The sequence below is a fragment of the Chiloscyllium plagiosum genome, unplaced genomic scaffold (genome assembly GCF_037043375.1).
Source record: "Chiloscyllium plagiosum isolate Xiang-an unplaced genomic scaffold, Cpla_swu_hap1 HiC_scaffold_10, whole genome shotgun sequence".
In the NCBI taxonomy this organism is placed as follows: Eukaryota; Metazoa; Chordata; class Chondrichthyes; order Orectolobiformes; family Hemiscylliidae; genus Chiloscyllium; species Chiloscyllium plagiosum.
Window position 1 is genome coordinate 90,182,237 of NW_028270148.1, and position 288,358 is coordinate 90,470,594.

The 288,358-nt window shown below is 46.1% G+C and overlaps 2 protein-coding genes across 5 annotated transcripts in view; one reads left to right on the top strand and one right to left on the bottom strand.

The window, feature by feature from the left end:
• Positions 1 to 7,036: 7,036 nt before the first annotated feature.
• On the top strand, positions 7,037 to 154,553 carry LOC122552990 (ribosome-binding protein 1-like). Of its 2 annotated transcripts, XM_043696342.2 has the most exons (24): positions 7,037 to 7,194; positions 30,832 to 31,543; positions 72,959 to 73,116; positions 76,158 to 76,280; positions 77,564 to 77,716; positions 85,050 to 85,168; positions 91,075 to 91,228; positions 93,838 to 93,988; positions 95,257 to 95,444; positions 99,176 to 99,213; positions 104,696 to 104,786; positions 110,385 to 110,477; positions 112,330 to 112,422; positions 113,776 to 113,850; positions 129,196 to 129,285; positions 129,407 to 129,499; positions 133,573 to 133,644; positions 134,186 to 134,281; positions 138,083 to 138,166; positions 141,526 to 141,612; positions 141,933 to 142,007; positions 143,561 to 143,659; positions 149,999 to 150,142; positions 153,948 to 154,553. In XM_043696342.2, exons 2-24 carry the CDS (start codon positions 30,862 to 30,864, stop codon positions 153,999 to 154,001), a joined length of 3,012 nt encoding a protein of 1,003 aa, XP_043552277.2. In that variant the 5' UTR covers positions 7,037 to 7,194; positions 30,832 to 30,861; the 3' UTR covers positions 154,002 to 154,553. The 2 variants fall into 2 exon arrangements, with proteins under 2 accessions (XP_043552277.2, XP_043552279.2); XM_043696344.2 differs by lacking the exon at positions 110,385 to 110,477 and having other exon boundaries at positions 7,038 to 7,194.
• A 28,484-nt stretch (positions 154,554 to 183,037) lies between these two features.
• Positions 183,038 to 288,358, bottom strand: part of LOC122552991 (cofilin-2-like) — a 122,710-nt gene continuing 17,389 nt past the window's right edge. The window contains exons 1-4 of one of the 3 annotated variants that reach the window (XM_043696345.2): positions 196,422 to 196,490; positions 191,065 to 191,351; positions 184,359 to 184,435; positions 183,038 to 183,604 (exon numbers count right to left, since the gene is read on the bottom strand). In XM_043696345.2, coding sequence (XP_043552280.1) covers positions 183,498 to 183,604; positions 184,359 to 184,435; positions 191,065 to 191,351; positions 196,422 to 196,475 — 525 coding nt within the window. In that variant the 5' untranslated portion in view covers positions 196,476 to 196,490 and the 3' untranslated portion in view covers positions 183,038 to 183,497. Of the gene's footprint in view, positions 183,605 to 184,358; positions 184,436 to 191,064; positions 191,352 to 196,353; positions 196,491 to 288,358 lie in introns of those variants that run through there. The other 2 variants (XM_043696346.2, XM_087991542.1) reach the window with 2 other exon arrangements.

Here is a 288,358-nt window from a genome sequence, read left to right on the forward strand (position 1 = left end):
AACTGAACATAATACTCCAAATGCAGCCTCACCAAGTTGTACAACTGCAACATAAATTCCTAACTTCTCTACTCAATGCCCTGACTGATGAAGGCCAGTATGCCAAAAGCCTCCTTCACTGCCCTGTCTACCTGTGACCCCACTTTCAGAGAACCATGCACCTGAACTCCAAGGTCCCTCTATTCCACTACATTCCTTAAGGCCCTACCATTCACCATGAAACTCCTACCTTGATCCGACTTTCCAGAATGTAAGACCTCACACTTATCTATATTAAATTCTATTTGCCATTTCTCAGCCCACTTCCCCAGCTGATCAAGGTCCTGCTGCAGTTTCCGATAACCTTCCTCACCTGTCCATGATACTGCCTATTTTAGTGTCATCTGCAAACTTACTAATCATGCTTCGTACATCCTCATCCAAATCATTGATGTAGATAACAAAACAGTAATGGGCCTGGCACCAACACCTGAGGCACTCCACTAGTCACAGGCCTCTAGTCTGACAAGCATCTTTCCACTGTTACCCTCTGCTTCCTACCATCAAGCCAATTGTATATGCAATTTGTCAGCTTCCCCTGGATTCCATGTGATCTAACCTTCCAGAGCAGTCTATCATGTTGAATCTTATCAAAGATCTTACTGAAATCCATTAGGTCTACATCTACTGCCCTGCTCTCATCAATCTTCCTGGTCACTTCATCAAAGAACTCTAACACATTTGTGAGGCATGAACTCCCACACACAAAGCCATGCTGACTGCTCCTAATTAAATCCTGTCTTTACAAATATATCTTATCTCTCAGAATCTTCCCAAGTAACTTACCTACCACAAATGCTAGGCTTACCGGTCTATGGTTCCCAGGTTTTTCTTTGCATCCCTTCTTGAATAAGGGCACAACGTTTGCTACCCTCCAGTCTTTCAGAACTTCACCCATGGCTAATGATGATGCAAAAATATCAGCCAGGGCACCACAATTTTTTTTCTCTCGCCTCTTGCTGTATTTTTGGATACATCTGGTAAGGACCAGGAGATTTATCTACCTTCATACGTTCTAATACACAACACCTCCTCTACTGTGTTATGGACTGTCACCAAGTTATCACCACTAACTTCCCCAACTTCCCAAGTCTTCATGTCTTTCTCCACAGTAAACATAGAGGAGAAATAATCTTTGAGGACCTTGCCCATCTCATGCGGTTCTACACATACATGCCCACTTTAGTCCTATTCTCTCTCTAAATATTCTTTTTCCTTTAATATATTTAAAGAACCCCTTTGAATTCACCCTAACCTTCTCTGCCAATGCTACCTCATGCCCCTTTTTCACCCTCCTGATTTCCTTCTTCTGTAAACTCCTGTAATCCCTGTACACTTCCAGGGATTCCCTTGATCCCAGCCGGCTGTACCTGAGCCGTACCTCCTTTTTTCTGGTCAAAGCCTCATCATATGTTGTCATCCAGGGTTCCCTATTCCTATCAACCTTGCCCTTCGCCCTCACAGGAACATATAGACTTTGAACTCTCACTATCTCACTTTTAAAGGCCTCCCACTTGCCGGAGGTCTCTTTGCCTGCAAACTACTCCAATCAACCCGTGTAAGCTCATGTTTTATTTCATTAAAATTCACCTTGCCCCAATTTCCAACTTGAATCTGTGACCAGTTTTGTTCCTCTCCATAACTATTTTAAAATTAATAGAACTATGGTCACTGGGAACAGACAGTAGGGATGAAAGGGTCTTTCTCAGGAAGACAGCTGGTGACAAGTGGTGTTCTGCACAGTGTTGGGACCACAACTTTTCACTTTATACATTAACGATCTAGACGAAGGAACTGAGGGCATTCTGGCTTAGTTTGCAGACAATACAAAAATAGGCAGAGAGGCAGGTAGAATTGAGGAGGCAGGGAGGCTGCAGAAGGATTTGGACAGGTTAGGAGTATGGGCAAAGAAGTGGCAGATGGAGTACTACGTGGAAAAGTGTGAGGTCATGCACTTTGGTAAGAAGAATAGAGGCATGGACTGTTTTCTAAATGGGGAGAAAATTCATAAGTCTAAATTGCAAAGAGACTTGGGAGTTCTAATCCAGGATTCTCTCAAGATAAACTTGCAGGTTGAGTCAGTAGTTAGGAAGGCAAATGCAATGTTGGCATATCATTTGGGAGGACTTGAATATAAAAGCAGGGATATACCTCTGAGTCTCTATAAGGCTCTGGTCAGACCACATTTAGAGTATTGTGTGCAGTTTTGAGGCCCAATGCCTCAGGAAGGATGCATTGGCCCTGGAGTGGGTTCAGAATGATTTATAAGAATGGTCCCAGGAATGAAAAGCTTAACATATAAGGAATGTTTGATGATTCTGGGTCTATACTTGATGGAGTTTAGAAGGATGAGGAGGGATCTAATTGAAACTTACAAATGGCCTGGGTGTTGGGAAGATGTTTCCATTGGTAGGAGAGACTAAGACCTGAGGGATCAACCTTAGAGTAAAGGGAAGACCCTTTAGAACAGAGATGAGGAGAAACTTCTTCAGCCAGAGACTAGTGAATCTAGGGAATTCACTGCCACAGAAGCTGTGGTGGCCAGGTCATTGATCGTATTTAAGACAGAGACAGATAGGTTCTTGACTTTCAAGGGGATCAAAAGAGTTTCAGGGAGAAAGCGGGAGAATGGGATTTAGAAACTTGTCAGCCATGATTGAATGGCAGTAGACAAGCAGGAGGCTGTAACCCTTCTTCAGGACTGGTGTGGGTGTAAAGGGAGCTGCAAATAAAGAGGGTGGTGGGGGCAGGGTGGTGAAGTGGGGATAGGTGAAGACAGGTAGAGGATATGACCTGGTTGGTCAATGGGAGGAGTGAATCTGGTAGGTGGCTGAGAGGAGTGGAAGGGAGGGGGAGGGACTGGGAAGGGAGTTGGGGGATGCGAAGGGAGGTTATTTGAAATTGGAGAACTCAATGTTGAGTCCTCTGGGTTGTAGGCTATCCAGGCGGAAGGTGAGGTGTTGTTCCTCCAATTTGTGGTTTGATTCTTTGTGGCAATGGAGGAGGCCAAGAATGGTCATATCGGAAAGGGACTGGGAAGGGGAATTAAAATGGGCTGTAATTGGGAGGTCAGGTCGGCCCCTGTGAGCCTGGCTGAGATGCTCAGTAGTCTGGTGAACAGACCTCAATGTCACAGAGAATGAATACTAACTCTCCGACACCCCCTGCTACCTCCCCCTTGACCACAACCCCAATGTGGCCCATCAGGCCAAAATCACTCGTACTGTCAGTGCCCTCCGATGCTCTCCCTTCCACTGCCTCCAATCTCATAGACCCCCAGCCCCGCATTCCCCGGTTCTACCTGCTCCCCAAGATCCACAAGCCCAACTACCCCGGCTGACCCATTGTCTCCGCATCTTCCCACCAAACCCATCTCGTCCTAGCTTGACTCCATCCTCTCCCCCTTGGTTCAGGCACTTCCCACCTACTTCAGTGACTCTAACCACATCCTCCATCTCTTCAGTAATTTCCAGTTCCCCGGCCCCCAGCGCTTTATCTTCACTACAGACATGCAGTCCTTATACATGTTCATACCCCACAAGGATGGCCTTCAGGGCCTCAGCTTTTTCCTCTCCAATAGACCCATCCAGTCCCCCTCCACCAATACCTTCCTCCACCTTGCCTAATTAGTCCTCACACTTAATCACTTTTCCTTTAACTCCTCCCATTTCCTCCAAATCCAGGGGGTGGCCATGGGCACTTGGATGGGCCCCAGCTACGTCTGCCTCTTTTTTGGCTATATCGAACAGTCCCTCTTCAGTACCTACACAGGCATTGTGCCCCAACATCTCCACCGTTCCATCGATGACTGCATTGGGTCTGCATCCTGCACTCAGACTGAACTGGAGCAGTTCATCGACTTCACCTACAACTTCCACCCCACCCTCGAATTCACTTTGTCCATCTCGGACACCTCCCTCCCCTTTTCTAACCTTTCCGTTTCCAACTCCAGTGACAGTCTCCAGATGGACATTTACTATAAACCACAGACTCTCTCAATTCCCTGGACTACACCTCCTCCCACCCAGTATCCTGCAATAACTCCATCCTGTTCTCCCAATTCCTCTGCCTCTGCCACATCTGCCCGCACAAGGAGATTCCACTCCCAGTGCTTTCCCCCACTCTGTCATCCAGACAGCCCTCCACTGCACCACCTCCATTCCTCTTTCTATTGCTCTAAACATCCCCAACACAATAAAGACAGACTCCCCCTTGTCCTCACCTACCACCCTACCAGTTTCCACATGCAAAGCATCAGCTTGAAACACTTTCCGCCAACCCCAACTAGACTCCATCACCAAGAACACCTTCCCCTCCCCATCCCTCTCTTCCTTCCACAAGGACAATTCCCTTTGCCAGTCCTTGGTTTGTGCCACTGTCCCCCATCCCCCAGGTACCTTCCCCTGCAACTGGAAAAGATGCAAAACCTGCCAGTACATCACCCCCTCACCTCCATCCGGGGCCCCAAACAGCCCTTCCAGGTGAGACAGAGGTTCACCTGTCTCTCTTCCAATTAGTTTACTGCATCAGGTGCTCCCAATGTGGTCTTTTCTACATTGGGGAGACCAAATGCAAACTTAGGAAACAGTTCGCTCCAATTTCAAATAACCTCCCTTCCTATCCCCCGACTCCTTTCCCAGCCCCTCCATTCCATTCCTCTCATCGACCTTTTAGCCCTGTTGCATTGAAATAGATACGATTTAATCCAACAGGCATTTCTCACTCCCTGCCTTGTTCCAACCTGACCTGTCGCTTCACTTTACTATTTCTGATTACTGGGCAAAAATGAGGACTGCAGATGCTGGAAACCAGAGTCTAGATTAGAGTGGTGCTGGAAAAGCACAGCAGGTCAGGCAGCATCCGAGGAGCAGGAGGAGGAGGAGGAGTAGTAATGTCTGATTACTGTATCACCTCACACTTGCCTCCCTGCTGTTGAGAATCAGCACTAGTCGATGAAAGTAAGCATGCAGATGCAGCAGGCAGTGAGCATAGTTTTAAGGTGAGAATCCAGAACCAGGGGCCACAGTCTATGGACATGATAAAAGTCATTTTGGACTGAGATGAGGAGAAATGTATTCACCAGAGAGTGGTGAGCCTGTGGAATTCTCTGCCACAGGAAGCAGTTGAGTCAAAGATTGAATGTTTTCAAGAAGGAGTTAGATATAGTTCTTGAGGCTAAAGGGATCGAGGGGTATAACAAGAAAGCAGGAACTGGGTATTGAGTTGAATAATCAGCTATGATTACATTGAATCATGAAGCAGGCTTGAAGGAGGACATACAGTTTATGATAGGGCCCTGGGGAGTACTGGCAAACAGAGGGACTTAGGGTTTCGGGTGCACAGTTTCTTGACAGTTGTGTCACAGGTTGACAGGGTGGTGAAGAAGGTGTTTAGCATGCTTGCCTTCATTGCTCAGAGCTTTGAGTACTGGAGTTGGGATATCATGTTGCAGTTGTACAGTACATTGGTGAGACCATTTTTTGAGTGCTGTGTGTAGCTCTGTTTGCCTTGCTATAGAAATGATGTTATTAAATTGGAGAGGGTGCAGAAAAGATTTACAAGGATGTTACCAAGACTGGTGGGTTAATTAGGAGGAGAGGCTGGATAGGCTGGGGTGTTCACTGGATCATAGGAGTTTGAGGGATGACTTTATAGACGTTTATAAAATCATGAGGGGCAAAGATGAGGTCTTTCCCGAGGATGGGGGAAGTTCAAATTAAGAGAGAATAATTTTAAGGTGAGAGGAGAAAGATTTAAAAGGACCTGAGGGGCAACTTTCTTATACAGAGTGTGCTTTGCATTTGAAATGAACTGCCAGAGGAAGTGATACATGCAGGGTACAGTTACATCTTTAAGACATTTGGACAAGTACATGAATCGGAATTGTTTATTGGGATATGGGCCACAGGCAAATGGGACTAGTTTAGATTGGGAAACCTGATTGGCAAGAACAAGGTGGACCAAAGGGTCTGTTTCTGTGCCGTATGACTCTGTGACTGAACATCTAGTTTATGTTTCTTAACCTTTGAAACCTAGGACTACCTAAAGCAGCATTAAATGTGCCCAACAGCACACAATGGGTTTCAAATATACTGAAGATATGTGTGCTTATTGTTAATACAGTGCTTATAAATGTGTAAATTCACTCATTCTATCTAACATTCTGTATAACCGAACTGTCTTCAAAAGATTGCTGCCGCCAATTTTGGTGAATGTGAAATAGGGTCATCTCCCCATCTCATCAAATCATCGTCAGTTTTCACCAGTGAAAGATTGTCAATGAGATAGATTTGTGTTTTGCTTTTGGAATGTTTGCATTTTGCTACAAACTGGTGTAATCATGTGGAACAGGAACTCCCAGGGTTGTGAAAGAAGCTTGCTATTGTACAGCGGAAATATGCACGGTGTACAGGGATCCACAGAGCTGTCAACGTTGAGAAAACGCAGCGTTTACAGTCAGCAGGCAGGACTGGCGTTGACTGCACGTCCATTTAAAAACCTGAAGCTGCGCAGGGCCAGAAATGCACTCAAACACAGTTTAATATTTTTAAACCAGTGTGAGCTCCTGTCACTCCTTCAGAGTGACATTTGCCAGGTTTGTGCCTGTACGTTCCAGGCGAAATGTACCAACACCGGGACAATGCACCTGCACATACCACAATGAAAGAGTGCAATTCAGCGACTGCTATTCCTCTATTGCTTTCCCTTCTCTGACGGAAGCTCGAGGTGACGAGCCTGGGAAACTGCAGAGCGGCGCGAGACGGGATCTGGGCCACGTTCCATTCCCGGAGCTGGGGGAGAAGGAACTACACCTCCCGGCATGCTCAGCGAACACCTTGTCCTGTCCCGTCCAGCTATTGGTCGGGGTTGGATTGGAGCGGCCAATGGCAGCCGGGGGTGGAGGGGGGAGGGGGCGGGGTGAGCATCGGCCGGCTGCCAGCGCTGGGGAGAGAAGTGCCACGACTCCAAGGCGGTCGGGCTCAGTCCGTGTTGTGTGTGGATCGGCGGGCAGGGAAAAAAAAAGGGGAGGGGGCTGAAGGACAAGGGTAGGGAGGCATCTCTCACACGATCTGCACCGCACCACAGTTAGATTCAACAGCCCGGGAGACAGAGACCCCACCACCCACCCCTCCACAGGCTTGTCTCACGGTTGAGGTAAGGACACTCCATTGATTATAATAAACCCTCTGGCACTGGCTGATGGGGGCATTGGGTACCTTCCGGCACTGTTACCCCCTTCTCTATCTCCACCTCCTCCTGTTCCCCACCCCGCAAACACATTGCCCTCTTACTGACTGTCTCTCTGATAACGAGCTTGCGTTTTGATCCTGTATGGACACATTGCATACGTGTTCAACTGGGGAAGGTGGGAACAGAATGGGAAAGAAGGTGGGGGTATGTGAAAAATGTGTTTTTGTTTTACTTGGAGTAAATACAATGGTGCACTGCACTGGCTCGTTTCAGCACACGTCCTGTCAAATGTCTGGATCCACATTTTTATAAAGCAACTTCTATTGAACGTTTGATTATTTAAAAGTCAAGTTTCATTTTGGGATGCACAACTTAGTATTAGTATCGTTTTTAAAGTCACGAAACAGTTCTACTGAGTTTGAAGTACACGCAGTGTTACAAAGGTTAAGAATTTAAAACTGGACGAAATATCAAAAAGATATCAGATGAGGTGAAATAAGGTCGTAGACCTGAAACATTCTTCACAGACGCTGACCAGGTCTTCCGAAAAAAATACATTTTCTGTTTTTAGTTCAGATTTTCTGCATTAACAACGATATACTTTGATTTAAAAAAGTTTGCTTGCTTGATGAAATACTTTTAAGCAGAGGACATTTTTGTACCTTGATCCAACAGCTGTGCAAACAGTCATGTGTCAAATGTGATTTTGTTGGATTTTTATTTTGGTTTGTGAGCTACACTGTTGAAATTTATCTTGAGATGGTTTGAATTTGACTTTGCTTTCGAGTTAGAATTTAAGGCAGTAAATCTAAAAGAGAATCGAGGCAACTTCCTGAAAGAAAAGCGATTTTTTTCTAAGTGTTCCACAAAAAAAATAGCTGCCAATGGGAAAGATTGCAGTGCTATTTAACGTCGTGAAAAATGGTTCTGTGTCTAGGAAAGTTTAAATTCAGGAGATATTAAGGGGATTTGGAACTGGGGCTGAAGTTTGAGTCAGACACAGAGAATCTGTCAGACATTCCACAAATTAACCACGTACAGAACTGAAATCGTTCCTTTTTTTTGTTCCCCTCCGTTTAGTCTGGAAGATTGATTGTAATCTCAGGGATCCCCTCCCCGGTCTAGATTTTGAGAGATAATCTCCCTGCAGTGAGACAGACTGTGTGCAAAGAAACGGTCGAGCTTATTTTCAGCAGCTAACGGTTTTTTTTGAGTGGGCAGACTGAGGAATGTGTGTACACGTTGGCTCTCTGAAATGCTGAAGATCCGGCAATGAAATCTGACCAGTCAGAAACTGCCTCATCTTAATACGGTGTCACTGGGATCCGGCACACACACACGCACACACACACAGGGAGATCCGCGCGGCCCTAAAGCCGGATGCATTAACTGGTCCAGTAACTAATATGATTTGAGGAGGAGAAGCAGACTTATAGTTCATCATATCTGTACAGTAGTTCTTATGGTCCTTGCACGATTTTTTATTCCCGCAGTTCCTTCAACACAAATGCAGACCAAGGGGTGTTATCCTTTTTAGAATTAATTAGATGTTCTTTGCTGTTTGTGAAAAGAATTAATTGCGGGATTGATATTTGTTATGAAACGGCTGAATCTCCAATTAATTATAATTGGATTTAACTGTGTAAAGCATTAGGATCCAGTGTATTCCTTCTATTTGCAGTACTGAGTTTCTTCTCAAATAACCCGCCCCCCATTTTCATCTTAGTTGGGAGCGAAGTCCTGTTTCAACTTCCTGCAACATCCAACCCATGCCCATTGCCCTCTCCACTCAGGTTCCCATCCTGCCATATTGTTCACATTCCCATCCTCTCCTCAGTTCCATACGACATCCCATTTTTTTCCCTCACATTGCTTTAAGACCCCAACTCAGCTGGCCTTACCTTGTCATGTTTCTGCCCCTGTCATCTTGTTCCTCCTTCCACGTCTTCTCCATCTCTCTTCCACCTCACCCCGTCACTCTCCCCTCATCCCGCTCTCCCGAACCTGCTTCTTCCCCATCCCATTTCTTTGTCCCAACAAGCTTGTTCCTCTCCCGTTCTCTTTCCTCTTTCTCCTCATTGTCCCGATTATGCCCCCATTGTCCTGTTTCTGCCCTGTTGCCTTGTTCCCCTTCCCATTTTTCAACTGTTTCAGCTTATCTTGCAGCCCATCCCACCTTGATTTGTTTCTGCCCCTGCTTCTCCCTTGATTCATCCTGATTTTTCTCTGTTGCTCTGCCCACTTGTCATTTCCCCGTCCCACCTTGAACTGTTTCTCTGCCACCACAATCTTGATCTGCTTCCCATATTATCGCGCTCTCTGTCCCAAAGAATAATTACTCACCCCCAACATCTCATTACTCCCTCTTCATTTTGTTACTCCTCCATCCTGTAACTTACTCCCTCCTCATCCTGTTGCTTGAACCCTTCCTGTTCCTCTCCTCTCCTATCCCATTTGTGCTCCCTCACCTCACCCCATTTCTTCCTCCAACCCATTTCTCTCCCCTTCTCTCATCTTGTTATCTTCTAAAATTAGGAGTTTAGCAATGTGATTATTTAGTTTTAGATTAGATTACATTAGATTAGATTAGATTACATTACAGTGTGGAAACAGGCCCTTCGGCCCAACAAGTCCACACCGACCCGCCGAAGCGCAACCCACCCATACCCATACATTTACCCCTTACTTCACACTACGGGCAATTTAGCATGGCCAATTCACCTAACCTGCACATCTTTGGACTATGGGAGGAAACCGGAGGACCCGGAGGAAACCCACGCAGACACTGGGAGAACGTGCAAACTCCACACAGTCAGTCACCTGAGGCGGGAATTGAACCTGGGTCTCTGGTGCTGTGAGGCAGCAGTGCTAACCACTGTGAAACCGTGCCGCCGTATTATGGATGTTCTTCGGGAAAATAGCCCCAGCCAATTCAGCCTTTCCCTATACCTCAAACCCTCCAATCTTGTAATTTTTTTCTGAATCTTTTCAAGTTTAACAACATCCTTCCTATAGCGGGGAGAACAGAATTGTACGCAGTATTCAAAAAGTGGCCTAACCAATGTCCTGTACAGCCGCAACATGACATCCCAACTCCGATACTCAATGCGCTGACCAATAAAGGAAAACATACCTCATGCATTCTTCACTATCCTATCTGCCTGCGACTCCAACTTCAAGGAACTAGGAACCTGCACCCCAAGGTCTGTTTGCTTGGCAACACACCCCAGGACTTTACCATTAAGTGTATAAGTCCTGCCCTGATTTGCCCTATCTAAATAGAACACCTCCCATTTAGAGCTGTTGGTGGGAAGTTGACACAAAGTCTTATAGGTCAATTCCCAGTGGTAGGATACAGAAAGGGGGAGGCAGAAATTTAGAATAATTGTCAAGCTGGAAAAGAAAATAATTAAGAATATAAATAATGGAGTGTACCATGAGAAACCTTTTGCTGTCCTCTCATTTTCAACAGCTCACAAAGGTATTTATGTAAATACCTTCTCAACCTTTACTAAAATTAATCTGCGACTGTCTGCACTTTGTCCTCTCCCCTCTTTTTCTCTGTCTCTCTCTCTCTCTCTCTCTCTCTCTTTCTCTCTCCCTGTTTATGGAAGAACACCTGGCTGGCAGCGTCACAGGAATCTGAGACCTTATCTGTCCTGTTGAAAGGTAGCTTTACTGGTTATAAGGACAACTCCACCTAATTTGTGAACCTTCAGGCAAGGAACCAGCTGTTTTCCATTGATGAGGTACAATGAGGTAACTGGTTATTGTACAGAAGCTTTCGTGAGTAACTTTAGAAAGGTCGCTGTTTTACAAAGACTCCATTAAGAACTCAAACTAAAGACATCAGACATTGCAGGTAACTTGCTGGCATTTTTCTAGAATGTCAAAATTCCTCGGTGATAATTGTGCAGTTTCCATGGAGTTTTCATGAATTCCTGCTCTGGGTACAAAACTGCCTAGAAGTAAGTCTTGAAAAATTGAATAGTTCACATTCTTTGAATACTTTTTAAATGTGGATGCGGTGCGTTTACTGTTGCTGTAAAGTTGTTTGTGATAGCCCACCTTCATCTGCATTGATATAACTGAAAAACTTCACGGGGACAGGAGTTTCATATCAAGGCAATCTCTACTGTCCCCATGAAATCCCCAGGAAACCTTCCATCATGACTTGATATGAAACTGGAGTAATGATGGAAGGTTTCCTGTCATAAAAGGCATTAGTGAACCAATTGGGGTTTTTATGGCAATTTGACAGCAACACATTTGGTTTTTTTTTAAATTTCTAACTCGAGCTGGAAATTTCTAGCTGGCGATGTATGGATGTTTGCTTTAATAATAATGACAATCAGTGATAGTCATCATGGCCATCGTCACTGGGGCTAATTTTCAATTCCTGAATTAATAATTGAATTTAAATTCCAACAGCTACCATACTTTGATTTGAATTGGATGACTGGTCAAATCAGGTTGCCACAGCATCATCATCTCCCCCACATGCTTGCATTAATTGCTGCTTGTGACAGATTAATTCATTGTAAGTACATTTGGCCCCTAAGTATTACGATTACTTAACTAACAGATGCCTCTCGTAGAAGCCATCTGCAAAAAAACTGCATACTTAGTACTTCATCCAAAATGGTTTTTGTACTTAAAATGGAGAAACCCCAACTTCTTTTATCAAATGAGTAAAATATGAGAATTTATACATGTTCTAATCTGAAGAAAGTAATCTTCCGACATAAAAAGGTCTCTCTCTTCCCACCCCTCACTTCTTCACTCACTGTTAGAACCATTCCAGCTCAACTTTTCCACTTCCTGAGCCAAATACCACCTACCCGCAGATCTTTAAAAATGATTTTTTATATGTTTGGCGATTCTACAAAAATATGAACAGCAGGAGATCTGTCAGTCATTGAGTTTGTTTTATATTCTCTGACTATTATATGTGTAATGGGTGGCTCAAGCCCCATTTACTAACTAGCCTTTACCCTATATCACTTGATAGTTTTACCAAAAAAAAAACTTCTGATCTCAGTCTTTAAATTTTCAATTAACACCCAGCATCGACAGTGATTTAAGAAGAGGCGGGGAGGTGGAGTGAGGGGATCTGGAGAAGGCAATTCCAGATTTCCACTGCATGTTAAGACATGAAGGCAAAATTTACCAGCAACCATTTCTGGGTAGCAAACTGGAATCCTGAGTTAAGAAAGATAGGCCTGTGATCCATCCCAAATTGGTCTTCAGAACTTGGGTTTCCCCAGTGCAACTCATTAATCAAGACCAGCCTAATTTCAAAGTTAAAAATCACACAACACCAGGTTATAGTCCAACAGGTTTAATTGGAAGCACACTAGCTTCCAATTAAACCTGTTGGACTATAACCTGGTGTTGTGTGATTTTTAACTTTGTACACCCCAGCCCAACACCGGCATCTCCAAATCAAGCCTAATTTCAGACTGGGTTAAGACTTGCAAATTCTGGTTCCACAATTAAGTGAGTGTGTAAAGCAAACACACCTGATGATTACCATGTCAAGTTACTGGAAGGGAATCTATGGATGGCTAATAAGTGCTGGCCCAACCAGCGATGCCCACATCCCGTGAATAACTTTTAAAATAAAGCTGTTTTCAGGGCTATTGTAGATCCTCAAATCCTATTTGAACCATACCCAGAGTAAACTGCTGGACTAAATTGTGTTCCAGAAAGCATCATTTTCATAGAGAGACTGCAAAAGTTGCGATTGTTCTCCTTTGGAGAAGAGAAGGATGAGAAGAAATTTGTTAGAAGTATTCAAAATTTATGGGCACCATTACAAATTAGATGGGGGAGAAACTGTTCCCATTGCTACAAGGATCAAGAAGCAGAAGGCACGGATCTAAGGTAAGTAGCAAAAGGCCAAATGTGACGTCAGGGAAAACTGGCACTTTGCAAGCATTCAGGATCTGTGATGCACTGCCTGCGAATGTGGAGGAGGCATGATCAAGTGAGACTTTCAGAAGGTAATTGGATTATTATCTGAAAAGGAAAGGTATTTTCATCGCTATGAGAAACAGGCAGGGGAGTGCCACGAGGTGAATTGTTCTTTCAGAAGGCCAGCACAGATATTTCCTTAATGTCGTAATGGATTGAGGGCTTCACTAGCTATGCCAGCAGGGAAAGTCATGGTGAGCTGCCTCCTTGAGCTGTTACAGTCTTTGGTGTGAAGCTAGGCTCAATGCTATTTAGACAGGAGCTTCAGGACTTTGACCCAGTAACAGTGAATGAGCGGTGAAGTACTTCTGAGTCAGGATGGTGTCTGGCTTGGGGGAAACTTGCAACTGGCAGTGATTTCATGTTTTTGCTGCCTTTGTCATCATAGGCAGTGGAAGTAGAGATATAGGAAAGTGCTGTTGATAGAGTCTGGTTGAGTTGCTGCTTATAAATTGTACATGCTGCTGCCAATATGCATCAGTTGTGAAGGGAGTGAATGTTGAAGGTGATGAGCAGTGAATTGGACTGCTTTGTCTTTGTGGTTGTCAAACTTCTATTATTGGAGCTGCAATCACCCAGGCAAGTGGAGAATAGATTAGATTAGGTTCCCTACAGTGTGGAAACGGGTCATTTGGCCCAACAAGTCCACATTGACCCACCGAAGAGTAATCCACCCAGACCAATTTCCCACTGGCTAATACACCTAACATCGTGGGCAATTTAGCAGGGCCAATTCACCTGAACTGCACATCTTTGGATTGTGGGAGGAAACCGGAGCACCCAGAGGAAATACAGGGAGAATGTGCAAACTTCACAAAGGCAGTTACCCGAGGCTGGAATCGAACCTGGGTCCTTGGCGCTGTGAGGCAGCAGTGCTAACTACTGTGCCACCCATAAATATTCCATCACACTCCTAACTTGTGCCTTTTGGTTAATGGATATGTGTTGGGGACTCAAAGGTGAGTTGATTGCAGAACTCTCAGCCTCTTACTTGCTCCTGTAGCCCCTGCATTTATATTGCTAGTTCAGTTCAGTTTCTGATGAGTAATAAGCCTCCATATGTTGGTGGAGGATTCACCAATGGCAGTGACACTGAACATTAAGAGGTGATGCTTTGGATTCTCACTTTTTTTTTTGTGATGGTCTTTACTTGACATTTGCATGGTGCAAATGTTATTTGCCACTTATCAGCTGAAACCTAGAAGTCTTCCAAGTTTTGCTGCACATGGACAGACGCTGATTCAGTATATGAGAAGTTGGAAATGGTGCTGAATGTTGTGTAATCATCAGCAGACATCCCTACTCTGATCTTATGGTGGAGAGAGGATCATTGATGAAGCAACTGAAGATGAGGTGTCCTGGGACTGAGATAATTGACTATTAACTCTCACAACCATCTCCCTCTATGCTACGAATAACTGTAGCTAATGGAGAGTTTCCCTTGATTTACAATCACTCCAATTTTGCCAGGTCTATTTGACGTCATTATTGATTAATTTCTGCCTGGATGTCGAGTACAGTTCCTCTCACCTTGTGTCTTGTGTCTAAGTTAGGATCAAGACTAAATTGAGGCCAGGAGCTGTGTGGCCCTTGCAGAGCCCAACTGAACGTCAGTGATCTGGTTATTTGTTAGCAAGCGTCACCTGATAGTACTGTCGACGACCTCTTTTGTCACTTTGCTGATTGTTGAGAGTAGACTGATAGGATGGTTGTTAGCTGGGTTAGATTTTTCCTGTTTTTTGTGGACAGTGCAATTTATCATTTTGCTGTTTAAATGTTTATGTAACGATAAATGAGAGGCTAGCGAAGGGCCTGGCAAGCTCTGGAGCTCAAGTTTTCATATTATAGCCAGAATGTTGTCAGAGGCCATAGCCTTTGCAGTATTCAGTGCCTTGAGCCATTTTTCGATGTCAAGCGAAATGAAGACGGAAACTGTGATTTTGGGCACCTCAAGAGATGTCTGAAATGGATCTGTGTGATTGCTTAGCCCTATCTGTTGCATGCTGTTTACGCTGTTTGGCATGCAAACAAACCTTTCTACGCTTACTAGTTGACACGTCATTCTAAGGTGCTGCACATGGCATGCCCTCCTACAGTCTTTAATGAACCAGGTTGGTCAACCAGCTTGATGGTAACACATGTCATCTACTGTGACCGTTGCTCTCGATCTGGTCTCCTCTACACTGGGAGACAGGACGCTAACTTGTAGAATGTTTCAGAGAACACCTCTATGATAAATGCACTAAACAACCTCACCGCCCTGTGGCTGAACACTTCAACTCCCCCTTCCACTCTACCAAGGACGTGCCAGATTCTAGCCACCCAATGCCTGGAGGAAGAACGTCTCATTATCTGCCTTGGGACCCTCCAACCACACAGGATCAATGTTGATTTCACCAGTTTCCATATCTCCCCTCCCCCACCTTATCCCAGATTAGATTAGATTCGCTACAGTGTGAAAGCAGGACCTTCGGCGCAACAAGTCCACACCGACCCTCCGAAGAGTAACCCACCAATTTTCCTCTGACTGATGTACCTAACACCATGGGCAATTTAGCATGGCCAATTCACCTGACCTGCACATCTTTGGACTGTGGAAGGAATCTGGAGCACCCATAGGAAACCCATGCAGGCACGGGGAGAATGTGCAAACTCCACGCAGACAGTCGCCCGAGGCTGGAATCAAACCGAGGTCCCTGGCGCTGTGAGGCAGCAGTGCTAACCACTGAGCCACCGTGCTGCCCATGACCCAATCCTCCAACTTGGTACTGCTCTCTTGAACCGCACTACCAGTCCATCCTCTTTCTCACCTATCCGCTCCACCATCACCCCTCATCTTCATCTACCTATTGCATTCCCAGCTACCTTCCCTCCCCAGTCCTACCTCCCTCCTATGTATCTTTCAGTCCTCCTTGGAGCTCCACCACATTCGACTCTCCTGCTGTTCGAATGTTGCCTGACTAGCTGTGCTCGTCCAGTGCCACACTTTTTGACTCTGATCTCCAGCATGTGCAGTCCTCACTTTCTCCTAATAGCTGTATCCAATTTAGAAAACAGGTCTGGAAGCAGGCCCTTCAATAAAAAAAGAGTCCCATCAAATTTAGCAGTGGCCTGGAATGTGCATAGATTAGACAAAGGCTGTGCTTTGCTAAAATCATTACTTCTGGAAGTTTTACGATTTCTTGCCTGTCTTTAAGTAAACCCAGTTAAGATTGTAAGGTTGTAACATTGACTTGAGCTTTGGCCTTTTTTTTATTGTTGTGTTGTAAAAAACTCTTTTATAATTGTTGTGATTATAATCAGATTATCTGTGTTTATGATAAGAGTTGGTTTCAGCATTCTTATTAACCAAGGCATTGAAGAGATTTCAACCCATGCTGCACTTTATTCAAGACTGTTTGGCAGAATAGGTTTTGATTGTTTTATTCTGTTTCTTTTAGCTTTGGACAGATGTAGCAAGCATATTTCAGCATTTCATATTATTATAGATGCAATATAACAATTTTTATTTATATAAAGTTAAAAATCACACAACACCAGGTTATAGTCCAACAGGTTTATTTGGAAGCATTAGCTTTCGGAGGGCTGGTTGTGGTATATAAGATCGTAGGACACAGAATTTATAGCAAAATTTATTTATATAGCATCTTTAACATGGTAAATGTAGAAAAACCTGTTTGACAGAAGAGCAATCACATTCCTCTCAACTGTCCCACCCACTTTTAACAGCATAAATCTCATCACACTTGTACCTTCTTTCCATTTCAAAGAAGAGTACTATTGGGCTAGAAACGTTAACTGTTTCTCTCACTGCTGATGCTGGCCAACCTGCAGAGTTTTTCCAACACTACTGTTTTAATAAGTTTGTTATGCATAATCAATGAGCTGTGCATGCAACTTTTTTTATTGATTGTTTTATTATGGAAAACTAAGGAAAGCTCCGTGCAACTGAAGTTAACAGAATAAGTTAATTGGTCATGAAAATTTCCATGACTTGATAAAATATTGTTGACCTGGGATTTCTTCCCATTTTTGTCAGGTTCTGCTTTCCTGTCGTCTTTGTGGGATAGTCCAGATCATTGACAACTTTCCTGGAATTGGCTATGTTGACTTCTAGTCAGTTTTCTTGGATATGACTATCATGTGATGAGTCTCCTTCACAGGTGCTATTGATTTTTCTGCTCCCTCATGTGATCAAGACTTGCGAATTTAACATCCAAGTTAAGCAGGTTACAAGAATAACTTTAGTGCAAGGAAACCCTAGTGCATTTCCATTGTGCATGTTTGTTAACATCGTGGCTACTGAGTAACTGAGTTGTGTCCCCTCTCCTCTACTGAAGGCACCGATCTATGTTTGAGTGGGCATACTTGTTTGGGTACGAGTCACCCTCATCAAAGTGACTGTTCTTCATGTATGAGTTTAAGAAACAAGACCCAGCAATTTGATTAGGAGAAAGTGAGGACTGCAGATGCTGGAGATCAGAGTCAAAAAATGTGGTGCTGGAAAAGCACAGCAGGTCAGGCAGCATTCGAGGAGTGGGAGAGTCGACATTTCAAGCATAAGTTTATGCTCAAAACATTGACTCGCTTGCTGCTTGGATGCTGTCTGACTGGCTGTGTTTTTCCAGCACTACACGTTTTGACACAGATATTTGACTATTTGCGTGGGCAAGCTGCGATTCTGCTGTACCAGTTCCTCCCTGAAACTGAAGTCTCCAGATTAACATTTACCAGGAAGGGAATACAATGTAGACTGGGAAGTATAGCAGTCATTAAGAGAAGAATAGTAAATGTTAACCATAGCTCCATGTTTGCATTTTCATACCTGAACCAAGTTGTCATGTGTTCACGACCCAATTGAGAGATTTTAGTACAAAATCTGGACTGACACCCCAGTGTTGTACTGAGAGAGCGCTGCACTTTGGAATCCTTAGTTTTAAGACCGAAATGAAGGGATTTTTTTTTTTTTGTCCCCTGAGTATATTCTATGGGATTCTCTTCCTTTAGAGAGCAATGGAGGCTGGGTCATTGCGTTTATCCAGTGCTGAGTTAGACAGAATTTTGACTGATAAGGGAATCATGAGTTATGTGGGGCAGATGGACAAGTGAGGTTCAGGCCATAATTGGATTGATGATTATCCTGACAAACGGCTGAGCTGACTTGACAGACTGAGTGGCCTACTCTTGCTTTTCGTTCTTGTTCGTATCTTTTGAATATTGCGTTAAACCGAGGCTGTGCCCCCTCAAGTGGACGATAAAGATTATTTGTGGTAATGTTTGGAGAAGAAGAGCCAGGTTCTATCCAGTGTTATGGCCACTCTATTTCTCTTGAACAACACTGATAAATTGTTTATCACACTGATGCTGTGAGAGCTTGGTGCGTGCAAATTGGCTGCTGCATTTCCTACATTGTAAAAGTGACCATCACTTCTAAAGACAATTTGCTTTATTCCTTGTGAAGCACTTTGGATTGTCCTGTGGTCATGAAAGGTGTTCTGTAAAGTAAGTCTTCATGACAGAATACTCTTACTTAACATTGCTATTACTAGTCAACGCCATGCTACTTTTCCAGTACTAATATTAACATGATAGCCAGTGAATGGGTAAAGTATGTGAATTGACCCGTGGTTAAATGATCTGGCCTGCTAATATTGATTGCTTAATAATTTGGGAATGTACTGATTCTACTGCTTCAAAGGATAGTTTTCTCTTTCCAACAACTCTGTGAGAAGGACCTCTTTTGGTTCAATCTTTTGGAGGAGATGATGGCGTACTGGTAATGTCACTGGATTTTGATTCCAGAGGCCCTCAGGCTGATGTTCCTTTCACAAAGAATTGAATCGCACAGTGGCAGCTGGTAAATTTTGATTTCAGTGAATAAATCTTTTGTACACAAAAAGCAGGACAAGTCCAACCCAGCCAAGTACCACCCAATCAGTCTACTCTCCATCAGTAAAGTGATGGAACGGGGCATCAACAGTGCTATCAAGCAGCACCTACTCAGCGACAACCTGCTCAGTGAGGCCCAGTTTGAGTTTCGCCAGGGTCACTCAGCTTCTGATCGCATTACAGGTTTGGTTCAAACATGGACAAAATAGCTGAATTCCTGAGGTGAGGTGAGAGTGACAGCCCTTGACATCAAGGCTGTATTTGACTGAGTGTGACATCAAGGATCCCTGGCAAAACTGGAATCAATGAGTATCAGGGGGCAAATACTTAGCTGGTGAGAGTCATACCTGGCACAAAGGAAGATAGTTGTGGTTGTGGAGGGACAGTCATCACATCTCTGCAGGAGTCCCTCAGGGGCGTGTCCTAGGCCCAACAATATTCAGCTGCTTCATCAATGACCTTCCTTCTGTCATAACGTCAGAAGTGCAGATGTTCGCTGATGATTGCACAGTGTTCAGTGCTGTTCGTGCTCAAATGCAACAAGATCTGGACAATATCCAGGCTTGGGCCAACAAATGGCAAGTAACATTCTCACCACACAAATGCCAGACAATGATCATCACCAATAAGAGACACTCTAACCACTGCCTCTTGACATTCAACAGTATTACCATCACTGAATCCCTCAACATCCTTGAGATTGCCATTGACCAGAAACTCGACTGGACTCACTACATAAACACAGTGGCTACAAGAGCAGGTCAGAGACTAGGGATATTGCAGCGAGTAACTCACCTCCTGACACCCCAACGTCTATCCACCATCTACAAGGCACAAGTCAGGAGTGTGATGGAATACTCTCCACTTGCCTGTATGGGGGCAGCTCCAACAACACTCAAGAAGCTTAACACCATCCAGGACAAAGCAACCCGCTTGATTGGCACCACATCTACAAACATTCAAACCCTCCATCACCAGTGCTTATTAGCAGCAGTGTGTACTATCTACAAGATGCACTGATGCAGTGCAGAATTCACTAACGATCCTTAGACAGCACCTTACAAACTCACAACCACTTCCACCTAGAAGGACAATGGCAGCAGGTACTTGGGAACACTACCACCTGCAAGTTCCCCTCCAGGCCGCTCACTACCCTGACTTGGAAATGTACCATTGATGATTCAGAGGCGTTGGGTCATAATCCTGGAATTCTCTCCCTAATGGCGTTATGGGTTAACCCACAGCAAGTGGACTGCAGCGATTCATGAAGGCAGCTCACCACCACCTTCCCAAGGGCAAATACGAATGGGCTATCAAAGCTGGCCAGCCAGCGACAGCCAAGTCCCACAAAAGAATAAGAAAAATATAAAGCTAGTCTTAATCATGATGATTATTGTAAAAACCATTTGGCTCACTATGATATTTTCAGGATGGAAATTTGCCACTTTAACCTCTGTTCCCGAGATGTGACTCCAAAAAAAAACAAGTTAACTCTTAAATGGCCTCTACAATAGATTAGATTAGATTACATTACAGTGTGGAAACAGGCCCTTCGACCCAACAAGTCCACACCGACCCGCCGAAGCGAAACCCACCCATACCCCTACATTTACCCCTTACCTAACACTACGGGCAATTTAGCATGGCCAATTCACCTGACCCTGCACATCTTTGGACTGTGGGAGGAAACCGGAGCACCCGGAGGAAACCCACGCAGACACGGGGAGAACGTGCAAACTCCACACAGTCAGTCGCCTGAGGCGGGAAATGAACCCGGGTCTCAGGCGCTGTGAGGCAGCAGTGCTAACCACTGTGCCACCGTGCCGCCCACAAAATAGTCTAGCAAACCACTCAGTTGAAGGGCATTGAAGGCCTTGTCAGCAGTACCCATGTGCCATGAAGAAGAAAAAGTGATTCTATACATCTCAGGGTTTTCCTGGTGAGTTAGTTCGTGACAGTGATGTGGGGAAGAGTGCAGACTGATAGGGTGTTAGATTTGAGACAGGGAGTGATCCCAGTTAGCCAACTGTAGCTGAATGGAATTGTTTGTATAGAATGTAAAAATGTAACTTCTCATCAGAATCTAATTGTAATAAATACATTTCTTGCATAATTGGCAATGTAAGAATGACATTAAATTACCTTTGGCTTTACAGACACTAAGCCAGCAAGGAGCTGTCCTTACAATGTCGTGTGACCAACTGGGAGAGGCAAGCTCATATTGAGGCCAAGGCCGGAATTTCTGTCCTTTTTTTTTTGTAGAGGGGAGGCGCAGTCAGGTTAGTGAAGGGTGCAACACTTGGGGATCTTAGAGCAAAGAATGTCAAGGGCAATCTAGTAGTGTGTTTAAAAAGATGAAGGATTTTGATAGGGAAAATAAAGGCAGAACTGTTCTCACTGGCAGGAGAATTGGCCATAGGAGGGAACAGATTTAAGTTAATTAGTAAAATAACCAGAGCAGAGGTGAAGAGAATTTCTTTACACAGTGAGTTGTTCTGGTCTGGAGTGTACTGCCTAAATGGAAGGTGGAAGCAGAATCAATAGTAACTTTGTAATGGGAATTAGATAAATACTTCAATACTCTATGCATCCCATCCCAACCAAAATTCCTTTTCCCTATTATTGCTGGCCATGCTTTCAGCTGCTGAGATGGTACATCCTGTAATTCTCTCCCAGACCTGTTCACCTTGCCACTCACTCTCTCTTCCTTTTAAGGCAGTATAAAACCTACCCTATTGACTAAGCATCAGGTCCCTTATGCTAATACCATTTCTATTGACTCTGTGTTAGTTTTGTCTGAGAACACTTTAATGATGTGAGTTGGGACTTTGTAGTACTTTAAGGCACTGGATAAATGCAGGATGTGTTTATTGAAGTAGGAGTCAGCATTAACCATGTCAAAATGTGGCACTGTCAATCACTCGTAGAAAGTGAAGGGATGGAATTGTTAGTCAGAAGTGCCTCACTGACTTGGCATGAGGTGCTGTTCTGAGGGGAATATGTGTATGTGTGCAAGGGGGACTGATTGGAAGATATAATTAGTGATTTAATCAGATTAATGGAGCTGTCTGGCCTGTGCCTGGTGAGTCATTAGTGATAGATTTCGTAGTACGTCTAGGGCATGCTTTGCCAGGAATCTTACATTCCTAATGGGCAAAAGAAAATTTCATAAATATTTAAAGAAACAGTGAGAACACACCTATTCCTTGGTCAGGTGAGCCTGGCCTTTCTAAAGTAACAAACAAACAGAAAGTGTTGGGGCAACACAAGATCATCCATGATCTCCGGTCAGAAACTGGCTCAGAGAATGTCCTGCTCTGCTGACCTGGTTTCCACGGCGACACATTGTTTTTCTTATACTATGTACAGCCCCGATCTCTTCAGCGGACAATGGAGATCCGTCTTTGGGCTTGCCTGAAGAAGCTGGAAATTCATTGCGCTCTCCTGCATCCATCAGAGAGAGTAGTTGGGGAAGCTTTTTGAAAAAAATGGACTCTCAATGAAGTCAAACCTGTTTCATCAATAACCCAACTAAAGGAGCAGCATATCTAAATTGGTGTTGGCAAGTTTGCTACCAAATCCAGTTGACTCAATAAAAGTCTAAGCTATCCAGAGCCACATATTGCAGTGATCTGATATAATATCCCTTTTTTGGGATATACATTTGGATCCATTTGTTTGTGTAGGCAAATGCAATAGAATGTGGATAAATGTGAGGTTATCCACTTTGGTGGTTAAACCAGGAAGGTAGATTATTAAGAAAAAGGTGAGGTGCAGCAAAACCTGGGTGTCTTAGTGGAACAGTCGCTGAAGGTTGGTATGTAGATGCAGCAGGCAGTAAGCAAAGCTAATGGCATGCTGGCCTCCATAGCAAGAGGATTTGGGGTAGGGATAGCAATGTCTTGCAGCAGTGACACAGGACCTTGGTGAGGCCACACCTTGAGTATTGTGCGCAGTTTTGATCTCCTAGTCTGAGGAAGGATATGCCTGCTTTTGGGGGGGAGTCCAGCGAAGGTTGATTGCTGGGATGGCAAACTGACATCTGAGAAAACATTGGATCGATTGTACTGACTGGCATTTAGAAGAATGGTGGGGGGGGGATCTCAAAGAAACACCTAAAATCCTGATGGGACTGGACAGACTAGATACAGGAAGAATGTTCCCGATATTGGGAAGGCCAGAACTAGGGCTCACAGTCTTAGAATAAGGAATAAGCCATTCAGGACTGAGATGAGGAAGAATATCTTCACTTGGAGAGCTGCGAACCTGTGCAATTCTCTCCCACAGGAAGCTATTGGGGCCAGCTCATTAGATAGATTCAAGAGGGAACTGCACATGGCCCTTGCAGCTAAAGGGGTATGGGGAGAGGTTTAGGAATAGGATAATGAGATTGCATGATCTGCCATGATCATATTGAATGGTGGTGCAGACCTGAAGGGCTGAATAGCCTTCTCCACCTGTTTTCCACGTTTCTATCCATAATAGAATGATAGGACACAAGTGCTGGCCGTAAATCTGGTGTGAAGCACATTTATGTATCCTCCCCACTGTTCCCAGGCAAACAGAAAGCTGCCCTTAAATCTTAAACATTTGCATTGTCACTTGCCTGTCCAAGTCACCTTGCACTTGTAAACAAGTAACTTGTATTTATGACACGAGGGATGAGAGTCTTCTTTCAAGCAGAGATATTGGGGAAGTTGAGACTTTTCTTCTTAGCAGAGAAGGTTAAGGGAAGATTAAACAGGGGAGTTCAAAATTAAATGGAGTTTTCTCAGAGTTGATGGTCTTTCTTCTAAAAATCGGTCAGTAACCAGAATGGAGAGCTTCAGGGTAAGGAACTGAGAGGATATGAGGAAAGAAGGAACTGAGAGGATATGAGGAATGTTTATACTTACCCGAAGTTGCTGTGATCCGAAACGCACAGCAGTTAGTTGGTGGGAGCAAAGTCAGAAGCAGTTTTGGAAGGGAATTGTATAAGTACTTGAAAGAAACCATTTACAAGGTCAAGGGGAAAGATTGGGAATAATTAGCTCTTTCAAACGGTTGTTGTGTGCTGTAAAATCTGTGGTTTTATGTAGCAGCTTGTTACAGTCACACCCTATTATGATGAATTGTAGACATTTCATACAGTATAACTGACACAATTAGGTGATCCATCTTCAAGTGTAAAGCAGCTACTGCTGAAGTTGTAAACTTACTAAACACTAGGTTAGCATATTATTTTTACAAACTGTAACATTCAGGAGAATGTAATTATTTCTAAATCTAGAGCAGTCAACTGAATCTATTAGTCTTGCCATAGCAGTCAGTGGAATACGAGGCTGTAGCTGGTTTAGTGACGAAATCAGCAGGGAGAGGGAGAAAAGCACTTAACCAATGTACATAAACTCTGGAGGCAATGCGAGAGTTAAGATGGTAAATTAATGATGCCCTGAAATTCAAACAGTGCTTTGGTGCTGTTCAGTTGAAGTATTGAGTAACTCATATTGACACACCGTGACCTAGCTATCACAACCACTGCCTTTGCACTAGTTTGTACCTTCTCAGTGATACAAACTTTTTAAAGCGGTGTTTGTTGTTATTGGTTATTTCATTTTCCCACATTCAAACTGGCAAGGGGAAAGGCCAAAATCAGCTGTTTGTCAGAGAGTTGTACACATTAAAGTACAGAACTGTTGACCTTAATTTTCAGGAGGCTCAGTGCAGAAATCCTTCACAGAAGGTGGCACGATGGCTCAGTGGTTAGCACTGCTGCCTGACTTCGCCAGGGACCTGGGTTCGATTCCAGCCTCAGGCGACCATCTGTGTGGAGTTTGCACATGTTTCCTATGTCTGCGTGGGTTTCCTCCCACAGTCCAAAGATGTGCAGGTTAGATGAATTGGCCATGCTAAATTGTCCCATAGTGTTCAGGGATGTGTAGGATAGGTGCATTAGTCAGGGGTAAATATCGGGTACGGGATCGGGTCTGGGTGGGTTACTCTTCGGACGGTCAGAGTTGGGCCAAAGGGCCTGTTTCCACACTGTAGGGATTCTAAAAAATTCTAGTCCCTGACCTCTGAATGTGGGCTCAATTTGTCTGCTTGCTTTGTTCCCTTTCGTAAGAGTTGATCCGTTTATAAATAGTGTTGACTCTTTTTCTCTCTGCAGCGGATTTTTTGCAGTTTCAAATCAGAAGTTTTGGAAGGGGCTTTCTGGTATTTCTTTATTGAGAGCACCAAGGGCTTAAAATTCTGAACACTCGGACTCAAGTCTGGCAGGCTTGGCTCAGCGCAACCCTGGCCAAAATAAATATTTACTTTACTGCAGTGAGGGTAGAAAGAATTGGCAAATGTAATCAACATGTGAATGTTTTCTTTCTCTATTTAATATTTGGAGAGTATGGTCTGTGAGTTTCTAGAACTTATTAGCACTGAAAATTAAACTTTTTCATTTTATTAACCAGTATTGCTCTGCGTCAACAAAACACTCCCTCAAAGCCTCTGATTGTTGCAGAACTGTTTCAATTTACAAAATTGCCTTACCTCAACCCATTGCAGCAATCTTTGTCATGTCCTTTTGCTACAATTATGGAACTTGTTGCCAAGTCACAATATTATTGGAACCTGAATCTGGAGGGTAGTCCTTATGTGACTCTAGAATTCAATAGAATGAGAAATCCAGGAGGAGAGGTGTCCGGCCTTGCTAATGAGTTTGTTTTAGCAGATGTACTTGATTTCACTGTGTATTGTGCAAAGTAGCATTGGCTCAGTACTCGAATATATTTGCTTATCTGGAGTCCTAAGAAGGGGAATGGATTAGATTTTTGCAATCCATTCTTCAAGAATCATTTTGTTAACAACAAAGAACTTGCATTGATGTAGCAGCGTTAACTACATCAGGACATGCCAAGATGCCTCGCAGCCAATGAAGTACTTTTGAAGTGTAGCTGCTGTGAAGCAGTAAGCACAGCAGCTGGTTTGCACATGACCAGCTCCCACTAACAGTGGGGAGATGAATGAGGAGATAATGTCTTTTAGCTGTTGGTTGAAGGGAGACCAATCAGAACATCTCAGTTGGCATGATGTCCAGCTCAACCTTCTGCAGGCACGGGCAGCTTCAATAAAAGGAGAAAGGTCACACTGGTTGCAACGTGACTGTGGGAGGTTTGCTAAAGTATTATGGTTTCAGGCTAATACCTCAAATCATTAAACTCCAAGATGAGGAGAGAATAAGTGGCTCCCCTTCTTCATTCACTTGCCCTTTTGATTGGTTGGAATTAGGTTAAATTAAAAAGGATCTCTCCCCTGATGGATTCCCTTTTGCCTGACAAAATGAATTTATGTTTTAAAAGGAACAAATTTAATGTTTTCCCTTCTCGAATTCAGAAATATCATTATACACCTCTGAAGCAGGTCGGACGTGAACCTGGGTGTCCTAGTCCAGAGGGAGGGACACTATGAGTGTGGCATGAGAGGCCCTCAAGGAGCAAATTTAACCAGGCTTTCTTGAGTAATCGGAAGAGTAAGCTTATGGATTACTAAATGTGAAAAGAGTTAATAATGCAACACACATACAGACCTAATAGGAATAAGAAGAGTCCAAAGAAAGATATAAGTTAAATGATTTACAGAACAATCTCTCTGGGTGGTTTTTGTAGTGTAAATTGTAGAACATTAATAGGTCAACAGTTGATTTGGAATTCTCAAATTTTGCTGGTTATTTGAAATCCTTTTGTGCTTTTTCTTTTTGACGGTGATTAACTTGCAGCACTCAGAGCAAGAGGACCTTTCTTGTCCAGTTTCCTTACGATTAGCTTGCTGGCTAGACAGCTTCCATATTGAGACAGTCTTCTAATGTCAGTGAAGGGTGACTTGTGGGTGATGCTTTGACTGTGACATTCACAGCTCACCAGAGCTCAAACCCAGGCTCGTATATACAAACCTCAGGTCACTTTCACACCTTCTGCCAGTAGCAAATATACATCAGGTTTTTAAGTTGAAAATCACACAACACCAGGTTATAGTCCAACAGGTTTATTGGGAAGCACTAGCTTTCAGAGTGCTGCTCCTTCACCTGATGAAGGAGCAGCACTCTGAAAGCTAGTGCTTCCCAATAAACCTGTTGGATTATAACCTGGTGTTGTGTGATTTTCAACTTTGTACGCCCCACTCCAATACCAGCTCCTCCACCTCAGGTTTTTAAGTTTATGTTTGTCTATTGCTGGAAGGGCAAAACACGAAAAATGTCTCCACGCGAATGATTTTGCTGAGTCAGAAAAGTTAGTAAATCCCCTTGTTATCTGTTCGTCTTCCAGAAAACTTGGAAGGATAGTAAACTGTGAGGAGGGCAATGTAGAGCTCCAACAGGACATTGACAAGTTGATGAAGTGAGTGGATAGGTAGCAGCTGCACTTCCATATCAAGAAGTGTGAGGTGATTCCTTTTGGTAGATTGAATGTTGAAAGACAATACTGAATAGTGGATACAATTCGTAAGGTAGAGGAGACTTGGTACGTAAGTGGAGAGAGTGGTTAATGAAACATACAGTATCCTTGGCTTTATTAATCTGAGTTTAGAGTACAATAGCAAGGAAGTGATGTTGAATTTGTATAGGACACTTATTTGACTCCAGATGGAATATTGTGTTCAGTTCTGGGCGCCACATTTAGAGGAAGGAAATGATGCACTGAAAAAAGTACAGAATCATTGCAGAGACGAGAAATTCCAGTTTAGAAGATAGATTGAAGATATTGGGAGTGTTCTCCTTGGATAGAAGTAGGCGGAGAGGTTTTTATGAGGGGCTCGATGTAGTGGATGGAGAGAAACTGTTCCCGCTGTGAAAGGATTAAGAGCCAGAGTGCACCGATTAACAGTGATTTGCAAGAGAAGCAAATGCGAGGTGAGGGGAACCTTTCTCACGATGCAAGTTGGCAATGTGTGGAACACATGGCCCCGAAATGTGGCAGAGGCAGGTTCAACTGAGACATTCAAAAGGGTATTGGATGATTACTTTTATAGAAATAAAAGCAGGAGATTGGCCCGGATTCTCATTTGAAGAGCTGACACGAGAATGAGGGCCGAATACCCTCCTCCTGTGCTGTAACAGTTCCATGATTCTGTTTCAGACTTCTCTCTATCTTTGAAGTTTCCCTGGCACTTTACATGCACAACTGAGGACTTTATTAGACAGCAATGAATTTACATCTGCAGCCTGTATTTGGCTGTAGCAGCCCTCTTTCTACGAAAACATTTTGGAATTAAAAGTGAAAAAAGTTTTTGTGGTACTTCGAGGTTCTGATCCTCATCAGGACATGCTCCACTCTCTACTTGGGCTCACCGCCTGCTTGGGTCCTTCTAGGGTAGAAAACAATCCAGGGTCAAAGAGAAAAACCAAGCATATGGAGATCTGGAAAAGGATTGGAGAAAGGAGACAATGAGAGATTATGAGGAACTGCAATGATTTGGGGTGGGATGAGAGCAGGGTGAAATAAATAGGTAGCAATAAGGTGCCAGTCTGGCTCAGTGGGTCACATTCTGATCTCTGAAGCAGAAGGTCATGAGTACAAGTCCTTTGCAGTCACTTCATTGGTTGTAAAATATTTTGAGACATCTTCAGGCCATGAAATGTGCTATATAAATAAAAGTATTGTTTACTATATTTTATTTATCTGAGACATGGATAGAGCAGGGTGAGGAATGGATGTTACAGGTTCCAGGGTATAGATCTTTCGTTAAGAACAGGCAAGACAGTAAAAGATGGGGAGGTATGGCCTTGTTAGTCAAGGATAGTATAACGGTAGCTGAAAGAACCTTTGACAAGGACTTGCCTACTGAGGTAATGTGGGCCGACGTTAGAAACAGGAGAGGAGAGGTCACACTGCTTGGAGTTTTTTATAGGCCTCGGCAGAGTTCCAGGGAGGTGGAAGAGAGGATTAGCAAAATTATTCTGGATAGGAGTGAAAGGAACAGTGTGGTCATTATGGGGGACTTTAACTTCCCCAATATTGACTGGAAATGCTATAACTCTAGTACATCGGATGGATCAGTTTTTGTCCAATGTGTTTAGTTACGAACAGGTGTTGTCAATTCTAGAAGGAGTGAAAGTAGATAAGTCCCGTGGGCTGGATGGGATTTATCCGAGGATTCTCTGGGAAGCTAGGGAGGAGATAGCAGCGCCTTTGGCTTTGATATTTGAGTCATTGTTGTCTACAGGTTTAGTACCAGAGGACTGGAGGATTGCAAATGTGTGCCCTTGTTCAAGAAGGACAGTAGAGATGACCCAGGTACTTATAGACCAGTGAGCCTTACTTCTGTTATAGGAAAGGTTTTGGAAACGATTATAAGAAATGAGATTTATAATCATCAAGCAAGCAACAATTTGATTTCAAATAGTCAACATGGTTTCGTCAAGGGCAGGTTGTGTCTCACAAACCTCATTGAGTTTTTTGAGAAGGTGACCAAGCATGTAGATGAGGGTCGGGCAGTTGACATGGTATATGTGGACTTCAGTAAAGCCTTTGATAAGGTTCCACATGGTAGGCTGTTGGAGAAAATGCAGAGACATGGAATCAGGGTGATTTAGCAGTTTGGATTAGAAACTGGCTTTCTGAAAGAAGGCAGTGAGTGGTGGTTGATGGAAAATATTCAGCCTGGTGTCCGGTTACTAGTGGTGTGCCACAAGGATCTGTTTTGGCATCACTGCTGTTTGTCATTTTTATAAATGACTTAGGCGCAGGCATAGGTGGATGGATTAGTAAATTTGCAGATGACACTAAAGTCAATGGAGTAGTGGACAGTTTGGAAGAATGTTACAGATTGCAGGGGGACTTAGATAAACTGCAAGATTGGGCTGAGAGGTGGCAAATGGAGTTCAGTGCAGCTAAATGTGAGGTGATGCACTTTGGGAAGAATAACAGGAAGGCAGAGCACTGGGTCAATGGAAAGATTCTTGGTAGTGTGGATGTGCAGAGGGATCTTGGAGTCCATGTACACTGTAAGTTGCCACCCAGGTAGATAGTGCTGTTAAGAAGGGATACAGTGTGTTAGGTTTCATTTGTTTGGATTGAGTTCCGGAGCTGCAATATCATGCTGCAACTATACAAAACGCTAGTGCGGCCACACTTGGAATATTATGTACAGTTCGTCGCTATATTTTGGGAAGGATGTGGAAGCATTGGAAAAGGTGCAGAGGAGATTTACCAGGATGTTGCCTGGTCTGGAGGGAAGGTCTTATGAGGAAAGGCTGAGAAACTTGGGTCTGTTCTCATTGGAAAGAAGAAGGCTAAGAGGGGATTTGATAGAGACATACAAGGTGATCAGAGGATTAGATAGGGTAGACAATGAAAGTCTTTTTCCTAGAATGATGACGTCAGCTTGTACAAGAGGGCATCACTACAAATTGAAGGGTGATAGATTTAAGACAGATGTCAGAGGCAGGTTCTTTACTCAGAGAGTGGGAAGGGCGTGCAATGTCCTACCAGCCAATGTAGTTAACTCAGTCACATTAGGGAGATTTAAACAATCCTTGGATAAGTACATGGATGATGATGGGATAGTGTAGGGGGACGAGCTGAGAATAGTTCACAGGTCGGCGCAACATCGAGGGCCAAAGGGCCTGTTCTGCGCTGTATTGTTCTATGTTGTATGTTCTACTTCCCTTCTGATTTCAATCTAATATTTCTTCGCCTAGGTTAATTGTTGTTCAAAAGTGAAGAGTCCATGCTTCAATCCATGCTAATGTAATATTTTATTTTGCAGGTCTTATACAAATCGAGTCTTTGAGCAAACATGGACATCTATGACCCACAAACCTTGGGCTTCATGGTGTTTGGTGGCTTCATGGTCATCTCTGCCATTGGAATTTTCTTGGTCTCCACCTTCTCCATGAAGGAAACGTCCTATGAAGAAGCCTTGGCGAAACAGAAGAAAGAGCAGGAAAAGGCTCAACAGGCTAAATCGGAAAAGAAGAAGAAAGAAAAATCTGTGGAGAAGAAAGGAAAACCAAAGAAAAAAGATGAAAAACCCAATGGGAGAATCCCAGAAGCTGAGCCTGTGCAGGATGTCTCCGAGACAGAGGTTGAAGTTGAGCCTGTTATTGTGCCAACTATTGAGACTCCCATTATGGCCGTTTCGTCTCCTCTTCCTCCTGAGTCTTCTCCCCCGGCCTCCAAAGAAAAGAGGAAGAAGGAAAAAAAGGTTGCCAAAGTCGAGCCTGCCCCGAATCCTGTGTCAGCCCATGCTCCTGTTGGCAGCTCCTCTAAACAAGCACCTGCACCTGTGGTGGAGATGGTTACTAGGGAAGTGCCAGTGATGGCAGTCCCTCCCGTAGGTGCCCAGCAGGGTGTACCCATTGCTGCTACTCCTTCCACTGTAAGTGTCAAAAAGATTGAAGCAACTACCAACCAAGATGAAGCAAAGCAAGATGCCCCAGCTAAGAAGAGGATTGCATCTAAGAAAAAGTCTGAGCCCAGTGAGTACTTGAGCTTTCTTGTTTCTGGGGTCTAATCTTAAACTGTCAAAATGGATGACATCATCTCTCACACATCTGTCTCTTTCATCTTTGGGCAATGTGTTTGGAAATGTCTTGAACTTTTTACCCACTCTCTGATAAAGAAAATAACTTTCATTTATATGATACCTTTCACAACATCAAAATATTCCAAAGCACATTACAGCCACTGAAGAACTTTGGAAGTATAGTGATTATTGTAATGTCGAACACATGGCACCCAAGCAATGTCCAAATCAGTAATGTGACAATGGCCAGGTAATCTATTTTTTTCAACCTTGATATCTAAATAATCCTCAGGACACTGTGTAAATTCCCCTTCTCTTCAGATTGGCAATTTGGAATCATTATCATCTACCTGAGAAGACAGGGCCCAAGTTTACTGTCTGATTGGAAAGACATACTAAGTATGCAGCACTCCCTCAGTGTTGCATTGTCAGCTTGCATTTTGTGTTCGCCTCTGGACTTAGCCCCTTGACTTTCTAATTGTTACTCACTGTACCAAAGCTGACCTGCATATTAATCTTTTACTGTAGAATGTTAAATTTCTGGCAGACTCAATATAATTGCTGCACCTATCATAAGCTGTTTTCCTCCAGTTTTTTAAAGATATTTAATATACTGGGAATTTGGTATACTGTACAGTGCAATACTTTGTTGCGCTGGTTGAACTTTTTTCCAATGACCCTGAGCATTTTTACAAATAGCTGGCTTTATTTTGAAAGTTTATGTCTAACATCATCCAACTGGAAGCAATATCCAAAGCCCAAAGTATTGAGGAAAGTTGGTGCTCGTAGCTTTAAGTTTTGAATGTCTTAAGATCCATTGTGAGCATCTGCCACAATCTGTTTATCTTGATCTTTTAAACTGAGAAAAAACAGTGAAGCATGACATTGGCTATCATGCTAGCTTTTACCAAAGTGGCTTTCAAAATTAAAATTTAAAATTTCTGTAAATATAACAACTGAGGAAAGCATTGAAAAAAAATGTCAACTCTATGGACAACCCAGTAAACATTCCAAGCAGTAGGCCAGCTAGCAATTTCCAGCATGTTAGGCATCAATATCAATATTCGTGAACCGTGGATAACAGGAGAAATTGTATGACTAGCCGAGAGGAAAAGGGAAGCGTACATAAGGTCTAGACAGCTAATAACAGAACGGGCCCTGGAGGAATATCGGAAGAGTAGGACTAGTCTTAAGTGAGGAATCAAGCTGGTTAAAAGGGGTCATGAAATAGCGTTAGCGAGCAGAATTAAGGAGAATCCCAAAGCATTTTATTCTTATATAAGAAGCAAGCGGGTAACTAGAGAAAGGATTGGTCCACTAAAGGATAATGAAGGAAGGCTGTGTGTCGGACTTGAGAGAATGGGTGAGATTCTGAATGATTACTTTGCATCAGTGTTCACTGAGGAGAGGAACTGATGAATCTTGAGATTAGAGATAGAAGTTTGATTAGTCTGGATCACATTGGCATAAGTAGGGAAGATGTGTTGGGTATGCTAGAGGTTATTAAGGTGGACAAATCTCCAGGATGGGATGGGATCTATCCCAGGTTGCTGAGGGAGGTGAGAGGAAATAGCTGGGGCCCTGACAGATATCTTTGTGGCATCCTTAAATACAGGTGAGATGCAGGAGGACTGGAGGGTAGCTCATATTGTCCTCCTGTACAAGAAGGGTAGTAGGGATATTCCAGGTAACTACAGACCAGTGAGCCTGATGTCAGTGGTGGGGAAGTTGCTGGTGAGGGTACTGAGAGTTAGGATCTATTTATATTTAGAAGAGAATGGACTTATCAGTGATAGGCAACATGGTTTTGTGCAGGGTAGATCGTGCCTTACCAACTTAGTAGGGTTCTCCGAGGAAGTGACCAAGTTGAAAGATGAAGGAAGGGCTGTTGATGTACATGGACTTTAGTAAGGCATTGGATAAAGTTCCCCATGGTAGACTAACGGAGAAAGTGAAGTCACATGGTGTGCAGGGTGTTCTAGCGAGGTGGATAAAGAACTGGTTGAGCAACAGGAAACAGAGTAGTAGTTGAAGGGAGTTTCTCAAAATGGAGAAAGGCGACCAGTGGTGTTCCATAGGGGTCAGTGTTGGGGCCAATGTTGTTTGTAATATATGTACATGATCTAGAAGACGGCACTGTTGGTATGACCAGCAAGATTGGTGGAGTAGCAGAAAGCATAAGGGACTGTCAGAGAATACAGGAGGATATAGATATTCTGGAGAGTTGGGCAGAAAAGTGGCAGATGGCTTTCAATCCAGACAAATGTGAGGTGATGCATTTAGGCAAGTCTAATTCTAGAGCGAATTATACAATGAACGGAAGAGCCTTGGAAAAAGTTGATGGGCAGAGAGATCTGGGAGTGCAGGTCATTTGTACCCTGAAGGTTGCTGCACACGTGGATAGAGTGGTCAAGAAGGCATATAGTACGCTTGTCTTCATTGGACGGGGTATTGAGTATAAGAACTGGCAAGTCATGTTACAATTGTACAAGACATTGGTTCGGCCACATTTAGAATACTGTGTATAGTTCGGGTCGCCACATTACCAAAAGGATGTGGACGCTTTGGAGAGGGTGCAGAGAAGATTAACGAGGATGTTGCCTGGTATGGAAGGTGCTAGCTACGAAGAGAGGTTGAATAGGTTAGGTTTATTATCATTAGAAAAAAGGAGATTGAGGGGGGACCTGATTGAGATTTACAAAATCATGAAGGGTATAGATAGGGTGGATAGAGACAAGCTTTTTCCCAGGGTGAAGGATTCAATAATGAGAGGTCACGCTCTCAAGGTGAGAGGTGGAAAGTTTAAGGGGGATACACGCGGCAAGTACTTCACACAGAGGGTGGTGGGCGTTTGGAACCTGTAGCCAGCAGAGGTGCTAGAGGCAGGCATGATAGATTCATTTAAGATGCGTCTGGACAGATGTATGAGTAGGTGGGGAGCAGAGGGATACAAATGCTTAGGAGTTGACCGACAGGTTTAGACAGTACATTTGGATCGGCTGAGGCTTGGAGGGCCAAAGGGCCTGTTCCTGGGCTGTAAATTTTCTTTGTTCTTCTTTGTTCTTTACTCTATCAAGGCAAATTATGTCTGTCTGGGATGAATAGAGTGCCGGGGGATTTGTTAGAGATGCTCAGGAGGCTTTAAACTATTGCCTTTGGGGAGGGAATAGATGGTGGTGTGTGGGATCCAGAGAAATAGTGAGGAAAGAGAGCAGCCTGAGACTGATACAACTGGGAAAAGGAGTAAGTCGCACAGTCGGGGAAGGCAGGAACAACACAGAGAACAAGGTAGGACTGATAAATTAAATTGCATTTATTTTATTTCAAGAGGCCTAACAGATAAGCAGATGAGGCAGCATCCGAGGAATTTAGGCAGAGGCGGAGGAATTGGGAATATGGGATGGCATTTTTGCAAGAGGTAGGGTGGGAAGAGGTGTAATCCTCTCTGACATCTCCCTCCCCTTCCTGGACCTCTCCATCTCCATTAATGACGACCGACTTGACACCGACATTTCTTACAAACCCACTGACTCCCACAGCTACCTGAATTACACCGCTTCCCACCCTACCTCTTGCAAAAATGCCATCCCGTATTCCCAATTCCTCCGCCATATCTGCTCCCAGGAGGACCAGTTCCACCACAGAACACACCAAATGGCCTCTTCTTTAGAGATCGCAATTTCCCTTTCCACGTGGTTAAAGATGCCCTCCAACGCATCTCGTCCACATCCCGCACCTCCGCCCTCAGACCCCACCCCTCCAACCATAACAAGGACAGAACGCCCCTGGTGCTCACCTTCCACGCTACCAACCTTCGCATAAACCAAATCATCCGCCGACATTTCCGCCACCTCCAAACGGACCCCACCACAAGGGATATATTTCCCAGCCCACCCCTTTCCGCCTTCCGCAAAGACTGTTCCCTCCGTGACTATCTGGTCAGGTCCACGCCCCCCAACAACCCACCCTTCCATCCTAGCACCTTCCCCTGCCACCGCAGGAATTGCAAAACCTGCGCCCACACCTCCTCGCTCACCTCCATTCAAGGCCTAAAGGAGCCTTCCACATCCATCAAAGTTTTACCTGCACATCCACCAATATCAATTATTGTATCCGTTGCTCCCGATGCGGTCTCCTCTACATTGGGGAGACTGGACGCCTCCTAGCAGAGCGCTTTAGGGAACATCTCCGGGACACCCGCATCAATCAACCACACCGCCCTGTGGCCCAACATTTCAACTCCCCCTCCCACTCATCCGAGGATATGGAGGTTCTGGGCCTCCTTCACCGCCGCTCCCTCACCACCAGACGCCTGGAGGAAGAACGCCTCGTCTTCCGCCTCAGAATACTTCAACCCCAGGGCATCAATGTGGACTTCAACAGTTTCCTCATTTCCCCTTCCCCCACCTCACCCCAGTTGCAAACTTCTAGCTCAGCACTGTCCCCATGTCCTGTCCTACCTGCCTATCTTCCTTTCCACCTATCCACTCCACCCTCTCCCCCCCCCTCCACCGACCTATCAGCTTCATCCCCACCCCCACCCTCCTCTCACTTATCTCTCCACCCTTCAGGCTCTCTGCCTGTATTCCTGATGAAGGGCTTTTGCCCGAAACGTCAATTTTACTGCTCCTCGGATGCTGCCTGAACTGTGTTCTTCCAGCACCATTAATCCAGAGTCTGGTTTCCAGCATCTGCAGTCATTGTTTTTACCTAGATAAGCAGATGAACTCAGGGATTGGGAGTGATACCATAGCAATTACAGAGCCATGGCTCAGGGATGCACAGGCAAGGTATAGATTCTATAGGAAGGATAGAAAGGGGGACAAAAGAGGAGGAGAGTGGCATTTTTTGATGAGGGATAAAATTACAGCTGTATTTATGGAGGATATTCCTGGTAATACATCCATGGATGATATTTGGGTGGAACTGAGAAATAAGGAATGGATGATCACCTTATTGGGATGTACTATTCCCCCTCCAGTAGTCAGCAGGAAATTGAGAAACACATTTGTAAGGAGATCTCCGTTATCTACAGGAATAATAGGGTGGCTATGGTAGGGTATTTTAACTTTCCAAACATAGACTGGGACTGCCAATCTTGGATAGAGAGGAATTTATTAAGTGTGTTTGAGGAAATCTTCTGTATGGGGATGTACCTACTAGAGAAGGTGCAAAACTTGACTACTCTTGGGAAATAAGGCAGGGCAAGTGACTGAGGTGTCAGTGGGAGAGCACTTTGGGGCCAGCGGCCATAATTCTGTTAGTTTTAAGTTAGTGATAGAAAAGGATAGACCGGATCTAATAGTTAAAGTTATAAATTGGAGGAAGGCAGATTTTAACAATGTTAGGCAAGAACATTCAAACGTTGATTGGGGAGTGAATGTTCACCCCCAAAAATGGAAAGCCTTAAAAAATGAGGTAACAAGAGTCTAGAGACAGTATGTTCTAGTTAGGGTGAAGGGCAAGGCTGGTAGGTGTAGGGAATGTTGGAATACTAGATAAATTTGGGTTTTGGTCAAGAAAAAAAAAGGAAGCCTATGTCAGGTATAGACAGCACAGATCGAGTGAATCCTTAGAAGAGTAGAAAGGCAGAGGGAGTATATTTAAGCGGGAAACCAGGAGAGCAAAAAGGGGAAATGACATAGCTTTGGCAAATGGGGTTAAGGAGAATCCAAAGGGATTCTACCAATGCATTAAAGACAAAAGGATAACTAGGAGAGAATAGGGCCCCTTGAAGATCAGAAAGGCTGCCAACACATGGAATCGCAGGAGATGGAAGAGATACTAATTGAGTATTTTGCATCAGTGGTTAATATGGAGAAGGATTTGGAAGATAGAGAACAAGGGGAAATTAATACCGACTTCTTGAAAAAAGTCCATAATACGAGGAGGGGGTGTTGGGCATTTTAAAACACAAAGGTTGGATAAATCCCCGAGACCTGATTAAAAGTACCCTAGAACTCTGTGGGAAGCTAGGGAAGTGATTGCTGGGCCCCTTACTGAGATATTTGTATCCTTGATAGCTATAGGTGAGGTGCCAGAAGACTGGAGGTTGGCTCATGTTGTGCCATTATTTTAAGGAAGGTGGTAAGAAAAAACAAGGGAACTGTAGACCGGTGAGCCTGACGTGGGTTGTGGGCAAGTTGTTGGAGGGAATCCTGAGGGATAGGATTTGAATGTATTTGGAAAGGCAAGGACTGATTAGGGACAGTCAACATGGCTTTGTTCGTGGGAAATTGTGATTTAATGAAATAACAAAGATGATTGATGAGGGAAGAGCAGTAAACGTGATCTATATGGACTTCAGTAAGGCATTCAACAAGGTTCCTCATGGTAGACTAGTTACCAAGGTTAGATCACAGGGAATAGAGGAAGAACTAACTATTTGGATACAGAACTGGCTCGAAGGCCGAAGACAGAGGGTGGTGGAGGGTTGCCTTTTAGACTGGAGGCCTGTGACCAGTGGTGTGCCACAAGGATCAGTGCTGGGTCCATTGCTTTTAGCCATTTATATAAATAATTTGGATGTGAACATAGGAGGTATGGTTAGTAAGTTTGCAGATTGGAGGTGTACTGCACAGCAAAAAAGGTTATCTCCAAGTACAACGAGATCTTGATCAGATGAGCCAATGGGCTGAGGAGCAGCAGATGGAGTTTAATTTCGATAAATGTGAGGTGCTGCATTTTTGGAAAAGCAAATCAGGACAGGATTTATTTACTTAACGGTAAAGTTCTGAGGAGTGTTGCTGAACAAAGAGACCTTGAAGTGCAGGTTCTTAGTTCCTTGGAAGTGGAGTCGCAGGTAGACAGGATAGTGAGGAGTACATTTGGTATGGTTTCTTTCTTGGTCAGTGCACTGAGCATAGGAGTTGGGAGGTCATGTTGCGGCTGCACAGGACATTGGTTAGGCCACTTTTGGAATATTGCGTGCAATTCTGGTCTGCCTTCGATAGCAAGGATGTGAAACTTGAAAGGGTTCAGAAAAGACCTACAAGGATGTTGCCAGGGTTGGAGGGCTTGAGCTACAGGGAGAGGCTGAATAGGCTGGAACCGTTTTCTCTGGAGCATCAGAGGCTGAGGGGTGATGTTATAGAGGCTTATAAAATCATGAGGGGCATGGATAGGTAAATAGACAAGGTCTTTTCCCTGGGGTGGGCCAGTCCAGAACCAGAGGGCATAGGTTTAGGGTGAGGGGGGAAAAATATAAAGGGACTAATGGGATCAACCATTTCATGCAGAGGGTGGTACATGTATAGAGTGAGCTGCCAGAGGAAATGGTGGAGGCTGGCACAATTACACCATTTAAAATGCATCCAGAAGGGCTTATGAATAAGAAGGGTTTAGTGGGATATAGGCCAAATGCTGGCAAATGGGACTAGATTTATATCAGATATCTGATTGGCATGGATACGTTGGACTGAAGGGTCTGTTCTGTGCTGTACATCTGAGTGTATGTTGGAATTATTTCCTCACGTTTATAGTGAATCTACTGCAAATATCAAAGAGCAAAGCTCAGTGTACTGCCCATGTTCAGTGCGGTTGTACCCACAATTTCACATTTCAACCTCATCACCACAGAGGCATCAAGTGGTTCCTGGATATGGGGTTGTTAGCCATGGCTCAATGGGTAACATTTTCTTTCTGAGTCAGAAGATTGTGGATTCAAGTCTCTCTCTAGAGTAGTTCAATTCACATTATCCTAGAGACTCCTTACTGGTCCAGATAGAAATGGTTGATTCTTGTAGGGCTGAAGGGGCTGGTGTGTGGAATGCAATAATTCTCCAAATCCCCTTTAGTGAAACCAAATTGTGTGGATATACTATTTATCCTATCATTCTGAAAAATCATTTAGAAGTTCTACCTTTGTTAATTCAGTGGAAGTAATCAAGCTGTGCTAAATTGTACGCAATGTTAAAACAATGTATTTTTAACAACAGATTGCAATTATATAGCACTTTTAAAATATAAAAAAAGACCTAAAAAGCTTCACTGCAGTATGATAAAACTTAATCTCAAATCAAGCTGCATGGAGCAAAATTAGGATGACTGATTAAACTTTTGGTGAAAAAATCATAGAATTAAGGAGCATCTTGAGAAGGGAGGGGCAGAGAGTGAGTTTCAGAGTTTAGGGCTCAGGCAGCTAAGCCTAAAGCTGTCACTGGTGTGGAGAAGGGAATCAGGATCAGCACGGTGTCAGAATTGAGATGCCTGGTAATATTGATCATGTTAAAGGACTGGAGTAGGTCAGAGATAGGAGAAGCAAGACCATTGAAGACATGAATTAGAGTTAAAAATTGAAGCACTGGTCAGTGTTGATTAATAAGCAGAAGGTCCTGGCTTCTAATTCTTCCTGAACAGGTGGGAATGAGAGGGTACAGAGACTGCTGTTGACATTAAGGCCATATTTGACCAAGTGTTGCACCAGGGAGACCTTAGAATGGGGGAAAACTGTTGACTGTAGGATCATGCTTGGCGCAAAGGAAGATGGTTGTAGTCATTGAAGGCCAGTGATCTCAACACTGGGACATCTCTGCAGGAGTTTCGCAGTGTAGTGTCCTAGACTCAACCATGTTCAGTTGTTTCATCATTGACCTTCCCTGCATCATAAGGTGAGAAGTGGGGATGGTTGCCAATGATTGCACACTGTTCAGGATTATTTCCGACTCCTCAGATACTGAAAGATGCCATGTTTGATGCAGTATTCTGGTCTGAAAGATGCCATGTTTGATGCAGTATTCTGGTCTGAAAGATGCCATGTTTGATGCAGTATTCTGGTTTGGGCTGACAAGTGGCAGGTCACAGTAGTACCACAGAAGTAATGGCAAAGACCATTTCCAATAAAAGATAATCTAACCACTGCCCCTTGACATTCAATTGTGTTACCAAAACTGAATACACCGCTATCGTCTTCCTGGTTTTATATTGACCAGAAAATGAACTAGACCAGCAATATAAATACTGGAGCTACAACAGCAGGTCAGAGGCTAAGGACATCTCCTGACGCTCCTGATCCACCATCTACAGGGCACAAGTCAGGAGAGTGATTCGATACTCCCCACTTGCTTTGATGAGTGCAGCTTCAACAACACTCAAGCTTGACACCATCCAGGACAAAGCAGCCTGTTTGATCGATACCACATCCACATCCATTCATTCCTTCCATTTACTCCTTCCATCACCGATGCACAGTAGCAACAATGTGTAGCATCTACAAGGTGCACTGCAGAAATTCACCAAAGCTCTTCGAATACACCTTCCAAGTCCATTATTACTACCAGCCAGAAGGATAAGGACATTCAAATACATGGGAACATTGCAAGTTCCCCTCACCAAGCCTCTCCACCCTGACTTGGAAACATACCAAGTCACTGGGTCAAAATTCTGAAACTCCCTCTCTCATGGAGTTTTGGATTTACCTACGCCAAATGGACTGCAGCAGTTCAAGAAGGCAGCTCACCACCACCTGATTAGGGATGTCCAACCAGTGGTGCCCAGTCCCATAAGAGAATAAAAAAACACAATCAAATGGAATGAAAACAAATGATTATTCTAACCTTGCTGTTTGCAAACATAATTATCATATTTTTTCATTGTATAGCACTAGTTCAAACTACTTAATTGGCTGTAACTCACTTAAGGGCATCACGAGGTCACGGAAGATGCTATGTTTGGCAAGTTCTTTCCATTCTCTATATTTCTGTATCAATAAAGCATATGACCTTATGAATGTGTCATCCTTGAACCACCACTTCCTCACTTGGGTTCAATACCACAGGACACGCCATTGGCATGTGCCCTGCACCTGGGTTTTTTGGGTTATCCACTTTTGATAAAAGGGACTTTTCTGCACATACATGTTAATCTTTAATGGGGTTAAAAATGCAGATGTTTTATTTCATTTGAACTTCAATACAGTTTGACTGGAATCAAAAACTTATAGTAGAGATGTAAGGGGTCTTGTGACACATTTGTAGTGCCCCTATCTCAGGGCCAGGAGGCCTGGGTTCAAGTCTCCTCTGTCCCAAACATGTGTCATAATGTATCAGAACAGGTTGATTAACAAAATCTACACTGGGGATGTGAGGAATCTTCTTCCTCCAAACAGAAGAACAGTTCATGCTAATGCTATTACTGCCCAATGTATATTCAATTACGTGGTTAAAAACAAGTGGGAATTGAGCGTCCACTCCTCTGGCACCTGTTGTGTAGAATGACATTCAGCTGAGGACTTTGCCTTTTATAGATTAAAATGTGGCCCTGCGGTCAAACTAACCGGGTATTCTGCAGTTAAGTATATGGCAACCCTGGGGCTGGGACACAGAGTAAACTTTACGCTGGGGTGGGTGGATGGCATGGAGCGAGAAACATAACATTTTGAAGTTAATGATTTATATTTCATGTCAGTCTGTGTGTCCCGTGTTATTATCGTCAGATGAATAAAATTGTGCGGACGCTATTTTCCAGCAAAAAGTTAAGCAGAAGTTGCACAAATGACAGTCGAAGCAGAAAGGTAAAGGAGGCATCTGACAAAACGAAGATGTTTCCTTTCCTAATATTGAAATTTTCTGTTGTATTTTCCTGCCTTTCCCTTGCATCTCTCACCCTGCGTGCATGCATGTAACTGGCCTATAGATTCAGGTTACAAATAAAGGGAAACAGCCAGACGAAGGTGATATATGCTAGCTGGAGGGCAAGGCTGATATAGATTGGATGGACTGAATGTCCTGCTGCTTTTTCCCAATTCCTGTGGCTCTGCATGTGGTGTCATGCTTCATTTAAACCAGAGTTTCTCTCTGGTGTCTTGGCCAACTTTTAATTCTCAATCAGCATCACCGACTAATGATCATTTGTGAGACCTTGCCTTGTGCAAATAGGTTATTTAAATTGAAACAGTACCTACACTTCAAGAAGTATTTCATTGGCTGCCAAAAGTCTAGGGACATTCTGAAATCATATAAGTTGCGATATAAATATAAATGATGCTCTTCCACAGTTGATCTTAAGACTGATTGCAGGAGTGTCATGCCCAGTGAGTTGTGTTTTGCTGTTCTTGTCTGAGAATGTAAGGTTCCATTGCATAGGTTGTAAACTTAGTGCTGTTTCCTACATTGATACAGTGCCAGTTATATCTACAGTGAGCACCTTGCACGGAGTCAAACCTGTTCACCTATGAGAAATCACTTGGACAGGCTCTCTATAAGTCGGCATGGAGGAAATCAGAGACTGTTGCTTGATATTTTTCTTCTGTCAATAAAGTTTGTAGGAAGATGAAAGGTCACAGATGAACTCCCAGTTGCCTGCTTGGGAACTGATAATCCTTTCGAGACTACTTGAAACATTTTAACCAAATGTGATTGCACTTGTGTCATTCAAAGAAGATTCCTCTCAGTGTTGTTGGGGAGGTGGGAAGCTTGGGTCATGCAGGGCTATTGGTCTGCTGTGCACATATTTGGGTTTACGCAACACAATCTCAAGAGGCTTTCCCGGTTTTGTTTGCTGGTTTGACATGATGCCTAGCACAAACCTTCTCTCTCTCTCGTATATCTTGTTGTAGATGGAGGTGTAGGTCTGGTGGGTTGATGTCATCTCTCTTGGCTGCCCTTTGTGTTTGTTCGTGATTGTGTGAGCTGCCCCATCACTTGTGAGGAAAGCTGTGAGTTTGTTTGTCTTTGGCAACATCTGGTCAGCAGATGAACGGTGATGAAAGTTCATTAACCCTACAACTGCCAGTTGTTTCTATAACTAGAGGACCTGTGAAAGCACTCAGATTTCTTTTAAAAGAAACCAGAGAAAAAAAGATATTTACTCTGCTCCTTTTGTAAACTCAGCATGTACATATATAGTCAATAAAGTACATTGTAATAGTGAATGCATTCCAAAAAAAAATGCAGAAAGTTTGACAGTTGATGTTTCACATCAAGGTTCTGTGTACGGTAATGAGGTGACTAATTGGATTTTCTGTATTTTTGAGTGGTCCTTTTGAGATTTACTCGGGTGTTACCTGGTATGGAAGGGAGGTCTTATGAGGATGAATGGGCTCTCCTTTGAAAGCTCAGTTGGTAGAGCGGAGGACTGTATTGTTTCAAATCCATCATCATGAGCTCGCTGGTTCAGTTCCAGCTGGAAGGAGTCTACGCTTCTGATTTTGATGTGGAGGTGTCGGTGTTGGACTGGGGTGTATACAAAGTTAAAAACCACACAACACCAGGTGATAGTCCAATAGTTTTATTTGGAAGCGCTAGCTTTCGAAGTGCTGGCTCCTTCATCAGGTGGTTGTGGGACAACCTTTATAAAGTCTGTGTCTTATAATACTGCTCCATGACCAGTTGATGGAGAGGCAACATTTTGAAAGCTAGTGCTTCCAAATAAACTTGTTGGACTATAACCTGGTGCTGTGTGATTTTTAACTTTCTTTGAGCAGCATGGTGGCTCAGTGGTTGGCACTGCGACCTTACAGCACCAGGGACCAGGTTCAATTCTGCGCTCAGGCAACGGTGTGGAGCTTGCACATTATCCCTGGGTCTGCATGGGTTTCCTTTGGGTGTTACGGTTTCCTCCCATAGCCCAAAGATATGCAGATTAGGTGGATTGTCCATGCTAAATTACTCATGATGTGCAGGCTAGTTGGATTAACCATTGGAAATGCAGGGTTACAGGGATAGGGTAAGATGGTGGGTCTGGATGGGATGCTCTTCGGAGGATCAGGCCTGCTTCCACACTGTAGGGATTCTATGATTCTAATTACTGGTTTGGACACCAAAGGGAACTTGTCTCCTGCTCTTTGAAATTGTACTTTGGAATCTTTAATACTTGTGAGCAGACATCTCTTCTGAATGATGGCACCTCAGACTGTGCAGCAGTCCAATAGGACTACACTGAAATATAATTCTAGATTTTGTGTTCAGGTCTCTGTAATGGAATTTGAACTTGGTACCTTGAGGTTCTGAAAGCATGGTACAGCCAACTGAGTCAAGGCAGTCACCTTGTGGTGAACTACTAGACTAATGGAATGGGGAAATGGGAAGAAATAGACGTTAACACCTCAATAGTGAAGGTTACCCATCTGAAATGAGGAATAAAGAGGGCTAAAAGGGATCATGAAATATCTTTAACAAACAGGGATAAGGAAAATCACAAATTCTTTTATGTGTATATAAAAAGCAAGAGGGGAACTAAAAAAAGGGTTGTCCCACTGAAGGACAAAGGAGGGAAGTTATACGTGAAGTCGGAGATAATAGGTGAAATTCTTAATGAACTTTGCATCGGTGTTCACCGAGGAGAGGGACACATAACATAGAACGTTACAGCGCAGTACAGGCCCTTCGGCCCTCGATGTTGCGCCAACCTCATGAAACCAATCTGATGCCCATCTAACCTACAGCATTCCATTATTATCCATATAGATGTCCAATGTCCATTGAAATGCCCTTAATGTCAGCGAGTCTACTACTGTTGCAGGCAGGCTGTTCCACACCCCCAATTACTCTCTGATTGAAGAAACTACCCCTAATATATGTCCTAAATCTTTCACCCCTCAATTTAAAGCTATGTCTCTTTGTGTTAGCCTTCACCATCTGAGGAAAAAGGCTCTTACTGTCCACCCTATCTAACCCTCTGATTATCTTATATGTCTCCATTAAGTCACCTCTCAACCATCTTCTCTCCAACGAAAACAGCCTCAGTTCCCTCAGCCCTTTCTCATTAGACCTCCCTTCCATCCTAGTAAATCTCCTCTGAACCTTTTCCAAAGCTTCCACATCCTTCCTGTAATGCAGTGACCGGAACTGCACACCATACTCCAGGTGCGGCGTGACCAGTGTCTTGTACAGCTGAAGTATGTCGAGATTAGGGGTAGGTGTTTGATTACTCTCAGTCAAGTTGGCATAAGGGGGAGGAAGTTTTGGATATTCTAAAAGGCATTTCGGTGGACAAGTCATAGAGTCATAGATGTACAGCATTGAAACAGACCGTTTGGTCCAACCTGTCCATGCCGACCAGATATCCCAACCCAATCTAGTCCCACCTGCCAGCACCTGGCCCATATCCCTCCAAACCCTTCCTATTCATATACCCATCCAAATGCGTCTTAAATGTTGCAATTATACCAGCCTCCACCACATCCTCTGGCAGCTCATTCCAAACATGTACCACCCTCTGCGTGAAAAAGTTGTCCCTTAGGTCTCTTTAATATCTTTACCCTCTAACCCTAAACCTATGGAGTCCAGAACTAGTCTTTTCCCAGGGAAAAGACTTTGTCTATTTATCCTATCCATGCCCCTCATAATTTTGTAAACCTCTATAAGGTCACCCCTCAGCCTCCAACGCTCCAGAGAAAACAGTCCCTGCCTGTTCAACCTCTCCCTATAGCTCAAATCCTCCAACCCTGGCAACATTCTTGTAAATCTTTTCTGAACCCTTTCAAGTTTCACAACATCCTTCTGATAGGAAGGAGACCAGAATTGCACGCAATATTCCAACAGTGGCCTAACCAATGTCCTGTACAGCCGCAACACGACCTCCCAACACCTGTACTCAATACTCTGACCAGTAAAGGAAAGCATAGCAAACGCCTTCTTCACTATCCTATCTATCTGCAACTCCACTTTCAAGGAGCTATGAACCTGCACTCCAAGGTCTCTTTGTTCAGCAACACTCCCTAGGACCTTACCATTAAGTGTATAAGTCCTGCTAAGATTTACTTTCCCAAAATGCAGCACCTCACATTTATCTGAATTAAACTCCATCTGTCACTTCTCAGCCCATTGGCCCGATCTGGTCCAGATCCTGTTGTAATCTGAGGTAACCCTCTTCGCTGTCCACTACACCTCCAATTTTGGTGTCATCTGCAAACTTACTAACTGTACCTCTTATGCTCGCATCCAAATCATTTATGTAAATGATAAAAAGTAGAAGGCTCAGCACCGATCCTTGTGGCACTCCACTGGTCACAGGCCTCCAGTCTGAAAAACAACCCTCCACCACCACCCTCTGTCTTCTACCTTTGAGCCAGTTCTGTATCCAAATGGCTAGTTCTCCCTGTATTCCATGAGACCTAACCTTGCTAATCAGTTTCCCATGGGGAATCTTGTCGAACGCCTTACTGAAGTCCATATAGATCACATCTACTGCTCTGTCCTCATCAATCTTCTTTGTTACTTCTTCAAAAAACTCAATCAAGTTTGTGAGACATGATTTCCCATGCACAAAGCCATGTTGACTGTCCTGAATCAGTCCTTGCCTTTCAAAATACATGTACATCCTGTCCCTCAGGATTCCCTCCAACAACTTGCCCACCACTGAGGTCAGGCTCACCGGTCTATAGTTCCCTGGCTTGTCTTTATAGCCCTTCTTAAACAGTGGCACCACGTTTGCCAACCTCCAGTCTTCCAGCACCTCACCTGTGACTATCGATGATACAAATATCTCAGCCGTCCCTTTACCTGTGGACATCTGCCTCCAATCAGCTTTCAAAGGTTCTTGCCTCATACCATCAAAATTAGCCTTTCTCCAATTTAGAACTACAACTTTTAGGTCTGGTCTATCCTTTTCCATCACTATTTTAAAACGAATAGAATTATGGTCGCTGGCCCCAAAGTGCTCCCCCACTGACACCTCAGTCACCTGCCCTGCCTTATTCCCCAAGAGTAGGTCAAGTTTTACATCTTCTCTAGTAGGTACATCCACATACTGAGTCAGAAAATTGTCTTTTACGCACTGAAGAAATTCCACTCCAACTAAACCTTTAACACTACGGCTGTCCCAGTCGATGTTTGGAAAGTTAAAATCCCCTCCCATAACTACCCTATTATTCTTACAGATAGCTGAAATCTCCTTACAAGTTTGTTTCTCAATTTTCCTCTGACTATTAGGGGGTCTATAATACAATCCCAATAAGGTGATCATCCCTTTCTTATTTCTCAGTTCCACCCAAATAACTTCCCTGGATGTATTTCCGGGAATGTGCTCCCTCAGCACAGCTGTAATGCTATCCCTTATCAAAAATGCCACTCCCCCTCCTCTCTTGCCTCCCTTTCTATCCTTCCTGTAGCATTTATATCCTGGAACATTAAGCTGCCAGTCCTGCCCATCCCTGAGCCATGCTTCTGTAATTGCTATGATATCCCAGTCCCATGTTCCTAACCATGCCCTGAGATTATCTGCCTTCCCTGTTAGGCCCCTTGCATTGAAATAAATGCAGTTTAATTCATTAGTCCTGCCTGCCCTGACTGTTTGACTCACTTCTGTTCTCAGCTGTACCCATCTCAGATGGATCTCTTTCCTCACTATCTCCCTGGGTCCCACCCCCCCACCTTACTAGTTTAAATCCTCCCGAGCAGCTCTAGCAAGTCTCCCTGCCAGTATATTAGTCCCCTTCCAATTTAGGTGCAATCCGTCCTTCTTGTACAGGTCACTTCTACCGCAAAAGAGATTCCATTGATCCAAAAATGTGAATCCTTCTCCCATACACCAGCTCCTCAGCCATGCATTCATCTGCTCTATCCTCCTATTCCTGCCCTCACTAGCTCGTAGCACTGGGAGTAATCCAGATATTACTACCCTTGAGGACCTCCTTTTTAAATTTCTGCCTGACTCTCTGTAATCTCCCTTCAGAGTCTCAACCTTTTCCCTTCCTATATCGTTGGTTCCAATGTGGTCAATGGCCTCTTGCTGGCCCATCTCCCCCGTGAGAACATTCTGTACCCTCGCTGAGACATCCTTGATCCTGGCACCAGGGAAACAACACACCATTCTGCTTTTTCTCTGCTGGCCACAGAAAACGTCTATCTGTACCTCGGACTACAGAATCCCCTAACCCAATTGATCTCTTGGAAGCCGATGTACCCCTCATTGCATTAGAGCGAGTCTCAATACCAGAAACTTGGCTGTTCGTGCTACGTTCCCCTGAGAATCCATCACCCCCTACATTTTCCAAAACAGCATGCCTGTTTGAAATGGGTATATCCACAAAAGACTCCTGCCCTAGGTGCCTTCCTCTCTTACCCTTCCTGGAGTTAACCCATCTATGTGACTCTATCTGAGACTTTCCCCCTTCCTATAACTGCCATCCATCACATACTGTTGCTGTTGCAAATTCCTCATCGCTTCTATCTGTCTCTCCAACCGATCCACTCGATCTGATAAGATTCGCATCCAACAGCATTTATGGCAGTAACCCTTAAACTCTCTTTAAACTGTCGGAGGCTGAGGGGTGACTTTATAGAGGTTTACAAAATTATGAGGGGCATGGATAGGATAAATAGACAAAGTCTTTTCTCTGGGATCGGGGAGTCCAGAACTGGAGGGCATAGGTTTAGGGTGAGAGGGGAAAGATATAAAAGAGACCTAAGGGGCAATGTTTTCACTTGGGTGGTACGTGTATGAAATGAGGCTGGTACAATTGAAACATTTAAGAGACGTTTGGATGGGTATATGAATAGGAAGGGTTTGGAGGGATATGTATCGGGTGCTGGCAGGTGGGACTAGATTGGGTTGGGATATCTGGTTGGCATGGATGGGTTGGACCAAAGGGTCTGTTTCCATGCTGTGACTGTAAGTACATATCACTGCAAAGGCCATTTTTGCTCCTTCACAATATACAGACCCAGAAAATAACACCGTCTTATTCCTCTACAAAACACTGCACCAGGTTAAATTAATAGCTATGGCTTATATTTTAAGTTTAATCAAGAGACTTATCTCCAATCAAGAAAGAACCCACTATACTCACTAATACAGCCTTTCTCTTGGACAGACTTAAAACAACAATTAACTTATCTAATTCTGTGTTGTGAACTTCGCTCAAACCAGTTTCTCCAAGATTAGTTGTGAAATTCACTGTTTGTTAATTTTCCCAGATGCACTCCGATGTCCAGCGACACACGAATTCAAACAGCAAAGGCAGTAACTTTTTTTTTCTCTCTCTCTCTCCTGCGCTATCCTCACCATGTGCTTCCTTTGTCTGCTCTTTTCCCTTTTAAAACTGCTGTTGTTTTGACTTTTTTTTCCAATGTTCCAAAACAATGCAACAGCATATAAAACAGTAATTGCTGCTCCTGGAATTCGAGGAAATCACCTCCAGCACCTAAAATACCTCAAAAAAACGAGCAGCTCTTACAGCCAGAAATTTCCGTCCTCCATCTTGGATTACCCAGTATCATCCCTAGGTCCGGATGGGATCCACCCCAGGTTACAGAGGGAAACGAGAGAGGAAATAGCTGGGGCCTTAACAGATATCTTTGCAACATCCTTGAACATGGGTAAGAACCCGGAGGGTTGGAGAATTGCTAATGTTGTCCCTGTGTTTAAGAGGGGTAGCAGGGATAATCCAGGTAATTGTAGATTGGAGGGCCTGACATCAGTGGTAGGGAAGCTGCTGGAGAAGATACTGAGGGATAGGGTCTATTTACATTTGGAAGAAAATGGGATTATCAGTGATAGGCAGCATGGTTTTGTGCAGGGAAGGTCATGTCTTACTAACTTAATAGAATTCTTTGAGGAAGTGATAAAGTTGATTGATGAGGGAAGGGCTGTAGATGTCATATACATGGACTTCAATAAGGCGTTTGATAAAGTTTCCCATGGTCGGCTGATGGAGAAAGTGAAGTTGAATGGGGTCCAGGGTATACTAGCTGATGAATAGAGAACTGGCTGGGTAGTATGGGAGAGAGTAGTAGTAGTGGAAGGGAGTTTCTCAAAGTGGAGACCTGTGACCAATGATATTCTGCAGGATCCATGTTGGGACCACTGTTGTTTGTGATATACCTAAATGATCTGGGCGAAGGTATAGGTGGTCTGATTAGCAAGTTTGCAGATGACACTAAGATTGGTGGAGTAGCAGATAGTGAAGGGGACTATCAGAGAATGCAGCAGAATATAGATAGATTGGAGAGTTGGGCAGAGAAATGGCAGATGGAGTTCAATCCGGGCAAATGCGAGGTGATGCATTTTGGAAGATCCAATTCTAGAGCAAACTATATGGTAAATGGAAAATTGATGTACAGAGAGATCTGGGTGTTCAGGTCCATTGTTCCCTGAAGATGGCAATGCAGGTCAATAGAGTGATCAAGAAGGCATACTGCTCGCTTTCCTTCACTGGACTGGTTATTGAGTACAAGAGTTAGCGGATCATGTTATAGTTGTAAAGGACTTTGGTTCGGCCACATTTGGAATACTGCATACAGTTCTGGTCGCCACATTACCAAAAAGGTGTGGATGCTTTGGAGAGGGTGCAGAGGAGGTTCACCAGGATGTTGCCTGGTATGGAGGGCGCTAACTATGAAGAGAGGTTGAATAGATTGACATTATTTTCAATAGAAAGATGGAGGTTGAGGGGGGACATGACTGAGGTCTACAAAACATGAGAGATAAAGACAGGGTGGATAGCAAGAAGCTTTTTCCCAGAGTGGGGGGGGGGGACTCAATTACTAGGGGGTCACAAGTTCAAAGTGAGAATGGAAAAGTTTAAGAGAGATATGCATGGAAAGTTCTTTACACAGAGGGTGGTGGGTCCCTGGGGCACATTGCCAGCGAAGGTGGTAGAGGCGGGCATGATAGCATCATTTAAGATGTATCTATGCAGATACATGAATGGGCAGGGCGCAGAGGGATTCAGATCTTTGGAAAATAGGTGACAGGTTTAGATAGAGGACCTGAATCACCACAGGCCTGGAGGGTCGAAGGGCCTGTTCCTGTGCTGTAATTTCCTTTGTTCTACTTCTTTGTTCTTTTTATGAAGTTTAGACTAGGATGACATGGTCTGTCTATTTCTCATTCTCATACACTTTCATCCTATACCTCTTTTGCTTGTTACCATCATGCACATACTATCAAGTGCATTCTGTCTGTCCTATAAGCATGTGTTTTTCTCTCTCTTGCTTGAATGAATAATAAAACTGGCTCATGCTTTATTCTCTCCTTCCTATGACCCTAGGGATGCAGAAACTAATTTAGCACACCTAAAGATGTCCTTGTTGATATCATCAAACTTGTCAGCAATCATCCATTGAAGCTGCAACCTCCTGAACCTGCCTTTTTCTATTTTAATTGAATTCTGCACTGTTGGCTCTGTAGCCTGTCTGATTGCTGTGCATCCTGATTCACCTTTAAGGAGCAAAGAAAGTATTTAGTGGGTTGTTGTCATAAACGTCAAGAGTGGAGATGTGGGAAAACTATTTCCTCAAACAGGTGAATATAATGTTAAACATAGAGTTAGACAAGATCAGCAAGCACACACAAAGGGTAATGAAAAATCTGGCAAACACTGCCCCCAAAACACTGGAGGCATACTGGAACTTTCAAGAAGGAGTTCCTGATAATGAGTAATATATTAGCATGGATTGAGGAATGATTAGCAAACAGAAGACAGAATTGGGGCTAATGGCTTTTTTCCAGGTTGGAAAGTCGTAATTACTGGAGTACCACGAGGACTAGGCCTAGAGCCTCAATTATATGCTTTCGACTAATGACTTGGAGGAGTAGGTAGAGTGCCATGTTTCCAGATTTGCTGATACAAAAATAAGTGGGACTCGTTTTGTGGCAAGGACATAAGGAATCCACAAGAGGATGTAGGTAGGTTGAATGTGTGGGAAAAAGCTTAGTAGATAGAGTCCCTATAGTGTGGACACAGACCATTTGGCCTGTCAAATCCATTCCAACCCTCCAAAGAGCATTCCATCCAAACCCTGGGACTCTGCATTTTCCACAGCTAATCCATCTCACTTGGGTATTCTTGGACACTGTGAGCAATTTACCAAGACCAGTCCAACTAACCTGCACATCTTTGCATCATGGGAGGAAACCCACACAGACACAGCACAAATGTGCAAACTTCACACAGGCAGTCACCCGAGGTTGGAATCGAACCCGGGTCCCTGGTACTGTGAGGCAGGAGTGCTGACCACCGAGCCACCACACTGCCCGTATGGTGCTTAATGTAGGGAAGTGTGAGGTCGTATACAAGGATCAAAAATCACATTATTATTAAATGGAGACACACTCCAAAATAAGGTGCAGCGTGTCGGGAACTGAGTGTTCCTGTGAATGGATCAAAATGTTAGCATGAAGTTGCAGCAATTAATCAAGAAGAAAAATGAAGTTTTGGCCTTTATTGTTAGAGAGTTGGTGCTTAAAAGTAGGGAAGTCTTGTTACCACTTTATAGGGTGTTGGTGCGGACACACCCTGAGGACTGTGTACAGTTTTGGTTCTCTTATTTAAGAAAGAACATACTGGAGGTTGTTCAAAAGAGATTCAAATGGGCTTTTTTATGATCTGTAAGGTTCAACCAATGGGGGAATGGCTAAACAAGTTAGGCAGTTAACTCATTAGAATTTTGAAGAAGCAGGGAGTTATCTTATTGAAATATACAAAATTCTGAGGGAGCTTGACAGGGTAAATGTTGAGAAAATGTTTCTACCATCTGGGAAATCTTGAAATAGAGGGGATATAGTTCTGCTTTGGGGAGACTCATTTAAAACTGAGATGTGAAGAAATTTATTTTACCAGTGGATAGTCAATGTCTGGAATTATCTACCCCAGAGAGTTGTGCAAGCTAGATTACTGAAAATATTGAAAGGGGGGTAAGATAGATTTTGCATTATTGGGGATGTGGCACAAAGATGTGGTACTTAGCTATTATCTTATTGAATGGGGCGGGGGGGGCAGGCAGGCTTGAGAGTCTGAATTGCCTATTCCTGCTCCTACTTTTTATAGGAGAAAGGACTGCAGATGCTGGAGATCAGAGTTGACAATGGAGTGCTGGAAAAGCACAGCAGGTCAGGCAGCATCCGAGGAGCAGGAGAATCGACGTTTCAGGCATATGGTTTTTTTTTTGTTGGGTAAGATTATGGAGGGATTTAGAGCAACGATGAGTAAATGGAACTGAGCTGTGAATCTTTTCATGAACTAATTAATCTTATAGCTGAATGGCTTCCTCCTGAGAGACGTTCAAACTAGCATCCTGGTATAATTATAGCAACACCAAATTATCCACTGAATGGTAAGATGGACTTGCAGCTTGGTTGTCTTCAATAGCAGTGTTGTTTTTACAGATATTTTAGCGCTGAGATGATTTTTGGACATGACTGACCTTTGACAGCAGCCAAGGTTAAATGGTTAGAACAGTAATGTTCGGCAGCAGTCTAGTGGATTAGTGCATTAGCATCAGTGAGTGTTAAAAGTCTAGAAGTGCTATGGGGGAGTATTTACTAAAAAAAAAAGACATATTTATGTCGGCCTTTTATGATCTCATTAAATTCCAAGTGGTATTTCAGCTGTTCAGTTATGTTCTTACGTTCCTGAAATGGCACCTGTACGCTCAGCCTTCTGATTCAGTGAAATAGCTACCACTAAGGCCCAGTTGATACCTTAATCAAAGCACAATTAACCAGCTCACTGGACTATAATATGAAAGAAAGATTTATATGTATTCAAGTACTTCATTGTATTTGAATTCCTTTATGAAAATATATTTAGTGGTCTGCACTCATTCAGATGGAGTAATTGTGTGGAAATTATATTTTAAATACAATTGTTAAGGTTGTGGGAGCAGTGTGTTTGTTCTGGGGCAGGGCTGTGAATTGATGACTGGCCTGTTATTGCAGGGCTCCTCCTGTTGCCAATCCCAAAGCAAGTGCACTTGGTTTTCCAATCTCTGGATGTGGCAGTAGTCGACTGATACATTTTCACGAGTCAATGGGAAGATACAACGGGAAGGGAAATAGTTGTGAATCCTGCCAAGGGTTTGTGCTGATGAAGCAACACATCACAACCCCATATTACAACAGGGATTACACTTCAAAAGTATTTTATTGCCTCTAAAATTAAATTTGAGGTTGTGAAAGCTGCTACATAATGCAGAAATAGGTTGTTTGTAAAATACTTGTCAACTTTAAACTTCAACTTTGAATCCACACTTGACAAAACAACGTTGAGATGGAATAAGGAAGCATAATTAATAAAATACCATTTAAATGTTGTTAAGGCCTTCAGCTCTGTCAGAACTCTCAATTCAGCCGACCTGCTACTCCCATTTTCAGCCTTGAATGAAATGAGGAAACATTACTATAGCATTAACAACATTAGCCTTAATTATTTAAATAAATAGTGTTTTCATATGCTTTTTAGAGTTTGCTCCGATCATGTATATCCGAAGTTATCAAATTTAAAATATCACAAGGACTCCATAAATGTCCCATATAAATATAAATTGTGCCTTTTCACAATATATGCTTATTCCTGTCAGGGCACGTTTAGAATATCCATCAAAGCTCGTGTGCGGCCAGATGTCTATTGCGGTTTGCTGATATTTCTAAAATGCCTGGTTGCGCTTCATTCAGACTCCCTGTTTGCAGTGGAAAATAATCACTGCTGAAGGTTTAACCCATGTAGCACTGGTTTTATTTTCCTACAGTCAAATACTGATAAATCCAGGCCTAGTTAATTCTTAGCTGAAAATGTGTTGCTGGAAAAGCGCAGCAGGTCAGGCAGCATCCAAGGAACAGCATCCTGTTCCTTGGATGCTGCCTGACCTGCTGCGCTTTTCCAGCAACACATTTTCAGCTCTGACCTCCAGCATCTGCAGCCCTCACTTTCTCCTCCTAGTTAATTCTTAGCTTATCCACCGTCTAAAACATTCTCTGAGCAGTCCTGTTCAGTATGACAAGGGCAGTAGGCTGTTAGCAGTTGACTACCTCCAGGTTCCCAATCAAGTAACACGCCAGCACATTTCTGATTGTTCGTATGATGTCCATATTGCCCATCCCTTAATTGTCCAAGGGCAGTTAAAAGTCAGTTACATTACTGTGGATTGGAGACACCTGTAGGATGATTTTGTTCCCTAAAGGGCATTGGTGTGAGAGCTAGTTTTATTTAACAGCAATTGACATTGTTATACATGTCACCATTTGGCTGGTCTTGTATTGTAAATTTTTATGGAATTCAAATTTCATCGTTGCCTTAAGTCCTCAAAACATTAGCCTCATGTCCTGGATTGCTAGCCCAATGTCATTACCACTGCGTTACCATCTCCCAATATGTTGCTGTTGATTTATTGTTGCCTGAACGTCCTGGAAATGCCTACCTGATAGTATTGTGGGTATACCCTTGGTGTGTGGATGATAAGGGGTCATAGCCACCACCTCAAGAGCTTAGACAAAATATCTGCTGTTTATTTGGAAGGCAAAAAGCTATTACTGAAATATTGAGCAACATATAGAACAGCTAGCTGCACCTTTTAAATCCACTCAATTTAGTATTGTTTAACATAAACTCCATTTATAATAAGTACTACATTCAACAAGGCACAGGTCCAACCTAAATATTAAGTATCTGTTGCTGTCTTTGTGATGTTTTTATTTGACCTGTTAGGTGATTAAAATTGTCCACTAGATTTTGTATATTGCAGTAGCTAATCATCAAAAGGCATTGCATTGGCTGTGAAGTGATTCCATGTTATGAATGGTGCTATATAAGTGCAAGTTTTCTGTTAGATTCAAATAATGCTTTTCAAAAGATTTCATGTAATGCCAATTAATGATGGAAATACAGCAATAAGCTATTCCATTGTATATAAATCAGGGATCCTTTATTTTGGAAGATTACCTCAAGATTTTCTCCAGGGCTATTTCTTGATTTTACGGGGCTGCTTTTTCATTGTCATAACTGATGTATTATGTGATACAGTCACATCTCATTAGCGGGGCTTATCTGACACAATCGGCTGAATGTCACGATGTCGTACAGCACCTGCTCCAGTTGCAGTTCTGATGGTTCTGCTACCTCCTTCCCCTCAGTTTGGCCAAGGTCTGTGCCACGCATCAGGTAACATGAGATTTAAAAAAAAGAGGTAAACCTGTAGAAATGCTAGAACCAGTAGATTGAATGTAGGAGAAAAGATAAGTTAGTGTTTTGTTGTAGATCAGGTGGCTCTGCTGGCTTGTTTCCAGTATTTTCTCTGTTTAAATAAAATATTGTTGTCTTCCTATCTGAACTGTAGATATTAACTACCACCTGATAGCACTATGGAAATGCAGTGGATTAACAAAAGAAAGTGCTTCTGTTTAGCCCTGAATTTGTATAGCCTCAGGTGTATGTGTCGGTGCACTTCCACGTTCCAGATAGTCTCGAATTAAAGCAAGGTAATTGTTTTGCTTTCTCTCCCCATCTTTCCTCCTTACCCTGTCTTCCTCTCTGTAGTCATGATTCGGAGATGCCGGTGTTGGACTGGGGTGTACAAAGTTAAAAATCTCACAATGCCAGGTTATAGTCCAACAGGTTTAATTGGAAGCACACTAGCGTTCGGAGCGACGCTCCTTCATCAGGTGATTGTGGAGGGCTCGATCGTAACACAGAATCTATAGCAAAAATTTGCAGTGTGATGTAACTGAAATTATACATTGAAAAATTGATTGTCTGTTAAGCCTTTCATCTGTTAGAATACAGTTAGAAGGAGTGTCGCTCCAAAAGCTAGTGTGCTTCCAATTAAACCTGTTGGACTATAACCTGGTGTTGTGTGATTTTTAACTTCCTCTCTGTAGTGATTGGAACCAAGTAGACCTCATTGACTTATGAGGTCTGTTGATTGGGGTTATTAACCTGGGCCGATCAGGAAAACCCTGTCTGACCAAAATAACCAGGACATTAGAATCTCTTCGGAAAAAAGAACAAGAAAAAAATGAAACAAAATACAGAACCAGGAGATTAGATTCTCCTCAGTTTGACTGACTCTGAGCTGGCTGGTAACAGCCAGTGTACTGTGCACTAGTAAATAAAGATTGACTTGGTGACGGATACCAGCCTCGGTGCAGTTATTTCATTCTCGCTTTTTCTCCAGTCTACATTTTCCCCTCCATCTTCTCCATCTCTGTCTGTTCTTTCTCACTTTCTCTCATTTTCTTTCTCCTTTCCCCATCTCCTCTCTCTTCCCTCTTCTCGCCTCCTCCATCTTCCTTTTCTTCTCTCTCACTCCTTCTTTTCCACCTCTCTTTTGTCCGACCACAGTCCTCCACTCTTATTCCTTCATCTCTGTTTATCCATTCCATTACTGAGCACCTTCTGAAACGCTTTGAAAATTGTTCATGTTTCTTCACTGACCTTAATATTTAGAAAGGCAAGGGTAGCTTTATAGTTAAATTAATTTGATGGTGTCTGCTTTTCATATGCTGATGTTTACCCAATGAATGAAGAGCTGGAAATTAGTCTTGGTTGGTGGAGTAATACAGGCAATACCTGTTCAGCCATTGATTGTAGTGGAACTGGTTATTAGACATTGGATATAATAAGCATCCAATTCGATACCAAGTGTAATATGCCTTAGCCCAAGGCAAACCTCTCCCCATGGTGTGTACAGGCAATAAGCTGACTCCCTATGCAGGTATGCTCTGTGACTTCTGCTAAGGTGATAACGTATGGTGAGATAGATGCTCCAGTTCACTTGGGTCCTCATGGTGTAGTGGTTGTGTCCCTCCTTCTGAGCTAGGAGGCCTAGGTTCAGTCTTTGGGGTATGTCTTATAACATCTCTGAACGGCTTGGTTAGAAAGTATCCTCCTGCATCATCACACTCAAACATTTTCTTATATTGTTTTCCACCAAAGGAACAGCCAGAAATTTATCTTAATGCTTGTCATGAAACAAAAATTAAGACAAGGAAAGGTTGATACAAGTCGTTTTAAAATAATGAGAGATAGGCAAAAGGAGAGATTAATAAAAGCAAAAAGATGTTGAAAGTCAGTTGGGAGAGCATGTTATTGAAAGCCACCGTGAGTTTAAATAATACAGAATTTGTTTGCTTGCCGACACATGTTGGAACGGTTTCTGTAACACTCAGAGCAATCGCAAGCTGCTGGAGGACTTCCCAATGTCCTTTGTAATGACAGCTGACCAACTTGCTTTCCCTGCCAAACAGTGGCAAAGAATGAGTTGCAGTACAGCACAAGCTTTCGGTACAATAACTCAGTCAGCCTCAGGCACAGTCCCTGCTTCCATGCAGATCTTTTGATTAGTATGCCCACTCAAATGAGCTATAATTTCCTTTAACTCGTGAGTGAAAACAGAAATTGTTAGAAAAACTCAGCAGATCTGACAGCATCTCTAGAGAGAAAGCAGAGTTAACATTTTGGGTCCAGCGACTCTTTTTCAGAACTGTTCTTCTTTCTGATGTTTGCATTCGCTGTTCTTTGTTTTATTTATAGTCAAAGACCACCTGCCTCCACTTCTAATATAATGTCCAACACTACAATAGTCATCTTCAGTGGCTCGTCTGACCTGAAACACTCATCCCATTCTGTCACCAAATTGCAACTATTCTAATGCTTTCCTGAATTGCTTCCTTCTCAAGCCTGAATTCATAAGCAAAACTGATGCCTGTATTCCAAGTCCTGCTTATCTCTCATCCTTGAGCTTGCTGACAGACCTATGATTCACTTCTCATCCTCATAAGCTGTGAGCTTTCATATTAGCAGATGAGCACAAATCAGGACAGTATACATTTCCCGAATATGGTTGGGATAGTTTTTCTGTCACAAAATCCAGCCTACATTCAAATTAGCCATTGAAATGGAACCATCAGATGAGAAATCTGATGGTCGCAGCCATTATCTACATTGTTGGGCTTATTAATTGTTGGGATTCCTCCAGTTCCAAGCGCTACAAGATTATTCTTATTGGTAACCTCATGAATAGGGCCCTTACTGTCTGGTCATAATGCCAGCTTGATGCTGAGTTAAGGTATCTCATATCCTGATCAAGTAATCATTTGCTTTATATTGTGAAAACTCAGGAAAGAGCCTATGTCCAGTACCTTTGTCCCTGCTTGGTGTCTGGTGCACCTCAGTTTACCCTGGGTGGAGAAGATGTGTGAAGAATGTGAACAACAGGTAGAACTAGCTGTCTCACACTTCTATTTTGCAACGAAGCTTTAAATGGTTTTCTTCACTAACATGATGCTGCCATGAAGCCAAACCAATAAGTAGTATGATATGAGTTTCAGTGCCACTGTGGTGACAAGCATGTCCTAATGACTGGCAGACCATATCAAAAAACATGACGAAACTGAGGACTGCAGATGCTGGAGATTAGAGTCGAGAGTGTGTGGTGCTGGAAAAGCACAGCAGGTCAGGCAGCATCTGAGGAGCAGGGGAATCGACGTTTTGGGCAAAAGCCCTTCACTAGGAATCTCATATCAAAAAACATGTCTCATTAGACATTTGCAATGGACAGCATACCATTCGTGTTCAACCAGCCTGTGTTTGCAAGCTTCAGAGCACTATGTCCACCATTAAATGTGATTTTAGTATTGAATAACACTTACAAAGTGATCTGGACAGTACTGAAGCTTACACTAGAAACCAATTTAAGATTATCAGTCAGGCATGCAGTGCTATGCATTTGTGCATACTAGATGCAATGTGTGTTAACACACAGGATCGTATGTCATGTAGTCTAAAGGAATTTGTATGTGCATTACAGCTTTCTCATTAGAACAAAAAGCAGTCATGGAGACTGCCAATCACTGCTACATTCCCATGGCAATACCCTAACCAATCAGTCTTTCTACCAGGTCTGAGAACTAAGATTCTTGACACAATCAATGTCCATCCTCTTCTCATGCTGTTTAAAACAAAAAGTGTCTCTTTTGTTATAGAGTCATACAGCATGGAAACAGACTCTTCGGTAACCAACCAGCCCATGCCGGACATGATCCCAAACTAAACTAGCTCCCCCAGCCTGTTCCTGGCTCATATCCATCCAAACCTTTCCTATTCATGTATCCATCCAAATGTCTTTTATACGTTGAAATTGTACCCGCATCCACCACTTCTTCAGGAAGTTCATTCCACATGTGAACCACCCTGTGTGTAAAAATAAATGCCTCTTATGTCTTTTTAAAATTCCTCTCCTGTCATCTTAAAAATGTGTCCCCTAGTTTTGAAATCCCCCATCTTAGGGAAAAGACAACTACCATCAACTCTATCTATACCTCTCATTATTTATCTATACCTCTCATTATTTAATAAACCTCATCTCTCAATCTCCTACGCTCCAGTGAAAAATGTCCCAGCTTTTCTTTATAATTCAAACCTTCCATACCCGGCAACATCCTGGTAAATCTCTTCTGAACCCTCTCCAGATTGATAATATTCTTCCCACAACTGGGCAACCAGAACTGGACACAGTATTCCAGAAGAGGCCTCACCTATGTGCTCAACAGAACATCCTAACTCCTATATTCAATGAAGTCGCTGAGTCATAGGCACTTCTACAGGGGAAAAAGGCTTCATCCTGTTTTGAGTGGTTAGTCTCTGGCTCGAATTTGCTAAAAGGAGAAACACTCTCCATTGTTATAAAAACGGGAGCCGCGCCTGAGTCTGGAATCCCATCTCCAGAACCATTTATGCATGGATATGGTCTAAGCACACATTTGGAAGAGGCCAGGTATCTATTGGGATTAAAAATATACATGAATAGCACAAAATGTGCATTATTGATTGGAACTATTAATAGGAGCTGTCCACACATTTAAAACCCCTGCTCTACACCCAATGGGTGTTCTGCCTCTTCAAAGGATTCCAGGAGCTGTAGATCATGTTCTATAGGTCTAAAGTGCACAACTTGTATTTTGGGTGCCCCACTAGCAAAGATCAGATCAGCGGAGGAAGCTGCACTTTAACATATGCAACTGCCTTAATCAATATGCAACTTATAACCCACTCCAGTACCCCGGCATGCAAAAATGGTTCTGGAGATGGGTTTACAGACTCGTGCGTAGCTCCCACTTTTGTAACAGTGGAGACTGTTTCTGCGTTTTGGTCAGTGCGAGTCAGAGACTAACCACTCAAAACAGGATGAAGCTTTTCTCCCTGTAGACTCGGGGATATGGTAGGTGAATAACAGTTCTGAGGAAGGATGGAAACATTAACTCTGCTTTCTGTCTCCACAGATGCTGCCAGACCTGCTGTGTTTTTCCAGTAATTTCTGTTTTTGTTTAAGAATAAGGAGTCTGATTTTCCAAACAGAGATGTGGAGATTTTTTTTCTTGGAGAGCCATTAGTCTGTGGAATTCTCTTACCCAGGAAACGGTGGAGGTCATTAAATATACCAGTTATGTAGATTTTTCATAGAGATTAGAATCATGGTTTATGAGGTGCAGCCAGCAAAGTGAAGTTGAGATCGCCACTAAATGAGCCTTGATTTTACTGATTGATTGATTGAGCTGGAATGGCTGAATAGCTTATTGTTGCTTCCAAGTACAATGTCCAATGTTCCTAAAACTGTTTAGTTTAGATTAGATTAGATTAGATTCCCTACATTGTGGAAACAGGCCCTTTGGCCCAACAAGTCCACACCGACCCTCCGAAGAGCAACCCCCCCCGACTAATGCACCTAGCTCTATGGGCAATTTAGCATGGCCAATTCACCTGACCTGCACATCTTTGGAATGTGGGAGGAAACCGGAATACTCTGAGGAAACCCATGCAGACACGGGGAGAATGTGCAAACTCCACACAGACAGTCGCCCAAGGCTGGAATCGAACCTGGGACCCTGATGCTGTGAGGCAGCAGGGCTAACCACTAAGCCACCGTGTTGCCCTACATGGGTAATATAATAGTACATCAGACAGAGGTGTGCAAAACAACAAGATGTTACAGTAACAATTGATGTCTGTAAGCTGTCCCACAAGGATATCAGGAACCATTGTGACATGAAGAGCAAAATCACTTCTGAACATAGGCCGCTGTTCTGAAATAAAAATCAATGAAGTATTGTTTTACTGCTTGCCCTAAATGAGAATACAATATCATTTTTTGTAGTTCATAGCTGTAGCTGTATGAATTGTAATAGCCAATGGTCAGCCTTTTGTGACTCGCGAGGTGCCATATCTCCTCTTGTACATAAGCCAAGTTTCTGTTCTCGTTTGTTTTGCTGTTTCGACCCTCTGGCGTAGTACCATCTCTCTGTCCAATGATTTCCTTGAAGCTGAAATGGAAACAGCAGTGACATGAGAGATTTCAACAGCATTGTAAAACATTCTAAGGTTCCCAAAGCGCTTCACAGGAAGGTAATCAGGAGATAAATTTGACACCAAGCCAAATGATGAGACAGACCTGTCCCAAATAAATGGTTGATGCCTATGTAATGGAGTAATATAAGTTTGGACACCACCTTCTCCACATCTCTAACTCCCTCTCTGTCTTTAAGACTATCTTTAAAACACACCTCATTGACCAGAATGCAGTACTCTCTGCTAAAGTCATCTCCTCCTTCATCTGATTATGTTGCCAGGAAGTGTCATGAAATGTTTGTGTGTCTAGGTGCTATACCATTCATTATGGGGATGAAGAAAATTGGAATGTCTCTTTAGAAAACTGAAGACATGAATACAATGTTCTTAACCAACACACTCCCCCTCCCCCACCCATGCCTCCCTTTCAGCCTCCAAATCTCCCAAATCTTTATCAAGTAAATGGAAACAACTACTGTGTGCACTCTTACATAGCAGGATATCCACATAAAGGAGTGAAAAGGGTGATAATCACCGTATCGAAAGTTAAGAAGACACTTAGGAAGAAAGGAGATCAAATCCAACACCAGAGTGATAGAGATCTAAAATGCTTGGCTGTTGAACTAGAGGAAAGGACATTTTATGTAGTGGGTTCTTTTGACCTCGAATCCATTGCTTGAAGGACTAGTGAAAGCAGATGAATAGGAAATTTCATCGGGGAACTGGATATATGTTTGAAAAGGGAAAGAAATAAGAACAATAGGTAAAGAGTAGGATTGTGTGGGATTCATTGGATGACTTTTCTCACAAGATCTGTCCCTACAGGCATGGTGGGTCTGAAGAGTCTCCTGCTCTGTCAGAATTGATGATTTTTAAGAGGGTTGTGAAGGAAGGGTTTGGGCTGGTTTCCAGAGTTGTTTAGGAGGAGACTTTAAAGATCAGGAGTTTTATTGAGTTAAAGTGACTGCAGTGGGGGCTTCGTGAGTTGAGTAAGCAGTTTGTTGCATGCTATCGTCTGACCATTTTTCTGTACCATGATACACTCATTACAATACCAAGTGAGTTCTATCTGGGACTTTGGGAAAACAATAAGTAACCAAGCAAACACACTGCACTGAGAACTGTGCATTGACCGTGCGTGCTCTCTATCATCCTGCAGCCTGTAAACAGCAAACTTCCTGTCAATATCCATTTGAACCCCCTTTGTTGTTTTTTTGCAACACTGGTGCATATATGTGTGGGTGGTCTGGGCATTATTCCCAAATTAGGTCATATTTTTCATTCATGCAGCCGTCAATTTAATTAATAGCTCTCTTTTAAAACCGTCTGGCTACGTATCTCGAATCCAAAGATAGATGACCTGCCTCGAAAGGCATATGATCTTAATTAAGTTACAAGCACTATCTTTCACATGAGTAAACAAATAATGGTCAAAAGTAGGAGGAAGTAGTATATTGAGGAGAACAGTACTAAATTTTACAAACTCCCTTCATTACTGAAGTCCCTCATTTTCGGTAGTATTCTGGTAATCCTGTGTGACATGTGGCTCTTTGGTATGGGTGGTGGTGGGGAGGGATGGGTGATGGCGCTGGATAGGACACCCAAAGTGTTTTTTGGAGGCCTGGTTGATCTCAGCAGCAGGATCACATGTATTTTATATTTCCTGGAATCCAATTTGATGCCTGTTTTAACAATCTACCTGGTTAGAGGAATGGTGCAAGCATTTGGGTGCAGGAGATCACAGAATGGAGTCATGGGAACAGCCCACAGCACTCAGTGGCAGGAAGAATTGCAGGGTCGATGTGAATTGCAGCGAGTCCCGTGAGTGTCAGGTGGGTTTGGCTGGTAGAGGCTGAGGTAGAGAGGCTCGAAGGATCCTTGCAAGACATTAGGACTGCATTCCTGCTCCTTCTGACTCACAAGGAGTTCAAATCGAATTAATATGTTTGCAGATGATACCTAAATTGGAGGTATAGTGGACAATGAAGAAGGTTACCTCAGATTACAATGGAATCTTGATCAGATGGGCCAATCGGCTGAGCGGTGGAAGATGGAGTTTGTGAGGTGCTGCAGTTTGGAAAAGCAAATTTGAGGAGGACTTATACACTTAATGGTAAGGTCCTAGGGAGTGTTGCTGAACAGAGAGACCTTGGAGTGTAGCTTCATAGCTTCTTGAAAGTGGAGTCGCAGGTAGATAGAATAGTGAAGATAGCGTTTGGTATGCTTTCCTTTATTGGGTATTGAGTACAGGAATTGGGAGGTCATGTTGCGGCTGTATAGGTTTTTGGTTAGGCCACTATTGGAATATTGCGCGCAATTCTGGTCTCCTTCCTATCGGAAAGATGCTGTGAAACTTGAAAGGGTTCAGAAAAGATTTACAAGGATGTTGCCAGGGTTTTAAGGATTTGAGCTGTAGGGAGAGGCTGGGGCTGTTTTCCCTGGAGCGTCGGAGGCTGCGGTATGACCTTATAGAAGTTTATAAAATCATGAGGGGCATGATAAATAGACAAAGTCTTCTCCCTGGGATGGGGAAGTCTAGAACTAGGGGGCATATGTTTAGGGTTAGAGGGGAAAGATATAAAAGAGACCTAAGGGGCAACCTTTTCACGCAGAGGGTGGTACGTGTATGGAATGAGCTGCCAGAGGAAGTGGTAGATGCTGGTACAATTGCAACATTTAAAAGGCATCTGGATGGGTATATGAATAGGAAGGGTTTGGAGGGATATGGGCCAAGTGCAGGCAGGTGGGACTAGATTGGGTTGGGATAACTAGTTGGCATGGACTAGTTGGACTGAAGGGTCTGTTTCCATGCTGTACATCTCTATGACTCTATGACTTGGTTTGATCTCTTCTAAACAGTTAGATCCTCCATAGATGGTGACAGTAGGGCCTTACTTTGTTTGACATTGACATTGTGTCCACTGCTAATGATCTCTGATTTTTGCAAGCAAGTGCATCTACCCTTCCTTTTTAGCAAGAGTCTCAGCAATGGGCTGAATTACCAATGGACTCAATATTAAAGTATTACGCAGACTGGGATGCAGTGGGATTTTCATTTTGAAGTGATCTTTTATACATATCGTCTTCTGCAAGTGTCTTGTTTGACTTATTTATTGTTGTAAATATTATCTTCTATTCATCTGTCCCTTTTTTACCTGGCCGTTTCTTGTCAATACAAGCCCAGGGAGGGGAGGTCACCATTCAGGTCATGCCCACAGTCTCCCTTGATATACGAGGATTGTGAGTGGGATTGGAAATATCATGTTAGGCTCTAGCTATGAACCACCAACAGTTAGTGGTTAGGGTAGTTAGCTGCCATCAATCCTCTTTTCACTGTTCATCCTACGAGTCTGTCCCATTATCAGTGGTAGACAATGGACCACTAGAGAGTCTTAACGAGTAGAAAGACTTGTCTCACATAACTAGGTAATGTTTATTGAATGATCATAAGGTCGTAGGATAGAGCAGCAGAATTAGACCATTGAGTCTGCTCCATCATTTAATCATCAGGAGGCTGGAAGACCACAGCAAGCCTGGCAGCATCAGGAGGTGGAGGTTGACATTTTGAGTGAAACCCTTCTTCAGGACTGGGGGGAGCTGCAGTCATCGACCAACCAGGTCATACCCTCTACCTGTCTTCACCTATCCCCACTTCACCACCCTGGCCCTGCCACCTCCTTTATCTGTAGCTCCCCATACACCCAACCCCAGTTCTGAAGAAGGGTTACGCCTGAAATGTAACCACATCCTGATGCTGCCTGGCTTGCTGTGTTCTCCCAGTCTCCTGCCTGTTTACCTTGGATCCCAGCATCTGCAGTTTTTTTGTCTCCCACCATTTTACATGGCTGATATGTTTCTCCACCCCATTGTCCTGTCCACTCCCTGTAATGTTCAATCAATAATCTATCTATCTCTGTCTTAAATCTATCTATCTCTGTCTTAAATGCACTTAATGACCTGGCTGCCACAGAAGGTTCTGGAGGCTATGAGTTCCACAGATTTACCTCCCTGTGGCTGAAGAAATTCCTCCTTATTTCAGGTGTAAAGGGTTGCCTTTTCACTCTGAGGCTGTATATCCTCGGGGCCTAGTCTCTCCTATTAGTGGAAACATCTTCTCCACATCCACTCTGTTCAAGCTTTCAGGATTCTGTAAGTTTCAAATTCCACCTCATCCTTCTATACTCCATTAATTACAGACCCACAGTCCTCATAGACTTATCATATAACAAACCCTTCATCCCCAGGATCATTCCTGTAAATCTCCCCTAGACTCCCTCCAATGCCAGAACATCCTTCCTTAGATGTGAGGCCCAAAACTGCTCACAATGTTCCAAATGCAGGCTGACTACAGCCATATGCAGTCTTAGCTGTACATCTCTGCTCTTGTATTCTAGCCCTCTTGAAATGAATGTTGACATTACATTGCCCTCTTAACTGCCAACTGAACCTGCAAGTTAACCTTCAGAGAACCCTGAACCATTTGTGCTTCAGATTTCTAAAGTCTTTCCCCATTCAGAAAATATTGAATTATTCCTGCCAAGTGCACGACCTCACTTTTCCACATTGTATTCCATCTGGCTCTTTTTGTCCACTCTCCTAAACTATCCAAGTCCTTCTGCAGCATCCTCACTTCCTCAACATTACCTGTTCCTCCATCCGTCTTTGTGTCATCTGTAAATTTAGCAACAATACCCTCATTTCCTTCATCACGGTTGTTAATGTATAATACGAATAATTGCGATCCCAACACTGAGCCCCACGGAACTCTGCTAGTCACTGGCTGCCACCCTGAAAAAAACACTTTATCCTTTGCCTCTACCAGACAGCCAATCCTCTATTCATGCTAGTACTTTGTCCCTAACAAAGGGCTCTTATTTAACTTAGCAATGTCCTGTATGGCAAAGGCCTTCTGGAAATCCAAATAGAACACGTCCACTGGCTCTCCTTTGTCAATCTTGCTCATTACCTCCTCAATGAATTCCAGCAGATTTGTCAGGCATGTCCTTCCCTTGAGGAAGCTGTGCTGACTTAGCATTGTTTTACATACACTTCCTTAATAATGGACTCTAAAATCTTACCAATCATCGAAGTCAGGCTGAATGGTCTATAGTTTCCTGTCTTCTGCCTTTCTCCCTTCTTAAACTGGAGGTTACATTAGCTATTTTCCAGTCCTCTGGGACCATCCCTAATTCCAGTGATTCCTGAAAGATCACTATCAATGCCTTTATGTTCTCCTCAGCTATATCTTTCACATCTCTGGGGTGTAGTCCATCTGGTCCAGGTCGTTTATCCACCTTCAGATCTTTCAGTTTCCCCAGCATCTTCTCTTTTTTTGATGGCCACTGCACTGACCTCTGACCTCTGGGTCTCTTGAAGTTCTGGTGTGCCACTGGTGTTTTCCACTGTGAAACCTGATGCAATGAACCTGTTCAGTTCCTCTGCCATTTGTTTGTTCCCCATTACTACTTCTCCAACTCATTCTCCGGTGGTCCAATGTCCACTTTTGCCTCTCTCTTACCTTTTTTATATATCTGAAAATAACTCTTGCAATCTTCTTTTAGTTAGCTTACTCTCATATTTCATCTTTCCCTGCTTATTGCTTTTTAGGTACCCTCTGCTGTTTTTAAAGGCTTCCCAATCCTCTGGCTTCTCACTAACCTTCACCACATTGTATGCTTTTCCTTTTGCTTTTATGCTTTCCCTGACTTCTCTTGTCAGCCATGTTTGCCTCATCCTCCCCTTAGTATCTTTCTTCTTCCTTGCGTTGCCTTTCTGTTGTGCATCCCAAATTATCCCCAGAAACTCCTGCCATTGGTGTTCAACCATCTTCACTACTAGGCTCCCCTTCCAATCAACTCTGGCCAACTCCTCCTCCATGTTTTTTATAGTTACCTTTACATTGTAATACAGTCACAACTGATTCCAGCTTCTCCCTGTCAACCTGCAGGTTGAATTCTATCATATTGTGGTCACTGCTTCCAAGGGCTTGCTTCACTTTAAGCTCTCTAATCAAGTCTGCCTCATTGTACAAACTGATCGCATTAAGTAAAATTAATATTCATTAGTTATGCATAATTTCAACTATCCAGAGTCAGGAATGTCACACCTGACTGTACTGGGATCTCAGACAAGACTAAGTCCTTCTCCACCCAAAGACTGTGTGACATCATCAGGTTGGGTGGAGTTAATGCAACTTCAACATTAACTCTTTTGGAACCATTAGCTTATAGAAAAGGAGAAACCCCTGTGCAAAACTGATTGAATTTTATACATAGATATGTGTGGATCCGGCTTTTCAGTGTGATATTCAGATTCCATTTGGAAATGTCCCCCATGCATTACACACAATCATCTTAATAATCATTTGATTTTAATTTGCACAACTTACCTGTGAAGTGAATGGGTTACCTTTGCTCTGACTCTGTGCTTAAGGTTCAAATCCATCTCTCGAGCTTTGGCCATGTACCTCAGGCTAACACTGATGGAGAGCCACACTGCTGGAGGTTCTGCTCCTTGAATGAGGTCCAGTCTGTCCCCATAACTTGAAGTAAAGGTTCTCATGGCATGTGCGAAGAGAAGTAAAGGAGTTCTCCTGAGTGATCTGACCAACAATTAACCTTCAACCATGCCATTTAAAAAAAGGCTGCCTTTACATTGCATTTTTCATGGTCACTGAACATCTCAAAGTGCTCTGCAGACAATGGGGCGCATTTTGAAGTGTAGAGCTTGTTGTAACGTAGAAACATCAGCTACCATGCGTACAGAAAACTCCCACTAACAGTAATCTAATAATAACCCGATAACTCTTTTTCTGATGTTGGTTGAGGGATAAATATTGGCAAGAACACTACGAGTTTCCACGCTGCTCTACTTCATGCTATGGGATCTTTTGTGTCAGCCAAGCTCGCAGGTAGTGTCTGGGTTTAACATCTAATCCCAAATTTGACATTTCCAGCACTGTAGCACTCCCTCAGTAGTGCAGTAGCATACCAGCCTTGATCATCTTTGTGCTCAAGTCCTGTAGTAGGACCAGGAACCTTGAGACTCAGTTAATACGCTTACCAATAGATTAGCACCTAACACTAACATGTTCCATCCATTCTGCTTAGTGTTTCTTCAGTAAAATTTGGGTTTGAAATGTGTCTCGATTGACCTGGAATACTAGTAAAGGATGGCTATATTTTTTCAAATAGCTGACAGTTCAAGAGTGGCCTTGAGATTTAGGACATCTTATCACTACTGCCCTCATCACAACATTCCCTAGTTTCATCCTCCTTCCCTTTCCCTGTTACCTTTCCCCTCCACCCACTGCCTCACTTCCCTCTCACCTTCATGGTCATTTGTTCCCTTGCCTCTCTGTGAGCTTTGTGCTCAAATTCTGCTGCTAACTGGAGTGATTCCCTGCTTCATAAAGTGGTGGGAATTCTTCATGAAAGTTTCTGTCCTTGTCTGGCATTAGCTACTAATACAGGTTGGGCAAGAGGTGACTTAGGTAGGGGCAGAACTGAGGAAAGATGCCTGGGGCCAGAACTGATAGGTGACTTGAGTAAAAGCTGTGCTGAAGGACAAAAGTTTCCAATTCTCCCCGATTTGTCAGTATTTACTAACATTTGGCGTTCACCTATTGTTGCCACAAACCAGTTGTTTTGTGTGAAAGGCGGTTGACGCAAAATAATAATTAGGAATACCTAACATTCTTTCTCTTGTATTGGTATGAGAAGATGATGTATGACACATGAGCATGGTATACCACAAGAACAGATCTTCTGACAGGACTAGCTACCAGCACAAACAGAGGTTGTGCAAGTATCCAAGAAGCTTAAAACAGTTGGCACATTTCTCCTGGATGGGGCGGTGTTTGCAGTGTGGGGAATCCCTCTCTTACATTTTGTTTAAACTTTTAAGCACCATTAAAGCTGTCAGTTGACAGCCTTTTAATTTAGATTTCCCAGGTAGCAACCGGGCCATCAGTTCCCAATTAAAAATTCTGAATGGAATCATTCTCCCACTTTCATCTGTTTGTGTGACAAGGAAAATGTAAACAAACATTGGGAATATGTTCTGATACCCCTAGCTTAATTTATTCTATGAAATTCCCTTCACCTGAATTGATCTACTCAGTTGAGTTTTGATCTGCTCTCCAGAGTGTAATAACAGTTCACAAAGAGCTTCCTTCATCCATTCTGTGAGACAGACCGATCTGCATTTTGATTCGGTTTTGGACTTGTTGCCTTATACGTAACAATGAGTGTCATATCCTGTGAGCATTGGCACGTCAATTGATTCAACATCAGCCGCGAGTTATGACTCCTCTGGTGTCATTGCTGTCTTGGGCTAATAGGAGATTGGGCTTGCAAGGCAGAACATCTGTCTGACAGCCAGGCAGCACAGGGGCACCAAGGAAACAGCTGCTTAATCAGAGACAGGGAGAGCAGAGCAGATCTTCTGGGGATATAATAACAAAAAAAATCCTAATTATTCTCATCCTGTTTATACAAGTCATTTCAGAAGTGTGCAATTTGGGAATTCTGCTTATCATAGATTTACAGCATGGAGAGAGGCTGTCTGACTCATTGTGCCTGTGCTGGCTCTTCAGAACAGCTATTCACATAGTCCCACCATCGGCTGTTTCCTGAGAGCTCTGCTGTATTTTTCCCTTTTCAAGTATCCATCCATTCCCCTTAGGGTGGTGTAAGCAGAATCAATCCTTCCAATGTGACAGAGATTGAGTAAAAAGGAAAGGATCTCAGAATGTCCCATCAGTGAATAAGCACTTTTGAAGTGTAATGGCTGTTGTCATATTGGAGATATGGCTACTTGTGTACAGCAAGATCTCACAAGTGATTAGCTAACTTGTTACCAATTAAGCCACAGTTAACATTATAAAATATTCTATGCCTTAAATTGTAAGTACTCAGGTCCTGGACGTGTACAGGGCAGGTTTCAGAGCTCCAGTGTTTGTTACACCTTTGTGTGGGAAACATACCATTTGGTCTCAATGCCATGCCACAGAATGATGGATGCTCATCAGGTGTTTGTATAAAATCATGGTACAAACTTTTTGATTACACTCCTCTGAAGCACCTTGGGATGTTTGCCCGGTTAAAGATGCTATATAAATGCAAGCTATTGCTGTATCTGTGGGTAGTTCTTTGCAGTGCCAAGTTCTTTTCCACACGCTGCCAATTATTTTGCAGAGATTATATGTTGTATGGCGCAGGCCCCGCTCCTGATTGCTGGTCTTTGCCTTATATTTAAATCAGCTTGGCATTGAAATATTGCCAGCACTGGGTGAAATGTAGGACAGAGCTTTCATTCCTGAGACTGAATCCTACTGTGGTGGTGAAGTGTGGGTTGGGAACCCAGCAATACAAGCATTGGAGGCACTCAGCACTGTTTAGTAAATGGCAGCAGACTGGCTCCCCAAGTCTGGACGGCAAATTGAAGGCTATCCAGTACCGAAAGAACAGCAGCCTCCCAGGCAGCAGTGGGAACTGTGAAAGAATTCAGAGAGGCATGAAGGTGTCTCCAGTTCTGGTTGCTAGGTGTGTATGGTTAAGGAAATATGGTTAGGGCTATGGGGAGGGAAAGGGTTATTGAAATCTCTAGAAGTAATACACATTGTAGCAGATGCGACTGTTTATTAGTGTGTGACACCTTCTCTTTTGAATGGAGTCTCTGGCTCCTATGTCTACTAAGCCTACCACTAGGAGCCAGGTACCATCACGACTGGTACCCCATCTGTGATGGCATTGGGAGAGTGCCCTTGATTCTTCCCCACAGCTGGACATTGTCACATGTCATAGAAGTGGAACCATATCATACAGTCAGCCATGGACTTTCCTTTTGATTTTATCATTAATTGATTTGAAACATTTTGTGAAGGAGTGAAAGGTTATGTATAAACAAAAGTTTTTTTCTCTCTCTGGTCCAAATCAGAGTGGCCAATGTCGATGGCAGTGAATGGCTGTGTTCCAGTGGAGTTGAAGCTGATGTCTTCAGTGGATGCCCACACAGTGCTTGTCTCCATCAGAGTCTCTTAACCAATAATTTAGTTCATTCTCCCCAACACCGATCAACACAGGATCTGGGAGCTCCCTGATACTGTCCAGCTGTCTGCTTACAGCATGAACTCAGCGATCCATGGGGAAACCCATCACAGCCTGATCAAGCTACGAGAGCAGTATATATTCTTGCTTTAGCTGTGTCTGATTGTATGGAGGTGGAGTTGTAAAATCCATCATTTTGCAGCTCATTTGCAAGTAAGGCAGTGGAACATCTGTTGCTTACGATGTTAATGCTGAGACGTGTCAGTAATCAATTGGTGAGAGGTCAACTCATTAACAGTGGCTTGTTTTCCCACTTTCTCAGTCAATGTTCCTGCTGACTCCTTGGATGGCCCTCTCTACATTCCTTACAAAACCCTGCTTTCCACAGTGAGCAGCATGGATTTCAGCGAGGGAGAGGCCCAGCAGCTCATCGAGATCCTGATGGACAAGGCGGGCATTGTGCAGGACACCTGGCACACAGTAAGCTACCTGTTCGGTTTGTGCCAGGCATTGCATTCATTTGCTTTCTCACTGTTTTGGCAAGGAATCAGTAAAAATAAAGTTGCCTTTCACAACCACGGAACATCTCAAAGTGCTTCACAGTGCTCGTGATTCATTTAGTGTTAAAGTGTAAGCCACTCCCTTGACCAACTGCTCAAAGTCGTGTCAGTGACTTGGACGTGCCACGCTTATTGGCCCTGTTCCTGGCCTTACCAGGAGAAATATTCAAACTCGATTTTTCTCTCTCCAATAAGGGGAATCATTGGGCTTTCCAAACTACCGCCAGCCATTTCCAAGCAACCCCTGATGTATCAGTCTGGATCTGAGGCTGGTGCTAAATTCTTTCATTTAATTAGCCTGTTTAATAGATTCAGGGTAGAGGAATTTGGATGGAATTTGGTGTCAAACCCATTCCTAATATTGCGCAGAGTCGAAAAGTGTGGCGCTGGAAAAGCGCAGCAGGTCAGGCAGCACCTGAGGAGCAGGAGAGACGGTATTTTGAGTATAAGGTCTTCATCAGGACTGGGGAGGGGGGGGTGAAGCTGGGAAGAAGGTAGGTGGGAAGGCGATAGGTGGATGCAGGTGGGAGGTAATAGTGATAGATTAGTGGGAAGGGCGGAATGGATACGTGGGAAGGAAGATGGACAGGCAAGAGGGCGGTGCCGATTTGGAGAGTTGGATCTGGGATGAGGTAAGGGGAGGGGAGATTTGTGAAACTAGTGAAGTCGATGTTGGTGCAGTGTGATTGGAGACTTCCAAGGTGGAAGATGAGGCGTTCTTCCTCCAGTTAGTGGGTGGCTTGATTTGGCAGTGGAGGAAGCTCAGGACTTGCATGTCCTTGGGGAGTGTGAGGGGGAATTGAAGAGGTTGGCCACAGGGTAGTGGGGTTGTTTGGTGTATGTGTCCCAGAGATGTTCCCTGAACTGTTCCATGAGTTGGCATCCTGTCTCCTGTAGAGGAGACCACATGAAGAGAAACGAATACAGTAGATGAAATGGGTGGATGTGCAGGAAAATCTCCAGATTTGAAATGATCCTTTAGGGCCTTGGATGGAGGTGAGGGGGGTAGGTGTGGATGCAAGTTTTACATGGTTCAGGGAACATTTCTTGGACGCACGCACCAAGCAACCCCACTGCCCTGTGGCCAACCACTTCAACTGCCCCTCTCAGCCCCCAAGGACATGCAAGTCCTGGGCCGCCTCCACCGCCAAATCAAAACCACCCACCAACTGGAGGAAGAATGCCTCATCTTCTGCCTCAGGACCCTCCAACCACATGGCATCAATATCGACTTTACCAGTTTCCATAACTCCCCTCCCTCCCATCTCATCCCAGGTCTAACCATCCAACTTGGCACGCCCTCTTGGCCTGTCCATCTTCCTTCTCACCATCTGCTCTATCCTTCCTACCGACCTATCACATTCACTCCCACCCGCATCCACCTATCACCTTATCCACATTTACCTTATCCCCAGCCCCATCTCTACTCCCTTATTTGTCTCTCAGTGCCCTCCCCCCTTCATGTTCCTGATGAAGGGCTTATGCCTGAAACTTCAACTCTCCTGTATCCTCGGATGTTGCCTGACCTGCTGTGCTTTTCCAGCACCACACTTTTCAGCTCTGACTGTCCAGCATCTGCAGTCCTCACTATGTCCTAATATTGCACAGCTGGATTACAGTTCTACGTCACACCTCGTTACTTATGGGGGAGGTCGATAGTTCCTTTGGTTCCCCATTTTCCTGCTGTATCTGATTGATGGGTTTGGGAAGAGTGGGATTTGGTTGCCGCTTGTATTAATATTTCTCAATCCCTATGGGTGCAAATTGCAGTGTTTTGAAAATTGGTTGCCCTGGCAACATTAGACTGCCTCAAATTATGGTGCATATCAAGCTGCATTCACACTCTGTATAACCCAGCACTGAGGGGTTTCCTTTGCGTTTTGCACCAGCTATTCCTTGAAATGTAGAAGTCACAGTAAAACTTCCAACTTGTTTGATTTTCCTGAAACGGATAGGAAATTGACATTGTGAATATTATAGTTTGTACTAAGGAGCACTGCATCATTGGAGGTATTGTCTCTCAGATGAAAAATTAAACTGAGGCCCCATTTGCCCTTTCTGGTGGATGAAAAGGTTCCAAGGCAAGTTATAGGAAGGATATTATCAAGCTGGAGGGGGTCCAGAAGAGATTTGGCTGGATGTTGCTGGATATGCAAGGTTTGATTTATAAAGATAGGCTGGGATCGTTTTTTCACTGGAGCGTAGGAGGTTGAGAGGTGACCTGATAGAAGTTTATCAAATAATGAGAGGTATAGATAGAGTTAATGGTAGTTGCCTTTTCCCTGAGATGGGGAATTTTCAAGACTAGGGGCCACATTTTTAAGGTGAGAGGAGAGAGATTTTAAAAAAGACATGAGGCGAATTGTTTACACAGAGGGTTGTTTGTGCGTGGGGTGGATTTCCTGAAGAAGTATAGATGCAGGTACAATTACAACATTTAAAAGACATTTGGATAAACCCATGAATAGGGAAGGTTTGGAGGGATATGGGCCAGGAGCAGGCAGGTGGGACTAATTTGATTTGGGATTATGTTCAGCTTGGACTGAAGGGTCTGCTTCCTTCTCTATGGCTCTGTGACTCCATGAGAAGTTCTTCCAGTTATCGTGTTCAATCTTCAGCCCTGAATCAACAATCATGAAGCAGATTGTCAGTCTACTATTGCGTTTCTATTTGTGAGACTTTGCTGTGTGCAAATTGGTTGTCACATGTCCTACACTATAACCGTGACTACTCATCAATTAATTAATTCCAAAAAAAATCTGTTTGGCACTTAGGGACATCTTGGAGTTATGAAGCTGCAGTATACTTACAAGTTTCTTTTTACCATTGAGTCCAATTTGTTTTATTACCCCTTCTCATGTTGGTTGGGATAAGAAGGGCAATATTTAAGAATTTAATGCACACTATGTTTGTATTATTTTTTCTTTCTTATCCATTCTGATTACTTTTTGTGATTTATAGGCTACTCAAAAAGGAGACCCAGTAACAGCTCTGAAACGCCAACTGGACGAGAAAGAGAAACAGCTTGTAGCAGAGCAAGAGGATTCCAGTGCAGCCAAAAGCAAGCTCCGGGAAGTCAACAAGGTATAGTTTGTCACATAGCGTGGATTCAGGAAGAATTCAGCAGCATTTGTGGAGGTAGTTAACATCTTGAGTCCAGTGTCACTCTTCAGAATTAAGGGCAAATGGCAGGTTTGGTGCTGATGAAAAAAGAGGGAAGAGACAGTTGGAGCAAAAGGTAAGCTCAGGGAAAGGTGGGAGATTAGAATCAAAGGTGCTGTGGAGCAAAAGGCAAGTGGAATAGTGATGATTATACAGAATACACAAAGCATTGGTCCAAAGCAGGTGTTAATAGCAGAATAAAGGTAACTCTGACTGAAAGCAAAAGCATGAAAGCAAGATACAGGCATTATGGGGAGGGGATGATATCAAAGTAGAGACCAGAGTTTGTGGTCTTAAATTGCTAAACTAAGTGTTAAGCCCAAAGGCTTGTAAGGTGCCTAATCAGAAAATGAGGTCCTGATCCTCCAGATTGTGTTGGGTTTTCCTGGATTACTGCAGCAGGACTAGCACAGCAATGTGAGCAATGAGAGTAAGAAGGTGTATTGAAATGGCAAGCGACAGCAAGGTTGAGTGATGCTTCTGGACTGTTGGTGTTTCACAAAGCAGTCACTTGGTCGGCATCTGGTCTCCCCAAAGTAGAGATTGCATAGGACGATGCCCTAGGAGGAGGATGGGCATTGGAAGTGATAGAGGAGTGGACCAAGGTGTTGAGGAGGGAATGGTACATTCAGAATACTGATAATGGAGTGCGGGCTACAGATGTATTTGGTGGTGACATCATATTGGAGGTTACAGGAAAGGCAGAAGATAATCTATTGACTAGAGAGGCTGAGAAGTGAGGAGAAAGGGAACCCGGTTATCCTGGGAGGGAGGTGAAAGGATGAATGTAGAAGTGCAAGCAGTGGGTTTTGTCAGATGTGGTTTCGATGAGGGTACACCTGAAGAAAAAGGAAGAATCGTTGGGAGTCTGTTTAGAAGGTAACATCATTGGAATAGATACAACAGAGGTGAAGAAACTGGGAGAATGGTATGGGGTCCTTACAGGAAGCCAGGTGTAAGAAAGTGTAGTCTGCATTAATGTTATAATGCAATGTAAAAATAATGTAAAACTGTTGTCATTATTCCCATTTGGTGTGGGAATAATGAATGTAGGTAGACATCTTTCCCCCTAAATGGAAGAGGGGAAAAGGAGGGGAAAGAATCAGAGATGAACACCTGTAGGTGAGAGAAGAAAGAGGAAGGTAGAAACGGTCCATTTTACTTACCTTTTAATATATCTGTTTTTAAATTGTTGTAACTTTCAGGAACTTGCAGCTGAAAAAACCAAAGCTTCAGCCAATGAAACAAAGCTAAAGGAGCAGCTGACGATGCGGGAGGAGGAGCTAAATGCGATGCAGGCCCGTATGCAGGCCAGTTACCAGGACCACGTGGCTGAGACACAGCAACTGCAGGCTAAGGTCACTAGTTATCTATCACTCCCTAACCCAGTTAATGCTCTAACACATCTGAGATACCAATTCACCATTGTGTGCCTGAATGTCCTATATTAAGGCAAGATTGGCCCTTTTTCAACATTCTCCAGGAAACCATAGAGGAAGGGGCAAGGCAGAGAGTGCCAATAGCCATTGGCATTGGCTACTATTTTGTTTTCTCTCACTGTTGGATCATGGAGTGTTTATGTTGTGGACCAGAGCTGAAAGGGACCAATATCCCTTTTAAATGGTCAATGAAACGTTTTCCCAGACCCATCCTCTTAGACAATCCCTTGGAGCCATGAGTGGTAACATGGCAGAGAAACCACTCTCAAGGGCAGTGAGAGGAGGCACAGAAATGTGGATGCACGTGTGAAATATAAGAGGAAGTGTTAAAATCCAAGACATGGTTTTAGTACAGATCCACATTGAACAGTTCATCTTCTTGTAAATGTGAACTTGTAGGTTAAATAGTTAACGTAAAGCAGAGTTGGGCTTGTATAGGCTAGAGAAAGGAGCTTTATTGCTTGAGCACATTATTTGGTGTAATCTGTTTTAAAATGAAGATATTGGATTAGCGATTTTTGAGAAGATTTGTAGCTCAGGTTGAGCTTGAAGGTTTGTTTTCAGATGGTTCATCACCATACTAGGTAACATCATCAGTGAAAGTCTCTGGTAAAGTGCTGGCGGTATGTCCTGCCTCTCTATTTATAGGTCTTGGTTTCTTAAGATGTGTGATGTCATTTCCGGTTCTTTTTCTCAAGGGAAGGTAGGTTGGGTCCAAATTGATGTTTTATTGAATGCCTCATTCTGCTCCCACTAGCTTTTTAACCTATGGAAAGGGGAAGCTGAGCAGCTTTATTTGAGCAAGCCAGTGTCAGGCAAGGTGTTGGCAGGGGTAAGCCTTCTTTGTGGATCTTATGAACTCCCATGAGGCAGCGTTGAACCAAGCTTTAACTGGGCTCCTTGACATATTAGGAATGCCTGTAGTTCCAACAGTGGCCACTGCTCCTGGCTGGCACTGCTGGGACAAAACATTTGTTGGTCATCCGATTGGCTAGAAATCTCTTGAAGGAGAAAGTGAGGACTGCAGATGCTGGAGATCAGAGCTGAAAATGTGTTGCTGGAAAAGCGCAGCAGGTCAGGCAGCATCCAAGGAACAGGAGAATCGACGTTTCGGGCATAAGCCCTTCTTCAGGAATGTGTGTTGCGCTTTTCCAGCAACACATTTTCAGCTAGAAATCTCTTGAAGCAGACTTCCTCCTAAACTCAGCAGTCTCACCTTCAGGAAATTAATACTGCTCCGGAAGTTGACTTGCTGTGGAGGCAGTGGACTCCCCTGACATTTTAGCCACGGTAATGCTGGGCGGAGATTGGGATGCTCCGTAAAATTCAGCACATTGTTTCTTGTTTGGTCTTGCAGGCACCAAGTGGAGATCTGCCCAAGTAATTATCTGCCCAAGTAATTATCTGCCCATTCCCCCACAAGACTGAGTTTGTTTAAAAGCTGACAATTGTACTGTCAAATTCCTGCAACTTAACTACTGCTGTCACGTGTTTTATGTGCTCTCAGCGTTTTGAACAGGGGAATACTGTACATTTCAGCATCTTCAGCAGTGATAACTTATGAGGTTTCACTCTTGGCGGGGCAGTGATGTGATTTGTTGAAGGAAAAGGAGGCAGGTTAAGAGAGAAAAGAGGAACATAGCCTATTTTGCCCCTCCAACTTGTTCCACCTTTCCGTTAGTTTTTGATGATGCGTATCATTATTTAATTTACCCACCTTGATTCTGTAACCGATAATAACTTGTCAGGGCTCTTTGACAAAGTGTCCCAAATCCAAAAGCTGTGCCACCTGGAAGAACCCTGACCTTAACCCTAACACTAACCCTAATCCTAAATTAGGCAGCAGATGCATAGGAATACCACCCACTGCAGGTTCCTCTCCGAATCTCTCACTATCCTGACTTAGAAGTATATCAGGTCAGGCAGCATCCAAGGAGCAGGAGAATCATTCCTGAAGAAGGGCTTATGCCTGAAACGTCGATTCTCCTGCTCCTTGGATGCTGCCTGACCTGCTGCGCTTTTCCAGCAACACATTTTCAGCTCTGCTCGCCAGCATCTGCAGTCCTCACTTTCTCTTAGATATATATCATAAAAGCAAAATATTGCAGATGCTGGCAGTCTGAAATAAAAACAGAAAACTGAGGAGGGCCAAGTTGTGGGGTATGACCTGTCTTTGTAATATAACCTTTTCTGCACCGGTACCGTTCTGATGAATCTGTACTGCACGCCCTCCAAGAGCCTCCTATGATGAGGTGTCAAGAAGGAATCACAGTGTTACAAATAGTGTATTACCAGAACTGCATATAATCTTTTCTATAAGGCACTTTCCGAGAGGTTCCCCTTAAGCCAGCTCTGGTCATGTTTCCAGAGAGCAGCAATAAAGAGAATGGGCAGGGCCATCTATTCAGACACTTGGTCTGGGGAAGCATGCACCAATAGTGGAGATTGGGGAAAAAAAAAACAGATGTCTGAGCTATGCCCCACCCCCCAACCTAATAATATCATTAATTTCTTTCCCCCCTTCTCCTTCCATTCTTAACCCTATTTGTTGGTCCTTTATTCTCCCACTCTCCTCCCCCCACACCATGGGTTTTTGCCTCCCTCAGAATCCCTTTCAGCTGGGCCACAGGTAAAGCTAGCATCGCCTCCTTCGTGACTACCACTGGTACTCTGTGCTCAGTCGACCATGAGGGACAACTCTTGCGAGGCGAGACAAATCTATGGCCGGGCTTTTTGTTCCAAAGGGTAAGATGCGCCTGCAAGTCAGCTCTTGAACGAACCGGTCGAGAACAATGATGAGAAAGAGCAACAGCATTGCTCTTATACTTGGCCATGTAACCATTGGGGTTGTGAAGGCAACATCTTAACAAGAACTTTCCCTTATATAATGACTTCAATGTAATAAAACATTCCAAGGTAACTCAAGTCAGCGTTATCTGCAGGGATTGGCGGTGAGGCCTCATCTATTTAAAATCTATATTAATGACTCTGATGAACAGACTGGGTTGTTGCCCGATTTGATGGTGATACCAAGATAGGTAGGAACGCATGTTATGGTCGACAGAAGCAGTCTGTGAAAAGATATAGATCAGTTAAGTGAGTGGACTAAATTTAGTATCTAGTGTGTTTTGTGATTAAAATTTGAAATTGTCTATTTTAGTAGGAAAATTTAAAAAGCGGAATATTATGTAATTGGAGAGAGGCTCCAGAACATTGCATACAACCATAAGACATATGGAACATAATAGGTCATTCAGTTAATCAAATCTATTGTGCTATTCAGTGATATCATAGTTGATCTGTAATCCTCAGCTCCACTTCTCTGCCTTTTTCAGAAAACCCTTGATCCCAGTACTGTTTAAAAATCTGTCTATCTCAGCCTTGAGTATACTTAACAGCCCGGCTTGTATAGCCCTCAGCAATAAAGAATCCAACAGATTCAATACTCTTTAAGAGAGAAATTCCTCCTCATGTCTGTCTTGAATGTGCAACTCTTTATTCTGGAATTATGCTGTCTGGTCCTGGATTCTCCCATAAGGGTTCCAACTTTCCACATCTACCTGTCAAGTCTTTAATTATCTTGTATACTTTCATCAGGTTGCCTCTTATGCTCCTAAACTCCAATGACTACACGCCTGACTGGCTCAACCTTTCCTCATGAGATAGTCCCTCCATATCCAGGATCAGCCTAGTGAATGATCTCTGGACGGCCTTCAACACCAGTATAGCCATTCTTAGATAAAGGATCCCAAACTGTTCATGGTGTTCCAGCTATAGGCTGACTCGTGCCTTGTGTAGTTTGAACAAGACTTCAAACTTTTTATACTCCATTCCTTTTGAAATAAAGAACAGCATTCCATTTGCCTTCCTGAGTATTGCACTTGAAAGCTGACATTTTGTGATTGATGCACAAGGGCTCCAAAATTCCTCAATGCTGTAGCTTTCTGCTGCCTTTCTCTATTAAATAGTAATCAACACCTCTATTCTTCCTGTCAAAATGCACAACCTTATATTTCCCCATATTATATTCCTAATGTCAAATTTTAGCCTACTCACTGAAGCGGTCTAATCCCTCCCTCAGCAGACTCTTTCAGTCATCCTCACTGCTTGCCTTCCTATCTGCTTTTTCCTGACTGGAGTGCATTTGTTTTCCTCATCCAAGGAAATTTTACCTATTTGGAAAGAATTATGCCCCAGCATTAATACCTGTACACATCACTAGTTACAGGTTGCCATCCTAAAAACACCCCTCCCCCCTTCGCCCACTCTCTGTCTTCTGTTAGTTAGTCAATCCTCAATCCATGCTAATATACTACCCCCAACACCATGGACAGTTTTCTTATTAAGCAGCCTAAAGTGAACCTTATCAAATGCCTTCTGAAATCCAAGTATTTTGCATCCATTGAATTCCCTTTATCTGTCCTGTTTGTTACCTCCTCAAAGAGTTCTGGTAAGTTTGTCAGGCATGATTTCCCCTTCATGAAGCCATGCTGACTCTGCCTGACCATATTGTGTATTTCAAAATGCTCTACTATAACATCCTTTATAACAGGCTCCAACATTTTTCCAGTAATAGATGATAAGCTATCTGGCCTGTTCTTTTTGTCTCCTTCCCTTTTTAAATAAAGATATTATATTGGTAGTCTAGGACTTTTCCTGAATCTAAGGGTGTGTAGAAGATAACCAGCAGTGCTTCCACTATCTCTGTAGCCACATCTTTTCATGTCCTGGGATGCATCCCATCAGGTTCAGGGGACTTATCGGTCGTTAGCCCCATTTATCAGTTTTTCACCAGTGATAGTTATTGTGTTTATTTCCTCTGCTCCATGATTATTTCTGCAGTCAGATGAGACGATTGTGGCAATTATACCAGGCTAGTAATCAGAAACCCAGGCTAATAATGCTTCTGGGAATGAATTCTAATCACACTATTACAGCTGGTGAGCTTAATTTATAAATCTGGAATATAAATCTAGTCTCTGTAATAGTGACAGTAAGAACAATCATTGTCTGTTATAAATAGAAAAAACAATCTGGATCACTGATGTCCTTAATATTACCACCTTTACCCAGACTGGTCTGTGTATAATTGTAAACTCTCAGTATTGTGGTTTGACTCTGAACTGCCCTCTGAAATGGCTGAGGAAGGGCAATTAGGGATGGGCACCAAATGCTGTCATTGCAAGCAATGCTCACATCACATGAAAGAACAAGGAAAAATAGTGCAGAGGAATCTTGATATTCTCATCCATGAACCATAAATGTTAGGTTGTGGTGAAAAAGTAGGAAGCAAATACAATATTATCCTTTATTGCAAAGGGGTTAGTTGTATAAAGATGGACAGGTTTTGCTGCCACTTTACAGAGTGTTGGAGACACTAGAGGTATAGTAGAGACAGCATATAGTTTTGGTATTCTTATACAATGAGGGATTGTACTGGAGATCGTCCAGGAAAGGGTTACTCGGTTGATTCCTGTAATGAAAGAGTGGCCTTATGAGGAAGGGTTGAGCAGGTTGGGTCTACACTCACTAGGCTTTAAATGAATGAGAGGCGATCCTTCTGAAACAAGTAATATTGATAGGGTCTTCACAGGGTAGATGCTGAGAGAACAGTTCCCCTCTAAATTGAAAACCTGGGGACAGTTTCAGAATAAATGCTCCTCCCTTTAAGATCAAAATGGGGTGGAGTTTCATCTTTCTGAGGGTAGCTAATGTTTGGAAGTCTCTACCCAGAAATCAATGCAGGTTTGGTCACTAAAAACATTCAAGGCTGGGTTGGACAAATTTCTAATCTATAAGGATCTAGACACATTGTAGGGACAGGCAAGCAGGTGGAGTTAAAATTGGGCCAGCCGTAATCTTATTGAATGAAGGAGCAGGCTTGAAATATCAAATGTCGCTGTCATGCAACTTCTTTATATTCTTTTTATCAAAACAAAATTGACACTGAGTCATGGAACAGGATATAAGGACAGGCAACTAAATATTTGATCAAGGAGCTATGTTTGAAGAAACACCTTACAGAGTGAGAGAAATTTTGATATGATTTATTATTGTTACATGTATCGAGGTATAGTAGAAGATTTTGTTTTGCATGCAGTGCCAACAGATCATACCGTACAAAAAGCATAGAGTAATGGAACAGCACAATGTTACAGCCGCAGAGAAGAAGCACAGAAAGCGAGATCAACATTAAATTTAAAATATGAGAGCTTCATTCAGATATTTAATACCAGCGGGGAGGAAATTGTTTTTGAATCTGTTTGTATGTGTTTACGAACTTTTATATCTTCCGGCGGATGAAGAAGGGTGGAAGAGAGTCTAACCATGGTGGGAGGGGTCTTTGATTATGTTTGTTGCTTTCTCAAGGCAGCAGGAAGTATAGATGAAGTGAATGGGATGGAAGGCTGGTTTGCATGATGGACTAGGCTGTGTTCATGAATCTCTATAGTTTTTTGCATTCTTGGGAAGACCAGTTGCAAAACCATGCTGAGATGCATCCAGGTAGAATGCTTTCTATGGTGCATCTGTAAACATTGCTCAGGGTCCTTGTGGACATGCTGAATTTTCTAATGGAGAGGATTTGAGAGCTTAGTATTTAGGCAGCTGAAGGCCCAGGCCATTAATGATAAAGTGACGAAAATCAAGTGATATGCAACAGGCCACGATTATGGGAGTATAGAGATCTCTTCGAGTTGCAGTGTTGGATAAGGTATCCGAGTTAGACAAAGGGAAAAACAATGTGAAAAAAGTGAGGATCTCAAACTTTAAATATTGTAAACCTGGTGGCCAGTCTGGTTCCTGCTGTGCAGTATAGTGCAAGTGCAGTGAGTATTTAAAAATCAAAGTAACTGTGGATGCTGTAAATCAGAGACAAAAATAGAAATTGCTGGAGAAGCTCAGCAGATCTGGCAGCATCCCTGCAGAGAAATCAGAGTTAACATTTCAGGCAGAGTGAAAACTCTGATTTGTCTCCACAGATGCTGCCAGACCTGCTGAGCTTCTCCAACAATTTCTGTTTTTGCAAAGAGTATTTGCTGGTTTTTAACTTTTGACTTTTCATCGGTGCCAACTGCTATTCAAATATGTTTGCCATAAGGATTATCTTACTTCACACTTGTTTGGAAAATTTAAAAGCTGAGACAACATCTTGGTCAGTGTGCATGGCGGTTTGAAAACTACCTCTGGTGAGCACAGGTTTTGTTTCTCTCTAAGCAGCTTCCCAATATTGAATACAATATTTCCATTCCAGATCCGAGGGCTCCAAGAACAGCTGGAGAATGGACCAACAGCCCAGATAGCCCGGCTCCAACAGGAGAACTCCATTTTAAGGGATGCCCTCAACCAGGCCACTAGCCAGACTGAAAGCAAGTAAGAAAGTTTATAGTTTCAATAACAGCCTCAATTTTATAATTCCAAAGAAGATTCACAATCATAGAATTTACCAGCTGCTGAGCTCACAGGCAGGACTGGTACTGGTTATTGATTTGGAACAGATGTAATTCAGATCCAGTAATGTTGCAAATTTACAGAATATATTTGGAGGGTCCAGAGCAGAGTGAACAAAAGCAATCTGTGGATTGACAGTGGAGGGGATTCTAGACATAGAAAGTTTTAATCTGCTTAGAAATATGAGGTTAAATATCCAAATGGTTTGCATGTCTATAAGGGAAGAAAACCAGTTCTTATGATCCATGACTTAAATCTCACACTAACCTGTTTTGTGTTAACCCTTTGATGTGGCTTGGCAAGGTGTTCAAACTCTTCCTCAAGTCAACTAGATAGAGTAATAAATGCCAGCATTGCCCAATGAGAAAATGAGGTACTGAGAATGAAAACATTTTTTTCAAAACTCCTTGACAGTAGTGTGTGTGTGATAACATTGGAAAACATGACAGCTTGCTTGGGCTTTCAATCTCAACGACCTGACGTTTATATATGTTTGAGTATACAAGGACAGGGCCATCTTCCCAAGAAAGGATTGGGCTAAGTGAGGCATCCAATCTAATTTGAGTCTAATTTTAGTCCCAATTAGCTTCAATAAAATGAGTTGTATTCAGGGCTCCTAGCACATCTGTGTGTATGTGAGTAATTGTTGGTATGTTGGTAACTAAACATTGGGAAACTGAGCCCCTTGTTCTTGAGCGTGCTGTAAATGGCATTCCATGCCTTCGGATTTCATCTCTTTCCCTGGCAACTGTGAAATTGAACCAGATTGTCACCAACCTTGGTGTCATATTTGACCGCAAGGTGAGCATGTGACCACATATTTGTGCCATCACTAAAATGTCCATTTCCATCTCTATAAAATCACCTGCTTTAGCTCATCTATGCTAATCTAATTCTAGGCAAAAGTGAGGACTGCAGATGCTGGAAACCAGAGTTTAGATCAAAGTGGTGCTGGAAAAGCACAGCAGATCAGGCAGCATCCAAGGAGCAGGGAAATCGACATTTCGAGCAAAAGCCCTTCATCAGGAATCCTGTTTAACTGCCTAGGTCCTAAGTAATGGAATTATCTCAATAAATCTTTCTTTCTTTAAGATACTCCTTAAAACCCTGTTCTATGACCAAGCTTTTGAATATCTGTCATTATATTACTTTATTTGGCTCAGTGTCCAATTTTGTTTTATTAGGCTGTGTGACGTGCCTCACAACATTTTATTGCTTTGCAGACACTGAGTGTTGTTTTTATCCATGTGTGACCGTGTTAATTTGCTCTGGTCTGTGTTGGTATATGCAAGTAGCTCTGAGTGCTGGGGCTATATGTCTGTGCGTCAACATATCTATTCCATCATGGCTTTGATATGCACAGCCTATGCACTAGATCTTCTTACTTTATGGTAGAATTTAAAGTTGAAGATGGGGTTGTTGCCCACCCATTGGAGAGCCACAAGAGCCTGCATTGCCTATTTTTGGGAAGTTCTGCTGAACTAAGTATTAATCGGGCAGTTATCTGTGTGGCAACAGGCCAAGGGCCATGGGGGATTAACTCCTATCCTCCCTGACAACCCATTGGAGGCTGTTTACTGTACATTGCTCGGCAGCATCACCGTGACAGTGTCTGCTGTGGATAATGAGCCAATCCGAGACCCAGCGTCAGCTGGGAGCTTGCAGGGTCACATGGTGGTGGTTGCGGGGAGGAAATGGAAGAGGAGTCAGCAGTGAAAGACACTTTATGGATGCCCTCCTTCCCAATGCCAGGTCTCTCAATCAGGTACTGAGTCCACGTCAGAGAGTGACCCCCAACCCCCTCTCACTTCAAAGCCCACAGCAATTCACAGAGTTTGCCTTTGAGGCTTTCTGTATGGTGTTGCCCTTAACCACTACTTGTTCAGCTCCAGTTAAGATGGGATAAGGCGGTTAGTTAGGCATAACTGCCCACTCGAAAGCCTCAGTGAGGACTGGAGCAGGAATAACATCCCCAAGCTTCTCTCCACAAACATAATCAGGGCAGAGGTGGAAAGCTGATAGAATTAGCTCTACCCTTCTGCTCAGAAGATAGGAGAAAGAAAAGATGTGTAGGAAAGGTAAAGTTACAGTGATCATAAGGGATTTCAATATGCAGATGGACTGGGAAAATCAAGTTGATAGTGGATTGCAAGAAAATAAATTTGTGAAATGTCTACAAGATGGCTTTTTGGCACAGCTTGTGGTGGAGCCCGCTAGGGAACAGGCAATACTGGATTTAGTGTTGTGCAATAAGACAGACTTGATAAAGGAGCTTAAGGTGAAGGAGCCCTGAGGAGGCAGTGATCATAAAATGATTGAATTTACTCTGCATTTTGACAGAGAGAAGATAGAATCAGAAGATAGAATGGTATTACAGCTGTATAAAGACAACTACAGAGGCATGAGGGAGGAGCTGGGTAGCACTGATTGGGAGAGGAGCCTAGCAGCAAACACAGTGGAACAGCAATGGCAGGAGTTTCTGGGAGTAGCTCAGAAGACACAGCAGAGATTCATCCCGAGGAAAAATAAGCATGGTACTGGGAGGATGAGTCAACCGTGGCTGACTAGGGAAGTCAGGGATAGCATAAAAGCAAAAGAAAAAGTATATAACGTGGCAAAGGGCAGTGGGAAACCAGAAGATTAGGAAGCTTACAAAGGTCAACAGAGGGCATCAAAAAAAGAAATAAGGAGGGAGAAGATTAAATATGAAGGTAAGATAACCAGCAATATGAAGGAAGACTGTCAGATATCTAAAGGGCAAAAGTGAGGCAAAAGTGGACACTGGGCTGCTGGAAAATGACGCTGGAGAGATAGTAGTGGAGAACAAGGAAATGGCTGAGGAACTGAATAATTACTTCGCATCAGTCTTCATGGTGGAAAACATGAGTAATATCCCAAAAATTCAAGAGAGTGAGGGGGCAGACCTGAGTACAGACCTTAGCACTAAGGCAAAGGTGCTAAAAAAAAACTGAATGGCCTGAAGGCGGATAATTAACCTGGACAGATGGACTACACCCCACAGTTTGAAGGGAGATAGCTGAAGAGATAGTGGAGGCACTAGTGGTGATCTTTCAGGAATTACTAGAATCAGGGAGGGTCACAGAGGACTGGAAAATCGCTAACGTGACATCCCTGTTTAAAAAGAGAATAAGGCAGAAGATGGAAAATTACAGACCAATTAGCCTAACCTCGATTGTGGTTAAGATCCTGGAATCCATTGTGAAAAATGTGATTTCTGAATACTTGGGTGTGTGGTGAAATATGGATAAGTCAGCATGGTTTCATCAGGGGAAGGTCATGCCTGACAAAAGAAGTAACAAGCAGGTTAAACCAAGGAGAACCAATGGATGTTATCTACCAGGACTTCAAGAAGGCCTTTGACAAGGTACCGCACAGGACACTAGAGTACGATAAGGGCCCATGCAAGGTGCTAGCATGAATAGAAGCTTGACTGTCTGGCAGAAAGCAGAGAGTGGGGATAAATGTATCCTTCTCAAGATGGCAGCTGGTGACAAGTGGTGTTCTGCAAGGCTCAGTGTTGGGACCACAACTTTTCAGTTTATACATTAACGAACGAGATGAAGGAACTGAGGGCTTTCTAGCTACGTTTGCAGATGATACAAAGATAGGTAGAGGGACAGGGAGCATTGAGGAGGCAGGGAGGCTACAGAAGGATTTGGACAGGTTAGGAGAGTGGTGGACAAGCAGGAGGCTGGAAGAACACAACAAGTCAGGCTGCATCAGGAGGTGGAGAAGTCAATGTTTTGGGTGTAACCCTTCTTCAGGACTGGGGATGGGTGTAAGGGGTGCTGCAGATAAAGAGGGTGGCGGGAACAGGTTGGTGAAGTGGGGATAGGTGAAGACAGGCAGAGGGTACGACCTGATTGGTCAGTAGGAGGAATGAACCGGGTTGGTGAGGAGTGGAAGGGAGGAGGAAAGGCCCGGAAGGGAAGGAGGGTTATTTGAAATTGGAGAACATATTGTTGAGTTCTCCGGGCTATAGGCTGCCCAGGTAGAAGATGAGGTGGTGTTCCTCCAATTCGTGGCAATGGAGGAGGCCAAGGATGGTCATGTTGGAAAGGGAGTGGGAAGGGGAATTAAAATGGGCGGTGACTGGGAGGTCTGGTTAGCCCCTGTGGGCCCGGCTGAGATGCTCAGCAAACCATTCCCTAAGTTTACGTTTGGTCTCCCCGATGTAGAGAAGACCAGATTGGGAGCACCTGATGCAGTAAACTAGGTTGGAGGAGAGGCAGGTGAACCTCTGTCTCACCTGGAAGGACTGTTTGGGGTCCTGGATGGAAGTGAGGTGGGTGGTGTTCTGTTTCCTTTGCCAGTCCTTGGTTTGTGCCACCCTCCCCACTAACCCTCAGGTACCTTCCCCTGCAACTGGAAAAGATGCAGAACCTGCCAGTACATGGAGGCCAGGTCATTGAGTATATTTAAGAAGGAGACAGATAGTTTCTTGATTAACAGGCGGATCATGGGTTATGAGGAGAAAGCGGAAGCATGGGGTTGAGAAACCTATCAGCCATGATTGAATGGCAAAGCATTTTCGATGGACTGAATGACCTAATTTCTGCTCCTGTGTCTTAATCAAATACCATCTTGCGCCAAAAAGGCTAAGGGATAGATGGTCAAATTCTGCCCTTGCTGTGCAGTTTGCAAGCAGAAGGTGAAAGCTTGTGCTGATCCTTGTAATTGGAAGTAAGGCAGATGGGGAACATAATCACACGTGATAGTAGAAATCAGGTCTTGATGGAAAGGTGGAAGCTTGCAGTTTAGTTCTTGGAACTTAAAGATGGATCAAACTGAAGCCATTTTGCATGCATTTGAAGGTCATGCATGTTCATTAAGACACCAGAATTATGTTCCCCTTTCCAACAAAGTTCTCTTCAAGCAAGCGACATGTCCCTCTGACTCCTGACAGCATGTCAGCGGCGTGGAGCAGGTGAGGCATTGAATTTGCTGGACTTCAAAGCAAATAGCCGTTGAGAGTGTTTGTTTCTGTCATACCGTGATTGACTTCGGCTGGCAGCTGCACTGAGGAAGACCAGTGGAGGGAGACTGGTGCGTAATGGGAACAGGCTGATCAGGGAAAACAGGCTGATGAGGGCAAGGGAAACAAGTAGATTCGGGAAGTGTGAAAAGGTTCAAATGTTTTAGCCCTATGAGAACCTGAGTGATGCTCTTGACTTGTAGAAAATGCATTGCCTTTAAATTTGGTGCCAAGACTTTCTACTCCATGAGGTCATGACGAGGCGTTGTTTCGAGTTTCTGCCTGGTCCTGCCAGAAGATTCACCATGCACATCATACAATACATATCGAATAAGCTAAGAAGGGCATTAATCGTGGAAGGACAGCCAACCTGCCCCTGAGCAGAGGTGATACTTCCATAGACTGCGCAATGGAAGATTCTGCCTAGAGTTTCAATAAAGGGTGTTGAAGTGGGATGACTGCTTTTGTTGATGAATGTGTATGGTGTGTGAAACAGAGAGGAGAGGCTGTTTGTCTTAGTAACTAGCAAAGAGTTCTGCATAACAGCAGAAATGTCATGCTGTGTCAGTGTTCAGACTCTGGTTTCCTAGATTATCTCCAAATGTCAGGGGATACAGTCCAAACTAAGGGCGGGGGAAGAAGGTCTGTGCAATTTAAAGATGTATACAACTGAAATGTTCAAAATGAAGGTTTGTAACACACAGCAGACAATTGGTTCCAGGAAAGCTTATGCTACTGATGCTATTGGCTTGCAGACCCTTGTTGAATGCATGTTGTTGCTAGCCTTTTGTTCTCTTTCTCTGGGATTGACTGTCGTCAACATTTGTTGTAGGCAGAACGCTGAACTGGCTAAATTGCGGCAGGAGTGTGCCAAACTCACCAAGGAGCTGAGCGAAAAGTCGGAGGCCCTCCAGCAAGATGAGCAGCAGAGGAAGGTTCTGGAGGGAAAAGTCAGCAAGTATGAGCAGCAGCTTACTGAGCTTCAGGTGAGCGAGAGCACGTTGTCCAATAGTTCTGTTTGTATGCTATACCATCTGTACCCCTCAGTGAACAGCTTGTGACTTTTCCTCACCATCTTTCTCGCTCCTTCTGATGACTTTTTTTTCCTGTGTTTCCAACCCAGCTGTCAATGGCTCAGTTATTGTGCTTTAGAGTTAGAAGATTGAGTTCCATTCCAGGACTGAGCGAGTGTATCACTACTGGGAGGTGCTGCCTTTCAGATGGGACTTTAAAGTGAGGCACCATCTGCCCTCATGGGAAAATGAAAGATCCTAAGACTTTATTTGAAGAAGAGCTGAGGAGTTATATGAATGTACAAATTAGGAGCAGGAGTAGGCCGTTTGGCCCAGAGCCTGCTCTGTCATTTTTTTTAAGATGATGGCTGACTTGACACTCATTTTAATTCTACATGCCTGCTGTACCCTGGTAACCTTTGACCTGCCTCCTCTTAACAAGAATCTGTCTACCTCTGCCTTAAAAATAATCAAAGTTTCTGAAGAAGAGTTCCAAAGAATCACGACCCTTTGAGAGAAAACATCCTCATCTGTCTTAAATAGTTGATGCCTCACTTCTTAAACAGTGGCCACGGTTCTAGATTTTCCTACAAGAGGAAATATCCTTTCCACATCCACCGTGTCAAACCCTTCAGGATCTTATATGTGGTCCGCAATGTGTATATTCTTAAAAAAATTCCTCTTAACCAAATGATTGGCTGATTATCATATTGCTGCTTTGGGTGCAACAGAGATTCCTCTCCCAAGTACTTCACTGACTACAAAACCCCTTTGGATGTGCTGTGGCCATGAAAATAACAAATGCAGTTGTGTTAACCGCCCCACCTCCATTTTGTTTTATTAACTTCCCAGGTCAACAAGATCACTTTTAGTATTTTAACCTCCACAACCACCTTGACATAGGCCAGGGAATTAAAGCTGTGACCAGCCGACTGGAGCTCAGATCACTATCTGAGCTACATCGGGCCATGCTTTGTAACTTTGAAAGGAATATTGCAGAACGTTGTTGCGGATGTTGAAACTGGTAACTCACTGTACATCTGTTGAGGACTGCGTGAAATGGAGAGGGGGATGAATATAAACTGAGGGAGGGCGTGAGAGAGAAAAAAAGAGAGAGAGGAGCACTGAAACTAGTGAGAGAGAAAAACACTCAGGTTAATGAAAAAATGAGAAATACAAACTGAGAGAGAGAGATAGAGAAATACAAACCTGGAATGATAAAAGAGGGGGAAACAAACTAGGGGTGGAATCTTCTGCTCTTAGAGGCATTAGGCCTGGAGGTAATTAGGTGGGATGGTGGTATCCCAGAACCTAGCTTCCTGCTTCCACATGAATTACATTCAGGGCAGAAAGGCCAAGGTTCCACTTTCCTACCCTGCTATTAATTGAGACCCTTAAGTGATCAGTTGATGATCAATTTGGTGCCTATTTGTGCCTGGGCCGCAATTACTTAAACTGGAGGCAGGAGTTTGTTCATCCGACTGGTAAACCAGTGCGGGCAGGCTGTGAGTCCGGAGTGTCCCTTGATCTGCAAGATCAAGGGAATGGACATAGTGCAGGAGGGTTGGCTGTTGAAACTGTCCTCCTGTACCACCCACTTTTCCCCATGAGCCCCAACCCCAGAAAACTCCCCTCCCCTTTGTGTGGCTGCCAGCTCTTGCTGGGCGGGATTTCTGTCTCTATCTCACTGCTGCCCTTATACTGGCTGGCTGGAGGAAGCTACGGTAGGCTTTGATCAGAAGAGACAGGGCAGGGGTCTCACCAGCCTTTCAGCAAGCATGTAAGATATCCAATGAAAACGGATGGTGCCTTCCTAGGTTGAGATAGAGAGCACAACACAAACGTCGGGAGTGAGTAAAACACAAACTGAGGGAGATGGACATAAAAGCGGGAGATGAGGGTGAGAACACAAGAGAAAAATTAACCGGGGAGGATGAAAGAAAGAGAAATAGAGGAAGGAAAGAGAGGGAGAAACACAAACAAGATAGAGAAAATCACACTGGGTTAAGTAGAGAAGTGTAAGCTGACACAAGGGGGGAGTTCATCTCTGTCATGCTTTGGTGCTATTATGAGGCTCAGTGGCTTTTCCTGAGGACTGAACCATATTGGGCTCCAGTGATGGGACGTGGGAATCTTGAAGCTGAAGTAACTGTAGTTTTGGAATCACTCACTAGTTTTATACTTTATTGTATCTGAAAGTTATGTGATTAAGTGTCATGAACTGCCATATGATTAAACTGTCACATGACCATATCTCCAAGCGCATGTCACATCAAAATTGGCACAGGCTAGTGGAAACCTTTTCCCCTGAAATGTTGGAAAAACTGGGGTCAGCTGAACATTTCAAAACTGAAATTCCCAGATTTTTGTTGGATAAGAGGATGGGATATTAAGGAACATGGAGCCAAGGTGCATGCATGGGGCTCAGGTACAAATTAGCTATGGTATGATTGAGTAGTGGAACAGGATGAATGGTTTCCTGTTCTTTGGTCTTGCCTGCCTTCATCACTAGAGTATTGCTGCACCTCATGATTTGCTGAAATTATTGCCCTCAATATAGCTTTACACTGTCTGATTTACAGTCGAATCAGCAAGAAACAGAGAGGACGTTACAGAAACGACTTGATGATGTTAGTGAGGAGCTTCGAAAGTCCCAGAGTAACTATTCCAGTCTGCTGACAGATGCTGAGAAGATGAGAGGGGAGAAGCGCACTACACTCAGTACCTTAACCGGTGAGTCTGTAGGTCAGGTGAGTGTGAGGGTTAAACCTAGGATTAATATCTGTGTGTAAGTTAAGGCATTGTTCAATGTCCCCTCATCCCACCCACCATTCCATTAGCTGGGAAATTCCTAGCAGTTTTCCAAAGTGTGCAGTTCTGGGGAATGTCAAGCTCCAGAGTCTCTCAGTTTAAATCCATAATTCAATGGTGTCAAGAGGTTGAGATGTGTATGTAAGTTAGCTCGCTCAGCTTGAAGGTCTGTTTTCAGATGTTACGTCACCGCACTAGGTAATATCATCAGTGAGACTCTCCGGTGAAGTGCTGGTGGTATGTCCTCCCTCTCTATTTATGGGTCTTGGTTTCTCAGGGTGGGTGATATCATTTATATTTAGATTAGATTACTTTACAGTGTGGAAACAGGCCCTTCGGCCCAACAAGTCCACACCGCCCCGCCAAAGCGCAAACCACCCATACCCCTACATTTACCCCTTACCTAACACTACGGGCAATTTAGCATGGCCAATTCACCTGACCTGCACATCTTTGGACTGTGGGAGGAAACCGGAGCACCCGGAGGAAACCCACGCAGACACAGGGAGAATGTGCAAACTCCACAGTCAGTCCCCTGAGGCGGGAATTGAACCCGGGTCTCTGGCGCTGTGAGGCAGCAGTGCTAACCACTGGTTTCTGTTTTTTTTTTCAAGGGAAGGTAAATAGGATCTAAATTGATGTGTTTATTGATGGAGTTCTGGTTAGAATCCTCATGCGTTTCTTTGTTTCACCTGTCCTAGGATGTGCGTGTTGTCCTTCTTTGTATGTATAGAAACGAGTGATAGTGGGTCATGTCTTTTGGTGGCCAGTTGGTGTTCATGTATCCTGGTGGAAAGTTAGAGATATTCCAGGAAAATTTAAAATTTGTTTATGGACTGAACTTCTCTTTGCCCTCTGTGCATCAGTCAGAAACTATCTAACATATGCCACAAAGGATTGAAGGGCTTTTGCTCCTGTTGCTCGGATGCTGCCTGACCTGCTGTGCTTTTCCAGCACCACTCTACTCTAGACTCTGATTTCCAGCATCTGTAGTCCTCGCTTTTGCCACAGGATTCTCTGCCCAGTGCTAGCAGTATATTCTTCAGTCAAGCCCGCGACCTTCCTTTGGCCTTCAGTGGATGTTAGATAATTTGTGCACTTTTGTGTCTTTGAGTTACATGTTGGGCTATGGCCTCCAGCCGCATGAGGTACGTTAACAGCACACTTTGTCCTATTCCTCTTGGTCGTAGATCTTCAGGCTAAAATGTTGTCGACAGAGGCTGACCTAAAGAGCAAAGTGGAGGAGCTGGAGAAGCTGCACAGTCAGCTGATGGAGGCTGGATCAGAGAAAGAACGCCTGGAGGAAAGAATCAAGTCGATTGAAACTCTGCTCGAGGCTGGTCAGAACAAAGAAACAGAGAAAGGACTTCCAGCTCAGGTTAGACATCCCGTCAAGGGTAGACCTTCAGTGGGAGCTAATTATTTTGAAAATAAAGGAAAGTACAATGCATTTCTTAAAATTAAGACACAGCAAAGTGCTTTACAGTAATTACCACATTTTCTACAACAGTGACTACATTTCAAAAGTACTTAGTTGGCTGTAAAAAGCTTTGACATTTCCAATGGTCATGAAAAACACTTTAAAAATGTGACTCCTCCTTTATTTCTGCAATGAAGTGCTTATTATTTTGCAGTGTTGCCACTAAGACACTATAGAAAATGTGGCAACCAGTTTCCACACAGCAAGTTGCCATAAGTATCATTGAGATAATGTTTTGGTGATGGTAAGTAAGGGAAAATGTTGGACACTATGAAGACATTCCCTTAATCTTTATTGCATAATGTCAAGGGATCCTTTCCATGCATCTGAGATGCTGCAGGGCCATTGTTTAAAGTCCTATTTGAAAATGGCACCTCTATGGTACAAAGTGCACAAGGAATGTTCACTTTAGCCCTCGATTTTTAGACTTAGAATCCAAAGTGCTACCCATTGAATCACAGCAGATACTTGTAAATTGTAAGAGAGTGGAAACTGAAGACTGGGAGCTTATAGGAAAGAAAATTATAAAAGCACACCACAGTACAACAAGTTTTGATTTTAACGGTGTGAGGAAGGAGATAAATTCCTTTTAGGACATGAGATGAGCTGAAAGGAAAGTTAAGAGTAATAGTAGTATTTTTTAAAGACATGTTGCAATAAGAGAGGTTGAGGTGTATATTATACTAAAGGGAGCATACATAATTAGCTTTTGTCTGCTGCATTTGTTATATTTCAGTAGAATCACATGGTACATGAGAGAGCCATCAGCCCACTTGTTCCTGTGTCAGCTCTTTGAAATAACTAATTGTATTAGTTCCTTGCCCATTGTTGAGTCCATAGTTCTGCAAATATTATCTCTTCAAATTAATATTCTGGATTAGTGGTGCTGGAAGAGCACAGCAGTTCAGGCAGCATCCAAGGAGCTTCGAAATCGACGTTTCGGGCAAAAGCCCTTCATCAGGAATAAAGGCAGTGAGCCTGAAGCGTGGAAAGATAAGCTAGAGGAGGGTGGGGGTGGGGAGAAAGTAGCATAGAGTACAATGGGTGAGTGGGGGAGGAGATGATGGTGATAGGTCAGGGAGGAGAGGGTGGAGTGGATAGGTGGAAAAGGAGATAGGCAGGTAGGACAAGTCCGGACAAGTCATGGGGATAGTGCTGAGCTGGAAGTTTGGAACTAGGATGAGGTGGGGGAAGGGGAAATGAGGAAACTGTTAAAGTCCACATTGATGCCCTGGGGTTGAAGTGTTCCGAGGTGGAAGATGAGGCGTTCTTCCTCCAGGCGTCTGGTGGTGAGGGAGCAGCGGTGAAGGAGGCCCAGGACCTCCATGTCCTCGGCAGAGTGGGAGGGGGAGTTGAAATGTTGGGCCACAGGGCGGTGTGGTTGACTGGTGTGGGTGTCCCGGCGATGTTCCCTAAAGCGCTCTGCTAGGAGGCGCCCAGTCTCCCCAATGTAGAGGAGACCGCATCGGGAGCAACGGATACAATAAATGATATTGGTGGATGTGCAAGTAAAACCTTGATGGATGTGGAAGGCTCCTTTAGGGCCTTGGATGGAGGTGAGGGAGGAGGTGTGGGCGCAGGTTTTCAGTTCCTGCGGTGGCAGGGGAAAGTGCCAGGATGAGAGAGTGGGTTGTAGGGGGGCATGGACCTGACCAGGTGGTCACGGAGGGAACGGTCTTTGCGGAAGGCGGAAAGGGGTGGGGAGGGAAATATATCCCTGCTGGTGGGGCCAGTTTGGAAGTGGCGGAAATGTCGGCGGATGATTTGGTTTATGCGAAGGTTGGTAGGGTGGAAGGTGAGCACCAGGGGCGTTCTGTCCTTGTTACGATTGGAGGGGTGGGGTCTGAGGGCGGAGGTGCGGGATGTGGACGAGATGCATTGGAGGGCATCTTTAACCACGTGGGAAGGGAAATTGCGGTCTCTAAAGAAGGAGGCCATCTGGTGTGTTCTATGGTGGAACTGGTTCTCCTGGGAGAGATACAGCGGAGGTGGAGGAATTGGAAATACGGGATGGCATTTTTGCAAGAGGTAGGGTGGGAAGAGGTGTAATCCAGGTAGCTGTGGGAGTCGGTGGGTTTGTAAAAAATGTCAGTGTCAAGTCGGTCGTCATTAATGGAGATGGAGAGGTCCAGTTACCTCTTCAAATTAATAGACTTGCAAATGCTTGTTATCACTGGCAAATTATCAGATTTAGATTTAATATAATTAGTTCCTTTTTCCCTACTAGACCCCTGAGCTGATTTTCTAATGCTATGATATTTAACAACTTTTGATGAAAAATGATCTGAGTTGCAGCTTGTAGCTACACAAAACAGCCTACATGATGGCACTAATGATTATAGTTCAACTAGGTACAAGTTAATTAGGCATTAAGTACAAAAGATGGATTTTTACTCCAATCCTTTGATGTGTAGGCCACCCTGTGTTCAAATTGTTTAGTTTCTTTGTCCTTTACTCTAATTCCACCCCTCCCCCTTCGGATAGATCATTATTAGAACATAAAGTCCAAGTAGTACCTTATTGGTATGATTCTCAGCCAATCAGTGGCACTGTAGCCCATTTAATGTTCATACAGTATTTCCATTTTGTTACTCCCTGACAATCTCCAGCACTTTTCCAGCACAGACAACTTAAAAGAAGCTTTGGTAAGACAGGTTTACAATTACACTGTTGATGTACAATGTATTTCACATTAACATAAACTTCTGTTATTGGAATATGTAATGCTGAGATCAGTTGAGTGCTTGCTTCAGTGTAGAGCCAGTGGTGTTTTCCTTGTAACAATGGAATTAAAAAATGAACTGTGCTGCCTTGATGAGAGAAAAGGAATGCCGTTTTGGTGGTTCTGTGTACTGTTGCTGCCCTATTAGATAGAATGGCCAATACATCAATTCTGATATGTAGGATTAAGGACTTTGTGGGTAAAGAGAAGTGGATTCAGAGATCACTATAACATGCAACCCAGAATGAGCTTCGCTCCGTCCACATGCAGTTGCAGAACAACTCGAAATCCTCTTTAATTAGGAGGAGGCCTTTCCCTTAGAGTTGCCAATCTGGTTGAATATGTTCTAGAGGTTTCCTTATGTGACGTCCTACCTCTAATCGCCACACCCTGATACTCCCATCGTTGGTCACCCAGCATATGCAGTAGCTGATTTTGTCGTGTCTTTAACCCACCCAGCGTGGTTTCTTAAATGAATTAAAACATGTTCTGTGGGAAGTTGGCTATTGTCACACCTATTGACCCAGGGTAGGCCAGCATCAGTGAAGAAGAGTCATACCAGACCCGAAACGTTAACTCTGTTTCTGTCTCCACCGATGCTGCCAAACCTGTTGGGTTTTCCCAGTACCTTCTGTTTCTATTTTATAATCTCATGTCAACAATGCAAAGAGAAGGGATGAAGTAGAAGTTAGGGGAATGGTGAGGGTTATATTAAAATACCAAGAACTGCTACTTGCTGCAGCAGCAATTTAATCCAAAATTTTGTACTGAAAGATCACTTCAGTGTAGCATCAATTCACACATTAATATTTGGGGCATCTGCTGGTTGAAATGGAGGTTTGTGAAAGGATGTGTTCTGCAAAAGGTATTATGCCTAAGTTTGTTTTAATTTATTCTTACATTTCAGACCACCCAACAGGAAGAACTGGAACAGTTGGGGAACAGGTAAGGTACAGTTCTGAAGCATGTAATTGGGTGAGAGTGTGTGTAGCCGTGCGTGTACGGTATGCTTTCCTTTATTGGTCAGAGTATTGAGTACAAGAGTTGGGAGGTCATGTCGCGGCTGTACAGGACATTGGTTAGGCCACTGTTGAAATATTGCGTGCAATTCTGGTCTCCTTCCTATCGGAAAGATGTTGTGAAATTTGAAAGGATTCATAAAAGATTTACAAGAATGTTGCCAGGAATGGAGGATCTGAGCTACGGGGAGAGGCTGAACAGGCTGGGGCTGTTTTCCTTGGAGTGTCGGAGGCTGAGGGGTGACCTTATAGAGGTTTACAAAATTATGAGGGGCATGAATAGGATAAATAGACAAAGTCTTTTCCCTGGGGTCGGGGAGTCCAGAACTAGAGGGCAAAGGTTTAGGGTGAGAGGGGAAAGATATAAAAGAGACCTAAGGGGCAACTTTTTCACGCAGAGGGTGGTTACGTGTATGGAATGAGCTGCCAGAGGATGTGGTGGAGGCTGGTACAGTTGCAACATTTAAGAGGCATTTGGATGGGTATATGAATAGGAAGGGTTTGGAGGGATATGGGCCAGGTGATGGCAGGTGGGACTAGATTGGGTTGGGATATCTGGTCGGCATGGACGGGTTGGACCGAAGGGTCTGTTTCCACGCTGTACATCTCTATGACTCTATGACTCTATCTGTGAGTGTGTGCATGCATACCTGAGAGAGTGCACATAAGAGTGTGTGGATGGTACACTGTGGGGCGTATTGGTGAGGGTATAGTGAGTGTCCATTGGAAATAAGCATGGCAGGGAGATCCATAAAGAATATAAGACTGAGTTAAGGCCAGCAATGCTATTTTCAAGCTCAGCAGTCTAGTGAACCTCCTCTCTCATACTCACACAACTGAACACACATCCAGCAGCAGGGGAAGGAATCTTCTATTTAAAGAGATTGTCAAGCATTTATAGACTTCCTATCAGTTGGCAACTACTTCTTTTGCTATGATTTGTGTTATAAGGGCATCATAAGCATCTGCTCCTTTTTTACTGTTGTTTTAAGTTGAAAAAGCCTTCCGGTTGTGGAGTGATGTGGGCTGAAAGACTTTTTGCTGACTTCAAGGATTCTGCACAAACCAATCAATCTTAGTCATTACTCCCCTGTTAGGCACTTCCCATGGAACACTTGGGGAAGACGAGATGCCATGTGGAGCAGGGCAAATTGTGAGAATTTAAGCAAAAGACATCAGCGCTTTTGGAAGCATATGTGTCAACTTAACTTCAACTCAAAAAGGGCAAGGACTGCATTCCCTGTGGCTGTGAAGATCCTGTGATGATGAACATTTTAAAATCAGGCTCTTTTGAGGCTGGAGCTAATACATTTGAAACATCTCGCAGCTTATCACTGCTGAATAAGAGAGGCTAATGTGGCTCGCGGTTCGAAGGAAATTTCAATTGCTCTCACAGGGACAAGCAATTGTCAGCAACCATGTTGCTTTTTGGGAAGGCAACCGACCCAGTGTTTCAAGATACCACTGGCTGCCCCTCCCTCACCAAAATGTTTTTCAAATGCCATATTCAAATCTGCCCTTAAACAGTGCCAGAGAGAATTGCACCCTGACTCTCCAACCGCCTTGTGACTTTAGATAGATCAGTGGCCAAAGTCCTGGCAGCAGTTACCATTCCTCCGTCCAATGCAGTCTGTTGCACCAGCTGCATTTGAGCCAACAAGGCAAATTAAAGGATGGCTATGTGACATCCAGAGTCATTTGCTCACCAGCCACATGGCTGATGACTCAAGGGTGCAACCCATATTTCTATATGGTACATTTATTAAGTGGAGGCCATGCTGCTAAACAAAGCATGATGGAAGGTAGTCATAGAGATGTACAGCACGGAAACAGGCCCTTCGGTCCAACTTGTCCATGCTGACCAGATATCCCAACCCAATCTAGTCCCACCTACCAGCACCTGGCCCATATCCCTCCAAACCCTTCCTATTCATATACCCATACAGATGCCTTTTAAATGTTGCAATTATACCAGCCTCCACCACATCCTCTGGTGGCTCATTCCATACACATACCACCCTCTGTGTGAAAAAGTTGCCCCTTAGGTCCCTTTTTATATCTTTCCTCTCTCACCCTAAACCTATGCCCTGTGGTTCTGGTCTCCCACACCCCAGGGGAAAGACTTTATTTATACTATCCATGCCCCTCATGATTTTATAAACCTCTATAAGGTCATCCCTTAGCCTCTGACGTTCCAAGGGAAACAGCCCCAGCCTGTTCAGCCTCTCCCTATAGCTCAATACCTCCAACCCTGGCAACATCCTTGTAAATCTTTTCTGAACCCTTTCAAGTTTCACAACATCCTTCTAACAGAAAGGAGACCAGAATCCTGAATGACCACAATTGTTAGTCAGTGTGAGTTAGCCTGTGGTGATTTAAGCAGTGCCTATGATGATTCTACATTCACCCATCTTGATCATTGGACAATTTGGACACTGAGGCCTTGTCCCTAGGGCATGATTTCTAATCTTGAGCTCCACATCTGTCTGCTTCCACTGCCTTTTCAATGTGTGTCCAGAGTGACTCTGGGGAAACTGGATCTCTCAATCTCTGTTCTATGTCCCCCATGAGACTTCAGTCCAATATCTGTAAATCTCGGCTCAAACACTTTTCCATGTTGTGTCAATCATTATGGTTTCACAAGTCACATTCACTTACTGCACAATGCCAGCACCTATTCCAGCTACTACTTTAAGTGCACCTTTTCTTTAAGTGACAGGTTCGTTCATGGGATATGGGTGTTGCTGGTTGGGCCAGCACTTGTTGTCCCTGACATGGCGATTATGAGCTGTATTCTTGAACCCTGCAATACCTGCGTGGTAGGTAGACCCACAATGCATTCAGGGAGAGAATTTCAGGATTAACACTGAACAAACAGCGATATATTTCAAAGTCAGGATAGTGAGTGGGTTGGAGGGGAACCTGCAATTTGTTGTCTGAGAGTGCAAGGAAAAGATAAACACATAACCTCAACACCAAGGAGAGGGAAGCACTGAAATCACTAAGAAACGATAAGAACATAATCATACTACCAGCAGACAAAGGCAGAATGACGGTCATCCTGGACAAAGCAGACGACATCCAAAAAACGCAACAACAACTTGCAGATACCAACACCGACCAAAAGAGGGAGTTTGACCCCACCCCACAGCTCACCAATAGGATAAACAACACACTGAGGAACCTACAAAAAAACGGACAGATAACCAGGTCGGACCTACAACGAATGAAACCTGAAAGCAACACCACGCCCAGATTCTATGGACTACCTAAAGTGCACAAACCAGACATCCCACTCAGACCCATAGTATCACTACCAGGGACACCATCACACAAACTGGCTAAAGAATTACAGCAGAAACTGAAACACCTGATCAGCGGATCCAGACACTTTATACAATCAACACAGGAATTCTTGGACATCATCAGAAATATACACATAGACAAGGAAGAAACCATGGTCTCATTCGATATAACGGCACTGTTCACCTCTATCGACAAAACCCTAGCCAGAGAAACAATAGCCAACCTGCTGGACATACAGAACAGACAACAGGACGTTAAACCTATCAACAAAGACGGCATACTCAAACTACTGGACCTATGCCTCACAACACACTTCACATTCAACAACCAAATATATGAACAAATCAACGGCACACCCATGGGCTCACCCATCTCTGGACTCATAGCAGAAGCAGTAATGCAAAGATTAGAACAAACAGTCTTACTGCAAATTCAACCCAAACTCAAGGTCAGATATGTGGATGACACCTTTGTAATCATTAAAAACACAGAAATAGAGAACACACACCGGATCATCAATGCCACACTCACAGGAATCCGATTCACTAGAGAGGAAGAAAAGGACAACCAACTCCCATTCCTAGACGTGAGGGTACAGAGAACACCGAACGGAGAATTCACCACAAAGGTATACAGACCAAGTCCTGAACTACGAAAGCAACCACCCCAATACACACAAAAGAAGTTGCATCAAGACACTATTCAAAAGGGCCACAACACACTGCAGTACACCAGAACTGCAAAAAGAGGAAGAAGAACACCTATACAATGTATTCGCCAAAAACGGATACCCGCGCAATTTCATCAACAGATGCCTAAGGGAAAGACAACCGAACGAGGACGTGCCGCAACCCAAAGGACTAGCCACACTACCATACATGAAGAGCATTTCCGAACTGACAGCCAGACTACTGTGACCACTAGGACTCATAACAGCACACAAACCAACAGCCACTCTCAGACAACAACTCACCAGGACAAAGGACCCGATACCCAGCATGAGCAAAACCAATGTAGTGTACAAAATCCCATGCAAGGACTGCACAAAACACTACATAGGACAAACAGGAAGACAGCTAACGGTCCGCATCCATGAACACCAACTAGCCACGAAACGACATGACCAGCTATCCTTAGTAGCCACACACGCAGATGACAAGCAACATGAGTTCAACTGGGACAACACTACTATTATAGGACAAGCCAAACAGAGAACAGCCAGGGAATTCCTAGAGGCATGGCACTCATCCACAGATTCAATCAATAAGCACATCGACCTGGACCCAATATACCGACCACTGCAACGGACAGCTGGAACTGACAACCGGAAGTGGCAGATTCAAACCACTATAAATGCCGGAGGAAAGATCACAGAAGCGCTTCACAGGAGGCTCCCAAGCACTGAGGATGTCACCTAGACAGGGGACGAAACGTCTGCAACACAAATTCCCAGCTCGGCGAACAGAACCACAACAACGAGCAGCCGAGCTACAAATCTTCTCACAAACTTTGAACAGCTTAATCACACATTGTAATCCCCACACTTGTTTCCATTCTGTGATTTAGTAGCCCGTGTGCGTGTGAGAGACTACAAGCACCTGGAGATAATGAGGATTGCAGATGCTGGAGAAGTCAGAATCGATAAAGTGTGGCGCTGGAAAAAGCACAGTAGGAAGTAAATAGCGGGAGGGAGGTGGGGCTAGGCCAAAGGTAGTGGGATGGCGATAGGTGGGCGAAGGACCACCATCTTGACCTGGTTTAACTGTCCATCTTCCTTCCCTCCTATCTGCTCCAACCTCCCCATTGACTAATCACAATCACCTCCTACCTTCACCCACCTATCCTTAGCCTCAGCTCCATCGCCCCCCATTTATTTCCCAGTCCCCTTCCTCCTCCCCAGTCCTGAGGAAGGGTTATGCCCGAAATGTCGACTCTCTTGCTCCTCGGATGCTGCCTGACCTGCTGTGCTTTCCCAACGCCACACTTATCAACTACAAGCATGTGTGTGTGTGTTGTGTGTGTGTGTGTGCGCGCGCGCGCGTGTGTGTAGTTAGCTGATTCTGTGGTTACCAGTCTCTTTATGCTCACTGTTTTGTTTTTAGGCTAAAGGATAAAGATATTCAGATTACCACTTTGGAACAGGAGGTACTGCAGCTCAAAGAAACAATTGAACAGCAAAAAAACAAAAACAATGTGAGTGTTTTATTACTTATGTTTTAATCCTGGTTTTCAGAAAGAGTTTTCATGCCCAATGTACTATTGTATAAAGAGCTCCATGTTTCAGGTCAGAGTTCACATTCCCCATACAGGAGGGCTCCACTTGGACTTGAATCCTGGCAATGGCAAAAGGCAGAAGTTTAATTTCAGTGATGCAGAACTTTGTCTGACAGAACAAGTATCAGGAATTCTGGCACAGAGGTCATGAAGGCCTGAGGAGAGGACTTGCAGATGTATGTATGCAGAGGTCTGATATGAATTTCCACTGAGAACTCCACATCCACCATGCATCATTTGCATATCTTCTTGGACCTGTTATTTGATAATAGTTTACTTCATCAGTTGAGACTGGATATCACTACATCAGCCAAAGTGTTTGAGGTAAAATGGGACATATGACAGGACTTGCGGCAAACAGTGCATTATTTAAACAGAATCACTGCAAACAGAATTCCTCAATTATATTGCAGCAGACTCCCAATAAATGCTGCAAAATACAGTCAGTGAATCATGATGTGTCTGGACAGAGTAGATAGGGGGAAACTGCTCCATTAGTGGAAGGATTGGGAATTAGAGACCACCAATTTAATGTAACTGACAAAAGAAACAATGGAGGAATGAGGAAAGCCTTTATTGAACAGCGAGTGGTTGATGTCTGGAGTGCACCATCTGAGAGTGTGGCGAAAGCAGTTTCAATCATCTAAGAGGGAATTGGATTATTATCCATGAAGGAAGAATGTGTTGGGTTGCGAGGAGATGATGGCCGAGCAGCAGTAGGCAAATTGTTCATTTGGGGAGCAGGCATAGACAAAATGGGCTGAATGGTCACCTGTGTTGTAACAATTCTGTGAATGTGAAAGGATATATAGCTAAGGAAGTAATGTGGAGTTGAGATGTATATTAAATTTGGTTTAAATAAACGATGAAACAGTGCTGACTGAACTACTGTTCCCATCATGTTACACTACCCAGCTGCTGAGATTAGTGTGAAGTGATTCCATTCATCTCTGCCTTCTCTCTGGCTGAATTGCCATTCATGTGTGGGTTTTGACACCACTGAGTTTTGCCATGATGCCTGAGTTGTCAGATTCTGATTTAGAGTAGATTCGCCACTCAGTATGTCTGAGCTTGTTGATTAGAAATTATCTGTAACTATGGAACACTTTGTGGTTGTGGAACATTAATTAGAATAGTACAGCACAGAAGGAAGCTATCGGACCTCAAGCCTGTGCTGTCTCTTTGGAAGAGCTGCCTCGTTGGTCTCACTTCTAACTCTTTTTGTATCCCTGCAGCTTTTTTCTCCTTCAAGTAGTTAGCCAACTCCCTTTTGAGGGAGTTGTGAATTAATTTCCACTAGACTTTCCAGCAGAGTGGTCAAAATCCTAACAAATGCAACTTTCTCATGTTGCCCTGGTTCTTTTGACATCTCCTTAAATCTGTAACTTCTGATTTATCAACCTGTCAACCATTAGAAACAGTTTTGCTTTATTTAAACCCTTCAGGATTTTATGCACTTTATTAAGATTTCCTCTCTTCCCTCTTTGCTCTCACGAGAAAATAATAACTTCTCCAGTCTACCCATAAAACCAGATAATTTCTGGTAGATGTCTTCTGTACCCTTTCAAAATGCAAGGATCTTATGTGTGAAGATTTCCCTAATTTCACCACTGAGCGGCTGGGCTTTAATTCACCCTCTCCTCCTACTCTCCCCAATCTGCTTCTGAGAATCTACCATACCTGTTCTTTTTAATCGTTTAGCTCAACTTATTTTTTTAATTGAACTGTTAAATTTTAATGTTATTAATACAGTTGAGAGTATTATTACTCATGGTAATTCCAGAATGGCAGTGTGTGAGAGCTGACTGCTATAAGTTTAGCCATATGATACAGGTATAGTGAAGTAGAATTAGTCTGTTTGCATCAACAGTTCAAGTTACAATTAAAAATGATTGTTTTACTTTTTTTTTTAAGAAACCAAGCAGACATTAGTATCACGGAACTCTGAGCAGGATCGTGATACTTTCCCCGCAAAAGAGAAACTAAAATTGGAATCAAAAAAACAAAATGCTGCATTTTGCTTTAGACTTAAACCTGATAGAAGTCTTAATGAATCGTTTTATGAAAAGATTTGAGAAAATGAATGTGGAGAAACTGCTTCTATTGTTCAAGTTCAGAACAAAGGACCGTAAATATAAGAAAGACACTGACAATGCAATTGTGTAGTGAGAATGCAAAACCTGCCCCCCCATAGTGGTGGAAGCAGTTACTGCAAACTGATGTATTTAGTAGGAAACTTTATGCATATCATAGGGAGTTGGGAGTGGAAAGGTGTAGGAACAGAGTGAGAAGAGGTAATTAGAGTGAGAGAAGGCTGTGCTGTAAATTCTGTATAATTTTATATGACTTCAGCCAAAGGTATACATGCCCATTATGTATTTGTTGAGCAATGCTTAGTGGTAGTATATCAGTGCTATTTTGAGATCTGGTCCCATATTTTTATCTTTTTGACAGGAATTGATCTTTTCCTGAGATTGCCACCAGCCTCCTGCCTGGTTGAGTCTCTAATTTTGTAGTGGCATGGGAGTAGATGCACTGGAGTCAGGTTCCCCAACTCTGAAAGCAAGAAGTGGATGGATACTGAAGCAGATAGATTAAAAGACACCTGCGTTCACTGAGGCATCAATCCATTATTGTACGTGTGTTAGACACCCTAGCCCTCCCACTCTGCCATGTTCCTCCATATCTCCTCTGCACCCTGTGCCATAGCTCCAGAGATTGAACAGATGGCGAGGCTGTCAATCAATGTAAAGATCAAAACATTGGGTCCAATTGACAGGCAAATATATGAAGTTCAATACTGTTGAATGCAGAAGAGCACTTTACCCACTGGAGAAAGTAATGTACCTGAAGATTTTTCCACTTGCACAATGTTGGTTAATTTATTGGTTTCTTTTCTAAATATCTATCATTCATCACTGTATTTATAGATGCATTTAACTTATTACACAATGTTTAATTATAACACAGAAGAACCTCGGTTATCCAGCATTCAATTATCCAAATATTGGATTATGCGGCATGATCGCAAGGTCCTGATGCTCGATTGACTGTTATCCAGCATTCAATTATCCGGAATTTGATTTACCGAATGAAATACTCCCCGCTCATCTCCTTTTGGATAATTGAGGTTCCTCTATAATATGAAGTTGGGAAGAACTTTAAAATTTACCTGTCATAAAGTTCTGACTCCCAGCAAGGGATCTATTATGGTTTGCAACTCTTCTGAGCTGTGGCAAGCCGAACTCCATGAAAATAGTAGTGAGTCTAAAATGCCAACCCTGCAATGGGTTAGCTAAGTGTGAGATGGTTTTGTGTGAGCTCAGTACTTGAACATTCATTCTGGCCTTTTAAAAATCCCACACGGTGGAAATGGAAGCAGGAATCACAGCACTGTCTCCCGATTGTCATTTTTAAATGTTGCTTGCCTCCATTTCGACATGAATGGAGGAATTAAACCCCCTGGTGAGGGAAGGTGAATCCTGGTTTATGAACACAACAGGCTGGACAGAAACATGCATTTGCCTCATTTTCCCGTCATCCCAGCCACTATTTGTCCCAAGGCCCTTCATGACTCTGAAGGAATAGAGAGATTTTGGAGATTGAAACTGTGCAGGAGCCAGGAGGTGGATGGTCCTTGTTAGCTCTAGGAAACAAAGACATGAGAAACTTGCTATTAAATTGTGATTTAACAGAGAAGTTGAAATTGTTTTCATATTATTTCATATTGTTTCATGACCTGGTCCGTCCCTATCTCAGTAGCCTCCTATATACCACTAAAATGTTAGCACTATTACAATTCTGCCTTTTGCTCATCCTTGGTTTTTTTCTCATTGGCTCCACCACCCTGTTTTTTTAACAGATCCATCCATCTTTTACCTAATTATCTCACATCCTGATCATTTCCTTATGGATGCCATTGTCTCATATTTATGGCACTGAGGTGGTGCTTGTATTGTTGGTGCTTCCTGTGACATTAGTGGGATGGTCCAACATGGCGTCTGGGATCTTGGGACCCCTAGCTGGCCCAGATTGGTGGCAGCAGGTAGAATGCAGGCCACAGCAAGTTCAGACCTTGGGTCCAGGGTGGGGGAGGTGGGGAGGATGGTGGAAGCGTGACTGGCCTAAGGAGTGGTGATGGGAGGGGGTGATACTGACTGATAACTCCAATGCCAGCCCCAAATCGAGTGTCAACTTGTCCTTTTATTTACCCATAGAGTTCATCACCCTGGATTCAATTGTGACATAGTGAAAGTGAAATAGTGAAAAGAAATTAGGCATATAATGACATATAAACAAGGGCAGGAGGAGGCCATTCAGCCCATCGAGCCTGCTATGCTATTCAAAAAGATCATGGCTGGTCTGATTGTAACCATTCCTATCCACTCCTGATAACCTTTCACACCCCCAGTTTAACATGAGGCTATCTACCTCTGCCTTGAAAATATTCAAGGATTCTGCTTCCAACATATTCTCAAGAAGTGAGTTCCAAAGTCTCTCAATAATGGTGCCTTATCTCTGTCTTAAATGGGCAACCCTTAATTTTTAGACGCCCTAGTTCTATATACTCCCATACAAGGAAACATCCTCCCCCATCTACCCTGTCAAGACACCTCAGGATTTTGTAAGTTTCAGTCAAGTCACCTCTTACTCTTCTAAACTCCAGCAGCTATAAGTTGAGCCTATCAAACCTTTCCTCACAAGACAACTTACTCATCTTGTGTCTTAGTCTGGTAAACCTTCCCTAAATTGCTTCAAAGGCATTTAGGGAATGGAACTAATTGGATAGATTGTTTAGGGAGTTGGCACAAACGTGATGGGCCACATGGCCATTTTCTCAGATATCGGATTTTAAAACCAATTCGAATTGAGCATTGTTTCTTCCCCCAGCTGACATTCGATGTAAAGTTAAGGTCTGTGTGGTGTTATGATTATTGATCATCACTACACAGTTCAAGTGGAGATGATGTACTAACCCACATGCATCATTAGCTAAACTCCAGGCCCTGCCATGAACTCCAGTCTCCCTTGCCTTTGGCTATTTTACAGAAATCAGTTCAGTGGTAACACTCTTGCCTCTGGGTCAGGGGGTCTCACTTCAGAGACTTGAACCACACACACACACTGACACACCAGTGCAGAAGAGAAAGAGTGCTGCAGTGTTACAGGTATCATTTATCAGATGGAACACCAAACCAATGCTACTATTTGAAGAAAAATTGGGGCGTTGTCCCAGTGTCCTGGTCAATATTTATCCCTCAACCATGTAACTAAGGAAAACACTAATCTGGTCATTATCACATAATGTCTGTGGGACCTGGCTGTCTACAAATTGATTGCTGCAGTTCATACATTACAAGTGACCACATTTCTTAAAAAAAACAGGTTCCGCTGTAAAGCACTTGGGATATGCTGAGATAATGAATGGCATCAAATAAATGGGAGGTTTGTTTCTGCTTGGTATCTTGCGTGTGAAACTGTGCATGGCGTGTCATTAAAAAAACTGTTTCTAAATAGGACCTTCGAGCGAAAAACTGGAAGGCCATGGAGGCTTTGGCATCAGCCGAAAAAATGTGCGGGGAGAAATTCATTGCTGCTAAGCACATAAAGGTTGTACTCTCCGTGATATAATGGCATGTATTCAGTGCTTTTGCATTCTCTAAAGGAATTTTTTACAATCTGGGCTATGCTGCTTATCTGCTCAACAGTGGTATTTTCCCCTGTTGACTCAGTGGTAGATTGGGGTCAGGTAAGTAGCAATTGCTAGGGCAGAAGGTGCTGGAATGTTCAGTTGGAGCAGCAATCAAAGAGAGACCCAATTCTTGTCATCAACAACTCTTACCATGTACAATATTAAGAGAATTGATATATGTGGTTGGCAAATCACTCTTGATCTCACATAGGCTGCTTTCATTAGAAGGTACGATAAAGAATGCACCCCAGTAAGCATCTCTGATGTTCTGCTGATTCATGTGTGCATCAAAATAGTCTCATTTATCAAAATAATCATCTGGTTGATTGAATATGTTAGAGTCCATTTACTAAGGGCACTATCATGACCATGTGTGGAATGCTCTGCCCCAGAGGGCAGTGGAGGCCCAGTCTCTGGATTCATTTAAGAAAGAGTTGGATAGAGCTCTCAAAGATAGTGGAATCAAGGGTTATGGAGATAAGGCAGGAACAGGATACTGATTAAGGATGATCAGCCATGATCATGTTGAATGGCGGTGCAGGCTCGAAGGGCTGAATGGCCTACTCCTGCACCTATTGTCTATTGTCTATTCGTTGGATATTGACACTTCTGGCGAAAACAATGTCTTCACGTTCAACCCATACACCATCGCCTGCTGATAAAGGACAACTTCCAGATCGAAGTTGATACATACCCGAATGACACCTCTAGTTCTCTGTCACTATTTGAGATTTTAAATTAATTGCAGTATCAAGTCAATTTCTGATCTCTGCCCCCAGCTCAGTCTACCTTTTGCTGAAAACTTCATTTAGGTTCTTGTCAGCTCAAACTTTTGTGAGATGACCATCTTCCCATTCCACACCCTCCATAACCTTCATCTGGTTCAGAAAACCCATGATCTAACACTCACCACATCCTGTTAATCCAAATGTCTGATACTGCAACAAATTTTGCATCTTAAATCCTGAGTGGGCATATTTCTGTAGTGAGAGAACCAGAGTTAATGTTCAAGTCTGTGATCTTTCAGCAGAATTGAGAATAGTTAAATCCAGAATAATGAAGGCATAAATTGAAGTTTTTGAACAACGGATGAGCTAAAGCAGTTGTGAAGTTTGGCAGTGTTATGGAGATGGGATCGGCCATCATAGTGAGGCTGGAAGCTTATATTTGACTCAAATGTGATTTGATCTGAGAATGTTGCCAGGGAGAGGAATGGAGTTGGTAGCTGGGGAGCAAAGATTGAATGGGGTAGTGGAGGGTTAATGACAACAATGGCCTCACAATTGCCAATATTTAGTTGGAGGAATTTTCTACTTATCCGATGCTGGATGTTGGGTAATCTGGCAACGGTGGAGCAGTCAAGAGAGGAACATGGTGGTGTTGGTTGAAATGCAAAAACAAAACAACACCTGATTGTCATGGGCATGGATTCCCAAAACAAAGAGAGAGGCATCAGTGCAAATGTGGCTTCTAGAGACTGGCTTGGTTATCTTTGACATCGTCAATCCTGCATTTAGTGATGTTATGGGTGCTTTTAATCAAAAGTATTTTCAACAAATTAATGAAACAGAAGGAGAAATGGGTTCTTGATCATCATGAATCATTTAATGAAAACTCCTGTCTCATATCAAATTTCTTTTTGATGTTTTCTCCCTGATGAGATTGCTGTCATATCAGGGACAGATTGATTGGACTGCACGATTCATCACACATTCCTGGTCAGACTTATTCTCACCTATTAAATAAATCTATTTATGTATCTCTTTTTAGGAAGAGGCAGAGAACCAATTAAGATTGGTCCACACACAGACCAAAGAAATGCTTCAGGGGCTCTTCCCAGAGGTGTCAGTATCCTCACAACAGGTAAGAGATGATTATTTGTTGTCTAAATGATCTCAATTTTAGTGGGCCAGCAACTGTGTTTTTAATTGAAAAGATGGAATTCTAAATTGTACTGTCAGCAACAATACTGTACATTTCCCATCATGCTTGACACCAGATTGAAGATGCGAGGTCCAATCTGTGCTCAGTTGGCTGAACTGAGGGGAAAAGACTCTACAGGTCCTCCTTTTGATTGCTATCCAGTGACCCCTGCTGGAACATCCATGTATGTGCAGACTTCCAGTGAATCCAGCTCAGCCTCAGCTGTCAAACTGTCTGAACTCTGTTAAGACAAATGATCATGCAAGTGATGTCAGAGCTTTATAGATCAGGCTGAGCCATAGCCAGGCAGCAGTGCCTCAGTTGAAAGCCTTGTTGGGTCATATAGTAAAGGTGAAGTCACCATAGTCCTAGAGACAGTGAGGACCGCAGATGCTGGAGATCAGAGTCGAGAGCGTGGTGCTGGAAAAGCACAGCAGGTCAGGCAGCATCCGAGAAGCAGGAGACGGGCTTATACTCCTGATGAAGGGCTTATGCCTGAAATCTCGATTCTCCTCGGATGCTGCCTGACCTGCTGTGCGTTTCCAGCACCACAGTCCCAACATAGTCCGAGAGTCCCACAGTGCTGTTCCCTTATAAGAGATGATTGTGGTGCATTTAACCTGAGGGTCACCGCACCTCAGGGAAGTGGCGTGGTAGGACCTTCAGCTGGCCCAGGAATTGGGGGCACCATTGAACCCACACAATTGACATCAGTCACTGGCCAACTGAGCAACTGACCCCCATGCAGTGATACATCAGCAACGGCAGCGCCGTCAGGAGAGGTGGAACAAGTGAATGTTCAGTCCGCTTTTAGTCCTAGTTCTAAATAGCAGGAATGTAATTTTTAACTGAGGCCTTTTTTTTATGAAAGCAAATGCATTTAATCATTCAAACTTTGTAATTTTCATTTAAACCATGAATTTAAACACTAAATTAAAATTACCCTATGTTTGCAGTTTAGTGACACATATCAGCTAAATGAATGTAATGAATATGCAAAAAGAATGAAAATAAAACCTACATTTTACGTGAGATGTTGTGCTGGGAATGCCGAGCTTGAAGAGGTCGTGGAGGCAGATTTAATAGTAACTTTCAGGAGTGAATTGGATGAATAATTGGAAAGGAAACATTTACAAACCCAGTCGGAAAGAGTAAGTCAGGTGGAACTGATTGGATAGCCTTTTCAGCATAATCTGGATGGGCTGAATAGTCATCTCCTTTGTAGGTTTGTAAGTTAAAGCAGTTGCTTTTAGTGCAACACCGTTCTGTACTAACGAATATGTTATGTTTCAGCTTTATAGTGATTGGTTACAGGAGTTCAAGCAGAAGACGTTGGAGTTCCTGAACCAGCCAAATAAAGACCCCTCCGTGAGTACTGCTGGCAGAAAGAAGCAAATGTCAGAGTGAAGTATCTGGCTTTTTAACTGTAAAACCTCTCCCCTCTGTTCCTTTTTCACACTGGCATACAGTTGGCTTTTGTTACAGAGACGCAGGGTAATTCTTCATGAGTAGTTAGCATTGTCAGACTATTCAATTACGTAAGACATCACAGTTGTACCCACCTCCTGTCCTGACCTCTTGATGATTACAGATACTTGCCAGTGAGAAATGCTGAACAATTATCAGGTGATTTCTAACTCAAGCCGTGTCCAGTTCTCTCTCCTCCTGTGTGTCCCATTCTCCCCGGCCATTCCCTGGACTTGCACATTTCACATCTGCTTGCTCCCCTTGCCTGCCAGGAGAGCTCAAACTCACATGAGTGGACGAAGAATGAAAAAGAGCAGGGAAAAAAACACACAGCTTGCCATCTCCCTGTCCACCACAGAATAGTTTGACATCACCCACTTGAGCAACCCTTGGCTGATGAAACCAGCGTGCCCTCGCCTTTGGAAGCTCAGTCTCTCCCAGGGTTCTGCCAACTCATCCTGGCCTCGACTGCCTGTTCTTCTTGTCACGTGCTGCTCATGTCCAGCACACCACCTTGAACTCTGCAGTCACAGTTCCACTTTAACCTGTCCGTTCTCTTTTCCAATTGGAACTTAATGCTCATCTCCGCTCGCTTATGCTTGCTGTTGTGAGTGTTTTGTTTTGGTGTGTGGTACCTTCTAGATTACTGCACAGTTGTGAACCCACACACCTTTTAGAGACAACGTTGATCAGGAATCTTTTTTTTATTTCAAAAATATACTTTATTCATAAAATAATTTGATGGCCTGTACAGTTGGTCATGCCATACATATGTAAACATGTACATACAGAGATCAGAATTTATCATTTTTATACAGGTCTGTACATTTTTTGATCATATGCCCATATAATTAGCTGAGGCGTCAGCAGAGCCCAAATGACTGCATGGGCCCCCTGTTCTTTGTTAGGCAGGCAGACTTTACACAGTGGTCTTTCCCCACCTCGCCTTGGCGGCAGCTGCCCCAAGCTTCAGCGCGTCCCTCAGCACATAGTCCTGGACCATGGAATGTGCCAGTCTGCAACACTCAGTCGGGGTCAACTCCTTCAGCTGGAAGATCAGCAGGTTTCAGACCGCCCAGAGAGCGTCCTTCACCGAGTTGATGATCCTCCAGGTACAGTTGATGTTCGTCTCGGTGTGCGGCCCGGGGAACAGGCCGTAGAGCACGGAGTCCCGCGTCACGGCGCTGCTCGGGACGAACCTCGACAAACACCACTGCATTCCTCTCCAGACTTCCTCTGCATAGGCTCATTCCAGAAGGAGGTGTGTAACAGTCTCGTCCCCCCCGTAGCCGCTTCGAGGGCGGCGTGCGGTGCGGCTGAGAGTCCGGGCGTGCATAAAGGATCTCACAGGCAGAGCCCTTCTCACCACCAGCCAAGCCATGTCTTGGTGCTTGTTGGAAAGTTCTGGCGATGAGGCATTCTGCCAAATGGCTTTGACAGTCTGCTCAGGGAACCGCTCGATAGGATCCGCCCTCTCCTTTTCCCGAAGGGTCTCAAGGACACTACGTGCTGACCATTTCCTGATGGACTTGTGGTTGAAGGTGTTTTTCTTGATAAATTTCTCCACGAAGGACAGGTGATACGGAACGGTCCAACTACTCGGAGCGTTCCGCGGCAGCGAGGCCAGGCCCAACCTTCGCAACACCGGGGACAGGTAGAACCTCAGTACGTAGTGACACTTGGTATTTGCGTACCGGGGATCCACGCACAGCTTGATGCAGCCACACACAAAGGTGGCCATCAGGGTGAGGGTGGCATTGGGTGTATTTTTTCCCCCGTTGCCCAGATCTTTGTACAGCGAGTCCCTTCGGACCCGGTCCATCTTTGACCTCCATATAAACTGGAAGATGGCCCGGGTGACTGCAGCGGCACAGGTTCTGGGAATAGGCCAGACCTGTGCCACGTATAATAGCAATGACAGTGCCTCACACCTGATGACCAGGTTTTTTCCCGCGATGGAGAGCGACCGTAGCTTCCATCTGCCCAGTTTCTGCCTCACTTTGCTGATATGCTCCTCTTGGCGCACGCCCCAGCCCTTCCGAACCAAATACCCAGCACCTTCAGGTGGTCGGTTCTGACGGTGAAGGGGATCGAGGATTGGTCGGCCCAGTTCCCGAAGAGCATGGCCTCGCTCTTGCCTTGGTTTACCTTGGCCCCCGAGGCCCGTTCGAACTGGTCACATATGCACATGAGTCTGCGCACGGACAGCGGATCCGAGCAGAAAATGGCGACGTCATCCATGTACAGGGACGCCTTAACCTGCAGGCCCCCGCTGCCAGGAATAGTCACCCCTCTCAGGCTCGCATCCTTCCTGATGGACTCGGCAAATGGCTCTATACAGCACACAAACAAGGTAGGAGAGAGAGGGCAGCCCTGCCTGACTCCAGATCTGACTGGGAAGCTATCTGATTCCCACCCGTTGATTGAGACTGCACTGACAATGTTGGTGTAGAGCAATCTGATCCAATTGCAGATTCCCTCCCCAAAGCCCATTTTGGAGAGAACATCTCTCATATACCTGTGTGATATCCTGTCAAAGGCTTTCTCCTGGTCCAGGCTGATCAGGCAGATGTCCAACCCTCTGTCCTGCACGTAGGCGATCGTATCCCTGAGGAGTGCGAGACTCTCAGCGATCTTCCTGCCCGGCACAGCACAGGTTTGGTCAGGGTGAATCACCGACCCTGGAGCAGACCTGACCCGGTTGGCGATTATCTTTGACAGAATTTTGTAATCTGCATTCAACAGTGAGATTGGTCTCCAATTTTTGAGTTCCTCCCTCTCCCCCTTCCGCTTGTAGACGAGGGTGATGATGCCTTTCCTCATGGATTCACTCATGGTACCTGCCCGAAGCATACTGACATACACCTCCAGCAGGTCCTGGCTAATCAAGTCCCAAAGAGCGGAATAGAGCTCGACCGTAAGCCGTCGCTTCCGGGAGTTTTATTCTTTTCGAAGGACTCGAGGGCCTTGGTCAGCTCGTCCAGAGATAGCGGCTGGTCCAGCCTCTCCCGTGTTCTGTCGTCTAAGACCTCCGTGATAGAGGACAGGAACGACTGGGAGGCCGCGCTGTGGGTCGGCTTCGCGTCATACAGACTGGCGTAGAAGGATTTACTGATCCTCATGACGTCAGCCTGAGATGACGTTAGCGAGCCATCTTCTTCCTTCAGGCTGCTGAGCACGGAGCTCTCTTTGTGCACCTTCTGGAAGAAGAAACGTGAGCACGTCTCGTCCTGCTCCACCGAGCGGACCCTGGACCGGAAGATTATCTTGGAGGCCTCTGAAGCAAAGAGTGAGGCTTGCTGGCCCTTCACCTCCTTGAGGTCCTCCGTGACATCCACCCTCATCGTCTGCAGCAGGAGCAGGTTCTGCATACTTTCCTGGAGCTGGGACAGTTTTCCCCGCCTCTCTCTCGCCTCCTGAACACCTTTGAGGATGAAGAACCTCTTGATGTTCCCTTTTACTGTTTCCCACCAGTCCGCTGGGGACTCAAAGAGGGGCTTCACGGTTCTCCAACCTGCGTAGTCCCTCTTGAGCTCCTCAATGTTTCCCGGAGTCAACAGCTTGGTGTTCAGCTTCCAAGTTCCCTTACCAGCCCGCTGCTCGTCCAGTAGGTGACAGTCGGCCAGCAGGAGGCAGTAGTCGGAGAAGAACACCGGCTTGACGTCGGTGGATCTGACCGAGAGTGTTTGGGACACAAACAGGTAATCTATCCTTGAGCGGATAGACCCGACTGCCCGTGACCAGGTGTGTCTACGCTGCGCTCCGTCTGCAGAGGCGCTGAAGACGTTGTGCAGCTTGGCATCTTTTACCATGTCCATCAGGGCTCTGGACGTGGTGTCCAGTTTACTGTCCCCCCCACCGGATCGTCCATCTGTATCAATGATACAGTTGAAGTCTCCGGCCGGAATGACCGGCCTGGACGTAGCCAGCAACAGTGGAAGCTGCTGCAGGACGGCCAACCGTTCACTCTTACCCACTGGGGCGTACACATTAATCAGTCTCAGGGGAGCATTCCTGTACATGATGTCAGCGACGAGGAGGCGCCCGCCCGCCCACCACCTCCTTAACCTCGGAATGGTGAAGTTGCCTCCTCTCAACAGGATACCCAGGCCGGAGGCGCGGCTATCGTTGCCCCCCGACCAAACTGACGGCCCATGGGCCCATAAGCTTGACCATCTCCTGTAGCTGCTGAGGTGCGGTATCCCACACTCCTGCAGGAACAGGACGTCGGCTTTAACGTTGGCCAGGAAGGCCATCGTAGAAACACATCACGTAGCCGATTTGATGCTACGCACATTGATGCTGGCAACTCTTATCCCCATTTTAACAGTTTACGAGGTTAACAGTGTCCATTTGCTGCTGGTCTTGCCCCTCTGGGGTAGCTGTGTGCATTCCCGTGGTGACGGCAAACTGCTGGACCCTCCCAGGGCTGAGGTAGCTGTCCGGCTCCACACTGGAGCCATTTCCCTGCTCTGGTGTCTTTGGGTCGGGCCCAGGGTCCGCACAGTCCAGTTCTCCATCTGACAGCGGGGCTGTCACAGGACTGCTGCTCCCAGTTACCTGGAGCTGTGGGCCGGTGGGTACCTCATGGTTCTCACCGGGTGGGGGGAGGGCTTTACCCGTCCCCTCAGAGGGATCGTCTTTTCCTGTTTGGGTGGTGCTGCCCTCCTTTTTCCCCGCGGCGCTCTGTCTCTTCCTCTGGTTACGACCCGCCTTGCGCCCGTCCTCACCGTCGGAAGAGCTGCATGTGTCCTTGTCGCGTTGGTGTCGCTTCCCCCCTCGCTGGGTGGCTTTGGGAGGTTTCCTCTTCCTGCTTTTCACAGTAATCCAATCCTCTGCCTCCTTTGGTCCCTCCTCTTCCATTTCCTCCGTTTGTCTTGCAGGAGCTTGGATCGGCTGCTGCATCTCCCCGCTGTCTGCCGTCTGCTCCGCTACAGCCTACCCTTCCTTCTGGGTGCCTTCAGACACCGTTCCAGTGCTGTTTGGTGGTACCTTGCTGGTCTTAGGCGGTCCACAGCTCGTGTTGCCACCTCCCGCTATCTGTGCGTAGGTGGCGGCCCCTCGTCTTGAGCAGGCCTTGTACATGTGGCCCGCCTCGCCGCACAGATTACAGATCTTGGCCTCCTTACATTTCTTGGTCGGGTGGCCTTCCTGCTTGCAGTTTCGGCAGACGGTCACCTTACAATCCGTCGCCATGTGGCCTGATCTCACGCAGGTTCGGCACACTTTTGGCTGCCCTGCGTATGTCAGGTAACCTCTGCTTCCTCCAATGGCAAAGCTGGAGGTTGGGTGGAGGATGTTCCCACTGGCATCGACCCTCAGGGTTACCCTGACCTGCCGCTTGCTGGTCCAGATCCCGAAAGGATCGACCACATCGGTGCTCTCTCCCTCGACCTGGACGTATCTTCTCAAGAAGGTCAGGACATCTGCTGCTGGGACGTGAGGGTTGTACATCTGGACTGTTACAACCCGACTCCTCTGCGCAGGAAGCACACACAACGGGACCACCGACAAGATGGAGAACAGAGGTTCCCCTTCCTTCTCCTTGAAGACCTTCAGGAGCTGCTCGCAATTCTTCACGCTTCTGAAGGTCACGTCGAAATAGCCTGCCACGGGGAAATCCTGCAGGCAGTACACATTTTTTTTTATTTCAAAAATATACTTTATTCATATATATTTAATCTATACAATTGGACATGTCATCATTCTGTAAACATTCCATTTCTTTACGTATCGAAACAGGGTAATCATTCATATTCACAGGTTAGTGCGATTACATTGAGCTCAGACGCCAGCGGAGCCCAAATGACTGCGTGCGCCCCTGTTCTTTGTTAGGCAGGCAGATGTTACACGGTGGTCTTTCCCCACCGCGCCTTGGCGGCAGCTGCCCCAAGCTTCAGCGCGTCCCTCAACACGTAGTCCTGGACCATGGAATGTGCCAGTCTGCAACACTCAGTCGGGGTCAACTCCTTCAGCTGGAAGATCAACAGGTTTCGGACCGCCCAGAGAGCGTCCTTCACCGAGTTGATGATCCTCCAGGCACAGTTGATGTTCGTCTCGGTGTGCGTCCCGGGGAACAGGCCGTAGAGCATGGAGTCCCGTGTCACGGCGCTGCTCGGGACGAACCTCGACAGACACCACTGCATTCCTCTCCAGACTTCCTCTGCATAGGCACATTCCAGAAGGAGGTGTGTGACAGTCTCGTCCCCCCCGCAGCCGCTTCGAGGGCAGCGTGCGGTGCGGCAGAGAGTCCGGGCGTGCATAAATGATCTCACAGGCAGAGCCCTTCTCACCACCAGCCAAGCCATGTCTTGGTGCTTGTTGGAAAGTTCTGGCGATGAGGCATTCTGCCAAATGGCTTTGACAGTCTGCTCAGGGAACCGCTCGATAGGATCCGCCCTCTCCTTTTCCCGAAGGGTCTCAAGGACACTACGTGCTGACCACTTCCTGATGGACTTGTGGTCAAAGGTGTTTTTCTTGATAAATTTCTCCACGAAGGACAGGTGGTACGGAACGGTCCAACTACTCTGAGCGTTCCGCGGCAGCGAGGCCAGGCCCATCCTTCGCAACACCAGGGACAGGTAGAACCTCAGTACGTAGTGACACTTGGTGTTTGCGTACCGGGGATCCACGCACAGCTTGATGCAGCCACACACAAAGGTGGCCATCAGGGTGAGGGTTGCATTGGGTGTGTTTTTTCCCCCATTGCACCGGTCTTTGTACATTACATCTCTTCGGACCCGGTCCATCTTTGATCTCCACACGAAGTGGAAGATGGCCCGGGTGACTGCGGCAGCACAGGTTCTGGGGATAGGCCAGACCTGTGCCACGTATAACAATACTGAGAGTACCTCACACCTGATGACCAGGTTCTTACCCGCGATGGAGAGCGACCGTTGCTCCCATCTGCCTAGTTTCTGTCTCACCTTCCTGATCCGCTCCTCCCAGGTCTTGGCGCACGCCCCAGCCCCCCCGAACCAAATACCCAGCACCTTCAGGTGGTCAGTCCTGACGGTGAAGGGGATCGAGGATTGGTCGGCCCAGTTCCCGAAGAGCATGGCTTCGCTCTTGCCTCGGTTTACCTTGGCCCCCGAGGCCCGTTCGAACTGGTCACGAATGCACATGAGTCTGTGCACGGACAGCGGATCCGAGCAGAAAACGGCGACGTCATCCATGTACAGGGAGGCCTTCACCTGCAGATCCCCGCTGCCAGGAATAGTCACCCCTTTCAGGCTCGCATCCTTCCTGATGGACTCGGCAAATGGCTCTATACAGAACACAAACAAGGCAGGAGAGAGAGGGCAGCCCTGCCTGACTCCAGATCTGACTGGGAAGCTATCTGATTCCCACCCATTGATTGAGACTGCACTGACAATGTTGGTGTAGAGCAGTCTGATCCAATTAGCGATTCCCTCCCCGAAGCCCATTTTGGAGAGGACATCCCTCATATATGTATGCGATATCCTGTCAAAGGCTTTCTCCTGGTCCAGGCTGATGAGGCAGGTGTCCACCCCCCTGTCCTGCACGTAGGCGATCGTATCCCTGAGGAGTGAGAGACTCTCAGCGATCTTCCTGCCCGGTACAGCACAGGTTTGGTCAGGGTGAATCACCGATCCCAGAGCAGACCTGACCCAGTTGGCGATGACCTTTGACAAGATTTTGTAGTCTGTGTTTAACAGTGAGATCGGTCTCCAATTTCTAATTTCTTCCCTCTCCCCCTTCTGCTTGTAGATGAGGGTGATGATGCCTTTCCTCATGGATTCACTCATGGTACCTACCCGAAGCGTACTGACATACACCTCCAGCAGGTCCCGGCCAATCAAGTCCCAAAGAGCGGAATAGAGCTCGACCGGTAAGCCGTCGCTTCCGGGAGTTTTATTCTTTTCGAAGGACTCGAGGGCCTTGGTCAGCTCATCCAGAGATAGCGGCTGGTCCAGCCTTTCCCGTGTTCTGTCGTCTAGGACCTCCGTGATAGAGGACAGGAACGACTGTGAGGCCGCGCTGTCGGTTGGCTTCGAGTCATACAGACTGGCATAGAAGGATTTACTGATCCTCATGATGTCAGCCTGAGATGACGTTACCGAGCCATCTTCTTCCTTCAGGCTGCTGAGCACGGAGCTCTCTTTGTGCACCTTCTGGAAGAAGAAACGTGAGCACGTCTCGTCCTGCTCCACCGAGCGGACCCTGGACCGGAAGATTATCTTGGAGGCCTCCGAGGCAAAGAGCGAGGCTTGCTGGCCCTTCACCTCCTTGAGGTCCTCCGTGACATCGACCCCCAACGTCTGCAGCAGGAGCAGGTTCTGCATACTTTCCTGGAGCTGGGACAGTTTTCCCCGTCTCTCTCTCGCCTCCTGAACACCTTTGAGGATGAAGAACCTCTTGATGTTCCCTTTTACTGTTTCCCACCAGTCTGCTGGGGACTCAAAGAGGGACTTCACGGTTCTCCGACCTGCGTAATCCCTCTTGAGCTCCTCAATGTTTCCCGGGGTCAACAGCTTGGTGTTCAGTTTCCACGTTCCCTTACCAGCCCGCTGCTCATCCTGTAGGTGACAGTCGGCCAGCAGGAGGCAGTGGTCAGAGAAGAACACCGGCTTGACGTTGGTGGATCTGACCGAGAACGTTCGGGACACAAACAGGTAATCTATCCTTGAGCGGATAGACCCGTCTGCCCGTGACCAGGTGTGTCTACGCTGCGCTCCGTCTGCAGAGGCGCTGAAGACGTCGTGCAGCTTGGCGTCTTTGACCGTGTCCATCAGGGCTCTGGACGTGGCGTCCAGTTTACTGTCCCCCCCCGCCGGATCGTCCATCTGCATCAATGATACAGTTGAAGTTTCCGGCCAGAATGACCGGCCTGGACGTAGCCAGCAACAGTGGAAGCTGCTGCAGGACGGCCAACCGTTCACTCTTACCCACTGGGGCGTACACATTAATTAGTCTCACGGGAGCGTTTCTGTAGGTAACATCAGCAACGAGGAGGCGCCCGCCCACCACCTCCTTAACCTCGGAGATGGTGAAGTTGCCTCCCCGTAACAGAATACCCAGGCCCGAGGAGCGGTTATCGTTGCCCCCCGACCACACTGACGGGCCATGGGCCCACAAGCTCGACCATCTCCTGTAACTGCTGAGGTGCGGTATCCCACACTCCTGCAGAAACAGGACGTCGGCTTTCACGTTGGCCAGGAAGGCCAGAGTTGAAATACATCGCGCAGCAGATTTTATGCTGCGCACATTGATGGTTGCAATTTTAAACCCCATTTTGTTAACAGGTTGTAAGGTTACCCATGTCCGATTGCTGCTGGTCCTGCCCCTCTGGGGTAGCTGTCTGCATCCCCGTGCAGTACGCAAACTGCTGGACCCTCGCTGGGCTGAGGTAACTGTCCAGTTCCTCACTCGGCCCATTTGCCCGCTCCGGTGTCATCGGGCCGAGACCAGGGTCCACGCTGTCTGTTTCTATATCTGACAGCGGGGCTGTCAGAGGGTCGCTGCTCCCAGTGACCTGGAGCTGTGGGGCGGTGGGTCCCTCCTGGCTTTCAACTGGTGGGGGGTGGTGGTTTCCCATTTCCTCAGGAGGCTCGTCCCTTGGTTGGCAGTTGCTGCTGTCCTTTCTCCTCGCAGCGCTCTGCCTCTCATTTTGGTGACGACTCTCCTTTCTTCCGTCCTCACCCTCCGAAGAGCTGTCCGTATCTTCCACCTGCAGCTGCCTTTTCCCCTTTTTCTGGGAGGTCTTGGTGACCGGATGGGTTTTCCTCTTCCTGTTTTTCACCACGGTCCATTCCTCTGCCTCCTTCTTTCCCTTCTCCGCCTCCTCCTCCTGTCCTGTCGGAGCTTCGCTCGGCAGCTGTACCTCTCCGGTCGCTGTCATCTGCTCTGCTCCGGCCTGTCCTTCCTGTTGCATGCCTCCTGCCACCATTCCCTTGCCGGTTTGCGGTGCCTTGCCGTCCTTTTGTGGCCCGCCTCCAGCCATCTGCGCGTAGGTGGCGGCCCCTCGTCTTGGGCAGGCCCTGTACACGTGGCCCGCCTCCCCGCACAGATTGCAGTTCCTTTCCTCCTTGCACTCTTTGGTCGGGTGGCCCTCCTTCTTGCAATTGCGACAGATCGTGACCTTGCAGTCCGCCGCCATGTGGCCTGACCTCCCACAGGTTCGGCACACTTTTGGCTGCCCTGCATAAGTCAGGTACCCTCTGCTCCCTCCGATAGCAAAGCTGGAGGGTGGGTGGAGGATATTCCCGCTGGCGTCCACCCTCAGGGTTACCTTGACCTGTCGTTTGCTGGTCCAGATCCCGAAAGGGTCAACCACGTCGGTGCTTTGACCCTCGACCTGGACATATCTTCCCAGGAACGTCAGGACATCAGTTGCTGGCACGTAGGGGTTGTACATGTGGATTGTAACAACCCGACTCCTCTGTGCAGGAAGCACACACAATGGGACCGCCGACAAGATGGAGAACAGCGGCTCCCCTTCCTTTTCTTTGAAGACCTTCAGGAGCTGCTCACATTGCTTTACGCTCCTGAAGGTGACATCGAAGTAGCCTGCCCCAGGGAAATCCTGCAGGCAGTACACACTTTTTTTTATTTCAAAAATATACTTTATTCATATATATTTAATCTATACAATTGGACATGTCATCATTCTGTAAACATTCCATTTCTTTACGTATCGAAACAGGGTAATCATTCATATTCACAGGTTAGTGCGATTACATTGAGCTCAGACGCCAGCGGAGCCCAAATGACTGCGTGGGCCCCCTGTTCTTCGTTAGGCAGGCAGATGTAAGACGGTGGTCTTTCCCCACCGCGCCTTGGCGGCAGCTGCCCCAAGCTTCAGCGCATCCCTCAACACGTAGTCCTGGACCATGGAATGTGCCAGTCTGCAACACTCAGTCGGGGTCAACTCCTTCAGCTGGAAGATCAGCAGGTTTCGGACCACTCAGAGAGCGTCCTTCACCGAGTTGATGATCCTCCAGGCGCAGTTGATGTTCGTCTCGGTGTGCGTCCCGGGGAACAGGCCGTAGAGCACGGAGTCCCGCGTCACGGCGCTGCTCGGGACGAACCTCGACAGACACCACTGCATTCCTCTCCAGACTTCCTCTGCATAGGCACATTCCAGAAGGAGGTGTGTGACAGTCTCGTCCCCCCCGCAGCCGCTTCGAGGGCAGCGTGCGGTGCGGCAGAGAGTCCGGGCGTGCATAAATGATCTCACAGGCAGAGCCCTTCTCACCACCAGCCAAGCCATGTCTTGGTGCTTGTTGGAAAGTTCTGGCGATGAGGCATTCTGCCAAATGGCTTTGACAGTCTGCTCAGGGAACCGCTCGACAGGATCCGCCCTCTCCTTTTCCCGAAGGGTCTCAAGGACACTACGTGCTGACCACTTCCTGATGGACTTGTGGTCAAAGGTGTTTTTCTTGATAAATTTCTCCACGAAGGACAGGTGGTACGGAACGGTCCAACTACTCGGAGCGTTCCGCGGCAGCGAGGCCAGGCCCATCCTTCGCAACACCGGGGACAGGTAGAACCTCAGTACGTAGTGACACTTGGTGTTTGCGTACCGGGGATCCACGCACAGCTTGATGCAGCCACACACAAAGGTGGCCATCAGGGTGAGGGTTGCATTGGGTGTGTTTTTTCCCCCATTGCACCGGTCTTTGTACATTACATCTCTTCGGACCCGGTCCATCTTTGATCTCCACACGAAGTGGAAGATGGCCCGGGTGACTGCGGCAGCACAGGTTCTGGGGATAGGCCAGACCTGTGCCACGTATAACAATACTGAGAGTACCTCACACCTGATGACCAGGTTCTTACCCGCGATGGAGAGCGACCGTTGCTCCCATCTGCCTAGTTTCTGTCTCACCTTCCTGATCCGCTCCTCCCAGGTCTTGGCGCACGCCCCAGCCCTTCCGAACCAAATACCCAGCACCTTCAGGTGGTCAGTCCTGACGGTGAAGGGGATCGAGGATTGGTCGGCCCAGTTTCCGAAGAGCATGGCTTCGCTCTTGCCTCGGTTTACCTTGGCCCCCGAGGCCCGTTCGAACTGGTCACAAATGCACATGAGTCTGTGCACGGACAGCGGATCCGAGCAGAAAACGGCGACGTCATCCATGTACAGGGAGGCCTTCACCTGCAGACCCCCGCTGCCAGGAATAGTCACCCCTTTCAGGCTCGCATCCTTCCTGATGGACTCGGCAAATGGCTCTATTCAACACACAAACAAGGCAGGAGAGAGAGGGCAGCCCTGCCTGACTCCAGATCTGACTGGGAAGCTATCTGATTCCCACCCATTGATTGAGACTGCACTGACAATGTTGGTGTAGAGCAGTCTGATCCAATTAGCGATTCCCTCCCCGAAGCCCATTTTGGAGAGGACATCCCTCATATGTATGCGATATCCTGTCAAAGGCTTTCTCCTGGTCCAGTCGGATCAGGCAGGTGTCCACCCCCCTGTCCTGCACGTAGGCGATCGTATCCCTGAGGAGTGCGAGACTCTCAGCGATCTTCCTGCCCGGCACAGCACAGGTTTGGTCAGGGTGAATCACCGACCCCAGAGCAGACCTGACCCGGTTGGCGATGACCTTTGACAAGATTTTGTAGTCTGTGTTTAACAGTGAGATCGGTCTCCAATTTCTAATTTCTTCCCTCTCCCCCTTCTGCTTGTAGATGAGGGTGATGATGCCTTTCCTCATGGATTCACTCATGGTACCTGCCCGAAGCATACTGACATACACCTCCAGCAGGTCCCGGCCAATCAAGTCCCAAAGAGCAGAATAGAGCTCGACCGGTAAGCCGTCGCTTCCGGGAGTTTTATTCTTTTCGAAGGACTCGAGGGCCTTGGTCAGCTCATCCAGAGATAGCGGCTGGTCCAGCCTCTCTCGTGTTCCGTCGTCTAGGACCTCCGTGATAGAGGACAGGAACGACTTGGAGGCCGCGCTGTCGGTTGGCTTCGAGTCATACAGACTGGCATAGAAGGATTTGCTGATCCTCATGATGTCAGCCTGAGATGACGTTACCGAGCCATCTTCTTCCTTCAGGCTGCTGAGCACGGAGCTCTCTTTGTGCACCTTCTGGAAGAAGAAACGTGAGCACGTCTCGTCCTGCTCCACCGAGCGGACCCTGGACCGGAAGATTATCTTGGAGGCCTCCGAGGCAAAGAGCGAGGCTTGCTGGCCCTTCTGCTTCAAACCCGCAGCACTCCAGCAAAATCTTCTTCACAAACACTGTCCGATCGACCGGTGTGTGCTCCTCCACCTTCTTCACAGTCACCCTGACTGTGTTGCGGATGCCCTGGCCAGGGCTGCGAGCGGCTGCGGAGGCCATAGCTCAGAGGTTGGCTGTTACCTGAATTGGCGTTAGGCCGAAGCCAGCATAAAGATCCACCAAGAGCAGGTCAGCACAACCAAAGGATCCTCCAACGTCCAATCACGATCCAGCAATGGTCTCCAGCAGCTCCGACGACTCACAGCACGACCCCCGTGGTTTCTCCCCTGCCAGCACACGTCCACTGCGTCGAACCAACAGCACTCGAGCAGAATCTCTTCCTCTGGTCCTCAGGAACTACACATATTCCGAGCCAAAAGGGTGATCAGGAATCTTCAGATAATGACCAGGAGTAGACCATTTCCAGCCAGGTTCTGGAACACAGAAGCTGGCTATTTGGCTGAGCAAATCCATGACTCTTTTTGCTTCACGTGACCTTCCTTGTACTTGTTTACCTCTTTTGGTGTGAGCTTCTTTTTATTGTATTCCTCGCATTCCGTATAACATTTCCCTTAAGGACACCTGTGTGGTTTAGCCACATCATACCAGATAACAGTGAGTTCTACATTCATAGGCCAATCATTTTAGCATAACAAATATTCAAATTAGGAGCAGAATAGGCTATTTAGACCCTTGAGCTTTTCATAGAGCCATAGAGGTGTACAGCAAGGAAACAGGCCCTTCGGCCCAACTTAACCATGCCACCCAGGTTTCACAATTAATCTAGACCCATTTACCTGCAATTACTCCATAGCCCCCTATACCTATCCCATCCATATACTGGTCTAAATGTTTCTTAAATGACAGAATTATACTCGGCTCCACAACAACTTCTGGTAGCCCGTTCCAGACACTTACCACTTGTTGCGTGAAAACATTTCCCCTCTGGACCCTTTTGTATTTCTGCCCTCTGCCATTCTAAAAGATCACGGATGATCTGTTTGAGTTTTGAATTCCACATTCTCATCTATTCCCGTTAACCTTTGATTCCACTGCCTGCTAAGAGTCTATTCACCTTCAATGGGAGATGGAGCTGTGTTAATCTTCACATAAAACACTCCCCCCCCCCCCCGCACTCACTTAAACACAGAAAATGGGAACATTCTACTCCATGCAAATTAATCTACCACCCTAGTGATGACCTTTTCTTTGTGTTCTGTGCTTTCATGTGGCTATTGAGGTATAGGGTTGGGTCAAAGAGTGTGGCACTGGAAAAGCACAGTTGGTCAGGCAGCATCTGAGGAGCAGGAGCGTCAATGTTTCAGGCATAAGCCTGTAGGGCGATACTTAAGCCTGTAGGGCTGGGTGTTGGGTTACTAGATGAGTTAACTTTCCTAACTTACACATCGGTGTAAACTGCAGCTTGCTCATGTTTGAATACACACCGTCCCTACAACCATTGTGTACATCATATTCCAATGTCTGTTGTCTACAGTTGCTACAATGATTTCCCTCTTACCCCCTGATGTATTATGATACTTAGCTGTGACTCCTTATTAACATCCCTGTCTTTCGGTCAGAAGTTGGGAGTTCAAATCCCACACTGACAGTGTGATTATGAATCCAGGATGCCTGGGGAATATACTGATTTTTGGGTAAAGCACTACACTGAAGTTCTGTCTTCTGTATGTGGCGATATTTGGAGAAGACCAAGGAAGGCCTTTTGGCTTTCAATATTTGTTCCACGTCATTAAAAAAAAAAGATAATCTGGCTGTCGTGCAAATGCTGTTACGGGATCTTGGGTATGAAAATTGGCTGCTGCATTGCCTACATCACAACCATGGGACTAGTTTCATTTGGAATTATGTTTGGCATGGATTGGTTGGACCAAAGGATCTATTTCTATACTGTATGTCTCTGTGTCTTCACTTTAAAGGATTCCATTAGCTGTGCAGCACCTTTGGAACCCTGAGGCAATTGAATGTAAGTCCTTCCTTTCCATTGCCAACAGAAATGTTTATGATGATTCATTTCTTCTGTTCCAATTATTTCAGGATCTAGCACTTAAGTTAAAAGAAGCCGAAGAAGCCCAAAGCACTTTACAAGCAGATTGTGACCAATACAGAACAGTTCTTGCTGAGACAGTGAGTTCATTCAAACTCTTCTCTCCTCTGTGACCTGTTGCTAATATGTGAACAGAGTCGACCACTGTGCCAGAGCTGAATATTTCAGTGTGTGTGCTTTCTCCTTTGCTCAATTTCACAGGAGGGAATGCTGAAAGACCTACAGAAAAGCGTGGAAGAGGAGGAGCACGTGTGGAAAGGGAAGTTAGCAGAGTCTGAGGCACAAGCTCAGAAGGTGACGTCATGTTTACTCGGTGTGAGGCTTTTCCATTCTGTTCCCTTGTGAAACAAACGGATTTTGGAAGATTATTCTCATTAAACAAGGAGACCCCATTTACACTGAGACTGAAAGGAAAATTATGCCTATTCATTCCAATTAACCTGGTTGTGTTGCTCTAATCGGTATCTGTCCTCCTTGGCCCAACTTATCCATGCCACCCAGATTTCACAATTAATCTAGACCCATTTACTTGCAATTGGTCCATAGCCCTCCATACCTATCCCATCCATATACTGGTCATAGAGTCATAGAGATGTACAGCATGGAAACAGACCCTTCAGTCCAACCCGTCCATGCCGACCATATATCCCAATCCAATCTAGTCCCATCTGCCAACACCCGGCCCATATCCCTCCAAACCCTTCCTATTCATATACCCATCCAAATGCCTCTTAAATTATGCAATTGTACCAGCCTCCACCACTTCCTCTGGCAGCTCAATCCAAACACTTATTACCCTCTGCGTGAAAAAGTTGCCCCTTAGATCTCTCTTATATCTTTCCCCTCTCACCCTAAACCTATGCCCTCTAGTTCTGGACTCCCCGACCCCAGGGAAAAGACTTTGCCTATTTACCCTATTCATGCCCCTCATAATTTTGTAAACCTCTATAAGATCACCCCTCAGCCTCCGACGCTTCAGGGAAAACAGCCCCAGCCTGTTCAGCCTCTCCCTATAGCTCAAATCCTCCATCCCTCGCAACATCCTTGTAACTCTTTTCTGAATCCTTTCAAATTTCACAACATCTTTCCAATAAGAAAGAGACCAGAATTGCACGCAATATTCCAACAGTGGCTTAACCATTGTCCTGTACAGCTGCAACATGACCTCCCAACTCCTGTACTCAGTACTCTGACCAATAAAGGAAAGCATACGAAATGCCTTCTTCACTATCCTATCTACCTGCGACTCCACTTTCAAGGAGCTATGAACCTGCACTCCAAGGTCTCTTTGTTCAGCAACACTCCCTAGGACCTTGCCATTAAGTGTATAAATCCTGCTAAGATTTCTTTCCCAAAATGCAGCACCTCACATTTATTTGAATTAAACTCCATCTGCCACTTCTCAGCCCATTGGCCCATCTGGTCCAGATCCTGTTGTATTCTGAGGTAACCCTCTTCACTGTCCACTACACCTCCAATTTCTGTGTCATCTGTGGTCTAAATGTTTCTAAAATGACAGAATTATACCCAGCTCCACAACGACCTCTGGTAACCCGTTCCAGAGACTCAGCACTTGTTGCCGCTGTAAAATGCTTTGGAACATCCTGAGGTGGTGAAAGGCGCCATACAAATGTAAATCTTGCTGTCATTTCCTTAAGGATAAAATCAAATCTAGCAGTTAACTGGTCAATATACTGAAAAGGAATTGGGGACCTGTCCTAGAATTGTTGTAGTTCAGAGGAAGCATTTTCATTTTTTTCACCCCTCCCCCATCATCTTTGGCTAAGCACCCATCCTTCAACCTAAAGGAAATGATGGCGACCTGAACGTAGAGCCATAAGTTGGTGTTCCTTTTATAACCAGTGAATAGGGAATAAGCAAGGAATGATGAGATTCCATGTGAGTACCACAAATTCCACATGGCTTTACAAAAAGGGAATTTATTATGGATGCAACCAGTAGTGTATTTAAACAGGTTGGTAATACTTGAATTTCCAAAAGGTGCCACATTAAAGGTTATTACACAAGATAAGGGCTCATGGATTTGTTCAGGGTGGTTGGGGAATTGATTAACAGGCAGGAAGCAAAGTGTAGGGATAAATGGGACATTCACCTTTTGATTGTTGTAAGTGCCACCAAATTGATTTCTAAATCTTGACGATGTAGAATCTATAGTAATGATTTAGAGGAAGGGGCAGAGAATAAGGTGTCTCAGTCTTCTGATGATACAAAGCTGGGCAGGAATATAAGCTTCAGGAGGACAGAAACAGGCTGCGAGGGTATACTTGGGTTGTAAATATGCACCAAGGTATTTATTCAGTTAGATAGTAAGAATAGAAAAGCAGTATATGTTTTAGAAGACATGAAACCTGCAAATGTTGATGTTAAGAAAGACTCTGATGTACTCTCAGAAGGAGCACTGAACGTTGGCAAACAATTAGGAAGGCAAATGGAAAGTTGGCTGGTTTTGCGCGGGGATTGGAATACAATCTTGTTGCAGTTGTATAGAGCGTTGGTGACACTGCACCTGGAGTAGACCATGATGCTTTGGTCTCCATATTTAAGGAAGGTTGCACTTGTGTGGAGGTGATATAGTGAAGATTCAATAGATTGGTTCTTGGGATGAGAGAGTTGCCCTAGAGTGAGAGGTTGAGTAGATTAAGTTTGTACTCTCTGAAGTTTAGAGGAAAGAGACCATAGAAGATTTCTGAAGGGGCTGGATTGGATAGACACTGTGAAATTGTTCACATGGCTGACATCTAGGAAATAGTGTTACATTTTCAGGATAACAGGTGAATTATTTAAGACTAACACAAAGAACAATCTGTTCACTCAGAGTTATGAATCTTTGGAACTTTCTGACTCAGAGTATTTTGAATGCTCCATTGTTAAGTGTAGTTAAGGCAGAGCTAGTTATTTGGTGTCTCAGGGAATCTGGGGAAAGGGTGTGATGTGACGGAAGATCAGCTTTGATCATTATGAATGGCTGAGTGGGCTCAGTGGATTGTGCAGTCTGCTCCTGTTTCTATCACTTGTGTTGTAATTTAAAGAGTTAAGTTTTAAGGACTGACTAAGAGTTGGGGTAGGGTAGAGATGTGAAGATTTTTGAGGAGGTAAGCCCAGAACATAGTGCCCAGGGGCAAAGTTGCTAGTGGTGTAACAAAGGAATCAGGTTGTAATTGATAAGAAAAATGCAGAGACCTCAGAGTACTACAGAGGAGAAGGTTGCAGTGAAGGAGAGAGGTAAGGCTGTGGAGGAATTTGAAAATGAGGAAGAGAATCCTCATTAAAAAATTTATGTTTGGGATTTGTTTCTTTTAGGACAGAACTGTAAGAACAGGCCAGCAATCCTTTCTTAAGAGAAAAGAAAATCAGGCAGTCATTTAACAAAAGTCTTTAATCTTTGATGGAATTGAATAGGGTAGATGTAGATATTTCCTGTTGAGAGTTTACAGTTTGAAAATATGGAGCTACTCAGAAATGCAGCAAAAAGTTCCTTTTAAACAGAGTGAGTGAATATGGCACATGAAGTGGTTGGTGCCAGTTATATAAATATATTTAAGGGCAAACTAGAAGTGTGTGAAGAAGAAAGGAATGGAAGAATATGTTCTTAGCTAAGAAGAATATTATTAGCTAAAGTAAATGAGAGAATTCTTGTATTAAGCATAAACACCAAATTCGATATTTGGGATAAATGGTGTTTTCTTGTCCTTTAATATGTTTAAAAGTACGATACCTTCAGACCATGATGATGATCCCATGGGAATTTCTCCACATTGACAAAAGCCAATGAATGTCTTGTTCAACAGTGGAGTAGAGATCAGTGACGGTCCGAGGCAGAGGTCAGACCAACAACTCCCAAAATACTGCAGATGCTGGAAATCAAAAACAAGCAGAAAGTGGGGGGAACCGCAGGTCAAGTAGGATCTGTGGATACAGAAACAGAATTAACATTTCAGATTGATGGCCTCTCATTGGAATGCTTTCAATGAAAAGTCATGAACCTGAAATGTGAACCCTTTCTTTCTGCGCAGAATCTGGCTGACATACTGAGTATTTTCTTAGTGTTTTCTATTTTTAATACAGGAAATAGCATCTCTAGCTTTTGTGCAAATAAACGGTCCTAATCTCTCGTAAGTGGTGTAGGGCTATAGTTTGTACGATTTAAATAAATCGAAGCACATTGCATGCAGTCTTGTTTGTTTTTCATTAATAATGCTGTACAGTGTGGAATACAGCTGTATCATAGCACTACATCATTATACAGGTCCTTATATATAATAGGGATATTGTACTTGCATGAATGCACTTGGTAGAATCAGTGGGGTCTTCGTGGTGACAGCTAATTGGTATTTCTGTTTTTACAGGCACAGCTACAAGTAAAAATGTTAGAGGACATGCTGGAGAAAATGAAGCTCGAATCCCAAAACTCAGAACAGGTACTTTTTCCCAGTTACTGCATGAGAATGGCTGCAAACCATTCAACCATGTGATCCTGCTCAGCCTTCAATTAAATCATGAATGATCTGTATCTGAACTCAAGTCCACCACTGCTCCATGTCCTGCGATGTCCTCACCAAATAACAGCCTTTCAAGCTGGTCTTGATAGCTGCAGTTGTGTGCTCCCAGAATCCAGTGCCTTTTGGAGGAATCATTTCAAATTTCCACTACCATTTATGCTTCCTAATTTCCGATTACATCCTTAGTTTGCGATACCTTCACTAAAAATTCTTTCTATTTAACACAGTCAGTGACTCCTCCAGCCTTGAAGATCTTGCCTCCTTATCTAGAAACTGGTCCATATGCACAAATTGGTACCAGATGCCTTATTTAAGGACTCATTCAACCCTTTGGCCAGGCTTGATCACATCCTTTCCGATGTCAACACTCCTGTTTCAACAGGGTCACTCCATCAGTTGTGATAGGTAAGAAACTTAATTGAACAATTCCGCTATCATCAAATCTCTGTTTTCTCCCCAGATGAAGGATCGTGTTGCTGAATTGGAGGTCCAGCTCCAACACCAATTAGAATCTGCAGATGCAGTGTGTCAGAAATACTCAGTAGAAGTAAGAGAGGTGAGTGTCCATAATTTCCTCCGGCTTTAATGAATTTGTAACATATTTACATACCATGCGTTAACAGGTTCAATAGAAGTAACTCACAGTGGGAACTGTTGGCATGGGGGCCCCCTCAGCTGTGTCTCAGGGACACTCGGCTTGTACACCAGACTCTTCAGTCTGTGCAATGTTTAGGTCTGCGATGGGCCGAGTGGTAATGAATCTATGAAAATCCTCCCCCAAAAGTTTGTGGATAATCTGTCTTTGCATATATTCAGGACTGAGACAGGCAGACTTTTGATCTTGGGAATTAAGGGATACGGGGAGCAGCTGAGAAAGTGGAGTTGAAGCTGAAGATCAGCTGTAATTATGATGTATGGTAGAGCAGCTTTGAGAGGTCATATATTCTACTCCTGCTCCCATTTTCTGTGCTCTTATTCATCCCAGGAACCCTTGGACAGCACATGATCAGCAACAGTAGTCCCGTTGCTTCCAATGTTCTACTCTGCAAAGAACATGGCTGTTATGACTGTTATAGGCTACCGATCGCTGAAGTAAAAAAAATCTTCAGAAAGAAAACAGGACTACAATTACCACAATTCTCAAGTGAAGTGAGAAATACAGCAGACCAATTATATATGTAGGCATCACTTTAGAGCCAAAAGCCACAACGTGTTTTATATTCTTTCCTCATCCGCCAACCTGTGGTGATTTTTCACCATTTGCAATTTGTGTCACATAGTTCAAGAACCATGTGCTTTCATTTTAAACCCAGTAAAAACATATTTCAAGCCCAAACTTTGTCACCCAGTTTTCACTGCTATGTCATTGACTTCCATCTCTCTCCTTTGTTGAGATCAACCACAGGGCTGTAATGTTGGGGCCATCCTAAACAAGCCAAGCATCAGTCTTCTATCCCTCATTGGACAGGAAGTTCCGCCCTCGAGCAATGCCAACCAATCTGCTTGCTGGCAAGGAGTTCCCTGAGAAGAAGTTCATGGTGTCAGTGTCCTCTAAGGCTCAGGCCTTTTTGGGCATGGAGGGTTCTGGGTGGGGGTGAGGCAGGGGGCTTTTGGGTGCTATAAGGCATGGGCTGGAAGTGGGGGTAACTCCCTGGGGAGGGCTGCACCTGTTGTGGACAGGCATCCATAAAAATGCAACTGCCTTTCTGTCTACCTTTTTAACAAATTAATTAAGTAGTGGTCTAACATATTATGGCAACCAAGGCAGATCGAGAGGCCAAGGTGGGTGTGTTATACACCTTTTGTACTTTGAGGACTTATATAACAGCACATGGGAATGTGGTAGAGTGGCCACCTGCTTTATTTAACCTGGCCCTCCTGCAAAAAGCATGTCTGTTGGGGCTTGTAACATCAAGGCCCGAGTTCGACAGTGCCCAACATGACCCTTTCCTGTCCTGACTGCCATCCAAGGGTTTTCAGTCAACTGACTTAGGACAAAGCAGGAGGGTTTGTGATTTGTCGTTGTACTATTCACTGATTTAATGGACTGTAATGGCAAGGATACACTTCAGAAATCTAGGAATATAGAAGCAGGCAGAGATTATTTGGCCCTCAAGCCTGCCCTTGCCCTGAATTAAATGATTCATGGTCAATATGTCAATCTCCTGTATCTACTCGTGCTCCATATTCCTGATTTCCTTAGCCCAACAAACATGTCTTAATGGTCATAAAAATTACAGTTAATCCTGTCAGGCAGCCTTTTGAGGGAGGGATTTCCAGATTCCAGATTTCTCTGTGTGAAATAGAACTTCTTGACCCCAACCCCATTTTTGATCTTTTTGCAATTTTACTCAGTGGTCCAATTAAAAAATCGATGTATAATTCTCCATAATGGTTAACAATGGAGACTTTGAATGACTGTTCTAAGATACTATAGGAATGAAATCTCCTCAACACCCTAAACATTCCACACAGTGTTTAGTAAATTCTACATATTTGTTTTTTCTGAAAGATTCAGTATTCTTGGATAGTGAACAGTTTGAGTCCTGTTGCTACCATTAGGACTTCTAGACAGTTAGTGTGGATAGTCAGTAGTACGGCCCTTTAATGCTGTAAGGAACAGTCACACCTCTAGCAGCAGTGAGTGGATTACTATATAGTTGTGTCTGATGATCACTAATTTCTATAAGGTGTGTCCAGTAATTGTAACCGGTGCAGTTGGACATCAATGGGCAAGCTCTTCTCTGGGATGGGAGTACTTTTAAAATAGAACCAAAAGAAATAAATAGTTGCCTTTACACAGTGCCTTTCATGATGTCAGAAGCTCCCAGATAACTTTATAACCAATAAAATATCATTTTGAGTGCAGTTGTTCTTGTTAATGTGCGGAACACAGCTGCCAGTTTGTGTACAGTGAACTCTCAGAAATGTCACTGTGATAATGATCCAATTACCTGATTTTCTCCGGTTGGTTGAAGGATAGGGTACTGGTGAGAACTCTCATGTTTTCCTTTAGAATAGTGTCACCAGATCTTTAATGATCACCTGACAGGATAGAAACGCTTTCTGCATATCGTTTGAAAAATGACACCTTTGACAGTGCAACACTCGCTCAGTGCTGCACTGCACTGGACTATCAGACTAGGGTTATGGGTTGCATTTTCCTAGAATGTGAATATGGGGTTTGAGGCAGAGGCCAGGAAAATAGAAGGAATTTGCAACACGTCTGACTCATTTTCCACTTACGGGATGTTTATCTGAGGTGGGCAAGGAAAAAATAGACAGTCTACTTCAAGGAGCTGAGGAACTAATGAGGGCATTTATGAGACTTACTAGGAGCCATCTCTCGTTCAGGTGATGTAGTAACCATAGTCACATTTTGCTTTAACTGGTTTTAGAGGTGTTCAGAGAACATCTTCACCTTGAGGTGCCCTGTGGCCCAGTGAACACCTCTCCAGGTTAGACTACTAGCTGTCCACAGCCGTGGATGTACTATCCAGCCTGCCTCCTATCCCTAATTGATTCATTGATTGCCCCCAGGGGCAATGAGAACTACCATCTAGTTCTATGTCTCTGGACTAGGCTTAAACTCGCAACCTTCAGGTTGAGAATTCAGAGTGTTGCTTGCTGACCATCCCGTGGTTATAAAATCTCAGGAATTATGGTGAGCCATATGTGCACAAATCATTTAGGAAGTGACGTTGTACCAGCCTGGAGTGAACTGCTCTTGAGTGATGCCCATGTAATGCAGGACCAAGTGCAGGTCCCTCGTCAGGAATGGAGTAACAATCAAATTGCTGACCCAATTCTCAAATTGTACAGCAGCTATTCTGTAAAAATGCTCCCAGCCTTTCTACACTGTTGCACAATGTGAATAAACCTATTCAGATAAATCTTGTGGAAATATTACCAAGAGTCTCAATTGCATTCCTACCTTCTGTATTTTACAAACATTTGTCTTTACAATATTATAAAGAAAGGCTACAAATTGCCTCAGTAATGCTTGGATTGAATTTAAACAATAAGTAATGTGATTTTGACCATTTTTAAATAATGTTTTCAATACTAAGTTGTGAGGAGACAATGTAAAAGCAAGCCTAAATTTGTTAAGTATTCTGATAAGGTGGTGTTTCTGTGTATCATGCATCCCATTGCTGGATGTTTGGTGATGCTGTCTGACAATGAGGATAGCTAGCCTCAGGTGGTTTTAGTAGTCCAGCTCAATCTGATGTTGCAGCAAAAAGAGTGGTGTGATGTTTAATGTAACTCTGCTGTTCAGTGAGGCCTGGAACTGGTCCATTATGTTACTTTGTGATGAATTGAAGCTTGCGATTTGTTCTTTTTCTGTCCTTTGCAGTTGAGCGAGCTCCTAAATGATGCACAGAGCCAACTTGAAATAGCCAATAAAGAGGTACAGAAACACAGTGAGGAGCTTTCACAGGTAATTCTTTTTACAACATCACTTTCACTTAATTAAATCTTCAATCTTACAACATGCACTTCAAACTCAGCTGAGAGATATTTCTAGGCGAAAGTGAGGACTGCAGATCAGATACTAGATTAGAGTGGTGCTGGGATAGGTCAGGCAGCATCTGAGGAGCAGGAAAATCGATGTTTCAAACATAAACATTCCTGATGAAGAGCTTATGCCCAAAATGGTGACTCTCCAGCTCCTTGGATGCTGCCAGACCGGCTGTGTTTGTTCAGCACTACGTTTTCTATAGCTGTATCCCTGTATTGTATTGACTGTGTTGTGATTCATGTGCATCTTGTGACATAGAGTAGCATTTAAACACTCCTTGAAATCATTTATTTGCATCTGGCCAATGTTAGGTAATGAATGTTACTTTTTGAATCATAATGGTGGCTAGATCCCAGTGAACAATCTTGGTGCTGCATTGTGATTTGCTTTTTGTGTTTTTAATGGGTGTCTGGTTGGCCAGACAATGTCAGTTGGGTGGTATGTGTGGTATGATGGATTAGTCTCTCATTTTGTTACTCACCAGTCAGAAAAGAAAGAAAAAAAAGAACAGCTGCCAAGAAAAGTTGGCTAAATTTGCAACCAGAATAAGATGGTTGCATAAAATTACAACTGTTCTCTTAGAAAGACAATGAATATTTGAAGAAACAGCTGACCAATTATTAATTGATGATGGGTAAACTCTTAAGTGAGTTTCAAGATCATCTGATGAGAAGATCAGTGATTATGAATTTGATGCTCTGTCCATCTTGAAGCCCAAATCCCATTTCTGGCTTCTCCTTTGGAATTGACCAAGTCTTGTAGAGGTGTAGTTCAGATTGCTCGCAGCAGTACACTGTCCAATACACAGTTCTTCCTGTGAGAGACTCTGCAGCCTATCCACCCACAAAAATTCTCAATTCCTTTTTCCTCCCTGAGGTGCTGAAACCACTTAGAGGAACAAACTGACCTCGCACCTTGGACAGCATTGTGTGCTACTCATTTCCACGTTGCATTGAAATACCAGGCTCTCAAATACCAAAAGCAACGTGTATAATTCCTCTCGTGATCTCAGGATATTCTGAAATGTTTTAGAGCCATCAAGTACTTAAAAAGTCATAGCTGTATTGGAATAAAAATGCAGCAAACCAATTTACTTAGAGAAGATAATATTGACCAGATGTTTTTAAAATATTGTAGGTTGATGGATTGTAATGGACTAGGCCAGACCACTCAAAACATTCTTAAGCAGGCAGCTCAGACCATAACTTTGCAATTTGTTTTGGAAAGTGTACAGTGAAAGTTACCTGGATTAAGTCAGCTGGGTTGACTACTAGATTTTAAAACAGACAAAAATTTACTCACAAAATTCCACAACAAAACACAAAGAACAGAATAAAGAACCCCTACAGAACTCAACCTATCCAACTAGACTTAATTATGCTGTTCCGAATATACACAACAGTCCCAATAAGCAAGCTCCCTTCAAAAACCAGTATAAATGGAACACATGCTTACAGGTTGAAGTTAAAGGGCAGAAGGAGAGCGAGAGAGAGTTTCCACACAACTCCCTGTTGAATTCCTCACCAGTTCAAGACTGAACTAAACTACTCAGCTAGAGAGCTGACTACTCCCCTTTCATTATACACGTCACTTCTAAAACATGGCCACTTTGGCCTGAGGTCTCATCTGTTTACATCTAAACAAAAGGTCTCTCAACATCCTTTTCATGTCTGTACCAAACCAGACTGATTGGAGCCCGGCCCAGTTTATTGCCCCTCTGAGAAAAATCAAGGACAGAGTCTCCTTGAACCGAGGAACAGCTTTTAGTAAAAAAAAAAGGGACTAGCTTTGTGACAGGATAGAAGATTTGGAGCTAGTGCAAAGGATCTTTAACATTCACCTGGGAAGACATATAGATTCTGATTTAACATCCCATCTAAAGATGGAACCTCTGACGGAGAAGCATTCCCTTAGAACTGTGCTGGTAGCTTTTGCCTGGAGTTTGTGTTCAGGTCTTTGGTTGTGGGGCTTATCGGACTCATGCAAAGATGCGAATCGCTGAACCAGGGCTGACACCCATTAAGTTATCAGAGAATGTCACTATAATCTGGTGGTAGCCATTGAACTAAATTAGCCATTGGGGCGGCAAGGTGGCTCAGTGGTTAGCACTGCAGCCTCACAGCGCCAGGGTCCCGGATTTGATTCCTGCCGCAGGAGACTGTGCAAATTCCACACAGACATTCTCCCTGTGTCTGCGCGGGTTTCCTCCGGGTGCTCCTGTTTCCTCCCACAATCAAACATTGTGCAGGTTAGGTTCATAGTCTTTGCTGCATTAGTCAGGGATAAATGTAGGAGAATGGGTCTGGGTGGGTTACTCTTCGGAGGGTTGGTGTGGACTTGTCGGGCCGAAGGGCCTGTTTCCATACTGATATGAATTTTTTAAAAATGTAAATGGAATCAAAGGGGTCCCCTTGTGGTGCAGTAGTAGTGTCCCTAAAAAAAGATCTTAAAGGGGCTGTGTTATGGAGCAGTGGTATATCTCTACCCCTGAACCAGGAAGCCCACATTTAAGTTCCAACTGCTACAGAGGTGTATGATAGCAACTCTGAACAGGTTGATTAAAAACATTTCAGACCCTCTGGTGGCACAATGGTAGTGTCCCTACCCCTGGACTAAGAAGGCCTGGGTTCAAGTCCCACCTGCTCCTGAGGTGTGTTTTACCATCTCTGAACAGGTTGATTAGAAAGATAGGTTCAATATAAAAAAGTAAATGCACCCAAGCCATGGAGACATCCAAACTTCGCCTGCTTTATACCTAAAAACGTGGAATCAGGATTTGTGGTGAAGTGATCTTTGGTGGGCGTTGACCACACAGCAGCCCCAGTGATTCCCAAGAGCTGCCTGCCATTCTGTTGGAATCTGACAGGTCCCAGGTGGTGAGGTTCATTAATGATGCCCATTAGGGCTTCATAGCATTCAGCCTCTATTCAAAGTAGGTTTAAAAGCCATCCTAAGGCAGGCAGCATCTTGGGGGCTGGAGCATGTGCTCCTTCAACTCAGTGGGTGTTTTCAAAATAGGTCCTTATTGTAAATATGCATTTCTGGAAAACTGAGGGATGTAGCCAGACTGAGATCAATCTACCATGAACTGGTTGGGCTTAATGTTCTTTTCTTCAATATAAAAGCAATCCTTTTATTTGTTTCTGCTTGTGTTCGATACACCTTTAAATTTGGTTGAAAAAATCTTAACTTGTTCTCTGGTTTGGGTGGGAAGGTTGGGAGCTCTTTACTTAGTGTACTTCTATGCAATTTAATGAGTTCTACTCTCCTCATTCTAGGTGAGGCAGCGTCTGTGTACAATGGAGACTCATATGCGTGATGGAGAGTTGGCTGAATCATTGTCTGATCAAGTTGAGCCTGATAAGGTTAGGGTGGTGAGGCGCTCATGCATATCTGGAAAAGCACATTGGTCTGTAACATTAATCATTAACACCTTACGCCACTTTAATTTCACTGTATGGAGTATGCCCATTCTCTGTGTTAACTATTCCGCAAGGCCTAGGTCTCAATTCATGTCCATTATCTAATATTTCTCTGCACAGCATGACTCCTGCTGGGAATAACCATTTTTATCATCCAAACTTTATATATTTGTTCCATCTCCAACTTTTCATCTGTTAGTTGATTGTCCATAATTCAGCATCTGCAGTAAATAACTCGATGCACTACTTTATGTTTTGTTTAGCTTAAAACCCAGTTGGAAGAAACTGTGATCAGTGAGCAGATACAAAGACAGCAGCTGGCTGAAGAATTTGAAAAGGTACAGAATATTTTTAGAACAAAATGCTCTCATTTTTACTTGTTTACTTTTCCAGTGAGGTAAATGGGCATCACGGTGGCTCAGTGGTTAGCACTGCTGCCTCACAGCGCCAGGGACCCAGGTTCGATTTCAGCCTCTGGCGACTGTCTGTGTGGAGTTTGTACATTCTCCCCGTGTCTGCGTGGGTTTCCTCCAGGTGCTCTGGTTTCCTCCCACAGTCCAAAGATGTGTAGGTTAGGCGAATTGGCCAAGCTAAATTGTCCACAGTGTTCAGGGATGTGTTGATTAGGTGCATTAGTCAGAATAGATGGTCTAGGTGGTTTGCTCTTCGGAGGATTGGTGTGGACTTGTTGGGCTGAAGAGCTGTTTCACACTGTAGGGATTTTATGAAATGATTCCCGGCTGCCTGGGCAAGACATCTCTGCAATTGATAGGGAGACAGAATGACAAGGGATTGCTTGCTCTGTGACTTTGAGCAGTACTCCTGCCTGGTCAGCAAGATGTTTGAGGGATCCTTTTGATTCTTCCCTGTTTCTTTCCTTGCTGATGGAGGGTCATCATGGCCATATCTTTACTGGGTCATGAATCTGGAGATCATTGAAGCTCAGATCCAGCCTAGTGCTTTGATTGCACTCCATTTCTTAAGAAGCAGCCAGGCACTCCCTTGACACAGTGAAATGGCTCCCTGTGAATGCACTGACATACTGATCAATTAATCATCGGTTTAGTTACTGGGTGTTGGCATTGGATGAAGTCAACAAATCTTTGCACTTATACAGTGTTTTAACATAGTAAAGCATCTCAAAATATTTCACAGAAGCTCAATCAGACAAAAAAAGGGGCATTAGGACTTCAAGAAGAATGGTATATAGTGGTAGACTAGTTATCCAGAGATCCAAATTAATACTCCAGCTACTATAGGAATTTAAAGTAAACTTAATATAAATCTGGAATTAAAACTTTGATCAGAAAATTACAAGACTGTCTTTAAATCTGTCTGGTTCACTAATGTTTTTCAAGGATATCTGCCAACCTTACTTGTTCTGGTCTAGATGTGAATACAGACACACAGTAATGAAGGGTTGACTCTTAGTTCCTCTCTGAAGTGCCATGCAACTGTACCAAGCTGTACAGAAAGGACAAATAAGAATAAAATTTGGATGAACTACCTAGCATCCACCTAAACACCATTAATGACAAATACAGACGATGTCTGATCAACCATGCAATGTCCTTCACATTAATCTTTGGGAATATTTGCCCAAATTGGGAGCACTGCCCAATAGATTAGTCAGGCAATAGCCTGACAGTCATACTCACCAAATCATACTGTCTGGACCAGGGCATTCAGGACTCTTGTAGCTGTTAAGAAGCCAGCTCATTCTAAGCAGGGGATCAACCTAGACTTAATATTTTGAGATCCCCTGATATGGAATGGATGATTTCTTGTGTCATGTAGTTTTTAATGTTCTTCAAAAATCTATCTGTTGCTTTCAGTTGTGTGTAGATCTTCTCTCAGTGGTTTTTAACTAAAGATGTACACTTTATATTAGGCCCAGAGATCTGCACTAAACTTACAGGAAGAGCTGGAAAAGTTGAGAGCAGCTGGGGATAGTGTCACCCTTGCTGGAGAGGATATCGTTCACCTAAAGGTACTCGTGATGCATCTTGTACTTTATGTTCTACATGTGCACTCACAATGTATCACATTCTTCCTGCAAAAAGAGTTACCTATCAGTGCCATTTTTGGTACAGTACATACTGAATAAATCATGTAAATGCTGTTCAGTGAGAGGCCATATCGTGACTTTAAAGCTGTTTAAGTTTCTGGTCATCATGGTCCAATGCTGAATTCTTTTTTCCTCTCCTTTATGGACTTTCTTACCATTTTGCTACTGCTTTTCTGAAAATCCTAACTCATAGCCTTGAATCCAGAGGCTCTGATTGCCCTCTGTAGCTCGCTCAATTGGCTAACATTGATACCCTGAGGCCCTTTGAGCATGGGGTGCATCACACGCCATGTCAGACAGAATGCAGTTTTCAGTTGGATTGTCATTGGGAGCCAGAATCCTGATTCACTGTCCCCCTCCCTTCCTGGCTCATTAATGTCTGTTAAGGATGCAACCCTACTTATTGTACTCAGTCTAAACTATATGTGACTCCGTTTTCAGCTCAGTTTGGTTCATCCTTATCTGTCTCCTGCTGTGACTTAGTGGTCTGCTCAGTTCTCTCAGTCTATTACGTGCCATGGTTCAAACAGAAAGCCCACCACTTTCTCAAGGTAACAAGCAATGGGCACTTAGTGAGCTTTACTAGTATTGCTCATTACCTGAGAATGAAAAAATGAAACAAAAACACAGCTATGTTTTACAAACATTTGCTACATTCGGTGGCAGACTGAGCAAAGCCATTACCGATTAAGCATTTCTAAATTATGGTAAATATAGGTAGCTCATATTTACATATAGATTTTCAGCTTCTGCAGTATTTTATTTTGTTCTACTAAAAATGCAAGATTACAGTTTAGCCTTGAAGCCAATCATCTGTTTAATCTTATCCAATTTGTATTTCCTATCACTGTTCACACCAAACAGTGCCAGACACTGACCATCTCCACAAGGAAAGGATCTAACCATCACCCCATGACATTCAATGGCATTATTGTTACGACCGTGACAGGAAGAGTGCTCATAAAATCAAACCCCTGGATCCCATGATACATCACAAATGTGAAAATGACAAATTTAGTTTCTGGAATGGTTAATTTGCCTCACTTTGACCATACCTAAGATGAAAGAAATGTGCATCAGGTTTCATCAATGAACAACAAAACAAAACCCTATTTGCAGTATTATAAACAAGCCTATCCTTTACCAAGTAGGAAGATGGATTACCAATGCAAGATAAGCAACCTTAAACAATACTCACTCTTATTGTCCAAACATGAACATATTTATTCACAAATAGAATTGAAACTTTTGCTGAAATATCATGGTTAGAAAAATATAGGCTGAAAAGACCATATCCTGTGGTTTCAGAATCCATACCATAAGGAATAAAATGGAGTGACTTCCTCACTTTCTTTGGTTTTTGGTGATGATGTCACACTTTTGTTGAGTGCAGTAACCAATCGTTGTTTAGGAGCCAATCCATTGGAGCTCGGTCTTTTGCTTGAGGTAGAAATGCTTCTTTTCAGGGTCTTTTAGTGCTGAGTTTCTTCCACTCCCAGAGATGGGTGGGAGGGGTGGGGCACAGGGAAAAAAAGAGAGATCTGGCTTGGCTTGCAGGCTTTCGACAGTCTGAGTGGAACTGCTCTCAGAAGCTGCTTAAAGCCAAACCGAATGTTGTTGCTGGGTAGCTTTTTTCAACCCAGAGACCCTTAGTGCCATTTAGTCTCATGAAAGTATCAAATCTAGCTTCTCCAAAAGGTACATTCTCTTGTGTATTCACTAATTAAACACCACATTGTTTGCTTTTGCTTTCTTTCATAAGAAAATAATGTGTTTATTCTCTGCAACACAGCTGTGTCCTAATTTCAATTTTTCAGTTTATATTTCAAACAAAAGATATTTAGTCCTCGTAATTACCATCACTGAATCCCATGCTGTCAATATCTTGGGTTTACCATCAACAAAAGCTGAACTGGCCCAACCATGTAATTACTGTGGCTACAAGGTCAATAAGAGGCTAGGAATCCTGAGGCAAGTAACTCACCATCTGACACACCAAAGCCTGACTACTATCTGTACGGCACAAGATGAGTGTGTAATGGAATACTCTCCACTTGCCTGGATGTTTGCAGCCCCAACAAGATTCCAGAAGGTCAACATTCTGCAGGACAAATTAGCCCATTTTGACTGGCACCCCAGACACTGCATTCAGTATTCACTCTCTCCACCATGGTGTGTACCATATTCATGATGCAGCAACTCCTCAAGAGTCCTTTGTTAGCACTCCAAGCCCATAAAGATGGCGGCAGGGTAGCATGCTCCAGACAGACTATCCTCTGCTCCACCCATTCTTTTTCTCTTTGTTTTTCTGTTTTGTTGAGTGTCTTGTTTTAAACCTTTACCTTTGTAAACTTACTCAGAGGGGAATGGAGGAGGAGGGTACTGGACTGGGGGCCGTCACTGGGGGGAGGGTTCCATACTGGGAGCCGTCGCAGGGAGGAGTGTCATGGGGGAGGAGGCCGAGGCGGGGAGGTGAGGCTTTTTGTGGCCTTGAGTTTGGAAGCCAGATGTGCTGTGGAGACTTGGCGAGGTGTTGACGCAGACTTGAGTGAACGGACCTTAAATGGGTATTCTCTTCCTTTTTATTCTTAGGCTGGGTTTTTATTATTCTTTCAATTTTGTACCAAATACTTCAGTATCTGTGCCTAAGTATCTTGTTAGTTCAAGGTATTCAAGTTATACCTCTGCCATCTAGAGTGATAAAGGCAGTAAATACATGGGAACACCATCACCAGCAAGCTTCCCTGCAAGCCGCACACCATCCTGACTTGGAAATGTATTCTTGTTCCTTCGGTTTTATGTGGCCAGAATTCTGGAACTCCATCCCTAAAGGCATCATGCACATGGACGTCATGAACTTCATTGCTTGAAGAAGACATCTCACCACCACCTTTCCCCAGGCATTGAGGAGGTTGGCAGTACATTCTTGCCACGCCAATGACACCCACATACCATGAAAGAATATATTTTTAAGAAGTATCCCCATCATTGCTCTAGGCAGGAACACTACTGCTGTGCCACAAGAACACTGAGATAATTGTGTAGATCTACCAAAGAGCCAGCAGAGCTGTGATAGGCCAATTGACCTCCCTTTTCCTTCTCATCCTATGACTGTGAAGCATCACCTACAGTTAGCTGAGGAATATACGTGCTGTCAGTCATAGAGTCTTAGAAATGTACAGCACGGAAACAGACCCTTTGGTCCAACTCGTCCACGCCGACCAGATATCCCAACCCAATCTAGTCCCACCTGCCAGCACCCAGCCCATATCCCTCCAAACCCTTCCTTTTCATATACCTTTCCAGATGCCTTTTAAATGTTGCAATTATACCAGCCTCCAACACTTCCTCTGGCAGCTCATGCCATACACGTACCACCCTCTGTGTGAAAATGTTGCCCCTTAGGTCTCTTTTATATCTTTCCACTCTCACCCTAAACCCTTTAGTTCTGGACTCCCCCACCCCAGGGAAAAGACTTTGTCTATTTATCCTAATCCATGCCCCTCATGATTTTATAGACCTCTATAAAGTCACCCCTCAGTCTCTGACACTCCAGGGAAAATACCCCCAGCCTAGTCAACCTCTTCCTACAGCTCAAATCCTCCAACCCTGGCAACATCTTTGTAAATCTTTTCTGGACCCTTTCAAGTTTCACAACATCTTTCCGATAGGAAGGAGACCAGAGTTGCATACAATATTCCAACAGTGGCCTAACCAATGTCCTGTACAGCCGCAACATGACCTCCCAACCCCTGTACTCAATACTCTGACCAATAAAGGAAAGCATAACAAGCGTCGCCTTCACTATCCTATCTACCTGCGACTCCACTTTCAAGGAGCTATCATAGCAGCTATTGGAGTTGCAATGTGGAGCATATACATGATCTTAAAGTTTAAAATTTGTACGTGTGCAAGGATTTCTTTGCTTCTGTTTTCTTCCCTGATATCCTGAGTCCATCCACTCGTGTCCAAAGGACGGGTGCCTGAATTCCTCCCATATCACAGTTCAGTGAGTGTTAACAGAATGGCTAATACAGCCCAGCCAGTCTTGCTTTTGATTGATGTCTGCATGTGGTTGGGTATTGGGAGCACAGAAGCAGGAGGAGGCCATGGTGCTTCTCAAGTCTGTTGCACCATCCATATTGTTCATGACTGATAGGTCTCACAGACTTGCAACAGAGATTGAAGCGTTTGGGCTCCTTGGTTTACCCCATGGACATCTCACCGCTGCCATAAACACATCCAACCATGCCACCCATGTATTAGTCACAAGGTTTTGACACCCCCACGAAAGACACCTGAGGTCCAGCATGAGAATTTTATGGCACAAACCCAGACGTCCTCCATCATGGTAAACTCAACAACATGGAGATCATCCTGGAAAATTCAGCTTCGATGAGTTGGCCATGTCTCCGAGGTGAATGATTGCCCCCAAGCAGATCTTCACTAGGGAGCACTCTCCGAGAAAATGACATCAAAGTTGTTGAGTAAAAATGTTAGGATCTAAAATAGAGTTTTACGAACTTTTACTTTTGCAATTGACTGGCCCACGTGGAGACATGCACCAAAATCTGTTTAGTATATGTTGAGCAACATTTATGCCAAACATGTAATGTCCCGAGGAGGGTAAGAGGTGGTGTAGCCGCATAAGTTCCTTCAAATGCCAACAGAAAGAACATGAACTGTGAACATCCATGTTGATCCTGTGTCGTACTGTTCAGTCATGAGAGGACTCACAGAGGACAGTGAAATAATTTACAACTTGGACATTCTGGAACAACGAGGAGTGGGTTTAATGCATGTCAACCTGCTCATAATCTCAATCTCCTTTTTAAATTCTTTCATAGCTCCTCATTTGTCTAAGTCTCTGCAACCTCTTCCAACTCTACAACCCATACTTGATTTTTCTAATCTCTAACTCTCCTCCTATTTTTGCCCCATCATTAGTGGGTATACCTTTGGCTGTCTCATCTCTTACACCCTGGGATTCCATCCCTAGACATATCATGTTTCTCCTCTGAGACCCTTCTTAAAGCCCATTATTACCTGGATTTTAATCTGCCTCCTTCATTAAAGCATCTGTTTTACCATTCCGTCCTTCTGACATCCTTCGGGTAATTTTTAATTTCAGTTGTAAAGATGCTTTAAATACAGATTGTTATTGATAGATAGTACCATTATGACATTTGTAAGATTATATTTTGGAAATATCACTAATTAAAAATAAACAAAGGAGATTATGTGACCTCTTTCATAGTTTACTGAGGGTAAGCTTAAATAATTTGATTGTTAGAGATCAGCAGAAGGCTTAAATTGTTCTTCTGCAAAGGTACAAGGTCCTTATTTGAAGGCAAGGACAGCGGTCTCTGAGTTTACGATGAGCAGACTCTTGAGTCTCCCAAAGTCCCAGAAAGCTATTGAAGGTCGTGGAACGTAAATAAATTTGTTGAAATTTTCTGTTTACTTCTCTGATGAAAGGGAGTTGAGATCAAGGTTAGTTAATGAGTGTTTTACCTAAACACAAGGCCAATGTATTTCACATGGTCATGGAAAGAGGCAGAGGAAGCATTTGTGAGGTGAAATTGCAGGCTTCTTTGCAAGTGAATGAACATCACAGTTTCTATGTGGCCAGCCAAGAGAAATGCTGCCTGGATTCTGAACTACCACAGACAAATGCAGGAGGGAGACAGTCTTTAGTTGAAGAGACACATTCTCAGTCTGGATTCAGAGAAACTCTGCCATGGTTGTAGAAAAATGAATCCACATAATATGTCTGACTGCTGGAATTCTCCAAAAACAGCGGAAGGAGTCTGGAGACAGTCATTTAAAATGGGATACTGGCACCCATGGGAAACGAGGAACAAATGTGAAATGTTTTCCAAAAGGACTTAATTCTGTGGAGAGTGCAACAGGTGATACATGCAAAATAGGAATGTCACTTTCTGCAGTTTAAATTATCAGTAGCTTGGAAATCAAAAATAGTTCTTAATTATAAACAAAAACAGAAATTGCTGGAAAAACTCAGCAGGTCTGGCAGCATCTGTGGAGAGAAATCAGAGATGCTGCCAGACATGCTGAGTTTTTCAAGCAATTTCTGTTTTTGTTTGTGATTTGCAGCACCAGAATTTCTTTCGGTTTTTATAAAGCTTTTAGTTAATAGTTTTTTCTTGATGTAGCATTCTTTCACCAACTAACTGAAAGTTTTAAGTATTTTATGAGGATTATAACATAGCATTAAAATCATCATGTTTATACTTGCAGGAAAGACTTAACAAGGAAAAGAAAATGACCAGGGACTTGAGTGAAGCTGCTGCCAAACTCCAGCAGATGCTGAAGGCTACCCAGGAACAACTTAACAAGGAAAAAGAAACTGTTGTGAAGCTACAGGCACAGAGACAGGAAAAGGTACATTAACACAATGTTTTGTCAAGTTTTATTTTCCCTCTTCAACTGTGTATCTCTCTCCCTTTCTCCTTCTGTGTCCTTTCTATAAGCCATGTATCCTATAAAGTTTGAATCTCTGCCTTTCATATTTCTCACCCTCGGTCCTTCCTCTTGTGTGTCCAGACTCTTTTGAAATATGTATGTCAAATAGTACTTGCACACGTACCATTTTATTCCCAACACCACCTTGCACCTTACTTCAACTAACTGGAGTCATAAAGCTGTACAGCACAGAAACAGATCCTTTGGTCCAACTCGTCCATGCCGACCAGATATCCTAAATTAATCTAGACCCATTTACCAGCACTTGGTCCATATCCCTCTAAACCCTTCCTATTCATATACCCATCCAGATGCCTTTTAAATGCTGTAATTGTACCAGCCTCCTCCACTTCCTCTGGCAGTTTATTCCATACACGTACCACCCTCTGTGTGAAATGGTTGCCCCTTAGCTCCCTTTTATATCTTTCCCCTCTCACCTTAAATCTATGCCCTCTAGTTCTGGACTCCCTGACCCCAGGGAAAAAACTTTGTCAATTTACCCTATCCATGCCCCTCATGATTTTATGATTAAGATCACCCCTCAGCCTCCGACGCTCCAGGGAAAACAGCCCCAGCCGTTCAGTCTCTCCCTATAGCTCAAATCATCCAACCCTAGCAACATCCTTGTAAATCGTTTCTGAATCATTTCAAGTTTCACAGCATCCTTCTAACAGGAAGGAGATGAGAATTGCATGCCATATTCCAAAAGTAGCCTAACAAATGTCCTGTACAGTGGCAACTTGACCTCCCAACTCCAATTCTCAATTGCCTCACCAATAAAGGAAAGCATACCAAACACCTTCTTCACTATCCTATCCAGGAACTATGAACCTGCTCTCCAAGGTCTCTTTGCTCAGCAACACTCTCTGGGACCTTACCATTAAGTCCTGCTCTGATTTGTTTTTTCCAAAATCCAAATTCCAAAAGGATTGTGTAATCCAAGATGGAGGATGGGAAAAAGTTATTGCTGTAAGAGCTGCTCCTTCTTTGAGGTATTTAAGGTGTTGGAGGTTACTTCCTCGAATTCCAGGAGCAGCAATTACTGTTTTATCTGCTGTTGCGTTGTTTTGGAATTTTGGGGGAAGAAAGTCAAAGCAACGACATTTTTAAAATGGAGAAAGACAAGCAAAAGGCAGTGACCACCTGGTTAGTGAGGGAGAGAGAGAGAAAAAAAACCTACACTGCTAACTGACACAGCAGTGAACCTGCACAGTTACTGTCTTTACTGTTTGAGTTCATGTATCACTGGACATCGGAGTGTATCCAGGAAACATTCACAAACAGTGAAATTCACAGCTGACTTTGGAGGAACCTGTGTGGAAGAGTTCATGGCACAGGAACAGATAAGTGCATAGTTTTTACATGTAACCTTGCTGTAAGTCTACAGTAGTGAGTGGAGTGGGTTGTTTCATGATCATATGTTTTATTGAAATCTGTCTCTTGATTAAATTTTAAAAATAGAATTTTCAAACAAGCTAACTCTGGAATTATATTATACTACTGATATGAAGGGCTATCCTGCGTTCATACAAAAGCTTTTATTTGGGATGGTCCACCTAAATGATAGGATTTCCATATTACAAAAAGCGATAAAGGTTCTTGGGTATTGTTCTAGGTTTGAGTTGCACTGGCTTTTTTGGGCATATCATGACAAGGCATACAAATGAGGTGCTGAGTGGGCCTCATGGCAAATGGCATGGATTGGTACTAGCTAGCGTGAAACTATTCCTCATTGAGGTTGACTGCCGTCAGCCCTGGAACTGTACCTCAGTGTTTACGGCACCTTCCAATGCAGTTGCAGGTGTAATACCTGCCTGTTTGCCTCCTCCATTCTCACAATCCAGACACAGCTCCCAGGTGAATCAGTGATTTACCTGTACTTCACTCACTCTATCACTGTTGCCAGTCTGGTCTTTTCCTATATCGGTAAAAGCAGACTGGGTGACATCGTTGCGGACCAGCTGTGTTCTTTCCACAAAAATGACCCCAAGTTTCCAGTTGCCTGCCACGTCAACCACCATGTTCCCACTCCAACATTTCTGTCTCAGGCCTGCTACAGTATTCCAACGAGCCTCAGCGCAAGCTCTTAGAGCAACATCTTATTTTCTATTTGGGGACCCTGCATCCTCAAGGACTTCACATCGAGTTCAATAACTTTACAGCCTGATTCCATCCTTCTATGTCTTTCACCCATCCCATACCCGGTCCAATCCTGATACAGTCACCCCATCTCACATACTCCCATTGTCACATTATCTGGTTTGCTTTTAGTATGGGTCACCCATTCTCTCCTACTCTTAGCTTTAATTATCACTAATCTAACTTTTCTTCTGTCCTGGCCTGCTTTCCATATTGTCCTTGTTTATCTACCCTTTTCATACCCCTCTCTTTCTCTCTCTCGCGCTCTCTCTCTCTCGCGCTCTCTGTCTGGGTTCCACCTCCACCTATCCACTCACCCCTTCCCTTCACCCTTTTGCCAACTTGGTCTCCTGCGTAAATACCACGTTTTCCCAGCTTCTAACAGTTCTGATGAAGAGTCACAGGATTCGAAATGTTAACTCTGCTTTCTTCCCACAGATGCTGCCAGACCTGCAGAGATTTGCCAGCAATTTCTGTTTTTGTTTTAGGTCTCCAGTTTCTGCAGTTTTATGTCTTATTTACCCCAGTACAGAGGAGCATCGATTATCTGAATGAGATGGGCAGGCAATATTTTGTTTGGATGATTGATTATTCGGTTAATTCGTTCAATGCCTCTCCTCTGGGGCTCGGGGTTTTCTGAAGTTTTATTTCCTCGCTCTACCTGCCTTGTTCCCTCTCTCTGTCTGAGTTTGTTTCTGAGCAGACACACAGTTGTGTGTAAGGGACCTGCAGCACTGCTGAGACCTCCCGCTCCTCCACCCATCAGTTCAATGGGATTGACACAGCGAGCACTTGCTATGCCTGCTCCCCGTTGGGGAGACTCGGCAGCAGCACACCGTGCACACGCCCCTGGCCCCGCCCCTGTCTGCACCTCCAGCCCTGCCCCCATCTGTCACCACCCACCATCCACCCCCACATCCGCCCCCACTCACCCACCGTCTGCCCCGATCCTACACACCCCCATCTGCTCCCACCCCATCTGCCGCCTCCCCCCCCCCCCCCCCCCCCCCCCCACCTCCAGGGCAGCTGGACTAGATATCAACAGTAACATTGCTGCTGCCTTTGGGGGATGAGTCTCAAAATAGCGCGCACACACAAAAATTCTTATTGCTACTTTTTCACAGGTTCAACCTTTCCCACCTGTACAGGACAATATTGAAGAGATTATATGGGGAAGGGGGGGTTTAGCGTACACCCCAGGGTAGGACTCCAGGGAAAGTGTGGGGGGAGAGAGGGAGGGTAGGAGACAGTTATTTGGAGATGGTGCCTGGGCTCCCATCGATGTCCAGGACTGTTCTCGGCAGCATTTCAGTAAACCGAGTTCACCTTTAATCGCTATAAACAAAAGACACGATCAATGTTGGAATCGCATCTTTGATGTAATGTTTCTATCGGGACTTTGAGATCCTCTTCAGATAATCCAAAATTTCAGATAATTGATATTTGGATAATCGAGGTTCCTCTGTATTTACTGTTGGGGGTCTGTGAGGCTACGGATATAACAATTAGTTTTGGAATTGTTATAATTGAGCCCGATCTGTCTTAAGTTTTTCTCACCTGTATAATGCACTCTGTTCTTTTTTAGGAAGAGGAGAGGGCAGTGATGGAGGAAGGTATGAAGGAGGGGACATCTGTCTAAAGAGCCTACAGTTGCAGTGAACACTACTCGAACTTGCCAGATGCCTTACAGATATAATAGTTCTTATGCCATTCCTAAACCATGCGCTCAGTATTGTACTGTAGTTAATTATGAACTGTTAGTGAGCCAGTCAAAAGTTTGAAAAAGTTCTAGTCACCAATTTTTTAAAAAGCTTTTTTGACTTTTCTTCTCATTTTAAGACATATTACAACCAATGAGCCCTGACTGTGTCAGTGAGCTGAAATCTAGATGTCCACTTTGTATATGAAACAAAATGACCTGAATGCTCAGTTTACATGAAAAGGGAAGCAAATGTACTGTTTTGGGGAATGTACATTGAATTGTGCAATTATTATTATTTTTTCTTCAAGAAAAAATGAATAAGCAAGAGGAAAGGAGCAAATGAAGTTTAGGTCTTTCAATGATTTTTATTCAGCTGTGAGGCAAACCTTGACCAGTGACATGACCGGGTTGTCAACAGAACAAGTTTTCACAACATTTTTTGTTTTTCTAAAAGTTGTCAGTCCGACAAATAAAACATTGTAACCGCTGTTCACTGCCCCATGTGATCTTTCCATTGGGAATATCAAGGGATGAGTTGAACACCAAGATTCACTTTCAAATTCATGACATGGGGCTTATCCAAATGTCTGCTCTTCCTAAGAATGCTGTCACACCTGTTTGGCTATGGGGTGCACTGGGGGTCTGAATTTAGCCGTGACCTGGTGTCTGTATTTGTGCACTTTGTCAATAGACAGAGATGAAATGGATACCATGGATTATTACACTGTTCATGACCCCAGCTGTGCATGAACCCTTACTGTTACCTTGGTTAATTTAAAAAACCTTTCTGACCTTACAGTCTAGTTCTACATCACAAAGTGCATTTATCAAATAATGTAAATAGGAAAACTTTCTCAATATTTGAAGACATAGGAATGAAAATCAGTAGCTGAATTCATAGAATTAATGTTTGCACAGTTCCAGTCTGAATATAAAGGGTTTGGGGACAAAGTAAAGAGAGAAGTAAGCAAGTGAAAAGAAGGTATGAGGAGAGACCGGCAGCTAACAGCAAAAGGAACACAAAACCCTTCTTTTGGGTTATAAATAGTTAAAGTGGATTTGGAGTTGAAAAGGAACCAAAAAAAGGATTTAACACATGGAGGCAGAGGGAACGACTGAGATTTTAACTTAGTACTTTGCAGTTGTCTTTACCAAAGAAGAAGATGCTAACAAAATCATCATAGAAGAAGGGTTAGATAATACGCTGGATGAATGAAAATCATAGAGAGAGAAGTTACTTGAAAGGCTAGATATACTGCAAGTCAATAAGGCAACAGAACCAGATCAGATTTGTCTCAGCTGCAGAGGGAAATCAAGATGAAAATTGACAAGGCAGTGGCCATAATATTCCAATCCTCTTCAGAGACCAGGATACTGGCAGAGATCTGGAGCAATGCTAAATGTGCACCTAGTTCAGCGACTCAAAACAAGTCAGACTAAGTTCAGTGATGAAAAATCTTCTAGAAATTAAACAGAAGTAACAAGCACGTGGATAAATGCATATTATTTAAGGAAAATCGGAAGATTTGTTCAATGCAAACTGTCGATTATGTGTTTCTTTTTGATGAGATAACAAGGAGGGCTAAGGGCAATGAAGGTGAGGTGGTGTTCATAAACCTCCAAAATGTGTTTAATAAAGTACCACAAAACAGACCTGTCAGCAAAATTAAAGCCCATGCAGAGGCAAGGATGGAGTCCATTTTGATTTAATCCCTCCCTACCTTTCCCTTACCTTTGGTAGTCTGCACTGCCCTTAATTTGCCTGTAAATTAATCAGTTGTAAAACATGGGTGATTTACTGATTAATAGGTGAAAATCATCACAGGCATTTGGTGATGGAAAAAGCTGTTTAGTTGTGTGTGATAGCACGTCTAGATCTGAAAAAGAGCAAAGAAAGAAACGGTTAGTGACAATATGGATACAGTATTGGCTGAGTGACCAGATACAGGATAGTGTTGAATAGGTTTCTTTTCCCTCAGAGTGGAGGAAGGGTTTTGGTGGATACACAGTGGTTGGGCCCTAGGTCTACTGTTCTTCTTGATTTATGTTAATGGATTAAACTTGGGTTTCAGGGAAATAATGCACTTTAAGGATAGCGATGGATTACAGCAGGACTCTAATGGGCTGCTAGAATAGGTGGCTATGTAACAGATGAAATTTGATGCAGGAAGTTGGGCTGGCCTGGTCGTTCAGTGGTTTGCACTGCTGTCTTACAGCACCAGGGACTTGGGTTTGATTCCAGTCTTGGGCAGCTGTCTGTGTGGAGTTTGCACATTCTCCCCGGGTCTGTGTGGGTTTCTGCCAGATCTCTGGTTTTGTCCAACAGTCCAATGATGTGCAGGTTAGGTGGATTGACCATGCTAAATTGTCTGTAGAACAAGGACATGTAGGCTAGGTGGATTAGCCATGGGAAATGTGGGGATAGGGGTTGGGTCTGGGTCTGGGTGAGAAGCTCTTTAGAGGATCAGTGTGGACTTGATGGGCTGAATGACTTCCTCCTGCACCGTACGGACACAATGAAATTGGGAAGTGATAGAAGGAATGTGGAGAGCCAATATGAAATCTAAAGAATTTCTAAACGGTGCAGAAGCAGGGGGATCTGGATAGTTAGATTCTTTTGAAACACATGAAACCAATAAAATAATTAACAACCATTTGGAATGTGATGCTGTAACCTCCCAATGACTAACCACAGAAACTAATGGTACCATATTAAATTACAATGTCACTCTGGGTGATGATGCAGCATTCCAGCCCCTGCAGCTCCCACTGGTTGTGGACTGCCTCGAGTGCTATTAGACACTGTATGCTCCTTCACACATGGGGGTGAACATCGAATTGGAAGAGAGATCAGCAATTGAACCAAACAATCCTAAACCTTTGGCTGTCTGGACCTGCTAATGGCTAGACACAGGGGCAGCCTCATAACGGGGCTATCTGATCTGCTTGTCTCTCTCCGAACTGGTGGTGAAAGATCAGGAGCATGGAGATGAAGTGTAACAAAACATTGAGCAGTGCAACTTCACACATCCTATGTAGACATGGGACACAGACTCCACAAGGCTGCAGGGGGTTCTGTAACTCGGGACTTGTAAACTGACAGCCTTCTCTGAGTGGAGTCGTGGCAAACGATACCCTCCATACCCAAAGGAGAAGGGAGGAGTTGGTCTAGCTCTGTGTGGTAGATTACTACCATTCCAGGAGGCAGGACTGAATACTGCACCATGTGCTGACAGCCGCTGAGGGTGAAGAAGGTGAAAGTGTGCAAGAATCCCCTCTCTCTGGAGAGTCGAACTGTACAGAATGGTTTTCTGCAAGACAGCCCCGATTGTGGGGCTGAGGCTCCATCTAGAGGAAATGTACTTGTGAGAACAACAATTATAAGGTAACTACTGAATGAGCTGCCCTTTGAAAGGACACTAACAAAGGAGCAAAAACTATTAAAGGAAACTTAAGAAATTAGAATAATGTTCCCAGGGTTGATGATGCACTCCAGCCCCTGTGGCTTCCAATGGTCAAAAAAATGCCTTTAAGTGTATCCTTGTATTAGCTCCTTTTCCAGGTTGCTGTCCAGGTGGTATAGGATGTTGAAAACCGCAGGATAGGTTGAGAAAGCGGTTCATGAGGCAGGTGAGATCCTAGGCTTTATAATTAGAAGCATAGGGCAGAAATTCCCCTCCTTATACATGATGACTAACGTAGAACTTGGAACATTACAGCGCAGTATAGGCCCTTCTGCACTCCATGTTGCCCCAACCTGTGGAACCAAACTGAAGCCTATCTATCCTATACTATTCTATTTTCATCCATATGTTTATCCAATGGCCATTTAAATGCCCTTAAAGTTGTTGAGGCAGGGCATTCCACGCCCTTACTACTCTGAATAAAGAACTTACCTCTGACATCTGTCCTACATCTATCACTCCTCAGTTTAAAGCTATGTCCCCTCATGCTAATCATCACAATTTGAGGAAAAAAGCTCTCACTGTCCACCCTGCTCATCCTCTGATCAACTTGTATGTCTCTACTAAGTCACCACTTAACTTTCTCTCTATCAAAAACAGCCTCAAGTTCCTCAGCCTTTTCTCATAAGACCTTCCCTCAACACCAAGCAACATCCTGGTAAATCTCCTCTGCACCCTTTCCCAAACTTTTACATCCTTCCTATAATGCCGCAACCAGAACTGTATGCAACACTCCAAGTGTGGCCATACCAGAGTTTTGTACAGCTGCAACATGACCTCATGGCTCCAAAACTCAATCCCTCCATCAATAAAAGCTAACACACCATATACCTTCTTAACGACCCTATCAAACTGGGTGGCAACTTTCAAGGATCTATGCAAACAGTCACCAAGATCTTTCTGCTCATCCACACTACCAAGAATCTTACCATTAGCTCAGTACTGTATTCCTGTTATTCCTTCCAAAGTGAATCACCTCACATTTTACCACATTAAACTCCATTTGCCACCTCTCAACCCAGCTCTGCAGCTTAACTATGTCCCTCTGCAACATCCTTCAGCACTATCCACAACTCCACTGACCTTAGTGTCAGCTGCAAATTTACTAACCCATCCTTCTACGTCCTCATCTAGGTCATTTATAAAAATGACAATAGCAGTGGACCCAAAACAGCGCCTTGCAGTACATCACCAGTAACTGAACTCCAGGATGAACATTTCCTATCAACCACCACACTCTGTCTTCTTTCAGCTAGCCAATTTCTGATCCAAATCGCTCAATCATCCACAATCCCATGTCTCCGTATTTTCTGCAATAGCCTATTGTGAGGAACTTTATCAAATGTAGGAGAAAGGGCTGAGAGCTTATGAGCTAGAGGCTGAACAATGGAGACTGCAACACGTCAGGTGTAGTGTGGGCAGGTGGTGCATTCCTCCCAGCAGGGGCTACTTACACCTCACAGGATAGGAACTTCTGATTTGGTCAGTGGTCACGTGACTATGACAGAGGCATTTAAGGGGAGCCACAGGACTGGAGCACCTCTAGGTGTCCAATAGGTTGAAGGTTCTCTCAGCCTGTTCGGATTAGAGCCAGGGCTGCAGGTTCAAACTGAGCCAATTTGATTCCCTCCACGTGACATCAGCAAATGGTTGGCACTGGCAAATGTAAAGGCTATGGGCCTGGACAACGTTCTGGCAATCGTACTGAAGGCTTGTGTTCCAGAACTTGCTGCTCCCCTGGCCAAGCTCTTCCAGGACAGTTATAAGACTGGGATCTACCCGACAATGTGGAAAATTGCCCAGGTATGTTCTGTACATTAAAAAGCAGGATAAATCCAAACCAGCCAATTACCACCCCATCACTCTACTCTCGATCATTAGGAAAGTGATGCAAGGTGTCATCAGCAATGCTATCACGCAGCACCTGCCCAGCAATAACCTGCTCAATGACACCCAGATTGGGTTCCACCAGGGCCACTCAGCTGCTAACCTCATACAGCCCCATTCATAGACAAAAGAGCTAAATTCCAGAGAGTGAGGTGACAGTGATAGTCTTTAACACCAAAGTTACATTCGGCTAAATATGGCAACATGGAGAGCAAGCAAAATGGAATCGTAGAGTTACTGAGATGGACGGCATAGAAAAAGATCCTTCGGTCCAACTTGTCCATCCAACCAGATATTCTAAATAAATCCAGCATTTGGCCCATATCCCTCCAACCCCTTCCTAATCATACAGCCATCTAGATGCCTTTTAAATGTTGTAATTGTACCAGCCTCCACCACTTCCTCTGGCAGCTCATTCCATACACGCACTATCCTCTGTATTAACATGTTGCCCCTTAGGTCCCTTTTAAGTCTTTCCCCTCTCTCCTTAAACCTGTGCCCTCTCATGTTGAACTCTCCCACCCCAGGGAATAGACCTTGTCTATTTATCCTATCCATGCCCCTCATGATTTTATAAATCTCTACAAGGTCACCACTCAGCCTCTGATGTTCCAGGGAAAACAGCCCCAGCCTGTTCAGCCTCTCCCTATAGTTCAAATCCTCCAACTCTGGCAACATCCTTGTAAATCTTTTCTGAACCCTTTCAAGTTTCACAACATCCTTCCTATAGCAAGAAGACCAGAACTGAATACAATATTCCAAAAGTGACTTCCCCAATGTCCTGTACAACTGCAACACAACCCCCAACTCCTATACTCATCCCGTTGTACTCTGAGGTAGCCTTCTTCACTGTCCAGTACACCTCCAATTTTGGTGTTGTCTGCAAATTTACCAACAGTACTTCCTTTATTCACATTCAAATCATTTATATAAATGACAAAAAGCAGTGGACCCAGCACCAATCCTTGTGGTGCACCACTGGTCACAGGCCTCGAATCTGAATAACAACCCTCCACCATCCTCTGTTTCCTACCTTTGAGCCAATTTTGTATCTGAATGGCTAGTTATTCCCATATTCCATACAATCTAACCTTGCTAACCAGTATACCATGCAGAACTTTGTCACACACCTTACTGAAGTCCATATAGACAACGTCCACCACTCTGCCTTCATCAATCCTCTTTTTCACTTCTTCAAAAACCTCAAGTTTGTGAGATGCAATTTCCCAAGCACAAAACCATGTTGACTATCCCTAAGCAGTCCTTACCTTTCCAAATACATGTAAATCCTATCCCTCAGGATTCCCTCCAACAACTTGCCCACCACCAACATCAGGCTCACTGGTCTATAGTTCCCTAGCTTGTCCTTACCACCTTTCCTAAAACAGTGGCACCACGTTTGCCAACCTCCAGTCTTCCAGCACCTCACCTGTGACTATCGATGATACAAATATCACAGCAAGGGGCCCAGCAATCATTTCCCTAGCTTTCTGTAAAGTTCTAGGGTACACCTGATCAGGTCCAAGGATTTATCCACCTTTATGCATCTTAAGACATCCAACACCACCTCCTCTGTAATATAGTCACTTTTCAAGGTATCATTATTTATTTACCCAAGATGTCTAGCTTCCACATTCTCCTCAGCAGTAAATACTGATACATTTTGTAACTCACCCATTTCCTGCGGGTTTCACACATATGAATACAAGGGAGCAGTCATGCCTAGTAAATAGGAAGATGGCCTTGGTTGTTGGAAGGTAGTCATCTCAGCTTCAGGACATTTCTACAGGAGTTCCTCAGTGTATTGTCCAAGGCCCAACTATCTTCAATTATTTCATCAATGATGTTCCTTCATCATAAGGTTAGAGTGGGGATGTTTGCTGATGATTGCATAATATTCAGCACCATTCATGGCTCTTCAGATACTGAAGCAGTCCATGCTCAAATGCACCAAAATCAGGATAGTATCCAGGCTTTGGCTGACAAGTGACAAGAAACACAAGTGGCACCACACAAATGCCAGACTATGACCATCACCAATAAGAGACAAGCTAACTATCACCTTTGACATTCAATGAATGAAATCCCCAACTATTAATATCCCAGTGGTTACCGTTCACCTGAAACGTAACTAGACTCACCACATAATCACAATGGCTACCGAAGCAGGTCAGAGATTAGGAATACTGCGGTGACTAACTCAACTCCTGACTCCCCCAAGCCCCAATCATCTACAAGGGGCAAGTGTGATGGAGTATTCCCCACATTGCCTGAATGGATGCAGTTTCAACAATACTCAGGCACTTGATTGACAGTACATCCACCGATGGTTTGCAGGTGGACCGCAGCGGTTCAAGAAGGCAGTTCACCACCACCTTCGCAAGGGCAAATAGGGGCAGGCAATAAATGCTGGCCAGCCAGTGATGCCCGCATCCCAAGAATGAATTAATACAAAATGGCACCGTGGTAACAAGGAATTATTCAAGTTGGGGTAGGAAGCAACAAGGAATAAAGCAGTTGTAGGGAATAGTGTAGTGACGAGGATGGGGAAGATCCAATGGTTGAGGTCTGTGAAGATACCAACATCACAGATAGGACAAGGAAAGGGATTCTAAAGAAATTGAGGACCTGGGAACTGAATCAAAAAGTAGAACCTCAAAGGTTAGAATCTCTTACTAGAGCCACATGCAAGTTAGCATAGGGTACATAAAATGAGAGAGGTGAACTTGTGACACGAAGACTGGTGAAGGAGAAATAGGTTTTAGTCTGTGGACCACTGAAACCAGCGCTGGGGAATGTCAGAGTTCTACCATTGAGACAGTCTATACCTGAACCATGCTGGGGGCAATCTTCTTGTGAACTGTGTAACTGAGGAAGTAGGGAGTTTTAAAGTAAATTGTAGAGGCAAGAGATCAAATATGGGAGGAAGTGATTTGTCAAAAAGTAGAGACAAAGTAAGAAAGGGAAATAGTGATACAAGAAATGAGGATCAGAGAACAGAAGGGAGGGGCAGAGAAAAAAAACTATTAATACACCAACATTCAAGACTACGTGCTACATACACAACAAAAAGACAAAATTAAACCGTCTGTGTCTGCATATGTGCAGCATTCATAACAAAATAAACAAATAGCACACATTGAAACAAATGAATATAATCCAATAGCCATTATGAAGACTTGGCAGCATGATGATAAGTATTGGGGTTTAGGGTGTAGCTTTACTCGCTGAGCTGTAGGTTTATATCCAGACGTTTCATTACCTGGCTAGGTAACATCATCAGTGGCGACCTCCAAGTGAAGCGAAGCTGTTGTCTCCTGCTTTCTATTTATATCTTTCCCCTGGATGGGGTTCCTGGGTTTTGTGGTGATGTCATTTTCTGTTTGTTTTCTCAGGGGTTGATAGATGGCATCTAGATCTATGTGTTTGTTTATGACGTTGTGGTTGGAGTGCCAAGCCTCTAGGAATTCTCTGGCATGTCTTTGCTTAGCCTGTCCCAGGATAGATGTATTGTCCCAGTCGAATTGATGGTTTTTTTCATCCGTGTGTAGGTCTACGAGGGAGAGAGGGTCGTGTCTTTTTGTGGCTAGCTGGTATTCGTGTATCCTGGTGGCTAACTTTCTTCCTGTTTGTCCTACGTAGTGTTTGTGGCAGTCCTTGCATGGAACCCATGAACAAAACCAACGTCATCTACAAAATTCCATGCAAGGACTGCCACAAACACTACGTAGGACAAACAGGAAGAAAGTTAGCCACCAGGATACACGAATACCAGCTAGCCACAAAAAGACACGACCCTCTCTCCCTCGTAGCCCTACACACGGATGAAAAAAACCACCATTTTGACTGGGACAACACATCTATCCTGGCTCAGGCTAAGCAAAGACATGCCAGAGAATTCCTAGAGGCCTGGCGCTCCAACCACAACACCATAAACAAACACATAGATCTAGATACCATCTATCAACCCCTCAGAAAATGAACAGGAAATGACATCATCACAAACCCCAGGAACCCCATCCAGGACAAACATATAAATAGAAAGCAGGAGACAACAGCTTCGCTTCACTTGGAGGTCACCACTGATGATGTTACCTAGCCAGGTAATGAAACGTCTGGATATCAAACCTACAGCTCAGCGAGCAAACCTACACCCTAAACCTCAACCTGAACTACAAACCTTCACAAACCTTGCAATAAGTATTGGGTTTTGAATCTTAAGGTGTATCCAGGAAGAATAGGAAACTAAGCAGCACTGTTAATTAAGGAGTTGATAAAATGTTATCAAGGTAGTTTCTTAGAGCTGCATATTCTAGAAACAACCAGACAGCAGATTATATTAGGCTTGGTATCAGTAATGAGATAGTATTAATTAAATAGCTCAAATTAAGGGTACCCAATGCATCAGTAACCTTTAATAATCTTGAATTTTACAAGCAGTTTGAAGGGAGAAGATTAGGTCTGAGATTTGTGTTTTAAACCTAAATAACGTGAGCATGAAAGCTGATCTAAAAACTAAAGTGAACTGGCATACTAGGCTAGGAGACAGATCAATAGAGACATAGTGGCAGGCATTTAAGGGATATTTCAGAATACTCAGAATAAATATGTCCGTGCTATAAAAAGAATTTTTAAAGGGTAGATTCAGCATCCATGGTTAACTAAAGGCAAAACCATAACTATGCAAAGATGAACAGCAGGTCAGATAATTGGTCAGAATATGAAGAGCAGCAGAAAATGACTGAAAGATTAATCGGGAGGAAGACATTAGAATATGACTGGACGCTAACTAGGAATGTAAAATTAGCAAGGATTTTCACAGGTATTTTAAAAGGAAAATAATTCGTAACTTGAGTGCTGGCCATCTCAGTGAGTGAGAATGGGGAGTTAATGGTAGATGATATGGAAATGGCAGATGAAATGAATAAATATTTTGCTTCTGTCTTCACTATTGAGGATACCAAAAAAAATTCCAGTAAGGTGTAAATCAGGAGGTGAAAGAGAGAAAGGAACTGAATGAAGTTATGATCACAAGGAAGTGATATCGTGCAAAGTGATAAAACTGTGGGCTGACAAGTCTGGGGGTTCAGATGGAATTTATCCCATGGTCTCAAATGAGATTGCTAATTTTCCAAAATTCCCTAGATGCCATTAGACTGCAAAGTGGCAACTATAACCCCTCTATTCAAGAAGGAAGGGAGTCAGAAAACAGGATAGTCCTTTCTGTGGTCCTTTCTGTAGGCAGTAAAAAGCTAAACCAGTTATATAGTAGGTTGTTTCAAGTGTGCATCCCTTAGAGCCTGAGGGAGAGTAATAAGAGCCTAGGGTTAGGAAGAGACTAATGGGAAGCAGGGCATAGTGGATGGAGTTGAGGATGCAGTTGAACAGTTTGGTAGCTGCACAAATATTATGGTGACGTGAGTTTAGTCAGGTGGATCCAACTGTCATAAATTAGTTGGGAGTGAGGTCTGATGGCTTAGAGAGCAGCATCCTTGCATCTGATCCAGAAGCTCAGGGATCAACTCTCACTCCAAGACTTGATGACTAAGGAGTAATTGTCAGCCTGTACATCCTGCTTGTATACCACTGGCCATGCTCCAGGTGCCAGGTCAGGATACATGGGAAAGGTTAGCATCAGGAAGTGTCTCCAGTGGTTACCCCAACCCATCCCCTCCCCCAACACCATCACTGTCAATGGTTGATATGAAGGCAATCAACTGGCATTGTGATGATCCCTGTAACACAGGAAACCAAAGGAATGAGAAGTATAAATGGGGAGAGTACTACTTGCTGGAGCCAACACAGAAGGAAGTAGGGCTGGGAGAGACTGAGGTTGTGTATGGTACGTACTAAACAAGGAAGTGATCAGAAATGGTCTTTGGAATTGAGTCAGTGGGAGCAGCAAGGTCACAAGACGACAAGATCAAATGGGGGCCTGTGAATTTGGATTGGGGAAGTTTTTGAAAAGTATTTCGCATGAAGTGCTCATCACCAATGAAGTCAACATTTCTTGCCCATCCTTAATTGCCCTTGAAAATGGTAGTGAGCCATCCTTCTACACCACTAAACTCCATGTGGTGTAAGTACACTGTGCTCATAGAAAGGGAGTTCCAGAATTTTAACCTAGTGACATTGAAGAAACAATGATATAGTTCCAAATCAGAATGCTTTGTGACATCAGTGGTGGTCACATTACCTCGTAATTGCTGCTCTTGTCCTTTTAAGTGGCAGAAGTCACACATTTGAACGCTGCAGCACATCTTGTCATTGGTGGTGTAAGAGATCATTTAAGTGGTGGTTAGGCTATTGATGAGCTGGGGTGCTTTGCCTTGAATGGTGTTGAACCTATTGAACATTGTTGGAGCAGCACTCATCCAGTTAACCACAGTCCTGACTTGTGCATTGTAGATAGAGGACAGGCTTTGGGAGTTAGGAGGTGACAGGATTCCTCATGTGGCTGCACTATTAATATGACTGGTCCAGTTCAGTTTGGATTAATGGTATTCTGGATTAGTGGTGCTGGAAGAGCACAGCAGTTCAGGCAGTATCCAAGGAGCTTCGAAATCGACGTTTTGGGCAAAAGCCCTTCATCAGGAAGCTTGGATGCTGCCTGAACTGCTGTGCTTTTCCAGCACCACTAATCTAGAATCTGGTTTCCAGCATCTGCAGTCATTGTTTTTACCTCGTTGGATTAATGGTAACCCCAGGAAACTGATCATGGGGATTTCAACCATAGAATATCATTGGAAGATAGTTCGATTCTCTCTTGTTGAAGATCGTCATGCATGTTACTTGTCACTTACCAGCTCACATCTGAAAATCGCCCAGGTCTTCCTGCACTATGGGCAAAGCCATTTCAGTTTCTGAGGGGTTGCAAATGGTGTTGAACATTGTCAACAAACAACAAACCTACTTATTTTAAAAGGCAGTCATGGATGAAATAGCTAAAAATGGGGTTAGGATACAATTCTGAAGAACTCTTACTCATGCCCTTGGATTGGCACAAACAGCTTTGTGTTCCTTTGTGCTCCAGACAGTGGAGATTTTTCTCCCAATCTCCAATGATCCCAGTTTCGCTAGGGCTCCTTGATGCTGCACGCAACCAAATGCAATCTTAATGCCAAGGGCTGTCACCCTTACCTGACCTTTGGAATTCAACTCTTTTGTCAATGTTTAGACCTGAGGCTGCAACCAATTCGGGAAATGGTTAGCTCTGGTCAAACCCACAATGAGCGTCATTGAACAGGTTATTGCTGTATAAATGTCCCTGAAGATATCAATAGTGCTATCATCACTTTATTCATGATCAGAAGCAGAAGAAGACAATGAGATACTTAAGAGTCTTGTTAATATGTGCATTGAAAAACTGGTTCAATATCTTTAAGCTTTTAGCCTAACTGCTGCATGGTTTCATTTTGTTATGTAAAAGCTCAATGTTGCCTTGTGTACAAAATCTAAAGATGTTTTAGACAAGACATTGAGGCAATGGCATCACTTAATAAGTCATTAGTGACCAGAATAATTGGTTTGTAAATTTCTTTTCCAATCTTTCAAACATTAAAGCAGACTATCTTAGTAATTGGTAACTGTTGTATTTGCTTTTTGGTGGTCTTAGCCCTGTCCCTTGGGATTCAAGGGATTCAAGCAAGGATCCAGGTCTGTGGGCACCAATGGTCTGCTGTAGTCCCAATATATTTTTCATTAATTGGGAAACTGTGGGGACAGGGAGGATTTTTAAAAATGTGTTCATGAGACATGGATGTCACAGGCTTGGCTAGTATTTATTATCCAAATTATAGAGTCACAGAGTCATAGAGCTGTACAGCACAGAAACAGCCCCTTCAGTCCAACTCATCCATGCTGACCCAATATCATAAATTAATCTAGTCCCATTTGCCAGCCTGTGGCCCATATCCCTCTAAACCCTTCCTATTCAAATACTCATTCAGATACCTTTTAAATGTTGTTATTGTACCAGCCTCCACCACTTCCTCTGGCAGCTCATTCCATACACGCACCACCCTCTGTGTGAAACAGTTGCCCCTTAGGTTCCTTTTATATCTTTCCCCTCTCACCCTAACCTATACCCTGTGACTCCCCTGCCCCAGGGAAAAGACCTTGTCTGTTCACCCTATCCATGTGTGGGATCGTGTTCAAATAACAATCAAAATCAGTGAGTCATGGAAATAGCCTCTTTATTCAGAAAACACAAGTAGCACAAGGTTGAGGCGGCAGTAGAACCCCAAAATACAGTTCTTACATATATTAAAATGCCATTACCGTTGTATTATATTGTTTTATCCACAGTACACAAACGTTTGAGGGGCTTCTGTCCTGGGACACAGGAGATGGGTTAAACATTTTTTTTTATTTCAAAAATATACTTTATTCATAAAATAATTTGTGGTCTGTACAATTGGTCATGCCATACATATGTAAACATGTACATACAGAGATCAGAATTTATCATTTTTATACAGGTCTGTACATTTTTTGATCATATGCCCATATAATTAGCTGAGGCGTCAGCAGAGCCCAAATTACTGCGTGGGCCCCCTGTTCTTCTTTAGGCAGGCAGACTTTACACAGTGGTCTTTCCCGACCGCGCCTTGGCGGCAGCTGCCCCAAGCTTCAGCGCGTCCCTCAACACGTAGTCCTGGACCTTGGAATGTGCCAGTCTGCAACACTCAGTCGGGGTCAACTCCTTCAGCTGGAAGATCAGCAGGTTTCGGACCACCCAGAGAGCGTCCTTCACCGAGTTGATGATCCTCCAGGCACAGTTGATGTTCGTCTCGGTGTGCGTCCCGGGGAACAGGCCGTAGAGCACAGAGTCCCTCGGGACGAACCTCGACAAACACCACTGCATTCCTCTCCAGACTTCTTCTGCGGAGACACATTCCAAAAGGAGGTGTGTGACAGTCTCGTCCCCCCCCGCAGCCGCTTCGAGGGCAGTGTGCGGTGCGGCTGAGAGTCCGGGCGTGCAGAAAGGATCTCACAGGCAGAGCCCTTCTCACCACCAGCCAAGCCATGTCTTGGTGCTTGTTGGAAAGTTCTGGCGATGAGGCATTCTGCCAAATGGCTTTGACAGTCTGCTCAGGGAACCGCTCGTTAGGATCCGCCCTCTCCTTTTCCCGAAGGGTCTCAAGGACACTACATGCTGACCACTTCCTAATGGACTGTGGTCAAAGGTGTTTCTCTTCATAAATTTCTCCACGAAGGACAGGTGATACGGAATGGTCCAACTACTCGGAGCGTTCCGCGGCAGCGAGGCCAGGCCCATCCTTCGCAACACCAGGGACAGGTAGAACCTCAGTACATAGTGACACTTGGTGTTTGCGTACCGGGGATCCACGCACAGCTTGATGCAGCCACACACAAAGGTGGCCATCAGGGTGAGGGTGGCATTGGTTGTATTTTTTCCCCCGTTGCCCAGATCTTTATACAGTGAGTACCTTCGGACCCGGTCCATCTTTGACCTCCATATAAACTGGAAGATGGCCCGGGTGACTGCAGCGGCACAGGTTCTGGGAATAGGCCAGACCTGTGCCACGTATAATAGCAATGACAGTGCCTCACACCTGATGACCAGGTTTTTTCCTGCGATGGAGAGCGACCGTAGCGTCCATCTGCCCAGTTTCTGCCTCACTTTGCTGATACGCTCCTCCCAAGACTTGGCGCACGCCCCAGCCCCTCCAAACCAAATACCCAGCACCTTCAGGTGGCCGGTCCTGACGGTGAAGGGGATCGAGGATTGGTCGGCCCAGTTCCCGAAGAGCATGGCCTCGCTCTTGCCTCGGTTTACCTTGGCCCCCGAAGCCCGTTCGAACTGGTCACAAATGCACATGAGTCTGCGCACGGACAGCGGATCCGAGCAGAAAACGGCGACGTCATCCATGTACAGGGAGGCCTTAACCTGCAGCCCCCGCTGCCAGGAATAGTCACCCCTCTGCAGACTGAGCAGACTGTCAAAGCCATTTGGCAGAATGCCTCATCGCCAGAACTTTCCAACAAGCACCAAGACATGGCTTGGCTGGTGGTGAGAAGGGCTCTGCCTGTGAGATCCTTTATGCACGCCCGGACTCTCTGCCGCACCGCACGCTGCCCTCGAAGTGGCTGCGGGGGGGACGAGACTGTCACACACCTCCTTCTGGAATGTGCCTATGCAGAGGAAGTCTGGAGAGGAATGCAGTGGTGTCTGTCGAGGTTCGTCCCGAGCAGCGCCGTGACGCGGGACTCCGTGCTCTACGGTCTGTTCCCCGGGACGCACACCGAGACGAACATCAACTGTGCCTGGAGGATCATCAACTCGGTGAAGGACGCTCTCTGGGTGGTCCGAAACCTGCTGATCTTCCAGCTGAAGGAGTTGACCCCGACTGAGTGTTGCAGACTGGCACATTCCATGGTCCAGGACTACGTGTTGAGGGACGCGCTGAAGCTTGGGGCAGCTGCCGCCAAGGCGCGGTGGAGAAAGACCACTGTGTAAAGTCTGCCTGCCTAAAGAAGAACAGGGGGCCCATGCAGTCATTTGGGCTCTGCTGACGCCTCAGCTAATTATATGGGCATATGATCAAAAAATGTACAGATCTGTATAAAAATGATAAGTTTTGATCTCTGTATGTACATGTTTACATATGTATGGCATGACCAATTGTACAGACCATCAAATTATTTTATGAATAAAGTATATTTTTGAAATTAAAAGAAGTGTACTGCCTGCAAGATTTCCCTGCTGCAGGCTATTTCGATGTGACCTTGAGGAGCGTGAAGAATTGCGAGCAGCTCCTGAAGGTCTTCAAGGAGAAGGAAGGGGAACCTCTGTTCTCCATCTTGTCGGTGGTCCCGTTGGGTGTGCTTCCTGCGCAGAGGAGTCGGGTTGTAACAGTCCAGATGTACAACCCTCACGTCCCAGCAGCAGATGTCCTGACCTTCTTGAGGAGATACGTCCAGGTCGAGGGAGAGAGCACCGATGTGGTCGATCCTTTCGGGATCTGGACCAGCAAACGGCAGGTCAGGGTAACCCTGACGGTCGATGCCAGTGGGAACATCCTCCACCCACCCTCCAGCTTTGCCATCGGAGGAAGCAGAGGTTACCTGACATACGCAGGGCAGCCGAAAGTGTGCCCAACCTGCGGGAGGTCAGGCCACATGCCGACGGATTGTAAGGTGACCGTCTGCCGAAACTGCAAGCAGGAAGGCCATCCGACCAAGGAATGTAAGGAGGCCAAGAACTGCAATCTGTGCGGAGAGGTGGGCCACATGTACAAGGCCTGCTCAAGACGAGGGGCCGCCACCTACGCACAGATGGCCGGAGGTGGCAACACGAGCCGTGGACCGCCTAAGACCAGCAAGGTACCACAAAACAGCACGGGAACGGTGTCTGGAGGCACCCAGAAGGAAGGGTAGGCTGTAGCGGAGCAGACGGCAGACAGCGGGGAGATGCAGCAGCTGATCCAAGCTCCTGCAAGACAGACGGAGGAAATGGAAGAGAAGGAACCAAAGGAGACAGAGGATTGGATTACTGTGAAAAGCAGGAAGAGGAAACCTCCCAAAGCCACCCAACGAAGGGGGAAGGGACACCTACACGACGAGGATACAGGCAGCTCTTCCGATGGTGAGGAGGGGCGCAAGGAGGGTCATCACCAGAGGAAGAGACAGAGCGCCGCGGGGAAAATGGAGGGCAGCACCGCCCAAGCAGGAAAAGACGATCCCTCTGAGGGGATGGGTAAAGCCCTCCCCCCACCCGGTGAGAATCAAGAGGTACCCACCGGCCTACAGCTCCAGTTAACTGGGAGCAGCGGTCCTGTGACAGGCCCGCTGTCAGATGGAGACCTGGACAGTGCAGATCCTGGGGCCGACCCGAAGACACCGGAGTGGGGAAATGGCTCCAGCGTGGAGCCGGACAGCTACCTCAGCCCTGGGAGGGTCCAGCAGTTTGCCGTCACCATGGGGATGCACACAGCTACCCTAGAGGGGCAAGACCGGCAGCAAATGGACAGTGTTAACCTCGTAAACTGTTAAAATGGGGATAAGAGTTGCCAGCATCAATGTGCGTAGCATCAAATCGGCTACGCGATGTGTTTCTACGATGGCCTTCCTGGCCAACGTTAAAGCCGACATCCTGTTCCTGCAGGAGTGTGGGATACCGCACCTCAGCAGCTACAGGAGATGGTCAAGCTTATGGGCCCATGGGCCGTCAGTTTGGTCGGGGGGCAACGATAGCCGCGCCTCCGGCCTGGGTATCCTGTTGCGAGGAGGCAACTTCACCATCTCCGAGGTTAAGGAGGTGGTGGGTGGGCGGGCGCTTCCTCGTCGCTGACATCATGTACAGGAATGCTCCCCTGAGACTGATTAATGTGTACGCCCCAGTGGGTAAGAGTGAACGGTTGGCCGTCCTGCAGCAGCTTCCACTGTTGCTGGCTACGTCCAGGCCGGTCATTCCGGCCGGAGACTTCAACTGTATCATTGATGCAGATGGACGATCCGGCGGGGGGACAGTAAACTGGACGCCACGTCCAGAGCCCTGATGGACACGGTAAAAGACGCCAAGCTGCACGACGTCTTCAGCGCCCCTGCAGACGGAGCGCAGCGTAGATACACCTGGTCACGGGCAGACGGGTCTATCCGCTCAAGGATAGATTACCTGTTTGTGTCCCGAACGCTCTCGGTCAGATCCACCGACGTCAAGCCGGTGTTCTTCTCTGACCACTGCCTCCTGCTGGCCGACTGTCACCTACAGGACGAGCAACGGGATGGTAAGGGAATGTGGAAACTGAACACTAAGCTGTTGACCCCGGGAAACATTGAGGAGCTCAAGAGGGACTACGCAGGTTGGAGAACCGTGAAGCCCCTCTTTGAGTCCCCAGCGGACTGGTGGGAAACAGTAAAAGGGAACATCAAGAGGTTCTTCATCCTCAAAGGTGTTCAGGAGGCGAGAGAGAGGCGGGGAAAACTGTCCCAGCTCCAGGAAAGTATGCAGAACCTGCTCCTGCTGCAGACGATGGGGGTGGATGTCACGGAGGACCTCAAGGAGGTGAAGGGCCAGCAAGCCTCGCTCTTTGCTTCGGAGGCCTCCAAGATAATCTTCCGGTCCAGGGTCCGCTCCGTGGAGCAGGACGAGACGTGCTCACGTTTCTTCTTCCAGAAGGTGCACAAAGAGAGCTCCATGCTCAGCAGCCTGAAGGAAGAAGATGGCTCGCTAATGTCATCTCAGGCTGACGTCATGAGGATCAGTAAATCCTTCTACGCCAGTCTGTATGACGCGAAGCCGACCGACAGCGCGGCCTCCCTGTCGTTCCTGTCCTCTATCACGGAGGTCTTAGACGACAGAACATGCGAGAGGCTGGACCAGCCGCTATCTCTGGACGAGCTGACCAAGGCCCTCGAGTCCTTCGAAAAGAATAAAACTCCCGGAAGCGACAGTTTACCGGTCGAGCTCTATTCTGCTCTGTGGGACTTGATTGGCCAGGACCTACTGGAGGTGTATGTCAGTATGCTTCGGGCAGGTACCATGAGTGAATCCATGAGGAAAGGCATCATCACCCTCATCTACAAACGGAAGGGGGAGAGGGAGGAACTCAAAAATTGGAGACCAATCTCACTGTTGAATGCGGATTACAAAATTCTGTCAAAGGTAATCGCCAACCGGGTCAGGTCTGCTCTGAGGTCGGTGATTCACCCTGACCAAACCTGTGCTGTGCCGGGCAGGAAGATCGCTGAGAGTCTCGCACTCCTCAGGGATACGATCGCCTACGTGCAGGACAGAGGGTTGGACACCTGTCTGATCAGCCTGGACCAGGAGAAAGCCTTTGACAGGATATCACACAGGTATATGAGAGATGTTCTCTCCAAAATGGGCTTTGGGGAGGGAATCTGCAATTGGATCAGACTGCTCTACACCAACATTGTCAGTGCAGTCTCAATCAACGGGTGGGAATCAGATAGCTTCCCAGTCAGATCTGGAGTCAGGCAGGGCTGCCCCCTCTCTCCTGCCTTGTTTGTGTGCTGCATAGAGCCATTTGCCGAGTCCATCAGGAAGGATGCGAGCCTGAGAGGTGTGACTATACCTGGCAGCGGGGGCCTGCAGGTTAAGGCCTCCCTGTACATGGATGACGTCGCCGTTTTCTGCTCGGATCCGCTGTCCGTGCGCAGACTCATGTGCATTTGTGACCAGTTCGAACGGGCCTCGGGGGCCAACGTAAACCGAGGCAAGAGCAAGGCCATGCTCTTCAGCAACTGGGCCGACCAATCCTCGATCCCCTTCACGTCATGACCGACCACCTGAAGGTGCTGGGTATTTGGTTCGGAGGGACTGGGGCGTGCGCCAGGTCTTGGGAGGAGCGTATCAGCAAAGTGAGGCAGAAACTGGGCAGATGGAAGCTACGGTCGCTCTCCATCGCAGGAGATGGGTTAAACATGTGCTAAGTGCTGGCTGTTATGCCTGATAGTCTGTCCAGTCTGCTTACACAATTAAGAGGTGTTAGCCATTTTGTCTTTTAACTTAGTAAGTGTTAGTAAAACTGCTAGGCCTATATGCTCTAAATAAGTTTGAAGTTGTACCTGTACTTAATAAAAGAATAAAGGATATTAAACTGATTACCTCACCAGGGATGTGAGATTTTTCTTTGCTGGTGTGAGTTGCATTCACTCGTGACATTTCACATAAACGCTGCTTTGACAGTTAGATTCTTAAAGGGAGAGCGGCCCTGTTAAAAGTTATTTATGAAGTACATAATAATTTGGGAAAATGTTTGTGTTCCATAATCTATTCAGGTTTGGGAGATGGTTAGTAAGGGCTGATTAATATTACAGTATAACGTATTGTGGAGTTTTTTTTTAGATTTAGATTAGATTACTTACAGTGTGGAAACAGGCCCTTCGGCCCAACAAGTCCACACTGCCCCGCCAAAGCGCAACCCACCCATACCCCTGCATTTACCCCTTACCTAACACTACGGGCAATTTAGCATGGCCAATTCACCTGACCTGCACATCTTTGTGATTGTGGGAGGAAACCGGAGCACCCGGAGGAAACCCACGCAGACACGGGGAGAATGTGCAAACTCCACACAGTCAGTCGCCTGAGGCGGGAATTGAACCCGGGTCTCTGGCGCTGTGAGGCAGCAGTGCTAACCACTGTGCCACCGTGCCGCCTTGAGGGGGATGGTATTGTTTACGATATTGACGTCTATTCAGAGGTACATTTTGATGGAGAAATAAGCCTGATAAGTGTTGAAGGTGTGAAGGAGCAGTAATGGGTTTGGAAATATTGCTTTAATTTTAATCATCATTGCAATGGTAAAATGTACGACAGAACCGCGATTTTATGAATGAATGAATGAAGCCGTGTTATAGTAAATAATAGGTTAGTAAAGAGTTATGAATGAATGAATAGGAACCCAGTATTAATGAATATAGCAAGTTGGTAAGTGAGTTCATAAAAATAACCTATAACACAATATCACACACATGTCCCTCATGATTTTATAAATCTCTATGAGGTCACCCGACATCCTCCAATGTTCCAGGGAAAACAGCCCCAGCCTATTCAATCTTTCCCTATAGCCCAGAGGTAGGGAACCTTTTCATGTTGGAAGGCTGCATTATGTTAGTTGTAATCTAATAAGGCCGCATTCCAAGAAACTTCAATTATACATTCTTCAAAATTCACATTAATTGTGGCGGTCAGTCTGTGAGGATTATTTTGTTGAATTTTCTTTTACTCTCTGGTATTTTAAATGCATTCATTTTAAGATTAAAATAAAAATAATAAAGGACGAAAAAAGCATATTAATAAAAAATAAAAGATTGGTTTTGCAAAATTTGGATTCATTCAAAAGGCCACACACAATGGCTGAGAAGGCCGCATGCAGCCTTAAGGCCATAGGTTCCCCACCCCTGCTATAGCCCAAACCCTCCAGCTAGTTGTTACTGGAGATTTTCTAGTACAGTACCTTCGCATAACAGAGAGAAAGGGAGAGGCCAAGTGAGTTTTTTTTAATGCTTTCACTTTGCAGGCCAGGTTGTTCTCTGCTGAACTACCCTCACACAATCCATGGTCAGGGCTAATACAATTAAAAGTAGGACCTTGGGCAGTGTTGTAGAACAGAAAGACCGAAGGGTTCCGGTACACAATTCTGTGAAGGTTGTGTCACATAGATAGGATAATTAAGAAGATGTTCAGCTTCCATGCCTTCATTGCTCAGACAATTTGAGGTTAGGAATTGGGATACCATATTGAGGTTGTACAGGATATTGATGAGGTTTCTTCTGGAGTACTGTCCAGTTCTGGTTTCCCTGTCATAGGGAAGATGTTAGAAGCTGGAGAGAATTCAGAAAGGATTTACCAGGATGTTACTGGGAATGGAGACAGACCTTTTTCACTGGACCATAGGAGGTTGAGAAGTGGCCTTACAAAGGTTTACAAAATCCTGGAGGGTCTAGATAAGGTATTTTCCCTAGGGTGGGGATTTCAAGATTAGGGGGCATATCTTTGAGGTGAGAGGAAAAAGATTTAAAAAGGACAGGGGGGTAATTTCCATTTTAATGCAATAACACCTTGGAATCCCTTTAGCCTCAGTTTTATAGAACATAGAACATAGAAAAGTACAGCACAGAACAGGCCCTTTGGCCACGATGTTGTGCCAAGGATTAATCCTAATGTAAAATAAAATAAGTTAACCAATGCACCCTTTAACTCACTGCTCTCCATGTGCATGTCCTGCAGTTGCTTAAATGTCCCCAATGACTCTGCTTCCACCACCACCGCTGGCAACTCATTCCATGTATTCACAACTCTCTGCGTAAAGAACCTTCCTCTGACGTCCCCTCTATACCTTTCTCCTAATATCTTGAATCTGTATCCCCTCGTGCCAGTCAATCCTGCCCTGGGGAAAAGTCTCTGGCTATTGACTCTATGACTCTATCCATTTCTCTCATTATCTTGTACACTTCGATCAGGTCACCTCTTTTCCTCGTTCTCTCCAGAGAGCAATGTCCAAGCTTTGTCAACCTCTCTTCATAAGGCAAGCCCTTCAGTCCAGGCAGCATCCTGGTAAACCTTCTTTGCACCTTCTCCAAAGCCTCTGTATCTTTCGTAAAGTGGGGCGACCAGAACTGGACACAACATTCCAAGTGTGGTCTCACCAGGGATATGTAGAGCTGTAGCAAAACCACGCGGCTCTTAAACTCGATCCCCTTGTTAATGAAAGCCAAAACACCATATGCTTTCTTAACAACCCTATCCACTTGGGTGGCAACTTTGAGGGATCTATGTACTTGAATACCAAGATCCCTCTGTTCCTCCACACTACCAAGAATCCTGTCTTTAATCCTATATTCAGCATTCAAGTTCAACCTTCCAAAATGCATCACTTCGCATTTATCCAGGTTGAACTCTATTTGCCATTTCTCAGCCCAGCTCTGCATCCTGTCTATGCGCTACAGCCTGCAATAGCCCTTAATACTATCAATGGCACCTCCAACCTTTGTGTTATCTGCAAATTTACTAACCCACCCCTCAACCTCCTCATCCAAGTCATTTACAAAAACTACAAAGAGCAGAGGCCCAAGAACAGAGCCCTGCGGGACTCCACTCAATAATGACCTCCAGGCGGAATACTTTCCATCTACAACCACTCTCTGTCTTCTGTCAGCCAACCAGTTCTGAATCCAGATAGCCAAATTTCCCTGTATCTCATACATCCTGACTTTATGAATGAACCTACCATGGGGAACCTTATCAAGTGCCTTGCTGAAGTCCATATACACCACATCCACTGCTCGACCTTTGTCGACCTGTCTCATCACCTCCTTAAATAACTAATAAGATTTGTGAGGCATGACCTGCCCCTCACAAAGCCATGCTGACTGCCTTTAATCACACTATGCCTTGCCAAATAGTCATAAATCCTATCCTCAGAATTCATTCCAAACCTTTGCTGACCACAGACGTAAGACTGACTGGTCTGTAATTGCCAGGGATTTCCCTATTACCCTTCTTGAAAAGAGGAACAACATTCGCCTCCTTCCAAACCTCCGGTACGACTCCCATGGAGAGTGAGGAGGCAAAGATCTTCACCTGCGGCTTAGCAACCTCCTTTCTCGCTTCCTGGAGCAGCCTAGGATAAATCTGATCTGGCCCTGGGGACTTATCAATCTTAATGTTTTCCAAAATTTCCAGCACATCAACTTCATCAATCTTGATCTGGTCAAGCCAGTATCCCAGCTCCTCAAAGTTCTCATTCACAACAAGGTCCCTTTCCTTATTGAAATCTAAACTCATTTAGGACTTCCTTTTTCTGCTCAGACTCAACACACAAGTTCCCTAGCCTATCCCTGATCGGCCCCACCTTCTCCCTGATCATTCTCTTATTCCTCACGTATGAGTAAAATGCCTTTGAGTTCTTTGCCAAGCCTTTTTCGTGTCCCCTCCTGGCTCTCCTCAGTCCATTTCTGAGCTCCTTTGTAGCAAGCCTGTAATCCTCTAAAACTGTGTTAGATCCTTGCTTCCTCCACTTTATGTAAGCTGCCTTCTTCCTTTTGACAAGAAGCAAATCTGTTCTCTTCATCCAAGCTTCCTTAATCTTACCCCTTTTTACCTGTCTCAGAGGAACAAATTTGTGCATCATTCGCAACAACTGCACCTAAAACAGTCTCACATCTCTGCTGTGCCCTTCCTGTGGAACAATTGCTCCCAGTCTGTACTTCCCAATTCCTGTCTGATAGCTTCATAATTTCCTTTTCCCCAATTAAATAACTTCCCTCGGTAACTGCTCCTTTCCCTCTCCAAGGCTATGGTTCCAGTTGAGATTGGGAAAGTTGAAATCACCCATAACAACAACCCTGCTACATCTGCGTTTTTCCAAATTCCAAAATGTCTGCCTATGAGTTCTTCAATCTCTCTACTGCTATTAGATGGTCTGTAGAAAACCCCCAATGAGATGGCTGTTCCCTCGCTGTTCCTAATTTCCACCCATTCTGACACAATAGACAAACCTTCCTCAACGACCTTCGTTTCTGTAGCTGTGATGCACACTCTGATTAGCAGTGCTACACCCCATCCTCTTTTTCCACCCTCCCTGTTCTTTTTAAACATTCTAAACCCTGGAACATCAAGCAACCATTCCTGCCCCTGTGAAAACCACGTCTCCATTATGGCTACAACACCATAGCCCCAAGTACTGATCCATGCTCCAAGTTCGTCACTCTTATTTTAGACACTCCTTGCATTAAAGCAGACACACTTTAACCGATCCCTTTGTTTCATCACATGAGAAACCTTCCCGATAGATTCACTACATCCTGTCACTGTCCCATCTGCAACTGCCCCCCTCTCAGATATGTAGCTCTGATTCCCACCCTCCTGCCAAACTAGTTTAAACCCTCTCGAACCACACGAGCAAATCTCCCACTCAGGACATTTGTGCCCCTCCAGTTCAGGTGCAACCCATCCTTCATGTACAGGTCCCACCTTCCCCAGAAGGTATCCCAATGGTCTAGGTATCTGAAGCCCACCCTCCTGCACCAGCCTCGCAGCCACGTATTAAGCTGCACTCGCTGCCTGCTTCCTCACTTCACTGTCTTGTGGTACCGGTAGCAAACCTGAGATCACTACTCTAATCGTCCTGCTCTTCAGCTTCAACCTAACTCTCTGTAGTCACTTTTCAGATCCTCAATCCCTTTCCTGGCTATATCATTGGTGCCAATATGTACCACGATTTCTGACTGCTCCCCCTCCCTCTTCAGAATCCTGTAAACCCGAGTGGCAACATCCCGGACCCTGGCACCGGGGACGCAACATACCTTCTGGGAGTCCCATTCCTGACCACAAACTGACCTGTCAATCTGTCTAACTATTGAGTCCCCTACCACTAGCACTTTTCTATTCTCTCCCCTTCCCTTCTGAGCCACAGTGCCAGGCTCAGTGCCAGAGACCTGACAACTATGGGTTTCCCGTGGCCGACCATCTCCACCAGCAGTATCCAAAACAGTATACTTATTGCTGAGGGGAACGGCCCCAGGGGATCCTTGCTCTGTCAGTTCCGTTTCCTCCCCCTGACTGTAACCCCGCTGTCTTTATCCTGCATTTGAGGAGTGACCACCTCCCTGTACATTCTCTCACCCCCTTAAAAACTTCCCGGCAGTCCTCGTTTCTCTCCTTTTTAACTCACCTTCGCAGCAGTTCTTCACTTCTCCCTCGTACCTCTCGGCAAACGGAGGCCCTGACGCCTGAGGTAAGTTTCTTTTTAGTGGGAGCTGTCCATGCTATGTTACTAACTCAGGGTCTGTATTCTCAGCTTCAATGTGAGGTGCTGCATTTTGGAAAAGCAAATCAGAGCAGGACTTATACACTTATTGGTAAAGTCCTAGGGAGAGTTGCTGAACAAAGAGACCTTGGAGTGCAGGTTCATAGCTCCTTGCAAGTCGATTCGCAGGTAGATAGGATAGTGAAAAAGGCATTTGGTATGTTTTCCTTTATTAGTCAGAGTATTGAGTACAGGAGTTGGGAGGTCATGTTGCGGCTGTACAGGACATTGGTTAGGCCACTGTTGGAATATTGCGTGCAATTGTGGTCTCCTTCCTATTGAAAGGGTGCAGAAAAAATTTACAAGAATGTTGTCAGGTTTGGGCTTTAGGGAGAGGCTGAATATAGTTCGGTTATTTTCCTTGGAGCATCAGTGGCTGACGGGCGACCTTATAGAGGTTCATAAAATCACGAGGGGCATGGATAGAATAAACAGACAAGGTCTTTTCCCTGAGGTGGGGGGCGGGGGGGGGGAGGAGTCCAGAACTAGACAACGTAGGTTCAGAGTGAGAGGAGAAAGATATAAAAGGAACCTAAGGGGAAACGTTTTCACATAGAGGGTGGTGTGTGTGTGGAATGAGCTGCCAGAGGAAGTGGTGGAGGCTGGTACAATTACAGCATTTATAAGGCATCTGGTTGGGTTCATGAATAGGAAGGGTTTAGAGAGATATGGGCCAAGTGCTGGCAAACGGGACTAGATTAAGTTAGAATATCTGGTCAGCATGGACGAGTTGGACCGAAGGGTCTGCTTTCGTGCTGTACATCTCTATAACTTTATGATTCTAATCAGAGACATCATGCCAAATCCTTCCTTTCAATTATCTCATCATCAACGAATATTTCGGTTATTCTAACATTTACCTATTGTATAGGTTGGTCTGCTATAACAAGCGTGTTTTGTTAATGCAAATTTACTATAATGCTAAAAATCACACAAACCAGGTTATAGTCCAACAGATCTATTTGGAAGCACTAGCTTTCAGAGCATTGCTCCTTCATCAGGTAGTTGTGGAGTATTATGATGGTATTACACACGATTTATAGCAAAGGTTTACAGTGTGATGCAACTCAAATGATACACTGAAAAAGACCCGGATTGTTTGTTAAATCTCTCACCTTTTAGAATGACCATGTTGCTTTTAGTTCTTTCATATGTAAATCCCAGAACTTTTTTTAAGGCTACATTCTCAAGTGAACTTTAACAATACGTGCCAGGTCAGCTCAGATAATGCATTGAAGGTGTGAGGTTAAAGTCTGTCTGTCTGTCCCCCAACATTGGGGGAAATACCTGCAATTTGATCCTGTAACTGTTCTGCTTACTTGACCTCCCTCGAGTCTTCTGTGAATATAGGTGAAGCGATCAGCTTCACTTCAGCCAAACATCGGTGTCCATGATTGGACAACCTAGGTTTTTTTTTAAAAAAACTTTTTTTTCCCGGGAGAATATTTCAGCTGCTGATAACACAGCATACAGATCTGAGAGCTGGCTGCCTAATCTCCCTCACCAGCTTTTGGAAAGCCAAGTAGTAGAAAGCGGATTAACATTTCCAAAAAAGCAACTTAAGAGTCCAAGTCTATATTGTGATGATGCTGCTCCTTTAACAAGGCTATGCTGTCCTTGATTGCTTTTCAGAGAAGTGGTAAAAGACAGACTCCAAAAAGTCTACATGTGAAGAGTTTTTGGGCCAGTTTGATTATAGCTAACAGATATTGCCTCAGGCAAAAGGCTTTTGAGTTAAAACAAAACACTTGTGCAATGAAAGTAGAGTGGCCAGTTCTCCCAGCTCAGCTTTTCTCTGGTTTGCTTTGGTTTTTGGGCAGTCTGGCTATTCTCTAAAAGCAGTCAGGCAAGTTGTGAAGCTGCTGGACCCAAAAAAGCAGCTCCATGCTAAACCCGTCTCTCTGACTTCTCCCCTGTAAGACCCTGTGTTTGATATTACCTTTTGTGCCAAGGGGCATTTTTGGGGATTGTTGCAAGTATTTGGAACAGCACCATTACGTTGGGATGATCTGTCCAGTTTTCAGGTACTTTGGTATTCAGCATTCTGCTCCCTTTTGTTTGAGTTTCATTTGGTAATCTTGCAAGTAAGTTCTGTTTTGTTTAAGACTAAGTGGTTTGACCAGCTGCATCCCTCCTGGAATATCTATGCTACACTTGCTTAAAACAACTAGCGGAGTTAGGATCTGGGCTATTTTCTTGGGACTGGCCTAGTCCATAACAATACCTATGAAACAACACATTGTGAAAACCATTTAAGTCATCTGGCCAGTTTTCTTATTTTCTTTTATATATCCCTTAACTGTTTGTCTTTTGCGGGAATGAAGATGGAAAACAAACATTTTGGAGCTAAAGCACAGACGTTATCATGTTTGACTTCTGTGCTGAGGTTTTGTATATTTAATAAATTTAACTGCTAAGTGGAATTAACTGTTAGCAAAATCTGGGATCAGTCATTCAAAAGTCTTTTAAGGAGGCATTGGAGTAACTATTGATGGTCTCTGAAGGTTTTAATGTTACTGTAATTCAGAGGTGGAAAGGCAGATTTTGTTCAGCTGTCTGTCTTTGTGTTTTTGCAATTGTCCTGTTTGTTGTAAATGGGACATTCCTGGACAATTTTGCACATTGCCAGATAAATGCCAGCAGATTATTGTACGGGAACAAAACTTGGCTAAGAGCACGGGGAGTTGTGGAGCACAAGTCTTCAATACTATTGCTGGAACGTTGTCACGGCCCTGAGCATTTGCAGTATCCAGTGCCTCCAGCCATTTTTTTGATATCACACAGAGGGCAAAATGGTTCACCAACTGGTACTCCTTGCTGAAGATTGGTATAATGATGGCTCTCCCATCATTGGTGATGGGATATGTATGAAACTTCATCCTGTAGGGATTAATTTAATTCTCCAGCACTATTCACTGACATAGAGTAGGGCTGCTGAGTTTAGATATGAACAGTTGGTTGTGGGGTCACTTCACCTTGTTGATTGAATGCTGTTTTGAGGGCTTGGCATGCTAGCAGTTATGTTGTGGCTTTATCAGGTTGACGCCTCATTTTTAATTAGACCAGGCATGTCCTCCAGCACTGAGCCATTGAGTGTCAGACTACCTTCACTGGATTAAGAGCTCTGTACTCAACATGTATCACGATTATGTTCAGCTAGTTGCCAATTTCCCTATCTAACAAGATAACCTGACCATTTGTAGCTTATAATAGATAGGCTAGGAAAGCCAGACAGATTCCCCACTAGCCCAAGAACAGCAGTACGTGACCTACCAGTATCTCAATGCAAGACACTAGATTTGCTAAAAGTCAATGAGGCTTTCTATTGAAAGTTATAGTTTTATTAACTAATAGCAGAAACAGTATTAATACACATTGTCAAAGGGTTTTAGCAGTCCTTGAAAGTAGGATGGAACAAGACTAATAGTGCCAATGGCTCTCACTTTTGCAAGTACTGCTGTGAACTTCAATCCAACTCAACCATTCTAGTTTTGAAAAAATCTCAAAGCACTGATCAAATTTGGCAAGCAACATTCAACGTTGCACAAAGACTAAACATGTTCTGGTCTAGAGAAGGTACATTAATGGACCATCACTTATAGCAGGGCCAAAATTTCATTTTTATTAAGAACTGATAACTGATCTTTTAGAAAGAATATTTTGGAATAGATCAGTTAAAAATAAGTGGAAGCAATCTTAGAATACATTTAAGAACATAATCACAAGTGTAATTATAACAAGGGAGTTTTCCAATAGTTGGCACTCTAAGAACACATCTACTATACTGGAACTCCTTCTATTTTCACAACACCTTTCCCCAGCTTTTCAGCAAGGACACTGCGGCTTATATCATCCAAGGAATTGAGCTGCAGTAAGGCCTTGAAACCTGGGGAAGATAAGGGAAAGTGTTATCCGCAGCAAAATCTACCATAAAGCTCAGTATGAACAAAGAAAGTCACAGTTTCAGGGAACGCGCGCCACTCCAATATGTATTTGAAAACAAAAATCAAAGACCTACTTAAAGGGGTTTTAATTTTTTTAATGAAAAGCCAAAAAGAAAAGGCATGGGACACTGTGATGCTGCTATCAGGGTTGAAGATCCAAAGCTGGTTAGATACAGCTCACATGCTGTGGAGTAATGCAAAATCTCAAGTAGTTAAAGCTTTAGGTTTACAAGTAGAAAGAAAGAAAGAAATTTTAAAAACTGAGATCCTAAAGTTAAAAACTAAATTAAGAACATGAAGTTGTAGAAACAAGACCATGAATAGGATAAAAAAGGAACAGTCTGAAAGGGGTAAATGACTTGTTATTAATGAGTATCTGAGGAAGAGGCCCAGACCACCAGCAAACAAGCAGGAAGATTAAAAAAAAGGAACATCTCAACACCCCTTACTGTTCCCCACTGTAGAAAAACATTAGAGTTATTTCTTATAAAATTAGCCAGCATGATTCAAGATCACCACAGTAACTATACTGCAGAGCTGAAATAGGTGTTTCAAAAAAGTTTGGGATGTCTTAAAATAGTGAAAAACAAAACGGAAATATAATACTTTAATTCAATAACAATCTCAAATATGTTGAAGCAGGTGTCTCATTCAAGTTACTACAGAGGGATAATGCAAAATAATAATTGAACAAACCGTGGAGTTTTTTCGACAGAGTGGTTGATGCTGATGCGTACTGTAGCTTTTGTTTTGGTGGTGCATCTTGTGGACACCTAGAAAAGCCAAAAGAGAAAATATGACTTCTAATGATTTGTACACCAGCTTGGGGGGGGGGGGGGGGTGGAAACTGAGGTAGAGACACAGAGAGACAGACAGACAGCGAGAGGCAGACCAAGACCATTTCCAATCAATTCTGTTCTGATTTTGTTCCTGACCCTTTATCCCATGACCTACAAAGTTGTGGTACTGTTCCAAATACCTTCTGGGAATCCATAAGGTTTCCATCAATGGACCAGTTAACTCTTCAGCAACTTTAGTTAAACATGATTTCCCCTTTAGAAACCGACATTTATTCTTGTTCACTGACCCACCTTTTGCCACATAACTAATGATTCAGTTCTGAATAATTGCTTCTAGAAGGTTCCCCATCAATGAACTTAAACTGACTGGTCTGTAATTGCTGGGCTTATTTTTACAACCTTCCTTGAACAAACCCATAATATGTTTGCAGTTTACCAATTTTCTGGTGTGTATGCCACAAGTCTATGGAAGATGGAAAGATTATGACTAGTAACCCTGCATTTCTACTCACTTCTTTCAAAATCCTTGAATGCACCTCAGTCATGGTACCTTGTTAACTTTGTCATCTAGGGAGCTTTGGATTTGTTCATGCTACATTAGCTATTAGAGGAAATTAACTAACTGAACCATCTCCTTTCAAAAGGCAGTATATTGTTTGCTGACCAATTCTTGCTCCAGTCTCTATTGTCCAAGTTTATTCTTCCCCATGAAAGTTATCCTACACCTTGTGAGACAATGATGACTGTCTCCCAAGTGTGCCCACCCTAACACTTGATCTATTTGGCCCATCTTAATCCCTAGAACTAGAGTTAACTGTGTATGTGCTTGCTGGAGTAGAGAGAGAGTGCTGTAGGAAACTCACCTGCATCCACTTCTGCAACATTTGCCCCTCACTACCCCAGACACTATAAGTAACCTTACCTGTGTTTGGGTGATTTAACTCTCCCATTATGACTACACTATAATGTTGGTATTTCTCATTTCTCTGCAGATTTGTCCCTCTCCATCTTTTTCACTAGGTAGCAGTCTATTGACCATACCTAACAACGTAATTGCATCCATGTTGGTCCTTCCTTCTAGTCAAATTGATTCTGTGCTTGAATCCTCTGAGCATTTTCTTTCTCCGGCACTGCAATGCCCTCCTTAACAAATACTGTCCCTCCTCTGTTCCTTCCCAGCTTTTCCAAATACCTTGGACTCAGGAATGTTTAACAGTCTGATCTTTCTTATCACCACATCACTTTCACGTAGCAATTGGTGCCTCTAACACCCCAATTTGATTTGTTATACTCTGCATGGCTACTCCGATTTAGACTTCATTCATTTCTCCCTTATCTAAACTTCACCCATTACAGCACGGTGGCTGTGGTTAGCACTGCTGCCTCACAGCGCCAGGGACCCGGGTTCAATTCCCACCTCAGGCAACTGTCTTTGTGGAGTTTGCACATTCTCCAGGTGTCTGCGTGGGTTTCCTCCGGGTGCTCTGGTTTCCTTCCACAATCCAAAAATGTGCAAGTCAGGTGAATTACTGCTAGGTGTAGGGGTATGGGGGGTTCTTCAGAGTGTCGGTGTGGACTTGTTGGGCCAAAGGGCCTGTTTCCACACTGTAAGTAGTCTAATCTACTTTGCTATTGTTTAAGATGGTGCCAGCTGCTTTGCCAATTAGCCTGGCAACCCTAGTAGTTTTCCTCTGCTATTCTCAGTTTTCACACCCCTGTCAAAGTACCTTAAACACTTCTCAACAGCAAAAGTACAACATCCCACAAGGAACTCAGTGCAAGGTCTGTTCAGTTACCATCTTCCCCAGAGCCAGTCTCAGTTCTACTGTCCCAGGAACCTAAAGTCCTGCCTCCTGCACCACCACTCCTGTTACTCAGGCATTGACCTTATCCTCCTATTTTCGTACTCAGTTGTACGTGACATTGGGAGTAATCTGGAGATTACAACACCTGCATGCTAAGAAAGTGGACATAAAGCAGATGTCCCCCCCCCTTGTGGGACTATCTTCAATCGGAGGTCATAGATATAGATTGAGAGGAAGCAGGAATAAAACGGAGATGAGGAGAATTTACTTCTCTCAAAGGGGTTGCGAATCTGTGGAGCTCACTGTTCCAGAGTGCAGTAGAGGCAGAATCAATCAACAGATTCAACAAAGAAATAGATATGTTTCTGATGGAATTTGGGATTGAGGGCTGCAGGGAGCAGGCAGGAAAGAGGGAGAGATCAAAATAAGATCAGGCATGATTATGTTAAATGGCTGAGTGGTCTTAAAAGGGCTGAATTACCTACTCCCGCTCCTAATTGCTATGTTCCTACTACCGTAAATCCTGATTGTAGGACCACATCTGCCTTCCTGCCCAAGGTATCAATACCAACGTGGACCATAATTTCTGGTTTTTCACCCGCTGAGCTGAATGCCCTGCAGATAAGGAGACCCTGGCACCAGGGAGCTAATCCACCATCCTGGAGTCACGTCGACAGCCAAAGAAATTCCTGCCTCTTCCCCTAAATAACAAATCCGTCACTATGACTCATTCCTCCTCCATCCCTTGTACAGTTAGGGCTGCTCATGGTGCCACAAACTGGGCTCTGACTGCACACACCCCCCCTCGCACCCCCACTTTGGGTTCAGTGCCCTCATCAGCTTCCCAAACGGAAAACCAATTTGAGGAAGAAACCTCAGAGGAATCCTACACCATCTGCCTGGTAGTCAGCTGCTCCCTTCATCCTTTCAAGTCCTTAAGCTGTGGTACAATCACCTCTTGGAATGCGCTACCCATGTGACTCTAGTCACCCTTGTGTAGCGGGAAGCATTCTCTAAGCAGGTGGTTGCTTCAGCCACCAATAGGGTACATTGCCTCTCACATATTAAAGACCATACATTCCACTTTACCAACCTGCAATGCCATGTCTTAAACTAATTTAATTTTCTCAATTACTAGGTCTTAAACATATCTTCTTACATTAACTTTAGTCTCTTTCCCCTATCTGACTCTGGATTACTTGTATTACTTTATTTCACGGACATGGACTGTGACTTATTTTGGACACTTAAGTTAACCAGTTCTTTCAAAGATTAGGTCCAGCAGTGGGACACAGGCCAATGTTGGGCATGTTGCATGTGGGAAATCCTAAGTGCTCCTGGCAAGCTGGATGACACGGACAGGAAGCATCACCGGTTTGACCAACTTGAGTGTTTAGTGGAGGAATAGCAGTGTATCCATGAGGCTAAGGTTATGTGGAGAGCACATTTTAGATGTGGTCACCCTGTAGCTTAAAGAAGACCAGTCAGAAAGAGAATGATTGACCATCAGTCAGAAGAAGAGTGGCAGGCAGGCAGACAGGAAAGTCCCAGAATGCATCTCACTTGGGAACAGATTTTCAGAGCTGGAAATTGGCAACAGTGACTTTTCCTCTGGGGAGTAAAGCCAGACCCCAGCTGAAGAAGGGGAGGGCGATCAGAAGGGGAGGGCGATCAGAAAGAGAGGGAGAACTATACTGGTAGGAGATTCAATAGTGAGGGGTCAGATAGGCATTTCTGAGGCCACAGATGTGACTCCGGGATAGTGTACTCCCTGATGCTGTTGTCAAGGATGTCACTGAATGGCAGGAGGACACTCTACAGGGGAGGACGAGCAGTCAGAGACTGTGATTCACAATGAGACTAACGACACAGGCAAATAGAGGGGTCATCCTGTGACAAGAATTTAAAGAACCAGGGAGTTCATGATAAAGCAGGACTTCAAAAGGTTGTAATCTCTACATTACTCCTAGCACAACACGCTAGTGAGTACAGAAAAGGGCAGATAAGAGGGAGAAATGTGTGACTATAGGTTTGGAGCCAAGAGAGAAGGCTTTAGATTCCTGGTTACTGGACTTGTTTCTGGGGAGGGTGGGCATGTACACATCGGACAGGAAGCAGAACAAAACAAGATCATTGTGGGGAGGTTTACTAGTGTGGCTGGTGGGCGTTTAAGCTAATTGGACAAGGGCATGGGATTTGCTGCACAAGTAAAGAGGAACTGGGCCAGTCTAAAAATGTAAATAAAGTTAAGTGAAGGAATAAAGGAGCAGTGCAAAGGCTGAATGGCATTTATTTTAAAGCATGCGAGTAAGGCAGATGGATTCAGAGTCTTTCACTATGGGAACAGATGCTTCAGTCCACTTGCTCATGCTGACTAGCTATCCTAAACTGATCTCGTTCCCTTTGCTAGCACTTGGCCCATAGCCCTCTAAACCCTTCCTATTCATGTATCCATCCAGATATAGCCATATCCACCTCTGCCACCTCCTCCAGCAGCTCATTGCACACCAGCCTCTGTCCCCCAGCCTATTCAGCCTCTCCCTAGAACTCTAACTCTCCAATCCCGGCAACAAAGTTGTTGATTAACACGCGGAGATTTGAGAAAATTGCTATCACAGAGACACAATTGAGGGAAGGGGGAAAAGGATGGTTAGGTCAATACTCTGGGATATAAAATATTTGAGCATGATTAGGGAGTGAGAGCTAGGGGGTTAATCAAGGAGAGTTGCAGATTTGGAGAAAGGAAACAGTCCAGAGGATGAGGACTATATTGGTTTGGCTAGAGCTAAGGAGTAAGTAGGGTGCAATCACACTGCTGAGTTTAATCTGCACACCACCAACTAGTGGGAAGTATATGGAAGAATGAATCTGCAAGAAAATTAGTGGTGTAAACAGTAGTTGTAACAGTGGAACTCTAATGACTAATATTTAACAGGGAAAGAGGCAGTGCATCACCCAATACGAAGGGAGGCACTGCTGGAACTGCTTAGGTGGGCCAGGTAGATCATGTTTGGCTGGATAAATAGTAGCAGAACAACATTATCTTCAAAGAGGAGATGGCGTGGGCACAGTCAAGTTATATCACCTCAAAGAAAGGAAAGGCAGACCCAAACAAATCCAAAGCTCCATGGATAACAAAAGGAGAGAGAGATTAAGTTACAGAGGGGATAAAAAAGGTGTGTTTATGATGGGTGTCAGGCAGTAAATACAATCGAGAACCAAAAGGAATACAGAAGGTTCAGAAAAGAATAGGAATAACAATGAGGAGCAAAGAGAGATAATGAAGATTAACTGGCAGTTAACCAAAGGAAATGCCAGTCTTCTGTGAGCACATCAATGTAAAAAAGGGTGGCAAGAGAAGGAGGGACAGTTCAGCATACTCAAAGTTTGCAGACAATACAAAACTTAGGACAACTGGAAACTAAGGACAGTTCTGAACTTCATAGGTGACATATGAAGTTCGATGATATGTGGTGATATACTTTGATACAAAGAAATGGACAGACAGCATAAAACCAAGTCTACTGTTTTAAAAGGCACGTGCTGGAATGCAGAACAGGAGAATATAAAAGTTAGGAACAGGAGTAGGCAATTCAGTCCCTCAAGACTGCTTCACCATTCATAATCTCATGGCTGATCTCAGCTTGGCCTCAAAGCCAAAATTCAGTATGATCATATGTACATGAGCCATTCAATGTGGCAGGACAGTAAAGAGAGCAGTTTCTAAAGAACACGGTATTCAAGGCTTCATAGGTAGACATGCAATATAACAGCAGAGAGATCGTGAATTTGTAAGGCATTGGTCAGAGTTCAGCTGGAGTATTCTGTCCCAGTTTAAAAAGCCACATGATAGGAAGGATGAATGCACTGCAAAGGGTGCAGAAGAGATTTACAAGAATGGCTCCAGGGATTACACATTTCAGTTCTGGAATAAGATTGGACAAACGGGATAAAAACAGAAAATGCTGGAGAAATACATCAGGTCTGGCAACATCTGTGGAGAGAGAGTTAAGGTTGAGTCCAATATAAGACACTCCAGCATTTTTAGATTTTCAGCATTCGCAATATTTTGCTTTGTTTGCAGAAGCTGAGGCAGTATTCCTTGAAGAGAAGGCTAAGTGGAGAATTGATAGTGGCTTTCAAAATCATGAGTGGTCAAGACAGAGTAGACAGGGAGAAACTGCTCCTGGGTCAAAAACCAGAGGGACAGCTTCAAAGCATTTTACAAAACAAACAAATGCAAGCTGAGAAAACGCATATTCATGCAGTTGAGTACAAATAATCAGGAACGCATTGTTCAGAAGTGTGATGGCAGCAGATTCACTGAAGCACTCAAGAAGTGATTGGATGATTATTTAAACAGAAACAATTTGCAGTTTCAGTGACAAGGCAGATTAGCAGTAAGTTAGCAAGGCAGACAGCTGGTGCAGAAAATACTGGCCATATGACTAGCTTTTTTTTTTATTTAAAACTTCTGTGATTTCCCATACCAGTCCAGTAGCAGGAGACTCGCCACAGTCTATTGTAAGAGTCAAAGGAGATTGAGCATAGTTTTCAAAAACCACAGATTTTACGAAGTGGCCAATTTGGTGTATGGTATTGTTTCCGGTATGTGTTTGCGGCAGGATTGTATAGGGAGCTAAATAACATTGTCTGCCTGTTTGGAAATTAGGGAACACTTTTCGCAGAACAGAGATAGGAATTTAATATAAGCACAATTTTAAACTTAATTTACACAAAGACTATTCCGCTGCTTCATGTGTTTCCATGAAATTTACTCTAGCTAAGATAACATACCAACATATGGCCACCAGATCATCCTTGATGATGGAGTTTGCTGTTTCATAACTGACATCATAAATTAAAATGCAGCAACAATCAGGTTTGAGGTAGCTTAAGAACTTCAGATAGTCATCGTCAGTTGATTGCTTTACACTGTCGGGTTCCTCATTCAGAATGAGGAAATGATCATCGTCACTAATGGTCAAAAAAAGAAACTTTGTCCTTTCCACTGTCTTTTTGTTGTGGATCTTCATTGTATTGAATGCTTCAATAACTGCATCGTTAACCTGGATACCACAATCCTGCAAGAAAAAAAAAGTTACCAAAGTATTTAAAAAGACGAACTGATTTTCTAGTATCCAGTGTTTTATGCAAGATCAAACACTAGCACATTTAAAAGAAGGCAAGCCTCCACTTACCAATATACAATGACTAGAGTTCAATCAGGAAGGAGTCTCTCCAATCGCGTAGAGAAGTCCCATCCTGCAAAGCCCTCACAGCTCAACATTTTCCCAACTTGTTCTATCCACCACCTTAACTGCATTTGGAGCGTGAAAATTGAGACAGAAGCTATTTTTGTTTGACTAACACTACTGGAAGTTTCTAAGTTCATTTGTGCTTCTATAATGTTCTACCTACCAAGATATCACAAGCCTCATTTGGTTTATATTAATGAGAGTCAATGATAAAGCAACTCATTCTTGAGATGAGTCGATGAAAAGACCATTATCCAAGGCTTGATTATAACGGAGTGGCTTGCTGGGCCACTTCTGAGGTAAAGGGTTTGTTCCCCGTGCTTTGACCAGTTTGTGTACTAAACAGTTTGCCCACGTGCCCCTGGTAAGCGAGGGGACAAAGGGATACAATTTGGTTTGCGGTTCCATTGATTTTATTAACAAAATATTCCTTATTAAAAGCACCATGACAGCATTTCCCAAATTCCCCCAGTATTTGCTTTTTATCTTGCTCTGTCTGAGAAAGTACATCATCCCAGGCTTCCAGGATGTGCGTTCATATTCTCCTCACCCCAGACCTTCCCAAACATTATGGCCTTTAACTAACCAGGTCATGAGTGGGATTCAAAGCATCAAATGGGGTCACACCAATACCCTTCACTGTAGCCATGCTGGGAAGATACAAAGTGCATATCCTCAGGAAGTCAAGGTGCTCAAAGGACTGATTGTAACTTTTCCAAATCACAATCCTCCGACTGATTATAACTGGCTCCCTTTGAATCTTTGTAAGTTCTTTGACCTTGGATTCCATTGTCCTCTGTAGTCTATAGCTGCTGTTTAAATCTATTTTGGTGAATTTTCTGTCAGGTCAGAATTCTCCAGCTGTGCATCAATTCAGAATGCCCAACTTTTGGCCCACAGTCACTTGACTATAGATTTTAAATATCAACCAGCTGGTGTGGAACTACAGTCAGACTGGAGCTAGACTGGGTAAAGCTACAGGTTGTCCTCAGGATGGGAAACTAGTGACCCAATTCTTTGTGCAAAACGATGTAAAACAACAAAGATTTCAGATTCACTTCAGCCAAACCTAGTCTAAGACCAACAGATAACTACCCCAAACCGAGACTCCTCCCAACACCCAAATTTGTTTCTTATTAAAGCTGCATTAAACGCCAATTGCCAAAGTCAGTTAAATACATAAAAATCACTGATATTAATTTCTTACAGAAGTGGAACTGCTGATACACTATCTTCTCCCAAGACCCCAATACGGTCTGGCAATGGTGCAGCTTGATGTGTTAAGAAAAAAAGTGTTTCTGTTTTCCAAGTGTGGAGTCACCCTGCCATTTTGATATTAATACAAGGTAATTTTGAACATTGATATAGATACATTCAACCTGCTCAAATTTATACCATATGCCATGGTATAAAGTAGGAGATGGAGAACTGAGAGATCAGCTTGTTGGGGCGCTGGATATCAAGAAGACAGAAATTAAGCAAAAGGACCAAGCACATGGATGGAATGCATTTGGTCTGCAAAGCGGTCAGCCAAAAACTGCAGGGGAGATCATGGCATACTCAATGGCAGAAATATAACAAAATGCCATTTCATCTAAAAGGTGGTTGGTGTCATGGAGGAAACAAATTTCTGAAAGGATTTTAGCAAGTATTTAGTTGTAGCATCATATGGGAGCTGGTAGAGGATGATTTGATGAATAAAGAGAGATTGGCGAGGTGGAAATATGATCTGTGTCATGGATTGGAAAGTGACAGGAAGTAGGAGCAGCGCAGCAAATGATACTGGGTTGCAGTGGAGGGGTAGGCCTTAGTGGAATCCTAAACTAGAAGGTTTAAAAAAAAGCCACAGAGGTTTGGAAAGTGGTCAACAACAGGATAGTTGCAAAACAGAAAGTTTTTATAAGTGGGGTCTGAAAGACTGCAGTCAAGTTAGCCGCAGGAATAAGTGGACTTAAACATTGCAGTCGCTGAAATAGAAACACAAAATGCTGGAAATGATCTGCTGGTATTTTTGTATTTGGTCAAGTCTTGTGCTTAATTTCATTTTAAACAGCTCCAAAATATACAATGCTTTCATAGCATTTTGCTTCTACGGTGAAGTGGACAACCAGTTGTAACCTCAGGACAACCTGCAATCCAGTAGCTCCAAGTAATTTTCCCCTACAATTAATGGTTTCTTCATTTCCACTGTGTAGTTACTGTTAAGTTTAAACAGTTGCTTTTGGAACAGAACAATCAAAACAAGAAAATATCATTTGGCCAGATAAGCTATCAAAGATGAATGAGGACTGTTAAAAATCCAATTTAATTCGGTACTAAAATGTGGTAAACACACTAAACAGGAATTAGCATTAATGATAACACTGAAATTATTAATGCATTGGTGAAATACGGCTTGCTCACGACTTGTGGTAAGTGTATAATAAAGTCCGCACTCCGATTCATCATCACCTGCTTCAACAGGAAATTCGTGTAACTATGCATCACCCTTCCCTAATCTATGATAATTACGAAGCCTACGGCTCTCCTCTTGCTCAAGTGTCCAAGCTGAACAGAATTATCAGATTGTATTGTCAAGAAAGGAACTCTAGTATTAATTAGAATTTGAAGCTAAAGTGGAGGAATCCACTAGAATTATTTACTAGTTGCCAAGCTTCTAGGCCAAAATTAGCTTAGATTAAGTCCACACCACACTCTGAAGAGTAACCCACCCAGACCAATTTCCCTCTGACTAATGCACCTAACACGATGGGCAATTTAGCATGGCCAATTCACCTCACCTGCACATCTTTGGACTGTGGGAGGAAACCCGCGCAGACACAGGAGAATGTGCAAACTACACAGTCACCCAAGGCTGGAATTGACCCTGGTGCTGTGAGGCAGCAGTGCTTAACCACTGAGCCACCGTGCCGCCCATTAGACTGTACACATTTCTAGCTGGTCTCACCTGGCTTTGTGGAAATCTTTCCTAAATTATTCTATGTGGCGCTTGTCAAATTTGAAAGCCTAAAGCTACACTTTTACCCATTTCTCTTAGTTTGTACAGTTTCACACAGTGACCTTTGCTTCTCCCCAACTATGACTATGGATAATAGATCAGCTTCAAGATCTCATCGCCATTTTGACTAGCTGGCCTCATTCAAAACAAGCTGAAAATGGAAAGCAGGCTGACAGGAAGCATCAATAATTAAGCAGTAGGATCATATTACTTCAGCTTTTAAATTCCACAATGATTTTATTTAGAGCTCACAGGAAATCAAATAGGTTATTCTGTCATTTGTCAACCAAACTGTTAAGGTGACTATCTGAATTATATTTGCGTATTCATAAGTTATGAACAGAAATTATTTGTTACAACTGTTACTGAATACAATTTGTTGTTCCGAACATCAAACTTGGCCCGTGGAATGTACTAAAACAAATGTGACATTGTACAGTCAGTTCTGCTATAATGCTGAACTTCCATTCTGGTGTAACCCCTTGTAAGAAAGACGTGTAATAGCAGCACCATTTAAATGAATAGGGCCAGAAGTGCATTATAACCGACGCATGCGTGAAAACTTCGTGCTTTAGAAAGTGTCCCCAATTCATCAACCGTGTTAATGAAACACGCGTTACAGCAAAACGACCTGTACACACATTCCTCTGGATGTAAAACATTTTACAGGCAATGTATTCATTATATTTTTCACTATTTTCAGATTGGGCAGAGCTAAAACAAAAATTGGAGGGGTGTGGTGGCTATGCAAACCAACTGTTACACCGCAAGCGAGACAAAAAGTGAGGACTCCAGATGCTGGAAACCAGAGTTTAGATCAGGGGCAAGCTAGAGGCTGCTGTCCATAATTACTCCCCCCAAAAGCTTCAAACACAATGACACTAAGCTGAACTGACCGTGGCCAGTAAGGAATGGGGATTTAGTGTTTCTAAAACTTTCAGCCAGAGATACATTTCTGTGAGCTACAACACTGCTTTGAGCCTTCATTTAACAGAAAGAATTGGTGACTCATTTACCACACCTTCCATATACCTGGTCGGACAGGTAAATCCACTATTCGCTGCCAACACACTTCCAGACAGAAGTGGGAAAAGAGGCGACACACGCAGGCGAAGGACTTACAAATGCTCACATGATAAAAGGTCTCCTGTGGCGCAGTGATAGCAACCCAGGCCTCCCAGGGACCAAGTCCCACCTGTTTCAAAGGTGTGTAATAACACCTCTGTACAGACTGATTTAAAAAAAAACGAAAAAGGTCCAGAAATAGTTCAAATGCTGTTATGCTGCAGACACTTTGTAACAAATCAAAACTCAAGAAAAATGAAGGAGTGTCCCAGGTCACTTGAAAATGTCGACCAGCATAGAAAAACTAATTTATAGTCAAACAGTCCCAAACAAAGAACTGCGGATGCTGGACATCTGTGGGAAGAAAAATGAGGTTAATGTTTCGACTCTAGTGACTCTTCATCAATTTGGAAGTCGAATTTTCGTCATTTTTTTTAAAAAACAAAAAACTGAACGTTCCACCCTGTAGCGTCAAGCTCGACACATTCCGACAAAACTGAGAAATACATGAACATTTGGGTTACGGGACGTTTGCTGGATTCAGAGGAAAGTTAAGGCCGGCTTCGGCGAAAGGGAGAAGCAGCGCAAAGCGGCCAAGCGCTGACAACCTGCCACCAAGCCGCAACCAAAAACACTCTCGGGGAAAGGGCACAGCCTCTCAAACAAAACCAGCAGAACGCTCGGAGAAACACTAAATTAATCCGACGGGAAAGAAAGGTAGCAAAGTTTCACCCCCTTCTCTTTGAAAAGCTCCACATCTCTTACCATAATATAACAGCTTGCTCTCCTTCACCGCTCTCGGTGCAACTAGCAGCTCTGACCCTCCCACTCACCAATGTACTCACTCCCTCCTTCAATGTCTGCTCTTCACGCCCATTAAGCACCATCCCCAGGCTCGTCTAACGCAATCTGTTCCAGAGAGAGACTCACAAAACCCTTCCCCGCCTATTTTTTTTAACAGTTTGAATCATTGGAGTCACTTTTTTTTTATTTTATTAAAGAGACTGACTGTTGCCTGAGGAGGATTCCGAGAGCTCCCCACAATCTCCCTGTCAGTGTGGCGTTTTCGGAGGGAGAAAAAAATTGAGTCCGCCCCCAAGACCTGGGCAATAGTTCGGCATTTTGTGGAGTGAGAATTTGGACGACAGGATGTTTTGGTGCTACTTAAATTCCACCTCTACTGGAGAGAAGGGAAGGCTTTTGTAACACTCTGGCCTAGCAGGCCCAGATTCAAATTCCCATCTGCTCCAGAGAGGTGTGTAATAACATCTCTGAGCAAAGTTAGAAATAACACAACACCAGCTTATAGTCCAACAGGTTTATTTGGAAGCACTAGCTTTCGAAGCACCGCTCCTTCATCAAGTGGTTGTGGAGGTTAAGAACATGCTCTCAGAATTTATAGCCAAAGGAGTACAGTGTCATGGAGATGTGATACAGCAAACAACCTTAGATTAAAGTTTTCATCTTTCATAATGGAATATGCTGGTTTATGTTCTTTGAAACATAGATCCCAGAACTTCTTTTAAATTACATTCTTAAGGTAGCTCAGGTTTTTACAAACAATAGGTGTGAAGTCTATCTGTGTCCCAATGCTATGTCAGACTGACAAACCCTCTTATAGTTTTACAGAGTTTTACATGGATTCATGCAGCAAAATAAAATGTAATTCTGCAAAAACAAATTCACCCAATAAGCTTATATGTATGCACATGTAGGCACAACAGAGTGAGGGTGGATGTGAGTACACATGATAGAGTGTGTGTGTACAAGTTTGTGTGTGTGAGCTTGATTAAGTGTGAGTGTGATGGGGTATGTGTGCAAGGGTGTGAGCGCGGGGGTGTACATGTGCATATGAGAGAGAGCTTGTGTGTGAGGAAGGGTCTGCATGGCTGTGTGAGAGAGAGTGTATCATGCAGTGGGCTCACCTGTAGTGTGACATGAACCCAAGGTCCCCATTGAGGCCATTCCCATGGGTACCGAACTTTGCTATCAGCTTCTGCTCAGCCATTCTGTGTTGTTGTTTGTCCCGAAGTCCGCCTTGGGGGATGGTCACCCGAAGGTCCGCATCCGAATGTCCTGGACTACTGAAGTGTTCCCCGACTGGGAGGGAACACTCCTGCCTGGTGATTGTTGTATGGTATCCATTTATCCATTGTCGTTATATCTGCTTGGTCTTGCCAATGTACCATGCTTCAGGGCATCCTTGCCTGCAGCGTATGAGGTAGACCACAGTGGCTGAGTCACATGAGTACTCGCCGCATACATGGTGGGAGATGTCCCCACATGTAATGATGTTACCCATGTCGATACTCTGACACGTCTGGCAGTGGCTGCTGTGGCAGGGTTGTATGGTATTGTTGTTCTGAAAACTGGGCAGTTTGCTACAAATCATGATCTGTTTAAGGTTTGTGGTTGTTTTTGGTGAGGTATTGCAGGCTGCGAAGAACATGGCATAGTCGTTCAGCTCCTTGGAAATACTGGACACTGAAGGGTACCCTGTTGCTTGCAGCACATGTTTGTCTCCTGAGGAGGTCATTATGGTTTCTCGCTGTGGCACATCAGGACTGGCGGTTGATGAGTTGAGCATCGTATTCTGTTATTATGAGGGCATTCTTGAGTACTTTGACATGTCCCTCTACATCCGAACAGATCCTGTGTATGCGGAGGGCTTGTCCATAGGGAATGGCGGTTTTAATATATTGCGGGTGGAAGCTAGAGAAGTTTAGCATTGTGAGTCTATCCGTCAGTTTGTGGTGCGGTGAGGTGCTGAGGTCCCCATCCTTGAGGGAGATGCATGTGTCCAAGAATGAGACAGATACTAAAGAGTAGTCCATGGTAAGTCTGATGCTGGGATAAAAGGCATTGATATCACTGTGTAGTTGTTTTGGTAACTCCTCACCATGGGTCCAGAGGAAGAAAATGTCATCAATATATCTGGTATATCATGTTGGTTGGAGGTCCTGTGCAGAAAAAAAGTCTTCTTCCAACTTGTGCATGAAAATGTTGGTGTATTGGGGTGCAAATTTGGTCCCCATGGCTGTTCCGTTTGTCTGGATGAAGAACTGGTTGTCAAAGGTGAAAACGTTGTGATCGAGGATGAAGCAGATGAGTTGTAGGATGATGCTTGGAGATTGGCAGTTGTTGGTCTTGTTAAGACATAGGGTAAACCCACCTGCTTAATTTAAACCAGCAACACAGAAAAGATTTATCCCGTGCAGTAATCTGTGAAAATTCGAGAGGTCAAGAACTAGTTAAAGTAAAATGTAACAACTTTATTTCTTAAAGTACAACAGAAAATAATTAACTGATAACTATTTACAACTCCTGTCGGTACTTTCCCTTATATAATACTAGTCCAATAAAACTCCTGATTAAGATTTACCAAAATTCAAAATACAAAATCAGCCAGCTGTCAAATCTTCTCTTGGTATCTTTTTCCGTAGATTTTCTTCTTCTTAGGGATTTCTGTTTCACAAGTCATTGATTGATAAAGGTACCTTTAAGAGAGCTAATTTTGTGGGTGGTCTGGAGATATTGGAGGCTTGGCATCACTCCCACAACTGTTCACGTTTTCCCTGCCTTATACCCCCAAAACATCAGATTGTGTCATTGAATTTAGTATATTGCAGGGATGGGCAGGACTGGCAGCTTAATGTTTCAAGATACAAATGCTACAGGAAGGATAGAAAGGGAGGCAAGAGAGGAGGGGGAGTGGCATTTTTGATAAGGGATAGCATTACAGCTGTGCTGATGGAGGATATTCCCGGAAATACATCCAGGGAGGTTATTTGGGTGGAACTGAAAAATAAGAAAGGGATGATAACCTTATTGGGATTGTATTATAGACCCCCAAATAGTCAGAGGGAAATTGAGAAACAAATTTGTAAGGAGATCTCAGCTATCTGTAAGAATAATAGGGTAGTTATGGCAGGGGATTTTAACTTTCCAAACATTGACTGGGACTGCCATAGTGCTATAGGTTTAGATGGAGAGGAATTTCTTAAGCGCTTACAAGAAAATTTTCTGATTCAGTATGTGGATGTACCTACTAGAGAAGGTGCAAAACTTGACCTACCCTTGGGAAATAAGGCAGGGCAGGTGACTGAGGTGTCAGTGGGGGAGCACTTTGGGGCCAGCGACCATAATTCTATTTGTTTTAAAATAATGATGGAAAAGGATAGACCAGATCTAAAAATTGAAGTTCTAAATTGGACAAAGGCCAATTTTGACGGTATGAGGCAAGAACCTTTGAAGGCTGATTGGAGGCAGATGTTCACAGGTAAAGGGGCGGCTGGAAAATGGGAAGCCTTCAGAAATGAGATAACAAAAATCCAGAGAAAGTATATTCCTGTCAGGGAGGAGAAAGTGAGGTCTGCAGATGCTGGAGATCAGAGCTGAAAATGTGTTGCTGGAAAAGCGCAGCAGGTCAGGCAGCATCCAGGGAACAGGAGAATCGACGTTTCGGGCATAAGCGCTATTCCTGTCAGGGTGAAAGGGAATGCTGGTAGGTATAGGGAATGCTGGATGACTAAAGAAATTGAGGGTTTGGTTAAGAAAAAGAAAGAAGCATATGTCAGATATAGACAGGATAGATTGAGGGAATCCTTAGAAGAGTATAAAGAATGTTGGAGTATACTTAAGAGGGAAATCAGGAGGGTAAAAGGGGACATGAGATAGCTTTGGCAAATAGAATTAAGGAGAATCCAAAGGGTTTTTACAAATATATTAAGGACGAAAGGGTAACTAGGGAGAGAGTAGGGCCCCTCAAAGATCAGCAAGGCAGCCTTTGTGTGGAGCCACAGAAAATGGGGGACATACTAAATGAATATTTTGCATCAGTATTTACTGTGGAAAAGGATATGGAAGATGTAGACTGCAGGGAAATAGATGGTGACATCTTGCAAAATGTCCAGATTACAGAGGAGGAAGTGCTGGATGTCTTGAAATGGTTAAAGGTGGATAAATCCCCAGGACCTGATCTACCCGAGAACTCTGTGGGAAGCTAGAGAAGTGATTGCTGGGCCTCTTGCTGAGATATTTGAATCATGACAGTCATAGGTGAGGTGCTGGAAGACTGGAGGTTGGCAAACATGGTGTCACTGTTTAAGAAGGGCGGTAAAGACAAGCCAGGGAACTATAGACTGGTGAGCCTGACCGCGGTGGTGGCCAAGTTGTTGGAGGGAATCCTGAGGGACAGGATGTACATGTATTTGGAAAGGCAAGGACTGATTTGGGATACTCAACATAGCTTTGTGCATGGGAAATCATGTCTCACAAACTTGATTGAGTTTTTTGAGGAAGTAACAAAGAAGATTGATGAGGCCAGAGCAGTAGATGTGATCTATATGGACTTCAGTAAGGCATTCGACAAGGTTCCCCATGGGAGACTGATTATCAAGATTAGATCTCATGGAAGACAGGGAGAACTAGCCATTTGGATATAGAACTGGCTCAAAGGTAGAAGACAGAGGGTGGTGGTGGAGGGTTGTTTTTCAGACTGGAGGCCTGTGACCAATGGAGTGCCTCAAGGATCGGTGCTGGGCCCTCTACTTTTTGTCATTTACACAAATGATTTGGATGCGAGCATAAGAGGTACAGTTAGTAAATTTGCAGATGACACCAAAATTGGAGGTGTAGTGGACAGCGAAGAGGGTTACCTCAGATTACAACAGGATCTGGACCAGGTGGGCCAATGGGCTGAGAAGTGGCAGATGGAGTTTAATTCTGATAAGTGCGAGGTGCTGCATTTTGGGAAAGCAAATCTTAGCAGGACTTATACACTTAATGGTAAGGTCCGAGGGAGTGTTGCTGAACAAAGAGACCTTGGAGTGCAGGTTCATATCTCCTTGAAAGTGGAGTCGAAGGTAGATAGGATAGTGAAGAAGGCATTTGGTATGCTTTCCTTTACTGGTCAGAGTATTGAGTACAGGAGTTGGAAGGTCATGTTGCGGCTGTCCAGGACATTGGTTAGGCCACTGTTGGAATATTGTGTGCAGTTCCGGTCTCCTTCCTATTGGAAAGATGTTGTGAAACTTGAAAGGGTTTAGAAATGATTTACAAAGATGCTGCCAGGGTTGGAGGATTTGAGCTATAGGGAGAGGCTGAACAGGCTGGGGCTGTTTTCCCTGAAGCATCGGAGGTTGAGGGGTGACCTTTACAAAATTATGAGGGGCATGGATAGGATAAATAGACAAAATCTTTTCCCTGGAGTCGGGGAGTCCAGAACTAGAAGGCATAGGTTTAGGGTGAGAGGGGAAAGATATAAAAGAGACCTAAGGGGCAACGTTTTTACGCAGAGGGTGGTACGTGTATGGAATGAGCTGCCAGAGGAAGTGGTGGAGGCTGGTACATTTGCAACATTTAAGAGGCATTTGGATGGTTATATGAATAGGAAGGGTTTGGAGGGATATGGACCGGGTGCTGGCAAGTGGGACTAGATTGGGTTGGGATATCTGGTCGGCATGGACAGGTTAGACCGAATGGTCTGTTTCCATGCTGTACATCTCTATGACTCTATGACTCTATATTGACAATATTAAAAACCAAACTTGATTGGAGTTTGTTTTTTTGGGGGGTATAATTTAAACTGATTGGTCTAATTTAAATTTGTTTTTGTCTCCAGGCAACCGGCTACACTAACTGCTGAACCAAAACGTTACATTGTATCTTGTTCAGAACACTTGGTGCCATCAGGTACTTCTGCTAGCTTTTAACTTTCTTAAAGGTACAGTACTCTTCTACAACTTTATAACAATATTGAGTACTGAGGCTGTTGCCCTGATGCCGTCATTGTGGGGGATGCTGGTGTCGAGTACTGACATGTCCATTGTGACGAGGAATGTTCCCAGTTCTACTGGTCCATGGGTGCTGAGTTTCTGTAAAACAATCTGTAGTGTCGCGACAGAAGCTGGGGGTCCCCTGTACAATGGGTTTCAAGAGGCCTTCAACATTGCCAGAGAGGTTCTCACACAGGGTTCCATTGCCTGACACAATGGGACGTCCCGGTGTCTCCGCATTGTGTATTTTCGGAAGGCAGTAGAAGTCACCTACGCGAGAAGTACATGGGATGAGGGCGCTTAGGGAACTCTGAAGGACTGGATCATTAGGAAAGTATCGACAGGAGAGGAATGGAAATTTTAGTTTTCTGAAGCAAAATCATTCACCCCATGAAAAAGGACCAAAAATAATTCAGGTGCAAGACCAGGAGACATTGCTACATTGTGGGCTAATGCAGCAGCTACTTTGCAATGCAGCAAAATTCAAACAACTGAATTGGGTTTGGGTTCCTTCAAATTAAACCATGTGTACCTTCTATGCCCTGTCTGGATTTTTTTGTGTCATCTTCAAACTTAGCGAGAGTACTTTCATTTTTCTCAATCAAATCATTAATATATATTGTAACTAAGTATGGCCCAGCACTAATCCCTGTGTCATTCTATTAGCTACAAATTGCCATGTTGAAAATGCCACTCTCATTCCTACATTTGGTCTTTTCTTAATTAGAGCTGAAAATGTGTAGCTGGAAAAGCACAGCAGGTCAGGCAGCATCCAAGGAGCAGGAGAATCGACGTTTTGGGCATGAGCCCTTCTTCAGGAAAGGAGAATCGACGTTTCGGGCATGAGCCCGTCTTCAGGAATTGCTGCCTGACCTGCTGCGCCTTTCCAGCAACACATTTTCAGCTGCTCCTTGGCTGCTGCCTGACCTGCTGCACTTTTCCAGCAACACATTTTCAGCTCTGACCTCCAGCATCTGCAGTCCTCACTTTCTTTTCTTAATTAGCCTATCCTTTATGCTAGGAGAAAGTGAGGACTGCAGATGCTGGAGATCAGAACTGAAAATGTGTTGCTGGAAAAGCGCAGCAGGTCAGGCAGCATCCAAGGAGCAGGAGAATCGACATTTCGGGATTAAGCCCTTCTTCAGGAATCCTTTATGCTAATATATAACTTCCAACACTACGGGCACATATCTTACAAAGCAGGCTAACTTGCAGTACTTGCTCAAATACCTTGTGGACATCCAAATATCTTACATCAACTGGGGCTTTTTTAGTGCAGTGGTAGTGTCCCTATCTTTGAGCCAGAGTAGCCCAGGTTCAAGTCCAACCTGCTCCAGAGGTGAGTTACAACAGCTGCCTCATTGAGTAAAGTAACAGCTTGACATAATCATACTTTACAACCATTGTTCCATCTCTCAGTATTTCATGTCCCACCCAGCAGGGCATCTGCACAGTAGAGGGAGTTGGCCTGTGTTTGTTCAAATTTGATTTCGGACTCATGAAGTCTCATGGCATCTGATCAAACACGAGCAAAGAAATCTCCTAATTACCGTTCACCGCTTGGAGGAAGACTGAGGATGGCAAGGGCACAGATGGTATTGTGGTTGGGGACTTCAATATCAATCACTAAAACTGGCTCAGTAACACCACTACTTCCAGAACTAGTCAAGTCGAGAAGGATATATCTGCCAGAATCGGTTTGCAGCAGGCAGTGAGGGAGTCTAAAAGAGGGATAAAACTACAAGATATTTCCCTTGTTGATCTATCTGTCTCAGATGCAAGTGCCCATGATATAATCAAAGGAGTGACAACCATACAGTCCTAGTGAAGGCGAAGATCCCATGCTGCTCAATACTACTACTGTGTTAAATGAAAGAACCGTGAAGTGCTTTGGGTCATCAGTGGCAGCAGAGTTGTATCCAACTATAATCTGTAACCCCATAGCTTGCTATTTCCTTCACTCTATCATTACCATCAAAGCAAGAGATTGACCCTGGTTCAATGAAGAGTGCAGGAGGGCATGCCAGGAGCAGTACTAGGCACACCTAAACATAAAATGTCAACATGAAGTTACAACACGGCATGCCAAACAGTGGAAGCAGGAAGTGATGAACAATGATTTCACAATCAATGGATCAAACCAAAGCAGTCTTGCCATGTCAGTAAAAAATGGATTGTGACGGACAATTAAGTAACTAGCAGGAGGAGGAGTCCTCACTATCTTTAATGATGGGGGAGCCCAGTGCATCAGTGAAAACATACAGCTGAAGTGTCTGCAACTGCCTTCAGCCAGAAGTGCCAAGTGTGTCTAATCTCAGCTTCCTCCTGAGGACCCAACATCACAGATGCCAATATGCAGCCAAATCAATTCATTCCATGTGATAAAGAGAAATGGCTAAAGGCACTGGATACTGCAAAAAACTGACAATTTCAAAACTGATTGAAAGCCTAACCAAATTGGTCCATTACAGTTACAACACTGTCATCTATCCTATAATGTGTAAAATTGCTCAGGTACGTCCCATCTATCAAAAACAGGGCAAATTCAACCCAGCCAATCTCCGCCCAACGGCTTTTTGATTTTAAGGAAAGCGTTTGAACGTCAATAGTGCATTTAAACCATACTTACCAATTAAAAACCCTACTCACTGACATTCAGTTTAAGATCCATGAGAGCCATTTGGCCTCAGTATTGCTGGCCAGAGGCAGTGGTGGAGGCTAGTACAATTACAGCATTTAAAAAGGCATTTGGATCGGTATATGAATAGGAAGGGTTTAGAGGGATATGGGTCAAGTGCTGACAAATGGGATTAGATTAGATTAGGATATCTGGTTGGCATGGACAAGTTGGACCGAAGGGTCTGCTTCCATACTGTACATCACTATGACTCTGTAGTCCAAACATGGACAAAACAGCTGAACACAAGAGGTGAGGTAGGAGTGACTGCCCTTGATGTTAAGAGTGTATTTAGCCAAGTCCTGGCAAAACTAGAGTCAATGGGAATCAAGAGGAAAACTCTCCATTAGTTGGAATCATACCTGAGACAATTGAAAGTTGTGTTTGTTGGAGATGAATCACCTCAATCATTCAGTTCAAAATAATTTATTGAGAGTTCATGTACCAACTTAAATGTTCACTCCCTCCACTACTGACACATCCTGACAGCAGAGTGTACCATATCCAAGATGTACTCCAGCAACTCACCAAAGCCGCTGTTTCAGCACCTTCCTAACACTAGATATTTACGTTGGAAGGACAAGTGTAACACCAGTGTTCCCTCACCATTCTTGGTTTAAAATTCTTGAATTCTCTGCTGAACCATATTGTGGGAGTACCAGATTGACTGCAATGGTTCAAGAAGGCAACTCACCATCACTTTTTCGAGGGCAATTAGGGATGGGAAATAAATGCTAATCTCACCAATGCCTATATCCCATTAAAGTACTTACAAAATGGTAATGATTGCATCAAATAGGTAAAGACCAAATAACCTGTCCTAACTTTCATTGGCAACACCCTCACCCTCATCTTTAACATCCTGGAAGTTAATCAGAAATGGAACTGATGGGGCATATCATCAACGTTGTTCAAAAGAAGCAGGGTAATGATTGTCGTAATTGTGACAAGTGGCTTCTCTCCTGACTCCTTTTTACGCCTTATTACTTCCTTTCAGGCAGGAGTGTGATGGAACACTCACTTGGTCAAATGCATCTATAAACAATTTATGTTTATGTAGTGCTTTTAACAGAAGGAAAAAAGTCCCAATGTGCTTAACACAAGAAACACCACACAGCCCAGGGGAGAACAATCCACTTAATTGGTAACACAAACAGAAATTGCTGGAAAAGCTCAACAGGTCTGGCAACATCAGTTTAGATAAATCAAAGGTTAACATTTTGGTTGAGTGACCCTTCCTCAGAAGATTCTGAGGAAGGGTCACTCGACCAGCGACATTAACTCTGATTTCTCTCTCTACAAATTTAGTGAAACCTGCTGAGCTTTTCCGGCATTTTCTGTTTTATTTCTGATATACAGCATTCAGAGTTCTTTCGGTTTCCACTTAATTGGTATCATTGCTACGGGACCCAATTTCCAAACAGTGCATCGCCAATGTGTAGGCTGCTCTAAACTCTATTTACATGATGCAGTGTTGAAACTCGCTAAGTTTATTTGGTGACCAGCAACTTGCTTTGTTTCCAATAGAACACCTTCAATTCCCTCACTAATAAAGAGTTTCCACTCTTTTAGAAGGGTTGGAGGGTTGTTTTTCAGACTGGAGGCCTGTGACCAGTGGAGTTCCACAAGGATTGGTGCTGGGTCCACTACCTTTCATCATTTATTATAAATGATTGGAATGTGAGCATAAGAGGCATATTTAGTAGGTTTGCAGATCGCATCAAAATTGTAGATTTAGTGGACACAAAGAAGGTTACCTCAGATTGCATTGGGATCTTGATCAGATGGCCCAGTGGGCTGAGAAGTGGCAGATGGAGTTTTATTTAGATAAATAGAGCAATGTGTCTGACAAAATTCAGAGGATATTTCATAGTAACACCCTTCATGCTGGAAGTTAACAGTACTTTAACACATCAAAATTTAGCCCTTCCTGTCCTGTTTCGTGAATACAAAGTGTGAATTCTGTGCTGCTCCCACAAATAAAATATAATAAAATTCTCCAAACAAAAGCAGAGGAGTACTGTACTGATGTATGTCAGTGCCTTTTTGGCATGCTGCTGAGGTAAGTTCTCAGTGTATCAAATGAAGGTGTCTACCTGCATGTGTTACAATAACTGATGACACTGCCAAATTATTTTACCCATCTGGTTAAGGACCATTGACATCTTTGTGTAAAGTAGATGAAGTTTGTGACCCTTCTAAGGGAATAAAGATCCCTCAATCTTGAACAAGCAAACTAAACTTTACCGTACAATGTTAGTAAAGTGAAAAATTTGTGTATATACAAACGTATAAAATTGGTACTCTAATATTCAGCATTAACATAATGTATAGGTGAACATCCAAAGAGGTCATTAATTCGCTGATGTGGCCAAGACAGATTTCACAGATTTCTCAGCAACTGATCCGTCCCAGAAAAGAGTGGAAGTACGGGTCACCAGATCTCATTAAAACTTCAAGTTCTTTCACATGGGATTTCAAATCTTCATTTTTGAAAATCTAGTATTGGAATGCTTTCAAAGGCCACTCCATATGGGAATATTGGCTATAGAACTATCTCAAAGGTAGAAGACAGAGGGTGGTGGTGGAGGGTTGTTTTTCAGACTGGAGGCCTGTGACCAGTGGAGTGTCAGAAGGATCGGTTCTGGGTCCACTACCTTTCATCATTTATACAAATGATTTGGATACGAGCATAAGTGGTACAGTTAGTAAGTTTGTAGATGACATCAAAATTGGAGGTGTAGTGGACAGCGAAGAGGGTTATCTCAGATTACAATGGGATCTTGATCAGATGGGCCAATAGGCTGAGAAATGGCAGATGGAGTTTTATTTAGATAAATGTGAGATGCCGCATTTTGGGAAAGCAAATCTTAGCAGGACTTATATACTTAATGGGAAGGTCCTAGAGAGTATTGCTGAACAAAGTGATCTTGGAGTGCAGGTTCATAGCTCCTTGAAAGTGGAGTTGCAGGTAGATAGGATAGTGAAGAAGGCATTTGGTATGCTTTCCTTTATTAGTCAGAGTATTGAGTACAGGAGTTGGGAGGTCATGTTGCGGCTGTACAGGACATTGGTTAGGCCACTGTTGGAATATTGCGTGCAATTCTAGTCACCTTCCTATCGGAAAGATGTTGTGAAACCTGAAAGGATTCAGAAAAGATTTACAAGGATGTTGCCAGGGTTGGAGGATTTGAGCTGTAGGGAGAGGTTGAATAGGCTAGGGCTGTTTTCCCTGGAGCATCGGAATCTGAGGGGTGACCTTATAGAGGTTTATAAAATCATAAGGGACATGGATAGGATAAATAGACAAAGTCTTTTCCCTGGGGTCGGGGAGTCCAGAACGAGAGAGCATAGGTTTCGGGTGAGTGGGGAAAGATATAAAAGAGTCCTAAAGGGCAACTTTTTCACACAGAGGGTGGTACATGTATGGAATAAGCTGCCAGAGGATGTGGTGGAGGCTGGTACAATTGAACATTTAAGAGGCATCAGGATGGGTATATGAATAGGAAGGGTTTGGAGGGATATGGACCGGGTGCTGGCAGGTGGGACTAGATTGGGTTGAGATATCTGGCCGGCATGGACGGGTTGGACCCCAGGGTCTGCTTCCATGCTGTACATCTCTATGACTCTATCTCGATAACTGCTCACATCCTTGTAGTTCAATCTCTTCCCAAGAGATTGCATTCCACAGGTTTCCTAAGAGGGCACTTCAATATCTACTCACTCGAATAATTCCAGTTTTGTCATAGACAACATCTTTCATTAAGGTGACATTGCCCCAGGTTTCCTTGGACCTCAATCTTCCTCAGTTTTACCAAGCAGGGATGACTTGTGAGCTTCCTACATTCCCATTTATCAAATGCCTCATCAAACCACATTGAGTTCACAGTTATTCAGAGCTGACAGCAGCAATTTAGCTTGTATGTGGAAAGATTCTTTGGCTGCTCCTTTCTTTTCAAAAGAGAACCAGCAATCTTCATTGTCTTCCCATTTCCACAGGCCTTCTCCTGAGCCCTGACTGCCTTGAGATGTAACACCACACCTCTGCTACAAGGAGCCTGTTCTCCTGCATCTAAATACTTGATTGACCAGCAGTCCAAAGATAGTAACCTTCTGCTTTGAATGTCTCCTAACAGCATTGAGTCATCTTTTCTGACTTTGTCATCAATTAAAACTAACTGACCCTTGAACTGCTGTCCACTAACAATTGAGCTAATCTGGATGACCTATCAAAACTTTCCAAGGGAGTCGCACCTTTATTTGTAGGCAAGAACATGTGATTCAACCACTGGGGGTGGGGCTTGATTCTTACAATCTCAACAAAACGCAAGCACATACAGCACAAATTGATACAGATAAAAGGACCTTATCACAGATGCCAAAGCCAACAGCAAGCTGTCCAATTTGGCAAGACTGCATACCAAAGTTTGTAATGGCCTGGTCCGTGGGTTGTTGTTTCTCGATGAGACCACAGTGACGGCAAAGACAGAAATTCACTTGCAACAGCTTGCGTCCCAGTTCTTCCTGCACGGCAAGGAATCAAGCATCAGGAAACCCAAAGTTATGGACCATTACATTGGGACTGTATCCTCCAGCAATATTGTCATACCTTGGGTTAATAATTACCAGTAATTTGCTCTTTGATGCTGAGCTCCCTAGGCTGTAATTGTCATGTCAATGCTGAATCAATCCAGTGTGGCACAACTGATCCGTCCTCCAGATAAAGGTGAAATCTGGGCTATTAGATCTCATTAAAACTTCAATGTTTTCACACTGCACTCCAAATCTTCACTTTTGAAGATTTATCTTTGGAATGTCTTCCAAAGCCACTCCACATGGTAATGTCTCAATGACTGATCACATCCTGGTAGTTCAATCTATTCCCAAGGAATTACATTCCACTGGATTCCCGAGGGTGTACTTCAATATCTACTCATTGAAATACTTCTAGCTCTTTCACAAACAATTTGCTTCAGTAAGCTGGTGTTGTGCCAGGTTTCTCTAAACCTCAATTGTCTTCAACGGTACCAAGCAGGAACCACTTGGTACAAAACCCCCTGTGTCCCAGTCTTGTGTTCTCAGCATCGTTCGTAATAGTTGTGTAATGCGAACAACGTATGCAAAACAAGAATAGTGGCTGTACAGGTACCACCTCTCCTAGGCAAACAAATATTGTTCTACTCCTCGGAGGACTAGCTTGCATGAATTCCCAGCATGTCTGCTTTCGTGAGTCAGCAGAACTTGGTGAGCCAAAGAGATGACAATGACACCCACAAAGTTATGGTTTGTGAAAAGCTTGCTATTGGCCTAAGACCAACAGGTTGCCCACATCTGCAATAGGAGGATGTCTGCAAGTGAGACTTGGAGCTGACTGGGATCAGAGTTGATGCATGGCAATTCCTCACTGCTGACCAGAATACCTGGAAACAAGCAATCAGGAAAAACATGAGAAAAGGCAAACGGTGTAAGAAATAACTGGGTGGCAGAACAGGGATTATGCTGGAAGGAAAAAAGATCAGTTGCTTTCACTATTCACCTGTGCCAGCTGCAAAAAGGATAGCCGCTCTTGCTTTCTCTTCTACAACCACAATGCATGATTTTCAGTCCAACACGTTGGCATACACGTTGAGTCTATTATCTCCCAAGAGGGACTGAACCCATTGATTTGACTTCGGGTCAGGATGGCCTGTGACCTTAATGATTATGTTAGTATTCCCTTCACCAATGCTATTCAACACTGGGTCAGCCAGAGTTTGTGGGGTTAATGGAAGAGCGCCTCATTTGCAGTGTGTATGAGAACACCATCTCGGACATTTATTCAGTGTCTGCCTACCCATATACATGAGAGCACACGGAGCCATGGGGGCATTGCCATTATGATGATTAACTCCTGAGCAAGAGGACTAAATATATATATTTTTGATATTTCTACAAAAATTATCCCCTTTGTGTTTTTGTTCCAAAAGTCAGGCTGGGTCCCAGTGATGGATTCCACATTACCCCTTATGCTGTCTGTCATTCTTCATTTATTTTGGTGCACTGCTGTCACTGAAAAACTGGGCTACTAACTTTGATCCAAACTCAGAATTTGTGAATTTGGTCTCTTCCAGAATGCTAGACAGCAGAAGAAATTATGTGGAACTTTGGCGTCCTTAAAGCTCAGAAGGTTAATATTTTTAAAAAATCAAATCAAAACTCACCTTATCCAGCTCTGACTAAATTATAACGAGCTTTGACCCTGTTTGGCTTAAACAGAATCTACCACAGTTCATCCATCTCGTTATTTTCTTCACAAAATCAGCATCTCCACCTATTAAATGGTTAATTTTATCATTTTTAGAGTTTGTTGCCGAAAGATTAAGTAATAAAAAGTTGAAAGTTTCAAATAGGTTTTAATAAATGATGACAGTTGAAAATTTTCTTTCAAAATGCCTTAGCATTCCGCCCATGGATTTGGGCAAGAGCAAACCTGTCCTACCTGTTTACCCTCCCACTCTCCCTTCAAAGTAGGACACGCCCTGTAGGGCACAGCCTCTTTATTAAGTTCCTCGCTGAGGTTGGGAGAACCTCAGCAGACACTTTTACACAAACCTGTTTGATTGCAGATCCAGCGATAAAACATGGGTTTTCCTTTCTGCAGAACCTACTGCACTTTCTTCTTGAAAGGAATCATTCCCCATGATGTCGTGGTGGAAAGGAATTTGTTTTGGAGTATTAAGAACAAAAGTATTGATTTTCAGACTGGCTGTGCATGGAAATAATAATAATTCCTCAATAGGGTCCCAGTATTAATAATCTCTATTTTATAACACCCCAAGTCAGAAATATCCACAGGGTGTAGGTAAAAAATCCTGTCTAGGGGTAGGTCCGCTTTGGAGGGGCTGCCTGCCCATGAACAAGAGCCTGATCTAGAATGTAAGACTACTTTCATAACTCTGTCTTCAGTTGCACCCTTCCTGACAACAACAACTTGTATTCAGATAGCATGTTTAGTGTGCGAAAACTGGAAGGTGCTTTGCAGGAATGTAATCAAGTAAAATGGATACCAAGCACTTAGAGTAAGTTTAGGGGAGATGATTAAAAGCCATGTCATATCATTAAGTTTTCTGTATCTCTCCATGGTAGTTTAGTGATCTTTGTCCATAGTCAGTTTAGTAACAGCTTAGAGATTGTGAGAGGGAGGTGGAGCAATACAGGTGAGCGCTATGCATGTGACAAGTTAATGGGGGAAGGATGTGAGTAATAAAAGGCACTGGTGTAGGAGTGGATCACAGAGTAATATTAGAGATGACTATTTCAGCACAGGAGGAGAATCATTCCGAGACAATGGGCTGAATATTAGAAAATATCGGCTAAATGTGATTTTTGTCAAGATTCATGGCAGATTTTCTCTGCAAGGCAAAATAAAATTTCTCATCCTTTCACCTCAAACTCAGCTCATCAAATAGATACCGTGCCCCTATGGTGTCTCACTCACCCAGTGCTAGTTCACCTGCTGTGTGTAGGATATATATCCCACGATCATTGGCACTGGTACTACATTTAAAAGGCAGTTGTGCACCCAGTCAAGTGATGACAGTCCCAAGCTGTCCTGCTTGGTTTGATTAACTTGTCCCAGACATGGTAGAGAAGGGGATATTGGCACTGTATTTTGAAGACTTTGAACATCCTGGTGGACAGGTTGGAGCAGCTAAAACCCCCAGCACAATGGGCTCCACTGGAAGGCAGGCTCCCTCCAGCCCAGGACTGCACTGAGGTACAGAGGAAGGGGTAAAAAGAACACTTAGATGGCACAGATCATATAGGTCAATGCCCAAGGTTCACAGAACATGTAGCGTCCTTAGGTTGTGTGTAGTGTATGGGCAAAAGTGAGGACTGCAGATGCTGGAGATTAGAGTCAAAAAGTGTGGTGCTGGAGAGTTGATGAAACATTTCGAGCTTATGCAACATTGACTCTCCTGCTCCTTGGATGCTGACTGATTGGCTGAGCTTTTCCAGCACCACATTTTTTGATTCTGTTGGTGTATGTGCGTCTGTGTAATGCAGTTGCCTTTTGAAGGGCATCACATTGCTCGTGATTGTAACCTTCTACCTCACAGAACAAAATACTTACCCTCTTCCCTTCAAGGTATCCTGATGGGTATATGAATAGGAAGGGTTTAGAGGGATATGGGCCAAGTGCTGGCAAATAGGACTAGATAAGGCTAGGATTAGGTCAGCATGGACGAGTTGGATTGAAGGGTCTGTTTCCGTGCTGTACATCTCTAGGATGCTATGATTCTATGACTTTGCTGTTTCCTGCCCTTATATGTTATGTTCCCCCTCCACCCCAACTTCATTCCTTCTACAATCCCAGCACTCTGCCTCTAATCCCCACCATTGTGTTTCCCAGCTTCCCTCTAGCAGCACCAGCCCCTGATGATACCCCTCCCGACATTTAGGGATGGACCTATCAGACTGAGAGAAAGTGAGGACTGCAGATGCTGGAGATCAGAGCTGAAAAATGTGTTGCTGGAAAAGCACAGCAGGTCAGGCAGCATCCAAGGAGCAGGAGAATCGACGGTTTGGGCATAAGCCCTTCTTCAGGAACTTCTCAGACTGATCATGGCTGAGTCCTTGAGCAGCGTAGCTGTGTGGCCCTGAGCAATGATTGCAACAGACCCTGACTGATGGTCATGCAACTCCTAGATTTTCTTCCGCAACTCCCTGCACCAGGCTGAGCAGGACCACCCCAAGTAGTCAAAGCCCCGTTCTGCTTGAAGCCTGTGCAGTGTGTGGTGCTTATGCCACTAGCAGGTGATGAGCTGACGTGGCACGGTGCCCTCCAGCAACATGTCCGTCCTTTGACTGATCATTGCTGACAACGATGGCGAGCTGTCTGGCTTTGTGTCTGTGCTGAAAGGCTCAGCAAGAGAGAAGTAGTTAACCCATTAGCACTTGCTGAGGGGTCAAGTGCAAAGGCAGGGGATGCTGAGAGACACTACCTGAGTGAGATTTTATATTTATTTGTAGGATATGGACATTACTGGCTGACCAGCATTTATTATCTGTCCCTAGTTGCCCTTGAGAAGGTGGTAGTGAGCTGTCTTCTTGTACTATTGCAGCCCACCTGCTGTGGGTTGACCCACAATGCCATTAGGGAGGGAATTCCAGGATTTTGACCCAGTGACAGTGAAAGAATGTTGGTTTATTTCCAAGTCAGGATGGTGAGTATCTTGGAAGCAAGGTTAAAGGTGGTGGTGTTCCAGTGTACTTGCTGTCCTTGTCCTTCTAGATTGAAGTAGTTGTGGGTTTGGAAGGTGCTGTCTAAGGATCTTTGGTGAATTTCTGCAGTACATCTTGTAGATCATACACATTGCTGCTAAGGAGCACCAGTGGTGGAGGGAGTGAATGCTTGTAAATATAGTGCCAATCAGACAGGCTGCTTTGTCCTGTATAGTCAAGCTTCTTGAGTGTTATTGGAGCTGCACTCATCCAGGCAAGTGGGGAATATCATGATGGATAGATTTTGGGGAGTTAGGAGGTGAATTATTTGCCACAGTATTCCTAGCCTCTGACATGCTCCTACAGACATTGTGTTATATGGTGAGTCTAGTTGAGTTTCTGGTCAATGGGAACCCCAAGGACGTTGATCGTGGGGCATTTGGGGATGGTAACGCCATTTAAAGTCAAGGGTGGTGGTTGTCTCTTATTGGTATTGGTCATTGTCTGTGTGGTGCAAAGGTTACTTGCTACTAGTCAGCCGAAGCTTGGATATTGTCCAGATCTTGTTGCATTTGAACATGGATTACCTCAGTATCTGAGGAGTCATGAATAGTGCAATTGTACAATCATCAGCAAACATCCCCACTTTGACCTTATGATGAAGCGAAGATTCTTGATGAAGCAGCTGAAGATGATTGGGCCTAGGACACCACTACCCTGAAGAACTCCAACAGAGACATCCTGGAGCTGAGATGACTGACCACTAACAATCACAACCTCTTTCTTTGTGTCAGGCAGAGAGTTTGTCCCCGATACCCATTGATTCCAACTTTGCTAGAGCTTCTTGTTGCCACACTTGGTTGAATGCAGCCTTGACATTAAGGGCTGTCACTCTCATCTCACCTCTGATCTCAGCTTTTTTTTTCATGCTTGAACCAAGGCTATAATGAAGTCAGGAGCTGAGTGACCCTGGTGGAACCCAAACTCGACATCACTGAACAGGTTGTTGCTGAGCAGGTGCTGCTTGATAGCACTGTTGATGCCCCCTTCCATCAATCTATTGAGGATCCCAAGTAGACTAATGCAGTGGTAACCAGCCGGGTTGGATTTGTCCTGCTTTTTATGTACCAGACATACTTGGGCAATTTTCCACATTGTTGGGTAGACGCCAGTGTTGTAACTGTACTAGAACAGCTTGGCTAGGGGAGCATAAGTCTTCAGTACTATTGCCAGAATGTTGTCAACACCCGTAGCCTTTGTAGTATCCAGTATCTCCAACCATTTCTTCATATCACATGGAGTGAATCGAATTGACTGAAGGCTGGTATCTGCAATGCTGGGGACCATTGGAGGAGGCTAAGATGGATCATCCATTTGACACTTCTGGCTGAAGATTACTGCAAATACTTCAGTGTTATATTTTGCACTGATGTGCTGGGCTCTTAAATCATTGAGGATGGTGATATTTGTGGAGCCTCCTCCTCTAGTGAGTTGTTTAATTGTTCACTACCATTCACGATTGGATGTGGCAGAACTGCAGAGCTTAGGTCTGTTCAATTCGTTGTAGGATCGTAGGATTGCTGAGCTCTGTCTATCATTTTGCTGCTTATGCTGTTTGACATGCAGGTAAACCTCTGAGTACCTTACTAGGTTGAAACCTCATTACCAGGTATGCCTGATGCTGCTCCTTGCATGTTCTCCTGAACTTTCCATTGAACCAGGGTCAATCCTCTGGTTTGATGGTAACGCTTGAGTGGGCATGTGCTGGGCCATGAGGTTGCAGATTGTGCTGGAGTACAATTCTGCTGCTGTTGATGGCTCACAGCCCCTCATGGATGCCCAGTCTTGAGTTGCTAGATCTGTTCAAAGTCTGTTCCCATTTAGTACAGTGATAGTGCCACACAACACAATGAGGTTATTCTCAATGTGAAGGATGGACTTCACCTTCACCAGGACAGTGCAGTAGTCACTCTTCCTGATTGGTAAGGATGAGATCAAGTATGTTTTTCCCTCTTGTTGGTTCCCTCACCACCTGCCATCGACCCAGTCTAGCAGCTATGTTTTTTAGGACCTGACCACCTCGATCAGTGATGTTTCTGCGAACCGCTCTTGGCGGTGGACATTGAAATTCCCCAGCAGAGTACATTTTGCTCTCTTGTCATCCTCAGTGCTTCCTCCAAGTCTTGTTCAACATGGAGGAGTACCAATTCGTCAACACAGGATGGTACACAGTAATCAGCAGGAGGTTTCCTTGCCCAAGTTTAATCTGAAGCCATGTGATTTCATGGGGTCCAGAGTCAATGTTGATACTCCAGGGCAACTCTGTCCTGACAGTATCTCACTGTGTCACTACCATTGCTGGGTCTGTCCTGCCAGTGGGACAAGACATAACCAGGGATGGTGATGGTAGTTCCTAGGACATTTTCTGAAAGGTATTATTCCATGAGTGTGACTATGTCAGGCTGTTATTTGACTAGTCTCTCCCAGTTTTGGCACTAGCCCCCAGATATAAGTGAGGAGGACCCTGCAGGGTTGACAGGGCTGTTCCTGCTGTTGTCTTTACGGGTGCCTAGGTCGATGCCAGGTGATCTGTCTGGTTTCATTTCTTTGAGACTTCGTAGTGATTGGTACAACTGAATGGCTTGCTCGGCCATTTCAGGCGGCAACTGAAAGTCAACCATATTGCTGTAGGTCAGTCACATGTAGGCAGGACAAAGTGGGGATGGAGATTTCCTTCCCTGAAGAACATTTGCGAGCCAGATGGGTTTTTCTGACAATTGACAATAGTTTCATGGTCATCAGTAGATTTGTAATTCCATATATTCTTTGTTATTGAATTCAAATTCCAGCATTTGCTGCAATGGGATTCGGACCTGGATCCCCAGTAAGTTGGCTGAGATTCTGGATTAATAATCTAATGATAATACCACTAGGTCATTGTCTCCCAGTTGAGTGCCAAGGGAAGAGTTGAAGGGCTTATGCCCGAAACGTCGATTCTCCTGTTCCCTGGATGCTGCCTGACCTGCTGCGCTTTTCCAGCAACACATTTCCAGCTCTGATCTCCAGCATCTGCAGACCTCACTTTCTCCTCAAAGAGTTGAGGATCCCTGATCTGTAGTCTAGCCCAGTGTCCATCCCTATGCGCAAAGTTTCCTGGCAGTGGCCTTCTACTGAAAAGTGTTGGCATGCTCCAATCGGCAGCATTGAAGTGCAGAACTTTAGTGTGAGATGTGCCATGAGGACGTGGTGAGGCTGGCACATATCAGATGCCAATGTCTGTGAATGGAGGGTGTATGCGGTTGTGTGCATTGAGATGTTGTTGCTGGCTTTTCAAGATGGTGGTCTGGAAGATCAAACAGTATTCTGGGGTTGCGAGGTAACTGCATTGACTTTGATATCAAAAATTGTTGCCGTCTAGTTTCTGTCTGGTGGGTGTGAGAATGGGATACTGTATACCAATGAGATGGAATGAAATAACAATGAGGTTGGTAATGAGTGATAATCCATGGTAGGACTCCTCTCAGCCCATATTAGTGAGAATCTCATCCTATTCAAACACTTGGTTAGAAAATGGGACTGTTTTGTTTTGACATTGAGAAGGTCCTCACTGGACACCTCACCCAATTTCCCATGGGCCACATTGTTCATATTTTAAAAAGATTCCACCCAATATAAAGTTTTAGTTATGAGAAATAAAATCAGAATGATGAATGATAAAATATATTTTTGAGTCATAGAGATGTACGCATGGAAACAGACTCTCGAAAAAACTCATCCATGGTGACCAGATATCCTAAATTAATCTAGTTTCCTTTGCCAGCACTTTGCCCATATCCCTCTAAAGCTTTCCTATTAATGTACCCATCCAGATGCCTTTTAAATGTTATGATGTTGAATATATTGAAGGAAAAGCTGAGGAACAATGAGGGGAGATCTGTGTTTACAGTCACATTGACAACAAAGTGACAATTTGCCCAGAGACTGCATTTCAGAACTTTGTGCTTACTCCAGGAACAGTTGGGTAAAAATGTACACCACAACATTGTTATACAAGTTAGTAATCAGTTGTGAATCATGCAGCATACAGCCTCACCTAGCTGAAATCACTCCACAGAGGTCAGCTTCCCGTCACTAAGTCACTCTTTATTTACACATGTATAGTACTTGACACTGGTCTGGCTTCCTCAGAGTCAGCCCTCAGAGTGAACATAACGTCTGACAATCCTGTTTATAGCTGTCAGCCAGGACCAGGTGAACAGCCCCAATCAGGAGCCTCGTTTTCTATGATGTCCACTGGCTGATCTCATTATAATCACTACATTAGCAAAGCCCAAACTTTAGAAATATTTTAACACTGGCACTCCCTGTCGCAATAAAAACTGTTGCGTGCGTGACTGCAGTTGGTGAGTTTTACTGACAGTTAAACTACCTCATTATCAGACTTCAGAACTTGCCTATGTCTGTTTCTGTTCTGAGTCATGAATTCCAACTTCATTTGTTGCTCAGAGACTGAGCCCTGCCCTTCATTATTCAATTCCTGACATGTTTTTTTTTAAATTTCAAAAATATACTTTACTCCTAAACAAATCTTTATATCCATATATAATCACTAGAGCAGTTTAGTTCTTCGCATGTGGAGAAACAAACAGATAGTTGCAACAAACGCAAAGGTATTTCTGACTTGTACGAGATACTATTTACACATGTATGAAGGACTGGGAAGGTCCAATAATTGAAGGGATTCCCCCATTGTACTTTGCCAGAGAGACCTTAGATGGTCGTCTTTCCCCACTTCACCTTCATAGCAGCTGTCTCAAGCTTTAGTTTATCCCTCAGCATGTAGTCCTGGATTCCCTTCAATCCTCATGAATTATGCTATAGGTAGCTTAGCCTAAACAGTTTGAAAGTATATTGAAGACATCCATTTATATAGTGTATTTCATGACTTAATGACAAACCAGAGAGTCATAGAGTTGTACAGCATGAAAACAGACCCTTCAGTCCAACTTGTCCATGCTGACCAGATACCCATCTAGATGCCTTTTAAAAGTTGTAATTGTACCAACCTTCACCACTTCCTCTGGCAGCTCATTCCATACATGCACCACCCTCTGTGTGAAAATGTTGCCCCTTAGATCCCTTTCCACTCCCACCTTAAACCATGCCCTCTAGTTCCGGACTCCCCCAACCCCAGGGAAAATACCTTGTGTATTTACCCATCCATGTCCCTCATGATTTTATAAACCTCTATAATGTCAGACCTCAGCCTCCTTTGCTCCATGGAAAACAGCCTCAGTCTATTTAGCTTCTCCCGATAGCTCAAACCCTCCAACGCCCTTGTAAATCTTTTCTGAACACTTTCAAGTTTCACAACATCCTTCCTGTAGGAGAGAGACCAGAATTGCACACAATATTCCACAAGTGGCCTAACGAATGTCCTGTACAGCCACAACATGACCTCCCAACTCTTATACTCTATGCTCTGACCAATAAAGAAAAGCATATCTAACGCGTTCTTCACTATCCTATCCTATCTACCTGTGACTCCACTTTCAAGGAACTATGAACCTGTACTCCAAGGTGTCTTTGTTCAGCAACATTCCCTAGGACCTTACCATTAAGTGTATAAATCCTGCCCTGATTTACCTTTCCAAAATCCTCGCATTTATGTAAATTAGAAAGGCAGTCTACATGAATTGAATGCTTTTAAAATATAGTCAGTGTTGTAATGGCGGATAGCTAATTTGTACTTTGCAAGCTCCCATGAACAGCAATGTAATAAATAACTAAATAATTTTTACAAAGAAATATCTGAATTAGGAACTGGACTGGAGAGTTTCAGTTATGAAGAGGGATTGAACAGATTGGGGTTGTTTTTCTCAGTGCAGAGGAGATTGTGAGGGACATGATTGCGATGTAGAATATCATGAGGGCGTAGACAGGGTAGACAGGAAAAGACTATTCCCTTTGATGTGCGATCAAAGACCAGGACATAGATTTAAGGGAAGGGGCAGAAGGTTTGGAGGAGAAGTGTGGAAAATCTTTTTCACCCAGAAAGTGGTGGGAACCTGGAATTCACTGCCTGTAAGAGTGGTAGAAAGCCTTATAACATTTAAGAGGTATTTAGATGAGCACGTGCGATGCCAAGGCATACAAGGTAAATGGGCCAAGTGCTGGAGAATGTGATTAGAATAGTTACATGATTGTTTTTGACTGGTGCCGACTTGATGGACTGAAGGGCCTCTTTCCGTGCTGTAGATCTCTATGATGCGATTACTCTAAGTAGGTAATTCAGCCCTTCAAGCCTGATCCCCCATTCAGTCAGATCAGGATTGAATTGTTTATAATCCACATTCCACATTTCTTTCAATTGCTGATAGCCTTTCACTCCCTTGCCACACAACGACTCCACCTCCACAACCTTCTGGGGCACAGAGTTCCAAAGGTGTTCAAGTCTCAGAGAAAAACAATTCCCTCGAGTCCGTCCTGAAAGAGCAAAGCCTGATACTAAAACAGTGCCCCGAGTTCTCGACTCACCCACAGGTGTAAACATCCTTTCTCTATCCACCTTGTCAAGACCATTAAACATGGTTATAGACTTCAATCAAATGACCCCTCGTCCTTCTGAACTTCAGTGGAAACAAGCCTCGCCTTTCAATCTTTCCTTCTAAAAGCATCAGCTCACTCCAGATATCAAGGTAATAAACCACCTCTGATCTACGTCCAATGTTTTCTCATCCTTTCTTATAAAGGTGACCAAAACTAAACAAAGTACTAAAGACGTGGTCTCACTGATGCCCACTGAAGTGTAACTTTTATGTTAAATTCCTCTAGTAATGAAGGTTAGCATCCCATGAGCCTTCTTGATTACATGATGTACCTACATACTAATCTTTGGTGACTCATGCACTAGAACAACAAGCTGGGGTTGCACCTCAGAATTCTGAAATTGTTCTCCATTTAACATAGAGTCTGCCTTTTTATTCTTCCTGCCAAAAATGAACAACTTTACATTTTCTCACATTATACCCCATTTAACAGATTTTTGACCACTTAGCTATATTGTATATCATCTACACAACATACTTTCCAACCTAACTTTGTTTTATCTACAGATGTAGCCACCATGCCTTTAATCTCCTCACCTAAGTCATTGCTAAAAGTTGAGTATCCCAGCATAGACCACTGTCACATCTGTCAAGCTGAACAAGTCAAGCTCACTGTTTTCTGCCAAAAAATTGGCAGAAAACGCTACTTGCGGAGCGTTTCAGAGAACACCTCTGGGACACCCGGACCAACCAACCCAACCACCCTGTAGCTCAACATTTCAATTCCCCCTCCCACTCCACCAAGGATATGCAGGTCTTTGGACTCCTCCATCGTCAGACCACAACAAAACGACGGTTGGAGGAAGAACGCCTCATCTTCCGGCTAGGAACCCTCCAACCACAAGGGATGAACTCGGATTTCACCAGTTTCCTCATTTCCCCTCCCCCCACCCTGTCTCAGTCAAATCCATCAAATTCAGCACCGCCTTCCTAACCTGAGATCTTCTTCCCGACCTCTCCGCCCCCACCCCAGTCTGACCTATCACCCTCACCTTGACCTCTTTCCACCTATCACATTTCCGACGCCCCTCCCCCAAGTCCCTCCTCCCTACCTTTTATCTTAGCCTGCTGGACAATCTTTCCCCATTCCTGAAGAAGGGCTTATGCCCGAAACGTCGATTCTCCTGTTCCCTGGATGCTGCCTGACCTGCTGCGCTTTTCCAGCAACACATTTCCAGCAATTTTTTTATCAACCCTAGTAAATTACTCCCTACACCATGAGCTTGAGTTTTGCTCAATTTATGTGGAATCTTGCCAATTGTCTCCTGAAAATCCAAGTACAATACATCAATAGGCTCCTCTTTACCCACAGTGTATGTCACTCCTTCAAAGGATTCCAATAACTTGGTCAAACAGCATTTTCCTTTTACGAAACCTTACCGACTCAAATCACAGAATCCCTACAATATGGAAACAGCCATTTGGCCTGTCCGACACTCCAAAGACCATCCTACCCAAACGGCCTCACCCTATTCCTGTAAACCTGCATTTCCTATGGCTAACCCATCTAACCTACACATCCCTGGACGCTATGGGCAATTTAGCATGGCCAATCCACCTTAACCTACACACCTTTGGACTGTGGGTGGAAACCAGAGTATCTGGAGGAAGCCCACGCAGACACTGGGAGAATGTGCAAACTCCATACAGGGTGGAATTGAACCCGGGTCCCTGGTGTTGTGAGGCAGCAGTTTTAACTACTGAGCCAGCCTTCCTAATTACCTTGCAATTTTCCTTGTGCACAGTTATAAATGCTTTAACGATTGCTTTTCTGCGACATTGATTGAGGGGTAATTATTAACTCCCCTGTTCTTTGAAATAATGCCGTGGGATCTTTTATCCTCACTTGAGAGGGCAGAAAGTGCTTTTAGTCCACTGCTGCAAGTGAAAAAGTGGCACCTCTGACATCACAGAACTCTTTTGGTACTGCACTGAAGAGTTAGCTTATAGTTTCATGGTGAAGTCCTCACATACTGTTCAATGTTATTATTCCAGATGAAGCCAAGAGAGGGTTAAACCAAAAACAAAATGGAATTCATTGCAGATCTGTTGTCTATGAACCTGTTTTACTGCAATAGCAGATTTTGAGCTGTTCCTATGTACTGACTTGGAGAGATGGAATGCTTCCCTCACATACATAATTATTTTCCATAGTGCAATTGATTCAACTTTAACAGATGCTACCTAGGTCTCACAGGGCTTGAAAAGGGATGGGCACTAAATGCTGGCCCAGCCAATTACACTCACATCCTGTGAACAAATGAAAAAAGAAACACCCACTAATTTCAGAAGAATAATCACCCAATCAAAAAATTACAGAAGGATCATCTCTCATATTCTGGCTCAGGCATTGACATGACGTTACTGATCGAGGTGGCCTTGTTCATGCCCAACCCCACCACAGATTGAGGTGCATCCGGAGCAGCCATCAGTACTCCCACAGCTGCAGCGTTTCAAATTTCAAAGGCAGGTTTTGCAATCCCAGATGACCAAAGGAACCACCATTCAAATGCAATAAATCTGCACCTGACTGCAGTCAAAAATGTGGCTTGTACCAATGGCATTCTCAAAACAGCAGGTAATGAACTTGAAAGACCCCATGTAGACAACGAGCAAAACTAATGTCATTTACAGAATATCTTGCAAGAACTGTAACAAATACTACATTGGACAAACAGGCAGAAAACTAGCCACCAGGATAAATGAACATCAACTAGTCACAAAACAACATGACCCTCTCTCACTAGTATCCTTACATATGGATGAGGAAGGACAACACTTCGACTGGGACAACACATTCATCCTGGGACAAGCCAAACAGAGACTCGGACGAGAATTCCTAGAAGCCTGGCATTACAACCCGAACTCTATCAACAAACACATTGATTTGGATCCCATTTACCACCTCCTGAGAAAAAGAACAGGAAATGACACCATCATAGGAAATGACATCACTACAGGAAATGACATCACCAACCCAAGGAAAACCAAACATATAAACAGAAAGCAAGAAACACCAGCAGTGCTTCATCCGGAGGCTCACTGAAGATGCTACCTAATATGGTAACGAAACATCTGAAAATGAACCTTGCAGCTCAGCGAGCAAACCTACATCCAGGCATTCTCAAATTGTACACTGGCTGCTTCACTGTCAAACTCAGAGATGTTATAAGCTGCACAGAATCACTACAGTATTGAAAGAGATCGTTTGAGTCTGCACCAACCCTCCATAGAGCATTCAACCCAATCCCAGCCTCTTACCTTATCCCTGTAACTCTGCATTTACTATGGCTAATCCATTTAGCATGGACATCTCTGGACACTATGGGGCAATATAGAATGGCCAATCCACCTAACCTGCACATTTTTGGTGTGAGAGGAAACTGGAGACACCGGACCACACAGACACAGGGAGAATGTGCAACTCCACACAGATAGTCACCCAAGGCTGGAACTGAATCTTGGTCTCGGGTGCCGCGAGGCAACAGTGCTAACCACTGCATATCTGTGTCCATGTAGATATTGTGCATGTAGACCATCATGTTGCACTTGAACTGTAAAGAATGCTATCTCATATGGTGGAGCAAGTTCAAGTGAGGCATTCAAGAAGGCATTGGATTGTTATTTTGATAGTGTTATGGGAAAAGGCAGGAGATAGGCACAAGATCATAGAGCTGGTGTAGGTAAAATGGGCTGAATGGTCTCCTTTTATACAGTAATAATTTTGTGAGTCTATGTCAGAAAGCTGTAACAGAAGGAATGTTAATGCCTACTTGACCTTGACCTTATTATGGAAGTTGGGCATGAACATATCCCTTGGGTCTCACCCATACAGTTGTCAGATTAGAATCTGCATTGATATACAGTCATTAAACCAAGTCATGCAACAAGAAGGACACTTAACATCGACAATCAATGAAATAACAGAGTATAGATAGCGCTAAAACCTTTGCTAAACTGGATCTTAATGCTATCAAATGGAAGTTGCCAAAGATTCAAGGTATTTTACAGTATTCTCTGGCCACATTGGTCTCTTTAATAAAGAGGCTCAATTTTGAAGTCAACTCAACAGCTGAGCGGTATGATTGAATCTGCATTGCAAGGACTTGCAGGTCCACTGAACATCAGTGATGAGATTGCTCATTCTGAAAATGATATTGAGACATGCTCACAACATCATCGAGAAGGGATTCTCACCTTGAACAAAGGCAAGTGCTTGTTAAGTTGAAGCAGAATGGAACTCACCAGTAGTGGCGGCATTCCATCTAATTCACGGAAGCTTGTAGCCCTTGCAATCGCAACGGATCCTACAAACATGCAGGAAGTCTGAAGCCTGCTGGGATTGATCACATACTGTAGTTGCTTCATTTGTAACCTTGCTACACTGTCTGCCCCCCACCAATGATCTGCTGAAAGAAACCACCAAGTAAGAGTGGAGTAAACCACACGAACAGGCTGTGTACCATTTCAAACAGCGGTTTTCAGCAAGTTGCACAGATACCTATTTCCATGCTGGCAATACTACCCAGCTGGTCATGGGTGCAAGCCCAGTTGCTTAGGTACAATTACTGTTAACCCATCAATCATTGTGATAGCAAGCAGATCACTAACACCTACAGAGCAATGTTATTGACCAACAGGAGAGAAAAGCTCTCTCAATTGCCTAGGGTATCTCACACTTACGTCTCTGTTCATATGGAATGATACTTAAAATAATAAGCAATCATAGTCAACCATAAGCTTATTCAGTAATTTGCATAGCAAATCAGCCAATTTCAGAGTGTACTCAAACTGCAAGACTACGATATCCATGTTGAGTATCATTCAGGCAAGTCTACCTTTAATGATAATTTTCTGCTAACAGATTACACCAAATGAAGGGATGCTGTACAAAATCTGGACTACTTAAACATAACTGAAATGCTAAACTCACTAAAACTATCTGACATCAAAATGGCAACAAAGTAATGAGACATAGCAACTAGGCATGAAAGCTGTAGAATCTCAAAACTGGAAAGATGTGATTGAGAGAGTGTTAAGGGGAGGCAATGGTCTCGTCTAGTCTCTATTCCTAGTCTATTATCCATGATCTAGTCTATCATCACTAGACTATTCATTCAGAGACCCAGGTAATGATCCAGCAACCTGGGTTCAAATACTGCCAGGGCAGGTAGTGGAATTTGAATTCAATAAAAATCTGGAATTAAGGGTTCACAAGTTCACTAATATCCTTTAGGGAAGGAAACCACTGTCCTTACCTAGTCTTATCTACATGTGACTCCAGACCCCAGCAATGGTTGACTCTTAATTGCTCCCTGAGCAATTTGGGATGGGCAATAAAGGCTGGCCTAGCCAGCAACACTCACATCCTGTCAATTAATAAAACAAAATCTTTCCCAAACTACAAGGTCTTCACAATGTTTGAAATGCTTGCAGTAGTAATCACCTGATTTTATGTTACGCAACAACTGCATTCCACAATTATTGAGGAAATGGGTTGTCAATGCAGCCGTTGTCAAAACCAAACTATTTCTTAGGGAAAAGTAGTGGTTTCCAGTTAATAACTGCGTTATGCAGATGAAAATCAATTGGTGATATCATGTCAGGCAATCACAATGACTACATCTTGGCGATTTGGAGATGCCGGTGTTGGACTGGGGTGTACAAAGTTAAAAATCACATAACACCAGGTTATAGTCCAACAGGTTTAATTGGAAGCACACTAGCTCCGAAAGCTAGTGTGCTTCCAATTAAACCTGTTGGACTATAATCTGGTGTTGTGTGATTTTTAACTTTGTACATCTTTGTGAGTAGTAGTTCAAGATGTTTGAATGACCTCCAGGGCTATGGTGTTATGGACCAGACCAAACCCCCTCAAAATATTTCAAAAAGATAACCTAGGCCATAACATTTTCTCATTTTAAAGGCAAGTGGCAGGCATTCTGGATGTAATTTGATCAATCAAACCATGAGATTTGAAGGAAAGTGCATTTTATTTATATACTTAGATAAACTACAACAAAAGAAAGAAGAACTTGGAATAACTTAATTCTATTGGAAAGCTTACAGAATAATAGCTTTGCGATTTTTGGGATGTTATATAGTTATGGTGACAAAATGCCTGAAAACAAACCTTCCAGCTCAGCAAGCTAACTTACATACTTAGAATAATAGATTATTAACTACTACTAAGTAACTGTTCCAATATAATAAAATCCCTTAAAAAAACCCTTGACAAAGGCAAATTCAGTAAAATGGACTGACTCACATGTAACATCAGCAGCAGGAGGAAAAACATCAAAAGAAAACTCAGAGAGAGAGAGAGAGTAGCAGAGAGAGTAGCAGGGAGAGATGTATTGCAGCTTCCAACAAGCTTCAAGACTCGAGCACTTGCTACTGAAAAATGACAACTAAAAATCTGGTTCTATGGGAGCTTGACCCCACCCATTCAGGCTGCTTCTATTATTCCAACTTTAAAAAAAAAACAAGACCCCACAAGCTATTTACTTTATGGACTTCAATAGACAGCTTGCTACCTCTGCCTTAAAACCACTCTCAAAAGAAAATACAGAATAACATATACCTCTTAAAGCTGTTGTAATGTGAGAATGAATTGAGATGAGCTTTGATTTTGCAGGCTTGGATATAGGTGAATGTCTACTTACTACCACTAGGTAAAAACAAGGACTGCAGATGCTGGAAACCAGAATCTAGATTAGGGTGGTGCTGGAAAAGCACAGCAGGTCAGACAGCATCCGAGGAGCAGGAAAATCGACGTTACGGGCAAAAGCCCTTCATCAGGAATAGAGGCAGGGTGCCTGCAGAATGGAGAGATAAATTTTGCCTCTACTTACTGCCACTGACAACTAGAGCTATTATCCCACAGCTTAGCCAGATTTGTGCTTTGCCTGGAGCTCCTCAAACAGGGAGAAGTGAGTTCCAAAGATGAGTCATCAAGTTCAAAATGTCAACTCTGATTCTCTCACCACTGATGCTGCCATATTTACTGAATTTCACCAGTACTTCATGTTTTTATTATCCATTCAGTAGAAGTGAATTCCATAAAATCACAGACTATTCCAAATCATTCATTGAAAAGTCACACCCTATTGGCCAAGAGCTAACAGATAAGCTGAGAAATGTATGAGTGACTCAAGAAAAGTGCTACATGTGGATGCGTGAGGGAAAGAATTGTATTGCTTTCTTTGCAATTAGAGAATGATTTCTCAGTCGATACTGGAAAGCTCCCAGTTACACTTATCTTTGCACATCCTATGTTCAGAGATCTTCCTAAATTACCATGTGAAGCTGTATACATACATAGATGTTATTGAGAACAGAAGAAAATAATGAGGTTAAATGCAGGACAATGAATGAAATTCAGAAGTACCTTGAGAAAGGCAGAGAGTACAGTGCCAGTGAAATGTAGTGGTCACATTCAAAAGCAAGCAACTCCTTATGATGTCAGCCATTTGTTGTGACCAGCACCAAGGGATCAATGATCACCATTAAGCCTGGTTTGCAAATCATCACATAAAATGTGTAATTCTTCAGAGCACTGAAAAAACCATTCATTAACACTGAATCTGATTCCAACATTGACATCTCAGATAACGAACACATTTTTTTTCGACAATATCCCACAAGTAGGAGAAAGCATCCACCATACAGATGTGGTTATGTTCTTTGTTTGAAAATAAATCTTCCATCTCATTTGATGTGACTGAGTGCATTGATAAATCTATAGAAAATTATGCATAAGTAATAGTGTAACTGGTAAAAATTGAATGTTCAGGCTATGTCTAAATTTATTCTTTACACTTTTTTGAACAAACCAATAAAACACCCACGCCTCTCAGTTATGAAGAAAGGGATGGATATAATGCATTGGAAATTGCATTTATTTTACTTAAGGTTGCCATATACATATGTCTCAATAGGAAGTTTGGAAAGAGAATAAGGAATCTTCTTTCAGCAGAACATGCTTAGTTCTGCTTCTTATTGGATCTTTCTAAGAATTTCAGTTGGTAAGTACTTTACACAGGATTTGACAAGCTGCACCAACTGCCTGATGCCAGCAGTGCTTTCAGATAGTTGATTCCCACCCCACCCATTACTGAAACTTACACTGTGACTGAGATAGTCAGCACCTGCTCACCTCACCTACTGAAACTAACTACAGTCTGCATTGTGATTGAGATCGCTTGACTTCTGATGTAAAACCTTCCTACTTTGAGAAACTGCTCTTGTGAGCAACTTCTCTGTGTAATGGAAGAAGCTGGATTCTTTTATCATGATATCTCTCAGCCCTATTTCCAATGTGACATCGAACTTTCACGTTTTGACAGGACCATTTAACAAATCTGCTTGTAACTCCCCAAAGAAGGAAGTGATGTTTGTGGCAATGTTACAGGGCCTTAGCAAGGCCACACCTCGAGTATTGTGTGCAGTATTGGTCTCCTTATCTTGTTTTTAGTCATTCATTCACAGGATGTGAGCATCACTGGCTGGGCCAGCATTTATTGCCCATTGCTAATTACCCAGAGGGCAGTTAAGAGTCAATCACATTGCTGTGGGTCTAGAGTCACATGTAGGAGAAAGTGAGGTCTGCAGATGCTGGAGATCAGAGCTGAAAATGTGTTGCTGGAAAAGCGCAGCAGGTCAGGCAGCATCCAGGGAACAGGAGAATCGACGTTTCGGGCATAAGCCCTTCTTCAGGAAGTCACATGTAGGCCAGACCAGCGGATTTCCATCCCTAAAGGACGTTAGTGAACCAGCTGGGATTTTCTAACAATTGACATGCTTATCATTATACTCTTATTTCCAGATTATTATTGAATTCAAATTCCATTATATGCCACAGGGGGGATTTGAACCCAGGTCCCCAGATCATTATCTAGGTTTCTGAATTAATAGTCTAGCGATAATAGCACTAGACCATCACCTACCATAATCACCTACCTTCCTATCTGAGGATGGATATTCTGGCTATGGAGGGTGTGCAGCAAAGTTTTATCTGACTGATTCCTGGGATGGCAGGACTGATGTATTGGTTAGGATGACAGTCACAGGAATTTAGAAGATTGAAGGGGTTCTCATAGAAACCTATAAAATTCTAGCATGACTATACAGAGTAAATACAGGAAGGATGTTCCCGATGATGGGGGAGTTCTGAACCAGGGGCCATAATCTAAGGATGTGGAGCAGGCCATTTCGGACTTGTCTGAGGAAAGATTTCTTCACCTTAAGAATAGTAGGGCAATGGAATTCTCTGCCCCAAAAAGCAGTTGAGGCCAAAACTTTGAATATTTTCAAGAAGAGAATAGATATTGTTCTTAGGGCTAAGGGATCAAAGGGTATGCAGGCACAACAGGGAATAGGGTGCTGATTAAGATGATCAGCCATGATCATATTCAATGATGGAACAGGATCAATGGGCCAAATGACCTATTCCTGTTACTATTTTTCTGCATTTCTAATGTACTTTTAGCTGCAAGAGAGCTCCAGTAATCGCGTTATCTAAAGAGCCAAGCACCTAACCTATAGCTAAAATCATTTAGAATAGTTTATTGTTATTGTAAGTTGTTAGGGTGTACACTGGAGGGTTTGTGCAGGTACTGTGGTGAATTCCTGAATTTGGCAGGGGGTATTGCTGTATCGGCACAGGAAAGGCAGAGGATTTAGTGACCTGACTGCACAAAGGTGGTAACTGCAGTTCTGGTGCATCTTGGTCAGCAGCATGCCAGGGAGATGGAGCAGAGGCGGCAAAGAGGGAAGGTCCTGCACTTGGCCCTCTGCAAATTTGAATCTAGATTCTATACTGTTGGAGAGTGCCAGGAGGGTATCTACCAGGCCAGGGAATGCCCTGAGAATCACAGTATGTGCATTCATCAACACTATCTGTATGCCTTATCTGAGTCCCCTATGACTTTGCCCTCCAGTGACTTTCCCTGATGTGCTGCAGTCCACTCATGTCCAGTGTCTCACAGCATACAGATCCCAAATCTACAACAGGATCTATGGCACATGTAATGGTGGTATCTCAACTGCTCGCTATTAGTGTCAGACCATCAGTGGTATGCTCTCTCTCTCTCCCTCTCTCTCTCTCTCTCTCGCTCTGCCCTTCTTTGGGATGTGTAGGGGCCATTTACCAGGGTGTTGTTGGGAATGGAGGGTTTGAGTTATTGGGAGAGGTTGGATAGAGCATAGAACAATATAGCACAGTACAGGCCCTTTGGCCCTCGATGTTGTGCTGACCTTTTATCCTACACTAAGATCAAATTAACCCACATTATAGAGGTTTACAAAATTATGAGGGGCATGGATAGGGTAAATAGACAAAGTCTGTTCCCTGGGGTTGGGGAGTCCAGAACTAGAGGCCATAGGTTTAGGGTGAGAGGGGAAAGATATAAAAGAGACCTACGGGGCAACATTTTCACGCAGAGGGTGGTACGTGTATAGAATAAGCTGCCAGAGGAAATGGTGGAGGCTGGTACAATTGCAACATTTAAGAGGCATTTGGATGGGTATATGAATAGGAAGGTTTTGGAGGGATATGGGCTGGGTGCTGGCAGCTGGGACTAGATTGGGTTGGGATATCTGGTCAGCATGGACAAGTTGGACCGAAGGGTCTGTTTCCATGCTGTACATCTCTATGACTCTATGACTCTATACCCTATATTTTACTATCATCCATGTGCCTATCCAAGAGTTGCTGAAATGTCCCTAATGTATCTGATTCTACTACCAGTGCATTCCACGTACCCACCACTCTGTGTAAAGAACCTACCTCTGACATCACCCCTGAACCTTCCTCCAATTACTTTAAAATTATGCCCCCTCGTGAAAGACATTTCCACCCCGGGAAAAAGTCTCTCACACTCTATCTACTTGTACACACACGATGGGGACGTTTTCCACTGGAGTGTAGGAGATTGAGATGTGATCTTATAGAGGTTTATAAAATCATAATGTGTATAGATAAGGTGATTGGCAGGTCTCTTTTCCCTAGTGTGGGGGATTTCAACACTAGGGAGTATATTTCTAAAGATAGAGGAGAAGGATTTTAAAAAGACATGAGGATGGTTCATGTTTGGAATGAATTTTCAGAGGAAGTGTGGATATGGGTACAATTACATTTAAAAGACATTTAGATAACTACATGAATAAGAAATGTTTGGAGATATATGGACTAAGTACAGGGAGGTGGGATTAGGGTTTAGTTTGGAAGTATGTTCGGCATGGATTGGTTGGACTAAAGGGTCTGTTTCTGTGTGTATGACTCTAGGACTGTATTTCTACTGTATGCCTTAGGAGATACAGCATCCTTTCCCCTCACTGCTTCTGCCCTGATCCTTTCCATTGTGCACCACCTTGTCCGGCAAGAGAGAGTGGGCAGAATGCTGGTGATCGTGTAACACTCTGTTATGGTGATGTGCCTGTCTGAGCTGGTGTAACCACTAGGAACTGTGTGTCAGGCTGGCAGTGTCAGAGTGAGCATGAGGACGAGGTGGAGCAATATTTTCTTTCATACTGAGTTTTGAATCCGAGAGATTACTAGATTACTTACAGTGTGGAAACAGGCCCTTCGGCCCAACAAGTCCACACCAACCCGCCGAAGCGTAACCCACCCAGACCCATTCCCCTACATTTACCCCTTCACCTAACACTACGGGCAATTTAGCATGGCCAATTCACCTGACCTGCACATTTTTTGGATTGTGGGAGGAAACCGGAGCACCCGGAGGAAACCCACGCAGACATGGGGAGAACGTGCAAACTCCACACAGTCAGTCACCTGAGGCGGGAATTGAACCCGGGTCTCTGGTGCTGTGAGGCAACAGTGCTAACCATTGTGCCACCGTGCCACCCAGAGACTGGTGGCCGGTTGGGATTTGAGTGTTGAGCAGTGGGAGAGGTCAGTGGTATGGTGGGAAGGAGATATTGACCACCCATCATCAAGCCACTTGTGGCACTCTAATGGTGAGGCTGTTGAAACCTCTTAGCTGCCATCATGCGGTTGGACCCGCAATGTCAGTCCCGTTCCCACCATCTTTAATTGGACAACAAGCCAGGAGGCAGCCAAAGTCTTTGCTGAGCTAGTCCCATTACCAGTAAGTGTAGGCTCGGGATCACTAGTCCAGCCTGACCTCAGGTTCCCAAAGCCAGTGGGGAAAATCCAAGTCCTGAACATCCTGGGTCAGGTCTGCAAATATTGCCTGACGCTGTTGTCGTTATATCATTTCTGACAACAATTGCACACTTCACAGCTGGATCAACCAGCCTTGTGTTTGCACTCTAAACATTAAAGGACTATTGTTTCAGGTTTGTCGTTGGTTGCTGTTCACTCCTAATTGCTAACTGAAACGTTCCTGCAAGTGTCACATGACACAAAGCTGCACATAACCCAGGTTTTTCTTTCATGAAATATTCCCTTAGCATTTTAACAGAAACAACAGACTGATCAGTAAAGGCAATCCTGCTCAAACCCTGAGTATCATTTGGAATTCAAATGTAAATAGAAGCTGCCATAGACATAAAGGTGGGTTTATTGTAACAAAGGTTTGTAATTATATATTCCATGATATCTTTCAGTATTCCTTCAGTTTGTCATAGCAATTATTAACGCAATCTTTCTTTAACTATGTGGATCAGATTTCAGTGCTGTAGTTGGGTGTGACTGCTGTTTTAATCAGTGGCTGTAGCTGTCCTACTAGGAGAAGCCAATGGAGGGAGCCAAGGCCAGGTTGAGGCCAAAGTAAATAAGTTGCATTATTTTTGTACTTTCCTTGTGGTATCAGGAGGAGAGGAGCTTCAGGGTCCACAAGCTAAGGGTATCCATGTCCTAAAATTCCCATGTCCAAATATATCAGTATAAATGATTTTCTTGATTAAGTTGAAAACAGTCATAGAGTTATACAGCACAGAAACAACCCTTTGGTTCAATATCGGAGAAAGTGAGAACTGCAGATGCTGGAGATCAGAGCTGAAAAATGCGTTGCTGGAAAAGCGCAGCAGGTCAGGCAGCATCCAAGGAACAGGAGAATCAATGTTTCAGGCATGAGCCCTTTTTCAGGGCTTATGCCCGAAACGTTGATTCTCCTGTTCCTTGGATGCTGCCTGACCTGCTGCGCTTTTCCAGCAACGCATTTTTCAGCTTCGGTTCAATATGTCCATGCTGCCAGATATCCAAAACTGATCTAGTCTCATTTGCCAGCAGTTAGCCCATATCCGTATAAATCCTTCCTATTGATATACCCTAAGCAGCATAGACAAATTGGGTTGAAGGGCCTGTTTCTATGCTGTAAACCTCAATGAGTCTATGACCCATCCAGATGCCTTTTAAATGTTGTAATTTTACCTGCCTCCCCTACCCCCTCTGGCAGCTTGTTCCATACATGCACCAATCTCTGAGTGATAAAGTTTCCCCTCTGGTCTTTTTTAAAATCTTTCCCCTCTCACCTTAAACCTATGCCCTGTAGTTGTGGGCTCTCATATCCTGGGGAAAAGACCTTGACTATTCACCCTATCCATGCTTGTCATGGTTTCTAAACCTCTATAAAGTCATCCTACAGCTTCCAACACTCCAGGGGAAACAGTCCCAGCTTATTCAGCCTCAAACCTTTCAACCCTGGCAAAACCCTTGTGAATCTCTTTCTGAATAGAAGAAAGGAAAAATGGTGTTGCATTTGTCAAACATTTTTGATGACTTCAGCTAATGAAGTATTTTTGAAGTGAAGCCACTGTTGTCAAACACGAAATATTAAGAAGGTTGAGGCTGTGTCTTTGGTCTTCACCACAAACTCTTTCCTCTGACAACTATTCTATCTGTCACCCTGCAACTGTCTAAAGATACGACAGAATCATTCGAAACCTTCATGTTGTGTTTAACCCTAAGTTGATCTTAAGACCGAATATCACTCCATTAGCAGGTCTAATTCCTGCCACCACCCTAACATTTCCGAACTCCAATCCAACCCTCAACTCAAAGTTACTGAAATCCTATCCATGCCTTTCTTATTTCTAAGCATGACAATTTTCCAGTTCTAACTAACCTTGTATTGGTCCCATTCACTCATCACTCTTATCCTTATTGAAGTTTACGAGCTCCTGGTTAAAGCTATGGGTCAATTTGTAAACCCTCAATCTTGTTCTAATATCTCTCAACAGCTTCTTAGACCCTCCACACATCTACAACTTCCTTCTGACTGCAAGCTCTTAAGGTCTCTGCACTCTTCCAATTCTGGAATCCTGGGCACCCCATATTCTAACTGCTTCACCATTGGACACTCAGCTGCCCTATCTTTAAACTGGGGAGGGCCTTTCTTAAATTTCTTGGCCTTTCTACCTCTCCATTTTCATAAAAATCAGTTCCTTGACCAAGTTTTTGTTTTCTACCCTGATAGCTCTCTCTGTAACTCTGTGTCAATTCTTTTTCAATTATAATATTCTTGTAAGTGCCTTTGGATGCTTTGCTATTTGAAAGGTAAGTGGTCATTCGTGTAGTTTTACACAACTCAGCTAATTTGCACACCAAGATTCCACAAAGAGCAAAGAGATAGATAATGTGTTTGAGTGATGTTCATTTGAGGTAGAAATATTAATCAGGACACTGGAAGAATAATAGTGCTATTTGGTCCTCACCACAAACTCTATTCCCTGACAATTACTCTATCTGTCTCCCTGCAATGGTTTGAAGTTACGACAGATCATTTGAGACCTTGATGTTGTCTTTAGATTAAATTCCGTACAGTATTGAAACAGGTCCTTCAGCCCAACAAGTCCACACTGACCCTCTGAAGAGTAACCCGCCCAGATCCATTCTCCTGCCCTATATTTACCCCTGACTAATGCACCTAACACTATGGGCAATTTAGCATGGCCAATCCACCTGACCTACACATCTTTGGATTGTGGGAGGAAACCCATGTAGACACAGGGAGAATGTGCAAACTCCACACTGACAGTTGCCCAAGGCAGGAGTCGAACTGGGGTCCCTGGCACTGTGAGGCTAGCAGTGAGTTACCATGCCACCCATCAACTCTAAGATGATTCTTTGGGTTTAACCCTAAGATAATCTTAAGACCGACTATCACTCCATCAGCAAATCTAATTCCTTCTACTACCCTAACATTTCCTAATTCCAATCCTACCTCAATTTTTTGTTACTGAAATGTCTTGAGCTTTCTACCTCTCTCTCTCTCTCTTTTATATCTGAATGAGAGAACAGGCTATACCTCAGTTTCGTAGCTCATTCAAAAGACATCGAAATGCAGCACTCCCTCAGTACTGTGTTGGCGTGTTAGCTGGATTATTCTGAAAATATGATCTGTCCTAACCAACCGTTTCTTTCTCAAATACTCAAAACACCTCCCTCAGCTTTTCCACTATCCTATAATCTTCAGCTTTTGAAAGCCTGAGCTTGGCAGCATTTAATCACCACTTCCTATTTACCTCCCCTTTGAGTTAATGTTATGAAACTTGATGCTATCAGCAGTACGCACCTCAGTAACTCATCAGTAACTCAGAAACAGCATCATAGAAGCATAGAACATACAGCTTTCCAACATGTAGCAATAACAGCAAGTATACACAAAGGTCCACTGGCAAAATGTGTGACTGAAAATGTGTTGCTGGAAAAGCGCAGCAGGTCAGGCAGCATCCAGGGAACAGGAGAATCAACGTTTCGGGCATAAGCCCTTCTTCAGGCTTATGCCCGAAACGTCGATTCTCCTGTTCCCTGGATGCTGCCTGACCTGCTGCGCTTTTCCAGCAACACATTTTCAGCTCTGATCTCCAGCATCTGCAGACCTCACTTTCTCCTCAAAGTGTGTGACTGCAAACTGGGCAGGATGTTATAGAATCTTACAATCTTGAGACATAAAACAAAGTATCTAACTCATTATATCTGGACAAATCCTTTGGAAGTGCTATACAATTAGGGTCTATCCAAATAGCCCTGCAGATTTCCCCTCTTCAGATATTTATCTCATTGAAGTAGTTGTTATGGAAATAAGGAGGGGTGAGATCATGTTGGAATTTAATCAGAAAATTAACAATTTAAAATGGGAGCTACTCAAGGTCTGGCGTCCATGTAGGTTAGTGAACACAGGAGTGATGGCTGAGCAGAACTTGTAGCAGGAGAGATATAGGTTAGAATCACAGACTCCCACAGTGCAGAAAGAGGCCATTCAGCCCATCAAATCTGTACCAACTCTCTTTACAGCATAAAAACAGAACCTTTGGCCCAACTGATCCACGCTGACCAGGTTTCCTAAACGGAATTCGTCCCATTTGCCTGTGCTTGGCCCATATCCCTCTAATCCTTTCCTATCCAAGCCAAGCTCTGCACCTTATCCTTTAAATCCACATTTACCATGGCTAATCCTATACTTCCCTGGTCACTACAGAGCAATTTAGCATGGCCAATGACCTAACTTGCACAACTTTGCAGAGCTTGGGATAAGTTGATGTTAATGGAGGTTGGAGGTGGGAGGCCAGAGAGAAATGTAAGAGTCAAATGAGTTGAGATGTCTAAGAGCTCCAACAAATTGGTGCATGGAGTAAAGGATGAGATGGATGTGAGCTGATTCTTGTGAAGGAGCGGTTGTAGATTCAGAAGCTCTAATAAGCTTGAGTAGGTTGTTGAAGACACAAGTAATCAGGATCAACCATAATCAGGTTCAAAGTAATGTAAAACAAAGCTGTGATGATCTTAGAAATTTAAACAAAGAAACTCGTTAAACTTGATTTAATTATATTGAGCGATGACAGTGCACTCCTTATCTCTGTCCTTACACTCATGTCTGTGTTTGCGTCTGTAATCAAACGTAATTATAGTCAAATCTCTTTGAGGAAAATTATTTCAACCATTTCTTCCGCATTAAGTGTGAAACAGCCTGTCCACAAAAATTGCAAAATGATATAAACTAATATGCAATTACATTCCTCTTCCAAATCACCATTCACTGTGGTCTTCCAGTCAGAGACAGCGGAGAACTAAACTGGGTTGGTAAGGAAGGGTGGGAAGATGAGACAGAGAGAGAGAGAGAGAGACAGAGAGACAGAGAGTCCAAGAAGTCTTTAAAAAGAATTTATATAGCATCAAAGAAGTCTTCAGAGTTTCTTTGCAGTGTTTTACATAACAGCAGTAGAATCACTATTACAAAGCAATGTGAATCAGTTCACATGCAGCAAGTTCCTACAAATTGGAATGTGATAATGACCAGGTAATCTGTTTCAGTAATGTTGGTTAAGGGATAAATATTAGCTCCTTGACACAGAACTGTGTGCTCTATGGTCTGTCCCCCAGGACACACACCGAGATGAACATTGATTGCGCCTGGAGGACCATCGATGAAAGATGCTCTTCGATTTGCCTGAAACTTGCTGGTCTTCTAGAGCAAGGAGTTGTGCTCGACTGAGTGTGGTCCAGGACTATGTGCTGAGGGACAGTGGGGAAAGACCACTAAGGTCTTTCTGCCCAAGTTAAATGGTGGTCCGATCAGTTATCAGACACCCTGGTGTCTCAAATGCATGCAAGTATAGTGTTGTGCAAATAGGAAATACCTTTGATTTGTTTGTTGCATAGATCCAAATTCTAATGTTTGTTTGTTTGTTCCTTCATATGCTACTGTACAGAACCAAACTACATTTGCCACTATATATAAAGAGAATTTTATGAATAAAATCTACTTTTGAAATAAAAAAAATTAGCCTGGACACCAGAATAACCTTCAACACTTCATCAAATAATGCATTGGGACATGTGCAGCCATGTGAGTGGACAGATGAGAATGCATTTCAACTTTTCATGTGAACAAGAGTAGAATGGTTTTTAAAGCTAAACATGGCTGGTGTCACCAGGCACCATGTGGAGACTGGGGAATGGAGCAGTGGGATTTTGAAAATGGTCCATCATTCATAGCACAAGACTGAGGAGGTGGTAACTCCTGGGCCTACAAAGTGGATGCAGTCTCCTGCCTGAATCTGGCAAATAGAACGAGAGCAGGAATCTGAGCAGCACAGCATCTCCTCTGTATTAACATGAGTAGCTCAAATCTTATGATTTAGAATGACACTCAAACAGGAGAAGAGCATGTTTCCTTGAATAAACACAGAGGATGCTGGAGAAACTCAGCAGGACTCGCTGCATCCATGGAGAGAGAAACACAGGTAAGTAGTGTTTCCTTGTTCTGCTGCTGCTTTTGAATCATAAGATACCAAGATGGCGGTGAAATAGGATTCCTGAGCTAGAGCTCTTCCACTCGGTCCATTTCTATTCTTTCTTTCCTCTCTCTTTTCACTTTTCATTTTTTTACCTCCTGCCCTTGGTGGCATCAGTGATGTCTAGGGTGAAAGCCAGCGAGGACTACCCAGCCTCAGTGAGGACTCAAACTCCCAGTCTCAGTATGGACTCAGATTCCCGGACTCAGTATGGACTCAGACTCCCGGTCTCAGTATGGACTCAGACTCCAGGCCTCAGTATGGACTCAGACTCCAGGCCTCAGTATGGACTCAGACTCCCGGCCTCAATATGGACTCAGACTCCAGGCCTCAGCACGGACTCAGACTCCCGGCCTCAGTATGGACTCAAACTCCGAGCCTCAGTATGGACTCAGATTCCCGGACTCAGTATGGACTCAGACTCCAGGCCTCAGTATGGACTCAGACTCCAGGCCTCAGTATGGAATCAAACTCCCAACTTCAGTATGGACTCAGATTCCCGGACTCAGTATGGACTCAGTATGGACTCAGACACCAGGCATCAGTATGGAATCAAACTCCCAACTTCAGTATGGACTCAGACTCCCGGCCTCAGTATGGACTCAGACTCCCGGCCTCAATATGGACTCAAACTCCCAGCCTCAGTATGGACTCAGATTCCCGGACTCAGTATGGACTCAGACACCAGGCCTCAGTATGGACTCAGACTCCCGGCCTCAGTATGGACTCAGATTCCAGGCCTCAGTATGGACTCAGACACCAGGCATCAGTATGGAATCAAACTCCCAACTTCAGTATGGACTCAGACTCCCGGCCTCAGTATGGACTCAGACTCCCGGCCTCAATATGGACTCAAACTCCCAGCCTCAGTATGGACTCAGACTCCCGGTCTCAGTATGGACTCAGACACCAGGCCTCAGTATGGACTCAGACTCCCGGCCTCAATATAGACTCAGACTCCAGGCCTCAGTACGGACTCAGACTCCCGGCCTCAGTATGGACTCAAACTCCCGATCTCAGTATGGACTCAGACTCCCGACCTCAGTATGAACCCAAACTCCCGATCTCAGTATGGACTCAGACTCCCGGCCTCAGTATGGACTCAGACTCCCGGCCTCAATATGGACTCAAACTCCCAGCCTCAGTATGGACTCAGACTCCCGGTCTCAGTATGGACTCAGACACCAGGCCTCAGTATGGACTCAGACTCCCGGCCTCAATATAGACTCAGACTCCCGACCTCAGTGTGGACTCAGACTCCAGTCCTCAGTATGGACTTGAACTCCCGATCTCAGTATGGACTCAGACTCCCGACCTCAGTATGAACCCGAACTCCCGATCTCAGTATGGACTCAGACTACCGGCCTCAGTATGGACTCGAACTCCCAATCTCAGTATGGCCCAGATTACCCAGCCTCAGTGTGGACTCAAATTCCTGGCCTCAGTATGGACTCTAACCCCCGGCCTCAGTATGGACTCAGACGCACAGCCTCAGTATGGACTCAGACTCCCGGCCTCAGGATGGACTCACACTCCAGGCCTCAGTATGGACTCAAGCGCCTGACCTCAGTATGAACTCAGACTCTCGGCCTCAGTGTGGACTCAAAACCCCACCTCAGTATGGACTCAGACTCCCGACCTCAGTATGGACTCAGACTCCTGGCCTCAGGATGGACTCACACTCCAGGCCTCAGTATGGACTCAAACGCCTGACCTCAGTATGAACTCAGACTCTCGGCCTCAGTATGGACTCAAACTCCTGATCTCAGTGTGGACTCAGACTCCCAGTCTCAATTTGGATTCAGACTCCCAGTCTCAATATGGACACAGACTCCCGATCTTAGTATGGACTCAGACGCCAGGCCACAGGGTGGACTCAGACTCCTGACCTCAGTGTGGTCTAGCACTACTGGCCTCAGTATGGACTCGAACTCCCAATCTCAGTATGGCCCAGAACTCCCAGCCTCAGTATGGACTCAAATTCCTGGCCTCAGTATGGACTCAGACCCCCGGCCTCAGTATGGACTCAGATCCAAAGGCTCAGTATGGACTCAGACTCACGGCCTCAGGACGGACTCACTCTCCAGGCCTCAGTATGGACTCAAACGCCCGGCCTCAGGATGGACTCGAACGCCCGGCCTCAGGATGGACTCGAATTCCCGGCCTCAGGATGGACTCAAATTCCCGATCTCAGTATGGACTGAGACTCCCGACCTCAGTATGGACTCGAACTCCCGATCTCAGTATGGACTCAGACTCCCGACCTCAGTGTGGACTCAGACTCCCATCCTCAGTATGGACTTGAACTCCCGATCTCAGTATGGACTCAGACTCCCGACCTCAGTATGAACTCGAACTCCCGATCTCAGTATGGACTTAGACTCCCAGCCTCAGTACGGACTCGAACTCCCGATCTCAGTATGGACTCAGATTCCCAGTCTCAATATGGACTCAGACTCCCAACCTCAGTGTAGACTCAGACTCCCGGCCTCAGTACGGACTCGAACTCCCGATCTCAGTATGGACTCAGACTCCCGACCTCAGTGTGGACTCAGAGCCCCAGCCTCAGTATGGACTCAGACTCCATGCCTCAGTATGGACTCGAACCCCCGATCTCAGTATGGACTCAGACCCCAGCCTCAGTATGGACTCAGACTCCATGCCTCAGTATGGACTCGAACTCCCGATCTCAGTATGGACTCAGACCCCCAGCCTCAGTATGGACTCAGACTCGAGGCCTCAGTATGGACTCGAACTCCCGACCTCAGTACGGACTCGAAATCCCGGCCTCAGTATGGACTCGAGCTCCCGATCTCAGTATGGACTCAGACCCCCAGCCTCAGTATGGACTCAGACTCCCAGCCTCAGTACGGACTCAGACTCCATGCCTCAGTATGGACTCAGACTCCCGACCTCAGTGTGGACTCAGACCCCCAGCCTCAGTATGGACTCAGACTCCTGGCCTCAGTACGGACTCAGACTCCTGGCCTCAGTATGGACTCGAATTCTCGATCTCAATATGGACTCAGACTCCCAACCTCAGTATGGACTCAGACTCCCTGTGTCAGTATGGACTCAGACTCCCAAGCTCAGTATGGACTCAGACTTCTGATCTCAGTATGGACTCAGACCTCCAGCCTCAGTATGGGCTCGAACTCCTGGCCTCAGTATGGACTCGAACTCCTGACTTCAGTATGAACTCAGACTCCCGATCTCAGTATAGACTCAGACTCCTGGCCTCAGTATGGACTCAGACTCCCAATCTTAGTATGGCCCAGAACACCCAGCCTCACTATGGACTCAAATTCCAGGCCTCAGTATGGACTCAGACCCCCGGCCTCAGTATGGACTCAGACTCCCGGCCTCAGTATGGACTCGGACCACCGGCCTCAGTATGGACTCAGACCCCCAGCCTCAGTACGGACTCGAACTCCTGGCCTCAGTATGGACTCAGACTCCTGGCCTCAGTATGGACTCGAACTCCCGATCTCAGCATGGACTCAGACTCCCGGCCTCAGTATGGACTCGAACTCCCGACCTCAGTATGGACTCGAACTCCCGATCTCAGTATGGACTCGAACTCCACATCTCAGTATGGACTCAGACTCCCGACCTCAGTGTGGACTCAGACTCCCGGCCTCAATATGGACTCGAACTCCCAATCTCAGTATGGACTCAGACTCCCGGCCTCAGTATGGACTCGAACTCCCGATCTCAGTATGGACTCAGACCCCCAGCCTCAGTATGGACTCAGACTCGAGGCCTCAGTATGGACTCAGACTCCCGGCCTCAGGATGGACTCGAATGCCCGGTCTCAGTGTGGACTCAGACGCCCGGCCTCAATATCGACTCAGACCCCCAGCCTCAGTATGGACTCAAACACCCGACCTCAGTATGGACTCAGACTCCAGGCCTCAGTATGGACTCAAACTCTTGACCTCAGTATGGACTCGAACTTCCGATCTCAGTATGGACTCAGACTCCCGACCTCAGTGTGGACTCAGACTCCCGGCCTCAGTATGGACTCGAACTCCCGATCTCAGTATGGACTCAGACCCCCAGCCTCAGTACGGACTCAGACTCCATGCCTCAGTATGGACTCAAACTCCCGATCTCAGTATGGACTCAGACCCCCAGCCTCAGTATGGACTCAGACTCCCGGCCTCAGTATGTACTCAAACTCTTGACCTCAGTATGGACTCGAACTCCCGATCTCAGCATGCACTCAGACTCCCGGCCTCAGTATGGACTCGAATTCTCGGTCTCAATATGGACTCAGACTCCCGATCTCAGTATGGACTCGAACTCCAGATCTCAGTATGGACTCGAACTCCAGATCTCAGTATGGACTCAGACTCCAGACCTCAGTGTGGACTCAGACACCCGGCCTCAGTATGGACTCGAACTCCCGATCTCAGTATGGACTCAGACTCCCGACCTCAGTGTGGACTCAGACTCCCGGCCTCAGTATGGACTCGAACTCCCGATCTCAGTATGGACTCAGACTCCCGATCTCAGTATGGACTCAGACCCCCAGCCTCAGTATGGACTCAAACTCCCGATCACAGTATGGACTCAGACCCCCAGCCTCAGTATGGACTCAGACTCGTGTCCTCAGTATGTACTCAGACTCCAGGCCTCAGGATGCACTCAAATTCCCGGCCTCTGTGTGGACTCAGACCCCCGGCCTCAATATCGACTCAGACCCACAGCCTCAGTTTGGACTCAAACTCCCGACCTCAGTATGGACTCAGACTCCAGGCCTCAGTATGGACTCGAACTCCCGATCTCAGCATGGACTCAGACTCCCGGCCTCAGTATGGACTCGAACTCCCGACCTCAGTATGGACTCGAACTCCCGATCTCAGTATGGACTCGAACTCCCAATATTAGTATGGCCCAGAACATCCAGCCTCAGTATGGACTCAAATTCCTGGCCTCAGTATGGACTCAGACCCCCGGCCTCAGTATGGACTCAGACCCCCGGCCTCAGTATGGACTCAGACTCCCGACCTCAGTATGGACTCAGACCCCCAAACTCAGTATGGACTCATACTCCCGACCTCAGTATGGACTCAGACCCCCGGCCTCAGGATGGACTCACACTCCCAGTCTCAATATGGACTCAGACTCACAACCTCAGTGTAGACTCAGACTCCAGGCCTCAATATGGACTCATACTCCCGGCCTCAGTATGGACTCAAACTCCCGATCTCAGTATGGACTCGAACTCCTGGCCACAGTGTGGACTCGAACTCCCGATCTCAGTATGGACTCAGTCCTCCAGCCTCAGTATGGACTCAGACTCCAGGCCTCAGTATGTACTCAAACCCCCGACCTCAGTATGGACTCAGACTCCCGGCCTCAGTATGGACTCGAACTCCCGATCTCACTATGGACTCAGACCCCCAGCCTCAGTATGGACTCAGAATCCCAGTGACAGTATGGACTCAGACTCCCGATCTCAGTATGGACTCAGACTCCCGATCTCAGTATGGACTCAGACCCCCAGCCTCAGTATGGACTCGAACTCCCGATCTCAGCATGGACTCAGACTCCCAGTGTCAGTATGGACTCAGACTCCCGATCTCAGTGTGGACTCAGACTCCAGGCCACAGTGTGGACTCAGACTCCCGACCTCAGTGTGGATTCAGACTACCGGCCTCAGTATGGACTCGAACTCCCAATCTCAGTATGGCCCAGAACACCCAGCCTCAGTATGGACTCAAATTCCTGGCCTCAGTATGGACTCAGACCCCCGGCCTCAGTATGGACTCAAACTCCCGACCTCAGTATGGGCTCGAACTCCTGATCTCAGTATGGACTCAAAGTCCCGACCTCAGTATGGACTCAAACTCCCGACCTCAGTATGGACTCGAACTCCCAATCTCAGTATGGCCCAGAACACCCAGCCTCAGTATGGACTCAAATTCCCGGTCTCAGTGTGGACTCAGATTCCCGGCCTCAGTATGGACTCAGACCACGGCCGCAATATGGACTCAGACCCCCAGCCTCAGTATGGACTCAAACTCCCGAACTCAGTATGGACTGTGACTCCCGGCCACAGTATGGACTCGAACGCCCGGCCTCAGGATGGACTCGATTCACCGGCCTCAGGCTGGACTCAAATTCCCGGTCTCAGTGTGGACTCAGACGCCCGGCCTCAATATCGACTCAGACCCCCAGCCTCAGTATGGACTCAAACTCCCGACCTCAGTATGGACTCAGACTCCAGGCCTCAGTATGGACTCGAACTCCCGATCTCAGCATGCACTCAGACTCCCGGCCTCAGTATGGACTCGAACTCCCGATCTCAGTATGGACTCGAACTCCAGATCTCAGTATGGACTCGAACTCCAGATCTCAGTATGGACTCAGACTCCAGACCTCAGTGTGGACTCAGACACCCGGCCTCAGTATGGACTCGAACTCCCGATCTCAGTATGGACTCAGACTCCCGGCCTCAGTACGGACTCAGACTCCATGCCTCAGTATGGACTCAAACTCCCGATCACAGTATGGACTCAGACCCCCAGCCTCAGTATGGACTCAGACTCGTGGCCTCAGTATGTACTCAGACTCCAGGCCTCAGGATGCACTCAAATTCCCGGGCTCAGTGTGGACTCAGACGCACGGCCTCAATATCGACTCAGACCCACAGCCTCAGTATGGACTCAAACTCCCGACCTCAGTATGGACTCAGACTCCAGGCCTCAGTATGGACTCGAACTCCCGATCTCAGCATGGACTCAGACTCCCGGCCTCAGTATGGACTCGAACTCCCGACCTCAGTATGGACTCGAACTCCCGATCTCAGTATGGACTCGAACTCCCAATATTAGTATGGCCCAGAACATCCAGCCTCAGTATGGACTCAAATTCCTGGCCTCAGTATGGACTCAGACCCCCGGCCTCAGTATGGACTCAGACCCCCGGCCTCAGTATGGACTCAGACTCCCGACCTCAGTATGGACTCAGACCCCCAACCTCAGTATGGACTCATACTCCCGACCTCAGTATGGACTCAGACCCCCGGCCTCAGTATGGACTCATACTCCCGACCTCAGTATGGACTCAGACCCCCGGCCTCAGGATGGACTCACACTCCCAGTCTCAATATGGACTCAGACTCACAACCTCAGTGTAGACTCAGACTCCAGGCCTCAATATGGACTCATACTCCCGGCCTCAGTATGGACTCAAACTCACGATCTCAGTATGGACTCGAACTCCTGGCCACAGTGTGGACTCGAACTCCCGACCTCAGTATGGACTCGAACTCCCGACCTCAGTATGGACCCGAACTCCCGATCTCAGTATGGACTCGAACTTCAGATCTCAGTATGGACTCAGACTCCCGACCTCAGTGTGGACTCAGACCCCCAACCTCAGTATGGACTCATACTCCCGACCTCAGTATGGACTCAGACCCCCAAACTCAGTATGGACTCATACCCCCGACCTCAGTATGGACTCAGACCCCCGGCCTCAGGATGGACTCACACTCCCAGTCTCAATATGGACTCAGACTCACAACCTCAGTGTAGACCCAGACTCCAGGCCTCAATATGGACTCATAGTCCCGGCCTCAGTATGGACTCAAACTCCCGATCTCAGTATGGACACGAACTCCTGGCCACAGCTTGGACTTGAACTCCCGACCTCAGTATGGACTCGAACTCCCGATCTCAGTATGGACTCGAACTCCAGATCGCAGTATGGACTCAGACTCCCGGCCTCAGTATGGACTCGAACTCCCGATCTCAGTATGGACTCGAACTCCCGATCTCAGTATGGACTCAGACCCCCACCCTCAGTACGGACTCAGACTCCATGCCTCAGTATGGACTCAAACTCCCGATCACAATATGGACTCAGACCCCCAGCCTCAGTATGGACTCAGACTCGTGGCCTCAGTATGTACTCAGACTCCAGGCCTCAGGATGCACTCAAATTCCCGGGCTCAGTGTGGACTCAGACGCCCGGCCTCAATATCGACTCAGACCCACAGCCTCAGTATGGACTCAAACTCCCGACCTCAGTATGGACTCAGACTCCCGGCCTCAGTATGGACCCGAACTCCCGACCTCAGTATGGACTCGAACTCCCGATCTCAGGATGGACTCGAACTCCCAATATTAGTATGGCCCAGAACATCCAGCCTCAGTATGGACTCAGACCCCCGGCCTCAGTATGGACTCAGACCCCCGGCCTCAGTATGGACTCAGACCCCCGGCCTCAGTATGGACTCAGACTCCCGACCTCAGTATGGACTCAGACCCCCAACCTCAGTATGGACTCATACTCCCGACCTCAGTATGGACTCAGACCCCCGGCCTCAGTATGGACTCATACTCCCGACCTCAGTATGGACTCAGACCCCCGGCCTCAGGATGGACTCACACTCCCAGTCTCAATATGGACTCAGACTCACAACCTCAGTGTAGACTCAGACTCCAGGCCTCAATATGGACTCATACTCCCGGCCTCAGTATGGACTCAAACTCACGATCTCAGTATGGACTCGAACTCCTGGCCACAGTGTGGACTCAAACTCCCGACCTCAGTATGGACTCGAACTCCCGACCTCAGTATGGACCCGAACTCCCGATCTCAGTATGGACTCGAACTTCAGATCTCAGTATGGACTCAGACTCCCGACCTCAGTGTGGACTCAGACCCCCAACCTCAGTATGGACTCATACTCCCGACCCTCAGTATGGACTCAGACCCCCAAACTCAGTATGGACTCATACTCCCGACCTCAGTATGGACTCAGACCCCCGGCCTCAGGATGGACTCACACTCCCAGTCTCAATATGGACTCAGACTCACAACCTCAGTGTAGACCCAGACTCCAGGCCTCAATATGGACTCATAGTCCCGGCCTCAGTATGGACTCAAACTCCCGATCTCAGTATGGACACGAACTCCTGGCCACAGTGTGGACTTGAACTCCCGACCTCCGTATGGACTCGAACTCCCGATCTCAGTATGGACTCGAACTCCAGATCGCAGTATGGACTCAGACTCCCGACCTCAGTGTGGACTCAGACTCCCGGCCTCAGTATGGACTCGAACTCCCGATCTCAGTATGGACTCAGACCCCCAGCCTCAGTATGGACTCAGACTCCCGGCCTCAGGATGGACTCAAATTCCCGGTCTCAGTGTGGACTCAGACGCCCGGCCTCAATATCGACTCAGACCCACAGCCTCAGTATGGACTCAAACTCCCGACCTCAGTATGGACTCAGACTCCAGGCCTCAGTATGGACTCGAACTCCCGATCTCAGCATGGACTCAGACTCCCGGCCTCAGTATGGACTCGAACTCCCGACCTCAGTATGGACTCGAACTCCCGATCTCAGTATGGACTCGAACTCCCAATATTAGTATGGCCCAGAACATCCAGCCTCAGTATGGACTCAAATTCCTGGCCTCAGTATGGACTCAGACCCCCGGCCTCAGTATGGACTCAGACTCCGGGCCTCAGGGTGGACTCACACTCCAGGCCTCAGTATGGACTCAAACGCCTGACCTCAGTATGGACTCAGACTCCTGGCCTCAGGATGGACTCACACTCCAAGCCTCAGTATGGACTCAAATGCCTGACCTCAGTATGAACTCAGACTCTCGGCCTCAGTATGGACTCAAACTCCCGATCTCAGTATGGACTCAGATTCCCAGTCTCAATATGGACTTAGACTCCCGGCCTCAGTATGGACTCAGACTCCCGGCCTCAGTGTGGACTCAAACTCCCGACCTCAGTATGGACTGTGACTCCCGGCTTCAATATGGACTCGAACTCCCGATCTCATTATGGACTCAGATTCCCAGTCACAGTATGGACACAGACTCCCGATCTCAGTATGGACTCAGACTCCAGGCCACAGTGTGAACACAGACTCCCGACCTCAGTGTGGACGCAGACTTCCAGCCTCAGTATGGACTCGAATTCCCAATCTCAGTATGGCCAAGAACACCCAGCCTCAGTATGGACTCAAATTCCTGGCCTCAGTATGGACTCAGACCCCTGGCCTCAGTATGGACTCAGACCCCCGGCCTCAGTATGGACTCAGACTCCCGACCTCAGTATGGACTCAGACCCCCGGCCTCAGGATGGACTCACACTCCCAGTCTCAATATGGACTCAGACTCCCAACCTCAGTGTAGACTCAGACTCCAGGCCTCAATATGGACTCATACTCCCGGCCACAGTGTGGACTCGAACTCCCGACCTCAGTATGGACTCGAACTCCCGATCGCAGTATGGTCTCGAACTCCCGATCTCAGTATGGACTCAGACCCCCAGCCTCAGTATGGACTCAGACTCCCGGCCTCAGGATGGACTCAAATTCCCGGTCTCAGTGTGGACTCAGACGCCCGGCCTCAATATCGACTCAGACCCCCAGCCTCAGTATGGACTCAAACTCCCGACCTCAGTATGGACTCAGACTCCAGGCCTCAGTATGGACTCGAACTCCCGACCTCAGTATGGACTCGAACTCCCGATCTCAGTATGGAATCGAACTCCACATCTCAATATGGACTCAGACTCCCGACCTCAGTGTGGACTCAGACCCCCGGCCTCAGTATGCACTCAGACTTCCGACCTCAGTATGGACTCAGACCCCCAACCTCAGTATGGACTCATACTCCCGGCCTCAGTATGGACTCAGACCCCCGGCCTCAGTATGGACTCAGACCCCCGGCCTCAGGATGGACTCACACTCCCAGTCTCAATATGGACTCAGACTCCCAACCTCAGTGTAGACTCAGACTCCAGGCCTCAATATGGACTCATACTCCCGGCCACAGTGTGGACTCGAACTCCCGACCTCAGTATGGACTCGAACTCCCGATCGCAGTATGGACTCGAACTCCAGATCTCAGTATGGACTCAGACTCCCGACCTCAGTGTGGACTCAGACTCCCAGCCTCAGTATGGACTCAGACTCCCGGCCTCAGGATGGACTCAAATTCCCGGTCTCAGTGTGGACTCAGACGCCCGGCCTCAATATCGACTCAGACCCCCAGCCTCAGTATGGACTCAAACTCCCGACCTCAGTATGGACTCAGACTCCAGGCCTCAGTATGGACTCGAACTCCCGACCTCAGTATGGACTCGAACTCCCGATCTCAGTATGGAATCGAACTCCACATCTCAATATGGACTCAGACTCCCGACCTCAGTGTGGACTCAGACCCCCGGCCTCAGTATGGACTCGAACTCCTGATCTCAGTATGGACTCAGACTCCCGACCTCAGTGTGGACTCAGACTCCCGGCCTCAGTATGGACTCGAACTCCCGATCTCAGTATGGACTCAAACTCCCGATCTCAGTATGGACTCGAACTCCTGGCCACAGTGTGGACTCGAACTCCCGATCTCAGTATGGACTCAGTCCTCCAGCCTCAGTATGGACTCAGACTCCAGGCCTCAGTATGGACTCAAACCCCCGACCTCAGTATGGACTCAGACTCCCGGCCTCAGTATGGACTCGAACGCCCGATCTCACTATGGACTCAGACCCCCCAGCCTCAGTATGGACTCCCAGTGACAGTATGGACTCAGACTCCCGATCTCAGTATGGACTCAGACTCCCGATCTCAGTATGGACTCAGACCCCCAGCCTCAGTATGGACTCGAACTCCCGATCTCAGCATGGACTCAGACTCCCAGTGTCAGTATGGACTCAGACTCCCGATCTCAGTGTGGACTCAGACCCCCGGCCTCAGTATGGACTCAGACCCCCGGCCTCAGGATGCACTCAGACTCCTGGCCTCAGCAGGGACTCAGACCCCCGGCCTCAGTGTGGACTCAGACCCCCGGCCTCAGTATGGACTCAGACTCCCGGTCTCAGTATGGACTCAGACTCCCGGTCTCAGTATGGATGCAGACCCCCCGGCCGCAGTATGGACTCAGACTCCCGGCCTCAGTATGGCGTCAGACCCCCGGCCTCAGTATAGACTCAGACCCCCGGCCTCAGTATGGACTTGAACTCCCGATCTAATTATGGACTCTGATTCCCAGTCTCAGTATGGACACAGACTCCCGATCTCAGTATGGACTCAGACTCCAGGCCACAGTGTGGACTCAGACTCCTGGCCTCAGTGTGGACTCGAACTCCCAATCTTAGTATGGCCTGAACACCCAGCCTCAGTATGGACTCAAATTCCTGGCCTGAGTATGGACTCAGAGCCCTGGCCTGAGTATGGACTCAGACCCCCGGCCTCAGTATGGACTCAGACTCCTGGCCTCAGTATGGACTCACACTCCAGGCCTCAGTATGGACTCAAATTCCTGGCCTCAGTATGGACTCAGAGCCCCAGCCTGAGTATGGACTCAGACCCCCGGCCTCAGTATGGACTCAGACTCCTGGCCTCAGTATGGACTCACACTCCAGGCCTCAGTATGGACTCAAACGCCTGACCTCAGTATGAACTCAGACTCTCGGCCTCAGTATGGACTCAAACTCGCGATCTCAGTATGGACTCAGACTCCCAGTCTCAATTTGGACTCAGACTGACAACCTCAGTGTAGACTCTGACTCCAGGCCTCAGTATGGACTCGAAACCCTGGCCTCAGTATGGACTCAAATTCCCAGCCTCAGTGTGGACTCGAGCTCCCGATCTCAGTATGGACTCGAACTCCTGGCCTCAGTATGGACTCAAATACCAGGTCACAGTGTGGACTCAGACTCCCGGCCTCAGTATGGACTCAGATCCCCGGCCTCAGTATGAACTCAGACCCCCGGCCGCAGTATGGACTCAGACCCCCAGCCTCAGTATGGACTCAAACTCCCGACCTCAGTATGGACTTGAACTCCCAATCTCATTATGGACTCAGATTCCCAGTCTCAGTTTGGACACAGACTCCCGATCTCAGTATGGACTCAGACTCCAGGCCACAGTGTGGACTCAGACTCCGGACCTCAGAGTGGACTCAGACTACCGGCCTCAGTATGGACTCGAACTCCCAATCTTAGTATGGCCCAGAACATCCAGCCTCAGTATGGACTCAAATTCCTGGCCTCAGTGTGGACTCAGACCCCCGGCCTCAGTATGGACTCAGACTCCGGGCCTCAGGGTGGACTCACACTCCAGGCCTCAGTATGGACTCAAACGCCTGACCTCAGTATGGACTCAGACTCCTGGCCTCAGGATGGACTCACACTCCAGGCCTCAGTATGGACTCAAATGCCTGACCTCAGTATGAACTCAAACTCTCAGCCTCAGTATGGATTCAAACTCCCGGTCTCAGTATAGACTCAGATTCCCAGTCTCAATATGGACTCAGATTCCCAACCTCAGTGTAGACTCTGACTCCAGGCCTCAGGATGGACTCAGACTCCCGGCCTCAGTATGGACTCAGAATCCCGGCCTCAGTGTGGACTCAAACTCCCGACCTCAGTATGGACTGTGACTCCCGGCTTCAATATGGACTCGAACTCCCGATCTCATTATGGACTCAGATTCCCAGTCACAGTATGGACACAGACTCCCGATCTCAGTATGGACTCAGACTCCAGGCCACAGTGTGAACTCAGACTCCCGACCTCAGTGTGGACACAGACTCCCGGCCTCAGTATGCACTCAGACTTCCGACCTCAGTATGGACTCAGACCCCCAACCTCAGTATGGACTCATACTCCCGGCCTCAGTATGGACTCAGACCCCCGGCCTCAGTATGGACTCATACTCCCGGCCTCAGGATGGACTCACACTACCAGTCTCAATATGCACTCAGACTCTCATCCTCAGTGTAGACTCAGACTCCAGGCCTCAATATGGACTCATACTCCCGGCCTCAGTATGGACTCGAACTCCCGATCTCAGTATGGACTCGAACTCCTGGCCACAGTGTGGACTCGAACTCCCGATCTCAGTATGGACTCAGACTCCCGGCCTCAGTATGGACTCAGACTCCAGGCCTCAGTATGAACTCAAACTCCCGACCTCAGTATGGACTTGAACTCCCAATCTCATTATGGACTCAGATTCCCAGTCTCAGTATGGACACAGACTCCCGATCTCAGTATGGACTCAGACTCCAGGCCACAGTGTGGACTCAGACTCCTGACCTCAGAGTGGACTCAGACTACCGGCCTCAGTATGGACTCGAACTCCCAATATTAGTATGGCCCAGAACATCCAGCCTCATTATGGACTCAAATTCCTGGCCTCAGTATGGACTCAGATCCCCGGCCTCAGTATGGACTCAGACTCCGGGCCTCAGGGTGGACTCACACTCCAGGCCTCAGTATGGACTCAAATGCCTGACCTCAGTATGGACTCAGACTCCTGGCCTCAGGATGGACTCACACTCCAGGCCTCAGTATGGACTCAAATGCCTGACCTCAGTATGAACTCAGACTCTCGGCCTCAGTATGGACTCAAACTCCCGATCTCAGTATGGACTCAGATTCCCGGCCTCAGTGTGGACTCAAACTCCCGACCTCAGTATGGACTGTGACTCCCGGCTTCAATATGGACTCGAACTCCCGATCTCATTATGGACTCAGATTCCCAGTCACAGTATGGACACAGACTCCCGATCTCAGTATGGACTCAGACTCCAGGCCACAGTGTGAACTCAGACTCCCGACCTCAGTATGGACTCAGACTCCCGATCTCAGTATGGACTCAGACTCCAGGCCACAGTGTGAACTCAGACTCCCGACCTCAGTGTGGACGCAGACTTCCGGCCTCAGTATGGACTCAAACTCCCAATCTCAGTATGGCCAAGAACACCCAGCCTCAGTATGTACTCAAATTCCTGGCCTCAGTATGGACTCAGACCCCCGGCCTCAGTATGGACTCAGACCCCCGGCCTCAGTATGGACTCAGACCCCCGGCCTCAGTATGGACTCAGACTCCCGACCTCAGTATGGACTCAGACCCCCAACCTCAGTATGGACTCATACTCCCGACCTCAGTATGGACTCAGACCCCCGGCCTCAGTATGGACTCATACTCCCGGCCTCAGGATGGACTCACACTCCCAGTCTCAATATGGACTCAGACTCCCAACCTCAGTGTAGGCTCAGACTCCAGGCCTGAATATGGACTCATACTCCCGGCCTCAGTATGTACTCGAACTCCCGATCTCAGTATGGACTCGAACTCCTGGCCACAGTGTGGACTCGAACTCCCGATCTCAGTATGGACTCAGTCCTCCAGCCTCAGTATGGACTCAGACTCCAGGCCTCAGTATGGATTCAAACCCCCGACCAGAGTATGGACTCAGATTCCGGATCTCAGTATGGACTCAGACTCCCGATGCCAGTATGGACTCAGACCCCCAGCCTCAGTATGGACTCGAACTCCCGATCTCAGCATGGACTCAGATTCCCAGTGTCAGTATGGACTCAGACCCCCGATCTCAGTGTGGACTCAGACTCCAGGCCACAGTGTGGACTCAGACTCCCGACCTCAGTGTGGACTCAGACCCCCGGCCTCAGTATGGACTCAGACTGCTGGCCTCAGGATGCACTCAGACTCCTGGCCTCAGCAGGGACTCAGACCCCCGGCCTCAGTGTGGACTCAGACCCCCGGCCTCAGTATGGACTCAGACTCCCGGTCTCAGTATGGACTCAGACTCCCGGTCTCAGTATGGATGCAGACCCCTCCGGCCTCAGTATGGACTCAGACTCCCGGCCTCACTATGGACTCGAACTCCCGATCTCAGTATGGACTCAGACTCCCAGCCTCAGTATGGACTCGAACTCCCGATCTAATTATGGACTCAGTCCTCCAGCCTCAGTATGGACTCAGACTCCAGGCCTCAGTATGGACTCAAACCCCCGACCTCAGTATGGACTCAAACCCCCGACCTCAGTATGGACTCAGACCCCCCAGCCTCAGTATGGACGCAGACTCCCAGTGACAGTATGGACTCAGATTCCCGATCTCAGTATGGACTCAGACTCCCGATCTCAGTATGGACTCAGACCCCCGGCCTCAGTATGGACTCAGACTCCCGGCCTCAGGATGCACTCAGACTCCCGGCCTCAGTATGGACGCAGACCCCCGGCCTCAGTATGGACGCAGACCCCCGGCCTCAGTATGGACTCAGACTCCCGGCCTCAGTATGGACGCAGACTCCCGGCCTCAGTATGGACTCAGACCCCCGGCCTCAGTATGGACTCAGATCCCCGGCCTCAGTATGGACTCAGACTCCCGGTCTCAGTATGGACTTAGGCTCCCGACCTCAGTATGGACTTAGGCTCCCGACCTCAGTGTGGACTCAGATCCCCGGCCTCAGTATGGACTCAGACCCCCGGCCTCAGTATGGACTCAAACTCCCGGTCTCAGTATGGACTTAGACTCCCGACCTCACTGTGGACTCAGACTTCAGGCCTCAGTATGGACTCAAACTGCCGGCCTCTGTGTGGACTCAGACCCCCGGCCTCAATATCGACTCAGACCCCCAGCCTCAGTATGGACTCAAACTCCCGACCTCAGTATGGACTCAGACTACAGGCCTCAGTATGGGCTCGAACTCACGATCTCAGTATGGACTCGAACTCCAGATCTCAGTATGGACTCAGACTCCCGGCCTCAGTATGGACTCGAACTCCCGATCTCAGTATGGACTCAGACCCCCAGCCTCAGTACGGACTCGAACTCCCGATCTCAATATCGACTCAGACCCCCAGCCTCAGTATGGACTCAAACTCCCGACCTCAGTATGGACTCAGACCCCCCAGCCTCAGTATGGACTCAGACTCCCAGTGACAGTATGGACTCAGACTCCCGATCTCAGTATGGACTCAGACTCCCGGCCTCAGTATGGACTCGAACTCCCGATCTCAGTATCGACTCAGACCCCCAGCCTCAGTATGGACTCAAACTCCCGACCTCAGTATGGACTCAGACTCCCGGCCTCAGTATGGACTCAAACTCCCGACCTCAGTATGGACTCGAACTCCCGATCTCAGTATGGACTCAAACTCCCGATCTCAGTATGGACTCGAACTCCTGGCCACAGTGTGGACTCGAACTCCCGATCTCAGTATGGACTCAGTCCTCCAGCCTCAGTATGGACTCAGACTCGAGGCCTCAGTATGGACTCAGACTCCCGGCCTCAGTATGGACTCAGACTCCCGGCCTCAGTATGGACTCAGACTCCCGGCCTCAGTATGGACTCGAACTCCCGATCTCAGTATGGACTCAGACCCCCAGCCTCAGTATGGACTCGAACTCCCGATCTCAGTATGGACTCAGTCCTCCAGCCTCAGTATGGACTCAGACTCCAGGCCTCAGTATGTACTCAAACCCCCGACCTCAGTATGGACTCGAACTCCCGATCTCACTATGGACTCAGACCCCCCAGCCTTAGTATGGACTCAGACTCCCAGTGACAGTATGGACTCAGACTCCCGATCTCAGTATGGACTCAGACTCCCGATCTCAGTATGGACTCAGACCCCCAGCCTCAGTATGGACTCGAACTCCCGATTTCAGCATGGACTCAGACTCCCGATCTCAGTATGGACTCAGACCCCCCAGCCTCAGTATGGACTCAGACTCCCAGTGACAGTATGGACTCAGACTCCCGATCTCAGTATGGACTCAGACTCCCGATCTCAGTATGGACTCAGACCCCCAGCCTCAGTATGGACTCAGACTCCCGATCTCAGTGTGGACTCAGACTCCAGGCCACAGTGTGGACTCAGACTCCCGGTCTCAGTATGGACTCAGACCCCCGGCCTCAGTATGGAATCAGACCCCCGGCCTCAGGATGCACTCAGACTCCTGGCCTCAGCAGGGACTCAGACCCCCGGCCTCAGTGTGGACTCAGACCCCCGGCCTCAGTATGGACTCAGACTCCCGGTCTCAGTATGGACTCAGACTCCCGGTCTCAGTATGGATGCAGACCCCCCGGCCTCAGTATGGACTCAGACTCCCGACCTCAGTATGGCGTCAGACCCCCGGCCTCAGTATGGACTCAGACCCCCGGCCTCAGTATGGACTTGAACTCCCGATCTAATTATGGACTCTGATTTCCAGTCTCAGTATAGACACAGACTCCCGATCTCAGTATGGACGCAGACTTCAGGCCACAGTGTGGACTCAGACTCCTGGCCTCAGTGTGGACTCGAACTCCCAATCTTAGTATGGCCTGAACACCCATCCTCAGTATGGACTCAAATTCCTGGCCTCAGTATGGACTCACACTCCAGACCTCAGTATGGACTCAAACGCCTGACCTCAGTATGAACTCAGACTCTCGGCCTCAGTATGGACTCAAACTCGCGATCTCAGTATGGACTCAAACTCGCGATCTCAGTATGGACTCAGACTCCCAGTCTCAATTTGGACTCTGAATCACAACCTCAGTGTAGACTCTGACTCCAGGCCTCAGTATGGACTCATACTCCTGGCCTCAGTATGGACTCGAACCCCTGGCCTCAGTATGGACTCAAATTCCCAGCCTCAGTGTGGACTCGAGCTCCCGATCTCAGTATGGACTCGAACTCCTGGCCTCAGTATGGACTCAAATACCAGGTCACTCTGTGGACTCAGACTCCCGGCCTCAGTATGGACTCAGACTCCCGGCCTCAGTATGAACTCAGACCCCCGGCCGCAGTATGGACTCAGACACCCAGCCTCAGTATAGACTCAAACTCCCGACCTCAGTATGGACTTGAACTCCCAATCTCATTATGGACTCAGATTCCCAGTCTCAGTATGGACACAGACTCCCGATCTCAGTATGGACTCAGACTCCAGGCCACAGTGTGGACTCAGACTCCTGACCTAAGAGTGGACTCAGACTCCGGGCCTCAGTATGGACTCAGACTCCAGGCCTCAGTATGGACTCAAATGCCTGACCTCAGTATGAACTCAGACTCTCGGCCTCAGTATGGACTCAAACTCCCGATCTCAGTATGGACTCAGATTCCCAGTCTCAATATGGACTCAGACTCCCAACCTCAGTGTAGACTCTGACTCCAGGCCTCAGTATGGACTTAGACTCCCGACCTCAGTATGGACTCAGAATCCCGGCCTCAGTGTGGACTCAAACTCCCGACCTCAGTATGGACTGTGACTCCCGGCTTCAATATGGACTCGAACTCCCGATCTCATTATGGACTCAGATTCCCAGTCACAGTATGGACACAGACTCCCGATCTCAGTATGGACTCAGACTCCAGGCCACAGTGTGAACTCAGACTCCCGACCTCAGTGTGGACGCAGACCCCCGGCCTCAGTATGGACTCAGACTCCCGACCTCAGTATGGACTCAGACCCCCAAGCTCAGTATGGACTCAGACTCCCGGCCTCAGTATGGACTCAGACCCCCGGCCTCAGTATGGACTCATACTCCCGGCCTCAGGATGGACTCACACTCCCAGTCTCAATATGGACTCAGACTCTCAACCTCAGTGTAGACTCAGACTCCAGGCCTCAATATGGACTCATACACCCGGCCTCAGTATGGACTCGAACTCCCGATCTCAGTATGGACTCGAACTCCTGGCCTCACTATGGACTCGAACTCCCGATCTCAGTATGGACTCAGACCCCCAGCCTCAGTATGGACTCGAACTCCCGATCTCAGTATGGACTCAGTCCTCCAGCCTCAGTATGGACTCAGACACCAGGCCTTAGTATGGACTCAAACCCCCGACCTCTGTATGGACTCAAACCCCCGACCTCAGTATGGACTCAGACCCCCAGCCTCAGTATGGACGCAGACTCCCAGTGACAGTATGGACTCAGATTCCCGATCTCAGTATGGACTCAGACTCCCGATCTCAGTATGGACTCAGACCCCCAGCCTCAGTATGGACTCGAACTCCCGATCTCAGCATGGACTCAGACTCCCGATCTCAGTGTGGACTCAGACTCCAGGCCACAGTTTGGACTCAGACTCCCGACCTCAGTGTGGACTCAGACCCCCGGCCTCAGTATGGACTCAGACTCCCGGCCTCAGGATGCACTCAGACTCGCGGCCTCAGTATGGACGCAGACCCCCGGCCTCAGTATGGACGCAGACCCCCGGCCTCAGTATGGACTCAGACCCCCAGCCTCAGTATGGACTCAGACTCCCGGCCTCAGTATGGACTCAGACTCCCGGCCTCAGTATGGACGCAGACCCCCGGCCTCAGTATGGACTCAGACCCCCGGCCTCAGTATGGACTCAGACTCCCGACCTCAGTATGGACTCAGACTCCCGGTCTCAGTATGGACTTAGGCTCCCGACCTCAGTGTGGACTCAGATCCCCGGCCTCTGTATGGACTCAGACCCCCGGCCTCAGTATGGACTCAAACTCCCGGTCTCAGTATGGACGCAGACCCCCGGCCTCAGTATGGACTCAGACCCCCGGCCTCAGTATGGACTCAGACTCCCGGCCTCAGTATGGACTCAGACTCCCGGCCTCAGTATGGACTCAGACCCCCGGCCTCAGTATGGACTCAGAGCCCCGGCCTCAGTATGGACTCAGACTCCCGGCCTCAGTATGGCCTCAAACTCCCGGTCTCAGTATGGACTTAGACTCCCGACCTCAGTGTCGACTCAGACTTCAGGCCTTAGTATGGACTCAAACTGCCGGCCTCTGTGTGGACTCAGACCCCCGGCCTCAATATCGACTCAGACCCCCAGCCTCAGTATGGACTCAGACTCCCGATCTCAGTGTGGACTCAGACTCCAGGCCACAGTGTGGACTCAGACTCCCGGTCTCAGTATGGACTCAGACCCCCGGCCTCAGTATGGAATCAGACCCCCGGCCTCAGGATGCACTCAGACTCCTGGCCTCAGCAGGGACTCAGACCCCCGGCCTCAGTGTGGACTCAGACCCCCGGCCTCAGTATGGACTCAGACTCCCGGTCTCAGTATGGACTCAGACTCCCGGTCTCAGTATGGATGCAGACCCCCCGGCCTCAGTATGGACTCAGACTCCCGACCTCAGTATGGCGTCAGACCCCCGGCCTCAGTATGGACTCAGACCCCCGGCCTCAGTATGGACTTGAACTCCCGATCTAATTATGGACTCTGATTTCCAGTCTCAGTATAGACACAGACTCCCGATCTCAGTATGGACGCAGACTTCAGGCCACAGTGTGGACTCAGACTCCTGGCCTCAGTGTGGACTCGAACTCCCAATCTTAGTATGGCCTGAACACCCATCCTCAGTATGGACTCAAATTCCTGGCCTCAGTATGGACTCACACTCCAGACCTCAGTATGGACTCAAACGCCTGACCTCAGTATGAACTCAGACTCTCGGCCTCAGTATGGACTCAAACTCGCGATCTCAGTATGGACTCAAACTCGCGATCTCAGTATGGACTCAGACTCCCAGTCTCAATTTGGACTCTGAATCACAACCTCAGTGTAGACTCTGACTCCAGGCCTCAGTATGGACTCATACTCCTGGCCTCAGTATGGACTCGAACCCCTGGCCTCAGTATGGACTCAAATTCCCAGCCTCAGTGTGGACTCGAGCTCCCGATCTCAGTATGGACTCGAACTCCTGGCCTCAGTATGGACTCAAATACCAGGTCACTCTGTGGACTCAGACTCCCGGCCTCAGTATGGACTCAGACTCCCGGCCTCAGTATGAACTCAGACCCCCGGCCGCAGTATGGACTCAGACACCCAGCCTCAGTATAGACTCAAACTCCCGACCTCAGTATGGACTTGAACTCCCAATCTCATTATGGACTCAGATTCCCAGTCTCAGTATGGACACAGACTCCCGATCTCAGTATGGACTCAGACTCCAGGCCACAGTGTGGACTCAGACTCCTGACCTAAGAGTGGACTCAGACTCCGGGCCTCAGTATGGACTCAGACTCCAGGCCTCAGTATGGACTCAAATGCCTGACCTCAGTATGAACTCAGACTCTCGGCCTCAGTATGGACTCAAACTCCCGATCTCAGTATGGACTCAGATTCCCAGTCTCAATATGGACTCAGACTCCCAACCTCAGTGTAGACTCTGACTCCAGGCCTCAGTATGGACTTAGACTCCCGACCTCAGTATGGACTCAGAATCCCGGCCTCAGTGTGGACTCAAACTCCCGACCTCAGTATGGACTGTGACTCCCGGCTTCAATATGGACTCGAACTCCCGATCTCATTATGGACTCAGATTCCCAGTCACAGTATGGACACAGACTCCCGATCTCAGTATGGACTCAGACTCCAGGCCACAGTGTGAACTCAGACTCCCGACCTCAGTGTGGACGCAGACCCCCGGCCTCAGTATGGACTCAGACTCCCGACCTCAGTATGGACTCAGACCCCCAAGCTCAGTATGGACTCAGACTCCCGGCCTCAGTATGGACTCAGACCCCCGGCCTCAGTATGGACTCATACTCCCGGCCTCAGGATGGACTCACACTCCCAGTCTCAATATGGACTCAGACTCTCAACCTCAGTGTAGACTCAGACTCCAGGCCTCAATATGGACTCATACTCCCGGCCTCAGTATGGACTCGAACTCCCGATCTCAGTATGGACTCGAACTCCTGGCCTCACTATGGACTCGAACTCCCGATCTCAGTATGGACTCAGACCCCCAGCCTCAGTATGGACTCGAACTCCCGATCTCAGTATGGACTCAGTCCTCCAGCCTCAGTATGGACTCAGACACCAGGCCTTAGTATGGACTCAAACCCCCGACCTCTGTATGGACTCAAACCCCCGACCTCAGTATGGACTCAGACCCCCAGCCTCAGTATGGACGCAGACTCCCAGTGACAGTATGGACTCAGATTCCCGATCTCAGTATGGACTCAGACTCCCGATCTCAGTATGGACTCAGACCCCCAGCCTCAGTATGGACTCGAACTCCCGATCTCAGCATGGACTCAGACTCCCGATCTCAGTGTGGACTCAGACTCCAGGCCACAGTTTGGACTCAGACTCCCGACCTCAGTGTGGACTCAGACCCCCGGCCTCAGTATGGACTCAGACTCCCGGCCTCAGGATGCACTCAGACTCGCGGCCTCAGTATGCACGCAGACCCCCGGCCTCAGTATGGACGCAGACCCCCGGCCTCAGTATGGACTCAGACCCCCAGCCTCAGTATGGACTCAGACTCCCGGCCTCAGTATGGACTCAGACTCCCGGCCTCAGTATGGACGCAGACCCCCGGCCTCAGTATGGACTCAGACCCCCGGCCTCAGTATGGACTCAGACTCCCGACCTCAGTATGGACTCAGACTCCCGGTCTCAGTATGGACTTAGGCTCCCGACCTCAGTGTGGACTCAGATCCCCGGCCTCTGTATGGACTCAGACCCCCGGCCTCAGTATGGACTCAAACTCCCGGTCTCAGTATGGACGCAGACCCCCGGCCTCAGTATGGACTCAGACCCCCGGCCTCAGTATGGACTCAGACTCCCGGCCTCAGTATGGACTCAGACTCCCGGCCTCAGTATGGACTCAGACCCCCGGCCTCAGTATGGACTCAGAGCCCCGGCCTCAGTATGGACTCAAACCCCCGGCCTCAGTATGGACTCAGACTGCTGGCCTCAGTATGGACTCACACTCCAGGCCTCAGTATGGACTCAAACGCCTGACCTCAGTATGAACTCAGACTCTCAGCCTCAGTATGGACTCAAACTCGCGATCTCAGTATGGACTCAGACTCCCAGTCTCAATTTGGACTCAGACTCACAACCTCAGTGTAGACTCTGACTCCAGGCCTCAGTATGGACTCATACTCCTGGCCTCAGTATGGACTCGAACCCCTGGCCTCAGTATGGACTCAAATTCCCAGCCTCAGTGTGGACTCGAGCTCCCGATCTCAGTATGGACTCGAACCCCTGGCCTCAGTATGGACTCAAATACCAGGTCACAGTATGGACGCAGACCCCCGGCCTCAGTATGCACGCAGACCCCCGGCCTCAGTATGGACTCAGACTCCCGGCCTCAGTATGGACTCAGACTCCCGGCCTCAGTATGGACTCAGACTCCCGGCCTCAGTATGGACTCGAACTCCCGATCTCAGTATGGACTCAGACCCCCAGCCTCAGTATGGACTCGAACTCCCGATCTCAGTATGGACTCAGTCCTCCAGCCTCAGTATGGACTCAGACTCCAGGCCTCAGTATGGACTCAAACCCCCGACCTCAGTATGGACTCAGACCCCCAACCTCAGTATGGACTCAGACTCCCGGCCTCAGTATGGACTCAGACTCCCGGCCTCAGTATGGACTCGAACTCCCGATCTCAGTATGGACTCAGACCCCCAGCCTCAGTATGGACTCGAACTCCCGATCTCAGTATGGACTCAGTCCTCCAGCCTCAGTATGGACTCAGACTCCAGGCCTTAGTATGGACTCAAACCCCCGACCTCTGTATGGACTCAAACCCCCGACCTCAGTATGGACTCAGACCCCCAGCCTCAGTATGGACGCAGACTCCCAGTGACAGTATGGACTCAGATTCCCGATCTCAGTATGGACTCAGACTCCCGATCTCAGTATGGACTCAGACCCCCAGCCTCAGTATGGACTCGAACTCCCGATCTCAGCATGGACTCAGACTCCCGACCTCAGTGTGGACTCAGACCCCCGGCTCAGTATGGACTCAGACTCCCGGCCTCAGGATGCACTCAGACTCGCGGCCTCAGTATGGACGCAGACCCCCGGCCTCAGTATGGACGCAGACCCCCGGCCTCAGTATGGACTCAGACCCCCAGCCTCAGTATGGACTCAGACTCCCGGCCTCAGTATGGACTCAGACTCCCGGCCTCAGTATGGACGCAGACCCCCGGCCTCAGTATGGACTCAGACCCCCGGCCTCAGTATGGACTCAGACTCCCGACCTCAGTATGGACTCAGACTCCCGGTCTCAGTATGGACTTAGGCTCCCGACCTCAGTGTGGACTCAGATCCCCAGCCTCTGTATGGACTCAGACCCCCGGCCTCAATATGGACTCAAACTCCCGGTCTCAGTATGGACGCAGACCCCCGGCCTCAGTATGGACTCAGACCCCCGGCCTCAGTATGGACTCAGACTCCCGGCCTCAGTATGGACTCAGACTCCCGGCCTCAGTATGGACTCAGACCTCCGGCCTCAGTATGGACTCAGAGCCCCGGCCTCAGTATGGACTCAAACCCCCGGCCTCAGTATGGACTCAGACTGCTGGCCTCAGTATGGACTCACACTCCAGGCCTCAGTATGGACTCAAACGCCTGACCTCAGTATGAACTCAGACTCTCAGCCTCAGTATGGACTCAAACTCGCGATCTCAGTATGGACTCAGACTCCCAGTCTCAATTTGGACTCAGACTCACAACCTCAGTGTAGACTCTGACTCCAGGCCTCAGTATGGACTCATACTCCTGGCCTCAGTATGGACTCGAACCCCTGGCCTCAGTATGGACTCAAATTCCCAGCCTCAGTGTGGACTCGAGCTCCCGATCTCAGTATGGACTCGAACCCCTGGCCTCAGTATGGACTCAAATACCAGGTCACAGTATGGACGCAGACCCCCGGCCTCAGTATGCACGCAGACCCCCGGCCTCAGTATGGACTCAGACTCCCGGCCTCAGTATGGACTCAGACTCCCGGCCTCAGTATGGACTCAGACTCCCGGCCTCAGTATGGACTCGAACTCCCGATCTCAGTATGGACTCAGACCCCCAGCCTCAGTATGGACTCGAACTCCCGATCTCAGTATGGACTCAGTCCTCCAGCCTCAGTATGGACTCAGACTCCAGGCCTCAGTATGGACTCAAACCCCCGACCTCAGTATGGACTCAGACCCCCAACCTCAGTATGGACTCAGACTCCCGGCCTCAGTATGGACTCAGACTCCCGGCCTCAGTATGGACTCAGACTCCCGGCCTCAGTATGGACTCAGACCCCCAACCTCAGTATGGACTCAGACTCCCGGCCTCAGTATGGACTCAGACCCCCGGCCTCAGTATGGACTCATACCCCCGGCCTCAGGATGGACTCACACTCCCAGTCTCAGTATGGACTCAGACTCTCAACCTCAGTGTAGACTCAGACTCCAGGCCTCAATATGGACTCATACTCCCGGCCTCAGTATGGACTCGAACTCCTGGCCTCACTATGGACTCGAACTCCCGATCTCAGTATGGACTCAGACTCCCAGTCTCAATTTGGACTCTGAATCACAACCTCAGTGTAGACTCTGACTCCAGGCCTCAGTATGGACTCATACTCCTGGCCTCAGTATGGACTCAAATTCCCAGCCTCAGTGTGGACTCGAGCTCCCGATCTCAGTATGGACTCGAACTCCTGGCCTCAGTATGGACTCAAATACCAGGTCACTCTGTGGACTCAGACTCCCGGCCTCAGTATGGACTCAGACTCCCGGCCTCAGTATGAACTCAGACCCCCGGCCGCAGTATGGACTCAGACACCCAGCCTCAGTATAGACTCAAACTCCCGACCTCAGTATGGACTTGAACTCCCAATCTCATTATGGACTCAGATTCCCAGTCTCAGTATGGACACAGACTCCCGATCTCAGTATGGACTCAGACTCCAGGCCACAGTGTGGACTCAGACTCCTGACCTAAGAGTGGACTCAGACTCCGGGCCTCAGTATGGACTCAGACTCCAGGCCTCAGTATGGACTCAAATGCCTGACCTCAGTATGAACTCAGACTCTCGGCCTCAGTATTGACTCAAACTCCCGATCTCAGTATGGACTCAGATTCCCAGTCTCAATATGGACTCAGACTCCCAACCTCAGTGTAGACTCTGACTCCAGGCCTCAGTATGGACTTAGACTCCCGACCTCAGTATGGACTCAGAATCCCGGCCTCAGTGTGGACTCAAACTCCCGACCTCAGTATGGACTGTGACTCCCGGCTTCAATATGGACTCGAACTCCCGATCTCATTATGGACTCAGATTCCCAGTCACAGTATGGACACAGACTCCCGATCTCAGTATGGACTTGAACTCCCAATCTCATTATGGACTCAGATTCCCAGTCTCAGTATGGACACAGACTCCCGATCTCAGTATGGACTCAGACTCCAGGCCACAGTGTGGACTCAGACTCCTGACCTAAGAGTGGACTCAGACTCCGGGCCTCAGTATGGACTCAGACTCCAGGCCTCAGTATGGACTCAAATGCCTGACCTCAGTATGAACTCAGACTCTCGGCCTCAGTATGGACTCAAACTCCCGATCTCAGTATGGACTCAGATTCCCAGTCTCAATATGGACTCAGACTCCCAACCTCAGTGTAGACTCTGACTCCAGGCCTCAGTATGGACTTAGACTCCCGACCTCAGTATGGACTCAGAATCCCGGCCTCAGTGTGGACTCAAACTCCCGACCTCAGTATGGACTGTGACTCCCGGCTTCAATATGGACTCGAACTCCCGATCTCATTATGGACTCAGATTCCCAGTCACAGTATGGACACAGACTCCCGATCTCAGTATGGACTCAGACTCCAGGCCACAGTGTGAACTCAGACTCCCGACCTCAGTGTGGACGCAGACACCCGGCCTCAGTATGGACTCAGACTCCCGACCTCAGTATGGACTCAGACCCCCAACCTCAGTATGGACTCAGACTCCCGGCCTCAGTATGGACTCAGACCCCCGGCCTCAGTATGGACTCATACTCCCGGCCTCAGGATGGACTCACACTCCCAGTCTCAATATGGACTCAGACTCTCAACCTCAGTGTAGACTCAGACTCCAGGCCTCAATATGGACTCATACTCCCGGCCTCAGTATGGACTCGAACTCCCGATCTCAGTATGGACTCGAACTCCTGGCCTCACTATGGACTCGAACTCCCGATCTCAGTATGGACTCAGACCCCCAGCCTCAGTATGGACTCGAACTCCCCATCTCAGTATGGACTCAGTCCTCCAGCCTCAGTATGGACTCAGACACCAGGCCTTAGTATGGACTCAAACCCCCGACCTCTGTATGGACTCAAACCCCCGATCTCAGTATGGACTCAGACCCCCAGCCTCAGTATGGACTCGAACTCCCGATCTCAGCATGGACTCAGACTCCCGATCTCAGTGTGGACTCAGACTCCAGGCCACAGTTTGGACTCAGACTCCCGACCTCAGTGTGGACTCAGACCCCCGGCCTCAGTATGGACTCAGACTCCCGGCCTCAGGATGCACTCAGACACGCGGCCTCAGTATGGACGCAGACCCCCGGCCTCAGTATGGACGCAGACCCCCGGCCTCAGTATGGACTCAGACCCCCAGCCTCAGTATGGACTCAGACTCCCGGCCTCAGTATGGACTCAGACTCCCGGCCTCAGTATGGACGCAGACCCCCGGCCTCAGTATGGACTCAGACCCCCGGCCTCAGTATGGACTCAGACTCCCGACCTCAGTATGGACTCAGACTCCCGGTCTCAGTATGGACTTAGGCTCCCGACCTCAGTGTGGACTCAGATCCCCGGCCTCTGTATGGACTCAGACCCCCGGCCTCAGTATGGACTCAAACTCCCGGTCTCAGTATGGACGCAGACCCCCGGCCTCAGTATGGACTCAGACCCCCGGCCTCAGTATGGACTCAGACTCCCGGCCTCAGTATGGACTCAGACTCCCGGCCTCAGTATGGACTCAGACCCCCGGCCTCAGTATGGACTCAGAGCCCCGGCCTCAGTATGGACTCAAACCCCCGGCCTCAGTATGGACTCAGACTGCTGGCCTCAGTATGGACTCACACCCCAGGCCTCAGGATGGACTCAAACGCCTGACCTCAGTATGAACTCAGACTCTCAGCCTCAGTATGGACTCAAACTCACGATCTCAGTATGGACTCAGACTCCCAGTCTCAATTTGGACTCAGACTCACAACCTCAGTGTAGACTCTGACTCCAGGCCTCAGTATGGACTCATACTCCTGGCCTCAGTATGGACTCGAACCCCTGGCCTCAGTATGGACTCAAATTCCCAGCCTCAGTGTGGACTCGAGCTCCCGATCTCAGTATGGACTCGAACCCCTGGCCTCAGTATGGACTCAAATACCAGGTCACAGTATGGACGCAGACCCCCGGCCTCAGTATGCACGCAGACCCCCGGCCTCAGTATGGACTCAGACTCCCGGCCTCAGTATGGACTCAGACTCCCGGCCTCAGTATGGACTCAGACTCCCGGCCTCAGTATGGACTCGAACTCCCGATCTCAGTATGGACTCAGACCCCCAGCCTCAGTATGGACTCGAACTCCCGATCTCAGTATGGACTCAGTCCTCCAGCCTCAGTATGGACTCAGACTCCAGGCCTCAGTATGGACTCAAACCCCCGACCTCAGTATGGACTCAGACCCCCAACCTCAGTATGGACTCAGACTCCCGGCCTCAGTATGGACTCAGACCCACGGCCTCAGTATGGACTCAGACTCCCGGCCTCAGTATGGACTCAGACCCCCAACCTCAGTATGGACTCAGACTCCCGGCCTCAGTATGGACTCAGACCCCCGGCCTCAGTATGGACTCATACCCCCGGCCTCAGGATGGACTCACACTCCCAGTCTCAGTATGGACTCAGACTCTCAACCTCAGTGTAGACTCAGACTCCAGGCCTCAATATGGACTCATACTCCCGGCCTCAGTATGGACTCGAACTCCCGATCTCAGTATGGACTCGAACTCCTGGCCTCACTATGGACTCGAACTCCCGATCTCAGTATGGACTCAGACCCCCAACCTCAGTATGGACTCAGACTCCCGGCCTCAGTATGGACTCAGACCCACGGCCTCAGTATGGACTCAGACTCCCGGCCTCAGTATGGACTCAGACCCCCAACCTCAGTATGGACTCAGACTCCCGGCCTCAGTATGGACTCAGACCCCCGGCCTCAGTATGGACTCATACCCCCGGCCTCAGGATGGACTCACACTCCCAGTCTCAATATGGACTCAGACTCTCAACCTCAGTGTAGACTCAGACTCCAGGCCTCAATATGGACTCATACTCCCGGCCTCAGTATGGACTCGAACACCCGATCTCAGCATGGACTCAGACTCCTGGCCTCACTATGGACTCGAACTCCCGGTCTCAGTATGGACTTAGGCTCCCGACCTCAGTGTGGACTCAGATCCCCGGCCTCTGTATGGACTCAGACCCCCGGCCTCAGTATGGACTCAAACTCCCGGTCTCAGTATGGACGCAGACCCCCGGCCTCAGTATGGACTCAGACCCCCGGCCTCAGTATGGACTCAGACTCCCGGCCTCAGTATGGACTCAGACTCCCGACCTCAGTATGGACTCAGACCCCCGGCCTCAGTATGGACTCAGACTCCCGGCTTCAGTATGGACTCAGAATCCCGGTCTCAGTATGGACTTAGGCTCCCGACCTCAGTGTGGACTCAGACTTCACGCCTCAGTATGGACTCAAACTGCCGGCCTCTGTGTGGACTCAGACCCCCGGCCTCAATATCGACTCAGACCCCCAGCCTCAGTATGGACTCAAACTCCCGACCTCAGTATGGACTCAGACTCCAGGCCTCAGTATGGGCTCGAACTCACGATCTCAGTATGGACTCGAACTCCAGATCTCAGTATGGACTCAGACTCCCGACCTCAGTGTGGACTCAGACTCCCGGCCTCAGTATGGACTCGAACTCCCGATCTCATTATGGACTCAGATTCCCAGTCACAGTATGGACACAGACTCCCGATCTCAGTATGGACTCAGCATCCAGGCCACAGTGTGAACTCAGACTCCCGACCTCAGTGTGGACGCAGACTTCCGGCCTCAGTATGGACTCAAACTCCCAATCTCAGTATGGCCAAGAACACCCAGCCTCAGTATGGACTCAAATTCCTGGCCTCAGTATTGACTCAGACCCCCGGCCTCAGTATGGACTCAGACCCCCGGCCTCAGTATGGACTCAGACTCGCAACCTCTGTATGGACTCAGACCCCCAACCTCTGTATGGACTCATACTCCCGACCCCAGTATGGACTCAGACTCCCGGCCTCAGTATGGACTCAGACTCCCGGCCTCAGTATGGACTCAGACTCCCGGCCTCAGTATGGACTCAGACCCCCGGCTTCAGTATGGACTCAGAATCCCGGTCTCAGTATGGACTTAGGCTCCTGGTCTCAGTATGGACTTAGGCTCCCGACCTCAGTGTGGACTCAGACTTCACGCCTCAGTATGGACTCAAACTGCCGGCCTCTGTGTGGACTCAGACCCCCGGCCTCAATATCGACTCAGACCCCCAGCCTCAGTATGGACTCAAACTCCCGACCTCAGTATGGACTCAGACCCCCCAGCCTCAGTATGGACTCAGACTCCCAGTGACAGTATGGACTCAGACTCCCGATCTCAGTATGGACTCAGACTCCCGATCTCAGTATGGTCTCAGACCCCCACCCTCAGTATGGACTCGAACTCCCAATCTCAGCATGGACTCAGACTCCCAGTGTCAGTATGGACTTAGGCTCCCGACCTCAGTGTGGACTCAGACTTCAGGCCTCAGTATGGACTCAAACTGCCGGCCTCTGTGTGGACTCAGACCCCCGGCCTCAATATCGACTCAGACCCCCAGCCTCAGTATGGACTCAAACTCCCGACCTCAGTATGGACCCAGACTCCAGGCCTCAGTTTGGGCTCGAACTCACGATCTCAGTATGGACTCAGACTCCCGATGCCAGTATGGACTCAGACCCCCGACCTCAGTGTGGACTCAGACTCCCGGCCTCAGTATGGACTCGAACTCCCGATCTCAGTATGGACTCAGACACCCAGCCTCAGTACGGACTCAGACTCGAGGCCTCAGTATGGACTCAGACTCCCGGCCTCAGTATGGACTCAAACTCCCGACCTCAGTATGGACTCGAACTCCCGATCTCAGTATGGACTCAAACTCCCGATCTCAGTATGGACTCGAACTCCTGGCCACAGTGTGGACTCGAACTCCCGATCTCAGTATGGACTCAGTCCTCCAGCCTCAGTATGGACTCAGACTCCAGGCCTCAGTATGGACTCAAACCCCCGACCTCAGTATGGACTCAGACTCCCGGCCTCAGGATGGACTCGAACTCCCGATCTCACTATGGACTCAGACCCCCCAGCCTCAGTATGGACTCAGACTCCCAGTGACAGTATGGACTCAGACTCCCGATCTCAGTATGGACTCAGACTCCCGATCTCAGTATGGACTCAGACCCCCACCCTCAGTATGGACTCGAACACCCGATCTCAGCATGGACTCAGACTCCCAGTGTCAGTATGGACTCAGACTCCCGATCTCAGTGTGGACTCAGACTTCAGGCCTCAGTATGGACTCAAACTGCCGGCCTCTGTGTGGACTCAGACCCCCGGCCTCAATATCGACTCAGACCCCCAGCCTCAGTATGGACTCAAACTCCCGACCTCAGTATGGACTCAGACTCCAGGCCTCAGTTTGGGCTCGAACTCACGATCCCAGTATGGACTCGAACTCCAGATCTTAGTATGGACTCAGACTCTCGGCCTCAGGGTGGACTCACACTCCAGGCCTCAGTATGGACTCAAATGCCTGACCTCAGTATGGACTCAGACTCCTGGCCTCAGGATGGACTCACACTCCAGGCCTCAGTATGGACTCAAATGCCTGACCTCAGTATGAACTCAGACTCTCGGCCTCAGTATGGACTCAAACTCCCGATCTCAGTATGGACTCAGATTCCCAGTCTCAATATGGACTTAGACTCGCGGCCTCAGTATGGACTCAGACTCCCGGCCTCAGTGTGGACTCAAACTCCCGACCTCAGTATGGACTGTGACTCCCGGCTTCAATATGGACTCGAACTCCCGATCTCATTATGGACTCAGATTCCCAGTCACAGTCTGGACACAGACTCCCGATCTCAGTATGGACTCAGCATCCAGGCCACAGTGTGAACTCAGACTCCCGACCTCAGTGTGGACGCAGACTTCCGGCCTCAGTATGGACTCAAACTCCCAATCTCAGTATGGCCAAGAACACCCAGCCTCAGTATGGACTCAAATTCCTGGCCTCAGTATTGACTCAGACCCCCGGCCTCAGTATGGACTCAGACCCCCGGCCTCAGTATGGACTCAGACCCCCGGCCTCAGTATGGACTCAGACTCCCGACCTCAGTATGGACTCAGACCCCCAACCTCAGTATGGACTCATACTCCCGACCTCAGTATGGACTCAGACCCCCAACCTCAGTATGGACTCATACTCCCGACCTCAGTATGGACTCAGACCCCCGGCCGCAGTATGGACTCATACTCCCGGCCTCAGGATGGACTCACACTCCCAGTATCAATATGGACTCAGACTCCCAACCTCAGTGTAGACTCAGACTCCAGGCCTCAATATGGACTCATACTCCCGGCCTCAGTATGGACTCGAACTCCCGATCTCAGTATGGACTCGAACTCCTGGCCACAGTGTGGACTCGAACTCCCGATCTCAGTATGGACTCAGTCCTCCAGCCTCAGTATGGACTCAGACTCCAGGCCTCAGTGTGGATTCAAACCCCCGACCAGAGTATGGACTCAGACTCCCGATCTCAGTATGGACTCAGACTCCCGATCTCAGTATGGACTCAGACCCCCTGCCTCAGTATGGATTCGAACTCCCGATCTCAGCATGGACTCAGACTCCCAGTGTCAGTATGGACTCAGACCCCCGATCTCAGTGTGGACTCAGACTCCCGACCTCAGTGTGGACTCAGACCCCCGGCCTCAGTATGGACTCAGACTGCCGGCCTCAGGATGCACTCAGACTCCTGGCCTCAGCAGGGACTCAGACCCCCGGCCTCAGTATGGACTCAGACTCCCGGTCTCAGTATGGACTCAGACTCCCGGTCTCTGTATGGATGCAGACCCCCCGGCCTCAGTATGGACTCAGACTCCCGGCCTCAGTAAGGATTCAGACTCCCGGCCTCAGTATGGACTCAGACTCCCGGCCTCAGTATGGACTCGAACTCCCGATCTCAGTATGGACTCAAACCCCCAGCCTCAGTATGGACTCGAACTCCCGATCTCAGTATGGACTCAGTCCTCCAGCCTCAGTATGGACTCAGACTCCAGGCCTCAGTATGGACTCAAACCCCCGACCTCAGTATGGACTCAAACCCCCGACCTCAGTATGGACTCAGATCCCCAGCCTCAGTATGGACTCAGGCTCCCAGTGACAGTATGGACTCAGATTCCCGATCTCAGTATGGACTCAGACTCCCGATCTCAGTATGGACTCAGACCCCCAGCCTCAGTATGGACTCGAACTCCCGATCTCAGCATGGACTCAGACTCCCGATCTCAGTGTGGACTCAGACTCCCGATCTCAGTGTGGACTCAGACTCCAGGCCACAGTGTGGACTCAGACTCCCGACCTCAGTGTGGACTCAGACCCCCGACCTCAGTATGGACTCAGACTCCCGGCCTCAGGATGCACTCAGACCCCCGGCCTCAGTATGGACGCAGACCTCCGGCCTCAGTATGGACGCAGACCCCCGGCCTCAGTATGGACTCAGACCCCCGACCTCAGTATGGACTCAGACTCCCGGCCTCAGTATGGACTCAGACCCCCGGCCTCAGTATGGACTCAGACCCCCGGCCTCAGTATGGACTCAGACCCCCGGCCTCAGTATGGACTCAGACTCCCGGTCTCAGTATGGACTTAGGCTCCCGACCTCAGTGTGGACTCAGATCCCCGGCCTCAGTATGGACTCAGACCCCCGGCCTCAGTATGGACTCAGACCCCCGGCCTCAGTATGGACTCAGACTCCCGGCCTCAGTATGGCCTCAAACTCCCGGTCTCAGTATGGACTTAGACTCCCGACCTCAGTGTCGACTCAGACTTCAGGCCTTAGTATGGACTCAAACTGCCGGCCTCTGTGTGGACTCAGACCCCCGGCCTCAATATCGACTCAGACCCCCAGCCTCAGTATGGACTCAAACTCCCTACCTCAGTATGGACTCAGACCCCGCAGCCTCAGTATGGACTCAGACTCCCAGTGACAGTATGGACTCAGACTCCCGATCTCAGTATGGACTCAGACTCCCGATCTCAGTATGGTCTCAGACCCCCACCCTCAGTATGGACTCGAACTCCCGATCTCAGCATGGACTCAGACTCCCAGTGTCAGTATGGACTTAGGCTCCCGACCTCAGTGTGGACTCAGACTTCAGGCCTCAGTATGGACTCAAACTGCCGGCCTCTGTGTGGACTCAGACCCCCGGCCTCAATATCGACTCAGACCCCCAGCCTCAGTATGGACTCAAACTCCCGACCTCAGTATGGACTCAGACTCCAGGCCTCAGTTTGGGCTCGAACTCACGATCCCAGTATGGACTCGAACTCCAGATCTCAGTATGGACTCAGACTCTCGGCCTCAGGGTGGACTCACACTCCAGGCCTCAGTATGGACTCAAATGCCTGACCTCAGTATGGACTCAGACTCCTGGCCTCAGGATGGACTCACACTCCAGGCCTCAGTATGGACTCAAATGCCTGACCTCAGTATGAACTCAGACTCTCGGCCTCAGTATGGACTCAAACTCCCGATCTCAGTATGGACTCAGATTCCCAGTCTCAATATGGACTTAGACTCGCGGCCTCAGTATGGACTCAGACTCCCGGCCTCAGTGTGGACTCAAACTCCCGACCTCAGTATGGACTGTGACTCCCGGCTTCAATATGGACTCGAACTCCCGATCTCATTATGGACTCAGATTCCCAGTCACAGTCTGGACACAGACTCCCGATCTCAGTATGGACTCAGCATCCAGGCCACAGTGTGAACTCAGACTCCCGACCTCAGTGTGGACGCAGACTTCCGGCCTCAGTATGGACTCAAACTCCCAATCTCAGTATGGCCAAGAACACCCAGCCTCAGTATGGACTCAAATTCCTGGCCTCAGTATTGACTCAGACCCCCGGCCTCAGTATGGACTCAGACCCCCGGCCTCAGTATGGACTCAGACCCCCGGCCTCAGTATGGACTCAGACTCCCGACCTCAGTATGGACTCAGACCCCCAACCTCAGTATGGACTCATACTCCCGACCTCAGTATGGACTCAGACCCCCAACCTCAGTATGAACTCATACTCCCGACCTCAGTATGGACTCAGACCCCCGGCCGCAGTATGGACTCATACTCCCGGCCTCAGGATGGACTCACACTCCCAGTATCAATATGGACTCAGACTCCCAACCTCAGTGTAGACTCAGACTCCAGGCCTCAATATGGACTCATACTCCCGGCCTCAGTATGGACTCGAACTCCCGATCTCAGTATGGACTCGAACTCCTGGCCACAGTGTGGACTCGAACTCCCGATCTCAGTATGGACTCAGTCCTCCAGCCTCAGTATGGACTCAGACTCCAGGCCTCAGTGTGGATTCAAACCCCCGACCAGAGTATGGACTCAGACTCCCGATCTCAGTATGGACTCAGACTCCCGATCTCAGTATGGACTCAGACCCCCTGCCTCAGTATGGATTCGAACTCCCGATCTCAGCATGGACTCAGACTCCCAGTGTCAGTATGGACTCAGACCCCCGATCTCAGTGTGGACTCAGACTCCCGACCTCAGTGTGGACTCAGACCCCCGGCCTCAGTATGGACTCAGACTGCCGGCCTCAGGATGCACTCAGACTCCTGGCCTCAGCAGGGACTCAGACCCCCGGCCTCAGTGTGGACTCAGACCCCCGGCCTCAATCTGGACTCAGACCCCCGGCCTCAGTATGGACTCAGACTCCCGGTCTCAGTATGGACTCAGACTCCCGGTCTCTGTATGGATGCAGACCCCCCGGCCTCAGTATGGACTCAGACTCCCGGCCTCAGTAAGGATTCAGACTCCCGGCCTCAGTATGGACTCAGACTCCCGGCCTCAGTATGGACTCGAACTCCCGATCTCAGTATGGACTCAAACCCCCAGCCTCAGTATGGACTCGAACTCCCGATCTCAGTATGGACTCAGTCCTCCAGCCTCAGTATGGACTCAGACTCCAGGCCTCAGTATGGACTCAAACCCCCGACCTCAGTATGGACTCAAACCCCCGACCTCAGTATGGACTCAGATCCCCAGCCTCAGTATGGACTCAGGCTCCCAGTGACAGTATGGACTCAGATTCCCGATCTCAGTATGGACTCAGACCCCCAGCCTCAGTATGGACTCGAACTCCCGATCTCAGCATGGACTCAGACTCCCGATCTCAGTGTGGACTCAGACTCCCGATCTCAGTGTGGACTCAGACTCCAGGCCACAGTGTGGACTCAGACTCCCGACCTCAGTGTGGACTCAGACCCCCGACCTCAGTATGGACTCAGACTCCCGGCCTCAGGATGCACTCAGACCCCCGGCCTCAGTATGGACGCAGACCTCCGGCCTCAGTATGGACGCAGACCCCCGGCCTCAGTATGGACTCAGACCCCCGACCTCAGTATGGACTCAGACTCCCGGCCTCAGTATGGACTCAGACCCCCGGCCTCAGTATGGACTCAGACCCCCGGCCTCAGTATGGACTCAGACCCCCGGCCTCAGTATGGACTCAGACTCCCGGTCTCAGTATGGACTTAGGCTCCCGACCTCAGTGTGGACTCAGATCCCCGGCCTCAGTATGGACTCAGACCCCCGGCCTCAGTATGGACTCAGACCCCCGGCCTCAGTATGGACTCAGACTCCCGGCCTCAGTATGGCCTCAAACTCCCGGTCTCAGTATGGACTTAGACTCCCGACCTCAGTGTCGACTCAGACTTCAGGCCTTAGTATGGACTCAAACTGCCGGCCTCTGTGTGGACTCAGACCCCCGGCCTCAATATCGACTCAGACCCCCAGCCTCAGTATGGACTCAAACTCCCGACCTCAGTATGGACTCAGACCCCCCAGCCTCAGTATGGACTCAGACTCCCAGTGACAGTATGGACTCAGACTCCCGATCTCAGTATGGACTCAGACTCCCGATCTCAGTATGGTCTCAGACCCCCACCCTCAGTATGGACTCGAACTCCCGATCTCAGCATGGACTCAGACTCCCAGTGTCAGTATGGACTTAGGCTCCCGACCTCAGTGTGGACTCAGACTTCAGGCCTCAGTATGGACTCAAACTGCCGGCCTCTGTGTGGACTCAGACCCCCGGCCTCAATATCGACTCAGACCCCCAGCCTCAGTATGGACTCAAACTCCCGACCTCAGTATGGACTCAGACTCCAGGCCTCAGTTTGGGCTCGAAATCACGATCCCAGTATGGACTCGAACTCCAGATCTCAGTATGGACTCAGACTCTCGGCCTCAGGGTGGACTCACACTCCAGGCCTCAGTATGGACTCAAATGCCTGACCTCAGTATGGACTCAGACTCCTGGCCTCAGGATGGACTCACACTCCAGGCCTCAGTATGGACTCAAATGCCTGACCTCAGTATGAACTCAGACTCTCGGCCTCAGTATGGACTCAAACTCCCGATCTCAGTATGGACTCAGATTCCCAGTCTCAATATGGACTTAGACTCGCGGCCTCAGTATGGACTCAGACTCCCGGCCTCAGTGTGGACTCAAACTCCCGACCTCAGTATGGACTGTGACTCCCGGCTTCAATATGGACTCGAACTCCCGATCTCATTATGGACTCAGATTCCCAGTCACAGTCTGGACACAGACTCCCGATCTCAGTATGGACTCAGCATCCAGGCCACAGTGTGAACTCAGACTCCCGACCTCAGTGTGGACGCAGACTTCCGGCCTCAGTATGGACTCAAACTCCCAATCTCAGTATGGCCAAGAACACCCAGCCTCAGTATGGACTCAAATTCCTGGCCTCAGTATTGACTCAGACCCCCGGCCTCAGTATGGACTCAGACCCCCGGCCTCAGTATGGACTCAGACCCCCGGCCTCAGTATGGACTCAGACTCCTGACCTCAGTATGGACTCAGACCCCCAACCTCAGTATGGACTCATACTCCCGACCTCAGTATGGACTCAGACCCCCAACCTCAGTATGGACTCATACTCCCGACCTCAGTATGGACTCAGACCCCCGGCCGCAGTATGGACTCATACTCCCGGCCTCAGGATGGACTCACACTCCCAGTATCAATATGGACTCAGACTCCCAACCTCAGTGTAGACTCAGACTCCAGGCCTCAATATGGACTCATACTCCCGGCCTCAGTATGGACTCGAACTCCCGATCTCAGTATGGACTCGAACTCCTGGCCACAGTGTGGACTCGAACTCCCGATCTCAGTATGGACTCAGTCCTCCAGCCTCAGTATGGACTCAGACTCCAGGCCTCAGTGTGGATTCAAACCCCCGACCAGAGTATGGACTCAGACTCCCGATCTCAGTATGGACTCAGACTCCCGATCTCAGTATGGACTCAGACCCCCTGCCTCAGTATGGATTCGAACTCCCGATCTCAGCATGGACTCAGACTCCCAGTGTCAGTATGGACTCAGACCCCCGATCTCAGTGTGGACTCAGACTCCCGACCTCAGTGTGGACTCAGACCCCCGGCCTCAGTATGGACTCAGACTGCCGGCCTCAGGATGCACTCAGACTCCTGGCCTCAGCAGGGACTCAGACCCCCGGCCTCAGTGTGGACTCAGACCCCCGGCCTCAGTCTGGACTCAGACCCCCGGCCTCAGTATGGACTCAGACTCCCGGTCTCAGTATGGACTCAGACTCCCGGTCTCTGTATGGATGCAGACCCCCCGGCCTCAGTATGGACTCAGACTCCCGGCCTCAGTAAGGATTCAGACTCCCGGCCTCAGTATGGACTCAGACTCCCGGCCTCAGTATGGACTCGAACTCCCGATCTCAGTATGGACTCAAACCCCCAGCCTCAGTATGGACTCGAACTCCCGATCTCAGTATGGACTCAGTCCTCCAGCCTCAGTATGGACTCAGACTCCAGGCCTCAGTATGGACTCAAACCCCCGACCTCAGTATGGACTCAAACCCCCGACCTCAGTATGGACTCAGATCCCCAGCCTCAGTATGGACTCAGGCTCCCAGTGACAGTATGGACTCAGATTCCCGATCTCAGTATGGACTCAGACTCCCGATCTCAGTATGGACTCAGACCCCCAGCCTCAGTATGGACTCGAACTCCCGATCTCAGCATGGACTCAGACTCCCGATCTCAGTGTGGACTCAGACTCCCGATCTCAGTGTGGACTCAGACTCCAGGCCACAGTGTGGACTCAGACTCCCGACCTCAGTGTGGACTCAGACCCCCGACCTCAGTATGGACTCAGACTCCCGGCCTCAGGATGCACTCAGACCCCCGGCCTCAGTATGGACGCAGACCTCCGGCCTCAGTATGGACGCAGACCCCCGGCCTCAGTATGGACTCAGACCCCCGACCTCAGTATGGACTCAGACTCCCGGCCTCAGTATGGACTCAGACCCCCGGCCTCAGTATGGACTCAGACCCCCGGCCTCAGTATGGACTCAGACCCCCGGCCTCAGTATGGACTCAGACTCCCGGTCTCAGTATGGACTTAGGCTCCCGACCTCAGTGTGGACTCAGATCCCCGGCCTCAGTATGGACTCAGACCCCCGGCCTCAGTATGGACTCAGACCCCCGGCCTCAGTATGGACTCAGACTCCCGGCCTCAGTATGGCCTCAAACTCCCGGTCTCAGTATGGACTTAGACTCCCGACCTCAGTGTCGACTCAGACTTCAGGCCTTAGTATGGACTCAAACTGCCGGCCTCTGTGTGGACTCAGACCCCCGGCCTCAATATCGACTCAGACCCCCAGCCTCAGTATGGACTCAAACTCCCGACCTCAGTATGGACTCAGACCCCCCAGCCTCAGTATGGACTCAGACTCCCAGTGACAGTATGGACTCAGACTCCCGATCTCAGTATGGACTCAGACTCCCGATCTCAGTATGGTCTCAGACCCCCACCCTCAGTATGGACTCGAACTCCCGATCTCAGCATGGACTCAGACTCCCAGTGTCAGTATGGACTTAGGCTCCCGACCTCAGTGTGGACTCAGACTTCAGGCCTCAGTATGGACTCAAACTGCCGGCCTCTGTGTGGACTCAGACCCCCGGCCTCAATATCGACTCAGACCCCCAGCCTCAGTATGGACTCAAACTCCCGACCTCAGTATGGACTCAGACTCCAGGCCTCAGTTTGGGCTCGAACTCACGATCCCAGTATGGACTCGAACTCCAGATCTCAGTATGGACTCAGACTCTCGGCCTCAGGGTGGACTCACACTCCAGGCCTCAGTATGGACTCAAATGCCTGACCTCAGTATGGACTCAGACTCCTGGCCTCAGGATGGACTCACACTCCAGGCCTCAGTATGGACTCAAATGCCTGACCTCAGTATGAACTCAGACTCTCGGCCTCAGTATGGACTCAAACTCCCGATCTCAGTATGGACTCAGATTCCCAGTCTCAATATGGACTTAGACTCGCGGCCTCAGTATGGACTCAGACTCCCGGCCTCAGTGTGGACTCAAACTCCCGACCTCAGTATGGACTGTGACTCCCGGCTTCAATATGGACTCGAACTCCCGATCTCATTATGGACTCAGATTCCCAGTCACAGTCTGGACACAGACTCCCGATCTCAGTATGGACTCAGCATCCAGGCCACAGTGTGAACTCAGACTCCCGACCTCAGTGTGGACGCAGACTTCCGGCCTCAGTATGGACTCAAACTCCCAATCTCAGTATGGCCAAGAACACCCAGCCTCAGTATGGACTCAAATTCCTGGCCTCAGTATTGACTCAGACCCCCGGCCTCAGTATGGACTCAGACCCCCGGCCTCAGTATGGACTCAGACCCCCGGCCTCAGTATGGACTCAGACTCCCGACCTCAGTATGGACTCAGACCCCCAACCTCAGTATGGACTCATACTCCCGACCTCAGTATGGACTCAGACCCCCAACCTCAGTATGGACTCATACTCCCGACCTCAGTATGGACTCAGACCCCCGGCCGCAGTATGGACTCATACTCCCGGCCTCAGGATGGACTCACACTCCCAGTATCAATATGGACTCAGACTCCCAACCTCAGTGTAGACTCAGACTCCAGGCCTCAATATGGACTCATACTCCCGGCCTCAGTATGGACTCGAACTCCCGATCTCAGTATGGACTCGAACTCCTGGCCACAGTGTGGACTCGAACTCCCGATCTCAGTATGGACTCAGTCCTCCAGCCTCAGTATGGACTCAGACTCCAGGCCTCAGTGTGGATTCAAACCCCCGACCAGAGTATGGACTCAGACTCCCGATCTCAGTATGGACTCAGACTCCCGATCTCAGTATGGACTCAGACCCCCTGCCTCAGTATGGATTCGAACTCCCGATCTCAGCATGGACTCAGACTCCCAGTGTCAGTATGGACTCAGACCCCCGATCTCAGTGTGGACTCAGACTCCCGACCTCAGTGTGGACTCAGACCCCCGGCCTCAGTATGGACTCAGACTGCCGGCCTCAGGATGCACTCAGACTCCTGGCCTCAGCAGGGACTCAGACCCCCGGCCTCAGTGTGGACTCAGACCCCCGGCCTCAGTCTGGACTCAGACCCCCGGCCTCAGTATGGACTCAGACTCCCGGTCTCAGTATGGACTCAGACTCCCGGTCTCTGTATGGATGCAGACCCCCCGGCCTCAGTATGGACTCAGACTCCCGGCCTCAGTATGGACTCAGACTCCCGGCCTCAGTATGGACTCAGACTCCCGGCCTCAGTATGGACTCGAACTCCCGATCTCAGTATGGACTCAGACCCCCAGCCTCAGTATGGACTCGAACTCCCGATCTCAGTATGGACTCAGTCCTCCAGCCTCAGTATGGACTCAGACTCCAGGCCTCAGTATGGACTCAAACCCCCGACCTCAGTATGGACTCAAACCCCCGACCTCAGTATGGACTCAGATCCCCAGCCTCAGTATGGACTCAGGCTCCCAGTGACAGTATGGACTCAGATTCCCGATCTCAGTATGGACTCAGACTCCCGATCTCAGTATGGACTCAGACCCCCAGCCTCAGTATGGACTCGAACTCCCGATCTCAGCATGGACTCAGACTCCCGATCTCAGTGTGGACTCAGACTCCAGGCCACAGTGTGGACTCAGACTCCCGACCTCAGTGTGGACTCAGACCCCCGACCTCAGTATGGACTCAGACTCCCGGCCTCAGGATGCACTCAGACCCCCGGCCTCAGTATGGACGCAGACCCCCGGCCTCAGTATGGACGCAGACCCCCGGCCTCAGTATGGACTCAGACCCCCGGCCTCAGTATGGACTCAGACTCCCGGCCTCAGTATGGACTCAGACCCCCGGCCTCAGTATGGACTCAGACCCCCGGCCTCAGTATGGACTCAGACCCCCGGCCTCAGTATGGACTCAGACTCCCAGTCTCAGTATGGACTTAGGCTCCCGACCTCAGTGTGGACTCAGATCCCCGGCCTCAGTATGGACTCAGACCCCCGGCCTCAGTATGGACTCAGACTCCCGGCCTCAGTATGGCCTCAAACTCCCGGTCTCAGTATGGACTTAGACTCCCGACCTCAGTGTCGACTCAGACTTCAGGCCTTAGTATGGACTCAAACTGCCGGCCTCTGTGTGGACTCAGACCCCCGGCCTCAATATGGACTCATACTCCCGGCCTCAGTATGGACTCGAACTCCCGATCTCAGTATGGACTCGAACTCCTGGCCACAGTGTGGACTCGAACTCCCGATCTCAGTATGGACTCAGTCCTCCAGCCTCAGTATGGACTCAGACTCCAGGCCTCAGTGTGGATTCAAACCCCCGACCAGAGTATGGACTCAGACTCCCGATCTCAGTATGGACTCAGACTCCCGATCTCAGTATGGACTCAGACCCCCTGCCTCAGTATGGATTCGAACTCCCGATCTCAGCATGGACTCAGACTCCCAGTGTCAGTATGGACTCAGACCCCCGATCTCAGTGTGGACTCAGACTCCCGACCTCAGTGTGGACTCAGACCCCCGGCCTCAGTATGGACTCAGACTGCCGGCCTCAGGATGCACTCAGACTCCTGGCCTCAGCAGGGACTCAGACCCCCGGCCTCAGTATGGACTCAGACTCCCGGTCTCAGTATGGACTCAGACTCCCGGCCTCAGTATGGACTCAGACTCCCGGCCTCAGTATGGACTCGAACTCCCGATCTCAGTATGGACTCAAACCCCCAGCCTCAGTATGGACTCGAAATCCCGATCTCAGTATGGACTCAGTCCTCCAGCCTCAGTATGGACTCAGACTCCAGGCCTCAGTATGGACTCAAACCCCCGACCTCAGTATGGACTCAAACCCCCGACCTCAGTATGGACTCAGATCCCCAGCCTCAGTATGGACTCAGGCTCCCAGTGACAGTATGGACTCAGATTCCCGATCTCAGTATGGACTCAGACTCCCGATCTCAGTATGGACTCAGACCCCCAGCCTCAGTATGGACTCGAACTCCCGATCTCAGCATGGACTCAGACTCCCGATCTCAGTGTGGACTCAGACTCCCGATCTCAGTGTGGACTCAGACTCCAGGCCACAGTGTGGACTCAGACTCCCGACCTCAGTGTGGACTCAGACCCCCGACCTCAGTATGGACTCAGACTCCCGGCCTCAGGATGCACTCAGACCCCCGGCCTCAGTATGGACGCAGACCACCGGCCTCAGTATGGACGCAGACCCCCGGCCTCAGTATGGACTCAGACCCCCGACCTCAGTATGGACTCAGACTCCCGGCCTCAGTATGGACTCAGACCCCCGGCCTCAGTATGGACTCAGACCCCCGGCCTCAGTATGGACTCAGACCCCCGGCCTCAGTATGGACTCAGACTCCCGGTCTCAGTATGGACTTAGGCTCCCGACCTCAGTGTGGACTCAGATCCCCGGCCTCAGTATGGACTCAGACCCCCGGCCTCAGTATGGACTCAGACCCCCGGCCTCAGTATGGACTCAGACTCCCGGCCTCAGTATGGCCTCAAACTCCCGGTCTCAGTATGGACTTAGACTCCCGACCTCAGTGTCGACTCAGACTTCAGGCCTTAGTATGGACTCAAACTGCCGGCCTCTGTGTGGACTCAGACCCCCGGCCTCAATATCGACTCAGACCCCCAGCCTCAGTATGGACTCAAACTCCCGACCTCAGTATGGACTCAGACCCCGCAGCCTCAGTATGGACTCAGACTCCCAGTGACAGTATGGACTCAGACTCCCGATCTCAGTATGGACTCAGACTCCCGATCTCAGTATGGTCTCAGACCCCCACCCTCAGTATGGACTCGAACTCCCGATCTCAGCATGGACTCAGACTCCCAGTGTCAGTATGGACTTAGGCTCCCGACCTCAGTGTGGACTCAGACTTCAGGCCTCAGTATGGACTCAAACTGCCGGCCTCTGTGTGGACTCAGACCCCCGGCCTCAATATCGACTCAGACCCCCAGCCTCAGTATGGACTCAAACTCCCGACCTCAGTATGGACTCAGACTCCAGGCCTCAGTTTGGGCTCGAACTCACGATCCCAGTATGGACTCGAACTCCAGATCTCAGTATGGACTCAGACTCTCGGCCTCAGGGTGGACTCACACTCCAGGCCTCAGTATGGACTCAAATGCCTGACCTCAGTATGGACTCAGACTCCTGGCCTCAGGATGGACTCACACTCCAGGCCTCAGTATGGACTCAAATGCCTGACCTCAGTATGAACTCAGACTCTCGGCCTCAGTATGGACTCAAACTCCCGATCTCAGTATGGACTCAGATTCCCAGTCTCAATATGGACTTAGACTCGCGGCCTCAGTATGGACTCAGACTCCCGGCCTCAGTGTGGACTCAAACTCCCGACCTCAGTATGGACTGTGACTCCCGGCTTCAATATGGACTCGAACTCCCGATCTCATTATGGACTCAGATTCCCAGTCACAGTCTGGACACAGACTCCCGATCTCAGTATGGACTCAGCATCCAGGCCACAGTGTGAACTCAGACTCCCGACCTCAGTGTGGACGCAGACTTCCGGCCTCAGTATGGACTCAAACTCCCAATCTCAGTATGGCCAAGAACACCCAGCCTCAGTATGGACTCAAATTCCTGGCCTCAGTATTGACTCAGACCCCCGGCCTCAGTATGGACTCAGACCCCCGGCCTCAGTATGGACTCAGACCCCCGGCCTCAGTATGGACTCAGACTCCCGACCTCAGTATGGACTCAGACCCCCAACCTCAGTATGGACTCATACTCCCGACCTCAGTATGGACTCAGACCCCCAACCTCAGTATGGACTCATACTCCCGACCTCAGTATGGACTCAGACCCCCGGCCGCAGTATGGACTCATACTCCCGGCCTCAGGATGGACTCACACTCCCAGTATCAATATGGACTCAGACTCCCAACCTCAGTGTAGACTCAGACTCCAGGCCTCAATATGGACTCATACTCCCGGCCTCAGTATGGACTCGAACTCCCGATCTCAGTATGGACTCGAACTCCTGGCCACAGTGTGGACTCGAACTCCCGATCTCAGTATGGACTCAGTCCTCCAGCCTCAGTATGGACTCAGACTCCAGGCCTCAGTGTGGATTCAAACCCCCGACCAGAGTATGGACTCAGACTCCCGATCTCAGTATGGACTCAGACTCCCGATCTCAGTATGGACTCAGACCCCCTGCCTCAGTATGGATTCAAACTCCCGATCTCAGCATGGACTCAGACTCCCAGTGTCAGTATGGACTCAGACCCCCGATCTCAGTGTGGACTCAGACTCCCGACCTCAGTGTGGACTCAGACCCCCGGCCTCAGTATGGACTCAGACTGCCGGCCTCAGGATGCACTCAGACTCCTGGCCTCAGCAGGGACTCAGACCCCCGGCCTCAGTGTGGACTCAGACCCCCGGCCTCAATCTGGACTCAGACCCCCGGCCTCAGTATGGACTCAGACTCCCGGTCTCAGTATGGACTCAGACTCCCGGTCTCTGTATGGATGCAGACCCCTCGGCCTCAGTATGGACTCAGACTCCCGGCCTCAGTAAGGATTCAGACTCCCGGCCTCAGTATGGACTCAGACTCCCGGCCTCAGTATGGACTCGAACTCCCGATCTCAGTATGGACTCAAACCCCCAGCCTCAGTATGGACTCGAACTCCCGATCTCAGTATGGACTCAGTCCTCCAGCCTCAGTATGGACTCAGACTCCAGGCCTCAGTATGGACTCAAACCCCCGACCTCAGTATGGACTCAAACCCCCGACCTCAGTATGGACTCAGATCCCCAGCCTCAGTATGGACTCAGGCTCCCAGTGACAGTATGGACTCAGATTCCCGATCTCAGTATGGACTCAGACTCCCGATCTCAGTATGGACTCAGACCCCCAGCCTCAGTATGGACTCGAACTCCCGATCTCAGCATGGACTCAGACTCCCGATCTCAGTGTGGACTCAGACTCCCGATCTCAGTGTGGACTCAGACTCCAGGCCACAGTGTGGACTCAGACTCCCGACCTCAGTGTGGACTCAGACCCCCGACCTCAGTATGGACTCAGACTCCCGGCCTCAGGATGCACTCAGACCCCCGGCCTCAGTATGGACGCAGACCTCCGGCCTCAGTATGGACGCAGACCCCCGGCCTCAGTATGGACTCAGACCCCCGACCTCAGTATGGACTCAGACTCCCGGCCTCAGTATGGACTCAGACCCCCCAGCCTCAGTATGGACTCAAACCCCCGCCCTCAGTATGGACTCAGACCCCCCAGCCTCAGTATGGACTCAGACTCCCAGTGACAGTATGGACTCAGACTCCCGATCTCAGTATGGACTCAGACTCCCGATCTCAGTATGGTCTCAGACCCCCACCCTCAGTATGGACTCGAACTCCCGATCTCAGCATGGACTCAGACTCCCAGTGTCAGTATGGACTTAGGCTCCCGACCTCAGTGTGGACTCAGACTTCAGGCCTCAGTATGGACTCAAACTGCCGGCCTCTGTGTGGACTCAGACCCCCGGCCTCAATATCGACTCAGACCCCCAGCCTCAGTATGGACTCAAACTCCCGACCTCAGTATGGACTCAGACTCCAGGCCTCAGTTTGGGCTCGAACTCACGATCCCAGTATGGACTCGAACTCCAGATCTCAGTATGGACTCAGACTCCTGGCCTCAGGATGGACTCACACTCCAGGCCTCAGTATGGACTCAAATGCCTGACCTCAGTATGAACTCAGACTCTCGGCCTCAGTATGGACTCAAACTCCCGATCTCAGTATGGACTCAGATTCCCAGTCTCAATATGGACTTAGACTCGCGGCCTCAGTATGGACTCAGACTCCCGGCCTCAGTGTGGACTCAAACTCCCGACCTCAGTATGGACTGTGACTCCCGGCTTCAATATGGACTCGAACTCCCGATCTCATTATGGACTCAGATTCCCAGTCACAGTCTGGACACAGACTCCCGATCTCAGTATGGACTCAGCATCCAGGCCACAGTGTGAACTCAGACTCCCGACCTCAGTGTGGACGCAGACTTCCGGCCTCAGTATGGACTCAAACTCCCAATCTCAGTATGGCCAAGAACACCCAGCCTCAGTATGGACTCAAATTCCTGGCCTCAGTATTGACTCAGACCCCCGGCCTCAGTATGGACTCAGACCCCCGGCCTCAGTATGGACTCAGACCCCCGGCCTCAGTATGGACTCAGACTCCCGACCTCAGTATGGACTCAGACCCCCAACCTCAGTATGGACTCATACTCCCGACCTCAGTATGGACTCAGACCCCCAACCTCAGTATGGACTCATACTCCCGACCTCAGTATGGACTCAGACCCCCGGCCGCAGTATGGACTCATACTCCCGGCCTCAGGATGGACTCACACTCCCAGTATCAATATGGACTCAGACTCCCAACCTCAGTGTAGACTCAGACTCCAGGCCTCAATATGGACTCATACTCCCGGCCTCAGTATGGACTCGAACTCCCGATCTCAGTATGGACTCGAACTCCTGGCCACAGTGTGGACTCGAACTCCCGATCTCAGTATGGACTCAGTCCTCCAGCCTCAGTATGGACTCAGACTCCAGGCCTCAGTGTGGATTCAAACCCCCGACCAGAGTATGGACTCAGACTCCCGATCTCAGTATGGACTCAGACTCCCGATCTCAGTATGGACTCAGACCCCCTGCCTCAGTATGGATTCGAACTCCCGATCTCAGCATGGACTCAGACTCCCAGTGTCAGTATGGACTCAGACCCCCGATCTCAGTGTGGACTCAGACTCCCGACCTCAGTGTGGACTCAGACCCCCGGCCTCAGTATGGACTCAGACTGCCGGCCTCAGGATGCACTCAGACTCCTGGCCTCAGCAGGGACTCAGACCCCCGGCCTCA

Coding starts and splice junctions, on each gene's coding strand:
- LOC122552990 (XM_043696342.2), top strand. CDS start 30,862: ATGGACATCTATGACCCACAAACCTTGGGCTTCATGGTGTTTGGTGGC. Junction 31,544..72,958: donor TAAGAAAAAGTCTGAGCCCA/GTGAGTACTTGA, acceptor CCACTTTCTCAG/TCAATGTTCCTGCTGACTCC. Junction 150,143..153,947: donor AGGCACAGAGACAGGAAAAG/GTACATTAACAC, acceptor GTTCTTTTTTAG/GAAGAGGAGAGGGCAGTGAT.